This window comes from Molothrus ater, chromosome 6 (genome assembly GCF_012460135.2).
Source record: "Molothrus ater isolate BHLD 08-10-18 breed brown headed cowbird chromosome 6, BPBGC_Mater_1.1, whole genome shotgun sequence".
In the NCBI taxonomy this organism is placed as follows: domain Eukaryota; kingdom Metazoa; phylum Chordata; class Aves; order Passeriformes; family Icteridae; genus Molothrus; species Molothrus ater.
The window spans coordinates 196129-484486 of record NC_050483.2 but is presented as its reverse complement, the minus strand read 5'-3'; the positions used below and the strand labels follow the sequence as shown (position 1 = coordinate 484486).

The window sequence follows — 288358 nt, the reverse complement described above, 5'->3', positions numbered from 1 at the left end:
TCCTTTAGCCTCCATCTGTAATAAATATCTGCCAGATATTTATTTAGTAAGAAGGAAAAAAAATCAGCTTTTGGTGATGGCATCTAGCAAGACTCCAGTCAAGGGTTCTAGATTTCTCCTGCCAGTGATAGAGGTTAGGATGTGACATTTGTGGTAAACTCAATGGTTCTCCCATGCTATGAATTAAAATAGAGAGGTAATTGTAGTTGCAGAGTTTGAGAGGTTTTCCCTGGTTTTATTATTTGTCTTCACTTGGTGTACTATTTTATTACAGTTAGGTTTAATCTGATTTAGATGCCTAACAGACTCGTTAAAAGTTGTAAAACATTGCAGGAATTCTTAATGGTGATGGTGGGGAAAATGGACAATGGAAATGAGAGAGAGGAGGACTTTGAGGGGAAATCCTCCTCTTCTTGAAGGACAACTAAAAACACAATCTCTAAGCACAATTTTTTTTTTCTTTTGCCAACTCTAAATCTTTAGATTTTTGGTGTCAGAACTCTTTTCTATAAAAAATTTCCTAACATTTAATAATACCAATGTAGCATATATTAATCTGGGGTATCTTTCCCATAGTAAGTGGAATACAGTCAAAGATTTATTTATGTAGGAAATAGTCAAATTCATGCTCTCTTATGTGCATGATGCTATAAAGCCTTCTATGGCAGGTGATAGAAACCTTCACTGTTAACATTAGAACTAAAGAAAGTATAAAATAAATTGTGGCACCAGCTCCCCCTCCCCTCCCCAAAGATGAGCCCGTTTTGGTAAGCCAGGGTCTCTGTGCAGGTGGTGGCTGAGGCTGGACCATGAGCAGGGCACTCAGCCCTATTCTTTGGGAGTGCTCTCAGATTGTGTCAGAATGCTTGGTGATGCAGCCGCTGTGAACTGCTCCCTGTGATCTCGGCAATCTGAGATGTTTCAGCTGCTGCTGTAGCCAGCCCTCCATGAAAGCTTACGGAGTGTCAGAGCCCAGGACATTGCTCTGGCTGCCCTGGAGGACTCCAGACCCTGGCAGGGGGCTCAGAGACCTTGGCACAGAGTCACAAACACCTGTGCCTTTGATTTTAGCCCATGGAAACAATTACCAACTTTGTGTAGGGAGTTACAAGCCACAAGGGTTTGAATAGAATGATAGTGAATTTACCACAGGGTGGAAAAGTAGAATTTTGGGGTTTTTAGAACAGGGGTTCAAGAGGCAAGATGGAGGAATCTGGGCGTGTCCTGTCCTCCTTCTTCTTCTTCTTCTTGTCCTCTGCCTTCTGCTGTGATGGTGGGATTTTGGATTGGTTTAGAGTAGAGACAGACTGTCTAACATAGGTGATGGGTATTGGAAAAGTATTGTAAATAAAGTACACGTAGTTTGTAGTATAAAAAACTAACACCACCTCAGGGGCATGCAGTGTGCCACAACCCAACCTGCCAGACAGACCTCAGCAGGTCAGAGAAAGAACGTAATAGATAACAGAAAATAAACAACCTTGAGAACCACAGCCAAAGAATCCTGACTTCTTCTTTGATTGCGGAGCTGGGAAAAAGAGACTTTCTAACACCTCGGGGTCATCTTGACCACAGAGACCCTGAGAGCAGAGGGGGAAGGAATCCACTGCCTAAAGTCCATTCAGGTTAACAGCTGTGTCAGCCTCACAAACTGTTCAGTCTTACCCTCTCTGCCTGGGCTTCCACATTTATTTGAAAACTATGTGCTGAAGTGGCAGTGATGGATTTTGTGTATTTCCCACTGCACTATCAAGCTTCAGTGTTTCCTAAATTCTGGTCTAAAACCTGGGGAAGCTTTGCCCTTTTGTTTTTTCCAATTTCTTCTTACCTTATGGAGGAACACCTGCTCTCTTAGGTGACCTCATGTGTGGATTGGAGTAGCTGTATTGCTATAAAGGAATCCATAATACAGCTTCTTATCCAAGAAACAAAGCAAGGAAATACAAGATGTGTTCAATTTGGTAACGTTCTCTAGGGCGAGAACTTTTTATCTGATCTATATGAAAGAGCTCTCTCACTTTAGTCCATGAAGATGGATATGAATTATGTGATGTCTTATGTCTTGACTTATGGTACTTATTAAATCTGGCTTAAAGGTTGAAAGTAAATGTTTCAGTTCTTTTCTAAAAGCTTCGGCTTTGAGCTACAGGAAAGTGTGGGAGTTTTTCCCCTTTCTGACCGTGTTGCTTAGTTTTGGTTTTAAAACCATGACAGATTTACTGCAGTTTCAAAAAGCCTTGTTAATATCCTACAGGGTTGTGAACAGACTCTTGGATTATTTTTTCTAAATTAGTCCACAGATTCTTTTTACTGGAAGTGTGTATGTTTTTTGACTGGTTTCTTTCTATTTCACTCTAAGAATGTCAAGAATTTAGAAGTAACACAGCATTAGAAGTACCACATAATTAGAATGAACTCTGAGTTACAACCGTAATCAAATAATATAGTGATTTTTTTTCTTTAAATAAAAATGTTTTTTTCCACAAAAAAGCCTGTCTGTGCAACAGCTTGGAGGGAAGGGGAAACATATTTAGTTTTTAGGCAAAGGCTTTAAAGTCAGATTAGAGACTAATGCTTTTCATCTATGTTGAAAGGAAACTAATATTTCTCAATAAGTTATTAATTCTATTTGTCCTGATGTTGCCCAAAGGTAATATTTTTTAAGGAAATAATGTGATTATTTTAGTCATATTTGTATCTCTACATTTTTCTAAAAAACATGATTTGTATAAATTGGTATCTTCTTTATGGTAGACATGAATTAGTTTGAAATATTTTCTGCTCCCTATTGTACAAATATTCTCTATCCTTTGACCAACAATTGGTGTTTCGTCTCTCTGTGACAGTGATGGAGGTAAAATTTGAATCTGTGAACTAATGGAAGCTATTTGCTGCACCTACCCTCACTGCAGCAAAGAAAGAATCTTTTCTTGCTGCTGAAATGGAGTGTGTTGCCTCATTTGAACAAAACAAAATAATGCAGCATTGCTGGATTGTAGAGATATTTCTGGGCTCTTTTACCAGACACGGTGAAGTGGAAAACACACTTTAATGAAGGAAGCTGGTGGTGCTTTACTTTTGCTCCTCCTTTTGTGTTTGTCACAGCCATTAAGTTAGTTTGCTTTAAGAAAATAACAAAAACAACAAACACCTCCCCTCCCAAATCAAGGGAAGTTATTTTCTACATCTCTCAATAACAAAGAAAGAAAAAAATAAGTCTGGGAGGACTGGCTCACTTTTTAGAACAATTTTCTTAGGGGCTTGGCATTTATTTTGGCCTTGAAGGTTAGGGACATTGAACTTTTCTGTTCAGGCCTTGTAAAAAGGACCTTGAAATGGAACTTTCATGATGGTACATGATATCAGTTTGACTTTTCTGAAAAATAGAAGAAATCTAAGTTGCTAGGACAGTAAGAGAATCATTGCCTATTTCACAACTTCTTCTCTTTGCCACAAACTGGCCATAAAATGTGTTCCTAAACAGATGTCCTACTTCAAAACACCAAGATCACCTTATTGCTGTATGCAGAGTGTTTCCAATGCCATTTAATTATCAGAATGTGTCAAAGTGCGCTTACAAGCATGAAAAATTCTACTGATAGAAATGGTAAATGATGAGCTTGTTCTGAGTTTGCATAGCAAACAGAAGGTCCTGTTTAATGAAAATCCCAATGGAAATAACTCCCAAATTATGCCTACCCATTTTTCCTATAATCAAAAATTGCAACTGGAATTAGTACTGCTCTTAACAGCTAGCAGTGTGTTCTGCAGCCTGGCATCACTGTTATGCCTACCCATTTTTCCTATAATCAAAAATTGCAACTGGAATTAGTACTGCTCTTAACAGCTAGCAGTGTGTTCTGCAGCCTGGCATCACTGAGTTCTGCGGATATTTCACAGAAATATCATTTGACTGATGAGTCATCCTCAGAACACAGCATTGTAATGAAATGATGCTTGGCATATGATAGATAAATCTAAGTTAAAACTGGTGGAAATTGCTTGAGCTGCAGGAAGAATTACATGTTTGGGTTTTTTTTCCCCCAAGTCTTTTACAGCAAGAAGCAAAATAAATTAATATCACCAGGAAATAAACATCAGATTAGATGCTTCTCTTTAGTCCACCTCTGGTCCTTCCCTCCCTTTAGAGCAAAAACCAAAGCATAGGGTTGTATCTTGTGCCACAGGTGAACACTTTATACTAAATGTATCATTTTTATTGTACCTTGTTTTTTCCCTTTGCTTACAGGTTGTTTTCCTATCTTTTCCCAAAAACCTCCACCTTCAGTCTACCCTTTCCTCTTTGAATTTCACTGAAAAAGGTTACAATGTTGTTTTTATGGGTTGCTTACCATACAAATCACTATGTGAATCCTGGTTCTGCAGCATTTTTTCCTGAGAGACTTGAGCTGAGAAGTCCAGATGCAGGAGGAGGACCTGCCAAAAACTGACATCAATTCTCAGAGTTAAAAACTTTGTTTCTGAACCATTTGCAGTAGAGCCTTCTAACGCCCTGGTGAAAGACACAGAAGCTTGTTGAGGCAGGCCCTGCAGGGGAAAGCGTGAAGTTGCTGTAAATAACATGAGCCTTGGGCAGAATTTCTGATGCTAAAATAACTGTATTATTTACAATCTACAGAGAAGCAGTGTCTGCTGTGATTTCCACACTTTACAGTCTATATTGCACATTTTTATCAACAGCTAGGTAGAAACACCATCCAAGCAATGTTTAGTGAAATTTGTGTTTAGTACAGTGCTGTTCATAGATGTCAGACTGCAGTTGCCTGAAGATGTATGTCAGCTACACTGTTCTGTGGATGGCTGAAGATTTCATCTCTTCTAGTCCCTTTTGGCAAGAGGCCAGTGGAATGTAATCCTATGGAGGAAATTACCTAACAAAACCAAGGCCATAAAACTGGGTAGGTGAAAATGAGCAACTGAGATGTTCTGAGGAAGAGGCATGGTACAATTTAAATAGATTGCACATTACTCTTAAGCTCATGTGGTCTTGTAACTTTTCTGAACTGTGTAGCTTCAATGGGATAAACTAGGGCTTCTGAATATCTTTTATTCATGAAATTTCCATAGTAAAGCCACCCTGCAGTTGACTTTATAATTTAAACATGTGGCGTCTAGTATTTCAATAACAGCAAGGATTCCAAAAGTTTTCTTGAGCTCACACATTCTGTTCTAGACTCCAAGACCCAGTCATGTTTTTAAGGAAGTTTTCTGTGGGGCAGAAGAGACTGTTCCAGCAATTATAAAGCAAATAGCATGAAGAACAGGAAGGTAAACTGGAATATCTACATAAGGCAATTCAGCTGATGTTTCTTTAGATGCTGTTGAAGTTTTGCTGCCTGGTGGTTATTATTCTGTGAGTGAACATGCTGTGTGCTGAACTTAGAGAGGCAAATAGAAATTCATACCCTTTCCTGTCTGGAACTGTATTAAAAAAAGTGATTCTATATATATATTTAAAAAAAGGATTTTTCTTAGTGTGCAGGCTACTTAAGACCAAAAAAGGAATAAACAATTCGGTAATTTTCTGGCATCCGGTATTGAAATTGGCAAGGAACAAACGGAGAGCAGTAATGACCATGTGAGTCCTGTTTATTCTTGACTAGAAGAGACAATAAGAGGAAGGGTAAAATCAGTTCAGAACATTAAAAAAAAATTCTCACTTGGAGTCCTCCTGTCAAAAAAAGCCTTGGCATTTTTATAATCTTGTTGTGTGATCATTAGAGTGAAAGCTGTGGCTTAGTGAACTGCTGGGTGCCTGTTAAAAATGCATTTTGTAGCTTTTCTTTGGCCTAAAGAAGCTGTGGATTGTGTGTGTGTGTGTGTGTTGTGATGATAAAAATTCAAGCTGTAAATTAAGCTGTAAATATTGTTGCAGCTGGAGCCTAGACCTGGCTGTGTGTGAAGCCAGTTCCTAGACTGGAAATATTCCAAATTATGTAACAGCATCTTGTTTCTAAATCCTTAGTGCTAGATTAGTTTTGCTGAATACCAAAAAGCCAGAGCATACCACAGAAAAAAAATTGAAGGACAATGGGAAATGAACAGCAGAAGAGTATGTGCATTTGACTACCATGTACACAACAAGGAATGTTATTCCTTAGTATGGAAAAGAGTCAGTTGGGAATTCTTGGGAGATATAAAAGTAAAATGTTTTTCACTTTTTTCTTTTCCAAACAAGAATTTATATGGAAATAAATTTAATAAGTTGCTCGAAGCTTATGCTTTGCAAGATTTCCTCACCAGTTCTAAAACCTGGAGTTCTACCTGAGTTGAGACATATCTAGAAATTTGTAAATTCCAAATTGCTGGTACCATTCTGGTTTCCAAAAAAAACTCTTGGCTCTCATCCAAGGCTTCCTCTGAGGGCTCTCATTCCTATTCCTCTGAAAACTTCTATAAGCGCCTCTCCTTATTTGTAAACGAAAGGAAAGTCTTTTGGAAGGAGCACTATGTTGGTGCATGAGGGCTGGTGTGGAGCTCCCGTGCAAACCCATCAATCGCTGCACACCTTGTGATGTGAAACACCAAAAAACCACAGCAGTTTATGGAAAACCTGAGCTTTATTGAACTTTAGGACTCTTAAAAGCTACAACTAATGGAGGGAAAAACTACTAGCCCCCTAACTACACCTAACTATTAGGATCTACTACATCTAACTACTGGGGCCTAACTACATCTAACTGCTAGGCCCCCATTGCCTAAAACCATCAACTATCATAAACTAGAAAACCTACAACTTTGAAGTAAAAACTTTCCTAAAAAAAACCAACTAAAATTGAGGGGCTTTAGCACAGTTAGGGTCGGGAACATCCCAGTGCCTGGCGTGGGCACTGGTGATGCATTCCCTCCCACGTGCCGCTAGCCCAGAGCGGGGCTGGAGCCTGAGAGACGAGGTCGAGGGCAGAAGCGGACTCTCCTCCTCTTCCAAATGGCCCATCTCCTTGGGCTCCTCTCTCTGGGCAGTGCCTTGTGTGCAGGGCGGTGCTGCAGGCAGAGCTCCATCAGGGCACGGTTGGCCCTGAGCAGCCGCAGCAGCTGCTGGCAGCAGCAGCGGCCCCGGCAGCAGCTCCCTGCAGAGGCTGAGGCTCTGCGGCGCTTCTCCTGCGAGACACAGCAAAAGGAGGGCAGGGGATGAGCCCCGAGGCTCTGGCTGCAGCCTCTGCGGGAGAGACGCGCGCCGGGCTGGGCCGGGCCGGGCCGGGCGGAGGCTGCAGGAACATGAGGGGCGCCCGCGGCTCCCTGGGGCTCAGCGTGGGCCCCGTGGCTGCGCAGGGGCCAGGGCCCCTGTGCCGCGGGGCCTTGGCCACAGGGCTGGGCAGGAGGCCCCGGAGCCCCAGGCCCTGCCCGGCTTTGCTGCCCCGTGCCCGCTCTCAGGCCTGGCCCGACACCACCTTGGCCGGAGGCACAGCAGGCTCCTGGCCGCAGCTGCCCCAGCCCATCCCTCACCTGTGTCCAGCCTCTCCTGAGCCCCATGCCAAGGCAGCGTGCCAGGAACACGGCACTGAGCAGCATGTTCAGGGCTGAGCAGATCCAGGGGAGCAGCTGCAGCGCATCCCAGGGGCTGGGCTCTGGGCCCATGAGCTGCTGCTCCAGCTCCTCGGGAAGGACAGCCTTCCCCTCGAGACGGCTGGAAGGGTCGAGCCTTCCAGCCAGGAGCAGGAGCACGCAGAGCTGCAGGAGCATGGAGAAGCCTTGGCCGGCCATGCTGCTGCTGTGGGACCAGCTGCCGCCTCTGCACACGCTGGGCACGTCGCTGCCACACCAGTTCAGCCCGCGCTCTGGCCTCGGCCACGGGCCCGGGGACAGTTGCCAGCCCCCGGGCTGGCCCCAAGGGCTGTGATGTCACAAAAGCTCCCCATCCATGGGCTTGCAAGAGCCTGCTGAGGTCACAGAGTCCAGCCGGGGGCCCACGCCCAGCCTGGCACCTGGAGCAGAGGACACAGTGCCACGCCCAGGCTTTCCTTGAACGCCTCCCCTTGACATGGGGAGCCTAATCCAAAACCTGACCACCATTTCTGGGAAGAACGTCTTGCTCATGTCCAACTAAACCATCCCCTAACACACCTTAAAACCCCTTTCCTTTGCCTCTGCTCTCCCTTGTCCTTGCCCACCTGGCAGAAGTCTGGCACTGACGTGCCGGCAGCAGAGGAGGCTGTTCCAATGAGGGCTGCTCAACCCTTAGGACATTCAGAGGGGCGCCTCTCCGGATTCTTTCTATCTGTCCATTAAAGAAGAAAGCAGCAGCTCAGGAAAGGCCTGCTGGTTCATGACACAAAGAGTTGGTACAAGAGGAAAGGTCAAGAAATAGAATGAGAAATAGACAGGCTGGAAAGTAGCAGATGATTTGTTCTGGGAGAGCTTTTCAGGAAGCAGAGCCTGCCCTTTGAAGATGCGCTCGGAGCAGCACACGCAAGGCACTTCTAGGCTAGGGCTGCTGTGGCAGCAGGACAATCTGCAGGCCACCTCCAGTCCTAGAGCCCTCAGAGCAGAGGAGAATGGCACTGAAACCAGACAGAACTTGTCTCTGAATGTTACCAAAAAGAGGGGACTGCATAGAAATGGAACTCTATTAAGTCAACACTTGCAAACCTTTGAGCAGCTCTGTGATGGAAGGTGTGCATTTGATTTATTCTGCTGAAGAGCAGAAAGCATGGGTCTCTCAGGAAGAACTTGCAAGGAGTGTGAGAGTTGCAGAGCAGAAGATTACGTGTGGCCACAGCTCTCTTCACCCAGTGGAGCTGGCATAACCTTCCCAGGATTTCTCCTGGGAAAGGCTGTGAGAAAGCTCCGAGAAAGAAGAGAAAACAGTTCTTACCAATATTCGCTGCTCCTGTTTCTTGGCACATGAGGAATGTGTTTTGTAGATAGCTTAGCAAATTACAGATTTCTTAATTGGCGTCTGGTCATGGTTGTTTTGACTGATTGAGCACTTAGGTCAAAGCTGTGTCATTACTCTCTGGAAAGTGTCATAGGTTTTTCTTGAGTACAGAGTTTAGGATAGAGTATAGCATAGTATTATAGATAGAATTGCTTAATAAAGCAATTGTGCAGCCTTCTGAATCACTGGAGTCATTGCACGTTATTCCCCGGCTGGGGATTGTCCTGCATCGATAAGTATGTGCATGTTACTCCCATGTACACCACATGGCATATTGTCCTTTAGAAAGGAAAGAGTCTGCTTGTAACTGCATGGAAGATTTAAACAAATTTATTCTTTTTTTATTTTTTGGTGTGTTCCAGGTATTATTTTAAAAATAACTCAGTAAATTGTTTGAAGCTCATGCTTTAAAAAATTCTCCTCTTCACCTCTAAAATCTGGAGTTCTACCCGACTTGAGATATATCTAGAAATCTGTGAATTCCAAAATGGGTGATCTCCACTTTCTGGTAGCACACTGGTTTTTGAAGAAATTATTGGCTCTCATCAAAGGCTTCCTCTGAGGGCTTTCCTTTCTATTCCTGTGATAATTTTGATGTACATCTCTCCTTATTTTGTAAACGAAGAAATCTTTTGGAAGGAGCACTATGTTGTGCATGAGGGCTGGTGTGGAGCTCCCGTGCAAACCCATCAATCGCTGCACACCATGTGATGTGAAACACCAAAAAACCACAGCAGTTTATGGAAAACCTGAGCTTTATTGAACTTTAGGACTCTTAAAAGCTACAACTAATGGAGGGAAAAACTACTAGCCGCCTAACTACACCTAACTATTAGGACCTGCTACATCTAACTACTGGGACCTAACTACACCTAACTGCTAGGCCCCCATTGCCTAAAACCATCAACTATCTTAAACTAGAAAACCTACAACTTTGAAGTAAAAACTTTCCTAAAAACAACAACTAAAATTGAGGGGCTTTAGCACAGTTAGGGTCGGGAACATCCCAGTGCCTGGCGTGGGCACTGGTGATGCATTCCCTCCCACGTGCCGCTAGCCCAGAGCGGGGCTGGAGCCTGAGAGACGAGGTCGAGGGCAGAAGCGGACTCTCCTCCTCTTCCAAATGGCCCATCTCCTTGGGCTCCTCTCTCTGGGCAGTGCCTTGTGTGCAGGGCGGTGCTGCAGGCAGAGCTCCATCAGGGCACGGTTGGCCCTGAGCAGCCGCAGCAGCTGCTGGCAGCAGCAGCGGCCCCGGCAGCAGCTCCCTGCAGAGGCTGAGGCTCTGCGGCGCTTCTCCTGCGAGACACAGCAAAAGGAGGGCAGGGGATGAGCCCCGAGGCTCTGGCTGCGGCCTCTGCGGGAGAGACACGCGCCGGGCCTGGGCCGGGCCGGGCCGGGCAGAGGCCGCAGGAACATGAGGGGCGCCCGCGGCTCCCTGGGGCTCAGCGTGGGCCCCGTGGCTGCGCAGGGGCCGGGCCCCTGTGCCGCGGGGCCTTGGCCACAGGGCTGGGCAGGAGGCCCCGGAGCCCCAGGGCCTGCCCGGCTTTGCTGCCCCGTGCCCGCTCTCAGGCCTGGCCCGACACCACCTTGGCCGGAGGCACAGCAGGCTCCTGGCCGCAGCTGCCCCAGCCCATCCCTCACCTGTGTCCAGCCTCTCCTGAGCCCCATGCCAAGGCAGCGTGCCAGGAACACGGCACTGAGCAGCACGTTCAGGGCTGAGCAGATCCAGGGGAGCAGCTGCAGCGCATCCCAGGGGCTGGGCTCTGGGCCCATGAGCTGCTGCTCCAGCTCCTCGGGAAGGACAGCCTTCCCCTCGAGACGGCTGGAAGGGTCGAGCCTTCCAGCCAGGAGCAGGAGCACGCAGAGCTGCAGGAGCATGGAGAAGCCTTGGCCGGCCATGCTGCTGCTGTGGGACCAGCTGCCGCCTCTGCACACGCTGGGCACGTCGCTGCCACACCAGTTCAGCCCGCGCTCTGGCCTCGGCCACGGGCCCGGGGACAGTTGCCAGCCCCCGGGCTGGCCCCAAGGGCTGTGATGTCACAAAAGCTCCCCATCCATGGGCTTGCAAGAGCCTGCTGAGGTCACAGAGTCCAGCCGGGGGCCCACGCCCAGCCTGGCACCTGGAGCAGAGGACACAGTGCCACGCCCAGGCTTTCCTTGAACGCCTCCCCTTGACATGGGGAGCCTAATCCAAAACCTGACCACCATTTCTGGGAAGAACGTCTTGCTCATGTCCAACTAAACCATCCCCTAACACACCTTAAAACCCCTTTCCTTTGCCTCTGCTCTCCCTTGTCCTTGCCCACCTGGCAGAAGTCTGGCACTGACGTGCCGGCAGCAGAGGAGGCTGTTCCAATGAGGGCTGCTCAACCCTTAGGACATTCAGAGGGGCGCCTCTCCGGATTCTTTCTATCTGTCCATTAAAGAAGAAAGCAGCAGCTCAGGAAAGGCCTGCTGGTTCATGACACAAAGAGTTGGTACAAGAGGAAAGGTCAAGAAATAGAATGAGAAATAGACAGGCTGGAAAGTAGCAGATGATTTGTTCTGGGAGAGCTTTTCAGGAAGCACAGCCTGCCCTTTGAAGATGCGCTCGGAGCAGCACACGCAAGGCACTTCTAGGCTAGGGCTGCTGTGGCAGCAGGACAATCTGCAGGCCACCTCCAGTCCTAGAGCCCTCAGAGCAGAGGAGAATGGCACTGAAACCAGACAGAACTTGTCTCTGAATGTTACCAAAAAGAGGGGACTGCATAGAAATGGAACTCTATTAAGTCAACACTTGCAAACCTTTGAGCAGCTCTGTGATGGAAGGTGTGCATTTGATTTATTCTGCTGAAGAGCAGAAAGCATGGGTCTCTCAGGAAGAACTTGCAAGGAGTGTGAGAGTTGCAGAGCAGAAGATTACGTGTGGCCACAGCTCTCTTCACCCAGTGGAGCTGGCATAACCTTCCCAGGATTTCTCCTGGGAAAGGCTGTGAGAAAGCTCCGAGAAAGAAGAGAAAACAATTCTTACCAATATTCGCTGCTCCTGTTTCTTGGCACATGAGGAATGTGTTTTGTAGATAGCTTAGCAAATTACAGATTTCTTAATTGGCATCTGGTCATGGTTGTTTTGACTGATTGAGCACTTAGGTCAAAGCTGTGTCATTACTCTCTGGAAAGTGTCATAGGTTTTTCTTGAGTACAGAGTTTAGGATAGAGTATAGCATAGTATTATAGATAGAATTGCTTAATAAAGCAATTGTGCAGCCTTCTGAATCACTGGAGTCATTGCACGTTATTCCCCGGCTGGGGATTGTCCTGCATCGATAAGTATGTGCATGTTACTCCCATGTACACCACATGGCATATTGTCCTTTAGAAAGGAAAGAGTCTGCTTGTAACTGCATGGAAGATTTAAACAAATTTATTCTTTTTTTATTTTTTGGTGTGTTCCAGGTATTATTTTAAAAATAACTCAGTAAATTGTTTGAAGCTCATGCTTTAAAAAATTCTCCTCTTCACCTCTAAAATCTGGAGTTCTACCCGACTTGAGATATATCTAGAAATCTGTGAATTCCAAAATGGGTGATCTCCACTTTCTGGTAGCACACTGGTTTTTGAAGAAATTATTGGCTCTCATCAAAGGCTTCCTCTGAGGGCTTTCCTTTCTATTCCTGTGATAATTTTGATGTACATCTCTCCTTATTTTGTAAACGAAAGGAAAATCTTTTGGAAGGAGCACTATGTTGTGCATGAGTGCTGGTGTGGAGCTCCCGTGCAAACCCATCAATCGCTGCACACCATGTGATGTGAAACACCAAAAAACCACAGCAGTTTATGGAAAACCTGAGCTTTATTGAACTTTAGGACTCTTAAAAGCTACAACTAATGGAGGGAAAAACTACTAGCCGCCTAACTACACCTAACTATTAGGACCTGCTACATCTAACTACTGGGACCTAACGACACCTAACTGCTAGGCCCCCATTGCCTAAAACCATCAACTATCTTAAACTAGAAAACCTACAACTTTGAAGTAAAAACTTTCCTAAAAACAACAACTAAAATTGAGGGGCTTTAGCACAGTTAGGGTCGGGAACATCCCAGTGCCTGGCGTGGGCACTGGTGATGCATTCCCTCCCACGTGCCGCTAGCCCAGAGCGGGGCTGGAGCCTGAGAGACGAGGTCGAGGGCAGAAGCGGACTCTCCTCCTCTTCCAAATGGCCCATCTCCTTGGGCTCCTCTCTCTGGGCAGTGCCTTGTGTGCAGGGCGGTGCTGCAGGCAGAGCTCCATCAGGGCACGGTTGGCCCTGAGCAGCCGCAGCAGCTGCTGGCAGCAGCAGCGGCCCCGGCAGCAGCTCCCTGCAGAGGCTGAGGCTCTGCGGCGCTTCTCCTGCGAGACACAGCAAAAGGAGGGCAGGGGATGAGCCCCGAGGCTCTGGCTGCGGCCTCTGCGGGAGAGACGCGCGCCGGGCCAGGCCGGGCCGGGCCGGGCAGAGGCCGCAGGAACATGAGGGGCGCCCGCGGCTCCCTGGGGCTCAGCGTGGGCCCCGTGGCTGCGCAGGGGCCGGGCCCCTGTGCCGCGGGGCCTTGGCCACAGGGCTGGGCAGGAGGCCCCGGAGCCCCAGGCCCTGCCCAGCTTTGCTGCCCCGTGCCCGCTCTCAGGCCTGGCCCGACACCACCTTGGCCGGAGGCACAGCAGGCTCCTGGCCCCAGCTGCCCCAGCCCGTCCCTCACCTGTGTCCAGCCTCTCCTGAGCCCCATGCCAAGGCAGCGTGCCAGGAACACGGCACTGAGCAGCACGTTCAGGGCTGAGCAGATCCAGGGGAGCAGCTGCAGCGCATCCCAGGGGCTGGGCTCTGGGCCCATGAGCTGCTGCTCCAGCTCCTCGGGAAGGACAGCCTTCCCCTCGAGACGGCTGGAAGGGTCGAGCCTTCCAGCCAGGAGCAGGAGCACGCAGAGCTGCAGGAGCATGGAGAAGCCTTGGCCGGCCATGCTGCTGCTGTGGGACCAGCTGCCGCCTCTGCACACGCTGGGCACGTCGCTGCCACACCAGTTCAGCCCGCGCTCTGGCCTCGGCCACGGGCCCGGGGACAGTTGCCAGCCCCCGGGCTGGCCCCAAGGGCTGTGATGTCACAAAAGCTCCCTATTCATGGGCTTGCAAGAGCCTGCTGAGGTCACAGAGTCCAGCCGGGGGCCCACGCCCAGCCTGGCACCTGGAGCAGAGGACACAGTGCCACGCCCAGGCTTTCCTTGAACGCCTCCCCTTGACATGGGGAGCCTAATCCAAAACCTGACCACCATTTCTGGGAAGAACGTCTTGCTCATGTCCAACTAAACCATGCCCTAACACACCTTAAAACCCCTTTCCTTTGCCTCTGCTCTCCCTTGTCCTTGCCCACCTGGCAGAAGTCTGGCACTGACGTGCCGGCAGCAGAGGAGGCTGTTCCAATGAGGGCTGCTCAACCCTTAGGACATTCAGAGGGGCGCCTCTCCGGATTCTTTCTATCTGTCCATTAAAGAAGAAAGCAGCAGCTCAGGAAAGGCCTGCTGGTTCATGACACAAAGAGTTGGTACAAGAGGAAAGGTCAAGAAATAGAGTGAGAAATAGACAGGCTGGAAAGTAGCAGATGATTTGTTCTGAGAGAGCTTTTCAGGAAGCACAGCCTGCCCTTTGAAGATGCGCTCGGAGCAGCACACGCAAGGCACTTCTAGGCTAGGGCTGCTGTGGCAGCAGGACAATCTGCAGGCCACCTCCAGTCCTAGAGCCCTCAGAGCAGAGGAGAATGGCACTGAAACCAGACAGAACTTGTCTCTGAATGTTACCAAAAAGAGGGGACTGCATAGAAATGGAACTCTATTAAGTCAACACTTGCAAACCTTTGAGCAGCTCTGTCATGGAAGGTGTGCATTTGATTTATTCTGCTGAAGAGCAGAAAGCATGGGTCTCTCAGGGAAGAACTTGCAAGGAGTGTGAGAGTTGCAGAGCAGAAGATTACGTGTGGCCACAGCTCTCTTCACCCAGTGGAGCTGGCATAACCTTCCCAGGATTTCTCCTGGGAAAGGCTGTGAGAAAGCTCCGAGAAAGAAGAGAAAACAATTCTTACCAATATTCGCTTCTCCTGTTTCTTGGCACATGAGGAATGTGTTTTGTAGATAGCTTAGCAAATTACAGATTTCTTAATTGGCGTCTGGTCATGGTTGTTTTGACTGATTGAGCACTTAGGTCAAAGCTGTGTCATTACTCTCTGGAAAGTGTCATAGGTTTTTCTTGAGTACAGAGTTTAGGATAGAGTATAGCATAGTATTATAGATAGAATTGCTTAATAAAGCAATTGTGCAGCCTTCTGAATCACTGGAGTCATTGCACGTTATTCCCCGGCTGGGGATTGTCCTGCATCGATAAGTATGTGCATGTTACTCCCATGTACACCACATGGCATATTGTCCTTTAGAAAGGAAAGAGTCTGCTTGTAACTGCATGGAAGACTTAAACAAATTTATTCTTTTTTTATTTTTTGGTGTGTTCCAGGTATTATTTTAAAAATAACTCAGTAAATTGTTTGAAGCTCATGCTTTAAAAAATTCTCCTCTTCACCTCTAAAATCTGGAGTTCTACCCGACTTGAGATATATCTAGAAATCTGTGAATTCCAAAATGGGTGATCTCCACTTTCTGGTAGCACACTGGTTTTTGAAGAAATTATTGGCTCTCATCAAAGGCTTCCTCTGAGGGCTTTCCTTTCTATTCCTGTGATAATTTTGATGTACATCTCTCCTTATTTTGTAAACGAAAGGAAAGTCTTTTGGAAGGAGCACTATGTTGGTGCATGAGGGCTGGTGTGGAGCTCCCGTGCAAACCCATCAATCGCTGCAAACCATGTGATGTGAAACACCAAAAAACCACAGCAGTTTATGGAAAACCTGAGCTTTATTGAACTTTAGGACTCTTAAAAGCTACAACTAATGGAGGGAAAAACTACTAGCCCCCTAACTACACCTAACTATTAGGACCTACTACATCTAACTACTGGGGCCTAACTACACCTAACTGCTAGGCCCCCATTGCCTAAAACCATCAACTATCTTAAACTAGAAAACCTACAACTTTGAAGTAAAAACTTTCCTAAAAAAAACCAACTAAAATTGAGGGGCTTTAGCACAGTTAGGGTCGGGAACATCCCAGTGCCTGGCGTGGGCACTGGTGATGCATTCCCTCCCACGTGCCGCTAGCCCAGAGCGGGGCTGGAGCCTGAGAGACGAGGTCGAGGGCAGAAGCGGACTCTCCTCCTCTTCCAAATGGCCCATCTCCTTGGGCTCCTCTCTCTGGGCAGTGCCTTGTGTGCAGGGCGGTGCTGCAGGCAGAGCTCCATCAGGGCACGGTTGGCCCTGAGCAGCCGCAGCAGCTGCTGGCAGCAGCAGCGGCCCCGGCAGCAGCTCCCTGCAGAGGCTGAGGCTCTGCGGCGCTTCTCCTGCGAGACGCAGCAAAAGGAGGGCAGGGGATGAGCCCCGAGGCTCTGGCTGCGGCCTCTGCGGGAGAGACGCGCGCCGGGCTGGGCCGGTCCGGGCCTGGCGGAGGCCGCAGGAACATGAGGGGCGCCCGCGGCTCCCTGGGGCTCAGCGTGGGCCCCGTGGCTGCGCAGGGGCCGGGCCCCTGTGCCGCGGGGCCTTGGCCACAGGGCTGGGCAGGAGGCCCCGGAGCCCCGGGGCCTGCCCGGCTTTGCTGCCCCGTGCCCGCTCTCAGGCCTGGCCCGACACCACCTTGGCCAGAGGCACAGCAGGCTCCTGGCCCCAGCTGCCCCAGCCCATCCCTCACCTGTGTCCAGCCTCTCCTGAGCCCCATGCCAAGGCAGCGTGCCAGGAACACGGCACTGAGCAGCATGTTCAGGGCTGAGCAGATCCAGGGGAGCAGCTGCAGCGCATCCCAGGGGCTGGGCTCTGGGCCCATGAGCTGCTGCTCCAGCTCCTCGGGAAGGACAGCCTTCCCCTCGAGACGGCTGGAAGGGTCGAGCCTTCCAGCCAGGAGCAGGAGCACGCAGAGCTGCAGGAGCATGGAGAAGCCTTGGCCGGCCATGCTGCTGCTGTGGGACCAGCTGCCGCCTCTGCACACGCTGGGCACGTCGCTGCCACACCAGTTCAGCCCGCGCTCTGGCCTCGGCCACGGGCCCGGGGACAGTTGCCAGCCCCCGGGCTGGCCCCAAGGGCTGTGATGTCACAAAAGCTCCCCATCCATGGGCTTGCAAGAGCCTGCTGAGGTCACAGAGTCCAGCCGGGGGCCCACGCCCAGCCTGGCACCTGGAGCAGAGGACACAGTGCCACGCCCAGGCTTTCCTTGAACGCCTCCCCTTGACATGGGGAGCCTAATCCAAAACCTGACCACCATTTCTGGGAAGAACGTCTTGCTCATGTCCAACTAAACCATCCCCTAACACACCTTAAAACCCCTTTCCTTTGCCTCTGCTCTCCCTTGTCCTTGCCCACCTGGCAGAAGTCTGGCACTGACGTGCCGGCAGCAGAGGAGGCTGTTCCAATGAGGGCTGCTCAACCCTTAGGACATTCAGAGGGGCGCCTCTCCGGATTCTTTCTATCTGTCCATTAAAGAAGAAAGCAGCAGCTCAGGAAAGGCCTGCTGGTTCATGACACAAAGAGTTGGTACAAGAGGAAAGGTCAAGAAATAGAATGAGAAATAGACAGGCTGGAAAGTAGCAGATGATTTGTTCTGGGAGAGCTTTTCAGGAAGCACAGCCTGCCCTTTGAAGATGCGCTCGGAGCAGCACACGCAAGGCACTTCTAGGCTAGGGCTGCTGTGGCAGCAGGACAATCTGCAGGCCACCTCCAGTCCTAGAGCCCTCAGAGCAGAGGAGAATGGCACTGAAACCAGACAGAACTTGTCTCTGAATGTTACCAAAAAGAGGGGACTGCATAGAAATGGAACTCTATTAAGTCAACACTTGCAAACCTTTGAGCAGCTCTGTGATGGAAGGTGTGCATTTGATTTATTCTGCTGAAGAGCAGAAAGCATGGGTCTCTCAGGAAGAACTTGCAAGGAGTGTGAGAGTTGCAGAGCAGAAGATTACGTGTGGCCACAGCTCTCTTCACCCAGTGGAGCTGGCATAACCTTCCCAGGATTTCTCCTGGGAAAGGCTGTGAGAAAGCTCCGAGAAAGAAGAGAAAACAATTCTTACCAATATTCGCTGCTCCTGTTTCTTGGCACATGAGGAATGTGTTTTGTAGATAGCTTAGCAAATTACAGATTTCTTAATTGGCGTCTGGTCATGGTTGTTTTGACTGATTGAGCACTTAGGTCAAAGCTGTGTCATTACTCTCTGGAAAGTGTCATAGGTTTTTCTTGAGTACAGAGTTTAGGATAGAGTATAGCATAGTATTATAGATAGAATTGCTTAATAAAGCAATTGTGCAGCCTTCTGAATCACTGGAGTCATTGCACGTTATTCCCCGGCTGGGGATTGTCCTGCATCGATAAGTATGTGCATGTTACTCCCATGTACACCACATGGCATATTGTCCTTTAGAAAGGAAAGAGTCTGCTTGTAACTGCATGGAAGATTTAAACAAATTTATTCTTTTTTTATTTTTTGGTGTGTTCCAGGTATTATTTTAAAAATAACTCAGTAAATTGTTTGAAGCTCATGCTTTAAAAAATTCTCCTCTTCACCTCTAAAATCTGGAGTTCTACCCGACTTGAGATATATCTAGAAATCTGTGAATTCCAAAATGGGTGATCTCCACTTTCTGGTAGCACACTGGTTTTTGAAGAAATTATTGGCTCTCATCAAAGGCTTCCTCTGAGGGCTTTCCTTTCTATTCCTGTGATAATTTTGATGTACATCTCTCCTTATTTTGTAAACGAAAGGAAAATCTTTTGGAAGGAGCACTATGTTGTGCATGAGTGCTGGTGTGGAGCTCCCGTGCAAACCCATCAATCGCTGCACACCATGTGATGTGAAACACCAAAAAACCACAGCAGTTTATGGAAAACCTGAGCTTTATTGAACTTTAGGACTCTTAAAAGCTACAACTAATGGAGGGAAAAACTACTAGCCCCCTAACTACACCTAACTATTAGGACCTACTACATCTAACTACTGGGGCCTAACTACACCTAACTGCTAGGCCCCCATTGCCTAAAACCATCAACTATCTTAAACTAGAAAACCTACAACTTTGAAGTAAAAACTTTCCTAAAAAAAACCAACTAAAATTGAGGGGCTTTAGCACAGTTAGGGTCGGGAACATCCCAGTGCCTGGCGTGGGCACTGGTGATGCATTCCCTCCCACGTGCCGCTAGCCCAGAGCGGGGCTGGAGCCTGAGAGACGAGGTCGAGGGCAGAAGCGGACTCTCCTCCTCTTCCAAATGGCCCATCTCCTTGGGCTCCTCTCTCTGGGCAGTGCCTTGTGTGCAGGGCGGTGCTGCAGGCAGAGCTCCATCAGGGCACGGTTGGCCCTGAGCAGCCGCAGCAGCTGCTGGCAGCAGCAGCGGCCCCGGCAGCAGCTCCCTGCAGAGGCTGAGGCTCTGCGGCGCTTCTCCTGCGAGACGCAGCAAAAGGAGGGCAGGGGATGAGCCCCGAGGCTCTGGCTGCGGCCTCTGCGGGAGAGACGCGCGCCGGGCTGGGCCGGTCCGGGCCTGGCGGAGGCCGCAGGAACATGAGGGGCGCCCGCGGCTCCCTGGGGCTCAGCGTGGGCCCCGTGGCTGCGCAGGGGCCGGGCCCCTGTGCCGCGGGGCCTTGGCCACAGGGCTGGGCAGGAGGCCCCGGAGCCCCGGGGCCTGCCCGGCTTTGCTGCCCCGTGCCCGCTCTCAGGCCTGGCCCGACACCACCTTGGCCAGAGGCACAGCAGGCTCCTGGCCCCAGCTGCCCCAGCCCATCCCTCACCTGTGTCCAGCCTCTCCTGAGCCCCATGCCAAGGCAGCGTGCCAGGAACACGGCACTGAGCAGCATGTTCAGGGCTGAGCAGATCCAGGGGAGCAGCTGCAGCGCATCCCAGGGGCTGGGCTCTGGGCCCATGAGCTGCTGCTCCAGCTCCTCGGGAAGGACAGCCTTCCCCTCGAGACGGCTGGAAGGGTCGAGCCTTCCAGCCAGGAGCAGGAGCACGCAGAGCTGCAGGAGCATGGAGAAGCCTTGGCCGGCCATGCTGCTGCTGTGGGACCAGCTGCCGCCTCTGCACACGCTGGGCACGTCGCTGCCACACCAGTTCAGCCCGCGCTCTGGCCTCGGCCACGGGCCCGGGGACAGTTGCCAGCCCCCGGGCTGGCCCCAAGGGCTGTGATGTCACAAAAGCTCCCCATCCATGGGCTTGCAAGAGCCTGCTGAGGTCACAGAGTCCAGCCGGGGGCCCACGCCCAGCCTGGCACCTGGAGCAGAGGACACAGTGCCACGCCCAGGCTTTCCTTGAACGCCTCCCCTTGACATGGGGAGCCTAATCCAAAACCTGACCACCATTTCTGGGAAGAACGTCTTGCTCATGTCCAACTAAACCATCCCCTAACACACCTTAAAACCCCTTTCCTTTGCCTCTGCTCTCCCTTGTCCTTGCCCACCTGGCAGAAGTCTGGCACTGACGTGCCGGCAGCAGAGGAGGCTGTTCCAATGAGGGCTGCTCAACCCTTAGGACATTCAGAGGGGCGCCTCTCCGGATTCTTTCTATCTGTCCATTAAAGAAGAAAGCAGCAGCTCAGGAAAGGCCTGCTGGTTCATGACACAAAGAGTTGGTACAAGAGGAAAGGTCAAGAAATAGAGTGAGAAATAGACAGGCTGGAAAGTAGCAGATGATTTGTTCTGGGAGAGCTTTTCAGGAAGCACAGCCTGCCCTTTGAAGATGCGCTCGGAGCAGCACACGCAAGGCACTTCTAGGCTAGGGCTGCTGTGGCAGCAGGACAATCTGCAGGCCACCTCCAGTCCTAGAGCCCTCAGAGCAGAGGAGAATGGCACTGAAACCAGACAGAACTTGTCTCTGAATGTTACCAAAAAGAGGGGACTGCATAGAAATGGAACTCTATTAAGTCAACACTTGCAAACCTTTGAGCAGCTCTGTGATGGAAGGTGTGCATTTGATTTATTCTGCTGAAGAGCAGAAAGCATGGGTCTCTCAGGGAAGAACTTGCAAGGAGTGTGAGAGTTGCAGAGCAGAAGATTACGTGTGGCCACAGCTCTCTTCACCCAGTGGAGCTGGCATAACCTTCCCAGGATTTCTCCTGGGAAAGGCTGTGAGAAAGCTCCGAGAAAGAAGAGAAAACAATTCTTACCAATATTCGCTGCTCCTGTTTCTTGGCACATGAGGAATGTGTTTTGTAGATAGCTTAGCAAATTACAGATTTCTTAATTGGCGTCTGGTCATGGTTGTTTTGACTGATTGAGCACTTAGGTCAAAGCTGTGTCATTACTCTCTGGAAAGTGTCATAGGTTTTTCTTGAGTACAGAGTTTAGGATAGAGTATAGCATAGTATTATAGATAGAATTGCTTAATAAAGCAATTGTGCAGCCTTCTGAATCACTGGAGTCATTGCACGTTATTCCCCGGCTGGGGATCGTCCTGCATCGATAAGTATGTGCATGTTACTCCCATGTACACCACATGGCATATTGTCCTTTAGAAAGGAAAGAGTCTGCTTGTAACTGCATGGAAGATTTAAACAAATTTATTCTTTTTTTATTTTTTGGTGTGTTCCAGGTATTATTTTAAAAATAACTCAGTAAATTGTTTGAAGCTCATGCTTTAAAAAATTCTCCTCTTCACCTCTAAAATCTGGAGTTCTACCCGACTTGAGATATATCTAGAAATCTGTGAATTCCAAAATGGGTGATCTCCACTTTCTGGTAGCACACTGGTTTTTGAAGAAATTATTGGCTCTCATCAAAGGCTTCCTCTGAGGGCTTTCCTTTCTATTCCTGTGATAATTTTGATGTACATCTCTCCTTATTTTGTAAACGAAAGGAAAATCTTTTGGAAGGAGCACTATGTTGTGCATGAGGGCTGGTGTGGAGCTCCCGTGCAAACCCATCAATCGCTGCACACCATGTGATGTGAAACACCAAAAAACCACAGCAGTTTATGGAAAACCTGAGCTTTATTGAACTTTAGGACTCTTAAAAGCTACAACTAATGGAGGGAAAAACTACTAGCCCCCTAACTACACCTAACTATTAGGACCTACTACATCTAACTACTGGGGCCTAACTACACCTAACTGCTAGGCCCCCATTGCCTAAAACCATCAACTATCTTAAACTAGAAAACCTACAACTTTGAAGTAAAAACTTTCCTAAAAAAAACAACTAAAATTGAGGGGCTTTAGCACAGTTAGGGTCGGGAACATCCCAGTGCCTGGCGTGGGCACTGGTGATGCATTCCCTCCCACGTGCCGCTAGCCCAGAGCGGGGCTGGAGCCTGAGAGACGAGGTCGAGGGCAGAAGCGGACTCTCCTCCTCTTCCAAATGGCCCATCTCCTTGGGCTCCTCTCTCTGGGCAGTGCCTTGTGTGCAGGGCGGTGCTGCAGGCAGAGCTCCATCAGGGCACGGTTGGCCCTGAGCAGCCGCAGCAGCTGCTGGCAGCAGCAGCGGCCCCGGCAGCAGCTCCCTGCAGAGGCTGAGGCTCTGCGGCGCTTCTCCTGCGAGACACAGCAAAAGGAGGGCAGGGGATGAGCCCCGAGGCTCTGGCTGCGGCCTCTGCGGGAGAGACGCGCGCCGGGCTGGGCCGGGCCGGGCCTGGCGGAGGCCGCAGGAACATGAGGGGCGCCCGCGGCTCCCTGGGGCTCAGCGTGGGCCCCGTGGCTGCGCAGGGGCCGGGCCCCTGTGCCGCGGGGCCTTGGCCACAGGGCTGGGCAGGAGGCCCCGGAGCCCCGGGGCCTGCCCGGCTTTGCTGCCCCGTGCCCGCTCTCAGGCCTGGCCCGACACCACCTTGGCCGGAGGCACAGCAGGCTCCTGGCCCCAGCTGCCCCAGCCCATCCCTCACCTGTGTCCAGCCTCTCCTGAGCCCCATGCCAAGGCAGCGTGCCAGGAACACGGCACTGAGCAGCACGTTCAGGGCTGAGCAGATCCAGGGGAGCAGCTGCAGCGCATCCCAGGGGCTGGGCTCTGGGCCCATGAGCTGCTGCTCCAGCTCCTCGGGAAGGACAGCCTTCCCCTCGAGACGGCTGGAAGGGTCGAGCCTTCCAGCCAGGAGCAGGAGCACGCAGAGCTGCAGGAGCATGGAGAAGCCTTGGCCGGCCATGCTGCTGCTGTGGGACCAGCTGCCGCCTCTGCACACGCTGGGCACGTCGCTGCCACACCAGTTCAGCCCGCGCTCTGGCCTCGGCCACGGGCCCGGGGACAGTTGCCAGCCCCCGGGCTGGCCCCAAGGGCTGTGATGTCACAAAAGCTCCCCATCCATGGGCTTGCAAGAGCCTGCTGAGGTCACAGAGTCCAGCCGGGGGCCCACGCCCAGCCTGGCACCTGGAGCAGAGGACACAGTGCCACGCCCAGGCTTTCCTTGAACGCCTCCCCTTGACATGGGGAGCCTAATCCAAAACCTGACCACCATTTCTGGGAAGAACGTCTTGCTCATGTCCAACTAAACCATCCCCTAACACACCTTAAAACCCCTTTCCTTTGCCTCTGCTCTCCCTTGTCCTTGCCCACCTGGCAGAAGTCTGGCACTGACGTGCCGGCAGCAGAGGAGGCTGTTCCAATGAGGGCTGCTCAACCCTTAGGACATTCAGAGGGGCGCCTCTCCGGATTCTTTCTATCTGTCCATTAAAGAAGAAAGCAGCAGCTCAGGAAAGGCCTGCTGGTTCATGACACAAAGAGTTGGTACAAGAGGAAAGGTCAAGAAATAGAGTGAGAAATAGACAGGCTGGAAAGTAGCAGATGATTTGTTCTGGGAGAGCTTTTCAGGAAGCACAGCCTGCCCTTTGAAGATGCGCTCGGAGCAGCACACGCAAGGCACTTCTAGGCTAGGGCTGCTGTGGCAGCAGGACAATCTGCAGGCCACCTCCAGTCCTAGAGCCCTCAGAGCAGAGGAGAATGGCACTGAAACCAGACAGAACTTGTCTCTGAATGTTACCAAAAAGAGGGGACTGCATAGAAATGGAACTCTATTAAGTCAACACTTGCAAACCTTTGAGCAGCTCTGTGATGGAAGGTGTGCATTTGATTTATTCTGCTGAAGAGCAGAAAGCATGGGTCTCTCAGGAAGAACTTGCAAGGAGTGTGAGAGTTGCAGAGCAGAAGATTACGTGTGGCCACAGCTCTCTTCACCCAGTGGAGCTGGCATAACCTTCCCAGGATTTCTCCTGGGAAAGGCTGTGAGAAAGCTCCGAGAAAGAAGAGAAAACAATTCTTACCAATATTCGCTTCTCCTGTTTCTTGGCACATGAGGAATGTGTTTTGTAGATAGCTTAGCAAATTACAGATTTCTTAATTGGCGTCTGGTCATGGTTGTTTTGACTGATTGAGCACTTAGGTCAAAGCTGTGTCATTACTCTCTGGAAAGTGTCATAGGTTTTTCTTGAGTACAGAGTTTAGGATAGAGTATAGCATAGTATTATAGATAGAATTGCTTAATAAAGCAATTGTGCAGCCTTCTGAATCACTGGAGTCATTGCACGTTATTCCCCGGCTGGGGATTGTCCTGCATCGATAAGTATGTGCATGTTACTCCCATGTACACCACATGGCATATTGTCCTTTAGAAAGGAAAGAGTCTGCTTGTAACTGCATGGAAGATTTAAACAAATTTATTCTTTTTTTATTTTTTGGTGTGTTCCAGGTATTATTTTAAAAATAACTCAGTAAATTGTTTGAAGCTCATGCTTTAAAAAATTCTCCTCTTCACCTCTAAAATCTGGAGTTCTACCCGACTTGAGATATATCTAGAAATCTGTGAATTCCAAAATGGGTGATCTCCACTTTCTGGTAGCACACTGGTTTTTGAAGAAATTATTGGCTCTCATCAAAGGCTTCCTCTGAGGGCTTTCCTTTCTATTCCTGTGATAATTTTGATGTACATCTCTCCTTATTTTGTAAACGAAAGGAAAATCTTTTGGAAGGAGCACTATGTTGTGCATGAGGGCTGGTGTGGAGCTCCCGTGCAAACCCATCAATCGCTGCACACCATGTGATGTGAAACACCAAAAAACCACAGCAGTTTATGGAAAACCTGAGCTTTATTGAACTTTAGGACTCTTAAAAGCTACAACTAATGGAGGGAAAAACTACTAGCCCCCTAACTACACCTAACTATTAGGACCTGCTACATCTAACTACTGGGACCTAACGACACCTAACTGCTAGGCCCCCATTGCCTAAAACCATCAACTATCTTAAACTAGAAAACCTACAACTTTGAAGTAAAAACTTTCCTAAAAACAACAACTAAAATTGAGGGGCTTTAGCACAGTTAGGGTCGGGAACATCCCAGTGCCTGGCGTGGGCACTGGTGATGCATTCCCTCCCACGTGCCGCTAGCCCAGAGCGGGGCTGGAGCCTGAGAGACGAGGTCGAGGGCAGAAGCGGACTCTCCTCCTCTTCCAAATGGCCCATCTCCTTGGGCTCCTCTCTCTGGGCAGTGCCTTGTGTGCAGGGCGGTGCTGCAGGCAGAGCTCCATCAGGGCACGGTTGGCCCTGAGCAGCCGCAGCAGCTGCTGGCAGCAGCAGCGGCCCCGGCAGCAGCTCCCTGCAGAGGCTGAGGCTCTGCGGCGCTTCTCCTGCGAGACACAGCAAAAGGAGGGCAGGGGATGAGCCCCGAGGCTCTGGCTGCGGCCTCTGCGGGAGAGACGCGCGCCGGGCTGGGCCGGGCCGGGCCGGGCAGAGGCCGCAGGAACATGAGGGGCGCCCGCGGCTCCCTGGGGCTCAGCGTGGGCCCCGTGGCTGCGCAGGGGCCGGGCCCCTGTGCCGCGGGGCCTTGGCCACAGGGCTGGGCAGGAGGCCCCGGAGCCCCTGGGCCCTGCCCGGCTTTGCTGCCCCGTGCCCGCTCTCAGGCCTGGCCCGACACCACCTTGGCCGGAGGCACAGCAGGCTCCTGGCCCCAGCTGCCCCAGCCCATCCCTCACCTGTGTCCAGCCTCTCCTGAGCCCCATGCCAAGGCAGCGTGCCAGGAACACGGCACTGAGCAGCACGTTCAGGGCTGAGCAGATCCAGGGGAGCAGCTGCAGCGCATCCCAGGGGCTGGGCTCTGGGCCCATGAGCTGCTGCTCCAGCTCCTCGGGAAGGACAGCCTTCCCCTCGAGACGGCTGGAAGGGTCGAGCCTTCCAGCCAGGAGCAGGAGCACGCAGAGCTGCAGGAGCATGGAGAAGCCTTGGCCGGCCATGCTGCTGCTGTGGGACCAGCTGCCGCCTCTGCACACGCTGGGCACGTCGCTGCCACACCAGTTCAGCCCGCGCTCTGGCCTCGGCCACGGGCCCGGGGACAGTTGCCAGCCCCCGGGCTGGCCCCAAGGGCTGTGATGTCACAAAAGCTCCCCATCCATGGGCTTGCAAGAGCCTGCTGAGGTCACAGAGTCCAGCCGGGGGCCCACGCCCAGCCTGGCACCTGGAGCAGAGGACACAGTGCCACGCCCAGGCTTTCCTTGAACGCCTCCCCTTGACATGGGGAGCCTAATCCAAAACCTGACCACCATTTCTGGGAAGAACGTCTTGCTCATGTCCAACTAAACCATCCCCTAACACACCTTAAAACCCCTTTCCTTTGCCTCTGCTCTCCCTTGTCCTTGCCCACCTGGCAGAAGTCTGGCACTGACGTGCCGGCAGCAGAGGAGGCTGTTCCAATGAGGGCTGCTCAACCCTTAGGACATTCAGAGGGGCGCCTCTCCGGATTCTTTCTATCTGTCCATTAAAGAAGAAAGCAGCAGCTCAGGAAAGGCCTGCTGGTTCATGACACAAAGAGTTGGTACAAGAGGAAAGGTCAAGAAATAGAGTGAGAAATAGACAGGCTGGAAAGTAGCAGATGATTTGTTCTGGGAGAGCTTTTCAGGAAGCACAGCCTGCCCTTTGAAGATGCGCTCGGAGCAGCACACGCAAGGCACTTCTAGGCTAGGGCTGCTGTGGCAGCAGGACAATCTGCAGGCCACCTCCAGTCCTAGAGCCCTCAGAGCAGAGGAGAATGGCACTGAAACCAGACAGAACTTGTCTCTGAATGTTACCAAAAAGAGGGGACTGCATAGAAATGGAACTCTATTAAGTCAACACTTGCAAACCTTTGAGCAGCTCTGTGATGGAAGGTGTGCATTTGATTTATTCTGCTGAAGAGCAGAAAGCATGGGTCTCTCAGGGAAGAACTTGCAAGGAGTGTGAGAGTTGCAGAGCAGAAGATTACGTGTGGCCACAGCTCTCTTCACCCAGTGGAGCTGGCATAACCTTCCCAGGATTTCTCCTGGGAAAGGCTGTGAGAAAGCTCCGAGAAAGAAGAGAAAACAATTCTTACCAATATTCGCTTCTCCTGTTTCTTGGCACATGAGGAATGTGTTTTGTAGATAGCTTAGCAAATTACAGATTTCTTAATTGGCGTCTGGTCATGGTTGTTTTGACTGATTGAGCACTTAGGTCAAAGCTGTGTCATTACTCTCTGGAAAGTGTCATAGGTTTTTCTTGAGTACAGAGTTTAGGATAGAGTATAGCATAGTATTATAGATAGAATTGCTTAATAAAGCAATTGTGCAGCCTTCTGAATCACTGGAGTCATTGCACGTTATTCCCCGGCTGGGGATCGTCCTGCATCGATAAGTATGTGCATGTTACTCCCATGTACACCACATGGCATATTGTCCTTTAGAAAGGAAAGAGTCTGCTTGTAACTGCATGGAAGATTTAAACAAATTTATTCTTTTTTTATTTTTTGGTGTGTTCCAGGTATTATTTTAAAAATAACTCAGTAAATTGTTTGAAGCTCATGCTTTAAAAAATTCTCCTCTTCACCTCTAAAATCTGGAGTTCTACCCGACTTGAGATATATCTAGAAATCTGTGAATTCCAAAATGGGTGATCTCCACTTTCTGGTAGCACACTGGTTTTTGAAGAAATTATTGGCTCTCATCAAAGGCTTCCTCTGAGGGCTTTCCTTTCTATTCCTGTGATAATTTTGATGTACATCTCTCCTTATTTTGTAAACGAAAGGAAAGTCTTTTGGAAGGAGCACTATGTTGGTGCATGAGGGCTGGTGTGGAGCTCCCGTGCAAACCCATCAATCGCTGCAAACCATGTGATGTGAAACACCAAAAAACCACAGCAGTTTATGGAAAACCTGAGCTTTATTGAACTTTAGGACTCTTAAAAGCTACAACTAATGGAGGGAAAAACTACTAGCCCCCTAACTACACCTAACTATTAGGACCTACTACATCTAACTACTGGGGCCTAACTACACCTAACTGCTAGGCCCCCATTGCCTAAAACCATCAACTATCTTAAACTAGAAAACCTACAACTTTGAAGTAAAAACTTTCCTAAAAACAACAACTAAAATTGAGGGGCTTTAGCACAGTTAGGGTCGGGAACATCCCAGTGCCTGGCGTGGGCACTGGTGATGCATTCCCTCCCACGTGCCGCTAGCCCAGAGCGGGGCTGGAGCCTGAGAGACGAGGTCGAGGGCAGAAGCGGACTCTCCTCCTCTTCCAAATGGCCCATCTCCTTGGGCTCCTCTCTCTGGGCAGTGCCTTGTGTGCAGGGCGGTGCTGCAGGCAGAGCTCCATCAGGGCACGGTTGGCCCTGAGCAGCCGCAGCAGCTGCTGGCAGCAGCAGCGGCCCCGGCAGCAGCTCCCTGCAGAGGCTGAGGCTCTGCGGCGCTTCTCCTGCGAGACACAGCAAAAGGAGGGCAGGGGATGAGCCCCGAGGCTCTGGCTGCGGCCTCTGCGGGAGAGACGCGCGCCGGGCTGGGCCGGGCCGGGCCTGGCGGAGGCCGCAGGAACATGAGGGGCGCCCGCGGCTCCCTGGGGCTCAGCGTGGGCCCCGTGGCTGCGCAGGGGCCGGGCCCCTGTGCCGCGGGGCCTTGGCCACAGGGCTGGGCAGGAGGCCCCGGAGCCCCGGGGCCCTGCCCGGCTTTGCTGCCCCGTGCCCGCTCTCAGGCCTGGCCCGACACCACCTTGGCCGGAGGCACAGCAGGCTCCTGGCCCCAGCTGCCCCAGCCCATCCCTCACCTGTGTCCAGCCTCTCCTGAGCCCCATGCCAAGGCAGCGTGCCAGGAACACGGCACTGAGCAGCACGTTCAGGGCTGAGCAGATCCAGGGGAGCAGCTGCAGCGCATCCCAGGGGCTGGGCTCTGGGCCCATGAGCTGCTGCTCCAGCTCCTCGGGAAGGACAGCCTTCCCCTCGAGACGGCTGGAAGGGTCGAGCCTTCCAGCCAGGAGCAGGAGCACGCAGAGCTGCAGGAGCATGGAGAAGCCTTGGCCGGCCATGCTGCTGCTGTGGGACCAGCTGCCGCCTCTGCACACGCTGGGCACGTCGCTGCCACACCAGTTCAGCCCGCGCTCTGGCCTCGGCCACGGGCCCGGGGACAGTTGCCAGCCCCCGGGCTGGCCCCAAGGGCTGTGATGTCACAAAAGCTCCCCATCCATGGGCTTGCAAGAGCCTGCTGAGGTCACAGAGTCCAGCCGGGGGCCCACGCCCAGCCTGGCACCTGGAGCAGAGGACACAGTGCCACGCCCAGGCTTTCCTTGAACGCCTCCCCTTGACATGGGGAGCCTAATCCAAAACCTGACCACCATTTCTGGGAAGAACGTCTTGCTCATGTCCAACTAAACCATGCCCTAACACACCTTAAAACCCCTTTCCTTTGCCTCTGCTCTCCCTTGTCCTTGCCCACCTGGCAGAAGTCTGGCACTGACGTGCCGGCAGCAGAGGAGGCTGTTCCAATGAGGGCTGCTCAACCCTTAGGACATTCAGAGGGGCGCCTCTCCGGATTCTTTCTATCTGTCCATTAAAGAAGAAAGCAGCAGCTCAGGAAAGGCCTGCTGGTTCATGACACAAAGAGTTGGTACAAGAGGAAAGGTCAAGAAATAGAGTGAGAAATAGACAGGCTGGAAAGTAGCAGATGATTTGTTCTGAGAGAGCTTTTCAGGAAGCACAGCCTGCCCTTTGAAGATGCGCTCGGAGCAGCACACGCAAGGCACTTCTAGGCTAGGGCTGCTGTGGCAGCAGGACAATCTGCAGGCCACCTCCAGTCCTAGAGCCCTCAGAGCAGAGGAGAATGGCACTGAAACCAGACAGAACTTGTCTCTGAATGTTACCAAAAAGAGGGGACTGCATAGAAATGGAACTCTATTAAGTCAACACTTGCAAACCTTTGAGCAGCTCTGTCATGGAAGGTGTGCATTTGATTTATTCTGCTGAAGAGCAGAAAGCATGGGTCTCTCAGGGAAGAACTTGCAAGGAGTGTGAGAGTTGCAGAGCAGAAGATTACGTGTGGCCACAGCTCTCTTCACCCAGTGGAGCTGGCATAACCTTCCCAGGATTTCTCCTGGGAAAGGCTGTGAGAAAGCTCCGAGAAAGAAGAGAAAACAATTCTTACCAATATTCGCTTCTCCTGTTTCTTGGCACATGAGGAATGTGTTTTGTAGATAGCTTAGCAAATTACAGATTTCTTAATTGGCGTCTGGTCATGGTTGTTTTGACTGATTGAGCACTTAGGTCAAAGCTGTGTCATTACTCTCTGGAAAGTGTCATAGGTTTTTCTTGAGTACAGAGTTTAGGATAGAGTATAGCATAGTATTATAGATAGAATTGCTTAATAAAGCAATTGTGCAGCCTTCTGAATCACTGGAGTCATTGCACGTTATTCCCCGGCTGGGGATTGTCCTGCATCGATAAGTATGTGCATGTTACTCCCATGTACACCACATGGCATATTGTCCTTTAGAAAGGAAAGAGTCTGCTTGTAACTGCATGGAAGACTTAAACAAATTTATTCTTTTTTTATTTTTTGGTGTGTTCCAGGTATTATTTTAAAAATAACTCAGTAAATTGTTTGAAGCTCATGCTTTAAAAAATTCTCCTCTTCACCTCTAAAATCTGGAGTTCTACCCGACTTGAGATATATCTAGAAATCTGTGAATTCCAAAATGGGTGATCTCCACTTTCTGGTAGCACACTGGTTTTTGAAGAAATTATTGGCTCTCATCAAAGGCTTCCTCTGAGGGCTTTCCTTTCTATTCCTGTGATAATTTTGATGTACATCTCTCCTTATTTTGTAAACGAAAGGAAAGTCTTTTGGAAGGAGCACTATGTTGGTGCATGAGGGCTGGTGTGGAGCTCCCGTGCAAACCCATCAATCGCTGCAAACCATGTGATGTGAAACACCAAAAAACCACAGCAGTTTATGGAAAACCTGAGCTTTATTGAACTTTAGGACTCTTAAAAGCTACAACTAATGGAGGGAAAAACTACTAGCCCCCTAACTACACCTAACTATTAGGACCTACTACATCTAACTACTGGGGCCTAACTACACCTAACTGCTAGGCCCCCATTGCCTAAAACCATCAACTATCTTAAACTAGAAAACCTACAACTTTGAAGTAAAAACTTTCCTAAAAAAAACCAACTAAAATTGAGGGGCTTTAGCACAGTTAGGGTCGGGAACATCCCAGTGCCTGGCGTGGGCACTGGTGATGCATTCCCTCCCACGTGCCGCTAGCCCAGAGCGGGGCTGGAGCCTGAGAGACGAGGTCGAGGGCAGAAGCGGACTCTCCTCCTCTTCCAAATGGCCCATCTCCTTGGGCTCCTCTCTCTGGGCAGTGCCTTGTGTGCAGGGCGGTGCTGCAGGCAGAGCTCCATCAGGGCACGGTTGGCCCTGAGCAGCCGCAGCAGCTGCTGGCAGCAGCAGCGGCCCCGGCAGCAGCTCCCTGCAGAGGCTGAGGCTCTGCGGCGCTTCTCCTGCGAGACACAGCAAAAGGAGGGCAGGGGATGAGCCCCGAGGCTCTGGCTGCGGCCTCTGCGGGAGAGACGCGCGCCGGGCTGGGCCGGTCCGGGCCTGGCGGAGGCCGCAGGAACATGAGGGGCGCCCGCGGCTCCCTGGGGCTCAGCGTGGGCCCCGTGGCTGCGCAGGGGCCGGGCCCCTGTGCCGCGGGGCCTTGGCCACAGGGCTGGGCAGGAGGCCCCGGAGCCCCGGGGCCTGCCCGGCTTTGCTGCCCCGTGCCCGCTCTCAGGCCTGGCCCGACACCACCTTGGCCAGAGGCACAGCAGGCTCCTGGCCCCAGCTGCCCCAGCCCATCCCTCACCTGTGTCCAGCCTCTCCTGAGCCCCATGCCAAGGCAGCGTGCCAGGAACACGGCACTGAGCAGCACGTTCAGGGCTGAGCAGATCCAGGGGAGCAGCTGCAGCGCATCCCAGGGGCTGGGCTCTGGGCCCATGAGCTGCTGCTCCAGCTCCTCGGGAAGGACAGCCTTCCCCTCGAGACGGCTGGAAGGGTCGAGCCTTCCAGCCAGGAGCAGGAGCACGCAGAGCTGCAGGAGCATGGAGAAGCCTTGGCCGGCCATGCTGCTGCTGTGGGACCAGCTGCCGCCTCTGCACACGCTGGGCACGTCGCTGCCACACCAGTTCAGCCCGCGCTCTGGCCTCGGCCACGGGCCCGGGGACAGTTGCCAGCCCCCGGGCTGGCCCCAAGGGCTGTGATGTCACAAAAGCTCCCCATCCATGGGCTTGCAAGAGCCTGCTGAGGTCACAGAGTCCAGCCGGGGGCCCACGCCCAGCCTGGCACCTGGAGCAGAGGACACAGTGCCACGCCCAGGCTTTCCTTGAACGCCTCCCCTTGACATGGGGAGCCTAATCCAAAACCTGACCACCATTTCTGGGAAGAACGTCTTGCTCATGTCCAACTAAACCATGCCCTAACACACCTTAAAACCCCTTTCCTTTGCCTCTGCTCTCCCTTGTCCTTGCCCACCTGGCAGAAGTCTGGCACTGACGTGCCGGCAGCAGAGGAGTCTGTTCCAATGAGGGCTGCTCAACCCTTAGGACATTCAGAGGGGCGCCTCTCCGGATTCTTTCTATCTGTCCATTAAAGAAGAAAGCAGCAGCTCAGGAAAGGCCTGCTGGTTCATGACACAAAGAGTTGGTACAAGAGGAAAGGTCAAGAAATAGAGTGAGAAATAGACAGGCTGGAAAGTAGCAGATGATTTGTTCTGGGAGAGCTTTTCAGGAAGCACAGCCTGCCCTTTGAAGATGCGCTCGGAGCAGCACACGCAAGGCACTTCTAGGCTAGGGCTGCTGTGGCAGCAGGACAATCTGCAGGCCACCTCCAGTCCTAGAGCCCTCAGAGCAGAGGAGAATGGCACTGAAACCAGACAGAACTTGTCTCTGAATGTTACCAAAAAGAGGGGACTGCATAGAAATGGAACTCTATTAAGTCAACACTTGCAAACCTTTGAGCAGCTCTGTGATGGAAGGTGTGCATTTGATTTATTCTGCTGAAGAGCAGAAAGCATGGGTCTCTCAGGAAGAACTTGCAAGGAGTGTGAGAGTTGCAGAGCAGAAGATTACGTGTGGCCACAGCTCTCTTCACCCAGTGGAGCTGGCATAACCTTCCCAGGATTTCTCCTGGGAAAGGCTGTGAGAAAGCTCCGAGAAAGAAGAGAAAACAATTCTTACCAATATTCGCTGCTCCTGTTTCTTGGCACATGAGGAATGTGTTTTGTAGATAGCTTAGCAAATTACAGATTTCTTAATTGGCGTCTGGTCATGGTTGTTTTGACTGATTGAGCACTTAGGTCAAAGCTGTGTCATTACTCTCTGGAAAGTGTCATAGGTTTTTCTTGAGTACAGAGTTTAGGATAGAGTATAGCATAGTATTATAGATAGAATTGCTTAATAAAGCAATTGTGCAGCCTTCTGAATCACTGGAGTCATTGCACGTTATTCCCCGGCTGGGGATTGTCCTGCATCGATAAGTATGTGCATGTTACTCCCATGTACACCACATGGCATATTGTCCTTTAGAAAGGAAAGAGTCTGCTTGTAACTGCATGGAAGATTTAAACAAATTTATTCTTTTTTTATTTTTTGGTGTGTTCCAGGTATTATTTTAAAAATAACTCAGTAAATTGTTTGAAGCTCATGCTTTAAAAAATTCTCCTCTTCACCTCTAAAATCTGGAGTTCTACCCGACTTGAGATATATCTAGAAATCTGTGAATTCCAAAATGGGTGATCTCCACTTTCTGGTAGCACACTGGTTTTTGAAGAAATTATTGGCTCTCATCAAAGGCTTCCTCTGAGGGCTTTCCTTTCTATTCCTGTGATAATTTTGATGTACATCTCTCCTTATTTTGTAAACGAAAGGAAAATCTTTTGGAAGGAGCACTATGTTGTGCATGAGGGCTGGTGTGGAGCTCCCGTGCAAACCCATCAATCGCTGCACACCATGTGATGTGAAACACCAAAAAACCACAGCAGTTTATGGAAAACCTGAGCTTTATTGAACTTTAGGACTCTTAAAAGCTACAACTAATGGAGGGAAAAACTACTAGCCGCCTAACTACACCTAACTATTAGGACCTGCTACATCTAACTACTGGGACCTAACGACACCTAACTGCTAGGCCCCCATTGCCTAAAACCATCAACTATCTTAAACTAGAAAACCTACAACTTTGAAGTAAAAACTTTCCTAAAAACAACAACTAAAATTGAGGGGCTTTAGCACAGTTAGGGTCGGGAACATCCCAGTGCCTGGCGTGGGCACTGGTGATGCATTCCCTCCCACGTGCCGCTAGCCCAGAGCGGGGCTGGAGCCTGAGAGACGAGGTCGAGGGCAGAAGCGGACTCTCCTCCTCTTCCAAATGGCCCATCTCCTTGGGCTCCTCTCTCTGGGCAGTGCCTTGTGTGCAGGGCGGTGCTGCAGGCAGAGCTCCATCAGGGCACGGTTGGCCCTGAGCAGCCGCAGCAGCTGCTGGCAGCAGCAGCGGCCCCGGCAGCAGCTCCCTGCAGAGGCTGAGGCTCTGCGGCGCTTCTCCTGCGAGACACAGCAAAAGGAGGGCAGGGGATGAGCCCCGAGGCTCTGGCTGCGGCCTCTGCGGGAGAGACGCGCGCCGGGCCAGGGCCGGGCCGGGCCGGGCAGAGGCCGCAGGAACATGAGGGGCGCCCGCGGCTCCCTGGGGCTCAGCGTGGGCCCCGTGGCTGCGCAGGGGCCGGGCCCCTGTGCCGCGGGGCCTTGGCCACAGGGCTGGGCAGGAGGCCCCGGAGCCCCAGGCCCTGCCCAGCTTTGCTGCCCCGTGCCCGCTCTCAGGCCTGGCCCGACACCACCTTGGCCGGAGGCACAGCAGGCTCCTGGCCACAGCTGCCCCAGCCCATCCCTCACCTGTGTCCAGCCTCTCCTGAGCCCCATGCCAAGGCAGCGTGCCAGGAACACGGCACTGAGCAGCACGTTCAGGGCTGAGCAGATCCAGGGGAGCAGCTGCAGCGCATCCCAGGGGCTGGGCTCTGGGCCCATGAGCTGCTGCTCCAGCTCCTCGGGAAGGACAGCCTTCCCCTCGAGACGGCTGGAAGGGTCGAGCCTTCCAGCCAGGAGCAGGAGCACGCAGAGCTGCAGGAGCATGGAGAAGCCTTGGCCGGCCATGCTGCTGCTGTGGGACCAGCTGCCGCCTCTGCACACGCTGGGCACGTCGCTGCCACACCAGTTCAGCCCGCGCTCTGGCCTCGGCCACGGGCCCGGGGACAGTTGCCAGCCCCCGGGCTGGCCCCAAGGGCTGTGATGTCACAAAAGCTCCCTATCCATGGGCTTGCAAGAGCCTGCTGAGGTCACAGAGTCCAGCCGGGGGCCCACGCCCAGCCTGGCACCTGGAGCAGAGGACACAGTGCCACGCCCAGGCTTTCCTTGAACGCCTCCCCTTGACATGGGGAGCCTAATCCAAAACCTGACCACCATTTCTGGGAAGAACGTCTTGCTCATGTCCAACTAAACCATGCCCTAACACACCTTAAAACCCCTTTCCTTTGCCTCTGCTCTCCCTTGTCCTTGCCCACCTGGCAGAAGTCTGGCACTGACGTGCCGGCAGCAGAGGAGGCTGTTCCAATGAGGGCTGCTCAACCCTTAGGACATTCAGAGGGGCGCCTCTCCGGATTCTTTCTATCTGTCCATTAAAGAAGAAAGCAGCAGCTCAGGAAAGGCCTGCTGGTTCATGACACAAAGAGTTGGTACAAGAGGAAAGGTCAAGAAATAGAGTGAGAAATAGACAGGCTGGAAAGTAGCAGATGATTTGTTCTGAGAGAGCTTTTCAGGAAGCACAGCCTGCCCTTTGAAGATGCGCTCGGAGCAGCACACGCAAGGCACTTCTAGGCTAGGGCTGCTGTGGCAGCAGGACAATCTGCAGGCCACCTCCAGTCCTAGAGCCCTCAGAGCAGAGGAGAATGGCACTGAAACCAGACAGAACTTGTCTCTGAATGTTACCAAAAAGAGGGGACTGCATAGAAATGGAACTCTATTAAGTCAACACTTGCAAACCTTTGAGCAGCTCTGTCATGGAAGGTGTGCATTTGATTTATTCTGCTGAAGAGCAGAAAGCATGGGTCTCTCAGGGAAGAACTTGCAAGGAGTGTGAGAGTTGCAGAGCAGAAGATTACGTGTGGCCACAGCTCTCTTCACCCAGTGGAGCTGGCATAACCTTCCCAGGATTTCTCCTGGGAAAGGCTGTGAGAAAGCTCCGAGAAAGAAGAGAAAACAATTCTTACCAATATTCGCTTCTCCTGTTTCTTGGCACATGAGGAATGTGTTTTGTAGATAGCTTAGCAAATTACAGATTTCTTAATTGGCGTCTGGTCATGGTTGTTTTGACTGATTGAGCACTTAGGTCAAAGCTGTGTCATTACTCTCTGGAAAGTGTCATAGGTTTTTCTTGAGTACAGAGTTTAGGATAGAGTATAGCATAGTATTATAGATAGAATTGCTTAATAAAGCAATTGTGCAGCCTTCTGAATCACTGGAGTCATTGCACGTTATTCCCCGGCTGGGGATTGTCCTGCATCGATAAGTATGTGCATGTTACTCCCATGTACACCACATGGCATATTGTCCTTTAGAAAGGAAAGAGTCTGCTTGTAACTGCATGGAAGACTTAAACAAATTTATTCTTTTTTTATTTTTTGGTGTGTTCCAGGTATTATTTTAAAAATAACTCAGTAAATTGTTTGAAGCTCATGCTTTAAAAAATTCTCCTCTTCACCTCTAAAATCTGGAGTTCTACCCGACTTGAGATATATCTAGAAATCTGTGAATTCCAAAATGGGTGATCTCCACTTTCTGGTAGCACACTGGTTTTTGAAGAAATTATTGGCTCTCATCAAAGGCTTCCTCTGAGGGCTTTCCTTTCTATTCCTGTGATAATTTTGATGTACATCTCTCCTTATTTTGTAAACGAAAGGAAAGTCTTTTGGAAGGAGCACTATGTTGGTGCATGAGGGCTGGTGTGGAGCTCCCGTGCAAACCCATCAATCGCTGCAAACCATGTGATGTGAAACACCAAAAAACCACAGCAGTTTATGGAAAACCTGAGCTTTATTGAACTTTAGGACTCTTAAAAGCTACAACTAATGGAGGGAAAAACTACTAGCCCCCTAACTACACCTAACTATTAGGACCTACTACATCTAACTACTGGGGCCTAACTACACCTAACTGCTAGGCCCCCATTGCCTAAAACCATCAACTATCTTAAACTAGAAAACCTACAACTTTGAAGTAAAAACTTTCCTAAAAAAAACCAACTAAAATTGAGGGGCTTTAGCACAGTTAGGGTCGGGAACATCCCAGTGCCTGGCGTGGGCACTGGTGATGCATTCCCTCCCACGTGCCGCTAGCCCAGAGCGGGGCTGGAGCCTGAGAGACGAGGTCGAGGGCAGAAGCGGACTCTCCTCCTCTTCCAAATGGCCCATCTCCTTGGGCTCCTCTCTCTGGGCAGTGCCTTGTGTGCAGGGCGGTGCTGCAGGCAGAGCTCCATCAGGGCACGGTTGGCCCTGAGCAGCCGCAGCAGCTGCTGGCAGCAGCAGCGGCCCCGGCAGCAGCTCCCTGCAGAGGCTGAGGCTCTGCGGCGCTTCTCCTGCGAGACACAGCAAAAGGAGGGCAGGGGATGAGCCCCGAGGCTCTGGCTGCGGCCTCTGCGGGAGAGACGCGCGCCGGGCTGGGCCGGTCCGGGCCTGGCGGAGGCCGCAGGAACATGAGGGGCACCCGCGGCTCCCTGGGGCTCAGCGTGGGCCCCGTGGCTGCGCAGGGGCCAGGCCCCTGTGCCGCGGGGCCTTGGCCACAGGGCTGGGCAGGAGGCCCCGGAGCCCCGGGGCCTGCCCGGCTTTGCTGCCCCGTGCCCGCTCTCAGGCCTGGCCCGACACCACCTTGGCCAGAGGCACAGCAGGCTCCTGGCCCCAGCTGCCCCAGCCCGTCCCTCACCTGTGTCCAGCCTCTCCTGAGCCCCATGCCAAGGCAGCGTGCCAGGAACACGGCACTGAGCAGCATGTTCAGGGCTGAGCAGATCCAGGGGAGCAGCTGCAGCGCATCCCAGGGGCTGGGCTCTGGGCCCATGAGCTGCTGCTCCAGCTCCTCGGGAAGGACAGCCTTCCCCTCGAGATGGCTGGAAGGGTCGAGCCTTCCAGCCAGGAGCAGGAGCACGCAGAGCTGCAGGAGCATGGAGAAGCCTTGGCCGGCCATGCTGCTGCTGTGGGACCAGCTGCCGCCTCTGCACACGCTGGGCACGTCGCTGCCACACCAGTTCAGCCCGCGCTCTGGCCTCGGCCACGGGCCCGGGGACAGTTGCCAGCCCCCGGGCTGGCCCCAAGGGCTGTGATGTCACAAAAGCTCCCCATCCATGGGCTTGCAAGAGCCTGCTGAGGTCACAGAGTCCAGCCGGGGGCCCACGCCCAGCCTGGCACCTGGAGCAGAGGACACAGTGCCACGCCCAGGCTTTCCTTGAACGCCTCCCCTTGACATGGGGAGCCTAATCCAAAACCTGACCACCATTTCTGGGAAGAACGTCTTGCTCATGTCCAACTAAACCATGCCCTAACACACCTTAAAACCCCTTTCCTTTGCCTCTGCTCTCCCTTGTCCTTGCCCACCTGGCAGAAGTCTGGCACTGACGTGCCGGCAGCAGAGGAGGCTGTTCCAATGAGGGCTGCTCAACCCTTAGGACATTCAGAGGGGCGCCTCTCCGGATTCTTTCTATCTGTCCATTAAAGAAGAAAGCAGCAGCTCAGGAAAGGCCTGCTGGTTCATGACACAAAGAGTTGGTACAAGAGGAAAGGTCAAGAAATAGAGTGAGAAATAGACAGGCTGGAAAGTAGCAGATGATTTGTTCTGAGAGAGCTTTTCAGGAAGCACAGCCTGCCCTTTGACGATGCGCTCGGAGCAGCACACGCAAGGCACTTCTAGGCTAGGGCTGCTGTGGCAGCAGGACAATCTGCAGGCCACCTCCAGTCCTAGAGCCCTCAGAGCAGAGGAGAATGGCACTGAAACCAGACAGAACTTGTCTCTGAATGTTACCAAAAAGAGGGGACTGCATAGAAATGGAACTCCATTGCTGCTGCTCTTTAAGTCAACACTTGCAAACCTTTGAGCAGCTCTGTGATGGAAGAGGTGCATGTGGATGCAGGCACAAATTTCCCCAGGACTTTTTGTGGCTAAGGTAGTGAGAAGCTCAGAGAAGAAGAGAAAACAATTCTTATCTCTACTTGCTGGTCCTGTTGTTTGGCACACGTGGAATATGTTAGGGAGATTGTTTACCAGAGGTGATGGTTGTTTGGTTTGATTGGCCAATTAGATCAAAACTGTGTCGTCGGTAACTCCAAACAGTCAGGGGTTTTTCTTTAGTATCTCTCTTTAGTGTAGTATCTCTTTAGTATAATATAGTATCTCTTTATTACAATATAGTATTAGTGTAATATAGCCTAGCTTAATAAAGCAATTGTTCAGCCTCCTAAATCATGGAATCAGAGGACATTATTCCCTAGCTAATGGTGCCTTACATCGATAGGTGTGCATGGTTTATTCTGCTGAAGAGCACAGCCCATGAGTATCCCAGGGAAGAAATTGCAAGGAGTGAGAGAGTTGCAGAGCAGAAGAGTACGTGCATGTTACTGCCATGTACACCACAGGGCATATTGTCCTTTAGAAAGGACAAGAGTCTGCTTGTAACTACATGGGAGATTTTAAAAAACTTCAATCTTTTTTTATTTTTATTAGTTGAGTACAAGGCTTTATTTGAAAATGGACTCAGTAAGTTTTTTGAGGCTTATGTCATGAAATATTTCCCTCACCAGTTCTAAAACTTGAGACATATCTAGAAATTTGTAAATTCCAAATGGGGTGATCTCCACTTGCTGGTACCATTCTGGTTTCCAAAAAAAACTCTTGGCTCTCATCCAAGGCTTCCTCTGAGGGCTCTCATTCCTATTCCTCTGAAAACTTCTATAAGCGCCTCTCCTTATTTGTAAACGAAAGGAAAGTCTTTTGGAAGGAGCACTATGTTGGTGCATGAGGGCTGGTGTGGAGCTCCCGTGCAAACCCATCAATCGCTGCACACCCTGTGATGTGAAACACCAAAAAACCACAGCAGTTTATGGAAAACCTGAGCTTTATTGAACTTTAGGACTCTTAAAAGCTACAACTAATGGAGGGAAAAACTACTAGCCCCCTAACTACACCTAACTATTAGGACCTACTACATCTAACTACTGGGGCCTAACTACACCTAACTGCTAGGCCCCCATTGCCTAAAACCATCAACTATCTTAAACTAGAAAACCTACAACTTTGAAGTAAAAACTTTCCTAAAAAAAACCAACTAAAATTGAGGGGCTTTAGCACAGTTAGGGTCGGGAACATCCCAGTGCCTGGCGTGGGCACTGGTGATGCATTCCCTCCCACGTGCCGCTAGCCCAGAGCGGGGCTGGAGCCTGAGAGACGAGGTCGAGGGCAGAAGCGGACTCTCCTCCTCTTCCAAATGGCCCATCTCCTTGGGCTCCTCTCTCTGGGCAGTGCCTTGTGTGCAGGGCGGTGCTGCAGGCAGAGCTCCATCAGGGCACGGTTGGCCCTGAGCAGCCGCAGCAGCTGCTGGCAGCAGCAGCGGCCCCGGCAGCAGCTCCCTGCAGAGGCTGAGGCTCTGCGGCGCTTCTCCTGCGAGACACAGCAAAAGGAGGGCAGGGGATGAGCCCCGAGGCTCTGGCTGCGGCCTCTGCGGGAGAGACGCGCGCCGGGCTGGGCCGGGCCGGGCCTGGCGGAGGCCGCAGGAACATGAGGGGCGCCCGCGGCTCCCTGGGGCTCAGTGTGGGCCCCGTGGCTGCGCAGGGGCCGGGCCCCTGTGCCGCGGGGCCTTGGCCACAGGGCTGGGCAGGAGGCCCCGGAGCCCCGGGGCCCTGCCCAGCTTTGCTGCCCCGTGCCCGCTCTCAGGCCTGGCCCGACACCACCTTGGCCGGAGGCACAGCAGGCTCCTGGCCCCAGCTGCCCCAGCCCATCCCTCACCTGTGTCCAGCCTCTCCTGAGCCCCATGCCAAGGCAGCGTGCCAGGAACACGGCACTGAGCAGCATGTTCAGGGCTGAGCAGATCCAGGGGAGCAGCTGCAGCGCATCCCAGGGGCTGGGCTCTGGGCCCATGAGCTGCTGCTCCAGCTCCTCGGGAAGGACAGCCTTCCCCTCGAGACGGCTGGAAGGGTCGAGCCTTCCAGCCAGGAGCAGGAGCACACAGAGCTGCAGGAGCATGGAGAAGCCTTGGCCGGCCATGCTGCTGCTGTGGGACCAGCTGCCGCCTCTGCACACGCTGGGCACGTCGCTGCCACACCAGTTCAGCCCGCGCTCTGGCCTCGGCCACGGGCCCGGGGACAGTTGCCAGCCCCCGGGCTGGCCCCAAGGGCTGTGATGTCACAAAAGCTCCCCATCCATGGGCTTGCAAGAGCCTGCTGAGGTCACAGAGTCCAGCCGGGGGCCCACGCCCAGCCTGGCACCTGGAGCAGAGGACACAGTGCCACGCCCAGGCTTTCCTTGAACGCCTCCCCTTGACATGGGGAGCCTAATCCAAAACCTGACCACCATTTCTGGGAAGAACGTCTTGCTCATGTCCAACTAAACCATCCCCTAACACACCTTAAAACCCCTTTCCTTTGCCTCTGCTCTCCCTTGTCCTTGCCCACCTGGCAGAAGTCTGGCACTGACGTGCCGGCAGCAGAGGAGTCTGTTCCAATGAGGGCTGCTCAACCCTTAGGACATTCAGAGGGGCGCCTCTCCGGATTCTTTCTATCTGTCCATTAAAGAAGAAAGCAGCAGCTCAGGAAAGGCCTGCTGGTTCATGACACAAAGAGTTGGTACAAGAGGAAAGGTCAAGAAATAGAGTGAGAAATAGACAGGCTGGAAAGTAGCAGATGATTTGTTCTGAGAGAGCTTTTCAGGAAGCACAGCCTGCCCTTTGAAGATGCGCTCGGAGCAGCACACGCAAGGCACTTCTAGGCTAGGGCTGCTGTGGCAGCAGGACAATCTGCAGGCCACCTCCAGTCCTAGAGCCCTCAGAGCAGAGGAGAATGGCACTGAAACCAGACAGAACTTGTCTCTGAATGTTACCAAAAAGAGGGGACTGCATAGAAATGGAACTCTATTAAGTCAACACTTGCAAACCTTTGAGCAGCTCTGTGATGGAAGGTGTGCATTTGATTTATTCTGCTGAAGAGCAGAAAGCATGGGTCTCTCAGGGAAGAACTTGCAAGGAGTGTGAGAGTTGCAGAGCAGAAGATTACGTGTGGCCACAGCTCTCTTCACCCAGTGGAGCTGGCATAACCTTCCCAGGATTTCTCCTGGGAAAGGCTGTGAGAAAGCTCCGAGAAAGAAGAGAAAACAATTCTTACCAATATTCGCTGCTCCTGTTTCTTGGCACATGAGGAATGTGTTTTGTAGATAGCTTAGCAAATTACAGATTTCTTAATTGGCGTCTGGTCATGGTTGTTTTGACTGATTGAGCACTTAGGTCAAAGCTGTGTCATTACTCTCTGGAAAGTGTCATAGGTTTTTCTTGAGTACAGAGTTTAGGATAGAGTATAGCATAGTATTATAGATAGAATTGCTTAATAAAGCAATTGTGCAGCCTTCTGAATCACTGGAGTCATTGCACGTTATTCCCCGGCTGGGGATCGTCCTGCATCGATAAGTATGTGCATGTTACTCCCATGTACACCACATGGCATATTGTCCTTTAGAAAGGAAAGAGTCTGCTTGTAACTGCATGGAAGATTTAAACAAATTTATTCTTTTTTTATTTTTTGGTGTGTTCCAGGTATTATTTTAAAAATAACTCAGTAAATTGTTTGAAGCTCATGCTTTAAAAAATTCTCCTCTTCACCTCTAAAATCTGGAGTTCTACCCGACTTGAGATATATCTAGAAATCTGTGAATTCCAAAATGGGTGATCTCCACTTTCTGGTAGCACACTGGTTTTTGAAGAAATTATTGGCTCTCATCAAAGGCTTCCTCTGAGGGCTTTCCTTTCTATTCCTGTGATAATTTTGATGTACATCTCTCCTTATTTTGTAAACGAAAGGAAAATCTTTTGGAAGGAGCACTATGTTGTGCATGAGGGCTGGTGTGGAGCTCCCGTGCAAACCCATCAATCGCTGCACACCATGTGATGTGAAACACCAAAAAACCACAGCAGTTTATGGAAAACCTGAGCTTTATTGAACTTTAGGACTCTTAAAAGCTACAACTAATGGAGGGAAAAACTACTAGCCGCCTAACTACACCTAACTATTAGGACCTGCTACATCTAACTACTGGGGCCTAACTACACCTAACTGCTAGGCCCCCATTGCCTAAAACCATCAACTATCTTAAACTAGAAAACCTACAACTTTGAAGTAAAAACTTTCCTAAAAACAACAACTAAAATTGAGGGGCTTTAGCACAGTTAGGGTCGGGAACATCCCAGTGCCTGGCGTGGGCACTGGTGATGCATTCCCTCCCACGTGCCGCTAGCCCAGAGCGGGGCTGGAGCCTGAGAGACGAGGTCGAGGGCAGAAGCGGACTCTCCTCCTCTTCCAAATGGCCCATCTCCTTGGGCTCCTCTCTCTGGGCAGTGCCTTGTGTGCAGGGCGGTGCTGCAGGCAGAGCTCCATCAGGGCACGGTTGGCCCTGAGCAGCCGCAGCAGCTGCTGGCAGCAGCAGCGGCCCCGGCAGCAGCTCCCTGCAGAGGCTGAGGCTCTGCGGCGCTTCTCCTGCGAGACACAGCAAAAGGAGGGCAGGGGATGAGCCCCGAGGCTCTGGCTGCGGCCTCTGCGGGAGAGACGCGCGCCGGGCCGGGCCGGGCCGGGCCGGGCGGAGGCTGCAAGAACATGAGGGGCGCCCGCGGCTCCCTGGGGCTCAGCGTGGGCCCCGTGGCTGCGCAGGGGCCGGGCCCCTGTGCCGCGGGGCCTTGGCCACAGGGCTGGGCAGGAGGCCCCGGAGCCCCAGGCCCTGCCCGGCTTTGCTGCCCCGTGCCCGCTCTCAGGCCTGGCCCGACACCACCTTGGCCGGAGGCACAGCAGGCTCCTGGCCCCAGCTGCCCCAGCCCATCCCTCACCTGTGTCCAGCCTCTCCTGAGCCCCATGCCAAGGCAGCGTGCCAGGAACACGGCACTGAGCAGCACGTTCAGGGCTGAGCAGATCCAGGGGAGCAGCTGCAGCGCATCCCAGGGGCTGGGCTCTGGGCCCATGAGCTGCTGCTCCAGCTCCTCGGGAAGGACAGCCTTCCCCTCGAGACGGCTGGAAGGGTCGAGCCTTCCAGCCAGGAGCAGGAGCACACAGAGCTGCAGGAGCATGGAGAAGCCTTGGCCGGCCATGCTGCTGCTGTGGGACCAGCTGCCGCCTCTGCACACGCTGGGCACGTCGCTGCCACACCAGTTCAGCCCGCGCTCTGGCCTCGGCCACGGGCCCGGGGACAGTTGCCAGCCCCCGGGCTGGCCCCAAGGGCTGTGATGTCACAAAAGCTCCCCATCCATGGGCTTGTAAGAGCCTGCTGAGGTCACAGAGTCCAGCCGGGGGCCCACGCCCAGCCTGGCACCTGGAGCAGAGGACACAGTGCCACGCCCAGGCTTTCCTTGAACGCCTCCCCTTGACATGGGGAGCCTAATCCAAAACCTGACCACCATTTCTGGGAAGAACGTCTTGCTCATGTCCAACTAAACCATGCCCTAACACACCTTAAAACCCCTTTCCTTTGCCTCTGCTCTCCCTTGTCCTTGCCCACCTGGCAGAAGTCTGGCACTGACGTGCCGGCAGCAGAGGAGGCTGTTCCAATGAGGGCTGCTCAACCCTTAGGACATTCAGAGGGGCGCCTCTCCGGATTCTTTCTATCTGTCCATTAAAGAAGAAAGCAGCAGCTCAGGAAAGGCCTGCTGGTTCATGACACAAAGAGTTGGTACAAGAGGAAAGGTCAAGAAATAGAGTGAGAAATAGACAGGCTGGAAAGTAGCAGATGATTTGTTCTGGGAGAGCTTTTCAGGAAGCACAGCCTGCCCTTTGAAGATGCGCTCGGAGCAGCACACGCAAGGCACTTCTAGGCTAGGGCTGCTGTGGCAGCAGGACAATCTGCAGGCCACCTCCAGTCCTAGAGCCCTCAGCACCCACTGTGTGTGCTTTCTACATTATGATACATGCGTAGAGAATAATTGAAGTGCGAGAATGAGGACTCATAGTCAGCTGAGACACTTTTTAAGGAATTTTTCAAGCATGGAACTCACAGTAAGATATGGCTCCACACACTCTCTGTCTTCCTGATAGAAATCATTTATACAGTTGTCCAACAAACAGGCGTATAACAGATCCCAATGATCGTATCTGGAGTTGGGATTTGGAGTGCAGTGATTTTGCGCCAAGATCTAGGAATTGGCGCTCAGTGAAGTGTGGCCCTGCCTGAGGCTGCCCAGCAAAGGTAGTGATATGCCCAGTGCTTGTGGCAGGATATATTGGAGCAAGCATTGCTGGCACAGGAGGAACCTTGAGCTGGACACAGAGCCCAGTGCGAAGAACAGAGCTGCTCATGGCTGGGGCTGTATGGAGGACATGCTGTATTTGAGGCACTGAGCCAGGAGCAGAGCAGGCTGTGGAGCTCTGGGAAACTATATGAAGAGTGGCTGAGGGCACTTGGTCTGTTCAGCTGGAGGAGAGGAGACTTGTTGCAGCTCCTTTTGGGGGGTCCCTGAGGAGTCTCCGGGGCCCCCTAAGCTGTGTGTTCACTGGTAGCAGCAGGCAGGCAAGGAGACTCCACGTGGGTTCTGAGGGTGCTCATTAGATGAGGGTTTATTGGGGGTCCCACCCCTGGGAGCAGCATGGCTTCTGAGGGAGAAGGGGGAAGGGGGAGGGAGGGGGAGAGAGGGAAAGCCAAGGCCAAGAGAGCCAGGGGCCAAGAGAGAATCTCGTCTCCCCTGCACAGCTTAACAGGGAGATTCAAAGTGGGCGTGGAATCAGACTTGGGCCAATGGGATGACAGATCCTTGATACTGCAGGGGAGGATCACAGGCTTGGAATAAACCCTACATTTTCGAGGGGTGAAACAGAGCAAACCATTTAACTAAAATGTAACACCACAGAGACTCAGGGTAGACCTCATTGTATGTTTACATTTTTCTTAAAATCTGTGGCAACGTAAGAGTAAACTAATCCACAAAACCATGAGGTGAAGGGGTGTAGTTGCTTGACCTTGGCCGGGTGCCAGGTGCCCACTAAGTCACTCTATCACTCCCTTTCCCAATAGGACAGGGGAGGGAGTAAGATGAAGGACAACCAGCAGCATGAGATAAGGCAGTTTTATTAGAGAAAGAAAGCAATTAGCAATAATCTGTGTGTGCATAAACTAAGGACAAAAAGGTCAGCCCTTACTTCCCATTGGCAGCGATGTTTGGACCCTTCCCTGCGAAGCAGGACCCCAGCATGCATAATGGTTTCTCTGGGAGGCAAAGGTTGAGGAATCATGAATTTCCCCTCTTCCTCCTCTCCCATTGCTTATATATCTGAGCTGAAGTCATATGGTATGGAATATCCCTTTGGCTAATTCGGGTCAGTGCTGTTTGGCAGTAGGCAAAACACTGGTCTGTTATCAACACCTGTGCAGCTGCTAATGCAAAGCACAGCACTGAGAGGGCTGTGGCCTTTACCTCAGTCAGACCCAGTACAAGGGGTTATATAAACCCGAACTGCCAGCATTACATGACGATTCCCTCTGCAGTTCATCAGAGCAACTCTGCAGCACGGCACAGGTGTTTTATTAGACATTCTTGGAGCAGTGTGATATATTCCAGGCCAAACCAAATAAAACCTTCAATCTCCTCTCATACCGTGAGAGCTGTTAAAATACCAAACTGGACTGGAAGTTTTCTTGCTGTGGAGTCAGTTTTGTTTAAAAATGGCACAAGGGCTTTCTTTTGTGTTCCTGGGTGGTGCTGGTGGTTGTGGTTTTTATGCAGCAAACGGATCAGAGAAAAGATAACTTCTGGATGTCACCAAATCCTTTAAAAACCAACCAAACAAAAACACATCCAAAGCCTTTTCATCTACCTAAGGAAAAGAATTAATTACTAACATACTCTAGGTATTTTAAGGTGAATTGTTTGTTTGCTTAAGCTGTGGCTGCAGTATCTGATGAAAAGTGTCATACAGAAAATCATTCCAGCAGTCTCAAATTGTAGAAACTCATGTTTCAGCTAAATGACATATTTGGATGTAAATTTGGCAAAAGAGCATTAATAGAGGCTTTTATGCATTTACTCTAAGCACTGGCTGAAGGACAGCTAGAGAATAGCTGGCCAAATCTCATCTTTAAAATGATTTGGATAATGTTGATTGGGAAATGGAAGAGTTAAACCAATTGATTTCACCAGCACTGTCCTTCAGTGGTGTCTGTCCTACCTTACATTAAACCAGTAAAGCAGAATCATACAATTTTTTATAATTTCTGGTTGAACAATAAACTTAACCTACAGAAGTACTTAATTCTTTCTAATCATCAATTTGAATTAAAAAGGACAATTACTTTTATGCTCCCTTTTCTCTGATCTCTGTTTGGAATTTACAGTCACTGCTGAGGTTCTACCTTTCTAATCCTCAGTAGTGGTTTCATTAACTCTCTTTACTCCACCATAATGCTCTTGAATGCTTCAGTGTCAATTCCTCTGAAGCAGTATGAAGATCCAAGCCTTCAGAAAATAAAGAATTTGGAAGAAATAATCGCCCCCTGTCTTTCAGGAATGGGAGAATAAGGAGTATTGAAGATTCTTAGGCTTCTTTTAAGGAATTTCTGTCCAGAAAATTAATTACCTAATGAGTAATTGAAGGAAGTCACTTTCCACCTATTTACGGATTTTTTTTTCTGAGACATCAGAGAATATGGATAATGATGACAGTTGATGCTGGATTTAATTGGGACTTGGGCTGCAAAGCCTTCCTAGGAGTTTGTTCTCCACTACGCTTAAGGATAAGCTCCATTCATGCATTAAAAACTGATTAAGACAGAAAGGACAAAGAATAGGAAGAAATCATCCATTTCCAAAGAGAAGACAGTCATGGGCAGGGGAGGTTGGGATCTGCATTGTTCAGCATACGTAGATGTGATCAGACAAGCGTGTAAATAGTGAGGACACCATAGCCTTAATAACTTCTAAAGCCAGATGCAAAAGGTGGGAGAAACCATGACCCTGAATGCCAAGCTGATGAAACAGCAAAATTACAGAAATCAATTGAAGTATGGAGTTCCTGTCATGTGAGAAGGGGCTGCATATATGAGACTCACATTGGCCAAGAGCCATCTAAGAAGGGGGTCTGTGATAGGCCTGCACAATATGTTCATGTTTCTTTGGAATATGAGAAAGTACTGGTTCAGAACTTTGTGAATTTGTCATTGCTTGCACAGCTAGTGTAACCAATCACTTGCAACAACTGACACAGACAGCCTTTAAGCCATTAAATTTGTTGAAGCTTTTCCAGGCAAAGCCTGGCAAGAGGGCTATTCTTACTATTCTTGTCCCTCAATATTCAGAGCCTGACAGTGTTTAGAAATAGGATATTTGGCTGCCTCAGCTCTTGTTTGACTTTGTATTACTATAGTTAAAGATAGAAATAAAACAGCATTGAGGAATTGCTTGAGAAAGCCAAGATTTCTAGATATCAAAAATTATTCTGCATTTACTACTTTTTTTTTTTTTTTCCTTAATCTGAATATAGAAAGATTCAGAAATTGAGTGGGCTGCAATGTCTGGAAATCTGTTTCAATTGTTTCCAAAGTTTAACACTCCAAAATGAAGAGACTTAAAGTTGCTTGGGGACAAGGTTGTCATTGGAGGGGTAGGGTGTAGACACAGCTTTGAGGGGAACGGAACATAATGCTTCTCTGAGAAACTGTAGACATGCCACTCACAAAGGACCATATGTTGCATCTTTTACTCCTGCTGGTGAATTGCTGGTCACACATGAGTCACTTGAGATGGATTAACTGATAGTTTTGAGGCAAAAAATGGTACAGTGTAATGCTGCCAGAAAAAACAAAATCACACCAGCACGTAAAAGTAGCTAATACAGCAGCATAGCAGAGATCAATTACAGTATGAAGTGATTTTTGATGGTTTTGATAGAAAATATTTTGGAAAGACAAATGGACAAGATAAGCTTGGCAAACACTGAGAATGGAAAATGGCATCTGAAAACAGAAAATACAGACATAAATTTTATAGCAGCTCTATCAGGGAGATGGAAAATGCCTTCTAAGCCATGAATCTGGTGATGGAGAAGACAACACTCACCCATGTGCTCCTAGCTCTTGGAGGTTGCTTTTTAGTCTAATCATCCTGTAGATGTTTCAATGTTCTTTCTGGCTCCATTCTGTTTCTTTGCATGAGGTGTTTTCTCGTTGCTTAATGTGCAGTGAGAGCTCAGTCCAGAAGACAGGATACAGTTCAGTTTCCCCCTCGAAACACTGTCAGCACTCTCTTGTTTCTGTATCTTCTGTTATGTTAGGTTTCTTCCTTTCAGTGCTCAGTGGATGGTTTGAAATGATGGAGCCCATGGCTTGGACAGGTGCACTCTTGGCTGGGTTAAGAACTGTCTGGACAACCAGGTCCAGAGAGTGCCAGTGTGTGGTGCCACATCCAGCTGGGGACAGTCACCAGTGGGGTTCCCCAAGGCTCAGTGTTGGGGTTAGTCCTGTTTAATATCTTTATTGATGATCCAGTCATGAGCATTGAGGGCTCCCTCAGTAAATTTGTGGATGACACTAAGTTGGGTGGGAGTTTTGATCTGCTGGAGGGAGGAAGGCCCTGCAGAGGGATCTGGACAGGCTGGAGGGATGGACTGAGGTCAGTGGTGTGAGATTCACCAAGTCCAAGCACCAGGTCCTGTCCTTGGGTCACAACAACCCCATGCACTGCTACAGGCTGAGGAGGGTTGAGAAGGGCCCAATGGAAAAGGACCTGTGGGTGCTGGTCAAGAGCTGCTTAAAATGGCCCAGGGTGTGCCCAGGTGGGCAGTGCCATCCTGGCCTGTATCAGCAATAGTGTCCCCAGCAGGACAGGGCAGTGGCTGTCCCCCTGTGCTGGGCACTGGTGAGGCCACACCTCGAGTGCTGTGTCCAGGTCTGGGCCCCTTAGCTCTGGAAGGACATTGAGGGGCTGGAGTGGATCCAGAGAATGGCAGTGGAGCTGGGAGGGTCTGGAGGGTAAAAGCCCTGTGAGAAGCAGTTGAGGGAGCTGGGGATGTTCATCCTGGAGCAAAGGAGGCTCAGGGGTGACTTTATTACTGTCTAGAACTGTCTGACAGGAGGGTGCAGCCAGGCGGGGATCAGCCTCTCCTCCCGGGCAGCCGTGACAGGATGAGAGGACACGGCCTCAAGCTGCATCAGGGGAGGTTCAGGTTGGACATCAGCAGGAATTGCTTCACAGAAGGGATGATTAGACTGTGGAAGAGGCTGCCCAGGGAGGGGATGCAATCCCTTTCCCTGCAGGTGTTCAAGAAAGAGCTGGACATGGCACTTGGTGCTATGGCCAAGTTGACATGGTGCTGTTCAAAGTCTGGAATGGATGATCTCGGACATCTTTTCCAACCTCAGTGCTTCCGTGACTCATGGATGTTAGTTATGTGAATGCCTTTGGATGTCTCTGCTCAGCACAAATTCACTCTCCTCCTCAGGAGGCTGCAGTGGCCATGTGGAGCTGAGTTTTGCTGTAGCTGGTGCTTTGCTGAGCAGTCTTTGCAAAACAGTGAAAAATGAGGAGTTCTGTGTGACCTAAATGAACTGGTGATTGCTAAAAATGTTACATAGGGCAATGTGTAAAAAACTAGTGTAAACTTAAATGTGGTGATTTTTAAATGAGGAATGGAAAAGATGACAGGGAATAAGGGTAAAAGGACAGAGCAGATATGACCCAAAGAAGGCAAGAGAGAGACAAAGAAAAAATGCCAGAGGATAAGGATAATGAGAATGTGTCCCAGCATAACAAGGAAAAGTAGTTTTTGTTTTTCTCTTGTCTTCCTCCATTCTACTTTTCATTCATTCAGTTCTTTTCCAAATTTTCTTCCTTTCTTTTTGTTTTGCATTCAGTTCCTATTCATTATCTGACAACATCCACTTACCAAATCCCTTACTCCAAAACCCAGCTTCAGAAAATGCAAAGGCATCTTTGCATTTCCTGCATATGTCTTTTTATGGTATAATAGAAGTTTCAGATCAGTTTAAAATCAGTGTTAGTGATGACTAGAGACAATAGATTCCAAAGATCATCAGATCACTTCCCTGAGGACTGAACACCTGACCTTTATCTTCAAAACAGAGAAAGCTGCCTCTTCTGAGGAGCTAAAACCCCAGTTTTATATTTTGAATTGTTGGGAAGATCTCATCTGCAGAACGGGTAATCTCTGCTTGAGATATACAGGTCTTGATTTGTGTGTACAGGCTCAGACATCAGAGCTTCCAAAAAATTACCTTCTCAGAGTAATTTAGACTTTCCTAAATTTATTTAGTCATCTCTCTCCACAATGTAAAATGCTTGTTGCTTAGTGAGTGTCTTTGGAATTTTTTATCAGCTTTCCAAACAAAAGATGTGATAACCATAGGTGAGAGGGAAGAAATAGAAGAAAATCTCCTCAGACTAGATAATAATGAAGATTATATCTCCACAAACTAATAGGATTTCAGCTAAGAATCTGAATAGAATGTGATAAAAATAAAGTTTAAAAGTTAAGCTTTTCCACTGATTTCTAATGAGTTGTAAGAAATTCGTTCTTATAAAAATTAAGTAAGTATTTTTGGTTCTGATGTTTCAAGCACCATCTTAGACATAAAAATGTTTTAACCTCCATCAAAATGCTGCAATAAAAATGCAGTTCTTAAACATTTCACTTCCATGAACTGTAATGATAAGTAAGAAATACTAACTGAATTACTTATAGGTCACTTTACATCTGCCACTTATCTTGCATTATTGACTAGATTGCGAGGTTAATATTCCCTCAGCACTGTTTGAAATGGTGCCCTATTACAGCAGTGTAGTTGGGGGAAATCTGCATTAAAGCTTGTAATACATACCTGTTTTAAGAAATGTGAAATAATTATGTTGAAATAAAAAATATAATATCATGTAATATAATATAATATAATATAATATAATATAATATAATATAATATAATATAATATAATAATTTGCATAGCATGACATAGCACAGCAGTATCAGGACAGGGATAAAATCAGGACACATATTTTAATAACCTGCACAGTAGATTGTACTGCCTCAAGCTTAAATACCTGAAGCAGAAAACACTACTTTCATTTAAGCAAAAATATTTCATAGACCTTGTGTTCCCCTATAATTTAAATGTTCAAAAAAGAAACATTTCAGGGTTTTACCACCTAATTTTCTCCCTGACTATAATGTGAGGCTGGCAGCATTTCTATTCTCCTATTGTTCCTTTTCCTGTTTTTGTTCCCATTAAATTATTGAAGTGGACTGATTATGTATTTATGTAATATGTCCCACAAAGGGGTCTCATCTGGACTGTAATACTAAACAATAAATCAAAATTACAAAACCAACCAATTTCTAAATGGCATACACTTAGATACCTCCAACTTCATATAAACCAATAAAAGAAGACTTTTAAAGAGACCTGTTTAGAATATTATTACCAGAGGCATGAAAGAAAGATTTTTTTTTTTTGGTGTGTATCAAAGCATCTGGAGGTTTTGCTATGAAGTCAATATTAAGAGTAGCTTCTGTAAAATCTAGGCTTAAGTTAGGAGACAGGAGTGCAGCTTTGGCTGTAGGAGAATGTGGTTATAAATGAAAATATATTTTAAACATTATCAGAGAGCTGGGAACAAAAGGCTAAAGAACTATGAATAGTTACTGTAGGTTAATCAATTATCTACTGTTATAAGCAACCTATTAAGGCTGTGAGACACATTATCCACCTTTTCCCAAATGGTTGTATCACTTATGGATGTGCTTACAGTCATTAGTAACAAGTACTGTTCTTATTTGTTTATAAAAGCAGTTAGTGCTTAGTTTTTTATACATTTCCATGGCAATTATGACTTATTAATGCTTGTTACTCATCCCTTACCTGGTCTGATTTCAGATAAGTTGTGCTTTAAATTGAGAAGTCCCAGGCTAAGTCCTGGATTCTGCCTAAATTGCTGAAGAATTTGTAGTTTGTGACTGCAGGCAGGGTTTACAAAGATTAAAGGAAGTGAAGGTAACACTATTATTAAAGGCTTCAGCCATAGCACTCAGTTGCTACCAGAAGCAAAGCTGTAACACTGAAGTATTACACAAAGACAGGAAATAAGAAAATAAATGATGGTGTAGACAAACATTTATTGCAGACCAAGTGGATTAACTGACTTAGAGGGTGGAACTGTTCTAATGTATTCTGTCAGTGTTTTGTCTTTTACAAAGCTTGAACTTGTTAATTGACTGCTTTGTCCGGCAAACTTCCCTGTATTATTGAAAATATTTTTCCTTAAAATCTAAATATTGTTTTCTAATTCAAATACCTTGTGTAATATATTCTAATTTACAAGGGAGTTATCTTGGGCTCATCTCTTCTAGTGTTACTTTTAAACTGGCCAAAATTTCAGTTAGTTTTCAGAGAGGCTTAGAAGGCTGAGAGGGCAGTTTGTTTTTTCAGCTTTGTTGGGACAGCTGACTGCAGCCTCTGTTGGTGGTGCTGGTTTGTATGTGTCTGAGTACTCATCATTTTTACTGTTTCTATGGAGTACCAACTGATGGAAAGGAAGAAGTCATTCTGCCTTTTGGCAGGACAGTTGTCTGCCTTCTCTCTTGAATACTGGGTCTCGCTTGAAATTTATTTAAAAATAACAGCCCGAAGACCTAAGACAAATCATCTGCTTTTACTTCTCTAAGGATGTTGCAATCTACATTGGAGCTGTTGAAGGGTTTGAACACTCCCATGTTTATGCTTCAGAGCAGTACGTCCTAGCACCTTGCTGGGCTTTCTGCACACTGGCAAACCCTGGTGGCATGATCAGTTCTGGAGCATGACTACAGAGTGCAGTCAATCCACAACATTTGATATTCTTGCTTTCATTGGATAAGTATTTAAAATAATTTTAGAATGTTAATTAACACGCGCTTCATTGTTTCTAATACTGGATATGCTGGTTATATTTCTGTCTTGAAACTATAAAAGAAAATGATCTCATACAGAACAAAAGTCCCTATTTAATAGGAATGGAAAAGATTAATCATGTGCCTTCTCTCAAATCCGTGAGATTTCATATTGAGAGGAATTTGCCTTTATAATGTGTTTTCAAAAATAATGTAAAATAGAGGTGAAAAGAGGAAAGCAGCAGGATATGCTGAACTAAATTGTGAGTTACTGATCCTGCCCCTGATACTGAAGCTAATTCTGGATGTTCTCGGATAGAGCGTGTCCCTACGGAGGTGGGGGAGGCGATTAACGGACGGATACGGGGCTCGCCGGTGCGGATGCGAGCAACCATTCGGCATTCCCAGCCCAACCTGGGCGGGGAGCGGGCACGCCGAGAGGCTCAAAGCCAAACACATGGCAGTGCTGGGGGGTCGCTGGGAGCCGAGCCCAAGGCACGGCTCCGGTTTCACTCCTCAGGCAAATGGACGCCTCTGGGTGCGAGCGGCGGCACCGCTGCTCTCGCAGCGAACGGCACCGGCGGCTGCCGCCTCTGCTGCTCCAGGACGGGGATCCTCCGCAGCCAACCCCGGGCACGGCAGGGAGGCAGGCAGGCAGGCAGGGAGGGAGGCAGGCAGGGAGGGAGGCAGGGAAGGAGGGAGGCAGGCAGGCAGGGAAGGAGGCAGGCAGGCCGGGAAGGAGGCAGGCAGGCCGGGAAGGAGGCAGGCAGGGAGGCAGGCAGGCAGGGAAGGGGGAAGGAGGCAGGGAGGGAGGCAAGCAGGCAAGCAGGCAGGGCAGGAGGGAGGCGGCGGGCCGACCCCGGCGCCGCTCGGTGCGGAGCGAGGAGCAGGTGGGGCCCGCTGCAACCCCGCCCCGCGGCCCCGCGCAGCACCGCTGCCATTGGAGCCAGGCGCTGTCAGTCTCGGGCCAGCCCCGCTCCCCGGCAGGCTCTCCCGGCGCCGGGGCTCCGCCGCGGCCGGTGGCGATGGGAAGCGGCGGCGCTGGGAACAAAGTTTGCCAGGCTCGGGCGCTGGGCTGGCCGCGTCCGTGATGCCCGGGGCCGGGGGCGGTGCCTGAGGGCAGCGGGCAGCCGGGCGGCGGGCACGCCTCGCTGTCTGCTCTCGGCACTGCCATCACAAACTTTCCGCGATTTTCATGTGCTCAAAGCCGGGATTCTAATTCTCAGCCCGCCCCGCCCCCACCGCTCCTTCTAGGTAGGCGACAAGTATTTTTTATTCTGTGGATCAGAGAACTTTTTGCATGGAAATTTACTGACTTCGGAGTGGTCTCCGTTTCGGGGAAAGGGGGAGAAGGGTTTATATTCATCGCAGCTTATTTTTGTTTTCTGGATCACAGGATTTCTGGAGCTATATGGAGGGATCTCAGGATGGTGTGCACCAGGAAAACCAAAACTTTAGTGTCCACTTGCGTGATTTTGAGTGGAATGACTAACATCGTCTGCCTGCTGTACGTGGGCTGGGTCACCAACTACATTGCCAGTGTTTATGTGAAAGTGCAGGAGCCGATCTCAGAAAAAAAGTTAGAGGAAGACAAAGGGGACACTTTAAGGATTATAGAAAGGCTGGACCATTTGGAAAATGTCATCAAGCAGCACATCCAAGGTACCACCTCACCCCCCCCTTGTTCGCCCTCCTCTTCCCTCTCCGCCCGCCGCTCGCTGTGTGCAGCTCCATCCCCTCCTGCTGTGTCTGTCGTGTCTGTCGTGTCTGTCGCGATCGGCAGAGCCATGGCCAGCCCGGAGCGTGCGAGATGGGCGCCGGAGCCCTCCCGGAGCCCTCCCGGAGCTCGGCGGGCAGCGGCAGAGCCGGGGGGCCCTGCGGGAGCCGCCCCCGCCCGCGGGGCTCGGCCTTGGGCTGGAGCCACCCTCAGCTCCTGCCTTGCCTTCCCCGAACAGGGCTCCGCCGGGGGCCTCGGAGCCAAGACCCGCTTCCCATCTTGCTGTTTATTTGTTTTTAATTTTTTTTTTTAATTTCCATTTGTTATTTTTCAAAATGGTTTGCAGCTAGTGGAATTCTTGTTCTCCTCCCCCTTTAAGCCCGACTCTGCTAATCCGTGCTGAGTCTCTGTGTTCCTTGGGATGATGAAGGTTTTCCCTCAGTGCTGCTGTAGTGCCGGGAGCCTCTTGGGATTGTAACTGGGGCGATCTCTCTTTATGTAATGCCTTTTAATTTGATCGCCTTTTAATAGTTGCCCTGGGAGAAAGGTTGAAGTGGGGAGGCACTGGGAGAGAATATGATTATTTCCTGTGAGCTCGGGATTTTACATGATTTATGCTTTACTGAGGGATCTTTAGTGTCTTCCTTTATACTTTCATCATTTGCATGGCATCACACCGTCACTCTCTCAGCCTGCCAAGTGAATTGGTTGGTGATGAGGCTTGGGGGTAGGTGAGAACCTGTACAAAATCTAGAGGAACCATCTTCATCCACTTCTGCATAACCTCCACCAAATACTCAAACTCCAGTACTAGTCTCTCCTAAACCTGAAGAAGAGTAGACCATGCCATGAAGGATACCTATCACCAGTGCAAAAAAACCTCGCTCACTTCCAAGCAGCTTTGACCAGCTGGTGTTTGGGAATATGAAGCAAATGGAGCGAGCAGGGTGGGTAGCCCCATGTGTGCTGGGCTTCGCTGCTTGTCAATACACGTAACTTGGTAGTGCTGTTAAAGCCCAGCTACTTTGCTTTGACTCATGTTAATATCATTCTAAATATGGCGTATCATCATTCATTTTGTATATGCACTCATATCTCAGATAGTCTTGTCATCTTGCTCAAAGTAAATGCTGCTTTTATAATTTTTCCCCTTTCTTCTCTGGAGAATGGGTTATAGCAGCTTCTTCAAGTTTTAAGTTCTATCATACAGTCCTTACGTTTGTCTTGATTCCTGAAATGGATTTTTAAAAGCAAATGTATTCTTGTCTGTGTGCCAGTGGAGTGCACTGTGGAAGCACATACGAAGGCAGGGATTTTCCAAAAGGCTCTGGCCAAGAGCAAGGTACACAAAGTTAATTGACTTCCCTTATGAGGCTGGGGCATAACTGCTTCAGGTTTGTTGGTGTGAAACTCAAATAGCCTTGTTTATTTTCATGGAAACTCTAACTTTTTAAGGAAATTAACCATATTGGTGCCTTTGGTCACCAGTTCTTAGAGTAGTAGAGAAAATGTTCACTTAAATCAGCGGAGAGTATAGCATGGATTAGAGCATAAGCTTTTTTTTTTTTTTGGTGACTATCCATAAGCCAAACCAGAGGTTTTTTTTCCTCAAATAATGCTTCTTTTAAAGTTGAAGAGAGTCTTTCAAAATTAACTAAGTGAACAGTTTGGTGATAAGTACTAAAATATTAGGGTATTAAAATAAAAGCTTTACAAGCTTCTCATGCCTTATTGAAACTACCTAGTCTTTAAGATAAATAAATGAATAAAATAAAAATCACAGATCCTTAGCTCAGAGTGGGTTTTCTGTACTTTTATTTGCCAAATAATTATAACTGGGGTTCTCACAGGAATTCCTGTGGCAGATACTGCAGAATAGGGTCTTCCTTTAATCAGATTTTGTTTAGAACTGTGAGACACTGTGAATTCTGGGTCATGGTGCAAAACTCACTGAAGTTATTGAAAGAAATTTCCCAGGCTTGACTGGGTTTGATTTGAACTTGAAGGCCAGCTTTAAGAAATTACATGTTTGAGAGTTGTTGCCAGAAATTGAGTAAACCAGCTGCTGTAATGGTTCTAGACATGGTTATAAGGGTTATCTGTAGTTTGCTATTAAACTTTTCCTTGCACCACTTCTTTTTTTTTTGTGTCAGACAGAGGTCTCAATAGCTCAGATGTTCTGCAATGCTGAACAGGCATGAAATTAGCACAGGTAATAGAATTACATTCCATAGGATATCCTGCAAATGCCAGAGCTTTAGCTGCTGCATTTTACACATGGGGTTACACTTATATTTCATTTTAATTTGCTTTCTGATTGTATGATTAGATGCCATCTGGGAATTCCTTTAGCATATAAATTACAGTGTTGTAATATTTTATCAAGTGTCCTGGAAATGAGAAGAAATAGGGATATGCCTTCATAAAAAACCCTTTTAAAAGTATGTATTTTAAAAAGACATTTTCATGGCAAGAAAAGTATCAGACTGAAAAGAGATTTCCAGATAAAAGAGGTTCAGAGGGAATCAAAGCTGGTTTGCCTGGTGTTTGGAAAGAACGGTATGGACAGGGAAATCCCAGGGCACAGAAAGAAGCTTGTGGAGCTAAAGCTGGATGCTGAAACTTGAGCTGCCTGAACCCTGGGAATCCTGAGTTCCTAGCTTGTGGCCAGACTCAGCTCACAAGATGGTTTTGGCCAAGTGACTTTACCTTTTTGCAGTGATGGTGACCTGCAGGATTTTCTATGGCAGTGTGTTGTGGGATTGTGGTGTCTGAATTCTCCACAACCAGTCCCAAGGAGATTCTCTTCCCCCCAGCCCAGCTCTTCAGTGGGAGGCATATGCTCCATGCTAGCAGGCAGCCCACTGAGAGAAACTTCTAGTTCCCACCTCCTTTGGAGGTTGCAGACAGGATGGTGTCTTTGTTGAGGTTACTTGTGTGTGTGTGTGTTTATGTGTATGAAAGAAACTGAGTAAAGGACCAGATGGGTAGCTTGATGAAATGCAGCCCTTTTCATGCCTGACAGAGGTCGGTGGCACATGGACTGTGTAGTAGCACTGAGCTCTATTCCCAGAAACTATACCTTAGAGGGCTGAGGTTAACAAGTGTTAAATGGGGTAGAAAAACTGTGTTCTGTTGAGTTCACAAACACCAAAGTGGCTCAAGAAACCCCAGACACTCTCAGGTTATTAAAATCAATATGAGAGTGCTTCAGACAGATCACAACATCTCCTTCATCTCAATAATGCATCATGCATTGGCTCTGACACCAAAAACTCGCCCTAAATCATATGTGCAGTTGGAAGACCAGGGGAGTGGGCAGGCTGCTCTTAATCTGATACTTAGTTTATATCAGTGACAAAGTGAAAAACACCAGCCAGAAGGGAGAAATGTGTTGTTTTCTGCAGCCTCACTTTAGGCCATCCCAGTTCATAGTTTAATTTTCCTTGAAAAACTAAGCTATGATTAAACCCATATCACTCAAAACACCACTGCACATCATCCTGTCTTATTACTCAATGTAATTTTCGTACTTTTCAGCCCTCCTAGTTTTAATCAGATGATGTTTTTGTTGTGGAATTATCTTAAAAGATTATAGACTGTGAAGTCTATGACATGAACTTGCTTCCTTGCCCTCACCCATTCTTCCTTCCAAGCCCTTGGACCTAAGCAGATTTACTAAACAGTTAAGACAGAGGCTAGATCTAAATTGAAGCTGTAACACACAGTTCATTTCTGGACTAGCTGAATTTTTAAGGTTGATGGATGGTTACTAAGATGTCTGTCTCCTAGTAGGACTTTGGTCCTCCATCCTTGCAAGCTGCTGCATCTGTTCTTATCAGTGGAATATCAGGCACTGTGTGGACTTGGGAAAATCTGTGAGAGAAGAGCTGTTTACATTGTCTTTCATTCTGCTGCTTAGAATGATGTGCTGTGTGGATTTACTTGAGCTAATATTAGCTATCCCACAGTTGGATATCTGATCACTGTCTGTGGTCAGCTGGGAGAGGGAGAGGTCTCAGTGTGGGATTCATTCTGTCCCTGTGTCAGGTATTGGGGTGAAACAATTTGCTCTCAGAAACTGCGTATTTTGAGCTTGGGGACTAGGTCAATCCACATTCTTAATTTTAGCCTGGGAAAATTTGAGTAAGTAAATGTCATATTTCTTATCTACCCTTTATTTCTTGATCTCAAACACAAAGTAGGATGTCTTGTGTCTTTTGCAGCCTGGATAACTAACTCTAGCTGGGTTCCATAAAGCCAGCTCACCAGGATTCAAATGGCTACTCCACCATGTCTCTTACTTCTGAGGTACTTCCCTTTTGGGAATAATTAATGGCTAAATCCCCTCAGCTTATTTCCCTCAAGCTCAAAAGCAATTAGGCATGTTTATCACTTGTTGCAGCATATTTATTCTTCTGAGAAACAAATGAGCAGCAAGCAGGAGCCCTGGGAGCACTCAGCTCTTGCTCCACTGCAGAGGGCTCTGTATTCCCTGTCTCTGAACAAGCACAGAGATCTGCTGTCCCAATGCAGTTAATTGCAATGGAAGCAACTACTTGCATATGTAAGAGAGACAGGATTAATCCCATTATTTTTCCTCTTTAGACTGTGACTTCTCAAGTCATTCTGGATGGCTGCATGTCAGTGCAGATTAATTGGGATTTAACTTTCATGTTCTTCCATGCTTAGGGATGAGCACACTAAAGAAACCTTAATATAGTTATTTCAGTTGGAAGACTTAATTTGCCGTGAATTTTCAAGGAAACTGGAGGTGTAGGTATTTCAAGGGCAATCTACTGAAGACTTAATATTGATTCTGTTGACTACACCTTGATTGTATGTTATTACTATTATTAAAATTAACTTTTTGGCACTTTGAATATCTTCAGCTCCCTTCTAATTGTATTCTTGCCAGTTCTTCCACTGAGGATTTATGTCACTGGGGTTAGGATGCAGTGGGCAAAACTGAGGAGTGCTAGTTTGGCCTTATTAAGGTAACTGGATTTCATTGGTGGATATTGAATTATTCTATTTTCTTCAGAATGAGGTTTCTTTTTTCAAATTTATTTTCCATTTTTCTGATTGTCATCTAGGTTGCTCTGTTTCTTGCAGTTTATACAATGGGAATGGCATGGCAGATTTGAGATTGTTTCTTTTGACAGAAGTAAGGAAAGTTTTATTTGGCCACGGGGTGAGAGTGAATGATAGCTTTGTAGTTGGGAAGGGAATTGATCTGGATTCCTTTTCCTTCAATCCTGACAATTTCTGTAGTTCACATGAAAGAAGTCTTCAACAGAAGGTTAAAAAAATTAGTCAAGAGCAGAGCTGTGACTTCTATGCCCTCCACAAATTCCCTCATTGCTAAGCTAGAAAAGTTTGCATTTTTCTCTGAAAAATACCGTTTTTGTTGACATTTGTTATCTCTGCATAATGGCCCAGCCTTTGTGGAAGGAGGGGGGTTTTCAGTGCAGTGTTTGAGCAGAGGATGGATGGGCTGAACAGGGATGGAGAGAGCTGTTCTGCTCCAGGTTCTGCACCCAGTGCTTCATTTGTGCCACTCTGGTGTCACTTTGGGCTGTTGCTCAGGTTGGCACAAGCAGCCTGCAGCTCTGCAGGGGTTCCAGCTGAGGGTTTTCCTGCCAGCTTGTTGTGCCCACTTCAGTACTAAATGAGTGATTTTTATCTGTAGGACCAGAATAGAGGTAAACACATCTGAAAAGAAACATAAAGCAAGACCTACACACAGCTGCTGGGATTTGTGTGTAATGTGTGAGATCAGCTTGGTGCTGGACTCTCATTCTCTCTGGCATCACATAAGGCAGTTTTTGCCAGTCTCCACCCAACATTGCTCCATTGCCTGTGACAAGACGCAGAAGCAGTTTACTTTAATTCTACCTTCAACAGACAGGTCTTGTCATCAATGTTACACTGTGAACGTGTGCATAAGTGTGGGGAGTGGTGGGGTAAGCTGATGTTATCTATTTGACTGTTAGAGACATGATGTATGAAGAAAATGTGTGGTGATTTAAAAGAGCAAATACTGGGCTCAGATCTTGAGACAGCGGTGGCAGTTTGAAGATGGCTTAGCTGCCATCCTCCTGAGGGTGATGGAGGATCCTTGTTTGTCTTTGGAATAGCCCAGGACCTTGATTCTCAGCTATTAATACATTATGGAATGTGGAAAGGGACACAATGGGACATGAATCCTCTGTAGCTGGTTAATGGCTGTTCTCATTGCATGCAGCCATAAGATTATGTTGTCAGCCACAATTGGCCTGGAGGTTGGAAAGTGGGCTCTGTGGTGTCTTGGGATTGTCCCTGAGTCCAGAGCAGTGAGGGGATTTACTGGTCCACAATTAACAAAATTAATGAAGTTTAATTTCTGACTAGTGCAAAAGTGACAACTAACTTCATATTGTGAAAACTAACTCCATTCCTCTGAGGCAAATCCCTTTTTATTGATCTGCTGTATTATTTTCCATTTAACTATCTCCAGAGGTAGTTTTCTGTGCTGCCCATGGCCTTGCAGTGCTAGCTATAGCCTCTTTAGAAACTTCTGGGCTCCTTCCTTTTAGGAACATGATAAACAGCTCACTAACAAGCTGCTGGATTAGTGTGGACAGATGCTCTGCATAGACACTGAAATTCTCAGGTACATGAATCTTAATGCTTTGACTTCCTGGTGCTGTTATATATACCTAAATCTATTCTATGGTTGTGCAGTGCAGATGTATTCTTGGTGAAACAACATTTTGTTTCTGTTTTCTACACAGTTTTTCTCTGCTCAACTGCTGTTTTGTACTTAAGGTTCTGTTTTTAACATGATACCCTCAGTTTTCTGAGGGAAAGGCAGAGATGTTTAGGAGCTGCAAACCTGATGGTTGTTATTACAGTTCTCCAGTGCTTTGAAAATTAACAAATGAGAATATTCTGATTTCTGTTTTAGAACATGAAGGTGGAAGGTCCAAGCTGCTACCTTGAAGTGCTCGGTCTTTAAAATGCCAATGTGTCTTCTCAAGTCTGTGAGGGATTCTTGCTATATTCGCTACTTCAGTTGTGTTTTAAAGACATGAGATTTTGAAAATATATTATTTCTATGACAACAACGCTGTGGCAGCTGGCAGGAATCCCAGCTGTCCTGTGATCAGTGCCATGTGAATGTGTAGTGGAAGCCCTGACTTGGAGCCTTCATCCCTATGGATAAGACCTGCAGGAGCAGGGCAGAGGAGGGGGATAGAGAGAGAACTGCTGTGGCCCCACTTTTACAGACTGTTGGTGGCAGATTTGACTGCTGGAGCTGCTCAGAAGAATCAGACACAAGGTCCCTTCTTCCCCCCAGAAGATGCTGAGGTGTGCTGCGGTAGCCACATCTGCCAGAGACACAGATTTGAGGCTTACATGAACCCTGAAGTATGAGCTTAGCTCTCCCAACATGCAGGTTTTAATTAGCCCATCTTAAATACCACACAACTGCCTAAATCTCTGCTTTTATGCTAAAAATTCAGGAGTTCAGTGACCTGGTGTTAGTAATGTCAATAGGGGTGTGGAAATCTTGTTGCAGTTTTGGTTTTGGCATTTCCCATCTCCTAAATCAAGCCCCATATTTTAAATGTGAATGTTTGAATTTTCCTTTTATTAGAGCTGTCACAGGTGATCTCTGAGAAAATAGGATTTCTATAAGCAGCTTTCTGGAGAGTATAAGAAAAAGATAGTATTTCTGTGAGTTTTTTACTTCATAGATAAATGATCATTCTAGCCTTCATTTTAGGGAGATAATAAAGATTTTTAGACTGTGTTACTTGCTCATATGTAATCTGAATCTAGCTAAAGATCTCTTTCATGAATCATCCAACTAATGCAGAGAATTACCTGTCCCTGCTTTCACAGTGGATTCAAATTGCTTTGAAGCTTTTCTTTTTGCATCAAGTCATGACTTGCCAGAGGCTTTGCAAGAAGATTTGGCAAGCTGGAGGTAAAAGCAAAACTTGTCAGATAAACTTTTCAAGCACTGCAGACTCAGTGAGTCTGTACTCATCCATTACAGGATTATCATTGCATTGAAATTAAGGTTGGAGAAAACATCTTCTGGGATTTCTCTGTGCACAGAATAAAAAGGGCTTACAGAACTGAGCACAGAACCATTTTAAAAATAACTTTGTTCTGTGTATTTGTCTTTCTCTGAGGTATTTGTAATTTTACCAGCTGTATATGGAATGATCACGTTATGCCAGCCTTTCCCTCTTCTACTTGTGCTAACAGGAATATTTTAAGTTGCTCAAGTGAAGGGTGTGGGAGTAGTATGCTGTAATTTCTGTGGAATTTCTGATTAGATGTGTTCGCATTTAACAGTTTGAAGGACAAGGAGGGTGAAGGGGCAAAAAAGTACAGCAAAAGCTACAGGCTGTAAAGAATACCTGAATGTTTTATCCTTTCTTAGTTGACATGAAATTGCAGTTATTGAGTAGAAACTCTGGATTCTGCACTGGTTTTATTGAAACTGGTGAAACTAGTGCTAGTGAGTTTCCATGTAGTGGAAAGAAGTGATGCACCATTTTTGATTCTCTTCTGAAAGCCTTTTGCTTTCCTGCCACTCTCAAAACCAATTTCACATCTAGTAGATTGCTAAAAATATTTTCTTGTTAATTAACCCCAAATCTTCAAAAATTGAAGACTTAAATCTATTTGCTTTAGATTATATGGATCTTATAAAACATGTGTAGCACCTTTAATGAAGTAAGAATTTTTTTTGTGTGCAGCCAGACTATCATAAGCAAAATACTGGGCCTGGAACCAAAATTGTGATGCTATTGGTCTTAAATATTATAATTGTGCATTGTTGTTTTGATCCTGCTTTTTCAGAGTTAGAACTCTGTGACTTTACAACATGATGTCAGCCATAAAGGATTATGACATCATTAAACTTAGATGTAACAGAATGAGGTATTTCAGCTAATGTTTTCACGTGGCTGTAAAGCTGTACAAGTTCAAAATGAATGCAAAACTGTTAGACATAAAGCAAACAAATCAGCAATAGAAAAACCCAAACCCAAGTTCCAAAGGGATAGTAAACTTGTACACAATGCCAAGATCACTGGTGAATTTAGGCACTGAAAGCAGCAACACTGGAAAAAGCTGTAACAAGATGACAACACAAGACTTGTATTTGGATACATATCATTCCCGCTTGCTCCCATTGTAACAGGAATGCTTTTGGTATAGAAATATTTAAATCTTATTGGTTCATTGTTACACTTCCTATAAGTACAATTCTATCAACACACATCAGTTTTCAGTACAGTTTATGTCTTTCTTACATAAAAAGACATAAAATTTGTTTAAAGCACCTTCACAGTGCTCATTCTATTACTCTCATTTAAATACTGAGACAAAATTTTGCATGTACATTAATATGGAAATGTTAAATATCTAAAATATTTTCTATATCGTATCTCTCTCTAAAAATATGGTTGAGCTAAGGATCCATATGTCTTGTCTGGAAGGTAGGAAGGGGCTCCACTATTGTCTGACAGGCTTACATGAAAGAGTTTGTGAATGGTAATGCAAGCACCAAAGTGTGAAAAATACCAATCACTTGTTTTTAAAATTTTAAATGTTTAATAGTAATAAAATGGTCATAAAAATAGCAATATAATTAGAGTAATAATAATTTTGGACAATAAGGATTAGGACAATATGAGACAATAAGAACAAAGAGTTATGGACAGTCCAGGTACCTTTTTCTGGGCAAAATAAGCCCAAAAAAGGCCCCATGTTAACAGAGGATTAACCCTTAAAAACAACAGCCTGTTGCATATTCATACACCTCATCCATGATGCATAAATTCCATTCAATCACAGGATTCTGTCTGGGCAGTGTCAGTTTCTTTCTCATAATCCTGATGGCGTCATCATGGCTGAGCGAGGCAGAAAGAATTTAGTTTCTCCTGATAATGGGGCAATAAATTCTCTTTCTCTGAAAGATTCAGGTGTCCTGTGGCTGCTATCTCACTGCCAGTCCTTTCTTTAAAAAAAGTATCCTACATAGCATAGATTCTATTTTAACAATATGTTATAACCTAAAACTATATTTAGCACACTACTTAAGAGAATTAATACAGCATAACTTTCTAACACAACACATATACTATTCATTTTAATATTTGCAAAAAGCCAATCATAAAATAGGCATTTTTTACAAAAGCAAGAGCTTGGTCAGAGCACATGGGAGTGTGTTTGCAAAATCTCTCAGTGTGGCAGCAGCAGGAGCAGGCAGTGCAGAGGATGGAATTGTTGCCTGAAGAGTGTTGGAATCAGGTTTCCAGACAGCTCTCAGTGCTCTCTGCAGTAACTGAGTGATAGCTGGTGGCTAGGCTGATTCCTGCCCGTTTTGCCTCTTTTCCTGGCTGACTGCAGGTGCAATACTAGGCCACAGAGAAATGGGGAACCACACCACTGATTTCTTGTTCAAAGAAGTAAGCAGAAGTAAAGCTTTGTATGAGGGCACTGCCAGCTCTTGAGGGTAGGTTTTTAGTTGCTCAGCCCTGGATCCATTTTTTCTTAATTAAGCTACTCTTGGAGAATTTCTAAATTTATAACAGGGTAAAATACCTTGTTATGAGGAAACCTGGAGATTGGAAAACATGTAAAAGGAAATTCAGTGTTGTAATGTGGGAAGCATTCCTCAGCTCCTTTCAGTAACAACTTGTCAATATATTTTTGTCTGCTTGACAATATGTAGGAAATGCCTTTGATTTTGTAAAATTGCTTGTAATTTCTCAACATTTCTTTTGATTCTTTTGATTAAAGCTTTTCTTCCTGCCTAGAGACATTAAATAGCAAACCATCTGCTAAAAGTGAATTGGCAACATTCCTGAAAATTAACATTTAAAAAAAGTTTAGTCTAAATATACTTCAAAGACTGTATCTATTTGTGTTCTGAGATGAAGAGGAAAACAAAGGCAGGCAAAAGGTTGCAATACCTGGTGAAAAACCAGTATTGTCCTCACGCTATGGGGAGAGAGATGTTGCCTGGCAAAAAAGCAGAGAGGTACATGGAGGTGTGGTGCACAAGTGTAATTACAAACCCTGTCCCATCTGGCTGTGTGTTCACCACCTGTATCCCTTTTCTAGGGACTGATAGATAAGCAGCCACTCAGCCCAAAGCACCCAGTGTGTGCCTGTCAGCAGGGAAATAAATAACTGCAGTCATTAACTCCATGGGTTAATTACAGAGTAAGCCCCATACCCCAAGGGTTGCTAAAATACTGAGGTGGTAAATACAAAACTGGGGTGGTCATGGAGAGTGATTTTTTTTAAATTATGCTGAGTTCTACTCCTCAGTGATTTTCTGATTCCTGTATTTTACAAAGGTCCTTGTGTGAGCAGCTGTTGGGCTGTGAGTGGCTGCCCTAAAGTTCAGAACAGGATGCTTACAGGAACAAGAATTCTCAGCGTGCTTGAAGTGTTGGGTCAGCCACAGGGAATGTTTCTTGGCAGGTTAAGACAAAACCCTTATGCATTTAACCTGGCTTTTGCCAGGTAAGAATGCCATGTAACTTCCTTAAAAATTTTGTTTATCTGCTTAGGGAAAGAAGCAACAGAGAGAAGAAATTATTCAGTGTGCTCTTTGTGCTGGCACAGATGCAGTGGAAGATAATTCTGGGCATTTGTTTCTCCAGCAACTGGATTATCATTTCTAACTGTCCAGTTAAGACCAATTTTAAGGAGTAAAGTTATCTCTGAAGGCACTGTGCAGTTACACCCTTTCTGTTACTAAAAGAAAGATATAAGGTTTTTATTTGAAAGTGAGAACGAGGAAGTCCTGGGTATGACTGTTCTGTCATAAGATTTTTTCCTTACCTTAAAACCTTAAGATATTGATAGATATTAAATTATTTTTTAGCCTGCATTCTTCCCACAGAAAGAATGTAACAGAGAGCCCCTGGATTGAGTTCTCAGACAGTGTGATTGCAGTCAAATTTGTCACATTCACATTCTCTGAAAAAAATCCCTTTGCCCAGGATTTTTCTCCTGGGAAGCTGAGACGCCTCAGAGAAAAGGGAAACAATTTTTATCTCATTTGCTTCTCTTGTGTTGTGCTCATGTGTGGAATGTGTTTGGAGATTGTTTACCCACAGGTGATTGTTTCATTGCATTCTGCTGTGAGTTGTTTTCACTCTTTGGCCAATCAGTGCCAAGCTGTGTCAGGGCTCTGGAAAGAGTCACAAGTTTTCATTATTATCTTTTTAGCCTTCTGTAAGTATTCTTTAGTACAGTTTAGTATAGCATTCTTTAATATAATATAGTATCATAAAATAATAAATTAGCCTTCTGAGAACATGGAGTCAGATTCATTCTTCCCTTCATCAGGGCTCCCTGCAAGTACAATACAAAGTCCTTGCCCTAAAATCTTATCTCTGTTGGACTCCCATAAATTGCTGTCATGGCCATGCTGCAGCAGCTCACAGATCTGAGGCTCTGTGGGGCTGGGGAAGGAGCAGAGTGATCAGTCAGAGCAGTAGGAAAAGCAGGGACTCACTCTCTCTGTCCCCTCTGCTGCCCCAGAATCGTGCCCTGCATTACCCACAGGCCACACTGGGTTCATGCAGGGAGGCTCTACCTCACCTCACATCTGTGGAGTTGCTCTTTCCCTTATCACCTGTAAGCCCTGGGTCTGAAGCATGAAGATGGGCAAGGGAAAGAAGAATCAAAGTATTCACTAGCATAAAAGATAATGTAATTATTATAGGAGTGGCATAAATACTGTGTCAGATTCCAGGCAGTGGCAAACCTGAACCAATGTGTTCCCTACTGCCTGTCTGTTTTTCAGGGCTTGTGCTGAGCTGGCAGCTCAGTGGCATTTCTGTATTCCTAAAAACTCAACAGTAACTGTTCCAGCCATAGTTTTCAAAAATTGGTCAAGGAACAGGCTACAGATTGGTCTGGAAAAACAAGAGGGTCAGGGTGGAATTAATTTCTATCAAAATGCATAGTGAAGCAGATTATCCCAGTGTCGCTCATGCTGACTGTGGCTTTACAGACCAAGCCAGTAGGATTGCAGGAGTCATGAGGATTAAAGAAAAGAGAAAAGTACTATGCAATTCAGAAAATATTATATTTTTTCTGGAAAACTTCCAGCTCCAAAACAAGGAAAAAATATAATTAAGTAACTTTTAGAAGGCAATTGGGACATTAATCTAAGGCAGCTCATATTCTCAAGATCAGAAAAATCAAACATGCAAATCTTAAATGCTTCTATTCTAGACAGTCATTGTGGGAAAATCTATGTGTGGAAGAGGAAATGGATGTACAAAATGTGCATTCCCATTAATTAAACTCCTGTCTCAGTAAAGCCTCTTTATTAAAATTGCTGGCCCCTTGTGGGAGCCATTAACATAATCAAAAATTCCAAATGGCATTGCCCAAAGAGGATTTTGCAGCCATGTCTGCCACAGAGACCAGTCCTACTGACTGTGGAGGATTCCCCAGGTGGGACACAGAGGTTTTCCTGCCAGGATTGGTTTTCAGGAACACTTATGACCAAAAAGCTTCATGGTAGATGACTCTGAGGCCCATAATACTCAGCACAGTTTTTCCTAGCAAGTGATGACTCCTTCTCAAGAGAGTCCCATTAAAAAGAAAATCTTTGTCCCAAACTGATGACTTGGTCCACAGAAATCAGACTTTTAATAACAAAAAAAGAGTTTTTATGGCAAGAGGTTTCTGGTTCACAGCCCAGGCTACTCAAATGCTAGAGGAAAAGGGCTTCTCCAAAATCCCATCTTTACATTCAATGTTTATGAGAGAAGACACAACTGTGGTTACTGAGGAAAGGGAATTTCATGACAAACCCCAGAACTATTAATGCTGTCTTGAAAGAGACAGCACCTAAAACTCAGTGAAGCTTAGGGGTAGGCAGCTTGCCTTGGAACCCTTCTTCTGACCTGTACAGAAGGACTTCTGAAGTAAACCTGGAGCACAAAGAGCTGGCCCTGACTTGGCTTTTACCTTAAGGTATGCAATGAAGGCAGCCCAAGAATCAATAGCTCAAAATATTCCATTAGAAGGAGAGTGTTCGTGGCACTGAGGCCATTTGCACATCAATGAAATTAAGATATTAACAGAGTGAATGGCAACTCAGCTCTTCTATAGGTTGTACTGCAGCTCTGAGTAAACACCAGCTTAGGCAAAGGCACAAGGGCCAGGGTTTCAGGGCTTTCAGGGGCAGGGGAGGAAGGAAACAGGTTTTGCTTCTAAACACACATAAGAAACTGGAGATTCCTGGAGAGAGATGTATTAATAATTAAACAGAGCTTCTGGGTTGAAAAACCAATCAATAACATACATTAAGATCAGATATTCCTTAAAAATTGTCAAATGTGGGGTTTCAGAGGTTTTGTATTCACACACAAGAATTTCTATCACTCATATCTGTCATTACTCTATCAAATTAATGCTAAACTCATGAATTTCTAAACTGTAGTTCCTTACAGTGTTGTGTTTAAAGCTTGTAATAATTCACAAAATATTCCTAGTTACCTACCAGAATTTTCTTTATTGTTCTTCTACAGAAAGATTTAAGTGATTACATTGGTTTGAGGGTTGTGGTTTGGTTTTGTTGTTTGAGGGTTTTTTGTAATCCATGTGTAAAGAATTTCATGAAAGTGAAATTTTAAAAGAAAAACAATTGGCTTCTGTCAGTAAGCTGCAGAGGCATAAATTAAAACAGGTTTTACTATAAAAGTATCAGCTCAGCATAATGGACAGGAATTCTTGTTCTTGTATAGTACTACTACAGTTCTTAATGACTTTGTTGCCTCTACAGTAAATTTTCATACTTCATTTGGGGAAGTTCTTCTAACAAGGAATAAAACATTTGTTACAGTACTAAATTACATTACAGAAACCCACAGAAAATACATGCTTTACAAAGCAACCATGCGGTAGTCATCAAATAAGATTTTTTACAAGTTTCAGTTATTGTCAAGACAGTCCATAACTCTACAAAAGCCTGCTAGCTGAAATTTTGCCAAGGTAATATAAGGTACAGAGCTGACAGCACCAACTGATGGACTGTCAGAATTTCCCTTGCTAGGTCAGACTGCACAATTGTTTTTTTTTCTTCCTGAACTCAACATGGTAAACCTGCAAATGTGCCTGCTCTGCCACCTTGAAATAGCACACAATTTCAAAAAGGGGGGTTGAAGCTACATCTGCACCATAAAAATCTGTTCCCCAAAAGAAACACAGTGCCTTCCTTGCACATCTTTATTTCTTCTTCACAAACGTCAAAGTATAAGGCAGCATTCCCTGTGCAGTGCAAAGCCAGAAGAGGAATTGCATCCAAACTAGTGACAGAAACAAACACGACAAGGGCCCCAGTCCCAATGTGTACAAAATTGTCACAAGGTCAGCTGGCATTTTACCAAAGCAGTTAGCATATAGATTGAGCCTCAACAAGAGGAGATAAATATGTCCTCTGACAAAGAAGATTCCGAGTGAAAACAGCAGAAGAATTTTCATTATGGAAGAAGAAACCCACCCTTATTAAAAATGTAACAATATTTCTCTTCCTGCTGCAAGCATTCCTTTAGCCTCTCTGTTTATTGCAAAGGGTGCCAAACAATGTTAAATTTCTGTGCTTTGTTTCAGAAAAATATTCATACACAGGCTGATTATGATATATCCCAAAAACAATTTGCCATGTAAATATAATGACTGATTGAATTTGACAAGCCTCCTTCTAGAACAGTAAACAGTGAAGCTTTTGTTTAGGATATTCATCAGCTCAGCAAGTTCAATGTGTCACCTGTGCCAGAATGGAAGAAAAATCATCCCCACCAGTAATATCCAAAGGAGGCAGGGCCATTCACTGCAAGAATTACTCTGGATCCCAGCTATCCCAACAGGCAGGTTTCCACCAGACCTTCTCTGTAACTGATCATCCCAGTAGCAATAATGATCTTATGTCTTGGAAATCTGTCTTTAGTTTAAGAATAATTAGAAAACACAGATGTCAGGGAATAGTTCACCAAAATTATTAACTGCAGCTTGGCCATCAGCAGTTCTCACTGACATTCTTACCTCCTGCTGCTCAGTGGCAAAGAACTTTACTGACTATTTGTTTTCAAGTACAGGTTCCTCCAGAAGGGCAAATGATTATGTAAAACTCAACTGGCTATCTGAAGTGGTGCAGTAAGTGCTCTGAAGGATGCAAAACCACCACCCTCTGCTGTAAAATGCTAATTTCTTATAGGAGGATACCACACATGCTGAGCAAACAGGAAAAATCTTCATATACTGACAGAAATTACCCTCCTAAACATTGCAAACTTTATCTATCCCGCTAGGATGGTGTATGTTTTGACATTGCCAAGTTTGTAGTAAAAAAGTCCAAAACATGTCAAAAGCTCAGCCCTTCCCACTGACTGAGGCTCCCAAGCTCTGCAAGTGTGCACATGCAACCTGGCAATTTTCCCTCTAGTTCTCACTTATTTTTACATTCTCTGATCCTTGCAAATGGGACAGCTGGCTCCCAGAATGAAGACTGGAGTGGTGAAGACCCATCTCCATGTTTCACTGTCCCATTCCCAGAGATGCTGAATTCCAACAGCTGCTCTATTTCCTGCTCCCAGCCTCTGAAAGCACATGTGATCCCACCAAGCTGAGCAAATGGATCTCCTGCACAGTGTCTGGAAATAGCAAAGTACACTTTCTGTCTCATTCACTAATACTGCTGCTAATTTTGCTGTGCCCCAGTTTCTCATCCATCTGCAATCAGGATTCAGTTTAAATGATGGAAAATGAAACACAACACAGACCAGGACCTGGCAGTCATCTTAGTAGAACAAACAGTCCCATTTCTGCTCAGAAATTCTTCCCAAAAGCTTAGGAAGGACCTGGGATGTGATTAAATAAATCAGATCACTGAGAACAAGAGCAGATAATGCCAGTTTTCCTTTGGACTTAGTTCTGGGGTTAATGCAAGCACTTTTGAAAATTTTGCAATGTTCAGGAAATTACCTGGAACAGGTGAGTGTTCTTTCCCATGCACATTGTCTGACAGTGAATATTAAAAAATGCAGTTTTTCAACTGGCACAAGAGAGTACCTACAGTGTCTCCCTCTATTAGCTGGAGGAGACTGATATGGATATAGTTATTTCCAAGATTTTTAACCTCTGATTATTTGCTGCTAGGCTCCAAAGCTACTAGAAAGGAAGACAGGTTGCTTTCTTAATAATTCAGATTCAGAAATAAAAGCCAGAAAGCTTATGAGATAACCCAGCAGGTATCTGATTCCTCCTTTTAGCGCCAACATTACTGGTAATAATTTTAAGCAATTACATAATAACTAAAATGTATTGGGTGAATACCTCAGAATTTCTATTAGCTGGTGTTTTAACTCCAGTTCCCTGTGGGAAAATTCTGAGGTATGCCTCAAGCAATTTATTTTTTTTTCTTGGGAAGGTAATACACACTAAAGGAGATTAAGCATCGGAGGCTTCAAAGTAACTTACAGAAAAAAAATTCAAAACCTCTCTAAGAGACCTATAGAAATGGGACTTACAAGTTTTGAAAAAACATTTTACTGAAATTCTGCTCCTCTCACAGCTGTGTCTTTTATCATCATTTCTAATTTTAAGATTTTTTACTCACACTAATAATTTGACTGCACTTTTTGTGTCAGGTAAGAGGCAGTCCCTAAACCATGTCACAGCAATCAAGAGCAAATTTAAAATGTATATATCAACAAACAAAGTAATTCAAGAAGTTGCCCACACTGAACAGCTGGAAATAACTTGCATTCAGACCCTGGAGCCCTTCTTACAATTCTATATGGGGATCCAAGGCTGAGGCAGTCAAAGAATGGCATTCTTGAGAAAGTAGAAAGGAAGCATGTTAGCCAACTGGCTGCTTCCACATTTCTGGAAAACAAGTTATAACAAGAACAGAAAGAGACTAACCTTACCTTCTGTGTTTTTTTAATAAAGTGGATCAAGTTGCTAGAGAAAAATGAATTTTCATTCCCCCTTATGGTATTTTGCACTGTAAGTACTCACTGAAATTTGGCTGCTTACAGAGTTTAGCAAAGACCTTTTCAGCAGTCACTCAGTTTTCAAAAATCTCTTTCAAAGAGATAGGCAGCATGGGAGCCCCTGCACATTTGCAACACACGTCCCATGGCCAAACTTATCTTTTCCTAACTACTTTTATCTGCAAGTTCCTAAAGTCCACCAACTGAAAACTCCTAACTTATTACAACACAGGTGCACAAGTTTTAAATAATCAAGGTAATAATGAGGGGCAGGAAACGACTCCTAGAAAACACAATATATTAATTAAGTTAACTAACTGGGGAAAAAAAAAGGAAGGGGGAAGATGTCATCATCCTCTGCACTGGGCCTCAGGCACATTCTGCCACATGGCATTGCTGCAGTGGATTACAGTATTTAAATTTTCAGCCGAATTCTTATTGCTTGACTGCAACCTTCTTCCTATCTCTAGTCAATCCATTTTAGTTCACATTTTAGGTTTAGAGCTGCAAAGACAAGCTAAAACAAAAACACTGCTAGACATGAGATGGCTTGAAAACACATCCTGCTCAGTGTGGCTAAAACACCATGCTCAGGTCTCAAGTATCAATAACAATAGTTACCTGTAGGGAAATTATGTTTGTGCAAGTGGGGGTGCAAGACTTCCCTTTAAAAAACTTTAACTGAAAGATGGGACATGTAAATGTGCAAATTGCTTCAGGTTGGGTTTTCCACTCCCAGTGTTATCCCTGCTGTCTTAGGTGACTTCATAATATTACATTCTTATTTTTTGAATCTAAAAGAGCCAACCATTCCAATGAATGCAATAAACAGGATTTCTTGAATTTATTTTAATAGCAGTGAAAATGGTATCTTATTTTGAATTGGCCCTTCTAGGTAAATTGCTTGAATAAATCCTTCTTGTTGGATGATAATTAAATGAGCATGGGGAATTTTGACAGTTACAGGTGTCAAGAAGTTGGGAGAAAATAACATCTGTTCTCATCAAATAGCAGAAAAGCAAATTCAAAGTCACTCTTAATAAATGTGTAGCATAAACATTGAACAGAGAACAAAACAGATACATTAAAATATTTTTTAAAGTAAAATTATGCTTTTTCCTTAGTTGAATGTTGCAAAGCTAAACTGCTACATCCTACTCTGTTGTTTTATCATTTTTCTCCTGTCATCCCTCTCACTGTCACAAGTTGTCATTGTGGCTAAACCCCTCCCATTCTGTGCACCACGTTCACAGTAGAAACAGCCAGACAGTGCCATGGCACTGCATGTATATTCCAGACTGTTAGGAACGTGTAGTATTTTCTCCTTACAAGTTTTTTCTTTGTGGTTTGTTTTCTTTTCCCCTCAATCATATAAGAGTAAGAAAATGTGTGTTCAGAACATTTAAATTTATTATAGCAGTCAAATTGATGAGTTCAGCTTATCCCTGTGTGCCAGTTAAGATGGAGAGGGCAAATGTTAATTATTCACCTTGGGAAAAATGCATTTATTCCCTTGCAAAAAAAGTCCAAGGTAGACTTTGAAAAACATTTTTACGAAATAACCATCTTGAGAGAGAATTTCAGTGCAGATTTTCTATATATTTATTTCATTGAGGAGCTGAGAGGAAGAAGGGGGAAACAAATCCCCCACACAAAGGTATTTGTACAACAAAACAGAGAAAAACATATACTAGAAGCTTGCTTTCTTCCTAGTACATTTACTGATTCAGTAGTTTTACTGTGATAACGTCTAGAATTTTGCCTGAGGTTTTTCCGTTGATCACAACTTGAGGGAAAAATTAAACCCACACCAAATGCACAAACTTGGCCCAGAGTCTGCTCCCTTGGACTTGTTGAGGGGCAGGATTTATTTTAAAAGGCATGCTTGGTCTGGAGTTGACTCTAAATTGAACTTCTGCCTCGAATGCATGTGGCAGGGTCACTGTTTGTAGCTGGGAGCAGTGCACAGAGCAGCTCTGGGCATTTCACATTTCCCCCTTTGTTACTTGTGCGTGAGGTTCATGGGGATTTGCTGTCGTGGGCAAATGTTGAATTAAGATCATCAGCAATTAAACTGAGTAGTTATCTCAATTTCTACATCTTATGGTGTGTCCAGAAAGAGGGAGGACAAGGAAGTCTCAGTATTTCTCCTGTTCCTCTGCAGTCTCTTACATTTCTTCCTGGAAGTCTCTGTGAGACTGAAACCTGTCTTAGAGACAAGTTTTGTAATAATACTCCAGTGACAATTAAATGTACTTGGGTCTCTTGCTAATTCCTTGTGCAAATCTTCTGAATGCTGTCCTAAATGGTTTGCTTTTGCATGAAAGCATAGAAGATGAGGAAAAGTCATAGAAATGATAAAAAAATCATTTATTGTTTTCAAAGAAAAGAGAAAAAACAAGAACTTAATTTTTACAGGAAGTGTGTTTTTAAATATAACTGTAACTGTTTCAAATTAATTCTGATATAATTTTGATTGGCAGTTTGGGTGACTTTGTGCCTCACTAACATTTGACTATTTTGCTTCACTTGGGTAGCTATCTTGCATGATAATTTTAAATTGCTTATTTTAAATCAGTGCTTTACAGGAACTCTTCTTGAAACAGCAACAGTCTTTCTTCTGCAGAATGACAGAGCAGGAGCATGCACAAAGTGCATACTTTCAATAAAGATATTCATAGGTCTAGTGTGAGCTCTGCTTATCTTTCTTCCTGCTCAGAGATGCCTTTATTCATAATGAAAAAGGACACTGCACTTTATTTAATTGTTTTGCCTTAAATCTTGAGCAACACTCTGGTTTTCACTTCGTTTCCCTTTTGTGACCTTTATAGAGAATGGGAGAGGGGTTTAGCTGATGGAAAGTTTGTGTCAAGGCTCCCTGTAAAGGCTCTACTCAGCCCAGTCTAGAACATTTCATTTCTCCATGGAAGCACCTGCTTCTTTCCACAAACAGTAGAGGTGTCACCGTGATATGTTCTGAAAAATCCCTTTGCCAGGGATTTTCTCCTGAGAAGCTGAGAAGCCTCAGAAAAGAAACATATACACTAATTATCTGATTGCTTGGAATGGGGTCTGGAGCTTGCTCACCAACAGGTGCATCTTTGATAGGTTCCATGTGAATTGTTTTTACTTAATGACCAATCACAGCCACCTGTGTCACACTCTCTGGTCTGTCATGGGTTTTTATTATCATTCTTTTCTAGCCTCCTGATGTATCTTTTCTCTATTCTTCTTAGTATATACTATACTATCATATCATATCATATCATATCATAATAAATCAGCCTTCTGAGAACTTGGAGTTAAATTCTCATCTGTCACCTTGTCATGGGGACCCTCACAACACCACAACATAGAGGGACTGGAGCTTAATAGCCCACATGCAGGTCCCTGCTATAAAAGGAGCTTAAGCTGAGTCACCCACGTGCAGATATCCACCCTGTAAGTATTTACAGTCAGATGAGATCAGCCCCACTTTCATGGTTTGTCAGTCTAAATCTCTTGAAATCAATAGAGTTGATTATGTGAATGAGGTTGGCTGGTTTTAAGCTATGTCTTTTAGCAAGCAAAAAAGCCTGGCTTTTCTTCTCTGCTAAACCAGTATTTTGTTGTGTGTCATCTTAGACATTAGCTCTTCTTATGAGGTGCTGTGGCCCTTTTAGGTTGGCAGTGTCAGCCATATGTGAGGTTAAAATACACTGTTAAAATAAATGCGGTCCCAAGATGTTTATCTCAGTATTTCAGCACGAATAGCATTGTCTGTTGTATTTGCGAATATATACATAAATACATTGACATACTGGCTCTTTGTTCTGGTTGCATGTGTAATAATCCCCTATTTCACTGGTAGTTAAATCTTCATTGTATTGAGCCTTTTACTTGGGCTGCTCAGGCTCATTTAAATAAAACTGTAGACTTAGGATGTGTTGTGCACAGTTGTAGCAATGCAGAAACTAATAGATAAGGCAGGAGGCTAGTAAGCAAACAAGGTATTTCTGTGCAGACTAAAGATATTAATTTATATATACAAATTCAGGAAATTATTTCTGCTCCCATTTGGGAATTTTGAATGACAAGCCATTATGAGTACTGAAAACCAATTTATAGCAATTTATAGTGCTTCAGTTCTAGCTTTTCCTTTAGGCTGTTGCTTCCACTGGGGACTGGGAATATGAGATTGGGTTCTTTTGTTTTGTGCAGATTTCAGTGCAGCATCACAGATATAACACGTCATGTGTAAGGCACAAGTTCTGACTTTTTTCTGTTTTCCTCTTGATCCTGAAGTATTACAGTAGTGCCAGGGTCACCTCAGCATAGCCTGTTACAAGCTTGCAGTTGGGTTACAGCTTATCTTAAAAAAATCCTAGCATTATAAAGAAGCAGTCATGGACAGGAAGGATTTGTTGTGTTTTGTTCTTTCTTGTGGAAGTTACAAGAACAGCAAGGGTTTTGCCTGTGGTGCAGCAGGACCTGCTGCACTTTGTGGCTTGGAGCTGAGGGGCATTTCCCAAACCAAGGGGATATTTTCTCTTGGTCACGAAATTACCTACTCTGATAGTGTTGGAAAAGTGAAAATGGAAAGCACAAGGGATGGAGACCCTTGGCTTCAGTGGGAAGTGGATGTTGGCTTTTAGGGTACCCTCAGTGCAGTTTGGGTGGTTGCCAGCCTCTGTTTATCTAATGGGAAAAGGAAGCCACGCACTCTGAAAACAATTTAATTAGGCTTGGTTCTCCAGGGCTACTGATCTGATGGCTTTCACAAACACTAAAGGGTTTCTTCATTTCATTAAAAGGTGAAGGCAGGGAAATAATAAAAATGGGAGCGAAAGGAATACTTTCAAATGCTCGCAGTTTGGTGGCACACCTACCCCTTCCCCTCCCCCTGAGCTTAAAAAGACATGGGACCATGCGGTTGGGATTCTGTTGGAGTTGTTACAAGATTCAGAGATCTGTGACCCTGGAATAAAACTCTGGATTAACCCTCCGGCAGAATCCGTCTCCTTTTCCTGTTCACCTCGCTTAAAGCCTTTCCACCAGAGGTAAACCTGAATTCCTACTTGCCTGGACTTGTTCCAAGTGCCAGCTGCAGCATCCAGCCAGCCAAAGGTGTCTCTGAGGTAAAACACCACAGCTGCCGCCTCAGGTCAAGCAGCAAGGGCCAGAAGAGCCCAGGCACGTTCCATCTGGTAATATTGGGATCATATTCCAATACCAGTTAGAAGGAATTTGTCATGTAAAGATTATGGAATGTTTTGATTTTTAAAGACTTTATATTAAGTCCAAGATTTGAAAAAAAAAGTTGAAGTATGAACTGTTTCACAGGTAACCTGAACCTCTTTAAAGGTCATTTTAATATTTTGTGTGTCATCCCTTACCCACTGGAGATCCAAAAGGGCATCTGTTCTTAAAGCCTGTGCCATATGCCAGTATTTGAATGTGCATATTGGTTTTTAGGGAGGATAAGCCCCCACAAAACAAAAATGAGCTAGAAGCAGCTGTGATAGCATAGTTTAAAATTCTTTAAATAGTCTCCAGCTCTCTTGAGATCAAGGAGAAATAAATCTGAGTCTCCTCCACAGCTGAGGACATGCCATGCTCGGTGCATTTGGTGCCAGGGGCTGGGCTGTGCTCTCTGTGCCTGCACTGACCAGACCCACCCTGGCCAGGCTGCCAGGGCCATCCCTGCCCCTGCTCCTCCAGCCTTGCCCTGAGCTGGACCAGCCCCTTCACAGCCAGCCTGGGCTTCTCCCTGCTGGCTTTAAATCCTCATCAAATCAGCACAGTCCAGGAAGGGTGGTTCTGGTAGTTACAGTGCTAGGCTGCCACTAGGAAGCCTGGGTTTAATGCAAGCCCTGGGTATCTGTGTGTTCTTCATCTGCAGAAAAAACAGCCTAATGAGCTGGACTGGGTAATGACAAGATGAATATAAATAACCCTGTGCTTTAGAATAGCATAATGTTATGCATAGTTGCTAGCAGGTTGTCACAACTTGTTACCTGTCTTGGCAATGTCACATTACAGGTTTTGATGTGTTCCTGACAGGAGAGAGTCTGAAGGTCATGCAGGTCTCACCTTAGTGCTTTTTTTATTAAAGATTTACCTTTCGTATTTTTCTTCTTATTTCTCTGAGGATACCTTTTAAAGTTTTTTTTCCTGTGTCAAATTCATTTTATTCAGTATATTTATTTACTTTAGAATGGCATGGCATAAAAAGGGAAGATTCAAGGCAAAGCAAAAAAAGGCAAACAAGCAGAAGACTTGTGCACATTGTGCATCTTGAAGTTAAATGGATGCATAATTTGAGGCATCGGGCAAATTAAAGCTGATTGGTTCTGTCCACTTAACCGTGGTTGTATACAAAGAGTAAATCAGTTGCTGCTCATTATATGTAAGATACTAAATTAGGGTGCTTAAACTGTGTGTGAAACAGCATATGGTATGTTATCTCATAAAGGAGGTTTTTCCTGGTTATAGGATTCATTCATTATCTGATAAGAATAATTTATGGACATCAGAAAATGATTTAATTCAAATTAAATTTTAGACTCTTCTATGAGCTTTTTATATGTGGCTGCAGGGCAGGTGATTGTTCAGTGATTGCCATCAAAAGTCCAGTCTAAAACTTCTGTGAGTTTGCAGCCTTTGACATTTTTTTTTCTTCAGTACAGAATTAGTTCAGTTCATGGTGTTCCAAACTCTTAATAATATCTTAATTAGATAAGTCATGATGGTTAGGAGTGAACTATATTGTTTAAATTCTACTTCTGTTAAGGAGCATTTGTTGAATTTCTTGGTTTGGTGGCACTGGAGCAGCACAGGCTCTTCCTGAGCTCTGGGTGGAAGAAAGTGGTAGTTAAAGGTTTTTGTCCAGAAATATATTATGCCCTTAGCCTGTGGAATTAAGGACTCTTCACCTATGTGGCCATACATGACAGATTAAAATTGTCCCAAAATGTGACAGAGACTCCTGAGAGTATTGTGATACAAGTAAACTGCTTGTGTTAAAAAGTTAATCCGCACAGTTGGGGCTTTTCTAGGAAAATCCTGTTGAATTGCCAAATTTTGGTAGACATTTCAAGGCAACAGCTGTTTCTGGGGTTTTTTTTGAGGCTGGCAACTGCAGTTGTCTGGGACATTCCAAGAGCTGCTTATCACAAAGTGTTTTACCTTCTGCCAGCCATAAAAGTTGTTATTGAAATGAAAGATGTTACCAAGACTCATCAGGAGATTTGCAGGGCTCTGACTTTATTGAATTTCTCACCTCAGGCAGACAGTGACCGATGTACTGACCTTGTCTCCTGGGATTTTCTCTAGATTAATGTCTTCTGCTCTTTTCCTCCTGCTTTTGTTCTTCACCCTTCCAGCAAGTCCTACTGGCTCACTGTCAGTGCCTGCAGGTATTCATGGATGATAAGCCCTTGAAATTTTTATCCCAGCAAGACCTGCAAACAAGTACAAATTCTGAGTTTCCAGCTGATGTTCAAATCTAATGAATGCCTCTATGGACAAAGTAAAAGCAGTTCTAGCTTGAAACCCGTGCCCTTTCCAGACCCCTCACTTAATTAAACAAGCAAGGCATGAGCTGAGGAAATCAGCTTTATTTAAATACCACAATTTTGGCAAACTGTAAAATCAAATCCTTCCCATCTGCAGAATCGGCTTGGGAAGGGTGTGGCTTCTTTAAGGAAATAACTCAAAGCTTGGGAGGTGTGACTATTTTCATGGTATTGATTATTAATGAAGCCAAGGGGAAGAAAGGTATGACTACATATTTTTTTTTTAAGGAAATTTGATTGCAAAATGTCACCACTATTCTTACTAACTGAATTGGCACTTTTCTTCTGGCCGCTAAGATTGCACAAAAATAAAACCTGGGTCCTAATCGTGCTTGTAATAAAACAAATGTCCCCAGTTAGTGTCTGCCAAAATTTGGTATTGCTGGAGTGCAAGTCAGTTAAATCTCTACATGCTGCAATATATAGATTATATCCAAGGCTCCAAGCTCTTACTTAAGTAACAGCCAGGACATAGCAATGACAGTTTTCTTTAAACACTGCATTTTCCTGTCTTTGTGCATGGTCTTCTTGGGGTCTGGCCTTGCAAGTCTTTCAATTAAAGTATCCCTGTCATCCCCAAAGAATGATCTTTTAATTTGTAGTTTTAAAGCAGTCTCTTTTCATGAAGTGATAGGAAGTTGCATATACATATGAGTACCTTTTTGTATAACTGGGACATTGTACAGCACTAAACCTAACAAATGCTTCCCTTTGTATAGACTACATGAATATTTTATTTATGAACGTTCAAAACAGAATGATCTTGATTTATTAAGCAGTGAACAATTAAAGGAAATAGTTGCAGATTAAATGTAGGTTAAGTGATTTGAATTGTAAAGTAGAAGAAAGAAATTCAAGGTAGTATAAAGTTTGAGTTGAGGATCCCTTCCTGTCATATGCACACATTGAATTTGGGAGCATAAGTTCATGTTAAGTCGCATGTAAATTAAGGCTGACATTATATTATCCTGTCTGGCATCTCTGAATAATTAACAGGAAAAAAAAGAATTGTACAGTAGATCTTTGGTTTGGAATTCCCTACGTTTAAATATGTACTTCTGGATGTATCACTCAACATTCCACTTCCTCTCAGTCTCCTTACAAATCCTCTTACATCTGGTCACCACCAGATAAAATTTGTATTTTCACATAACCTTACTCTACAAGCAACAGAGTGAAACTCCTTTAAATTTAAATGCTTAGCAAATAATTTTGTTTCAACTGGGAACCATAGAGTAAATTGCAGGGCAAAATTTAAAAATTAAGTTGTCCATATTGTATAACATTAGTCCATGGAATCATTCTAAATTTTACTGTGCGTGCTGAAACTTGTTATTCAAAATATGTTAATGTATAGGTGTACAGATGTCTTTTCCGTTGTGATGGCATCAGGTGGGACCTTTCTGGAAGCAGCCCAGCCTGGTGGGGAAATGTATCTGGGCTGTGAGAGTGTCCCTGATGCAGCTCTGGAGCAGAGTGAAGGCTCCTCTTCCTGCTTTGGAAGTCATGACTCAAAGCTCCAGGACTAATCCACCTCTCAGTGGGAGATCTTTCCCAGCTGCAGTGCAGCTTCAAATCTTACTGTAGTGAAAGTAAAATCTGAATCTCAGCAAAAGAGGCTGGAAAGTGGAGCATCCTCCTGATCTCAGGGGACAGATCTGCACTGGAAACTTGTAAAAAAGCTACAGTAACAGAAGCACAGCACATCACTCTTACTGCATCTGCTCTCCAGAATTTTTGTATGAAACATTATTTTGTTTTAAAATGTCCCTTAATTTGGCCAGAATAATCTCTTTAAAATAAGGAGAGTTAAAGAATTAGGACTAGAAAACTTTTGTTCTGCAGTGCCAGTAGCTGCTGAGTTTTGTACTGCAGCCAGGAGCTGCTGACTGCTGTAGTGTCAAACATTTTAGTCATTCTTCATTTGAATTTATTAGAATTTTTTATTCAGTGAAAAATACTATTTCAGCCTAACAGTCAGTCTGGGGTGAAAACAAATTATATTTGTGAGTATAAACCATGTTTACAGAATAAACAATTACTCTATGAACCATGTTTAGTAATTAGTACCAACCCCAATATATGAAAGGTAGAAGGAGACAGCTGAGATGAAAAAGCAGCTCAGTACCTGAAAGAAATTTAACTTGAAAGACTCTTAGTTTTGGGATTTGGTTTCTTTTTGTTGATCATATAAAACCTGCAGGTTTTACCTCTGAGAGATATGGAAAGTTTTATGACAAAAATCTTCCGTAGGAATTAGCACCAAGGCCTTGAACAAAATTTTAAAGCAGTGATGTCTTCAATTACAAGAGATCCCTTTGCCTGGTCTTGGTTTGCTACAGGAGAACGTGCATTGGATTTTGCCAGTGCTAGGAGGATGTATTTAGTTTGTATTCAACCAGCAATCAATTTCAGGATACATATAGCTAAAGGACATGCTAATACGGTGTTATTTGTCAAAAATGTGTACTGTACCACTTTTTTTCAGGCCTGTCTTTGGATTTACTGGGTTATTAGATCTTGAGGGAAAATGACAAAGTTGAGAAGACCTAGTGGTTCATTTCATGTAATTGGAATCTGTTTAAGGCTCTTCATTTTTTCAGCCAGCTCTGGTAGAGATGTACCTTCTTTGGAGTGCATAATGCCTGTTAAATCACCAAGACTTCTGCTCCTTACAAATAAATACATTGGAGCTTTAAAAAGTGAACTGCTCTTTGAAAATGCTGCACAGTCTCATGCATGGGTTTTTCTGCTGCATGATCTCTGTACTCTGCTTAAATTACCTTTTAAAAGTTTCTAACTTATATTGAATTTCAGTCATCAAGAATTTTTATTCAAGAATGAAAAGAATTCTTCTGTGTAGTTCAACAACTGCTGGAACAGATCTTAGACATGCCAGTTCTGCCACTGACTTTTGGGTTTGCTACTTAATAGCAAGAAAAGCTTTTAAGTACCTTGTAGGAAAGTGATAATTAGGAAAAAAAAAAGGTGTGGAACAATACAGTTTATAAATCAGACCCATAACACCTTTTGCAGTTGTTCCTGTGGTGAAGCAGATGTTTCAGGTGGTTGTGGTTTAGTTGTGAAGTACTTTGAGGCAAGTTGAGTTTTGAGTTCTGCCTTTTGGGAATGTTTGATTGCAGCAGTGACATTTATACTGATGGGCAGCTCCTCTGACAGTCACATTGAAACTTCTGCAAGCACTGGCCTGAAGTGAAAGCTCAGAGGAGGGCAGGAGCTGGCGCAGAGCAGAGTCCCAGGGCTTCCAAAGAGCAGCACTGCCTGATCTCCCTTCTGCCCTCCTGCACCTATTTGCATTTTCATTTGCCAAAGTCCTTTGCTTTCAGGGATTGCTGGGGTGACAGCTCTGTGTAATTAGGACATCACATACATATTTTTCCAGTGTTTTGATTTGAAATGTGCTAGCTGTTAAGGAATCATTAATATATTGCCTCTGATATGTCTTCACATGCAAATTTAAATCTTGCACATGTCTGCAGTAATTTGAAAAAGAAAAGGCAGTACTTGACTTTTCCAAAAGCATTACCTCCTTTTCCTAATCTCTGTTGGAATCTGATGCAGTTGTTCTCTTAGTGCAGGTTTTCCGTTTCTAATGAGAAAAGGCAGGTGAAAAAGATGTTTAATGTAGTAGGCTTCATAGTAGCTATATCATCAGATATCTGTGAGTGGCTTTGAAAAAAAATGTCCATATGTTCCATAAGTATATGAGTGAGGTGTTTTTTGTTTCCCATTGAAATCTTGGTATTTTTCCATTGTATTTGTTCCATTGTTCCACACCACCAGTGAAGGTGGGAAAGAGTCATCAAAAGAAAATATCTTTCACTAATAGATAAGACAGTGTCACTGTCATATTTTCTGAAAAATGCCTTTGCCAGGATTTCTACTCCTGGGAAGCTGAGAAGCCTCAGAGAGAAATGAAAACAATAATTATCTGATTTGCTTCTCCTGTGTTTTGCTGATTTGGAATGTGGGTGGAGCTTGTTTACCAACAGGTGGTTGTTTGATTGGTTTCATGTGAATTGTTTTGCCTTAATGACCAATCACAGTCCAGCTGTGTTGAGACTGGAGAGTCATGAGTTTTTAATTTGTATCTTGCTAAGCCTTCTGTAAGTATCCTTTCTTTATTCTTTAGTATAGTTTTAGTATAGCATTCTTTAATATAATATAAGTACATAAAATAATAAATTAGCCATCTAAGGACATGGAGTCAGATCCATCATTTCCTTCCTGCCATGGGAGACCCCAAAAATACCACAGACAGGATCCTTGAAAAGGATTTTGACCTTGTTCCTTTTGGGTAACTCCTAAAAAGCCTTTAACAGGTATTAAATGTACACTCCCATAGGCCTGCAGACTGACTGAAGGGAGAATGCAGGAAGATTTGTGTCACTTCTGGGTGACAAGCTTTCCTGGCATCAGCAGCAAGTGCAGCTGTGCTTGCTCTACCATGTTCAGGTTAGCTGAAAGGAGACAGGGCTGTGTTCTGGAAGGGCAGATAGCTGAAGCAGTAATGGTCCCTGACTGCTGTGGATGTCACTCTGCCTTCAGCAGGGATGGGGGAGGCAGAGGATGTCTCCAGCACTGAAGAACCTGGGCTCTGTGGGGTAACAAGTGCTGGCAGAGGAGCATGGCCAACAGCTGGTTCTCTCAGATTACATGGCTGTGGGGTGGTCTCTGGGGCTGACTTTATGATGCTTTTATCCCCAATCATCTTGTTCTGTTTATGCTGAATAATAAGTTTTGCCCCTTTAAGACTTGTTGCAGAGAGTGAAGTGGGGAGAGAAGCAGCAGCAGTTTGTTTTCAGACCCTGCACTCACTCCTCCACATTTCTGCTCCTGGCCTGTGTTGTCTGTGGATGGACAGACAGCGGGACAGAGCTCTCCTTTGCTTTTAGTTAGTTTAGCTAGCTGAGGCAAAGAAGTTCCCTGGACTTTGGGGTTTTTTTCCCTTTTCTTTGGCCCTGTTTAAACCTGCTCTGGACTGAACACCCAGGGGAGCACCAGCAGCTCCACCTGTGGCCACCGGGCCGGGCCTGGCCTGCGACATTTCCAGCACCAGAGAGACTGATCAGAGACTGAGTGAGCTGAACTGCAACCGAGGGAGGGACTTTCTCAGTTTGTCATCTCTTTTGGAGCAGCAAGAGGCTTTATTGTTTAATATTGTTTAGGTTTTATTGTTTAATAAACAGGGTTTTTCCACTTTTCTCCAAGGAGGTATTTTCTCCCTGACCGGTTGGGTAAGAGGCCAAATGAATCTGCTTTCTTAGAGGAGCCCCTTTGGGGGTTCTCTCCCAAATTTGCACTGAACCAGGACAGGTGGTTACATTCCCCTGCAGTGGGAGACTGCCCAGAGTAATTCAGGAGATGCTGGAAACTTGGACAATGTGGAATTGGGCCCTGTTTTTCAAGGCATGGTGTTGCTCAGCTGTTAGAGGTGTAGGAAGGAGAGGAGCTATGTGTGCACAGCACTGACTCCTCTGCCAGCCTGGGAATGTGTTTGCTCCCACTGCTGTGATTCTGGATGCCTCACATTTGCAGTGTGTTTGTGTTTATCCTCACAGCCCTGCCCTGGAATGGGAAGGTGCTGTTCACTGTGTGAAATACAAAGCTGTGTTTTGTGTCAGGTACATGCAGGCAATGTGTGTATTTGTGATTGTGATATGTGTGGAAACCGACCATGGGACAGTTATAAAGACGAATTCTAATAATAACTGAGAAAGTAAAGCATGGAAGAAGGCCTTTGAACCTATCCTTTGTTCGCAATTAACCTTAGTTGATTTAGGAGCATTTGAATTAAAGCGTTAAGGATGTTGCTCTTTGCTTGTAGTTAAGCCTTAAAGAGTTCTGCAATAACAACCTTTTGAAGTTTAATTTTAGAATATTGCTTGTATCCTTGTAACTATAGCTTTGGAATATATATAAAGGAAATATGCTTATCTCAGGCCTTAACAAAACAGAGAAAAGCAGCTTGACAAAGGAAGATGAAGATCAACTCAAGGATTAATAGTTTCAACCAAGGGAAGCTGGACATCACTGTTATGAGATCTATAGTCCTTGCAATTAAAAGGTGGACCCACATCTGGGGAGCTGGACTCCACCAGATGGGATTCGTCTTTCTTCTTTCAGAAACCAGACCAGCACCATCTGGGATACTCCTTTCTGGGATACATCCTGAGAGAAACTAAATCACAATAGTGTATAGAATTGTGACGTAAAAATTGGGAATAGAAACTGCTGATGAGTAAAAATTGGGAATAGAAACTGCTGAGAAAGCTGATGAGTACACCTACAAATACCTGTAAGCCTCAACTATTGGTGTGCAGTTGGAGGGAACACTTCCCCCACTGTACCCAGTGCTGTATTGCTCATACTTGACCATCCTAATTAATAAATTGATTGCTGCTGGAATATTGGCCTAGTCAAGCTTCTTATTTATAACAACTGCCCACTGCTGTGATGTCTGGGTGCCTCTCATGTTTGCAGTGTTTATCCTCACAGCCCTGCCCTGGAATGGGAAGGTGCTGTTCATTGCACTTTTTCTGATGGGGAGCAGAGATGGATGGGAGCAGATGTGTGTCTGAGGGTGTCTGTGAAAGTGCTGCAAATTGAATCTGAGTCTCTGCACTCTGGGGTTGGTACATTTAATTGCTGTCACATCCCTCCACCTTTGAGCTATCCTGTGTTATGAAACCATAATTGTACTGAAGTGGGCTTGTTTTGTTACTGCTTTCTAAATCTTCTGCATGTATCTGAGCATTGTTGAAGTACTCTCAGTCAAAGAAATGATTCCTGCCAAGGTGAGTTATCTGATTTTCCTTTTTTTTTTTTTTTTGAGAACCTAACCTTGAAATGCACAATTTGCACTGAGCTGAGAAATTTTTTATTGTGAACTTCACAGATTCCTACCAAACTGCAGAACTTCTGACTGATGAAATTCCATTTTTTCCTGGGATGTAATTTATGTCTTCAGCTGCTTTATTTTCCCAGTTGTCAATTTAATTTGTATTTATATCAACTTATAAGAGATTTTTGGGGGATTTTTTTTAAATTAGGGTTTTAGCCTATTACCATTCTGTAAATAGAGGAAGCTTCTCAAAGTAATGTCTGAGCAACCAATCTTCTGCTTGAGTGTGTGAAGCTGCTTCCATATTAAAAAAGAAAAAATATTTCCATAGCAACCTATTAGAAGCACAGAATGTTTTTGCTGTGTAGGGTTTTTGTAGTTGATGATCCTTACAGTGGATATTTTTGACTGCTGTAACCAAGCCATAAGAAAGTAGCCAGTAATAGAACAGCAACATTTGTTTTTCTATTTAGGATTTTGTTCTGCATATATACTTTTATAAATAAATGTAAGCTGTTATTAATGAAATTATCTCAGGTTTCTAAAACAGCTGCATATTTTGCCCACATTATCCATTTCTTCTGACTCCTGATGTACCGGAATCAACAAACCTGCAGAGCAGGAGATGAGAAAGCAAAAGGAAGTTAACCCTCACGTACCATAGGTGTATTTAAACGGCTGGATAAGCTGTTTTCTATTTCCCCAAAGAAGAGCCATGCTTTGGCATTTATTTTCATTAAGGGGTGGATGTGTGCCTCACTGTACCTGTGCTAGAGTACCTCAGGACAATGGAGTGAGCCTAAATATTCAGCTTCTGCTTTGGTTACATAAGGAAGTTGCATTCCCTGCCAGGGCAGTCCTGTTTAGTCCTTTCTGGGTGGTGTTCCAGGTCATTTTCTGTCATTTTGGGTGGGCAGGAATAACAGTGAAGGCTCTGGACTTTTCCAGTCATGCTTTTTTATGTTGCCAGATTAAATAAAGTCAGCAACAATATTGCACTTTCCTTCATAAGCAGAGTAACAAAACACTGCTGTCCCTTGTTTCATGTCCATATTGGTTAGGATTCCTGATGCATGATGAGGAATTTCTTTTGCCAACCGGTGGGCTGAAGGCTAGGAAGGAGGGAGAAGCTGAGAAGCCTCAGAAGAGAAATGTAAACAATAATTATCTGATTGCTTGGAATGTGGTCTGGAGCTTGCTCACCAACTGGTGCATCTTTGATAGGTTCCATGTGAATTGGTTTTAATTAATGACCAATCCCAGTCCAGCTCTGTCGGACTCTCTGGTCAGTCACGGGTTTTTATTATTCATTCTTGTCCAGCCTTCTGATGTCTCCTTTCTCTTTCTTTAGTATAGTTTTAGTATATAATTTCTTTTAATAAAATATCATAATATAATAAGTCAGCCTTCTGAGAACTTGGAGTCAAATTCTCATCTCTCACCTCATCCCGGGGACCCCAACAACACCGCACCACGGTGCCACTGAAAGGTTATGAATTTGGGCTATGCACTTCTCTGTGGATTCACAGGCTGGTATATTTTGAGATTGATACAGGAAATCCATACCTGTCACTGCTTAGCTTGGCAGTCACACCACTGGGATCAACCAAGTGACACCACTTCCCATTTGTGTCTCTGTTTGCTTAGGAAAGCCATGATGACTGTGGAGGCTGTTGATATAGCAGTAACATTGTGGTGCCTGAGTCCTGACTGCAGTTTGCATACTGGTAAAGCTGACAAGATGCCTGCATTAATTCTATTTAGAATGTAATTCAGAGATTCTTACTGAGTTTATGTGAAAAATTACTTGCCAGCTGCAGGGATTTGGTCATATATAATTATAATTTATATTATATATAATATTGTGTTGTACTATATATAATATTGTATTGCATTATATATCATATTATATATAATAATCATATTATATATAATATATATCAAATTACATATTATATTAAATAAAATTATTATATTATAATGAGATATAATTGTATAATATATAATTAATAATAATATATAGTAATATATAATTATAATAATATAATTTGCTTTCCTGAACCTTGTGGACAGCGAGCCTTCAGGCTGAGAGAGATAGCTCTTCACCTGGTCAATTTGTGAACCTCCAGCTTAACTTAGCTGCTGTTGGCTCTTGTGGGATTGGTGTCCAGAGGCCTCTTGGAAGGTGTTTATTCTGCACTGGTATTATCTCTGGGCACTGCAGATCCCTATTTCAAAATAGCTGTGACACCAGTAAGCACTGAGGCTAACATTTCTGAGAGTAAATTCAAATAGCTTGATCCTAAAGGCTGCACTACTTGAAGGGAAAACCTGACTTCTGGTAGCTTAATGAATGGCTGCCATGCCCCAGAACTCCATCATCCACAGTTCAGTGATCGTCTCCCATTTATTTGTAAGGCTTTTTCTGCCAAAAATCCTGGTATCCTAAAACTTTCATCAACATTGTGGCATTCTGAGAAACATATTTTCTTATTTCTGAAAGAAGAGTTTACTTTCTCAACTCTTTAATCTGAAGATTTGTGGTTTTTTCTTACCAACACTTCTCTCATGGTTACTTACTGCTAACAGATTTATTATGTTTTTTAGCACTGGAGTAGTTTGCTACTTATAAGCTGCATCTTATAGCTGGAATATGTCCATGTGCCTGAAACCACAGGTCATAGAGGAATATTAAATAAATGCAGTCAAAGCTTTTTTCCTCTCTGAAGGTATTTTACTCATGTTTTGAACACATTAGTTTTTTCAGGATGTTACTTTCCTTTTGTGCTACCTTTCAAGGTAGTGAAAATGTGTTAAAATTGAGTAGACAATGTACAGATATAATTTAAAAAAATGCCATTGCTGTGTATATTAAGCACCTGAACTTCATCCCGTGGTGAAATGCACATTTAGTGTGATTTGATGTGAACAGAAACCAATTTCATGGCTTTGCAGTTCAGTTAGTGTAGCATTTCATTACAGTGACTGGGAGCCCTCTCCCTTCTTTCCTGAGTTAAATCCAGACTCTTCTAAGGCTCAAAGCAATGTGTACATGTTTCTTGTTTTATCTTTATTCTCAGGACTTGCTAATACTCCCACAGCTGCCTTACATGTCATTCTGTTTTTCTCAGAGGTATCCAGGGAATTCCCATTTTCTTCCCCCTTCCTCTGAAGAATTTCAAAGACCCAAAAACAGAACCCCAAAGATTGGTTCAGGAGATGACAGAAAGACTGTGTTCAGGTTTGCATGTGTGTTCTGCCACGAACTCACAAAGTCCTTGATCCCTATGCCTGAGCTCCCCACCTGTGCAGCTTTGGCTTGTTTCATGAGAGAATGCTAAATTCTTATGTGATAGCCTGAAGGGACTCACTGGTGTGCCATTGCTTTGGTTAGCTGCTGCCTCTTCTCTCAGTTCTGTGTTTTCACACTGCCACTCAGACCCTTCAAGTCTTCTGGCTGCTCAGAAGTCTGTTAAATCTGGTTTTGGTTGGAAAAGAGCAGGAAAGATTGTCACTGTCACATTTTCTGAAAAATGCCTTTCCAGGATTTCTTCTCCTGGAAAGCTGAGATGCCTCAGAGAAAAATGAAAACAATATTATCTGGTTCACTTCTCCTGTGTTTTCCTGCTTTGGAATGTGGTTTGGAGATTGTTTATCCAACAGGTGAGTGTTTGATTGGTTTCATGTGAATTGTTTTCCCTTAAGGACCAATCACTGTCGAGCTGTGTCAAGGCTCTGGAGAGTCACGAGTTTTTCAGTGGTATCTTGCTAAGCCTTCTGTCTGTATCCTTTCTCTATTCTTTAGTATAGTTTTAGTATAGCATTCTTTAACATAATATAGTATCATAAAATAATAAATTAGCCTTCTAAGAACATGGAGTCAGATTCATCATTTCCTTCCTGCCACGAGGGAACCTGGAAAATACCCCAAAAGATATAATGACTAAACAGGATTTTGCTGCATGCTACAGGCAAATCTCTTTGTGGTTATCAGGAGCTGTGTTTTGACCAGTACAAGAGAGTGAGAGTGAGAGACTTTATTTGTAATTATACAGTCTACTATGTGAATACTGATTCACCTACATTAAAAAAAAAGTGTCTTTTACGTTTTGAGGAAGAATCCTCAAGAGCCCTGTTGTGAATATGTTGATGCATTTTGTAAGAGTCAGTGTGTTCCTGCAGCATATCCCACCCCAAATGAGAGACATGCCAGGTTGTTTTTCATGCCTGTCAGTTATTGGAATATAACAGATGGGAAACTTGAAGGGAAACTGCTGTGAGCAGCTCCTGTCCTACCCAGCACTCTGTGTTAGTTAATGATTCCTGTGTCTTCCACAGGTGTGTGAAAATGTGTAGAACACCATTAGCACTTGGAAGTATCTAGAAATAGCAATGCTGTATGTTTCAGATGTGCCAAAGGTTGGAGGTATTTGAATCCTGATTCGGGCCCTATAGTTTGAATGGATATAAATGATACTTTCAGTTATATATTTTTTTTTAACTTTTAACAGAACCTACTTAACAAAATTCTGCTCCAGATGTCTCTTCCATCAGGCAAACCCTGTGACTATGAGTCAATTGTACATTTCCATAAAACAGTACTTCTCTCCTAGTCCAAATAGCTTTTAAACAACCTATGTCAGACAGAACAGAATTATGGATTTGAGTATTTATATCTATTGAGTATCAAAGTTATTTGGCTTGACACCTTATCTCAACTAATTCTGAAAGGTTTATCCAAAGCTCTTGTCTGTGTAACTCAGGACAGGCAGAATCCAGCTGCTGGAATAAACAGGATCTTGAACAAGTGAGAGGTGGAGAACTTGAGATGCTGAGTTTTGTCATACAAAGTCCAGTAACACATGCTAAAGTTGAGATTGATCCTTCTTCCACTCAGTAGTGATGAGACAGCTTTTCTGTGGGCTAGTAGGTATGTCAATGTTGTTGAAAAATGCCAATCTCTTGTTTTTAACATTTTAAAAGTTTAATAATAATACAATGGTTATAAAAATAGCAATATAATTATAGTAATAATAATTTGGACAGTTTGGATTACGACAATACGAGACAAAAAGGACAAAGAGTTACAAACAGTCCAAGTACCTTTTTCTGGGCAAAATAAGCCCAAAAGAGGCCCCACGTTAACAGAGGATTAACCCTTAAAAGCAACAGCCTGTTGCATATTCATACACCTTATCCATGATGCATAAATTCCATTCAAACACAGGATTCTGTCTGGGCAGTGTCAGCTTCTTCCTCTCAATCCTAATGGCATCATCATGGCTGAGCAAGGCAGGAGGAAGTTAGTTTCTCCTGATAATGGAGCAATAAATTCTCTTTCTCTGAAAGATTCAGGTGTCCTGTGGCTGCTATCTCACTGCCAGTCCTCTCTTTAAAAAAAGTATCTTACATAGCATAGATTCTATTTTAACAATATGTTATAACCTAAAACTATATTTAGCACACTACTTAAGAGAATTAATACAGCATCACTTTCTAACATAACACATATAATATTCATTTTAATATTTGCAAAAAGCCAATCATAAAACATGCATTTTTCACAATGTTAAAGAAGGTGAGCTGGCCAGCAGATCATTATGTCAGAGTCCAGAGCTTTTACTCAGATGCTTTATGTGTAGCTGCATGCTCCTAAAACATGCAAGCCAATGCAAGCTGAGGATATCATAGGGGTTCTTTGTTCTTCATGTTTTTTAATTGCTTCTGTGGTTTAAGGTGATTGGCCAGTTATTGCAGAATTTTATAGCAGCTTTAACTAAAAACTTTACAAAGTTATGCCGCATAACCCCTTCATTTTAGTCAACAGAGCAATTGCTGACATCTCTTGGGGAAGCAGCATGTGTTTTTCCTTTTCCCCACTGTGAGTTTGGGAGGGTTCACTCCCTCACCATCCGTGGTGTGTCAGCAGGAACCCAGATTCCTCCCCACTGGTCATCTCCTTTGGAAGCTTTGCCTGCACAGTGGGCATCGTTTGTCTCTGTCCTAATTACCGTCTGGCTGTAAACAAAGCAGGAACATTTGCAAAGAATAAATCTTTGCAGTGTATTGACAAAGCTGCTTCTGTAATTGTGTTAGCTGGAGCAGACAATGAGCTGAAATCCTTTCTGAATTAGGGTTTATGTAACTCCAACCCAATTCCTGGCTAAGCTCTGCAGCTCGATCCACAACAGTGAGCACTGACAGCTCCTGGGTTTTGCTGCAGTCTGAAATGTGTGCCTAACACGCTAAGGCTCGAGTTGTTCAGTCTGCTTTTTCAGCTTGGCTCTGCCCTGCTTTGCTGTCATTTCCCTGTGGCAGTGTCACTTGGAAAAGAAGGAGAAAAGGCTCAGTTGTAGCCAGGAGTGTAGTCATTTCCAAGCAGAACAGGTTGGGATGCGGGGTGGAAGCCAAAGGAATGTGGTTGATGTTGGAGCCCCTTGGTTGTTGCTGTTTGCAGAAGCTCCACGTGGACAGGGCCAGGCTGGCCTGGAAAGGCACAGCCCACTCCAGTGTGCCTTTGTCTGAAAGCAATTCCCGTGAACCCAGCCTGGCTGCCAGGAAGGATGGAGGGATCTCACCCATCACAGGTCTCTTACAGACTTGGGAGTGAGGGAGGGCCTCCCATCCCTGGCTCTCTTTAGCTCCCCACTGCTGCACTCTTTCACCATTGTGTTGTTTGGAGAACAGTGAAAAGCAATAGAGTGGTGGCACAGGTAAGGAAGGAGCTGGAAATTCTATAGCTATTCAAGGTGTATTATGGAGTGAAGGCACAACCAAGTTCATTAGAAGCCGTAATTCTACTGTGTTTCAAAACAAAACTGTGATCAAAAGAAGTCCTCCCAGACCTGCACTGGATATTAGAAAAGAGGAATTGGTTGATGATACCAAAATCTCAACAGGAGTGAAAACCAGTAGCACATATTTGACAAATTATTTGAATTTTGTGCTAGATAAAGATATTTAATAAGAGGCAAAAAGGAAAAAAAAAACCTTTTACAAAGACAATCCTGACAATGTGTTCTTTTGCATTTTATAGACTTTGACATGTGTAATTTAAAAAAAAAAGTTTTAAATGATCAGACCATTTTTTAATGTTCAACATCTGTAAAGGAGTAGTAGTTAGGATGTTGGATTCTTCTTACTGTATTTATTTGGAAATATTAGATGGTAGACTTTGAAGTTAGAGCAAAAAAGGAACTTCCTGCAAAATAAGTGATGTTTTCTTGCCAGACATTACTATTTAACTTTTTTCAGTTCTGGATCATGAAAATTTCAGTACAAAGCAAAAAAAACCCCAACTATTCAGCCTCTATAAAAATTTTAGTGCACACCCAGTGGCATTAGGTTTTGGACAAAATTTCTGGTAAGTAATTAGTAAGATGAAAATCAGCTTATTTTTTCACTCAAATAGTATTTGGCTCTCAACTAAGGATTAGAGAGCTCCCAAAGGCTCCGACAGTCTGCACTTGAAGACTAGTAGTAAACTCCTATTGGATTATGACTGGTGGTTTTTCTGCTTCTGAGGAAAGAGAGGATTAATTGAAAATGTCAAGTTGGGTTTGTTGGATTTTTGAGGGGGCAGTGGGAAGGGTGACAGGGTCTTTTAATTTCCCTCCACAGTTCCAGAGATGAGAGTCTTCCCAGATATGATGAGTGTAAATTTAGAGTGGTGTTCAAATTGATCCTTGAGATTTACACGCATAAAAGATTTTCTCAGAAGTCATTCAGAAGTCTTTGGAGTTGCATGAGATTCTAACAGGAATTAAACTGGCCATGCTAGGCAGCACCTACTGTCAAGATGCTCCTCAGGGAGAAAATGGAATGGAAAACTCCATCTGGACTCCTGAACTGTTTTATCATGTGGTGACTGAATCTGTACTTTGAGATGGAGGCTGATGATGTTTTGTGATAAGTATTAGGGAAAATATTTATAAATTCACATTGGAGGCTTAAAGAAGGGATGTGTAGTTTATTTTTTTTAAATCTTTTTTATTTATTAGATATTCTGATGAATTACACTGTACTCTTTTTGATTTGCTGAAAAGCTGACTCTCTCAGACTTTGGGTTGCAAAAAGAGGTGCTGTAAGCATGTTTCCCAAAGGTTTACAGTGGGATTAGGTAAAATTCAGCCAGTCTTTGACAGGGCTGAGGAAGACAAGTCAATCCTTGTTTTCAGTGTCGCTGGACACTGACAGCAGAATGTCTGAGTTAAGACAAGGAGCTGCAGCTCTACTCCGTAAGCCTGACAGTCTGTCCTTATTGTTTTGACAAAAAATATTGATTTCCATATTCAACCTTTTCTCTATTTGCAGTTTTTCACGCTGCTAATCTAATGGGATAGTGTGAAAAAATGTACTGGTTCTTTTTTTAAGGCTTCTTGGGGTTTGGTGCCTTTTACCTGCTAGGCTTTTGCCTAGAAAACAACTGTTTGTAGCACTGCAATTTCACATGATTTTTCATCACGTTACTCACAGATTTTATTTCTATTTCATATATAATGCACCTATATATGGTGTATCTCTAGATATTTACATATAATTTTAATACATATAATGCATGATTGTACTATACAGATAGTAGATTATATCTGTATAAACATATAATGTTTTTCCCATAATATGCACATTTTTTCATGTATTTCCTTGCGTTTCTTTTCATCTGTGGAGATGTATACATAATTTCTATGAATAATGACAACTTTTATGCATCTCTATCCTTGAGTTGTTCTGTAGAGAGTATCCAGAAAAATTACCAACTATATGGAGTGTTTCCCAATAGTAATTTACTCTGCAGTGTGTAGCCTGCTGGGACCTATTATGCAAATGCTATATTTGTTGGCTTAACCCCATATTTTTCTGAAAGAATGGTTTTTTTTCATTACTTTGGGGGAAAAAAAAAAAAGAAATTTTGACAAGGTCAGTAGTCACTTCTTTCCTCACCTGTTATCCCTGTCCTTCCCTTTCAAAAAATTAAAGCAGATCACCTCCTGTTGGTTGTATAAATATGTCCTAATTGCTCCATGTCAGTAAAAGCACTGAATGCCCACATGCAGACAGAGTAAGACACTTGCTGTGGGGGTGGAAAAAAACCCCTGCAGAGGTAGCCCTGAGTTTGAAAACAACTTTGGAGTTCTCATTACAAGGTCTAATGTTTCATTCCTTAGCAGCAGTCAGCTGGAGACAGAAACATGGGAAGCTGAGGCGTGGTTAGATCCACATCCTTTGGTCATGTGCATTGTTTTGCTTTGGAGGAACTGCAACACAAATACCTGAAATACATGAGGAGATGCTGCTGATGAAATAGGAGGCTGAGGAAAGTTGCTATCTTCCAATATTTTCAAATTACAAAGTATGTGGAATAATACTGCTCATGATTGTATTGTAGGCAACAGATGAGTCTTAAAATTACCCTAAACCATGAGAATTTTCCATTCTAAGATTCATAATAATTTATTAGTATCACTTTTTAATTTCAAGCTGAGGAGCTTGACAGCAGCTGCTTCAAGTAAATGCAGTTACTGTGATCTTGGAATTTTTTTTGTGGCTTCATTATGCTCTGAATTCATTCTTGACTTCTGTATTTTCATAAGGATTTTGCAGAACTCACTCTTTTCCCAGTGTATCCACACAGAGGGCTAATAGATCCTGTTTGTAAATTAACAACGCAGCAGGGGCACAATTCCTGTTTGTAAAAGTGCTTTGTGCTGCTGAAGTGATGTGTAAATGCCCAGAGGTTTTTTTATCTCTCTGTGTGTATTTGAGTGTGAGCAGCCACAGGGACTGGTGTTGGGGTATTGTATTTGCAGGGAGGAATGATGGATCTGACTCCATGTTCTCAGAAAGCTGATTTATTATTTTATGATACTATATTATATTAAAGAACACTAAACTAAACTATACTAAAGACTAGAGAAAGGATACTTAGAGAAGGCTAAAAAGATAATAATGAAAACTTGTGACTCTCTCCAGAGTCCTGACACAGCTTGGCCCTGATTGGCCAAAGAGTGAAAACAACTCACAGCAGAATGCAATGAAACAATCACCTGTGGGTAAACAATCTCCAAACACATTCCACACATGAGCACAACACAGGAGAAGCAAATGGGATAAAAATTGTTTCCATTTTTCTCTGAGGCTTCTCAGCTTCCCAGGAGAAAAAAGGGATTTTTCAGAGAATGTGAATGCCACATCAGGGCAGCCATGGGGTTGGACGTGCAGATGTGAGGTCTGTCATTGTGCCTCAGCTGTGCCAAGCCCCTGCCCGGTGGGGAGAGCAGGAGCAGGGCTGGCGCAGAGATCAGGCCATGGCTGGGGCCCAAGGAGGTGAGTCCTGCTGGGTTCAGCTCCCTGCTCAGCTGTGGCTGCTCCTGCAGTGCCCACCATGGCACACATGGCTCCTGTGGCTCCCAGCCCGGCTGCAGGGGCACAGCCAAGGTGCCAGCTCCAGGGCTGGCACTCTGCTTCCCCGGGGCATCCTTCCCAAGGAACAATTCCCTGCCTCTGGCCCAGGAGCCAGCTTTGGCTCCCCTGAGCTCTGCCTTTGTGAAAAGGGAAGTGTAGGAATGTGCCTCCTGTTGACAGAATGACAGAACTAGCCTTTGTCTCCTTAAAAAGGAAAAAAGCCCAGAAGTTTCTCTCCTCAATTAGGTAAAAAGACATCTCATAGGACCCGGGGAACTTCACCTCAAACTTAAGGATAGCTAATTGGACAGGAGCCAAAAAGTCCCACCTGAGCAATTTACCAGAAAAAGAAGAGAACAGAGAAACTAATGGGTTCTGTGAGGTGTTTTACCAGGAGCAAAAACTTCTTGCCCCTGGCTCAGTTTTTCCCTGTAAAGAGCTTTGATATTTTGCCTTTTATTAAAACTTTTCTGTTTCCAACACTACCACAGGAGCCATCCTGCTGATTTTATGCCATCTGGGGTAGCCGAGTTATCTTGGGTGTGATATAGGTCTCCTATAGCTGATGAGACCTGGCTCGAGGAGACCCCTGTGTCAGGGAAGGGGAGGGAGGCAAGATGAAAGATCAGTGCAAAGTTTGGTTTATTTCTTACTGCATTTGGTCATGGGTGGTACTAAGTGAAGTGAGATGAGGAATTTTCTTTTGGAAATACTGATAACCTTCAAGCTGTGTTATCTAGAATCCACTCACCTTTTTCTGGTTTGAAGCCTCTTGCAGTCCTTTTCCCTCTGATTGTATGAGGCATTCTGGTGCTTTAATAAGACTGCTTTCAAAGCTTTGTGTCTGTCATTTTCTTCCATGTGGCAAACAACTCTTCTCATTGTATTACCCAGCTTTTCATAAACAAATACTGCTTAGTTTGACCACATGGGTGCTTCTTGCTTTCCAACAGCAAGACAAGCTGACATCTTTTACTGCTGTCCAAGCAGACATCTCCTTTTCCTTTAAAAATACTTTTTTTTTTCTTTTAAGTGTTAAAAAAAGGATAGTATAGCAGAGGATAGACTTGAGATCTGAAAAGGAACCAATTTTTTCCTTCTGTGGTTTCTTGCACTTACTTCAGGCAGGTGTATGGAGGATATTCAGAAAAGGAAGAGCAAGTTAAAAACTGGCAATAAATGAACAAGCCATGTAATATTCCCCTTTCTGCTCACTTAATTATTTAAAAGTATGCTAAAAATTCCATGTATGACAGAAAAAGATGTATTCACTTTTATGCTGCTGGAAAGAAAAAGTTTTGTGTGGAACTGGAGTGGGAGTGAAGAAAAACAAGAGCACATTGTGTTTGGGAGGCAAATCAGACAAGTTCTCTTTAGCCATGTTATCTTTCAGACCTTGTGTGCTGGAGGACTGGAGAATGGTTTTCTGGGGGATCTGCTCCAAAGGATTACATGTATACACATCTCAGAGTTAGAAAGACAAAGGGAATATGATTTTTTGTTGTTGTTGCACTGAGATTGTGAGCCTAATTCCCCTCTGCTATGCAACTCTCATTTGATTTTACCTGGAGAATAGGGTCAGTAACACCAGGTCTGGGAACATTTTGTGATGATACATTAATGTCAAGCTGTTGGAATCTAATTCTGCTTGATAATATCCTAGTGATACAGCACAGATGAGATGTGAAGAATAATAAGGACCAGAAACTTAATGAAATTTTGAAAATACTCATAAGAAAATCTGTTCAGAAATCTGAGAGCTATATGAGAGAGCAATACTGAGTTGTAAGTCAAATTTAGTCAGTGTGAATTGATGTAGTTTTGCAAAGACAGATGAGGTTAAAAGAGTCCTTAATTTTTGCCCTGGTATATAAGAAATTAGGCAAATTGGCAACACCTCTAACTTTCTATGAATATTGCCAAAGCAAGAAGAGATGTGGCATCAACAAAGCAGCTAAATTTTGAATGGTGTTACTTTGAATTTTTGGTGTAATATGCAGAAAACCAAGACATGTAGCAGGACAATCTTCTCTTTCCTTTGCCCCTGAAAACACAGCTTTGCTGTGATGTGCTTTAAGGGATACCACCATAGTGTTTCTATTGTAAATTGTCTTTTAACATTCTGATCAGAGACAAAACTATGTTGTTCCCTGGCTAATATTTGTACCTATTTCTCAAGATATAAAAATGCCAAACCAGGGTGAGATCTGAGGGAACATGAACCTGGACTTTTCTGTGAGCAGTGAAGCAAACTATAGAACACTGCAGTTAAAAGTGCTGTGACACAAGGCTCCCAAAAGGAAAAGAATCCTCATTTGAAGCCAGTGGCAGCAAAGCTCCCCATGTGTTAGTGATGCCCTGTTCCTGTGCCAGTTTCATTGCCTTCTGTACACTAACCAGAATTAAAATTAATTAACACTGCCTCAGGTCTTCAGTTTCCTTTACAGATGGAAATAGGAGAGCCCTTTTGATGGATCTACTGTCTTCAGTTTGGCTGAAGCCATAGCGGATCAACAAGAGACATGGGAGAGAGAAGCAAACAGGAGGAAAATGGGCATGTTCCTGGACATGATGAGCATTCAGTTTAAAATAAAAACCAAACTTGGACTTTATTATGCAGCTGATATTTGTTAATACAGAATAAGTGAAGCTGTAGAGCATGAACAAATTGCTTTTAGGAGAAAGTGAATTTTAAGAAAGGACTAAAACATGACTCATGTAGCCATGTGTGAGAGGTAAAATGCCTCCTGCAGTGCTGGTCCTTCTGCTGCTCACTGTGGGTCTAGTGCTGCTCTCAGAGAATTAGCATTACTAACATGACATCACCTCAGCTGCTCTCCTGTCTAACTTCCCACCATTTCTGTTTTGGCAGAGGCCAGGGGCTTGCAGGGAATGCTTCCTGCTGGGTGGGGCCCTGTGCAAAGTCAGGGTTCCCATCCTGAACAATTTACGCTGCAACAAACAGTCCTGGTATCAAATGAAAGAAGCACGTGGATGGGCAGGAGGACACAAAAGAATGTAGACAAAATTAGAGACTGCTTTATTATTGGTCTGACTATGTGCACAATTCCTTTCAGTTATCCCTTTAGCCCACAGAACACTGTCTTATCCGTCACTTCAGATGGTGACAGACTGAGGCCAGTTCAGGTTTGTCATATTGCCACCAAGTTTCATTAGATGTGGAAGTGAATTTTAATCAAATGTTGTTTTCCACGTGGATTGTACTTTTAGTAGGCAGTGGTACGGTGGTCTTTGTAGCATCTCTCCAGTCTGTTTTCCTGTTACACCACTTTTTAGTACCTAACAATACTGGATCAAATAAAAGATGTCCTGTCTTGAGCAGCAGCCATAAACAAGAGCAGGGCAAGGATGCATGATAATGTTTTCCATTCCCTTCTGAAACTTCAGGCATTTTCACCCCATGGATTTACTGGGATAGGTGAGGTCTCATTACCTGTAGTTTTCCATGCCCATCCCCTCCATTTCCCCTTCCATCAGTATGTTCTCCTGCTCCTTACCGTGCTGGACAAACACTTCCCAAGCTAAGCATTCCTTCTGCCAGGTCTTTTTCTTGGAGTCAGTGATGTATTGTACAGATTTGATGGCCTGGCTAACAGACAGTAAAAATGCACATCACTGATCTAGTTCACATTAACTTGTGGAAATAACTAAGGTAGAAACAATTTTATCTGGGCTTTTCTGGTCATTCTTCCATCCCTGTGACATGTGCATCTGACCTGTACCTATCCACATTTTGCTCATTAGAGACACTAATTTAAATTAATTCCTTGACATTACGTCTTTACTGATATAGCCAATGGTAGCATTGATAGCTAAAGATGGCATGCAAAACAGGGTGACTCACTCGTCAGTGTGACTTCTTTGATGATGCTTTATTTTACATAAAAATTATATTCTTGTTTCAGTGGCTCTTGAATATACACTAGGTACTCTGACTTCCTCTGTCAGAATTGTGTGTCTCAAATATCTTTAAAGCTTAGGAGTGAAGAGTAAATGAAGTTAAGATGCAGACTCTCCTAGGTGTTGTTAGATTGTTATTTAAAATGACTTTTTTATGGCTTTGGCTTTTAGGATTCTCTGTTTCTCAAAATTGCATTTCTTCACATACTGTTTTCATATAACCTGCACCCTGACACAAAGGTTGAAAATATATTTGCAAAAAGATCAGCCAGAAAACTAATAAAACTGTTGGGGGTTTTTTGTTTGGTGTGGGGTTTTTTTGGTGTAGTTTATTTGTTTGTTTGTTTTTTTGTTGTTGCTGTCTTTTTTGTTGGTTTTTTTTCTGTTCTTAACATCTCTGTAGTGAGATTTCACCACAGAGAGGAAGATAAAGCTCCATGCACCTGAAAGCTTTCCTGGAGGGAAGATGAATGCCTGTGCAGGAGGCACAGCCTGCTCGAGATTTTGATTTTGCTGTGTGATGCCCTCATACGTATTTCATCTAAATGTACATTAAATTTTACAAATAACAGCAAACCAAGTAACAAGCAGGGTGATTGAGAAGTCAGGCAGGTCTGCAGGAAAATGCTGGTGATGTCATTCCATTTGCCTTAGGCTCATGGTAGCAATGTGCTGCCCTTCATTCAGGGAGCCTGGAAGCAGGGAATGTGTGATTCTGGGGGTCCCAGGTGCAGTGCAGGATTTGCATTCAGAGATGTTTCTCATGCTCCTGTTGCAATGCCAGCTTTGCTCTCCTCCTGCACACTGGGGATCTGTTCTCAATAAGAATGGGGTCCTGTGAAGGAAGACACTTCTGGCTCTTGGCCTGTAGATTGGTTAGCCTGAGAGGAAAGGATGTCACAGTTCTTTGAAAAACCCCCAAACATTATTGTGGCTGTCATCTGATATCCCAGGTGAGATAAGTGAGATGTTGGAAAGCATTAGAAAACCTTCAAACCCATATCCTGGAGCACCTTCAGACAAACCTTCCAACAGAACCTATGGCTCTTCTCCCAGAATGGTCTGGGCAACCTCTGGTAGCAGCACTGCAGAAAGTAACTTGTTATAGAAGATTGAAATAAAGGTGTTTGAATAATTAGCTATGATCTAGGCCTGCCTTGATCTAGTAAAATATTTAATGATTTTCATTCTGAGATAGAGCTGAGCGCATTTGGACTTTACCTGTGTGAGTAGCTTATGAGATGAGGCTGCTATTGAAGAGCTCTTTGGACAGGCCTAGACAGCAATGAATAAATAGCATTTATTAATTTAGTGTGTAACTGCTCCTCTCTGCTCTCATAATTACCCTTATGCTACACGTGGTTTGCTTTGTGGCTTTCCCCCATGATAATGAGGTTAAGAACAAGTTTTCTGAACGATGCTAATTGCAGCGACATGCACAATGCTCATCCATGTCTGTCAGCGTCTGCAGGGAGGTGCCAGAGCATGGCCCAGGCTCTGTTTGGTGGTGCTGAGCAACAGCACAAGAGGCAAGGGCACAAAGTGATGCCCAGGAAGTTCCCCCTGACCATGAGCAAGAACCTCCTGCTGTGCATTGATCATGTACTGGAACAGGCTGCCCAGAGAGGTGTGGAGGTTCCCTCACTGCAGGTACTCCAGAACCTTGTGTTCACAGGCCTGGCTCCTGGGATGGCCCTGCTTGAGCAGGGAGGTTGGAGCAGATGATCCTGCCCTGTGGTCCCTTCCAGCCTGCCCTGTGTCCCCCTCCGGCCTGCCCCGTTCTGTGATTCTGTGTATACTGTGTGTTACTTAAAAACTGGCTTCTTTTAATAATATAGAACAATTGTTAGAGCAATTATGTGTTACTGAAATCTTTCCTCAGTCTGGGAAGTCACAAGAAATGACATAAGATCTGGTATAACCTCAGCATATGCCTTGCTTTTTCTCTCTCTGTTTTGTTATTCTTTCCTGCAAGTCCTTGTCAGTGATTTGGCAGCAATGTTAGAAGTGGAAAAATCAGCTAAGAGTAACTGTCACTAAGAAAAAGCAGCTTGTAACATGAAGTGCCTACGCAAAATACCTATTTTTATTACTTTTTAAAATGCATTCCACATTTTTGTTGCTTTTCTGGATTAACATGTTACATGGAATGCAAACATGAGAAGCCATGTGGGCAGATCCCTAGCAAGGGATGTGAGCTGGGTGAGAAGGACACCCTGGGGACAGTGACTCTGTGAAGTGCAGAGGATGAAGTACTCAAGTGTTGTTATTCACAGCACAGGCTGACAGACCAAATTGTTTCTGTATCATGCCCTTACTCAGCTCCTACAAAATATACTTGAACGGGGGCTTAAGAGGGTCTTAGGATTTATTTATGGAGCCTCTCACAGTAAAACTTATCTTCAGCTTACAAAAGAGCAGTGCATTTTTCAACAATATAATTTCTCTGTTGTTGTTAACTCTTTCTAACCAGATGTAGATTAAAACAAGGATTACACTAACTCAAGGACCAAGAAAAATTTAGCCAAAGAGTTGTGAGGAAGAGTGAACTTCTTTTAGCTTGAATATACCCTTTTTCTGCTTGTTCTTCTGAAATTCCTACACTTGCGGCATAAATATAGAAAGTGCATTGGTTACTAAGGATGGAACTCAAGTAAGCTCAGGTGCCCAATTAGTGGTAATTGAAATGCTGGGAGCAGATTGCAGCCACCTGTGTCCAAGTCAGCATCACTGACTGCAGGGGGTGACTCCTGCAAACTGAGGGGAATGGGGAGCAGTGCAGGACCTGTTCTTCACTGTGTGCTCTCAGGCAGGAGAACTTTCAATGGTAAGTGCCCCCTAATCTTCCTGGTCAGAGTTCCCTTGCAGTTCTCTGGATATAATGCAGGTTGGGGGTCCTTTGCTGTGCTTGCCAGGATGTACCCCTGTATGGAGGTACCTTTCATAGCAAAACTGGTTAGACCTAAAACACTGTCATGATATTTCATGGTGGGCTGTGGTAAATAGTTCAAATTAAGAGTCAAATGATGATCTAGCAGTGGCATGGCAAGTTGGAATACTTTTAATTTAGTCTCTTTTCTAATAAAATATGAACAGTCTTGGATTTAGGTTGGGCTGAGTAGCTACAGGAGTTACCACTGTACAAGCAGGGCTATCAAATTTGTATATGTAGACTTATTTAATATGGAATCCTCAATTGCCCTTCTGTAAATGCTCTTAAAAATAGACAGTGATCACATCTCACAGGTCAAGCTATCTGCATTTATTCCCCTATTTCACTCAGTCTCACACAAATGCACATCCAGTCTTTTATTTTCTGTGTATTACAGAATTAATTCATACAGGGGCTGCAGTGGAAGCTTTGCATTTAAGCTATTGCCAAATGGCCTTTTTAAATTGATAGGGATTCCTGTCACTGGTGGCTGTGCAACTCTCCTGATTCCCTTCCCTATTTGCCCTTCAGCAAATCTATTTTCTTCCTTGTATACTTTGTGGAGGGGAAGAAACTGACTTTCTGATTTTATTACTTTGTTCTGTGTTCTCAGCACACTGTAGTCAGCTTAGAGGCTGGGCTGTGCACTTTGGCAGGTGGGGACACAGATGTGGGACCCCCAGTGCTGCAGGAGTGAGGGCTGCAGCAGAAACACCTCTTTGTTAGAGACAGCTGGGAGTGTGTGCATGACAGGATCACAGAATAATGAGGTTGGGAGAGACCCTTAAGATCATTGAGTCCAACCTGTGCCCTAACACCTCAACCAGACTGTAGCACCAAGTGCCATGTCCAGTCTTTTTTTAAACACACCCAGAGATGGTGATTCTACCACCTCCCTGGGAAGAGCATTCCAGTGCTTTATTATTTGTTTGGTAAAAAATTTCTTCCTAATAACCAACCTATACCTCCCCTGACATAGCTTGAGACTGTGTCCTCTAACCATTGTAACCACTGGTTTTGTGCTAGGCAGCCTAACAGGTGCAATGACCCTTACAGTTATGCTTGTGTTTATTTCAGAAGTTATGTCAAAATGTCTGAGCTTTTCTTTAACTTTCATCTCTCTTTTTCTCTTGCTTTCCAAAAGGAGTGTTTCTAATGAGTGCTCCTTTCAGCAGCTTAGCTCTGTGCTTGTCTTGGAGGTGTCTGATGCTGGGAGGTTGCTCACCCCCTGATGAGTGCTATGTCCATATTGTCAAACAGCCTACAGGAAAGATGTCTGGCAAAGCTGGAATGCAAAATACAATAACAAAGTCTAAAATTGTAATCATTATTCCCATTAAATCATGTTACCAAAACAGTTCTTTACAATTAGCTTCCCTTGATGGCTCTTCACAGGAAAAAAACAAAACCCTCAAGATTCCTATCCACTGAACCAAATCCCAGTGTAATTATTCCCATGTGATAGTAGTGAAAGGAATATGACTGCAGAGATAAAACCTAAAAGCAAAATCTGTCTCAGTGGTTTTGGTCCAGAAGTAAGGAAAGTGAGGGTAATTAGTTGACCCAGGGAGGGTTTACACACAGTCCTAATCTGGTTTTTGGTGTCTGCTGCAAAACAGTCCTGAAGCCTGATTCATTTACAAGCACAGGTGATGAACAGGCTGGAATTCCAAAGGTGTGCTTGTGAGAGCTCCCTGTACCAGCCTGGGTTCCTGCCCATAGGCAGATGGTCTGGAATTAAAGTGCCCTTCTCCTTTTTTATTATTGTTTGTATTGCGAACATGGGAGAGTATTACTATAGAACACAAAATAACACGACACAGAGGTGCTGCTCTTTTCAAGGTAAAAGAGAGACTTTTTAATTTCTGACTCCAACATTTACAGATTTCCAAAAGTGACAGTGGATTGGAGGGTGACAGTGCCACCTCTCCAATGACACTGGACAAACCAACAGTCCATCAAATTTCTCCTCCTCCATAAAAGAATGCAAAACAATGAGTTATTTAAATAAAGTGTGTGAGAAAGTTCATTACAAGAATGTAAACATCAGAAGGCTTAGAAAAACTTAAAAAATCAGGGCGACAGGAGAGAAATGCCACTTCTCTCTTAATCTGTGTGCTAGCTCCCCTTGTATTCAGCTGCTACAAAGACTCTCACTCTGTTTTTAAGATGCACAAATTGGCAAAAGGCTGTGGCTCTTACCACATCTGATAGATCTTTATAGAGGCCCCCCAGACACTGCCTATAGAAAAGAAATGCTGCAGAGAGGCAGATATTTATGATGCAGTTTCAGGAGGCTCATTAACTTCCACAACATGGGTAAACTTCAGGTAAAATAAACATTTAAAGGGCAGCCTAACATTTTCAGGGACAGGTGGCAAGAATAATTTGTATCTGTGGTAATATTTATAAACATGGCATTTAAGAAACCTCCGATGCTGTACAAAAGGTTGTCACTATTTGGTTGCTTACTAAACAGGAGGAAAAATTGTTGGTAATGAAACCATGTGAAAATAAGACATATCTAATGTCCTACCTAAGAGCAGAAATGGATTGTTTGTTTCCCAGGTCAGGGTAAAACCAACAATAACAGCAAATGGACATTGTTTTACTCTCCTTCCTTAGGTTTTGATTTTATTTTTCTCACACTTAGAATGAGAAATGCTACAAGCAAAGTGGAATATTTTTGAATTGCTAGGAAGAGATTTTGGTGGGTTTCATTGCCAGTGCTAACTGTGCAGTGGGAATATCCACATTCCTGTAAACTGAAGATGACAGTGATACTGGGTTACTTTTTAGTTTAATTTTTGCTCAAGCTAGTTCTGCATCATTACATCTGTTACTTTAAAAGAGGTGCTGGGTTAACACTTTTGCAGGTGCTGCCAGTTGTTCCTTTTAGGAAGAGAAATCATCAGCTGTTCACCTGATGTCCTTGATTAAAATTAACAAGTAGCTGTTGACAAAGGCCAACAGTCTGGTTTGTTTAGGTGAGGTGATTCTTTGTTTCTGGCTCACGTGTCCCCCCCAATGTAAATGCTCAGTGATAAAAATCTAGTTATCAGTTTTACTGAAGAAATATTGGTCAGCAGAGAATTCAGTTTGTTTTTTCTTTCCAGCACTGGCATTGGCTTTGGAATCCTAGCAGGGAAAAATAAATCCAAGTCAGGCTTTTCATTTAATCTTGTTTTCTCCTAATCCATGCTGTCAGGCCAGTGGCACATGAACAGCCACGTGCTTCCTATGCAAGGTATTGTTTGTGAAGCTTTTTTCTGCAGGGTGAGCCTGTGAGATCAAGGTTGATTTTTGTCAAATGTTTTTGTTTGCAGTGTTGATGTCCCAGGTTACCAAGGGGTTAGACACTGTGACTAGAAATGTCTCTTCAAGTCAGAGACTTGAAGTCTATTTTTTAATTTAAAAAAACCAAAAACAACCAGATTAAAAGCTGGTTTTACTGTCCTTTGCCTGTGTTTAATGAGTGAGAAGTAATTGAATGTTCATTAGATAGAAACATAGCAAGATGCAAAGGTTTTAACCTTAGAGTAAGTAAATTCAGATTGAAGACTAATTTTTAATGATCAAAGTAAATGACAAAAGTGGGTTTTTTAAAATTCAAATTTAGTCCTTAATGCTGTCTTTTCCAAAGCAGAGCCTGACATAGTTGAGTCATTGAGTTTGATGCAGAATTTACAAACCTAATCTGGATTAAATTTTGGAAAGACTTGTGTAAACTGTGAGTTATTGGTGTAAAACTGGGTGAAGTTAGAGAGCTCCTGTGTGGGAGGTGCAATGTCAGGAGCAGTGGGGCTTTCTGCCCTTAGGCTGCAGTCACAAAGAGCTCCTTAAAAATTCCTTTGGGCGTGAAATTGAAGTGTAATGTATTGCAGGTATAGGGGGGTTTGGGTCAATGTAAGGTCATCAGTTATATTGTACCAGTAAGTTAAATGTTGGAGTAATATCATAAATTAAACTTATTGCTTTATTGTCCTTCCATGAAGAAGTTGAACGAGTAAATTCATTTGTGGTGAATTTAATGTCTGGCTAGCCATTAGAATGGCTCCAGTGCAATTACTTTCCTACATCGTATAGTCTTGAAAAGTAAATAGTTTAAAAAAGCAAAAACCTTGAAGGAAATTACAGAAGGCATAATGGCTTTTTGAGAGGCATGCCTTTGCATCCATATATGCTTTTTTTAAATCCAACGGAATTAAATTGGTCTGTTAGTTATTTCTCCAATATCTTTTTGTCTCCTGCAATCCAGAAAATCATTAATGAGTGTTTTTCCAGTCAGAGCAGCGGGTGTCTTGATTGTCAGAATGTTTGTTGGAGGGGACGAAGGTGTCCTTATTTATTTTCCTCTTCTTTTACCATAATAAGAATTTAAAAAAGGAAAGAAAAAAAAAAAGGTTAAACAAAAGTAATTCTCTGCTTGCAGTTGCTATGGCTGAAGGGCCCCCACTTTTGTCATTTCTGGAGGCATCAAAATTGTTGCTGGCTTTGTCCCCACTGCAGGCAGTGACAAGGGTAAAAAGGTTTCACATCCTGTTTCATAGAATTGGGTGCAGTGAGCTGTAGCTGCAAAAGATGCACCTCAGGTCAGTGCCTGAGATCTCCACAAGCTTTTTTTTTTTCTGTGTGCCCTCCCTTTTCCTTTTTGCAGTGTGATTTATGTCTCATTCTCTTAACCACCTTGTGTTTTCCCTTTGCTCTTCCATGACTCTTTTGCTCTTCCTTGTTTTCTACTCTCTCTGGGCTTTTCTGGCACACTGCTGAGGTGTGTGTGAGTCTTCTCATGAATTTCCTCTCTCTTTGGGAGAAGATTATCCAGACAACTGACATGGGAAGTGTGGAAAACGCCAATCACTTGTTTTTAGAATGTTAAAAGTTTAATAGTAATACAATGGTTATAAAAATAGCAATATAATTAGAGTAATACAAATTTGGACAATTGAGATTAGGACATTGAGATAGAGACAAAGAGTTATGGACAGTCCAGGTACCTTTTCTGGGCAAAATAAGCCCAAAAAGGCCCCACGTTAACAGAGGATTAACCCTTAAAAGCAACAGCCTGTTGTATATTCATATACCTCATCCATGATGCATAAATTCCATTCAAACACAGGATTCTGTCTGGGCAGTGTCAACTTCTTCCTCTGAATCTTCAGGGCTGAGTGAGGTGGGAAGCCTTCGATAAAAAGAGCAATAAATTCTCTTTCTCTGAAAGATTCAGGTGTCCTGTGGCTGCTATCTCAGTGCCAGTCCTTTCTTTTAAAAAAAGTATCTTACATAGCATAGTTTCTATTTTAACATTTTTTACAGCCTAAAACAATATTTAGCACACTACTTAAGAGAATTAATACAGCATCACTTTCTAACATACCACATATAATATTCATTTTAATATTTGCAAATTTTTTTTTGTATGTATGTATGTAAATCCACAGTTGAAATAATGTGCCTTGTGAGACACCAGCTTACTGTGAGAGGCACAGGGACACTCAAATGCTCACCCAGCAGCAAAATGCAATCATAAAATAGACATTTTTCACACGAAGCATCTCTGGAAGGTGGGGTGCCCAGAGCATTCCCCAGCTATGGTACTCAGAAGTTAGCCTGTCACCATCTCAGCTGGCACTGGAAACCTTGTTTGACCTTGGATCCCAGCTCCTCTGCGCCAGGTGTGTCTGGATGCTGCTTCTGCACTTACCTGTCAGTCTCAAACAGCCCCTGATGCCCAGGGTCACAGCTGCCCTCACGTTTTCACACAGTTGCTGTTTAATCTACCAAGCTGAGAGGGGCAATGGTGGAAGGAAAATCAGCTAGAGGTGCTTCATTGTCTCTTAGAGAGACAATGTTGCTCTTACAGGACTTTTGGGATACAGTTTTTAGGGTTTGACTATTCCCAGCTGTGATATAAGATACTTCAGGGGGGTTGGATGATGTGGATACCAACATATCATACATACACTGTGCTCTCAAAATGGCTGATTATGGAGCATGAGGCCAAAAAGAGCTTGTACTTTCTGATCTTTTCCCCAGGCTTTACTTTCTTTTGACCTTCTCATGACCTGCATCTTACCTTGCTCTGTGTGCCATTAGCACTTGCTTTATATTCCTTATAACAGCAAATTCAGCTTGCTGTGGGGAGCCTTGGATATCGTAATAACAAACAGGAGTGGGTAATGGGCTGCAGAAATTAGTGTAGAGAATTGGCCTCACTCCACAAATCACCCACCCATTTATGTGCTGGCTGTTGTAATATTTATGTGAAGGTGCCATATGAATGTATTTGAGCATTTTTATGTCTGTGCATCTCCCCATAATCCGTTCTTCAGTCCACATGGGAAAGAAGTCTTCAAACTTGGAGGTGAAATCCAGGATAGAGTCAGTGTATTAATTAGTTTGTTGGCATATAAGGATTGTTAAAAACCTATCTGATTATTTTAAACTTGTAATTTGAAGACATTTCCACTCTCTGTAAAGCTGGAGAACTGAACGTGGGAAGATGTATGTAAATCCACAGTTGGAATTATGTGCCTTGTGAGACACCAGCTTCCTGTAAGAGGCACAGGGACACTCAAATGCTCACCCAGCAGCAATGTGTGTGCTAAAGCTCTTCAGCAAAATCTGAATTTCTAGACCTGTTCTGTTTTTCAGAACAGTAACTGGCTTTCATGAGGCTTCTTGCTTGGGCCACTGGTATTGGGAAACAAAATGAGAGCAATTTTCTTTAGCACCTTGATGTAGTTGTTTTGGTTCATGGTTGTGTTTTTTAGATTACATCATGATTCCTTTAAGCTGTGACCTCCACTAGACCTGTTAATGTCTGGAAGAGGCTGCTGGAAAGTATTCAGCATTTCACCTCTGTGAGGCACATAATACCACACTTAGGAAGAATATATGCACTAGAGTTTAACTCTGGACAAAATGTGTTATTCCCAGAATTGAGAGGGTAATTAATCCTTGAATGAGTCAATTTATCGAGTTCAAATCTTTGTAAGTTCATAATGGAGATGTTTTAGCATCCAGTATCCCCAAGGCATGCCAACAAGAATGCCTTTTCAAGATTTTGGCCAAGTAAATATTTAAAGTTATTGTGACTTTGGTGAAATGGTATTTTTTTTCTTGCCTCTGCCAATACAAAAGATGGAACAATTCTATTTTCTTAGATGCACACAAGTTATATTTCTATTATGTTTTTCATACTGAACAAACTGACAGTATTTCCTTGAATAACTGGAGTATTTCCATGTAATGAGTTAGATGAATGAAAAGATGAAAAAAAAATCATAAAATGGGCAGTCTGTTTTTCATCACTTTGGTAGGTCACAATATTATAAAAGGTCATTAACTCTCACTGCAGCCAGTTTTCAGATGGCAGAGTTGTGTGCAGACATGAAATTTGAAGTTCTAGTTACTCTTACGAAGGACAACTTCTGTTTTTTTCCATGCAAGAAATAATTTATGTAAACAAATAAAAATCTATATTCATAAAGCCTGTGAACCTCTTAATGTGGTGTTTGCTGTCCAGTCAGGAGTCACATTTAAAACCACACTACTTAAAAAGTTAGGACAGTCCTTTTTCCTGATAAACAAAGCAAATGCTTATTTATTTGGTGTGCTGATAATACAGAGATGTGGTGCAGTTTTTGGAAGAGAAGATGTGCTTCTTGAGTGTTTTTAACTCCATCAAAATAGTGGACTAATTGATTTGTGCTGCAGATAGAGACTTCTGTGAGCTGTTTGTAAATTTGAAAGTAATAAGGTATTTTGGGGTTGAAAACCCACAGTAAGCCAAGTTTAGGCAATAGAAGTAAATAGGAGAGATGCAGGACTGCCTCCATTGCAATACCTGGAATCTTTCTGTCACTTTTTTTTTTTTTTAATAGTAGAAGGTGTGTGGTGTTTATGAGGGCTCCCAGGACGAGATGAGAGATGAGAATTTGACTTTATGTTTTCAGAAGGCTGATTTATTATTTTATGATATGATATTATATTATAGAATGCTATACTAAACTATACTAAAGAAAGAGAAGGGATACATTTGAAAGCTTAATAAGAGTGAAATAATAAAAACTTGTGACTGACTCAGAGAGCCTGACAGCTGGCTGTGATTGGTCATTAATAAAACCAATTCACATGGAACCAATCAAACATTCACCTGTTGGTAAACAATGTCCAAGCCACATTCCAAAGCAGCAAACACAGGAGCAGCAATCAGATAATATTGTTTCCATTTTTCTCTAAAGTTTCTCAGCTTCCCAGGAAAAAATCCTGGGCAAAGAAAATTTTTCAGAAAATATCATAGTAACAAAGGTGCAGCAAACAACCTCTGGAAAGCTCTTGCTTTTTCCTCTTGTGCTTTGCTGGTCTGAGTTTTGGTTGACTTAATGCATGTGCTGAGGATGTGTGGCTGGACTTGCCTGTGTACCTGTCCCTGGCCTCTCACAATGACTGAGTTCCTTTGAAAAACAGTGTAAGTCAATCAGAACCCTCTGGAAAAGGTGATTATACCCCCAATTATCATTAATGCTTCAGGAGCTCTTTTCTTCCCCCCTCCAAACTCTTGTGTGCGCAGGCTTCTCCAGCTGAGCACAAACCTGGAGTTTAGTGGTTCTGTGTGTTCCATAGCCCAGCCATCCTCTCGGTGGACAGAATAAAATCTGTCTACTGGCTTCAAGGCTGATAATTCTTTGGAAATAATGCACTGTGTTCAGCCTTGATCTAGGACAAGGTGTCTCTTAAGCAAGGTTGGGTTTTTCTTTCTTTCCTTGTGTTTTGCTTATTTTCATTTAGAAATGCTGATATTTGCATTGTAGTTTAACCATTATTAAATAATACTTAATTACCATTAAAAGAGCAGACCTAACAATTTCTGAAAGTGTACTGATACAGCCTTGCTTCTCTTACATACTGACATATATTTTGTGGTGTGAAATAAAAGCTTGCATTACTTTCTGTTATACTGGTAAATTGCTTTTAGCCTGTTCATTTGTAGCTGTATCTTAATGGTTTTATCCAGGTGTATCCCAAATGCCTAACAACATCATTGCTGTTTTACAGGCTAAAGTATGTGGAAATTCCTCATGTGTCACTGGGGGTGTCTCCTCTGTGCACATGGGCTGCCTGGATTCCTACAAGATGGGTAGGATGGCATTGCAGATGCACCAGCTGAGTGCACAAGCTGGATTTTGGGGCTGCTGTGCAGGAGGTGCTCTGTGAGGTGTTGGAAGGATCAAAGACAGGTTGTGTAAGTCCTCTCAGCCCAGGGCCAGCCAGCACTTGGTGGATTCAGCAGGAATGTGTGACAGAGGGGATCAGGCCGTGCAGTCCCACCACTGCTGCCTTTCTTTGGGCTCTGTTGTTTTCATTGCTGAGGCAGTGGCTCCCATTAGAGAGACAATAATTCACTGAGTGCAGGAATTACTTACAGTACAGCTGTGCTGCTCTGATGGTGCCATCTGCCATCCATGGGTGGGAGCCAGCTTCCTGCAGGCTGCACATCCCAAGAGAAACTTTCCTTAGGACACCCGTGCATGGAGCCTGCATGCCCCAAAAATGTGGGAGTTCCCCCAAAGGAACCCAGGGAGCCTAGCTGGGATCTGCATCTTCACACTGTGGTGCTAGGATTTGAAATAATTCTGTCTAATTGAGGTGGAATCATCAGAAGCAACCCTGCTGGCCAATTTCAATTTTCTCTCCTTTTAGATGAACTGCCTAATTCAGCTTTGGAAGGTGCAGCGAGCCATGTCTGTCAGGGCACAGCTAGAAGAGTGATATTACAAATTGCCATCTAAAGAGATCACCCTCTTAATTGGAGGAGGCCTTAATTCACATTCCATGGGTGTATTTTTGCATTATTGCTTAATGAAAAAGATACAGGAGCCAAATATTTTGGTGGCTGTACCTGTGTCCTAGATCTCTGCTGGTGTTTGCTGTGTTGCCTGTGAGCCTTTCCAGCTCTGTTAAAGGAGGCACTGCCAGGGCTCTGTGTCCCAGGAGCTCAGGAGTGTGGGAATCCATAAAACCAGAGGGTTTTGGGAAAGCTGCAAAAGGCAGGCCTCAGAGACAGCAGAACTGGGATTGGAGCTAAGCAGTAGCCATGAGATAGGTCAGCAGAAAAATTGTGTAAGAAGTAGAAAAGTAAGGACAAATAGAACGATGGTCTGTGTGTTAACACTTGTCTAGAATAACTCCCGAAGCTGCAGAAAAGAATATCTGGTGAGATATTGGGAAGTTCTAGGCTTAATAGTGGAGCTCTGTGCGTTGTGTTTTAAGGCTCACAAGCAGGTATTGTATTCGAAATAAGCAAGCATTGTTTTAACCAAAGGTACCTGTGCTTATAGAGGTTGGATAGAACTATTGTCAATGTGCTTTTGCTTTGTGTGATTGGGCAAAAAACTTATAAAGTATAAGCATTAAGTTCTTGGTCTGCTGCCTGGGATGTGAGCTGATGGCATTTTCCCATTGTCATAACCATGGAATGAGAGTGATGCTGGAAAATAAAGCAGCTCAAGGCACATTCCCAGCAGTCCTGTCCTGTTGGTGATTTGTACACAGCCCCAGGCAGCGATAAGGAGCTCACTGTGTGCAGGGCAGGCAGAGCTACAGAGGAGTTTGCCTTTTGCTGGGCCAGTGGAAGCTGATGAAATGAAAGCACCTGCTTGGTTCAGCCACTTGATTTATGCTGCCCTGTGCACTGGGGAGTGAAAATCTTACTAGAACCAGAGGGCAATGCTGATCAGACTCACACATCACACCAGCACAGCGGGAAGCTGGGAGTTACATGCTTATTTTGCAGCAGAATAGGGGATTGTGTTCCAGAGGGCAGATCTCAGAGACATCTTGGGCAATACAAACCAAGGAAGATGTTTAGACATAATCTAAACAAGTGAAAACTTGGCTGGTCAAATAAATGGTAAAATAGTGGGAAAATAAGTTTTGCCCAAGTCTGTGTTTCAGAGAAAGCTAATGAATGTTTTTAATAAAACGGAGCCAAGTATTACTTAAATTTATTCCTTATTTTAAAAGAAAATAGATTATTTTCCACAATTAGGGTACTGAGAGTTTTCCTCATAATTTAGCAGTGCTTTCCTGGCTTTTTCTGTCAGCCAGTATTTGCTGAGCAGGATTGAACTAGATATGAAAGTTTTCTCTGAAAAGAGCTGTTTGATGAGTTTTGCTCTAGGTACAGTTTACTTTTTTTTTCTTTTTTTTAAAATGCATTTTAGCCTCTTAGCAATAACATTGCCCACTTTGCTCTAATTTTGGACGTAGTGTGCAGAGTTTTCCCAGTGGAATGAGACTGTCTGTGGAGAGAAATCAGCACAGAGTAGCGACATTTTAACTGGAGGCCAGTTAGGTGCATTTCAGATGAGCACTGGTTTTCTGCCTAAGAGTGGCTTTGGCTGGAGCTGTTTTGAGCATGGAAACTCCTTCAGACTTTTTTTTTTTTTGGTATTATTGAATAATAATCTTGACACTTGTGTGAGAGCCATGTCAGTTTATAGTGGCAATTTAAGTCTTAAAAAATGCAGCTATTTTCCATCTGTCCTTATATCAGAATCCATATGCAACTTAGTGTTGGTTGAGTGGATTAACTTTCTCTTAATATTTTTGCAATAGCAAGCAACTCTCTGTTCCAGTTTAGTTTCATGATTCTTTTTTCTCCAGATGTGGTTCTTTTATGAGAAAAAAAGAAAGAAAAAAAAAAAGCCCTACAAAAAAGGAAAGAAGGTAGACCCTGAGCATGTGAGCTGTGTTGACGCCTTTGGTGGAACTGTTCATTTTCCAAAGCAATGGGCTGTGGTTCTCCAAGAGGGTGAGGAGGGGGACAAATGAGACTCCTGTTGGACAGTAAGACACAAATTCCCACAAAATTTGTGTGGAATGGAGGCTACTGAGGTTGCTTGCCACTGAGTAATTTCAGAATGGCAATTCAGCTGTTGGGAATCTGGAAACAGCTCAGAGATGTCAGAACTCTGATTTCCATAGAAAGTTTTGATCCCCTTAGTTCAGTGAGCTGTAAACCTATTTTGGATGGCCTCTGTCTTGAGTGTCACCTGCCAGGCTGCTCTGCCTGGAGCTCTGAACCCCTTCCAGGGGTGATCAGCTCTGCCACCTCAGCAGGGTGATTACATTGGCTCGGGGTAGGAGCATCAGGGGTGGGACGGTCAGGACAGACAGACACCAGAGATCTCTGAAGCCAGGGCCTGGAACTTGGGGTTTATAGCAAAGGGCCCAGGTGCAGGGCCCTGCTGGGAGCTGCCAGCCACAGCTCAGAGCAGGGCCCAGAGAAGAGAGAGTGGTAAAGAAGGTGAGAGAGTAAGAGAGTAAGAGAGCGAGGTTCTCGTTACAATACAATAAAATTTTTCTGTGTTGAATATTCTAATTCTCACTAACCAATCTAGTTCAAGATACAAATCTCTAGCTTTTGCATACAGCCTATAAGAATCATTACATTACCATACTGTGTTACATTTTAAACCCTAAAAACTCCTCTTTGGGCCCCTTCTGCCAAGCTGTAGGGTCTGCTCTGACCCTTGGGCCTGTCTGCAAGCAGAGGGAATTGTTCATCAAAAGGGGATCACCTTCAGCTGGTCACACCATTGTTTTCTAGTTGTTCAGTAACTGAGGGATCTCAAAGCTTCACTTCTTTTCATTTCAATCTCGCTTATAGTTTCCATATTCTCAAAATCTTTTGCCAGACAATCATATTTACAAGGCTTTCCTGTTTCATCTTCCCTGACAGCTCGGGGTTAAGGAAAGAAGTGCAGCTGAATCCCTCCCAGAAAGCCTGGCACACAACACTGTGGCGTATCTGGGAGGTGGGCACAGCTGGCTCTGCAGTTGTGGCTGATGGGAGGGACAAGCTTTATTTGGGTTAGGGATCACCCCAGTGATCTTTCCAAAAGGAGCCCAGTCCCACACGGCCACCCAGGAACCCTCTTCAAACACGAGCAGCAGCCCACTCAATGTCACTCAGTGTCACTGTGGGCACTTCAAGGCTGTGGGGATTTCAGCAAGCAGAAATGCATATAAAAAGCAGTTATGATAATAGATGGAGCTCTGTTTAAACAGAGGGGAGATAATTAAGGTGTGGCTGTATTTATGCACATAGGGATATTAGAAAGCAATGTTCTTCTATTCAGTCTTCAAGAGCTCCAGCCTGCACTGCTGCTGTTAGCTGTTCTTCACTTGCCCGAAGCTTGGCATTTCTTAGCCTGGTGGTCTCTGAGTAGCATCAACTAAAATAGAATTGCTGTGCTGGGTAAGTTTTAGAATAGATTTCTGTGAGAAATAGGAAGGAACAAAAATTCTGCTTTTAAAAAAAAAAAACCTAAACTTGCTTAGTTGCATAAATACAAGGGACAAAGTAGTGTTTTTCATGCAAAAAAATATTGTGGTATGTCAGCATGTTGGCACTGATGGTGAATAAGCTGTTTTAAATATACATCTATACATCCCAGAAATAGGAAACATGGTGTGATATATTAGTCTGGGAACCTATATTAAATGGAGGAAAAAGGACACAAAATGATACCATGTAGTTGGAATCCTGGACTTCATTGAGAAGTAAATAAAAAGTGATTGTGAACTCTCTCTGTAGGCAGCTCTTAAGCAAGTAAGTTTTTAAATATTTCTAAAAAAATTCTGACTAGAAAACCAGCACACTGTGGTAATAAGAGTTTCAATGTTAACCTTTATGCATGAATAAATGTATAGATATATTTTAATTGCATTTCTGGGGTTGATGCTGTAATAGCTGCCTTCATTAATGATCTTTCAAAGCTGAAAGAAGGCATTGTTACAGAGATGAAATCAGTCTCTAACAGCACAAAGGTAACACATTGATGGTCGATTTGGAAGGCTGTTTTGGAGAGAGAGCACCAAACAGAGCAAGTTCTTGGAGATGGTTGTAGAAATTTTGTAGACTTAGAAGATGATTTCCACTGCATCTGTCTGCTTTCCAAGCAAGCAGCAGTGTCTTGTCAGAATCAACCTTGCTGGAAGCAGGAGGCTGAAAGTTAGGGGAAGAATTAATTCTGTAATATTTGTTCCTGAGAATGAAAATGGAAGCAAAGAAAGTGGCCCTGTCTCCTGTGAAAACTTTGTGTTGTCCAAAGTGAAAGCTGTGAACATTTTAAAGTTTTTTCCTCCTTTTTTTGTTTTTTTTGTTCCTAGTACCATTCTCTCTTTTCCCAGAAGCACTCAGGGCCTCTGAAATATGAATCATGCTACTTGTCCATAATAGCTGTGATGGCACTAACAGCATCAAGCTGTTAAACAGGGAGAGAGAGGCCCTTTTCTCCTTGGCTTTAGCTCTTGTATTTAATTCTGATTAAGAGGACAGACCAGAGTAGTGTCCAACACAACATAAATGCATGCACATTAATTTAGTCAGGGAACAGGCTTCTTGGGAAATCAAATTAATTGCCCACTACATATTAACATCTATGATTTTGCAAAGTAATTTAGCACTTCTCTATGACTGAGATTTCTCAATGGAAAAAGGCACATTCCTGCCTTTTCAACAAGCACATTCTCCAGGATGTGTTTGAGAAATATTAAAAGGAGTTAAATTAGAAAGTATGATAACATAGGTCACTATTTAAACTATTTTAAAGTTTTTCTTGTAATGAATAAAAGCAAAGTCATTGTTTTTAAAGCATATTTCATTTTGTGAGAATTGGTACTCCATTACTCTTGTTTTAGATGGTGTAGAAATGTATTGCTGTTTAATAAGAAGTGCAAAACTGTTGGAATATTTATGTTATGACTCAAATTTCCTGTCTTATGAGGGAGTGGAACCTGGGTAAATTTCCTGAGCAAGTTCAAGAGGAACATTAAGCTTTATTGAAAGAAATAGTGTTTGTAAACACTGAAATAGTGAAATTCCTTAGGAGTGGTTGTCTGCAAGTTGTGTTGTTTTCTTTCATGTAAAATCTGCCCTTGAAATACAATAATTGCACATTTTGAAATATAGAGCTTTTTCCAGTGTTCTGGCTGATACTGTCAATACTTGTGGGCTCCAAAGCAAGGAAATGCAGCATGAGATGCTGCAGTATGAACTGGATTGTCAGCCCTGCTGTGTGTAGTGCATTTGGGATAGATTTGTTTTTCTTTTCTGAAGCAAAGTTATTTCAAGCTCTGTAATTTGTGCTGATTTTCATTCCTGGTGGCTCTCATCAAACCAGTCTTTGATTGGGAAAGGATTCTACCTGGCTGATGCATCCAAGAATATGTAAAAATAAAAATGTGTTTTACCTTCCCACTCCCCCCAGCAGCTTCCAGTGGGAAGGTAATTGATAAATTCAAGAGCAGCAGGAATGAAAATTATTTTGCAAGGAAAGACAGAAGTTTTCACAGTGGCACGTTCAGAGATGCAGTGTTTTTACAAGCAGGGCTGTAAAATGAGTATGAACAAATATGCTGATTTTTGTCCTCTATCATAGCAACACACATTCTCAGTAAATTCCAGGAAGGAGAGCATTACCAGACAAAACTACCATGCTGGAGTTCACCCTAGGGATTTACTTATATTGCGCTTTAATTATGGAGAGATTTTCAGTTTTGAAGTTGATTTTCAGTTCTCAGTAGATGCATTTCTAGAGATGGAATGATCCTTCCTTCATGAAATAGAATTATTAAAAATATGTTAATAATGCAAATTTAAGAATCTTGACATGCAAATGTTCCTAATAAAAAGAACTCTGTGCAGAGTTTAGTTTGCAAAGGATTCGGCATCAGAGTTTAGTAATGCTCTGGAGTGCAGTTATCTGAAAGTAAAATGTATGAAAACAATCAAATACAAATGTGATGTTTTAGGCTTTTGGGGAAGTTTTTGTGAAGTCAGGCAACTTAAGTGGAAATATTTTAATTTTTTGCAAAACCACTCAATAAAACTTCTAAGTGCTTAACCAAACAAAACCTTAATTGAAAGTGTCAGAAGTGATCCATGGCTGCATTACAATTTTCTTCTTTATGCATCATTTCCTTTGCCATTTAGTTGGATACCAACCACTACTCTGACCTATCATTCAGACACAAAATTTTCACCCTGGTTTCTCTGTAAAAAGAGTTAAAATAGGCTTAGATTGAAAAAGATCGGAAATTTATTGGTTGGGTTTTTCTAGAGCAACATCAGTGTTCTGAACAAGTGGCCACAGGACAGTTCCATGGATGCAAAAGGCTATATTTCATGTGTACTCTTTGTATCCTTGAGTCTGATTTATTACTAAAACATCTCTTTATGAAAGGTGAAAAGTATTTTAATGCCTCTGACAACAACTTTGTTAAATCCAGATGTCTGTAATAAAATGGATGATACAAAATCCTTAACTGGCATAGATAAAGATAGTAATCAACTGGTATTGTTCTTAATTCATTTCAACCAGTATATCTTAACTACTATAATATAGATTTTTGTGTATAGGATAAATATTTCTCAAAATAAAAAAATAATAACATATTTTTCATGAATTTTTGAAGTGCTACTCACTTTGTGAATTTATGTAGCAAACATCAGTTATAATCTCGCTTTGAGTAAATACATTTAAAACCTTTCACTCCACAGTTATTTACTACTCACTTAGAATGGGCTCTCACCATGCTCTGTGTAGTTTTCCAGAATTAGGTTCTGCTCTGTGCCAGGTAAGGATCTGCACTCACAGCAGTGGAGCAGCCACACAGGCTTTTCCTGTGTTTTGCCCCAGAAATCCATGCCTCTGAGAACACTGATGGAAGCTGCCCTTCTCTCCCATTATGCTTGTGGAGAGATGATACATAGTAATATAAGAAGCTGTTGAGCAATCCAGTTTATTGAATACATTCTGGGGCTTATCAGGCCTTGATGCCTTCCCCTGAATCATGGGTGTATCTTATAATTGTCTTGCAGCCCATATGGCAACACCAGGGCAAAGCTGATTTTAGCAGTTCCAAAGGAATACAAGGTCTTGTGTGACTTAGAGGCAGTCAGGCAAGCTTGCCCTGTGTTCAACTGAGCTACTTTGCTCTGTAATGGTTAAAATTAGGCCTGAAAAGTTTCTTTCTTTGAGATACCAGCAGGCAAGACCAGTCCTCATATCTCAGGAGAGGAAATGTATCTCTCCTGAGATAAATTGTATCCTCACCCTGCATTGCTTATCAAAACATTTTCAAAGACACATTCAGATATAAGGATATTTTAAAGGGAATTCACCTGAGTCTTGGCCCCAGGTAGTCTTTCTTGGGGCAATATAGGATTCATCTGTCCTTTGAAGTTGACAGTTCTATCAGTTTACATGTTCTGTTTTAAAGTCCCTCTATGTTTTGAAGAGAAAAATTCATGATCATCTTTCACAGAAAAAAATCCCAAACCTTTCTGGTTGTCTCTGCAGTGAGAGGTGAAGAATAAGTTTTGAAAAAAAATATAATAATGGGAACCTAGGCTAGCAGGGAAGATTCCATTATGGTATTTTGCTGGGAAGTGTGGCAATGAAAGGTTTGAACAGAATGTGAATGAATTTCAGCCCTTTTAACCCCAGTGGTTCATCAGGTGTCTGTTCTCATCAATTAATGCAATCCTCCATTGTCCTCAGAAATGGTCCTGTACCACACAAAATTCTGGACTGTCAGCTGCACTGAGAAATTAATGCCAACCACAGTAAACATTAGATCCAGCTCTCTTGCAAATTGTGACTCTTAATACAAATGTCATCTGGACTAACTTGGATCCTAGAGAAAACTGAATATAGAAAAGCACTGTCAAGTTGGATTTCTTTCAGATGGAGGTTGGTGAGTGCAGAAAAAAAAAAAAAAGAAAGCTTGGATCAGTAATTTCACATTCTGGCAGGAAGATGTGTGTAATAAAGTCCCTGGGCTATAAAGTGTTTGGCATGTGGAGTCCCATGAAAAAACTGATAGTCATCTCTGTTTGCCTGAGAGAAAACAACCTTTAATGTATAAACCAAGCCCAAACTGGGAAATGAAGCATATTGCAGGAATATAAAAACTGGGTTTTATGACTGTTTTTAATGGCACTGGATGGAAAGCTATTTATCCAACTCAAGCTGCACATTTGTGTGTGTGACTGCCCTTCCTGGGGGTTTTTGGCTCTGTGCATTTCTTAGCTCATGGAGGCAGGGAAGGTTCACTGGCATACCACCTCTGAAAGGTGCTGCTGTTGGTTCAGCAACAACAGCCTTGGGATTTCCACAAGGAGATTTATTCATGAGAGTCCTCCAGTGGGCTCCTATTCAAGTAGGAGGTGTTTTCCCTTGGAAAACAAGACGTATCTCACATTTGCATCCTTAAGAGGTTGTTACTAAACTTCTCTTTGGAACCCGGGAATGTTGTGTGCAGCAAGGCACAAAAGCAAGTCGCTGAACGCTAGCACACCAAAGTGACACAGAAATTCAGTAAGATGTACTTGGCTTGGGAATCTATCTTATTTATGCTGTCAGTGGCACTCCTTGTGAGGTGATGAGCTGTGCTGAGTGCCTCTCCCCTGCTCCTGTGGGAGCATTAATCTGCAGGAGCCCCACGATGGCTGTTCTGGTGTCACGCAGCCGCAGGCACTGCAGGCAGCTCACTCAGATTAATGTAATCTCTGTCATCTCAAACACCACAAACACCACAGCTCATGCTGCAGATTAGTTCCTCACTCCCAGATTACAGCTGACCTCTTTTTCTGACATGCCCTTACATTTTACCTTACAAACAATGTAAGGCACAAACGAGTGTTGTATTAATTACCCTCTTTAATACCTGTCATACTTTCACCTTTTGGCAAAGGGTGAAAGAAAGACTTTCTTCTTCACCAAGACAGACATCCAAAAGGATATTTTGTATCCTTTTGTATACAAGGATCATTTTGTATATATGTTGTATAACTGGAAAGAGATCTGTTTGTTTTGCTTCGTTACTAAGGCTCCCATCAATAAATATCTCACTGTTATGAATAGTTAATCCTTTCTCTTTCACTAAAATTCAGAGTAACAGAGGTACTACTACATTTAATTCAATGTAGTAACTCATTTATTCAACATTTCACACCAACAGGTCTCCCATTTCAGATAAAGTGATGAAAGCATGTGCATTTTTATTTAGCCTCTTTCAGGCCATTGCACAAAACTACAAGGTTACTTTTCTGAATTAAGTCCTGCAAATACCTACAAGTGATGTTTCATTTCTGCATGACCAGCATTACATGAGAAACAAAGGAGCTTGTGTGTCTCTGGCCATTGATGAAAATATCTGGGACTTCAGCTACAGATTTTGCATATCTGACCCTTGGAGTCAAAAAATATGTTGATTACCAAGCAGAAGCAGATCGAGTTTCTCTTCCCAAGTTTCTTTTTACTCTCTTACTTTATAAAAATGCCTAATCACACATATTTCACAGGATCAGTTCGCTGCACAGATTTTGGTTACTAAGTCACATTGCATAATTACCTGCTTCAGGAATTGCCACTGTGTTATGTAAGACGTGTTGTGTAATGAGCGCTGCACTGTACAGTGCATAATTCATGGTATAATGTATGTATTATATAATGAATATAGAGCTACTCATAGGAATGGTTTTTCTGGTGTGTTGTCCTGTCTCTGGCAGCAGCCTGTATATGGAGGAAAGAAAAAAAAAAGAGGTGTTGAACATCAGCTTCCCTGAAATATTCTCCTGGCATTCAGCAATTAGTACTTCAGGGAATTGCAGAGGTGGTTGCCACTCCAGAGTGAAAACAAACCCTCAGTGAACCTGGAAGTATCTTCTGCTGGTGAATCCATGTCTAGTGTGTGTCTAAAGCAGCCAAGGAAATGAGCTGTAGGACACAGGTTACACTGCCCTGGCACTGATGCAGTTCACTGGGCAGGAAAATAGCAATAAATGGGTAAATTAGGGGCACCTGTTCCTTTCCTGAATGGTCCCACAGGGCTGTGTTACCATGGCACACTTTCACCATGTGCTTTACATCACATGGAGTAATTTGGCCAGCATCATCAAAACCTTAAACTCGTGCAAATTAATTTCTTCAAAGTTACAGAGGAAGAAGGAAAGTAAGTTTGGGAGTTTTCTCATCAAGTTTTGAGTTGCAGTTTTGAAATCAAAATAAATAAGCTTTCCAGTAGACTGGTCATAGTGCACCAAGTGCTGGTAAGTGTATTTCATGTGGCAGGTATGGTATTCCTTACTAGAGTCCCTTAGGATCTTCCTCACATGGATTTAGATGTTGGGTAGAAATATAGTTGTATGAAAGTTTTGGAGTCCTCAGGCTACTGTAATAGATATCCCCAGTTCCTTGCAGAAAAAAAAAAAAAAAACCAAGGCAAGACTTTGTATGTTTTATTTAAAATTAGGCAAACTCCTTCAAATGGATTACTGCAGTAATAAACAGAGGAAAATGTAAAATTTTAAGCTTTTAAATTGGCAATATCAATTATCTGCTGAGGTTATGGGAAAAGAAAACGAAGTAATTGTGTTTTAACTTCATTTTAGTTCTAGTGTTTTCCCTTCCTTTTCAGATCACTGATACTTTTCTTATGCTTTTAATATTTTGCTTAGAAATATGTCAAAGAAAACCTATGAGTTTAATTCATGTTGTCAGGAGTTTATTCCAGTATTGTCTCTTTCTCAAGTAGTAGAGAAATCTCCCTTTTTGTTTAGACATTTGGGAAAGAGGAGGAAGACAGAAAAAAAGATTTAAAATGGGAAAAGGAAAAACCCTAGTGAAAGAAATATGTGATTATGCAGAGAAACAAAAGCTATAGAAAATAAATTAATTTGTGAAAGTACCTGTCTCTCCAGGTATAAATTTATAAATATCTACTTTATCACAGAAGCAGTGTTTTGAAAATCTGTTCCCTTTTCTTGTTTTGTTGATACTTTAAGGTTAATCCATACTAATGTATCTGTAGTGTTCATGCTGACTGAAAATGAGATTTTTTTTGTCTGAAAGGTTTTGATTTTGTATATATTCTGTATGTATTTATGTATATATTCTGATTTTGTGGGATTACAGATTCCTTTGAAGCAAAACAGTTAAATTTTAGAAGAACTGAATGCAGACATTTGATTCATTTGAGTGTTCACTGTCTCTTTCTTTCTCCCATCTTTCCAGCTGTGATTTAAGGTACAGCTGGTTCCTGTGGTGTGGCAGAGTCTGTGTAAGTTTCTGCAATGACAGTGAAGTTCCCTTAGTTCCCTCCCAGTTGCTGTTCCCCAGAAGTTTAATTTTGGCTCTGTGAGGGGATGTTGTCTCAGACTGCAGGCAATGGTTTGGTGTCTAACCCAGTGCAATGGGGATTTGCTTTGGCAAACCAGCTGAGAGGGGCTGACTTGTGATCAAGGTCAGAGCTGTGAGACTGAAATTCTGCCCTGCTGGTAAAAAGGCTGAGTTGTGGCTCTGAATAATGGCACTGTGGTCTGGATTAATTTATTTGATCATGAAATTGTGAAGGTGCTGGCAGAACAAGACTCTGCGTTCAGACAGTGCAAGAGCTGTTGTTGTAGTAAGTTGCAAAGGCAGCAGCCAGGCTGCCTGAATAGAAATTAATTTTTCAAATGGAAGTAAAGTCTACATTGAACAGAATCTTAAGTTCAGGGTGCTGGTTCACAGCTGGGCTGAAGGTGTAACTCAGAATTTGTCTGAGGAGCTTTGTAGGGTGTAACTGTGGTGACAAATCCTGCCTTGCAGTGTCAGCAGGGTGTCAGCTGGTAATTCAGAGCCTAATTCAGAGCATCCAGAGGTGGCACCTGATGGGTTTTTACCTGAAGAGAGCTCATACATTCACACCTTGCATTGCTCTCAGGACTCAACACCTCCTAAGTGTGAGTTTCCTGATACTTTCAGTGGGATTTGGATCCAGTCATCCTCTATGATTCAACACTATGATGTTCAGAACAGGGACTTTTTAACTTCTACAAATTCATAGTGTGAAAAATGCCAATCACTTGTTTTTAAAATTTTAAAAAGTTTAGTAGTAATAAAATAGTTATAATAAAAATAGCAATATAATTAGAGTAATAATAATTTGGACAATTTGGATTAGGACAATATGAGACAATAAAAACAAAGAGTTATGGACAGTCTGGGTACCTCTTTCTGGTCAAAATAAGCCCAAAAAAGGCCCCACATTAACAGAGGATTAACCCTTAAAAGCAACAGCCTGTTCCATATTCATGCACCTCATCCATGATGCATAAATTCCATTCAAACACAGGATTCTGTCTGGGCAGTGTCAGCTTCTTCCTCTCAGTCCTGACAGCTCTTCAGGGCTGAGCAGGCAGGAAGAATTTCGTTTCTCCTGATAATGGAGCAATAAATTCTCTTTCTCTGAAAGATTCAGGTGTCCCGTGGCTGCTACCTCGCTGCGAGTCCTCTCTTTAAAGTATCCTACATGGCATAGTTTCTATTTTAACAATATGTTATAACCTAAAACTATATTTAACACACTACTTAAGAAAATTAATACAGCACAACTTTCTAACATAACACATTCATTTTAATATTTGCAAAAAGCCAATAATAAAATACACATTTTTCACACTTAGTAAGACAAAGGACTAAGGCAGTACATATCCAATATAAATTGTAAACAGTCATCCATAGATATACATTAGAGCTTTATTACAGACAAAGAATTAGCCTGTCATGGTGTGCTTAGAGGAACATTTGTGTACCTTTCAGGGAGAGCCTTGCTGCTTCTCCTGGGTAATTGGAAAGGTGCTGGTGTTTAACAGACTTCCTAAATTGATTAATGCTACTCATGAGCACCCTGTAGCAGCATTTTCAATGTTTGGGAATGTAGATAATAATTGCTAAATTAAATAATTCTATCAAATCTGACCTGGAGGGATCAGGTTTTATGTGTTGCCTGAAAATTTACAGAAATTCTGCTTTGAATCCTCAGAAAATTTGAGATTAGAAGAAAAGCAGGTTCTGAGAAAGAGTTCTGTGCAACTACTGTGATTTGCCTTTTGTAACTATCTCATAAAGTTAGATAGTTCCCTCTCCTCAAGCAATTAAACTTAATTTCTTTGTATTAATTTTGATTCTTATTCAGAGAGTTTTATCTCTTCATTACATGCTCTGGCTCTAATTTAGCTTTTAAAGCATTGCTGATTAAAAATAGATTTATTTCACTGAGCTAAACATTATTTTAAAATGGATATAGAGGTATCTGTGAAGACACCTCCCTCTGAATATAGTTAATTATATGAGCAAAGCTATCTAGAAGTCAATTTTGTCATTATCAGACACTTTCAGGGATTGTAAAGTTTTTCATTTAATGACTTCCAAAGAGTTTCTGCCAGTCATCATTAAAAAGGGACTTGAGGATAGGTTGATTCTTCCAGTGGTAACCAATCAGTAGTCACAGTGCTCATGTGAGATGAGACTTTAAATCTCTGATCTTTCTTTTTCAATTCTTCCAGTTGAAGGTTTAAATATCTTTTTGGCACTGTGGAAAATTTAACTTTTAGAACTCAGGGTTCACCCTTGAAAGAGTGACATGACTGAATGTATTTCAGCAAATGATTTAGTTCTTTCTGGTGACTCATGGTTGTGTTACAGTAATTTAAAATTTTCTGATAGGCCAGAGTTACAGGTAGAATAGCAGCTTATTTGCTAGACTGCTTTATATGTTGCATAAAAAAAGAAACTCCAAGATGTGCCTTTCATTTCAGGAGTATTAATGACTTACATTTTTTTTTTTAATTTAAACTTTTTTTGTGTGTGTGGTGGATTAAACGGTCTTTGTGTTTCATGTTCACATTTTGGATAAAATGAAATTAATCAGAGACTTGGCATTTAGAAAAGGAAAACAGATGCAACATAAATGTAGCCTGAAGGTTTGTTTCATTTATGTAGTCCTTGGGGAGGGGAGCCAAATCAGGAAAACCAATCCAAGCTGCATAGTCCATAACAATTTATAAAATTTAAGAATTGACAATGCTGGATTTCCTCATGATGACTGCCTCAAAAAACTTGGTGCGCAATATGAAATTTAGCACTTGGCTATGATCCTGTGGAGAGCATCAAAACTGAGTTAAAATGAAATCTGAACTGCCAGTATGTAGTTGAAATTCTAGATTTTTACAGGAAAACTTTTTGGTTACTTGAATATACCCAGTATCTTACTCTTTTGATAAAATGTTGAATTTTAGCATTAAAAAATCCCCTTGCATGATAGCAAGATGAATCAGTAAAATAAGTAATGTTATTATCCATGAGGAGTGTCTATAAATACCTACTTGTACTCGTCATCTCTATGATTACCAGGCTTCAAATACAACTCTACCAAAATTCCTTGTTATATATGCTGGGAAACTATCCATGGAAGATTTTTTAATGAAGAATTATTTTGTCTTGTTGAAAGATATATCTGCTGATCTTTTCTTTTATAAGGGAAAATGAAAAATAATTAAAATGAACACTTTATTAACAACAGTATGTCATCACAGTGGCTTGATATCTTCTCTTGTGTTTTAAGGCCAGTTCTGTCTCTGAAAATGAACAAAGTAAAGCATTTTATCATATCTTGAGCTAAGGTGTGTGATGGCACGTGATTCTGCATTAATTATGCAATGGCCACCTTTTTTTCCCAATGGATCTAGTCCAGAAAGCAAAAAAAAAGGCATATTTTGTAGAACCCCAGGGAAAAACCATAAGCTGTTGAGCAAGCTCATGAATATGAGTCAGAAGAAGTGCAAGGTGAAATACTGCCTTGTTCACAGACTCAGTGTCTCTGGTGGAAGCTTATGTGACTGTTATCAAAAAGACATCACTGAAGGCTTGGGCAGCCTTTAGTGCTGCTCTCTCCATCTCAGCCAGTTGTTAGCTGCTCCCATTGCTGGGACTGGAATGCTGTGAAACATCCTGTTCTGTTGGTGTCCTGGTTTGAGAGGAAGTGAGTTTTTTGGGATGCTGTGGTCAAACCAGTAGGTGCTCAGATTTGAATATTGACACCTGGTGTGGCCACTGAGGACAATGCATACGCCTCTGAGAACACAGGGGTTAAAAGCAGAGAACTCCCAGGAAAACCTCTCTCTTGGGTTCCAGCAGGGAAATCTGTCAGAGCTGCCCTGCTTGGCTGCAGGCTAGGCGAGGGAGGGGAAGCCATGCAGCCGGGTGAGGTAGGCCTGGCCCTGAGGATGGAAGGGTGGAGGAGCACTGAGAGGCATCGGGCAGCTCTCCCAGGAGAGAGAGACAGAGAGGGAGAGAGCCAGCCTGTGGTGTGCCTGTGCCACCTTGAAATTGGATAGCAGCTGGCTGAGAAGGAGAAGGGGGGTGCGGCGAGAAGGTGCTCGGCAGGGCAGCGTGGGAGTTCTGGACAGGCAGAGCCTGAGATTTTTAACCCTTTTCTTAGATGATGGAAACCTTACAAATGCTGATCCTCCTGGAGCTGAATGAGAGAGATAGAGATGAGATAAGAGGAAATGGGCCACGAGAGAAGTGGAAAAGAATCTTGGGAGGGAGGAGGTGATGGAGTGGCCTTTGGCTGGACTTTTCTTGTATAGCCATGGACAGAACCATTTTTCCTGTGACACGGAGACTGCATCTAGGGGGAGGCAATGGCTCAGAGACAAGAGAGTTCAGTGATGTTATGTGAAGGAGTGCATGGACAGAGACAACAGCTGAGGAGGGTGGTGGTGCCCTCGATCTTCAGTGGAGGAGAGATCTCTGTTCTTGAGACCCCTCGGCCCCAGGGGGTGAATTTGGGGGGGGACAGGTGTCCCAAAAGTGAGACTGTGCTTTTCTGGAACTGGACAAAGCACCCTTAAAAGGGGAACCCTAGAAGCAGCTCTGGTGCATGTGCAGTGGTGAGAGCACTGGGCATGGAAGGAAGATGTCACGATGGCAAATGATCTCCAGGCGGTGCCATGTGTGACATGGAAACACAAGAGGTCTCAAAGGTGTTTCCAGGGGAAGCCTATGGCACAAGAGGGACTCCTCTCTCCTTGATAAACTGAGAATTAATTATCTAAAGGGTGGTGATAGACTGAGAGTTGGTGATTTGGGGATGGACGTGTTGGAAATTTGGTGGGGTGAGGAAGAAATGTTTTTGGAAGGTTTTCATTCTTTTTGTGTGTTTCTTTTTACATATAGTTGTAGGTTAATAAAGTTTTCTCTTTATTTCTAAGTGGGAGCCTGCTTTGCTCTATTCCTGGTCACATCTCACAGCAGACACCAGGGAGAATGTACTTTCATGGGGGCACTGGCATTGCACCAGCGTCAAACCGTGACAGTTAGAATGTTTGAGTTTGGGAATCACAGAATCATTAAGGTTGGAAAAGAGCACTGGGTCCAGCCTTTGACAGAGTAGCACCGTGCCTGCTCAGCCACATTGTGAAGGGCCATGTCCACTCATTTTTTAAACACTTCCAGGGATGGTGACTCCCCCACTTCCCTGGGGAGCTTGGTCCAATGCTCTGCCACTCTTTTAGTGAAGTGCTTTGTCCTAATACCCAACCTGAATCTCCTGTGGCCCAACTTAAGACCATTTCTTCTTGTCAGTCCTGGCCACTGGTGACTCTGTCTCACACCACGTTACACAAGTGCCAGGGCCTCTTTAAACCAGAAAGCTGTGGAGCTTTTAGCTGTGGTACAAAGCTAAAATCCAGTGGGATACCTTTGGTTTACTTGCCAAGATGGTGTGTGAGTCACTAGCAGACTGTTACCTCCTCAAAGACAGTCTGTCCTGTCTGTCTGGAACTGTTTGTCCTACTGCGCCGCCAATGACAAAGAACCAGGTGGAAAATGGCTGTGTTCTTGTCAAATGTTTTGTGAGCACTCAGGTATTGACTAAAATGAAATGGGGACTGGCAGAGAGAAGAAAAAGATTACTGCAGTCTTGATCTTGCCACAAGATGCCCTCTGTGCTTATCCTGAGGTAGGAGATATGGCTAAAGAGAGGGCTGGCACTGCTGGGGAGGAGCAGGGGAGAATGAGGCAATTGTGGAGACATACTGAAGTTTGGGAACATTTCTTTGAAGCAAACCTGTCATGGACAAATGAGTAAATAGTCAAAATGACAACATTTAATGTTTGCAGTACATAAAAATTGTTTGTTACATTCATGCTCCTCTTTTAAAAAATGAATTACAGTCTCTCAAAGGAAGAAAGGGACTGCTTCACATCCCACTAATGGCACAATAATGCTGAGTACTGTGCTAAAAGCTAAAAGTGGCTTCTGGAAGGAGTAGAGTTAAAATGTATTTCTTTACACCCTATAATAAAATTTGATATTAAAGTGTAAGCATGTTGTATGCCAAAATGAAATACTGTAATTAAGAAATACAGCATTATCAAGTCTAAGCATTTTGAACTCAAATATCTGAATCACGAAATTGGCCAAGAAAGGTATAATTTAAAAATACTGAGTTTCCATGATGCATTTCAATACTTTTAACCTCATTTTAGGACTTGCAGATTTGTTCTGCAGTCAGAGTGGTCGAAATTTTATTTTCTTAAGGAAAGCTGGAATTGTCCATTTAAGTGTTTGTGGTTGAAAGAAACAGAAAGCTAAAACCAACAAGAATGGGTTTTGCCATGTATCATACACTGCATGCATGTGCTCCATTTCCAGGTTGGAGTGGAAGCTAACCCCAAGGAATATACTGGCTGTCACATTTCACTCTTCCTTCACTGTCATCTGTGATGTGCAGGGCTCACGTTATCTGTAGAATTACTGGGAATTAGGCTGTTTCTGGTGCTGGAGAAGTGGCACTTTCCAGCAGATGAGAACCACAAGTGTGGCTTTCCAGTTAGTAACTTTTGTATGACTGTATTAACAAAGGATTACCTGTAGAGATGGGGTGGTTTGACAGCCCTCTGAAGGGGTCAGATCCTTGTTTCAGGCATCTGTGCTCTTTGACTTCTCTGGAAATCTGCTGTAGATCAAATGACTTGGTTGTAATTAATTTTTGACACTTAGAAAATAAAAACAGTTGAAGGGAATTGCTTCTGGGACATAATTCTGTCAGCTGTTACCAGGACCATAAATAAAAAAGTTTTCTGGAATCAGCTGTGTGCTCCCAGTTCAGGTGAGTCAACCAAATTCTCTTTTTTGTCATAGCTCAGTGAATTCAAAGTGCTTTGCACTTGAGCCCTGCTGCAAACCCCTGTGAAGTCCTCTACTTGAGAGAGTTCTGCTGCCAGTTGAAAAACATCTGAGCAGCTCCCCTGGGGTAGAAGGTTTCTGAGCTGGAGGGTAGAAGTCCTTTCTTTCTTTCAGACCCCTCCTAGCCATTATGCACTGGTGCTTTGCCTTTCCTACCTCGCTGCGTGGCTTCTGTGCAGGATTTTTTAACTGAGGAGCTCTCACATCACCCCATTTTCAGAGAGACACTGTCCATCAGCAGCATCCTCATCCATGATGAGCTTGTGCTGTCACTACTCACTCACTTTGCAGTGATTGTTCTTGGGGAAGTTACAAACTGCAGCTCAGTGGAATGCCACAGTTTGATTTTCGTGTGCTGGGAGAAAAACAGCTATGAAATTTTGTGCAAGACCCTTAGGAATTTGTTTCCCCTGCCCTTTCTTCTTGCTTCATCTTGCCAGTAGGAAGGAGTATAAGCAAGTGGCTTGCATGATAATTAAGTGCCAGATCTGGAACTAACTCCCTGTCCCTGGAAAACCTCAAGTATCAAAGGAAAAGAAGAAGTCTGAGTTTAACTGTCAGGCAGAGCTCCACGGAAGGGCTGCAGATTTATTGAGTGTTAAATGTCAGTACCAATGTAATAAAGATGGTACACAGTTGGTGATGAGAACTTTTATGAAGAAAAATCCTTTTCAATAAGTTGTCAACATGTCTGGAGTTGTGAATGGTTATTAAAAACCAAAAAGACAGGTAGGGAGACAATGGAAGCACCTTCTGAGCTGCTCAGATTTCAGAGGCGTTTCTGCAAGCTTAGTCCTACATTTGTTATTTTAGAGTGTTGATCTGTTTTGATAATGAACTGCTTTGGGAAGGGGCATATCTTAAATTTGTCATGCTTCACAGATGTTTCTCTTCTTGACCCCAGAGGCCTGGGTGAGGCACAGCTGGAGCAGAATGCAAGGCTGTGTATAATGTGGTCCTTATTAAGCAAAAATATCTTGTTAGAAGAGTGCTCGAAACACCATTTCTATGGTATGGTCTGAAAAAATCACAGCAGAAAATTCTGCGTGTTCTCCTGGGGATGGAAAGTTATTTAAATGTTATGCTTTGGATACTGAGAAGTTTAAAAAGATGTGAATGTCATATCTGGGAAGGTATTTTGAGAAGTGAAGGTGGGGAGTCCACAGTTCTGGCATGAGTGGGACTGGAGTCCCACTTCAGTGTAACAAACAGCCCACTGTGCTATCTCTGAGGCTGGCTGAGTATGGATTTTCAGTGGTGCAAGAGCAAGCTCAGAGTTTGCTGGCCAAGGCCAGGGGATCTGGGAGAGGATGCAGCTCGTGGATGCAGTGGCTGAGTCAATATTGCAGGAATCCATTTGTAGGAAGGCTTGCTGAGCTCAGGCTGCCCATTACCATCTGTGGATGTCAAGAAGCAGAGACAGAGTTTCTGTTTCTTGCAGGCAAGGAATCTGAATGAGGTTATTCTTCAGTGTGTAAAATCAAAAAACATTGTAAAATTTATAACCTCCTCTACTCACAGCCCACTTTCCATTTTGTAAACTCTCTGTGATGATGGTAATCTTTCTTGAGGGTTTATTTTATTATTATTCCATCTGATCTTCTGAAAACTACAGCTGACAATGTTTAAACAAATCCAGCATTTACAAAAAATGTATAAATACACTTTGTACCAACTAAAAAACTGATAATCAAGTATGGTGGGTGCTCCTGGATTTTTCTTAAAGGTGTTAAATTTTGCTTTGACAGCCTTGCATAGTCCAGCAGGTTGAGAAGAGAGCTTTTGGCTAGGTACTGCTGCATTATGCTTGAGGCTCTTTCATTCCAGTTGCTGTATCTCATTTACTCTTTCAGCATTTTTTCTCTATTTCTGGTCTCAGGCTAGTGTTTCATCATAAATAATAGGAGCAAGAAGAAAATTTATTCAAAAAATCCCTCTTCTGGACCATATTAAAGGCATTATTTATTTAACGGATTTAAATGTATTGCCTTAATGCCAATGCCACGTGCTAATTATGAGCCAGTTCAGCAGCAGCTGCAGACTTAATTTTTTGGAAGACTTTTTCTACTCCTTGAGGTTAATGACACTTCTGTGTTTTGATCACTTAGAGTGTGGGACTCACATGCCAAACATACCTGTAGTTTTAAACAATAAATCTTGAAAAGAATAAAGAGTTTTTTTTCTTTATCTGAGCACCTGAACGATGATGCTTTAACCACTAAAGAACCATAAGCAAAATGTTAGAGACATAGAGAGCTTTCTGTTACAAATGAAAAATAAAGTGGTATTTTAAACCATGGAGTGATGAGGTTAATAACTGTAAAGATGCAAATGCCTTGCTGAAGATGAAACTGGGCAAGAAGCTGAGGCAACCTGCTGCTATTGCCTGAACTGGAAAATCAATGTCTTTGTTTTGCAGTAGGGAATACTGGCTGAGGCTGTGCATTCCCAGCTCCCAGTGGGTGTCATTAGGAGCACAAGTACAGCTCAGCTGTACAGAGGTAGCAGGTGTGTACATCTGATGAAGAGAAACTAAGAACATCTGTCCTGATGCTTGAGATTATAAGAGAGCATTGGAATCTGTTGCTCCTTAGAGCACTTGCCAGAATGCATTGCTGATAAGTCACTGAACAGTGAGGATTTAATAATGCTACAGCTAATGAGTGATTTCAGCTTTGTGTGTAAAAGGGGAAACGTTCTGGTAAAGCACTAAACTTGCGTTGTTATTATGGATGGATTATGGTTGAAAGGATTACAAACTGAATGCAGCCCAGCAAATCTGACCTACACAGGTTGCACTCATGTCAATTAGTGATCTATGAAAATAAGGCTGCTTGTTAAAGGCTTCTGCCACCAACTCCTGCTGCTGTGCTCACTGCTGTTGCTCCCTGTAGGAGGATTACCCAGCTATCACAACACCTCAAAATCACTCTGGGTATTTGGTTGACCTTCAAGATTCTTTGGAAGAGGTAATAGGTTATCTGTCTGCATTGGCTGCTTCTTCCACCCACCTGCCAAATTGATGTGATCACCTTCATGAGCCAGGTGTGTCTCATGGAAAATAACTTCATCCTGTTGTCACTTTTTCTCAGCTTGTCAGTCTTTTTTTGGTTGGATAGTACCTTCTTGAAAGCTTTTGTTTGCTATCCAGAGTGATGGCTATGCAAAAATATAAGCAGATAATAAAATATGGATCACTGCCCATCTTCTGAATCAGTAAAAGTAGTAAATTTTAAAACTTTTTGCAAGTAAGCACAATTGATAGCTGGTCTCATAAAATGCAACCAAGTGCTCTTAACACCGCATTTTATTCAATACTGGCTCTTGTTTGGCATGTCCTACAGGACTTGGCAGAGAATTTTAACAAGCTGCACTGTTTTCAGAATGGTACCCTGAAATCTCTGTCCATGTGTGAAGACAAAATGTACGGTAAGCTGGGCAGAACTGGGACTCTGGCATCACATTGGCCCTCCTGTCCTTGTCCTCATGCTACAGTGGGAGTTAAGGCACTCCTGTTCCTGGAAGGAGGAGCTGCAGATGGCAGGAATCTGCAAAAGAACTGAGCTCCCCCACCCCCCAGCAGAGCTGTTTGCTCTGGTGGTTCCTTTGGGGGATACAGCGCTTGCAGGAGACAGAGCCTGAAGGGAAAGAGAAGCCAGTGTGTCTCTCTGCCTTAATTTACACACTGAGGCTTGGCTTCTCTTTGACCTAAAATGATCTCTAAGCTGGATTAGTCTGAGAGTCCTGGGAATAAAGGATTTATCATCTTCCTGTATTGTTTTTGTGAAATCTCCCCTGGCTCTTTCCAATAAATTACATCCGCTATGTTTTTGAGTGATGTACAAAGCAGGCATAGGTACCAAAATGAGATCCTGATCTCCTCAGGGGAGAACAGGCATCATTCCAAAGGAGACTGGGAACCTGACAGGAGAATCAAGGAAAAGAACCATGAGAAAGCCAGTCTAAATAGTGATACGTGCCCCAGAGAGGACAGTTGGCAGAACAGTGTTTGTAAAGAGATGAGCTTCAGGTGGAGGATAGAAGTTCAGATGGGAGGAGAAGGAATTTTAAAAACAAATATTGTGACTGTAAAGCATATCTGCAAACTGAAGAGTAGCTGGGGGATTAGGGGGATGAGGTTTCTGTAGCACATGTGGGAGTATAGGCTTCTTACTAACCTATTCAGAGCTGGGGAGAAAATGGGGGAACTTTTCACTGAAATGTCAGGACAACAAAAGCAGCTTTTCTGCTTTTGGAAGGGAAACATATTTGTTTGAAACTACAGGAAAGTGACAACATACCTTGTGTAGTGGAGCTTTGCTTACTAATTACCATGTCAAAGCTTTAAAACAGTATGAAACTTTTTTTTCATGTCCATCAAGTAAAATTTTCTAATCAGAGTTAAGGCTTGAGCAATAACAATTAACATTAATACTCCTTAGAAAGCTTGTTGTCATGAATTACCTTCAGGATAGGTAATAAATATGGTAAAGGTTTTAACTGTGCATCAAGAACATCACAGAGCTATAGAAAGATTTCTATTGGCAAAGACTTCTAAAAAGAAGCAAAGCATAGCTGCACTTGGAGAGTATGTGCTAATTAGTAAGCTGATGTGTCAGCACCATCACCAAGTTGCTCAGCATGGGGGACCATAGTTTCACAAGTTGCTTTATGGGCTCTTAAAAAGAAGCATAAGTAGAGTAGTCAAACCCATGGAAAATGCTTTTAATACTTTTTTTCTATAGATCACTTTAATTTTTGTAAGGTAGAGGATAGATAATTGCACTCAGTGACTACTAAAAACAAGTAATGTTTCCCTCTGTATTCTGGGGAGTGCCGTGCACATCTGATAGTCCAACCTTACAGATAAAATCTCTGGCTTTTGCATGTTCTGCGTCTCTCCTAGCCCTTGACATAAAAAACATTATCAGTAGTGTGTCACCAGAGAGCATTCCTGACTTAAAAGCTGCTTCTTCTGAGTTACCAGTTGGTTTTCCAGGCTGGATTGCCCTCATTAAGAACTGAGCTTGATGGTGCTAGTGGCCATTAGGAATGCAAACGGCTTCCCTAACTTGAAGACAGAATTCTCAAAGCTAATCTAAATTCTCATTCAATAGTTTCTCATTGGCTTTTCCTGAAGACTTCCATTTATTAAGAGAACAGTTTGGTATTTAATTTCACAGAAAGAGTAATGATCTTTCCAGAAGTTTTTGAATTTTCATCCAAGTAATTAATCTCCTCTACGCGTAAGCTAAAAGCTTGCATGAATATATTTGCTTCAATGAATTTTAACTGATTAGAAAAATGTTTTCATTGTAGAAATTGTGGGAATGCTCTGCTGAATCTACCCTTTACTATTCCAAATAACATTTTTTAAATGTAGCTAGCAAAATCTTCTGAAGTAGTAGAATACCATGATAGATTCTGATATACCTAATCAGTAAGGCATAAATTAATATGTGTTTAAATTGGTATATAATAGACCTCCAATACATGTACCCTTAAAAATGGTATTATTTTTCTTCTGTAATAAGGCCCAATATTTCTTGTGGCTCTCATCCATATCTTTTTTCTTCAGTGTCTTGGTTGCAATAGTTTCTTTGCTCAGAACAAGTTCCCTGATCCCTTCCTACTGGACATTCCTTTTTTTTTACACATTCAGAACTATCTGATGTTCAATGTTGATGTAAAAATGAGTGACCCAGAAGCTGACATTCATGGCAGCCTGTAGGGTTAGGAAAGGCAGCCTAATAGCCACATTTCTCTGCATATCACAGACTTGCACGTGGGTGGAAGTGCAAGGCGCACGTTTGCAGCGTCACTTTCTGTAAGCTCAGCACAGGTGTGGCTGGGCACTGGGACAGACTTCCTGGGGAAGAGGTCATGGCACCAGGCCTGCAGCTCAGGGAGCACCTGGACAATGTTCTCAGTCAGGTTTAGTTTTAATAGTCCTGCCAGGAGCAGGGAGGTGCACTTGGTGATCCTTACGGGTCTCTTCCGATGGGAGATGAAATGTTCTATGACCCTGAGACACAGTTTTTAGCCAAAAAAACCCAATGTTCTATGACTGCTACAGGAAAATGTATCTGAGTCAATTTTCATTAAGCACTGAACGCAAAATAAGCTGTGAAAATTGTAAGTTTGCATATCAAAGGCTGTTTAAATTGAAACTGGAGATTCACGTGGCCTTCGTGATACTGTTTTTGTTGCTAAGATGAAGACTAAGGGTCAGGTTCTTTTTTGTGAAAACAGAGAAATTGCAAATATTTTAGGGAGTTTTTATCATCTACAGAGTAATTTGCTTTCTTGATCTGTGGGAATAAATTATCAGATATGACTTTGTGTAAATAGGCATTAATCTTAATAATAATGTACAGTGGCCTCCCTGACCTTGGAAAGAGTCCTGACTTTGCCTGGATTTATCATGGAGAATCAACAGCAATTACAAGGAAATTGCAAATGTCCTTGTGGGCTCTTCAGTCCTCCAAAGCTAGTTTTTCACAGTCTGTAGGATAAATATTTCAGCTTCTAACACTGACTTGTTTGGAAGCTACTCTGAGGAAGAAGAGAGGGAAAATGAGATGGGGGAGAGGCAGAAAATGAAGCTTGATTTCCTGGCTGAGGGATCCATATGTTTTTTCATGCTCAGTTAACTGTGCTTATACTCTTGGCTCCAATGTAAATACAGTTTTTATTTAATACTTTGGGTATGACCTGGGCAGCATCTGAGATAAAAGAAATACTAATGATTTTAGATGCACAGAGCTATTTCCCTTACAGGAGAAGACACCCTTTTAATATTTGAAAACATGAGAAGAAAAAAGCCCCAAGAATTTAACCTGTATGGTTGTTTTTAAATAATGCATATAGAAAGTATTACTAAAAGCTGCACAGAAACCTATTTATGTTGGTTGGAAACATCCCCCTGAAAATTTGGGGTGTTGCTTTTTAGAGTGCAAGTTTTCTGCCTTGCTGTTTTAATTTTAATAACACTTTTCTCCCCCATCTGCTGGAGGTGGTTCAGATGGAAGATGGGAAGAATAAGATCTTAGCAAGTGGGTGCTAACAGATGCTGAAATAGGATCATTACCAGCTGTTTGAGATTCAGTGGCTGTAATATGTTAATGAACTATTAAATTATGCAGATAGTAATCACTGAAAGAGGAATGACAGCAAATGGAATTATGTGACAAATATGACAAAATCTCATTCCTCACTCTCCTTTTCTAATGGGAAATATTAAATTTAAAAATAGAATTCTGTGTTTATGCATTGAAATTCTGTGAAGAAGCTTGCATAAATCCAAATGAATTAATTTTCTTTGTCAAGTATGGCTAAAAGACAGATGATGATGTTAAAAGTTAGACCTTAGAAATCCAGTTAAGCATTGGCAAGACACAGTCATCCATCAGCCAGTGACAAGTGAAACAAAGTTTTGGGTTATCCCTCCCTAGTTTGCAGTGCTGTTTTCTTCTGTCAGTATGTCTTGTTACCTCTTGAAGAGATATAATTTTGTAAGTTCTGTAGTTTGAATATATTTTATATAAAGCTGTTCATTTAACTGATACTTGTGAAAGAATAACTCAGTTTCCTTAAATGTTAAAACAACGTTGGAATTACTGTTTCAATGTTCCTTTATGTTTTATCTTCTCCATTAATGAATGTTTGTTTCAAAAGGGTGGTTTAGCAATTAGTATTTAAATTAAACATTAGCAAGGGCTGAGTTGGTCCCCAGTAGAAGATCTGAGTAGTCACTGCAGAAAACACAAGAAGGAGCAAAACTGTGGTATGTAAAGTGTCCTTTTATTCCAAGAGAAAAGAGATATGTATTTAATTTAGGGGTTTTTTTCCCTCCAAAACGTGGAAAAGGGGGCTCTTCTTATGGGACAGGTTTTGGCTTTGGTCAGAAGTTTGTCTTTGCTCCAGTTGCAGCACTTGTTTGTGGTTGAAAAGCTGCACTTGTTCTTTACATCAGTAGTATTCCAAGGCAGATTATGTCAGTGTTTCGCCTGTAGTATAATTAGTGCTGTTTACTTAAGTTCTGCCTTGTGGTATGACTTTATAAGTAACATCTCACTTAGGTATACCCTTGTACATTTTAATTTTAAAAAATAACAAGAAGAATTTAATGTAAATCTCTAAACCAGATTCCCAAAATACAGCCTAAGAGAAAACAGTGTGAAAATTTGAAGACAGACATTTTCAGAGACTCTGTAAACATGCTTTGGTGTTTTGTGGGCCAAGGATGTATCTTTTGACTCTGGAATGTTCCTCTGCATATAAATGGAGCATGTAAATTCCCTGGAGTTTCTTTCATTATCCCAAACACTTAAATTTTACCAAAAAAGAAGTGATAAAATAAGTATATGTTTCTACACTGTGCTAGTGTTATGAAAATAAAATGTATGTATCTTTTCAGGAACACTTCAGAGAAGTTTTGAATGTTCTAGCATCATAAGAATAAATCGTAACACTTAGTAGCTGCTACTATTTACTGTTTGGTCTCCCAGCTTTGTAGAATCACTTTCAGGGAACAGATTTGCAGATAGTCATTAGGCCATGTTAAGTGCACAGATGGTTTGCATACCTGTGAGCAAGAAAACACAGAAATGGGAATGGGAAAAGAGAGGGGTAAAGCAGGCTGTGTAATTAAGCAAAGAAGTGCACGTGTTGTTAGGGCTAAAAGATGCAGTTTAAAGGAGGAATTTTGCCTGAACAAAATTATTTGCCTGCAGTATATTCTAACCTGCTGTATGATTCGGTCAGTTGGGAATGGAAATCCTCTTGGTAACAATTGTTGTTCACAGAAGCAAATTTTTACCAGGCTGTAAGACAACGAATATCTGAGTCCACATGACTCTTTGCAGGGAAAATGGTGCTACTGAAAGATCTAATATTCCTCACAAGCCACACTCTAAAGAGGCTGGAAAAATCTAGTAAATCTCCTTTCACAGAAAACCAATCCTCTGATACTAGTTAAGGAAATGGAATTGTAACATAAACATCTGCTCCTTGTAATGCAGGGAGTGTTGGAGCCTGGTGGCTTGGAAACAGCAGAAACAGCATTGTCAGGATTAACTTCCTGTGGGACAGCAAGCAATTGAACACTGGGGCTGATGCAGCCTGTCTGCTGATGCAGAGGAATTTGTGAAAAGTGGCTGATCTTTATTGTCTTTGCTGATGAGAAGAAAGAAGATTTTTATTGGTTTTGTAAGCATTTCAGTGATGGCTGGTACTGAGCAGCTCTGAAGTGTAGCTTTGTTTTAATACTTCTGCAAGGCAGGTGATGTGTTGCTATTCCTGTTTTACAATGGCAAAATGAGATCCATGGGGAAAACGTTCTGGCTTTTCTGTGAGAGCTCAGCTGTGCAGAGATAATCAAGGAATTATTTTAGGAAGAAAACTAAATCCTCTTTTTTCCTTTACCCCTGTGGAAGGGTACTATGAGCAGCAAGAGGAGAAAAGTAGCTTAAGTCTTAGTCTAAGTTCCCAATTCAACCATCATCCTCCATGGGAGGCCAAAGGATGTGCTGCTGGCTGTGGACAGTTTGGTTTATGAAGATTGTGTAAAATTAGACCGGAGAGTATACAGGAGAGTACCAATGACAAATCTTCCACTGACACTAGGTGACGCTGAGGACCTAAATGAGTGGAAATCTGGTGTCTGTGCTTCCACTTCTTGGAGTATTAGAGAACTGGAGAACCTGGTGGTAAATTAAGCCAAAAAAAGTGGTGGTGGAAAAACAGACACCCCTTCCTTCCCAGCTTGCTAGGTCTTTGGCAGGAAAGTGCATTAACAAAGAAGCGTTATCAATGCAAATGTCTGAAGGGACAGAACCTTCTGTACCAACATTTATTGGAGAAGAAACCATAGAAGATTTTGCTCAATTCTCTGATTCTGAGCAGCCTACTCTCATGTAAATCATAAAGGATGAGTGAGATCTCATCAGTGTTTCCTTGCATGTGTTTTTTAGACTCCTACATTGGCAGAGATGCAGCTGCAGAGAGATGCTGATAACAGTCAGAAACACTGCTCCACTGAACCTTTTAGCAGGCTGCTCTTCCAAAACTGGGATGGAGCCAAACTAGTGTAGGAGTTCCCTTGGTGTCAGTGTCTGTTCCTTTCAGGAGTGTTTCAATAAGCATTGGCAAGTTTTTTGGCCCTCGGTAACCCAGCCAAAACTTGCTGGGAGCATTAAGCTCTTAATAATGCAAATTATAGATTTTTGTGGTAAGTGAACTTAACATGCAAAAGCAACTTGGGAGTAAAATCTCCAACTCTTGTGCACCTGCTGACCTCTTTCACACAATGACCATTGGCTAAACAGGGAAAGAGATTGCGTAAGTGCATTTTAGTCAGGTGGACAGGGAAGTAGAGGCATTACAAAATTCCAGCCAAATTGTGGCTCTGCCCATGGAAGAAGCTATGCCTCCTCAGCAGGCTTACCAAATCCCCTTCCCCAGGGACATGAAGTAGCACTATGGGGGGTTGGGAAATTTCTTGTGGCTAAGGTTTGGAGTTGTTTGTTAGGACTAAGGCAATGAGCCTTAGTTCTCCTGCCAGAGAAAGTCCCTCCTGCTTTCTAATTTGTTTAAATTAATCTCATAATTATTTCTTTTTATTGGATGAAAATATTCCATACTCCATTTTCCAGGTAAAACATTTAATTCTCTGACATTGCCTCAAGCTAGGATTTGTTTACAAAATTTCTGGAGCTTTTACTGCTGTTACCTTTACTTGACTGCCAACTGTGTTTAAGTGTCAAAGTATTAAAGGGCTGCTTTCCTCCAGGAGCAAAGATTAATTGGAAACAAACTGTTAAGAAACTTCATTTGCTGTTAGAGAAAATTACTTGCACTTTGAATATAGAAAATCACTGTTTTATTGATGAACAGTTATTTCAAAGAGACATCAGCTTCTCCCTAGTCTTCTGTTCAGAGCTGGCTGCTTCTAGAACTTCTTCCTTCACTGTGCAGTTAATATAATGACTGTTATGGTAAAATGAATTTTTCATTCTTTTATTTTTCAAATAGAGTTTGATTAGCCCATCCCACCCCAGTGACTGGTCAGTAATTAATTTGCAAGCCCTGTGGATTTCAAACACCTGCAGGGCAGGTGGAGAAATGAAAAACCCACTGCTCATTTTGGACATGACCTCAGGATTAATGAAATCTGGTATCGTGCTTAACAATTCCTAAAAGCACTGTATAAATTCAAAATTGAATATCTCACAATTCTCAGCTGTTTTATCAGAAAATATTCTTCTGGTATCTATCCTAAATAGTCTCTACTACAAGTAATGATGATAAATAATAAAGTCCCTGGTTGTCTAGTACTAAAGATATTCTACAAAACTGGTGAAAGTCTGTTTTAATTATCCCTTTTTTAGGTTGATGTTTTGCTGATGTTTGCTAACACTCCTAGATAATTCTGTTTCAGTTTAGAGCAGCTAGGATTAGTAAGCACCTCTCTGGGATTATGTGTATATGAGCTATCTCCTAAGTGCTCTCCTCTATTTAATGCACATGAAATGTAACTGTGGTATGCTTCTGCAGCTTTTAAAAATAAAGCAACTTCTACTCCTGTCCATTTTAATATAGCTTAGATGAGAATTTTACCTCTAGTAGAATATTTTAAATGCTCTCCTAAATCTTTACCTGGCAGAAATCAGTAGGAACTCCTTTGTTCCCACTCACTTAAGCAGCTTTGCCATGGATGCCACTGCAGCTGTGCCTCTTAGCACTGCACACAGTGACTCAGTGAGATGTGGATGTTTCTGTGGGTGCAGTGCAAGAGGCAGAGTGCTACTTTGACCTGGATTCAATTGGGATGCTGTGCTGGTGAGGGCTGGAACCATTCTTAATAAGGACTCTTGATTTTTATCTTAGACAAAATGAACAAGTTGATTTTTTCTTCAGGATGCGTAATACACAGGGTTATTAAAAAAATACAAGAAAATTCTTGCACAACTCCAAAATATGTGCCAGTAAGGGATGGAGCTTTTCTTCCTCTCATCCTTTTTGCTTTGTGGGTTTACCAGAAGCTCATAATCAGGTGTGGTGTGAGGACAGGAAGAAGAAAGATGTGTCTGAATTTTACCAAAGTTTAACTTTGGTTTATGTTGCAGGAGAGGTAATAAATATAAAACCTTAGAAGATGTTTCTACTTCTCTTCTTCTGTGTTGATTTAGCACATTTGCAAGAGGTTGATTTGTGAATCTCTGACCCTTTCAATAATGCTTCTCACACTAAAGTCACAGATCTGCAGGGAAATCTGTAGTCTTTTGAGGAGAAATTACTAACTAAACTGTCTATTGTATCTTGCATAATAAATTAAATTTTCCATTATTTTAATTTACTTTCCTATTTTGGCAGTAAGTCCAGGTTTTCTTGGCTTCCTTTTTTTCCCTCTTGCTTCTTATTTCTGTTTAAAACTGTATTTCCAGCTTTAAGTTTGTTTCATTCTCTAATCTAGATGTATTTTGGGTTTGAGCTATTTTTAGTCTTGTTTTATTGGGGTTTTCTTGTTTCCTTTTTTTTTTAATTAAAATTCTGACTGGACTGTGATGACCTAAAAAAAAAAAAAAAAATCAGAGAAGAAAACCCAAAAAAACAAACCAGAAATCACCAGCCAGCCAGATGTTCCCATTCTTCACATAACTGAAGCAGAGGAACAGTCTACCTAATGCAATTTCGAAAAGATTTTTTGAAGCTATTCTGCTTTTTAAATTTGCAAAGGAAATGCAGAATGCTCTAAGTTTGAAGCCATTTTTTGCCCTTCTTAAATTAAGACAATAGAGGAAAATTCTCAGGTAATAGATACCTCTCCAAGTTCTTCATTGTAGGATAGAGAGTGAGCTGAGAATAATAGCAAACCAAAGTATTTGCTGGGTGCCATCTAGAAGTTCCTCTTTGCCTTCTGTTGATGCAGACTGCTGCTTGTCCACGTGAATTGTTGGCTCCTCTCAGCATGTTTTTGACTCACTGGCCTATTTCCAAAATTAAGCTAAAGTATCATCTCACATCATTTACCCCAATACCTGTGAAAACCAGAGAACTTAATTTGATTGCATTTTTTAAAATTTTTCCTACTATGTCCAGGAGAATTCTTGACATCTTGATAGGCTCAGTGTATTATTGATGTTAACATTAGCACAAATCATCTACTTGGTATCAAAGATGGGAGAATGCTTTTCATTTGTCATTCATGTTTTTCTGCCAAGAGGAAAAGCTGTATTATGCTTAGTTGACTTTTTTTAAATTTTTAATTGAAGTGTAGTTTACAAACCTTTAAAATACACCTGCTCCCTGCTGCTGCATTTGTCTATACCCAGTGCTTTAAGCATGGCAAGGGCAGTGGCACCTGAGAATGGAAGATGCTTTTATAGAAGAGTGTGCTGGCTCTTCAAAGCAGCCCTGTTCTTCATAATTCTTCGTGTTCCTTTTAAAACTGACACTCATCTCTGTCTCTTGGGGCAGCTTAGGAAAATTCCTGGCAGTGGGAAGTAGCTCCACAGTGCAATAATGCTAGCAAGTGTTTGAGAAGAACTTTTTAAGTGGGAGCCCTGTCAAGCAGAGGCCCACGTAGCTGAGGGTTTGTGTAATAAGCTGCTGGGTGGTGGAAGGGGTGGAGCAGCTTACAACGTCTAATGTTGGAAGCACTTGGGAAAAAAGGAAAGGATGCCTTGAGTGAGGGAGCTGTTGCTCTTTAAAACCTCTGTGTTTGTGAAGAAGTGGCCAAACAAAATTCCTCAGAGGACTGAAAGAACTGAATGGAAGTTTTTGAAGTAGAACTAATCTGAGGGAGCTCAGTATAGCCTGGCAAGCAGAGAAAAATATCAGTTTGTGTGATTACTGAAAGAGGAAGCCTATTTTCAGTGCTTTGAGTTGGGTGACTGTAGAAGAGAGTTAGTTGTTTCCTTGTGTGAACTTTACTTTTGGTGTGATTACTCAGCTCTGTATAAAAAGAAAAGCTGTATGTATATGACTAATTAGCTGTGTCACAGCCTGACAGCTCCTGGCAAAATGGTTTTCAAAATAGTTAAATGCCTTTCATGTTTACTCCAGGTGACACAGACTTGGGTTTATGATATAAAACACACGGAGCTTTTAAAGCCTCTCAGCTGCACTGATGCAAACACCACTAATCCCCAAGAAAAATGTGGGCTGCTATTCATTAAATGCAGATGAGTTTACTTTCTTAGTGAGCCCATTAGCAGATGCCTAAATTTAGGAACACGTGCAGTTACAATCAGTGGGATATTGTGAACCTTCTTATCATCTGTCTTGCTGAGGACTCCCTGTGCTTTGTCTTTGAGAGGTCTGAGACCCCAAGCCCTAATGTGGAGCCTTTGCAAACTGCACTTTACATGTAGATCTCCCCTGTTTCCACTTCCTTTCACAGTGATAAGGAAGTGAGGAAAGTTGTCATTAGAAATTCAGTTTTGTGCCTCAGCATCAAGTAGAAGCAATCTCAATTTTTGGCACAGCTCTGTTTCCAGCATGCAAACTGGTCTCATCTGTGAAATTCTGTTGTCTTCCAATCTTATGTGGAAAAAATACTCAGTGTAATCAGTGAACCTAATGAAAAACTGTTGGTTTTGCAAAATTGGGGTTTAATTTGTGTCTTCTTTTAATTTGTATAGGGTTCACCATGATAAAATTTCCTGGGCATTTTGAAAATATTATCACAATTGATTAAAAGAATAGCGGTTATGTGTGATGATAACATGTCTTTTTTATCCAAGACAGGAAACATTTTAGGCCAGTGCAGTAATACTTACAAAATTGCACAGATCAGAGATTATTGGCTTAAATTGGTTTAGCATCTTCCTTGACAATTTGATTTAATCAGCATTGCAGGGGGGTTTATTCCTCCTAACTAGAACCATGACCTGAAACAAGGCTGTCAACTCTGCTTGTCTGAAAAATTAGGGAGGTAATAGTGCCCATCTCATTCTTCTCTTTCCTTTATGGGTACCACTGCTAGTTCAGGGCACTTACACTTCAGTTTGTGATACTGAGATTTGTGTATCACAACTGAATAAATTCACCAAATCAATTTTCAGGCAGTTTTTGGCAGATTGTTATTGTATTTTTAGACTGTTATTCCAAAAATTGTGGAATGTTTGTCTACAGATTAAAATTAATGCCTTAAGTACAGAATTATTTGAAATGAGAAAAATAACTTTGCCATTAAATACCTACTTCTTTTAATGAAACTTTACGTTATAGTCAATAAAGGTAATCCTTTAAATTATAGTCTATAAATAATTATTCTGACCACTCTTTATCTTGGAGGTCTGTAGTTAAGAAATTATATGTTGCTTTAAATGAATTGATACTGTCTTAAAATCTGGTTTCCAAGTAGAAGGCATGCAGAGAGGTATTGCTTAGGACAAGCTGAAAGGTGCCTTTTAGAAAGTCAAAAGACTTGGAACTTGGTACTCCTTAGTTTTTAATATCCTCATAGTGTGTTTTTTGAAAATCTGCCTTTTATACATTGGAGAAAACAAAATTGGTCCCTGACAAAATATTGATGTCAATGGATACAGAAAACCTTAAAAGTGCAGTATTGGTACCTGTCAGAGAGTTCTATGTCTTCATCTGAGGGGAAATGGGTTGTACTTGGAAATTTGTATTTCTTTAGATAATCCCATTCCAGTAAATTAGAAGCCTTTACTCTGTTTTCAAATTGTCCAGGCTTGTAGTAACTTTATGTTAACTTTGCCAGAATGATGCATGGACTTGTCTGGCCTGATTCATATCCATGGCACAGTTATGGCTAAAGGGGAATTTAATAGGCTGTAGTAAGAACATATCTAGTAGGAACAACAGTGCCCAGGATTTATAGTGTTTTCAGATCAGAATAGGCCAGATGGAGTGCATACAGAAGAAATATAGAGCCCTTATAAAGGCCTCATTCCTATAAAGTGTTGTTTGTGTGCACCCAAATCAAATAGTTTAGCATTGACTCAATAGCATAATAAAAATTTCATTTTTCTTACCTATAGGAAATAACCACTATAATGGAATTTGCTGGTTAATTAGTAGTTTATTGGTTTGTAGTTCTGAGGGCTCTTTAACAAGCTCTTGAGAAGTCTTAAAACCCTCAGATTTCTCTTAGGACCCAAATGTTGCTGTTTCTTACACTGCCCTCTAGCGCTGAGCACGTTTTGAGAGTCATCTCCAGAGATCTTCGGTGTTAAGTAACTTGTGTGAGATAACTTTTTAGGAGCTGTTGGGTTATGAAAGTCTGCCAGGGCAGGAAGCATCCACATCCTCTACATGGAGGCCTGTCCTTGTTGGGTGCCAAGTGCTGCAGCAGACCTCTCGTTAGGGGTTGAAATGAGCCAAGACACAGACCCTCATTTAACAACGTGGAGAGGGGCCTGGTTTATTCATCTTTACAGCTCAGCCATCCTGACTGACTGCAGCAAGCTCCTGCTGTGGGTGTCTCTGACAGACTCTGACTGCTGCCTGTTCCTGCTGGAACACAACTGCAAGGATTTCTTCACTGCCTCTGAGCACAGGCTTTACCTAGATCGACTGTGAATGCAGGCTCTAACTCCATCAGACCCAGCTTGATCTCACAGCAGAGCTTCTGAAGCAGCAGCAGCTCTCTTCTGTGTTTTGTTTCTCTGGATCATTCCTTCTTCCTCTAGGTCCTGTTCCTCCAGGCTCTCCCTGACCAGCCAACCCACCCCTTTTATCACACTTATCTTTATTAGTCATAGCTGTGACCCATTAAGGCCAAGGCTGTTCTTTGGTAATTAGTACAACTGTGATTTACCAATGTGAGGCCATTTGTAATCCCTTCTTCTACACCTACACTAAGCAGCAGAACTGGACCGAATTTCCACCCTAATATGCACAACAAGCATGGGATTATTTATCAGAAAAGACTCCTAACAGTAACAAATGAAAATATATGTTAGTAGCATGTAATAGCTTATAGCATTATGTGCGTGTATTGGCTGCTTGAAACGCAGTAAAGGCAGCATATGAATTAATAACATATAAATTGTGTTTCAAGTTCTAAAAAATTTTAAAATTGAGAGAATTTTAGCATTTCCTTCTATATGTGCTGTCATACACAGTTTAATCCTTAAAGTTCTGTCTTATTGTATACTATTCATAGTGTTATCCTCATTTCTTGACAGCTGTTGAGGAGAGGATCACCTTTCTTTTGTTGGGGTTTTTTCCCATTCCCTGTCTGTCTACAGTGTTTACATCTGCCCAGTGTTTACACTGACTACAGAGTGTGCTGGGGTATGCAAAGACTGGATATGGACTGAATCCTCTCAGGATGGTTGTGTGTTTTGTATGGAGTTCGCATCAGGTTTATTTTTTCTTAAGATTATGGCTCTGCTGCTCTGTCATCTGTGCAGACAGTGTCTGACAGGCTCTGTCAGTCTCTCTGAGGAGCCCAGGCAACTTCAGTATGATGTACTAAGCTGTAAGTAAGCAGCAGTAGCAGGATTTAACCCACTTAGATACTGCATTTTTTCTTAGGAGCACTTCTGCTAAAGTCATTTCTTTGGGAACAAGACTAGAATGCCAAGAGGAATTAACTTGAATATTCAAAAGAGTGAAGTTCGCTTTTCAGCACAAAGCTATATTGATGTTGACACCTTGCCAGCAGTATTGTGATTTTTTTGGGAGGTGAGAGAATAAGTAAAATAACTTCTTTGAGGGAAGATCTGTCACTGTAACTTTCAATTTTTGTCTTCTGAGTGTACTTTTCTCCATGGCTGATGCAGTGGTGCATCTTGGTGAGCTGCTTCTACTGTTGCTTGTCAGTGTTTCACCACACCATGCAAACAAGGATGTTTTCATTTGCAGGTTCACTCATCTGATACAGGATTTATAGCAGGGTCCTGCTTGGAAGCAGCCTTGCAAGACAGGAATTGTCAAACTGCAGTTTTTGAGAATGCTGATAGTGTTTTCATGAATTACAATAGATTTTAAAAGTGTGATTTTCCTCTGTGTATCTTGCTGTGTGACAAAGTTTAGGTGAAGTTTTTCCACTTCTAAACACTATCATGGCTCTGTGATCCAATGCCAGTCTGGGATTTTTACCTGTCACACAGAATGGCCTCTGGCAAGAGGGTATGGATTGCTGAACAGATGAAGGGCACCTGCAGAGGAAAAGGATGAAAAGATCCTTCCTTCCACAGAAAGCTGAAAGGCTACTGCCTGCAGGAAATAGAATATAGATCTTTTGAGTGCTGGGAGCCAGAGCCAGAGTTTGAGGCCATTAGGCCCCATGAGAGAGCTGAGCTTTGTTTTGCCTTTAATGATGGTCTGCTCAGATGTACATCATGAGTCCACCTTGCACAGTGAGGCAAGGCACAGCTGTGGCATCACCTCTGTAATCATGGCCTGTTCCTTCCTCTCTGGGCTGGGAAATCAGAGGGTCAGGCACTGGAGAACATGATCAAAGCCTTTCCTCCTACTCTCTGGCATAATTTCCAGCTCATTCTTCTTTTTGTCAGCAGCCTGTTCCGCCTGAGCATGTATCATTTAGTGCAGGTATTGATGTCTTCAGCTGACATAGGGGTATTTTTTCAGACAGGGTGGTTGTGCTGACTTACTCTATCTACCTTCTTGTTACTGCCACTTAATGAAATCAGCAGATACGGCTACACTGCAGTCTTTGTAAAGCAGTTTTGTTTCCTAGGAAGGCGTTTTCACAATGGCAGAGCTTTGATGTGAAACACTGCTGCTTTTGTGAATCGACCTGCAGTCAAATAAGGGATAGAACCAAAATGAAACTTAGGTACTTGTGAGAACAAACAGCATGTCTGAATCTGTCTCTGCAACTATTTTTGCAACCCTTTCTGACTTGATCCTTTCTCTTAATTGTAAACCTGCTCATGGTAACTTTTCTTAGGAAGACATGTTGAAATCTGAATGGAGCTGAAAAATGGGTCTCTCTCAATGAGTTTCAAAGGCTTTCATGGAGATAAATCAAAGTTATTAATTGATTGTGTTAATTGGTAATAAATGAAAGATTTGCTTTCTTCAGAGGTCATAGAACAAAGCAGCAATCAGACAACAAAATGTCTATCCCTTATTATCTCAGTGGTATCTTTTGATTTGGTGTCTGTGACTTATTTTATAGAATGAGCAATAGGAAGAGGAGAGTGAATTTCTGTCTTGGCCGCTGGTCATAAAGATCAAATGAAGCAATGGATTTATATAAACATTAATTTCTTAACTAGGAAATGTATGAGCTGAAGAGACACAGATGATTTCGGAAAAAAACTGTGGGGTTTTTGGCTCAGGTAAGCAGTGTGTGATCAACTCCAGGCTGATGCCATGACCAGCCAGTCTTCTGGAAGGAGACTTCTTGGCCCAGGTGTGCAGCCAGCTGACATCTGTTTAATAAATCTCTGCTACTAATTGATGGAACTGCAAGGAGTCAGTCTGCCAGGAGTTAATATCAGGCTCGTGTCTGGATACAGTTTTGCATGGTATGTAAAGTTAATATAGGGAGGACCTCCAGATAATATTTGCAGTGATGTGCTGCAGGTAGCAGGCTTTCTTCCCACAGGAGAAATGGAACTGATCTTTCCTTTTGGGTACTAACTGAGCAGATGAATGTGCCTACCTAGTGTTGCCTCAGGCAGTACTGCTCATGGGCCACCTTTGGGCCTTTGCTCCCTGCCATCATTCTGTACCTGCAGGAGCAGGTGGGAAGGAGGCCTGGCCACAGGCCATGACCTGTTTACTGAGGACAAGACATCAAATGCACTTGTTCACCAGTCAAAAGGTAGCTGATGGTCTGTAATCATTATTTTTATTTCTTGTGAGAGACTGGCTGAAGAAAGTTGCTTCCCCCAAGAGTTTTCAGCCAAATAAAGGAAAGAAAGGCTTTATCATCAGAGATGCCTGCTTAATTCCATTGATTGGAATTGTAATTGGAAGTTCCTGCTAATGTTTTTTTTTTTTTCCTGTAGAGCAATGTATTGAAATAACATGTTTGCTTAGCATACAAAAAAATTACTGCATTTGGTAAGTGGTTTAGTAGAGATTGGAAACTAAATTCACAGATATCCATTACTGGAAAATCTTAACTGAGACACAACCTGGATTACTGAGCCCTTTTTCAATCAGAAAACAGCAAGAGATTCACAAAATCATTAGATAAAATTCAATATATTAAATATATGTGTGAGTCTGTGAAAGTAGTTGTTTCTGGGATGGCTCTTCATCCATGAAAAGACAGAGACATCTGCGACCTCCCATGCTGCTGTGATTTTTAAAGTGGTATTCAAATGCCAGCCTTCTTTTTCAAGTTATGACCCTCTTAAATGATCTGAGTTTATCCAACTTGTGTACTTGCCAAGCTCGTCTCTCAGACGTTTATCTGTGTGGTAGCAGGGCCTATCAGAGTAGTTTCCTCCTTTGACTGAGGGTTTAGTTTGTCTTTCATCTTTGAAGAGTTGGAGCTGATTCCCGAATTCAGGCTTGGAGACAGTACTTTGACAAGTAAAGAAACATTTCATGTTTACAGAGGTTGGAACATGGTGTAGGAAGTGAGTGCCATTAGTTTCCTGTCAGTGTTGTCAGAAAGAAAAAGGAGAACATCTTGAACAAATCAAATAACCTAGTCTTCTCAATTTATGTTTTTGCATTTTGGGTTCTTTCTAGTAGGAGATCAGAGGATGCTTCCTGACATTCTTTGGGAGTCAGGATTCTGATGGCATATTGTGCTAGTTCATAAACTGTTGTCTTTAGGTGTTTCCATGAAGTTTAAGTCGGCTCTCAGGCCTTTAGGTGGCTCTGGGTGCTGAGGAGGACTTTGGGGACAATTGACAGATTTTCAGAAGATTCACTTTAATTTTCATAAGTGTCTGTGTGTGTAAGTACAGCCCTTTAGAAAGGAGAGTTCTTCATTTGGTTGGGTCGCTGTTAAAGATTTTTTTTGTGTCTGTGTGTGTGGCTCTAGTTGAAAAATCTGAGTCAATTAAGGCATTTGATCTTGCTTTACTGGTGTGCTGTGGATTGTAAAGCGTTTACAGAAACAAGGGCTTCTCTTGGTTAGATTATGTGGTCAGCTGTGATGTGTCTGTCACAGAGAACTCACAAGACATCTTGAACAGACTTTCTGTGCAACTAAACATTGAGAATGAATGCTGTGATTTCATTGTACTGGAGCTCTTCTTAAATTGAGTTCTAGGTATAACCCTCCCTCTCCTCTCTGTTTTGGCATAACAGCCAGAGATGTGGCCTTGTGAAATGAAAACCTTTTCTAATCAAGCAAATACTACAAAGTGATGATCCCAGTAGCATCATCGCATGCACCTAAATATGGACTGAAAACTCAAATAGGCTGGATTGGTAAACTGGAGCATAGAGTTATTGCATGACTGAAATTAGTTTGCTATTTAAACATGGGATGCCTAGTACAGTGCATTTTCTCTGTGTTGAATATGTAGTTTTAAAGAACTTCATTTACACAGAAACTTTGGCAGCTATTTTGTGCACTCTGTACAGATTCTTTTTTTCCTCTTCAAAACTTCAGTTGTTTCCTAGCAAGATAATCCAGGCTGAAATTAAATATTTCATCTTAGTATATAAAAGCAAAATAGCATTCTTTTCTGATAAAGCTCCTTCTGAAATTTAATTCATTTAGATTTATCAGTCCTGGCCTTTAGTCAGTTTGTGATAAAAAAGAATTGTTTCTACCTAACTTTATTTGACTATTAAATTTTGAGCCTTAGGTGCTAATAGTTACACTGACACAAGAGTATGTGAGGGCATGTCATGGGAAGACTTACAGGCAGCAAGTGGAGCTGAAGTTACACTTTTTAAAATAGCAGATCCTTACTGTTTCCTTTTGTCTTTGTCTCTCGTAGAAGCTCCACCAAAATTGGAAGACAACCCTGCAGAAGCGTTCACGGACTCGTCTCTCTTTGCTCACTGGGGGCAGGAGCTGAGCCCTGAGAACAGGCGGCTGGCCCTGAAGCAGTTCCAGTACTATGGCTACAATGCCTACCTGAGCGACCGCCTGCCACTGGACAGGGCCCTGCCAGACCTGCGGCCCAGCGCGTGAGTCCTGGGGTGCCCTCCCTGCAGGCCCGTACTGCGGCCTTCCAGCTCTTCTCCACCTGTGGGCCCCACTGTGGCCTTCCAGCTCTTCTCCACCTGTGGGCCCCACTGTGGCCTTCCAGCTCTTCTCCGCCTGTGGGCCCCACTGTGGCCTTCCAGCTCTTCTCCGCCTGTGGGCCCCACTGTGGCCTTCCAGCTCTTCTCCACCTGTGGGCCCCACTGTGGCCTTCCAGCTCTTCTCCACCTGTGGGCCCCACTGTGGCCTTCCAGCTCTTCTCCACCTGTGGGCCCCACTGTGGCCTTCCAGCTCTTCTCCACCTGTGGGCCACACTGTGGCCTTCCAGCTCTTTTCCACCTGCAGGCCTATGCTGCAGCCTTCCAGCTCTTTTCCACCTGCAGGCCCACACTGCAGCCTTCCAGCTCTTCTCCACCTGTGGGCCCCACTGTGGCCTTCCAGCTCTTCTCCACCTGTGGGCCACACTGTGGCCTTCCAGCTCTTTTCCCCCTGCAGGCCCCACTGTGGCCTTCCAGCTCTTTTCCACCTGCAGGCCTATGCTGCAGCCTTCCAGCTCTTTTCCACCTGCAGGCCCACACTGCAGCCTTCCAGCTCTTTTGCACCTACAGGGCCACACTGTGGCCTTCCAGCTCTTTTCCATCTGTGGGCTCACACTGTGGCCTTCCAGCTCTTTTCCCCTGCAGGCCCACACTGTGGCCTTCCAGCTCTTTTCCCCCTGCAAGGCTTACCTCCTAGGTCTGGGTACAGGTAACAGCCAGAACGAGTAATTCCTATCAAATAGATGAAGGCTGTACATTTCCATTGTCTTCTGAAGCACTGCTGAGCCCAAAGTCAGTTCTGTTAAAGTCCCACTAAGTATTCATGAACATTTCTTCAGCATCTGTTGGAAGTTTCATCTCACCTACAATTTACATTAGATAGCAGGTGTATTTTTTCTGCTAAAAGAAGAACCTTTTCATGCGAGTTTTCAGTTTTATCAGATAATTGGCTAAATAAGAGCTGCTCTGTTTGAAAGCACGGAACTGCCTGATTAAGGTCAGTTGGCAGGTGAAGCTGGTGAGTTTCAGTGGTGAAATACACCTTTGAGCCAAACACTGAAAGCCCCGGGATCCTCCTTCCCTGGGCAGGTCTCTGCTGGCAATCATGCCTGCCAGGCAGGGTGAACACATCCAGGGTTATTCCACAATGGCTTGGGGAGTTGGATGGGAGCAGGGGAGGGAACAGCCTTCCCTTCAGTGCATCTGGGGCCAGTTTGTGCAGCAGAGACAGTTAGTGCTCAAACTTTTTGAAGCGTTGGTGATATATCTGATGCTTTGAACAAACAGCAGCTCTGGAGATGGAGAAGCAGGTGGAGGGAAGACTGCTTTTTTGCAGCTCATTAAAAAAAGAAATCATTAAAATAAATGTGCTGGGTACTTGGTGAATCAAACGTGATCGTATGCACTTATTCTAACCAAATATTTTAATAACTGAAGCAGGAGTGCATTTTGCTGCACATTAAGTTGATGATAGCAAAAATATATGAACACCATTCCAGGCAGCACTTTAGCAGTATCTATGCTATATTTCATTATATATTGCATTGTAGAAACATTTTTGTTGCAGATTTGCTGTAATACTGACTTTGAAGAAATCAAAGTCCATGCAATTGTATTTGTGTTTTGCTTGAATCAGTTTAGCAATGCCTCTAGGGACAGTCTCTTTTTTGTTTTTTAATTGTAGACTGATCTGAAGGAAAAAGAAATCTTTTTAACTAGACATCAGTGATAGAAATGTTTCTGTTCTTATAGCTCTTTTGAAATTACTCTTCTGAATGATTTAAATATCAATTTTTTATAATGCTGTGTTTTAGAAATTTAAAATATAGAGAAAATGAATGTTACTGTAGCTGAAAATAAATTAAGGTCAGGATTTTAAAAGAAACTCTAGTTAGAAATGAATCATGATCCTAATTCCTATGCAAGTTTTGATCCTTTGCTGACTATCTCCCAGAAACATGACAGACATCACAGTATGTTTAGGGACACATACATACAAAATAATGGCTTAGTAATGGTAGCTCAGGCAGGTTCCCCGCACCATTTAGGCTGGGGAGCAGGCAGAGACTCAGACACTGGGATGTAGTAAGTTCTGACCCTGAGGAAAATGAACTGTGTTGTCAGGCAGTGTGCAGACTGTTTGCTGTAGCTACAGCACCCCGTGGAGTGCAGAGCTACAGGTTGAAAAAAGAATTCCTGCTCCTAACAAGCAAATTCTCATTTGTGTGAGAGCACATGCATGAATGTTGTGGGGGGAAAAAAGTCTACCCTGTGAAAGTATGTTCCCAGTGTAATAATCAATTTTCGGGATTTCTAGCACCTGGTTTTTAAGCCAAGTGCAGAAGTCACTTCCCACATCTGTATAACTGTATTTAAATTATCCTTGGGCAGGTACTGGGCTCAAGCAGCACAGCCTAAAAGCCAAGGACAGTGTGGTGTGAAGAGAGCCTGCAGCAAGTGACATGGAGCCCAAGTTAGTCACCTTTGCTGGAACTCAGTCAGTTGTGGTATTTCTATTCTGACTAGAAATGCATGAGAGCACAGATACAACCACAGTACCTGGGCACAGTTAGCCAAGGTCTAACCAAGCTCATTAACCTGGATTTAGCAGTGATTCTGCAAGAGTCAGCATGGCAGTGGCATCCCAGCAAAGGCTTGTGACAGGTAGATAAAGGAGCAGAACTCACATAGTTCTGTCTGGGCTCAATGGTGGTCTGTGATCTGTATTCAGAATCTACCGTATGGAGTACAGGAATTTGGGAGGACAACAATATTTGGAACTGAAACCTAAGGAAATTCACACATTGTTAGCCCCAGATGAGAGCAGGAGAATTAAGTGATCTGCCAAAATTGTGATATTACTCCTTTATATCATCCTGGTATGACTCAGCTTTGACCTTTCTGCCTGCAGTGCTCTGAGAATTCACATCTACATATCTTAGCAGGGGAACTCAGCATGTCTTTACAAGGTTCTGCAGAGAGAAAGGCCATTCCACGTGTGTAATAACACCAAATTATAACATGCAGCATTTTCTAGGGTTGAGATTGTCAGCATTAAATGCCATGACAGAAGAAGAGGACAATTAGAGATTGTGGAGCTGCAACACAGATGGAAGAGAGGGCAAAAATCCAGCCTTGTCCAGTCCTTCAGCGTGGGTGGCATGAAGAGGCAGTAGAACACATTTAGCAGTTAGGGCAGTGCACTCTGCCCAAGACTCTGAACTCTGGCCTCTCTAGAAAAAGATTATCACATTGGTTCGAAACATCCAGCAGAGCACAGTTGGGTCAAGCTGTGGCAGTTGTCACACCTTTCAGAAGGACCTTCTCATGCTTTAGGTTCTGCAGAGTGATTTCTGACCGTCTGTACAGCCATGAGCCTCCTGTCCCATTCTGAATTTGGTTCCTTTTCACTGTGAGTATTTGTGCTAGCACAGGGTGTCCCCAGCACAGTCCAAAATAATCTCTTTGAAGCAAATAAGAGATGCCCTGGATACTTTAGCCTCCTGAAGTAATCATTGCACTGTGAAGTGGGCTGTTTTTGCAATACTCAGTAGACAGTGCAGGGTTTATTGTGGAGTACTGTCTCTGCCAGGACTAATTTTGTGCTGCTGAAGCTGGGTGCTGTGCTGTTCCCCACATTCTGTGCATCTGTTGGCCTTATCTACATCACAGACTGACAAATAGCTCTAATGAGCTTGGAAGCACTTAGGAAGGTAGTGTTGCCCTTGCTGCATGCAGGAGCAGAGGATAATAGTTCTGTGTTAGTTATAATTCTGTTGTGCTCATTACTTTTAGTAGGGCAGACAGTACCCACAAAGCTTGTTTTGAGTGAAATGTGAATGAAACAAGCTCATGCACAAATTCATCATAACAATTTAGGTTATTTAGGGGTCCTGAAACTGTCTCCCAAGCTCCTTTCAATTGGGTGCACTTAAGATTCTACTTTGTTGGCTTGTAAATTTTTGTTGCCTGATCCACTGTGCTGAAGCACACACGGGAGAGGGAGGTAATATTCTTCTTTGATTAAGTGATGAGCGAGGGAGGCATAGCAGGAAAGAAGGTTTGCAGCAGGATCCCAGCAGAGGAGCTGTTTCCAAGGGTCTGGCTCCTGCATAGACTGTCTGATACAGAGAAACCTGGCCAGTAAATGCAAAGCAACCTTTTCAGTCATTGTAACTGACTGGAAGAAAGCAAAGCAAAAGAAAGAAGCAAAGGCAGGAAGGGTGGAAGGCAAAAGAAGCATTTATAGCTCAGATGTTTGAATTCTTTGGAGATTGTCAAATAGCATGGTATAGTATGTGGCTTGCAGCAGGTTTGCCCTTTTCCTGGCTGAAAGTTTGTCATCTGGAAAAGTGCAGAGGAGAGGTCCTGTTTCCTGTGCAGAGAAGGGCTTTGGCTATTTTGTAAGCACTTCTTTCAAACAATTCACTGCTCCTAAGCTGATTATTTAGAGGCTCAGTTTGGCAAGGGACAGTGGTAGAAGCCTTGAAGACAGCAAAATTAGGTTTGTGATAAAGTGGGCACAAACAGAGCAGGCAAGAGATCCCCTGAATGCAGATAGGACTACAAGGAAGAAAAATCAAGCATTGGCTAGTTGAGGACAGTGATGTGGTTTGGGAAAAAATTTTTTTTATGTATGTTCACTTGTCCAAAATGTCCATCAGTCTTATGGTGGCAAACACAATCCTGGATGTAGCATGCATCAGGCTTCTATATTTTTTTTTCCTTTATTAAAATTGATATAAGAAAAATCAGTAATTTCAAATAGTGAGGTTCAGGCTGGGCATTTGTATGTAATCTCTATTTCTCCCCAAAAGCCAGCTTCTCCAGACTTGCATTCCATAAACCTTTGCCCCCACATGTCCCTGTGAAACAGTTCTGTTCTGCTGGGTTTATGTTAGTGATGGATTTGGCTCCTTGTTAATTTCTGACCAAGTTCTTTTGTTGCTAGTGGTAAAAGAGAACATTAATATTGCTTGTTGGTTTTGATGTTTCGAAGGAGCCATTTAAAAAAAGCACAAAGTACATACAATACATATAATGTATTGTTTTGGACAGAAGTTCTAAAATTTCCAAAGTATTCAGCATTCTTGTTAAATACCTAATCTTTCATGCTGTCCTATTTGATGCTCCCTTTACTTATCTCTCTACCTCTGATTTTTCTTTTTCTCATCTCACCTTTGCCATGAGATTGGTTCCCAGCAGCAATGTGTACTGCCTGAACAGCCATCCTCTGGGATTCTGAGCTCAGCCTTGGTTTTCCTGTTGAGATGTACCTCAGATGGCTGCTCTACAAGTGTTTAATATCACTGGCAGTGATATCAAATCTGCTGCTGTCTTCAGGCTGCTCTAATAGCCCAAGTTAATGATGATGTACCCTTGTACAGGAAAAAAAGACCTTATTATATGCTGTTCAATGCCAACCTGGTTAGCATAGCTCAGTTAGCACTTAAAATACTGATCATAGCAAAAGGAAAAATGAAGTATGGTCACACAATGAAATTTTAAACATAAATACAAAGATAGTTGTGCAGGAGTTCTTACAGTGTTGTGGTGTTGGGGGAAACAAGACAGATGATGGACTTTGGATGTAGTTAACATAAGAGATTTGATAACAGGATGCCTTGGCAATAGCAAACAGAGCTTTGAGGATTGCAAGAAGATTAAATCAGACAGGTTTACCGGAAAAAGGAAATCACATCAGACTTCTGCAAGCAAGAGATGTTTAAAATGTGTAAGTTTGTTTAGGTGATTATTAACCCAATCATTGTAGTAAAACACTACTAGCCCTCCTAAAATAGTATATAAATGTTTGAATCCCACAATAAATCAGATTCTGATCACCAAATCAGTCTTCCATCTCTCTTCATTGCTGACATTACAATACTCAGTTCTTTTGCCAGAGTTTTGCTGCTACTTATTTCATTTATGCCAGAATGTTTTGTTTTGTTTTACTCCCATGTATTTTGAACTTCTGTTGGCCATTTTGGCTGTGGACAAAATGTTACCAGTGCTTAAAGAAAGTACAATTCTGTTTCTGCTTGCGCTTCTGAGAAATTCTTACCTTGTTGGAACTAAAACTTGCTCCCATATACTTGTTTCTTAAAGTCTTGTTCCTAAAACAACACTTTAACCCCAAACATTTTTAGTAACATCTTGATTGCATCTTGTATTAAACAAAAAACAACCAAAAAGAAACCTCCCCCCCCAAAAAAAACCCCAAGACCATCAAAACCAAAAAAAAGTCTTGTTCCTAAAACAACACTTTAACCCCAAACATATATGCTACAATTTCTTTTCTAAACAAAAACATGAGGTTTTACTATTGTTTGATCTGATACTCTTGGTTAAAGTTTTTCAAAGCTTGCAGAAAATAATTTGAGTTCATAATTATGTACATATTTGTAGACAGTCTCAGAGATAAGTTATTAATACAGGAAATAAATTTTGGTTTGCTTCTTTAAAGCATAGTTAGGCTAAACTAATTTTAATGGCTAATGACTGGCTAAATTGAATTATCACAATGCATAGAGGAATAGGAGTTGTCTTGTGGGCAAATATTTGAAAGAAGCTTCATAATATATGCTGCTCTCCATTTACCAGAGCTGTGCTTGAAATAGAACACCAGGACTTTCTCTAAATCCCTGGTAACCATGGCAACTGCTGCTTTAGCGCCATTAGCCCAGTGTATCTGAGCGGAGTGGGTTGCTGGCGGTAATTTTTAGCTTTGTTGAAGCGATACTCACTCTTGCAGCTGTAAGTGCCCTTTGGAATCTGTATTTGCAATTCACTGGAACACGCTGTGTGCCTCGTGGGTTGGGAGTTCGGGAGGAGCCTCCCCGTGTGAGGGGCAGGGCCGGGCCGGGCCAGGCCAGGCCGCACCTTGTGGTTGCCGCGCAACCGCTCCCTTCTCTGAGCTCTGTGGAGCGAGGATTGGCATCCATACACTTCCCTCTCCTCTAAACCCCCTTCAGCATATTTTATACACACCTCCTCTCCTCTCTCTCCCTCTCTCTCTCTGTAGGTTTTGGGGTTTTTTTATTCTTTCCTATCACTGTGGAATTTTATTCCTAATGGAACTTGGCATACTTGTGAAAATACACAAGTGCTTTACATTCTGTGCGGGATCTGGGGCTGAGTTAATTCCGATTTGTTTAAATTAAAAGAAAAAAAAAAGTAGGTAATTTTTAGCATCATCAGCTGATATGAAAAATTATGTAGAGAGGAAAAGGTGTTTTTTTTTTAAAGTACAGACAAACTGAAACAAAAAGTGAATTTGAGCTGGAAGTAAAGATAATAAATGTGTCTGAATGGGGAAAAAAAAAAAAAGAAAACATGAACTCAGTTCAGGGATCTATCCTCCTTGAAAATTAGTCTTCTTGAAAAGACTAAAGAAATTAGATAAAACAGGAGTCTAAGTCTATTCTCTCAAGTCATCTGTAGTTATCTTTAAGACATGGTGGTACAAAAAGGGAATCAAATTGCATCCACAGGATTGAAAGCATTGCTCTCGTCTGTACAAGTTGCCAGCAATTAAAAATTTTGTCCAGAGTGATAAAAAATTGCAAATATGTAAGATGTAAATGAATGCAGGTGGGAAAATCAATATAAATAGTTTCTTTTAAATGGATGGAAGATTCATCAGAAGCAGAAATTTTGTTTGAGCATGTCAGTTTATGCATGGATTTATGGCAGGGAAGCAATGTATTGAGGGCTGTTTTGTCATCAAGAACCTTTTTGGAATATAATTTGTCACTAGTTTTTGCAATATTATATTTTACATTTATCTCAAGCTCAGCTTAATTGACAGGGGAGAAAAAAACACCAATATTTAAGGAAGTAACTTCTTGGAACTATTTTCAATATACTTTTATAGCCATTCAAAGTATTTTCAGAAATCCCTCAGTTTTTCTTAATTATTTAACAGGTACCATATCTTACCAGATAGAGTTTCACTTTTTGCTAGAGTATCATTTTATCTTCTTTGTGCATTGTTATGGCTGAAGATAACAAATATTACCATGCCAAAGGTAGACAGCTAAAAGATACATTGGCTGTAGATTTGTTTGCTGGACCATTTTATATTTGTTCATTTTGGCTGCGAGCACATCACTAAAATAACAAGTATTGTAGGTTCTTTAAAGGATAATACTGAAGATTATTTTAGTAGCTTTAAACCTGTTAACTAGTTCATAGTCTATTTGAAAACAAATTTTGGATGCGTACACACCATTTGGCATGAACAGGTCTGTTCTTCAAGGACCTAGATATGTAATAATTTTAGCATCTTTTGGAAAGCTTTGAGTGTTAGTATTTAAGAATTATTATGTGATTATAAGGAAAGAGGTCTCCCAGCCACTTTGAGCATGAAATATGCACATTGGAAATCCTTCTGTGAAATGCCAGTTAAACCTGATGGTCCCTAAAACTCACATTTGTCGAAGATTTGCCTCAGGTTTGACAGTGCTCAGCCCAAGTAAATTTATGGCTATTTCAACTACTCAGTCATCTGGGCAGGGCTTTCAGAGATTGTTTTAAGCAGGACTTTCAGAGCTTGTTCATCACTGAAGGTGATCTTTTTTTAAGGAACAGTTTCACAGGTTAAAATACTCACTCTAGGGTACAGGAGGCAGGTGTGGAAACGATCTTTTCTCCTTAAGAAGATGTTAAACGGGTGTGTTATCACCAAAGGGGTATTGGGGACAGCCAAAGGTGATACAGAAACTCCATCATCAGGAGGCATGAAAAGGCACTTTATTAATAGAAATCTACAGTTCTTATAGAAACAGTGGTCGACCTAAGACCTGATTGGCCTTTAGGAATCTTCTCTCAACACTATTGGTGAACTATGAATAGCACACTCTGGAGAACCATATCTATAAACAACAGTTGTGGTGTTTGTGAGGTTTTCAGGATGAGGGAAGAGATGAGAATTTGACTCTATGTTCTCAGAAGGCTGATTTATTATTTTATTATATTATATTATATTAAAGAATACTATACTAAAACTGTACTAAAGAAAGAGGAGGATATGGACAGAAGGGTTAACAAGAATGAATAATAAAACCTCGTGACTGACTCAGAGAGTCCAACACAGCTGATGGTGATTGGTGATTAAGTTAAAACAATTCACATGAAACCAATCAAACAATGACCAGTTGGTGAACAATGTCTAAGGCACATTCCAAAACAACAAAATGAAGAGAAGCAATTAAATAATTATTGTTTTTATTTCTCTTCGAGGCTTCTCAGGAAAAGAATCCTGGGCAAAGAGAATGTTTCAGAAAATATGACAGTGACAAACAGTTACAGAAATTGAGATAATAATTGTTTTTTAATTCTTTCTCTGAGCTTTCTCACAGCTTCCCAGGAGAATCCTTGGACAGCTATGTCTCTCTCTGTTCAGAGGATATGTGATTACCCCAGTGTGTGTCTGTAGCATTGGCACTGTTTAGCCTAAAAAAGAGGAAGCTTAGAGGGGATGTAATTAAGGTAAATATCTGAAGGGAGGCTGCAAAGAGGGCAGAGCCAGGCTCCTCTCAGTGCTGCCCAGAGGCAGGACCAGAGGCAAAGGGCACAAGCTGCAGCACAGGTTGTAGTGTCTCCCTCATTGGAGGCATCCCAACCCTGTCTGAATATGCTGTTGCAGGAAGATGCTGTTCCTGGGCAGCTGGCTCTAGGGACTCTGCTGAAGGAGGGGCTTGGACAGAATGCCTTCCCGAGGCCCATTCCAACCCCATCCGTCCTGTGATTGTGTGGCATCATAGAAAATTGCCCTGACACCTGACTTGAAGACTCTGTGAAAATGACTTTGTTTCTTTGCCAAATTGTCACTAGTAAAAAGGAAATAATAAATATTATCTTGGCAAAGAAAGAAAAAAGTGATCACAAGAATTTTTGTGGCATTATAATTTAGATTTGACATAGCCATGAAGAGTGGAGTGTAGGGTTTAAAATGCATAAACATCCATTTGAACATGTGCTGCAGGTTCTTCCTCCAAGGGATTTACCCTAAACATAAGGTTATAGAGACTTGGTATCATTCCAGCTTAGTTTAATTGCTCCACAGAAAGTGAAATAACCCTAAAAAGGGGGACTGAAAATAATCATACCAAGCTGGCTAGTGGTTGGCTATTGAATATTAGACCCCAATGTTTCCGGATGTGGGGTGCCTGGCTTCTTCTGGCCCTTGCTGCTGGACCAAAGGCTGCAGCTGTGGCGTTTCACCCCAGAGATACCTTTGGCTGGCTGGATGCTGCAGCTGGGCACTTGGAACAAATCCAGGCAAGGTAGGAACTGTTTACCTTTGGTGGAAAAGGTTCAAGCGGCAGTGAAGAGAAAAGAAGCGGGTTCTGTTGTAGAGTCTTAATCCAGAGTTTTATTGCAGCATGGTAGATCTCTGAATGTGGTAACAGCTCACCAACAGACACCTGGCCGCATGGTCTCATGTCCTTTTAAGCCCCGGGGACAGGGGGAGGGGAGGGGACAGGTGAGGGCCAACCAGGTGTGAGGAGGGGAAGGCTCCCGGGATACAGACACTTGGACAGGCCAGTGAGCCCAGACCTGAGGAGCATCTGCCAACCACACGATGCCCTGCTGGAATATTAAGATTGATGGACAGCTCTTAGGCAGGAGGGCAAAAGGGGGAGGGGGAAAGGTTGGCACACCTGAGGGGGTTGGGATAGGTGAGACAGGAAATTGCACTGCAACAGGTGGCTCTCTGGGGAGACCAGGGAAGATTGAACTCATGCTCCCTCCGTCGTGGCTGAAGGTTTTAACTCCTGCACTACTGGCTAAAAGAGAAAAGCAGTGCTGCCTTGCTCTTCTTCTGGAAAAAAAGTCAGCTCCCCTTGTCTCTTATGGTAGTGCTTTATTATGCATAAAATCAACTCCTGGATGCTTTAAAGAAAACTTTTCATTCTGGTGCTGAAAGCTGTCTTACCAATGAATAGAGGATTAAAACACCAGTTGAAATACAAACTGATTTGGGAAAGAAAGTTTTGGTTTCTTGTGCCACAGAAGATCAAGCCACAAGTGGGAATCAGTAAATCCAAACACGATTTTAATTATTTCCCTCTGGTATTGATGCCATGGAACAAAAAGCTGTGAATCTCTGCAACAATGAGATTTCATATTTGTTTCTAAAGGGTGTATGAACCAGGTTATTAAAAAATATACTGTACACTTTTAAGACTTGAACTGTCACTACTTTTTCTAGACTCTATTTTCTGTTTTATATGTCCTTATAACTCTTTTGTATGGTGACAGAGAGAAAAGGACCTAAAATATTAAATAGCTTCTTTAATGTGATTTCCATCACTTTCAAACCAATGACTGAATTAAGAAAATTGGTTGATCAGCTGAATTTTGAATATTGTGCTATCTCAGTTGGCTTGGATGTCATGTGTCCTATGCACTTTTTTCCAGAACCCTTAAAAGCAGAGAAGTAAATTGATCATCTTGATTTAACTTAATTTTTATACAGTATCCAGTACATGACGAGGAATGCTTTTGTGATACTTCTTTGTATTTGTTTGCTGCACAAATTGAAATACAAAATCCTAAAAGAACTTTTCTCTTTGAACTGAAGAACAGATTTAGTTCAGGGGTCATATTCAAGCATTATGTAAAAATACTGAATCTCTCCGTGCTTTCTGTATGCAAAACATTGGCTGTTAGTTATGCTTTCCACAGTTTTCAGGGGTTCCTGGATGTAGTGAACCCTGGCATCTGGAGAGGATAGCCACTCAGTGTTATCAGGAGGCAGACAAAAGCATTGACATCAATCATTTCCATCTACAAAGTCTGTCTAAAAATGCTGCTTGAGTCAGCCTGTGCCTGATTTCATCCTAGTAGGTAGTTTCAAATCTGAGAAAAAATCAGAGACATTGCATTAAAATACTAAAAGTTTCACAGAAAATAATTAATTCCTTTTACTAAATTAAGTTCCAGCTTTATTGAAAAGCAAATATTTGGCTCACAGTTGAAAAAGGTAAAGTGGTAAAAGAGCTTTCTACTCATATAATTGAAAGATTTGAATCCTTTTTGGAAAGAAGGAGGTGAAAAAAACCGCAATAAAACACTAAGGAGCTTTAAAGTTGTGGGCAGCACTTCCATACTGCTGTTTCCATAATCAAGTTGGAATGTGGCTGAAATATCTATTTTTGTAAAAGGAAAGAAAAATGCACCGTGTTATGAGAGTATTCCTCTTTCTGATTAAACCCCTTGACTGTGCTTACAGATAAGTTTTCCACTTTTTTATGTGGTTTTTCTGGCTGCACCATCTGTCTTAGCTTTAGTATCAGGATGTTCTTTTTGTATCTTTTAATGTGTTCTTACAACTGGGAGTAGATTTCTCTGAAATAGTTTTTGTTTGCATTGTGACTGCCAAAAATTTACATATTTTCTTTCCTTCAACCTTTCCCTGTAGGTGCAGGAACCTGACGTTTCCTGAGAGTCTTCCCGAGGTCAGCATTGTGTTCATTTTCGTTAACGAGGCACTCTCGGTGATCCTGCGCTCCATCCACTCAGCCATCGACCGCACTCCTGCTCATCTGCTCAAGGAGATCATCCTCGTGGATGACAACAGTAACAATGGTAAGAGCTTTCCTGCTTCCCCCTCCCTGCCCTGAGGCTGCATCATTCGAGAGAAAACTTGAGTTCTGGCTCTTGCTCATCCTTCTGGCCTTTCAGATCTTATGGGTGGGTTTTCTCCCTTCTTCATCCTATACTCTTGCTGGGCTGTTTTGAACTCTGCACAAGTGGGGTATGTTTAAAAGTGTGTACAAAAGAAGCAATGTTGGAGGTGTCTGGTCTGGGGACTTCTGCTGCTCACAGTGACCCCAAGATGTGTTAGAAAGTCTCTTTTTCCAGCCCGGTGGTCAAAGAAGGAGTCAGAGCTCTTCAGTTCTCATTCCCAAGGTTGTTTATTGTTTCTTATCTATAAAATCCTTTCTCTGACCTGCCAAGGTCCGTTCAGCAGGTCAGACAGAGGCACACTGACTGCTCTCAGGGCGGTGTTATCTTTTTATCCTAAGAACTACATATGTAATGTTTACAGTTACTTCCCAATACCTATCACCCATGTTAGACAGTGAGCTCTTCTCTAAACCAATCTAAAAGTGCCAACATCACAGCAGAAGATGAAGGCCAAGAAGAAGAGGAAGAAGAAGGAGAAAGGCTGGACACACCCAGATTCCTCCATTTTGCCCCCTGAACCCCCATTCTAAAAACCCCAAAAAATCTATTTTTCACCCTGTGACAAACTATTATTCTACTTAGACTTTCGTGGCTTGCAGATCCTCATATAAGGTTGGTAATTTTTTCCATGGGTCATAATCAAAGTCACAGGTGTCTTGGGCTCTGTGCTAGGGTCTCTGAGCCTCCTGGCAGCGGTTCTGGCAATCCAGGACAGACAGAGGGATGTCCTGAATTCTGACAGTCTGGTAGGCAGAGTTTTGAATGTAGCAATAGATTAGACCTAGCAAGTTTTACTCTTAGTGCTTCAGAGTGTTTTTCAAGCTCATATGGTTTCTGCACTTCTACTTCCACTGTATGATTCTGTTGTGCATAAAATGCCTTTCTGTGTTTCTTAGACTTCTCCTTCAGATTTTCAGTTCTCCTCTCCTCACTTGCAGCACTTACCTTGCTGCTTCTCTGCTGTCTGTACTCAGATGTTGCTCTCCATGGTGTGAAGGATTGCACTGCCCATCTCTGATGGTTCAGTGCTTGCCAGGGTATTTGTCAGTGAGGCCATGCTGGGCACTATTTGCAAGTCTTATTTTCTAGGAACTTTAGTGATGAAATTTTAATAAGCACAGAATGCTGAACTTAAAGAAAAATTCTGCTGTGCTGGGGGGGGTTAATTCTGAACTGCTAAAATACAAGGAGAATCTGAACTTATCTTGTTGAAGGAAAAAGCTGAACAAAGGTCTTCTCTTATCCTTGCCATCACAACTGCTGTTATCTGGCTATATCCCTGTAGCTTAATCCTGTGACTTGCTGCTGATCACAAATGTGTCTCAGATTTGTACAGAGAAGAAACTTACTGGGAAGCAAGTAAGTTCCCCACCATAGGCTATGCACATCATCATATCCTCTTCTGCTGACTATGAATGAAAGAAAAACTGCAATCCTGACTATTCAAAGTACACACAAAATACAACAACTTGGTGTAGGCCTATGCCCTAAGTTTTGTCTTTTCCCTCATGCAGCACCCAGCAATTTGATAGAAAGAACACAACATTGAAACACAGCTTTGACTGGTGGACTTGGCTGTGATTGTGTAAATCCACTCCTGCCCCTTTCAAATGGCAACTCAAAGAATGTGAGTAGCTGCCCGTGCTGCAGGGCCTGAGGTCTCTGGACATTGATAAACTGGCCACAAAGCAGACATAAAAGGAGAGAAATAGTCTGGTGGAGAAAAGGTGGCTTCTAGAGTTTGACTCTGATGTTGTATGGTTTACTGGCAGTTATTGCAGTGCGCAGATTGCAGAGCAATGTCAGAAATAAGTACCAGTGTTTCTGAGAGCCTGGCCTCACTGTGATGAGCTCACTAACAAACACTCTTTGCACTGTGCTCTACAGACTTGTCCAAATTATTATTTTTCATTATTTCATACCTGAAATAGAACAGAAATCACAGGAACTACTTTATCTTTCAGGAAAACCTGTCCAATCACATTTTTTTGTTATTACTGTACTGTATAATATTTTTATGATTTGCTGTGCCTTTTATTTAGGCTTGCCTTTCTTACACTCCAGTGCCTAAAATCCTTGGGTTCCTGGCCCCAAGCAGGGAGACAGAAATTGAGAGGAAGGTAACCTTTGGTTTGGCTGCCTTGGCTTGGTGTTACATGTCATTTTATACAAAATCATACTGTGCAGAGCTATAGTTAGTCTCACAGAAAAATTCAGTCCTCTACAGGATTTTATGCTACTCCTCTAACCCTTTCTCTGGCATCTCTTCCCTGCAGTATTAAATTAGATTTCTACAGTCCTCTTTATCCCATAATGTATGCTGAGGACCTGGTAATAGGCATATATTTGGAGCTGATGGATGTTTGGAATGGGAGAGATTGTAAAGATGATTTATGGGCTTTCCTATTATTAGTTTAAATCTTGAAATATTTATTTTAAAACTTACTTTTCCTTTTACAATATTCTGTTTTCCATTTTTTCCTCCCTTCTAGCATTGCTGAGATGAATCCTTTATATTTAGTGTCATTCTGTGTTTTTGTTAGTAGCTCTTTAGCTTGCGAATGTTGCTGCTTGTAAGATAAGTGGGTTACTCTGGGTTTCCCTGTAATGTTACCTGAGGGGGCAAACACTTGGTCTGTGCTTGCAGTGGGCTCCAGCTCTGCTTCTCACAGGGATCTGTCAGAATCCTAATTATAAGTGGTATTTTTACTCTGTAGCATTCGCCAGGGATGGCAGCTTCTCTTAACTTGATGCAAGATTTCTTTTTGTGGTGCCACAGCCATGGGCTTCACAGGCAGGAAGTATCACACTGTGGAAAGTGAATAGAAAGAAAAAGTGAGACCAGAGTCCAAATGGGCATGTTTTAATGAATCCCAAATTTCTGTAGACCTGCATTTTGGAAAAAAGCAGTGCAAGAACTAGATGGGTTTTTTTAAAATTCCAGAAGGCTGATTTCAGAAACCATTAATTCAAGTATAGGACCAAAGTCTGTACGTTTGTATTGACCAATATGTGCTGTAGAATTTTATTTCATGTACTTCAAGGGATGTCAAGCAAATTATCTATGGCTTTCCCTAAAGTTTTTCAAGTTCCCAATTATGCTTCAGGAGACCTCAATTAATCTCTCTGTTAGGTTTCTCTATTTTAAAATAAGTGTTTGGAGTTAGAAAACTGTGAAAAGGCCAATGTGTGCCATTTCAAAGTAGAAAATAGCTTTTGTAGGTCCTAAAATTTTGATTCTTTATTTAACAAAGCTGTTTGCATGGCTTAATGTGTGTATTTCACCATACCTTCTTTTCTGGTGGAATTCTGATGGAGATTGCTCTGCGTTGTTTCATATATGCTGATAGGTACATTAGTAATAGAATTTAATTTAATTGAAGGATAAAAAAGGCACATTTCAGTAACTACATGTGTCTTGTGTAATGACAACAGAAGTTTCATTAAAACAAGTAAAGTATCAGTGTTGTTTATTTGTGTCTCATTTGGGTCTTAGTCATGTTGGTGACTAAGTAACTGCACAGATTTCAGGTGTTTTACTGTATTTTAGGTGTTAGATCAAAATATATCTCGTTCTCCTCAGTAGTGCTGTTTGCTTTGCAGAGATAAGGTACATATGAGTTTACAATTTGGCAATATATATATTTTTTTTTTACTTCAAAAGCAGCAGAATTTTATTTTTATTTTCAGAGAAGACGCTTAAAAAATTGACCACACTCATGACTGCTGGTGGTTAATTAGACCTCAGAAACATATTTAGAAGCATTGCCTGAGCTGTAAACTACTGGCATTTGTGCTTTATTTCCCCTGGTTTGTGGCATCCTGCCCTCTGGGGACAGGGTGGTGACCTTCTGTGGCACTGGAGCCCTGGTTTGGGTTTTGAGTACCACTGCATTACAAAGTACCTCTTGAAGGTATTTTCAGATGATTTGAAATCTCTCTAAAAAAGGTGGTTGTTAGCCATGATGAGTTCAGCTTCATGGGGAGGCAGTGTGCATTAGTGTGTCCAGAGCATGCCTTGCAAAATTTCATACTATGGCAGTAATTATCATGCTCTAGGACATTTTTATTTCACATTACAGTTAATAATATTGCAGTAGAGGCTCAGATTTTGCAAGGTTCCTTCCTTTTCCTTGAAGCATTACTTATGAATTAAATATTCCTACATGTTCAGTGTAATAATTCTCATTTTGTCCTGAGATTTCCATGAATACAGCTATTGAACTGCAGTAATAATGCTGGATATCAAAGGATGTAAATTTTATGTCTTGCAGTGTTGAGAATTAGCACAGACTGGTAAAAAGTGGGTCAGGTGCAGCCATATCATCTGTGAGAGGCTGTCCTCAAAACACTGACTGAGAAGAAACTTTTCAAAAAGCATCCAGAGCTTTTCATTAAAAAGTTATATTTCTGTGGTAATTCTTAAGAGATATTTGGGAATTGAAGATTGTCTGATTTTTTTTTTCCTTTACACAATCAGTGATGAACTCAAGACTACAGTTCAGATGCATGCTTGATTTCATAGCACAGCCTAGTTTGAAGATGGCTCACTTGTAGATCATACAGCTATGAAAAACCTGTTGGTAGCAATCTCCTGGGGAAAACCTTTGGTCTTGCTTTCTCTCTGTTTGGATTCTTGTTCTTCCCTTACCTGAATGTTGGGAAAGTGCCAAGACAAACAGAAACATCTGAAACCAAGGAAACAGGCCAGGTTTATCCAAACCTGCATTCAATATTGGGCTGTGGTTTATGCATGGGGAAGGCTTTACTTTATCTGCCTGGATTGATTCTCTGCATTAGTTAATGACCTTGTTGCTGAAATCATTATTGCACATCTTTACAGAAGCAAGCTCTCAGAAGGGTTGACAGGGGATTGACATGAAAAGAGGGCTGTGCAGTGCTGGTTAGGAATCAAATACTAAAAAGCATATATTTATGTATAGAGCAGGAAATCTCTTCCTGTTGTGGATTTGAGAAAAAATTGGCTGTTGTTACAAACTGTGCATTTTACTTTAGTAACGTTTAGGGCTGCAACTTGAATTAATGAAGGCAATTCTTTGAGCATATGTCTGCTGCTACATGTTGTGTGCTGCTGCTGGGACTGCAGTGAGGTGTGCCAGCTTCTGTGGATGCATCTGGAAAGACAGAAGAAGGAAGTAACCCGAGGGAAACCCTTGTCCTCTGGCCATCTGTTCCAGTTGCCACCAGAAGTTAGAGCATAATGTTCTTCTTATCCATGTCCTGGCCATGCAGTTCAGAATTCTGATGGGAAAAAATAGGAACTACTAATGTAAATAGACTGTGAGACTTTTGTGAGGACGCTGGGTCCTGAAGATGATGTCCTGGACTGGCTGTGGACTGTTGTCTCCTCTTACTTGTCAGTCCTTGTGACAATGAATTTGATTCCCACTTTAAAGGGGAGAGGTTGTGGAGTAGGATATCAAAATGAAGTGTGAAACAGAGAGAAGTGACTCCTTCTACCCTGGCAGTCTGCTCTTTTTGAATGCTTACTTCCTCACTCCCAATCCCTACAACTCATCCTTCTTTGTGAGCTTGTGTCCTTCAGGTGGGGTCTCCATTTTGCATGTTCTCAAATTCCAGGGTACCTGTGCCTCTTACAATTTCCTCCATCCCAGTATTTACTGCAGTTTCTCACAAACTGCATTCCTCCATCTCCCCCATCTCACCATTTAGCTTTCCCTTGCTTTTAGCTGCAGTAATTAAACTCCTGCCTGAGTCATCCCTCCCTGCTTTCCTCCACCCCCAGTAACAGTCTGTTCCTTCCTTTTTGGGGCATATTTTTATCATTTCCTGCTTTCTTCCTTTCTCTGTCCATTGCCTCCTTTTCACACATGTTTTTCCATTTTCTTTTGCTTTCCTTTAAGAACAATTATGAAGTACACTTTTCGTGCAGCTTTCCTAACTCCCCCATGCCTGAACTTCATAGTCCATCAGATTCCAGGACTCACATTCCATCCCATGAGGGACCACGGATAGCATCCCTTTCTGGAGGCAAGGCTCTGGGTTTGTGTCCTTGTCATTATAGCTGTGTGAAAGCTGTCTGATAACCAGCATGGAGTTTTATGTTGGGAACCATCAGAGTCTCCTTCCTTTATAACTCCAGTGGAAGGTCCTTAGCCTTCCTTTTCTGGGCAATTAGGAGAGTGTGAGACCATTTGCCTCTGTGGAAGCTCTGTGTGCTCCAAAGGTGGCAGTGACCAAGTGGCCTTTCAGCAGAACAGTTATTTTAATCATCATAGTTCAGCCTGTTGGTATGGCTGGACAAGCAACATTTCAGTGTGTATGCCAGCTGATAGCAGAACCACTGTCCACATCAAGGGGGCAGCTGTGCAGGGCAGAGCTTTTATTGCAGGCTCCTGACATCAGGCTTTATGACTCAAGCATTCAGATAATGCTAGGAATTGAATCTTCCCTAGCCAATGTATGGTCATCTTTTCTTTTATTCCATCTGTGAGGTAATTTAGCCTGTTCAGTCCTGATCCACTTGCAGTGTAGCAGTCTGATGAATACCTTTTCCTGTGGCAGATTCAGCACACAAAGTCTAAGAGGACTGGCCTCGTTTTCTGGTGGCTCTGTTTTACCTTGAATCCCAGTGTGCCAGTCCATGCTGCACTTCTCTTCCCCATCTTCTGTGTCCCTTGAATGACAAGTGCTGCAATGCACTGTCAGGGTGTTCTTATCCTTCATCCCCACGCCTGTCCTGCCACCCTCTCATGACACAGCCCTTAGTGTGGGCATACTCATGTGTGCCCTCATGTTCCTGCTCATAGCAAAGCCTGAAACAGATTAATAAGTTCCAGTTCCTGTTTCTAGGGGATGATAAATAGCTGCACGCTGGCTCTTTGGGGTGTTCTAGAAGAATTATTTGGGTCAACTAACAGAAAATAGCATCACCTGTGTCATGTGTGATTCAGAAGCCTAATGTGACCACACTTAAAGGCTGCAGTCACATTCACTGAGAACAGGCTTGGTTTAAGCTCTGCTGGTGGTGATGAGGAATTCAGCCTGTGTGCCTTGGAAGTGCTCTGGGCTGCTGGCATCCTGACTCTGAGGATGCCAGCACATAAATACTGCCTTGGTGCACTTCTCAGTACCATCACTGTGATTTTAGCCTCAAAATTAATCTCTAGAGAGCTCTGAGAAATTGCTTGGTTGAAAATCCTTTTTCTTTCCCCATTTTTCCCCCTTCTCACATTTGTCAGATTATTTTGCCTTCAAAAATGGTTTCTGTTGATAATGTTCTCAAGCACATGTCACTAAATTCAAGTAGCAGCCACAGGTATAGATTTGGTGCAGTGGAAAACACTCATGAGAGAAGTGTCAATATCTGTTGATGTCAGTAAGATACTGTGCTTTGATCAGATTATTTCCTTTTGACGTCTTTGCCCATGGAGTCTTCAACAGAAATTGTATTTTTAGATATTCTAGTAATGTAAGCTCTTATGAGCCTGAATGACTTCTTAAAGGATTTCTTTCTCTTTCCTTATCAAAAGAATGGCACTTGTAATTGAAAGAGTTTGACAGGGTGTGGGGAAAATACTCTGTAATGTCAGACAAAGGAGTTAAAGGATTTTGTCCTACTTAAAGTTAAGAAATGAAAATTGCCTTTTAAATGAACTTCATTAAGATTTACCTTTTCTTCTCAACCCAAGCATACTTTTCTTAAAAAGAAAAATGAATAAAAAGATAACTTTCACAGCATTAATGCTGAATTCTTAACTTTAAGTAGTGGTAACACTTCCTTCCAGAGCTGATAATTTCAAACCCTTCAATTTCTTTGTGATAGAACCTCAAAATTCTTGATGTGCTGAAGGATTCAAGACATGATAAGAGATTTGCCTGAAGAAGTATTTAAGAGTGTTCAAGCATATCACTAAATGATAAAAATCAGTTAGCAAAATATATTAATAAATTACAGATTAATCTTTGGTCACCACAGAAAGGCATATTTATAGGCATTGCTAGATACTTCAAAGGCATTGTGGAACCTACTCTTAAGTCTAAAGTTCAAGTACAGAACATTTTAACAAAGGATATGTGAATTCTAAAAGAACTAAAACAATTCATGTTGGCTTTTCTTTTGGCCTGTTTTTCTGTAGATATGTTTGGCATTGAGTTCTTTAAAAGTGTTCTCAAAGTACATTCAATGGCCAAATTTTAAATTACTTGACTCCACTTGCTCACTGTTAGTGATTTCTGGGGATGTTACTGAAATGGTGTTCCTTCCTTTCACCCTGGAAAAGCAACCTATTTAAAGGAGTGTGCTTCAACTAGCAGCCTGGGAAAACTTTGGGGAAGCTCAGTTTAAAACTTTATGGAAAATATGATGAATGTGAAAAAAAGCTAAAACTTTCATTTTTGATGACGGAATAACAAGGGAAAAATGAGGAATTAGGGGTTAGACTCTGAGAGAGTGAGAATTCCCACTTGTTTTTCCTCACCTGGTTTATTTGGAAAAAAAGGTTTTGTTTTCATTGGGCCTCCGTGACCAGAGTTGTTGTCATCACCACTTTGTGGAACTCTGTTGTGAGAGTCTGGGAGTGCATAAGTTGGTATGGATGGAGATACAGGTTATATGCTGAAAATATAAATACCTTTCACGTTCTTTTTGATTTTCACAAGTGTCTAGAGTCTGTTAGATTTTGGGTAAGTTCTGCAGCCAATTTCCTACACAACTGGGCAAATCTTACTCTCCTGGCTGTCTGACTGGGGACCTGTGTGGAGCTGAATTCTTCTGCCACATCCCTATGGCATTTTGCAATGGAGTTTGTGAATAAAATGATGGTTTTATTTTTATTTTCTTCTTATTAGTTTCCTTTCAAATGTAATCTGAGAGTAATGGTAGATGCTTTTTGGTACCAACTCAAAGGACAAATTGTCTTTCATTAAATTTAAAGGGGTTTGTCTGCACTGCAGTGTGAACTTTCAACTGAGTAATTCAGAATCATGATGAATGCTAAATAACATGGCAGCATGAATCATTATTGTTTTTGTTTGGCAGCAGGGAAAACCTTGATAGAATTGCTAAGTGCTTTCAGTTTTCTCCAGATAGCTCAGTGTTGGCTGCTGCATTGTTCCTTTGCTCCTCACTGACACATTCCTTTGGCCAAGTGCCTGTCTAATCATTGTTTAATGTTTCAAAAGCTGCCACCTTCTATTTGAAGCAATCTTTTCAAGCAGTACAAATACCAGCAGATTTGCATACAGTAGAAATAGAAATAATTGAAAAAATAAAGTAAAAAAAAAAGAAATGAGATGTTAAGAGCATTAATGTTTTATGAAGGTGAAAAAAAATCTGCATAGCTATTCAAATTATGGTGAAATTTAAGGAAGCCTATAGATATTTCTGTGGCTAAATAGATGATCTATCAGTCTTACAGGCTATGAAATAATTATTTCTCCCGACCTATTGCTCCTAATCTCAAGCTTTGCTCATGTACACGAAGTGGAAGGAGACCAACAAGGTCTTCTAAAATGAGAAACAAGTTGCAACTCACTTGCCAGCGAATAAACAAGTTGACAACTTGTCTGCCAGCCAATAAACAGTGATTTCTGGTTTTTATTACCATGAAAGACTGCAGTGTCAGTACTTGAAAAATGTATTCACATTCCCAAGTCAAATAAGTGACTGTGATTCCCTGCCTTCCAGTGGTGTTATTACGGTACAGGCAGCAAGTTTGAAACATCTCCCCCTGGTCTGCTTCTATATGAAATGTCTAGGATTACATTTCAGTGATATTTGTGCACTTGAAACTTCTTTGTTGGTAGTTCATAGGCTTTGACAACCAGTTTGGAACATGGAAGTGAAACTGAGTAGCACTGGGTCTGGTTTTCTCTCATCGGGTATCTCTGTTTCCAAAGAAATGGGTTTTTTTCTCTTTACCAATTTCCCCCCCACACAAATTGATAAAATGCAGGGAATATTGAGGCAAAAGTTGTGTGACTGTGTGTATGGTTAATATCTCACAAAGATATTAACCATACAAAGACAAAATGTATTCCACAATTAGCTTTAATTTTTATAATGCTATTCGTGTTGTACAGTGCTCTGTAAAAGGGCAGGAACTGAATGAAGCTGTGCCATGACAACCTCTGGAATACCTTGTGTCCAAGAGGGAGACCTGCTAGATTCTGAAGGTTCCTGTACTTCTAGGAATAAATCTTATGGCATCCGAGCTTAGAGCATTAATCCAGTATGTGAAAATGGACTTTAGGAAAGCTTTTCAACAGAAAAATTCAGCTATAGCATAGCCAAGAAAAAAAAAAATGTAGGTTGGTTAAAAGAAAAGGAGACCTTTTTTTGACTGAGAAGCAAGGACTTTGTGCAGAATTCCCTTCTCCTGGGGAGTCCAAAGACTGACTAAGAGCAACAGAAATAGTCAAGGTTATTTTGCCTTTTTTTTTAATTTTTTTTTAAATTGTCTAGATCTGCACACTGCTAGAGCTATCTGAAGTAAGCAGCATCTAACATCTGACTTTGGAAATTTTCATTTAGTGTGTCTCCATGCTTCAGCAATTACATCTCCCAGAGGAGAACATCACAAAATAATGAAGTTAGAGGAAACCTCAATGGCTTGTTAAAAGGAGCATCATCACATGTGGTCACAGAATGATCATATAGATCATAGGAAGAGAATTTCAGATTAAATAAGAGAATTTGTACTATAGTTTTACCTTACAAGCCTGAAAAGATCAGTTGTACACAGTGATACAGAAGTACTTTACAGGTTGCCTGATACTCAGTTGACCCTGAGCAGTATTTTATGTAACTCCAACTAAACTTTCACTGATCTACTCTTCTTCTGAAATCTGAGTAAATGCCTCTATAACTGTATGCCCCAGTAGGAGCTCTGGGAAGAGTTTGATAGCAGGGAATGTTGGTAGTTCATATCCCTGAAAACACACTGAGCATGGGAACTGCTAGGTGTTTCTCTCTCAGATGGAAACAGAGCAGCCTGGAGCACTCTGCAAAGCTTCAGACATCATGTGGGCAGGAGGACTTATGCATGAGCCAGATCAGTAAATCCAGTGCAAAGCAGTCAAAATTACTGCTTTACTGCATGCTGTAGAATGGGATTTTTGGTTGGTTTTGCAGATGTGTGCAGTGATAGTCCCTGAGGTGAGAAAGGAGCAATAATTTTAGTGTTCAAGCTTCCATCACAGACAGCTCTTGGTGCTGGTGTGCTGCCTTTCTCAAATGATGCTGAGATTAAACTAAGCATGATACTAAATCTAAAGAAGATTAGATACACAAAAGCTTTCAGTTGAAAATTGGTTTTGAAAACAAAAGGGGAAAAAAGGGGGCTTTTCAACTAAAAAGTTTTAGGGTTTTTTTTAGTTTTATTTTTTCTTTAACTTTTTTTATCCTTATGTCAGTACTCCATCCTTACCAAATGTCTAAAGCTTTTAAGTTTTATTTCTAATTTGTGGACCAATCTTGAAAGGTGCTGACTCCTAGGACTTAATTTTTCATTAATACGCTCTTTTTTGTGACATGGGAAAATATTATCCATAAAGTTGTATGATTAGTCCAGAGAGGGTTACCACCAAATGAAGGAAATCCAATCCTTCAGTGGTGTTAGGTCAGCTCACATAGCCCATCTCCTCAAATTAGAAGTGGTTCATCACTGAAAGAGAGTGTTGTCTTCCCAAATGGAGGTAACTGGAACCTCTGTGATCCTGTCAGCTCTCACCAGAAGTTTCAGCTCCTTGGAGCACCCCTCTGAGAGCCAATGGAGCCTACCAGGAAGAGGATTGCAAAACTAAGCCTGAGTCACTTCCAGAGGTCTGTAGTTCATACTGCAAGCTCTGCACAGGTTAGACATCGCCAATATTTGTTCTTTTTACCTCTCTCTCAATAACACACAAAAATTAGGAAGTCAGGGGTCTTTAAAATATCTAAAATGAAAAACCTTAGAGAAGGTGAATTAATATAATGGTGTGTTAAACTAGCCATCATTTTATGGCCCTGAACTTGAAACACTGAGAGAAATTACTTAGGTGCAGTAAAATGGAAAAAAAAAGGGGGTCTAATCAGCTTTCCTTATAATGGAAAGTACCCTAGAAAAATATGCCTGTTGCTTCAGAGTATATCAAACTGAGTTTAATCAGCTGTGCATTACTGCATAATAGCTCAATCAGCTTCAGGTCAGCAAGAAAGAAAGTAGAGGAATTTTTTTGTAGAATTATAAAAGAAGATGCATGTTCAATAGTTTGCTTGACTTCCTGGGTTTGGATTATCAAAGTTATCAAAGTAACATGAAAAACAGCAGTGGATGATTTATCTAGCTCAGGATCTTATGCATCAAGACTTGGCTCTGATAGATGACAAAGCATATTTCAAAAAGTGCATGAATTTTTATGGTGTTGCACAGTGTTGTGTGCACCCTGTAGCTTAGAGTTCATATAGAATATTTTCTAGAAAATTCTAAATTCTCTGGATGGACTCTGCTCCACTGCTATTCTGGCTGTCTTTCCCCATCCTAATAGAGCAGTAGTGGGGTGATTCATTCAATGTAGAACACTGATCACTTAGCTTATACCAGATACAACCTGAGTTAGCAAATCTGTTAGATATCTTAACTGAAATAAAATCTACCTCTCTGCTGGAGGTGGATTTTATTTCAGTTAAGTTTCCACACTCAGAAACTTTTAATCACAGCAGGTTTGTCTGGTTATCAGATCCAGGCTTTCTGCAGGTTTAACTTTCCCTACCAGCCCATCTCCAGTTGAATTAAATGGATTTCTGATTCTGGTCATTTTTAAAGGTTTATATCAGTGTGAAACTGCATTTCTGTCTGTGCACTACATACTCATTCCACAAGGAATTCCTGTGATTTATATAAATAGCTATTGCAGGGTAAATGTGTTTCCTCTGCCTTTGTACTATATTTTTAAAACATGATGCCACGTGCAGTTACCTGTGTAATCAGTTACTTGTTCAGTGGTTTCCTGTCTGATAAAGACCTATAAAACTACCAGTAAATATAAAATAAATATGTTTCTATTTTTTAATGGGTCCTTTTAGAAATGGAAGGTTATTCTCTGTGAGTTTAGCATAATTTGATTAAAGATGCTGTTGGAATTGAGGAGTAAACTGCCTGCATCATCCTATTACCAGCAGAACTAGTGTTGACTAAGCTTCAGCCCAGAAACTCAGTAGCATCCCTAAAGGGGATTAACTAGTGACATGAATTATAGAGAATAAATAGCCAGTTTTGAAGGGAGTAGTGAACAGATCTTTAGCCTGTCACTGTAGGTACTGTACAGTAATCCTGAGAGTACCTGCATAGGTGCCTGACAGTTCCACATCTTTTTGGTAGGATGAAGCACCACCAATGCCCTGTCTGGCATTCTTCTGGAAAAAAAAAATAGTCAGATTTCTCTGTAAACGTTCTGCAAGACATACTTGAACACAATGCTGATTCCAGCTGTTTCATCTCCCCCAGGAGACAAAACTTTGTTTGTGTGAGTGAAGCGCACAGAAGTGCCTGCTGAACAGGACCAGGAGTGCTAGGGCTGGACCTGCTTGGAATGGGTGAGCCTTCCCAGCACAGGCAGAAGTGACAGCAGGCTGGTGGTGGGGCCATGCAGGATGATTCTGCCTTTCTCTGTAGGAAATAAATGCCTCTCCAATGTATACCAAGTCACAGCTCCACTGGGGAAGACTTGAGGAATTATTCTGCTTGCTCAGGTCTGTCCCTGGCATCTGATTCCAGGTTTCTCAATGTGTTTACTTGGCATTTCTTTCAGTAGGCTCTTTTGCTAATGTGCTGTTACTGGCACAGATGCGAAAATGGAAACAAGTCTGGTCAAGAAAATCTCACTTAAAATTTAGTCCCCTTTTTAAAAGTATCTAACCCTCAGAACTGTTCTGTTTCATGCATTATGGACTGAACATAAAAAATACACAACTGGCTAATAATGAAGCCAGTTGTGTATTTTTTAAGCCTGATTACTAGTGGGATTTGTGTTATTTTGTAAGCTCCCACAGGGAAACAGGGAAGTATTCCTTGATTTAGGTGCTATTCAGCAATTAGATGCACAATGGATGCCATCCTCCTTGATGGGATTACATTCAGTGAAATTATTTGTATCATATGGTGGGATTACATTCAGTGAAATTATTTGTATCATATAGTACCAGAATTCATGAACAATGGCTTCAATCTCTTGTCTTCCATAAAGAGAGTAATAATTCATCACAGATTGGATATACACATGAAAAAAAAGTTTAAAATCCAGGGAACTGTATGTACTGTGACAACTGTCTGGAATATTTATTAGGCAAGTTACAAATTGCTGTCATCTTATTATTCCTTTTAACATCGAGAATACATTAAATAACCAAATTAATTTCTTTCTGAATGGAGTTCAGTGCAAATCACAAGACAATTGTAGACTTTTTGTCTTAGATGGTAGATGAGTTTCATTCTTAATCAGCTGACTTCAGTAAATTTTGATTTTATTTTTTTTAAGTGCTGTAAAATACTTTTCCTTGAATCAGTTGTGTCCTTGGTGGGATTTGATATATTTGATGTTTTTCTAGTTTGGCTTTTAAGACTTAAATTACTTATTTTTCCTTCTTTTATTGAAATCGATAGCTTTATATTCTAACACCTTCCCTGTATTCCTCCTGCAAATTTGTATTTGAAGTGTTTTTTTCTCAAACTAGTTCCCTGCTCTTTTTTTGAATGTCTTCAAGTGATTTGGCAGTGAGCAAATTTGGATGGCTTTTCCATGTTCTGTATGAAAGCTAGTTTTTAAATGTTACTGATGACTGTGTAGGGTTTAGAGCCAGCTCTGAGTCTTGCCAAATCCTTGAAGCTATCATCCCCTCCAGGCTGCTGCTGTGACTATCCAGCATTGCTCCTGGGAGGATTCTCTTGCAGCTTGGTGATGGGAGATAGTGTTATCTGTCATTCCATTTCCCCTGTCCCAGGGGCATCCAGAAATACCAGCTTGAAAAGCAAAGTTGCTACAATGAATTTGCCATCAGAAATATGTTAATATTTATGAATGTTCAAAGGGGCTTGTTACTCAAGAGTAGCTCTTGGTCTTCAGATTTATGAGGAAAAGGTATTCTTGTCAGTGGAGAGTTGCAGAAAGAGTTTTAGGTCTTTTATGCCAGCTTTATGGTTTTATGGCTTATGGCTCTTGTAAGTGGTTAACCTGAAGAAAGTTATTTTATGGTTTCAAATGCAAACTTAATCACTGTAGGTTTGGGGTTTGTGCTTTTTAACTGTGTCAGACAACAGACTTAGGTATACTGTTAATATATATGTCTTTATAGTGTGCTTCATTTGATCCATCTATAAGGAGCATGGGACAGTATTTGCTGAGTAAAATTAAAAGGAGATAAGACAAACTTCTGTCAGGATTAATTGTAACAAATTTCTCTTTGTGTTGGGGCAAGAAGAAAGACCAGATGATCTCTCAAAATCCATTTAGTGCTGCAGTCTGATGGTATATTTGTCTAACAATTTTTGGTCTTCTTAACAGAAGAGCACAAAGGTGAAGTTCATAAACATTCATTGCTTAGTCATCATGTGGATTTTCAGGCAGGGATTTCATATTCAAAGAAACCTCTTATAGTTTCTGACCTGCCTTAAAAACATTTCAGAAGCTGTTGTTCCTGTTACAGGGAAGGTGGCAGAGTTGCAACCAGCAGTAGAAACTTCTCTCTGTATTTCGTAGGTTTATTTTCATTTTAATGTAAATAATTTCTGACCTCAACATTTTGTGAGGCCTGGACAAATATGAAAAAATTAATTCTCTGAAAGCCCTTAACAGTCCTGTGAATGTTCTTCTGCCAATAGGCAGAGCTGGAGATACCTTTGGTATCTCTCATGTTGTAATATTCAAAGTATTTGGTCACCATTGACTATGTCCACGTGAAAAAATGTTTTTGAGATGTACTTTTAAATAGAGATCCCTATTTATGAAAGAAAAGCCATCAGGCTCTGCAATCTGTTTGAATTATGTATGGAGAATTCACATAAAAAGGCTCACAGCTTGTTCTTTGCATAACAGCCTGTGGTGCGTAGGATCACCAGATTCCTTCACATTAATGCTTCCTCATTTCCATCTGCAAACAAGTAATTGTAAAGCTCAATTTCTTCATCAAACTGTTGCTATTGGAAGACTTGTGACACAGAACAGCTTCAGCTTGATTGGTATTTATTAACTGTTGTTCCACAGATTTAAAGTGGAAGTGTTTTATAACTTTATTTAGTCACTGGTAGGCAGAGTTTCATAAACAATGAAACAGACTCTGTCCCATTATTTCACAACTGGTGAGCTCGTTTGTTAAACTGGATGCTGTAGTGTTTAGTCTCTGCAACTCTGTGAAAATCAGGAAACTTCTACTCAATGACCTAAGGAAGGGCTATGAAGTGAAGCTTCAGACATCTGTTTCAAAAACCTTGACCTTGCAGTGTCAGAAAATTGTGCTTAGTTTCTTGGCAGGGTTTCATTTTACCTAGGAAATTGAAAAAATATTGTTATCAAAATCAGATTCTGTAAAATTATGACTGAATGTTGCAAGCTCACAGAAGGGCCAAATCAGTCACATCCCAGTTCCTGTATTGCCCTCAAACCATTTACTCCGTGTTGTGATTTCTGTTCTGTGTCTGCCTGTTTATTTTATCAGAAGATAGGTGTACATCACAAGAAATAAATGTGTCCTTTCCAAAGCAGATGTGAACTCTGTCACAGTCACAGCGTGTCTGAGGTGAGAAGTGACCCCTGGAGACCTTCTGGTCCCATCCACCTATTCAAAGCTGGGTCAGCTAGAACAAGTCACCCAAGACCACATCCAGTTAGCTTTCAAAATCTCCAACCTTAGTAATATCTTTCTTACACTAGTTAAAAAGGTTTGAGGTGACTGAAAATTTAAGCCAGAAATACAAGTTTAAAACTTTAAAAAGTGTTGACTGCATTTTGGCATGTAAACAAAATCACTTTTGATTTATGAGCCCAGCTGAGCCTCACTGACTGTATTTATTTAATTCAGATGCTGAATAGCTCTCACCAAAGCTGCTCTTGTCATCTTAATTCATAGAATTATTTCTGATGGCCAGATGCTAAGGAGTTGTAAAAGTGCCTTCTCTTCAACATCCTTCAAAATCCTTAAAAGGATTGAGCTCCAGAACAACCTCTCATATGACTAAAAGACTGTGGTTATTAAAATGCAGATTCAAAGAGAATAGATAGTAGAATTTTAAGAATCCCATATTGGCATTGAACTGCAGTTGCAGAACAGCAGACCTGAGGTAACTGTGCATGAACTGGCTCAGGGGGTTTGGTACCATGGCCCAAGGAGCTCAGCCAAGCTGCTCCTGATCCCATGGCCCAGTGAGCTCAGCCAAGCTGCTCCTGATCCCATGGCCCAGTGAGCTCAGCCAAGCTGCTCCTGATCCCATGGCCCAGTGAGCTCAGCCAAGCTGCTCCTGATCCCATGGCCCAGTGAGCTCAGCCAAGCTGCTCCTGATCCCATGGCCCAAGGAGCTCAGCCAAGCTGCTCCCAGAGCTGGAAGTGACACATCTGCACAGTGCTACATGTGCTGGGAGCTGCCGTGGCTCTGTCCTCACAGGATGTCTTCACTTGCTGAGTGGCAAATCCCAGTCATGTATGCCTGATAACACTGAGATCATGGATATATTATAGGCTTTCAGAGAGAGAGTTTTAATGGTAGTGGGTCATGCAGTAGTGAAACACAAAGTGTTCATGAAGAGGATGAAATGACTGGATTTTACTGAGGAGAATGACAGGATTTCAGTGAAAAACCTTCAAGAGGTGTTCCCTGCTTCTCCTGCTGGTTTTGTGTGGTGGTGTTTGAGGGTCCCCAGGATGAGGGAAGAGAATCTTGACTCCATGTTTCAGAAGGCTGATTTATTATTTTATTATATATATTATATTAAAAGAAAATTAGATACTAAAACTACACTAAAGAAAGAGAAAGGAGACATCAGAAGGTTAGAAAGGAATGAATAATAGAATCTTGTGACTGACCAGGGAGTCTGACACAGCTGGACCATGATTGGTCATCAAGTAAAAAGAATTCACATGAGACCAATCAAAGATGCACCTGTTGGTGAGTAACCTTCAAACCACATCCCAAGCAATCAGATAATTATTGTTTACATTTTGTTTCTGAGGCCTCTCAGCTTCTCAGGAGAAAAATCCTAGCGAAAGGATTTTCATAAAATATGTCAGTGACAGTTTTGTTCATTACAGTGCAAGTCAAACCCATGGGATCAATGGGTTCCAAATCCAAAGTAGCTGATGGGTGGAGAAAAATAAGGCATTGTTTCATAAGGACAGGTGTTATGTGTGGACACAGCCAAGAGGAAATGGAGATATAGCTCATCCAACTACTCATGAATTTTACATACGTTTGATCCCAGCTGGTTCTGGAGGGATTTGTGAGCACTAGTGCATATCAAATATCAGGTCCATTTCACGTCATTAGGGAAGGATAGTCTTGATGAGAGCAAAAGAATGGGGGAGATGAATTCATTAGGGAATGGTCACATGAAAACAGTGGTGGTGTGGTTTAGTATTGAAGGGACATGCATGCTTATGAGTTTTATCCAGGGATAACAAGTACCATGCTCCCTAATTAATGTCTTTAGATTGACTCCCTCTCTGCTAAGATACGAGTGATATGTTCTTTGTTTATCCACCTGAAGGGATTAAATAAGGCATGTACAAGATGAACAAATCTTTATTAGGATTTGATACAAAAAACCTTTTCTGAAGCATGATTGCAGCACAACAATTTTAATTAGTTTTCACAAATGCTTCCAATTAACACATACCATGTTAGCTTTTCAGCTACCAAGAAGATTCACTCACAGAGCAAATAAAAAAAGCTTTTTTATAAGCTTTCATGCACAGCTTAGCAAAAAGACTGAAAATAATTTCTTGTTAGAAGCTGATAGTCTTTTTGCTTTTCAGAAAGTTATTTGCTTTTGCTGTAGGTTTGAGCTTTTTGTTCTTCTGGATAGTAATAAAAAAACAGAGAAAAGAAAAAAACCTTACCTGCCATGTTTTTCAAAGAGATGTTAGGAAACCAACTGCTTCTCCTGATTTGTCTGTGGTGAAAGACAGGAACATTGACTAGTCTCCGGTTTGTAGTATTTGAACTGTGACCACTTTTTGTTTGCATCTTCAGGCATTTTGTCATATGCTTATGGCATTTACTGGAGTTACTTATTTTCCTGATTTGAGTTCCCTAATTGGAATTGTAGCATATGGTTCAGTTCTTCACATTATCTGCTATCGTAGCTCAGGTAGCAAACAACCATGCCAGTTCCTTTGACAACAGCTTTACAAGCAGCTCTTCGGAGGAATCTTTAAACCTCTCAGGTAGAAATACTGTGCAGAATGCAAGTGGCTGCATTTGATTTTTTGTTTATGTCAAGCTCCTCTGTGGATAATGCTGGATTATCTATGTGGTACTGCTATGAAACCAAAAAGTTAGTGCTTAGCATGATTTATTCAAATAATGTTAATTAGTCTTGTTTCCATGAGCAGAACCTTGCTTTAAACATACTGGATCATATATACAGAAGATATAAGGAAGAAATTAATTACACTTTGTTTAGGCCACTTAACACTCTCAGTGTCTGTAGGATTGCTGTGTTTGCTGTGTAGGGTACAATTTACACATTTTTAACGTTACCTAGAGCAGGTTCAGAAAAAGGGGGTGATGTGAGAGCCTTGGAGTTGGTGGAGCCACATGCCTCAAGAAGCTTCTTGATATTGCTGTGTACAGGAATAAATGCTGCTCAGGATTTTTAAGGTTTGGATATTAATTATAACTCTGAGTTTAATACCCATGGAAGCCACCTCCTCCTGTGACATAAGAATAGAGCTGTATAAACCCTCTGAGGTTAACTGAGATGAATGCTATGTAGGAAAATGAGATCATTACCCAGTCCAAAGTTGTTTTCAATGTAACATATTGCAGTATGCAGACAAGGCAGAAATTTAATGCTCATAGATGGAGGCAATTGAATTGTGGAATTCCATTACAAATTTAGCTGTTCAGGGAGTGTTCTTTTGAAGATGCTAAAGGGTTTAAATCTGAGAAGTCAGGCATTACCTATTCTGAAAAATGTGGATACACTGCAAATCAAACTGCAAATCATTGCAAATAAAATCCAGTGCAAGGAAATTAGCCATTATCTGTGCAAAATCATTATTCACAGTGAAAGGTCAAACAGGATACTGGAAGAATTGAATAGGAGGTAGTTTCAAGCCTTTGGATATCTATAATAAATGGAGTCTGGTAGGTTTTCTGCAAAGATACAGACTACATCACAGCTGGCTGAATGAGATACAGGTAGTACTTAATGCTAACAGTCCTTCATAGAAAGATGTCCTGGAAATGTATTTCTCCCTGGTGGATTGGGTGCTGTATTGCTGTTGCTGTGTGGATTGTGTTATTCTGCAAGCAGCCATTGAAAGGAGAAGATAATAGCAGGTCATACACAACATGATCACTGGTAGCCAAGAAATCAATCTTTCTGGCTTGGAATATGGACAGAACAGTTTGCATCTGATGTCTAGGAATTGTCTGGTACAGTAAGAGTCATTCAGTCAAAATAAAAAACTACCAAATGTAACTCTACATTTGGGCAAGGTTAAAAAAAAGAAAAAGGCACTGTGAAATAGTGTTATTGCTGTCCTGACCCTTGAGAATACTTTCATAGTATAATCAGGTTTTGTGCATGTTGGTTTGCTCCCAGGGAAGGGATTGTATGCAACACATACAAAGTTAGATTATAATATCTGATATCAAGTAAGATTTTAATAAAAATCAACATGGTATGCAAGGCTAAGTCCTATTTATTCCTATAAATAAATCAAAACCTTTTAGTGCTCTGTGTCATTATTTTAAATAACTATTTAACAGTGCATATTACTTGGTATTGTTTACTTGGACCTGTTTTGAGTAAAGAATTGGATTCCACAGGTCTCCTTCCAGCAAGTATTTGGTGATTGCTTTGTTTCCTCTTCCTTTTACAGTCCTGTTCTCAGAGAGAGGCTTGATCCAGAGAGGAATATTAGCAGCTCTGTTTCATCCAGTTCTAACTGAGTATTTGCATATTCCATTTCTAATGCAACTTTTGTGACTAATTTCCTCAGAATACACTCCTGAAATAAAGTAGTTGCACTTGGACTAGTGGGTTTTAATTGGCAGGGTTTTCTTCCTTGTGAATCTATTATCACAACATGAAGTGCCATCCTGTTTCTTGGAATCAGGATTATTTATCAGGATTATTTTATTATTATTATTTTCAGGATTATTTATCAAGTTTACAGTAGAGTGAGCAGCTTGGTGCATTTTATAGTTATGAAAGTACAGAGGTTTCTAATGTGCTCTTTAGATTGTTTTTTTCTTGATTTATACAATTTGATCTGGCTATTTTCAGGCATTTAGTTTCTTTTCTGAATAGTGATTTTCCACACACATCCAAGAAATAGTTTAGAATTAAATGCTCTATATTAAAAAAAAAAAAGTGCCATTTGGATTACTGGAGACAGCTGAGACTAGAATGCATTTCTCAAGCACTTCTTTTAACATTTAAAGGTCATTTTACAGATTAATCCAGGAACACTAAGGAATGAAATGATGAACTCAGAATTTTGGCTGATGCTCTTCCAGCAGTGTGTTATATCAATGTGTCAGCTCTAATGCATGGTCTTGGTACTTGTTATGCCTCTCACTCTACACCCCCTTTCTGAAACTATTGTATCCAAATATACATCAGAAGTGATTTTTGCATCAGATGTGATAGCAGTTTCTGACTTCAGCAGCAGTGCCTATTCCTGCCCTCATTGTTGTGGTCACATTATTGTTGCCATGATCCATGCAGTAACAGCCCCTAAACAGGAAGCAGTCATGCTCGGGAAGCTGGAGTGGGACAGTGTTCCTGCTGAGATTAATTCAAGCATCCAGCAATCTGTACATCGAGTGGAGCCATTAAGTTTATATAATTAGCTCTGTATTTAAAGATCCTTTGAAATTTAAGCACCTTTCTAGGATTCTAGGTATGGCTCTGAAGGGGTAGATGGCAGCCTCTGTCTGTCTGGTGTCTGTGTGGCTGGTGGCAGCTGGTGGCAGCTCCTGACAACTCCCTGTTCTGTGTTCAGCTGTGTTCGCATGTTCCACATGTGCGCACCTGACTGGCAATCTAAGAAAGGACTTTTTATTAGTCCTGCCTTGCCTCTTCAAGAGCTGGAATGTTCACCTGAGAGGAAATTTGTTTTCTTTTTCTCTCTAAATGCTAACACTTTCCTTCAGTAAGCCCTGCTCTGTACTCAGAGGTAAGCACGTGAGTCTCCCATTGTTGGTGGGATGGAAGGGCAGCGTTCAGTTCCCTTGGTGCAGTGCATTTCTGTTGACATTAGCAAGATCCCAGATATCAGCTGCCTCTTAATTCTGGCACAGGGATGCGGAAGAACCCTTGATTCTGCTCTGAATCAGAGTTCTCAGGGCTCCATATGGGCCACAGTTCAAAATGCAGAATTACAGCCTTAGGGAAGTTGTGTGGTGATTATGCGCAGCCCTGGGATTTAGGAGATCCAGGTTCTATTCCTCCCCTTCTCCAACTTCTGCTGTCATCTTGGAGATTCATCTAGATCTCAATTTATGTCTCTGTCTTGCAAAGTGTTGGGAGACTGCTGCTATAATGTGGGCATGGTGATCCCTAAGATGGGATGCACCTTACATGAATCAAGTACGGTGAAGACAGATATATACTCAAACAATACTCAATAAATAACAGAAGGGAAATAAAAGGGACTTACAACCCTTGTAATAAAGACAGAAGATTAGTAGTAACAAAAAATAACAGCTGTAATATTTATTTCTTCTGTATCCCCCTCCTCCATAACAGAGTGTTGATCTATCAGAGTTTCAAAAAGATAATTTTCATAGTTCTTTCCATACTTTTTTGGGATTTATTAAGACACAGCAATATTTCTATGCAGGACTTAATGATCTGAAGTGTGGCATCCTATTTTTATGGCTGGGATTGGAAATACATGTTCTTTAGAAAAAAAACAAAATGAACCTAAGTAGTGAACACGTCTGCTAGATGGCTCAAGGAAGAGTTGCTGGCACAGTTTTCTTCTGCAAAGTCTGTTTTTTTTGTTGGAAGCTGTTTAATTGCTGTTTTGAGGTGGATTTATTTGCTATGTGTTGTCCTTTTGCTATAGGATACCTAGGACCTTACACAAGGATTCAGTGAAATGCAGAGGGATTGTTTGTGAAGGAGCTGAGAATGGATCAAAGCAGCCCCTATTAAACCCCTTGAAAACTTCCCGTTCCTCTGTATAGATTCTCCTGGGCAATTCAAAGGATGTGTATGTATAGGGGTAAGAGGGAAATGCATTTTCTTTTCTTTACTGTGGGAGAAGAGTGCTGTTCATGTGCTAAAGAAACCTTTGGCTTGTAATCCAAGATGTAAGCTGTAATAGGTTGTTGTAGGCAATTTATCTTAGTAGACCTGAGGAGGTCTGACAGCAGCTGGGATTTGGGCTTGCTGAATGCAGAGGTTGTGACTGTAAAAGTTCATTACACTCTCACTCTCTGTCTTTACATGTGGATAGCCTAACTTCTGAGATTAGACAATGCATCTCTGTCAACAGTGCAAGTTATGTATGGGAGTGGAGGAGAAGGATTCCACTGCTTTTTTGTTTCTGATGTCTGTCCAGATCAATTCCTTGCATCATGTTGGTAATTTCCCCTGGGTGGTTTATCTATTACCAGATAACACAGGGCTATTAAATACATGTGCACAGCAGGCCCTCCTTATCTGCTTGAGCCTTGTTACACCCTCTGCTGCAGACATTCTCTGTACACATGTGCATTAGAAATTACATGCCTCTGTCTGGTTATAAATATTTTCCATTTGGAATTATCTGCTTCTGCTACAGAGATGAGAGGTGATCACTTAAGCATGACAGATAAGGGACCAGAGGTAAGAAAAATAAAAATGATGAAGCACTGAGCTGCATACAAAATAACTGATGTAATCCACATATCCTGGTAGATAAAGTGCAACAAAACAGGTTCTCTTATATGCCTAGCTGCTGCCATGAATTCAAGTTATTACACAAATTCAGGCTGGTTGCCTACAGAGGGACTTGGGGGGAAGAGAGGAGGGGTTTTGCAGCAAACCTGTTACAACAGGCTTTCTTTATTTGCCAGAAAGTAAGTTACCTGTGTTAATGCATGTTAAGATTGGAAAAGCAGCTCTTCCTGTTCCTAAGACTTAGAGCCAAAAATAATTGGGTAAAGAAGATAGAAAAATCTTGGTTTATAATTAATTGGCTTGTGTGAATTCTGTCTTTTTTGCCAGTTTACTGGTCTTTCATGCAGAAGTAAGATGTACTTGGTGAGACAGAGGTTTCCGGGGTGGCAGCAGCCCCTGTGGTGGTAAAACAGCTTCTTGAGCTGTGCCAGGTGGCTGGTTTGCCTTCCTGCAGGGCAGTGGATCCCGTTCTGACCTGCTGCACAGGGATCCTTGCCAGAAGCAAGCTGACCAGTGGTCTCTTGGCTCCAAATGCAAGCATAAACTCCTCCTGTATTCTTGCAGGTGCTGTAATGATCTGCCTTTAAAAGTGTCCTTTATGATCCAAGGAAATGTCCAACACTTTCCTTTACCTGGGGACCAGAGTATGCCTAGGCAGCTCAGTGAACACACAGAGATTAAAACATGAATTGGCAGGCTTTTACCCCTTTCATATAACATGTCAATCTTCTGGTTTTGGCACAATTGTTAATTTAAACCTAGTTCTGTATTGAAAAGTAATTCTTTCCCTTACAGTAAAAGAAGCCATGTTTGTGCTAAGGGCCAAGGTGGAGAGGGACATGGTAATTCCCAGGCCTTTGACATGAAAGTAAATATTTCTCTAAAGGAAGAGCACAAGGTTTGCAGAGATGGCTGTAGCAATGCATGCTGCATGCTGCATTGCTGGGCCAGAGTCAGCAGGGACTCTTAGGCTTTAGAAAATGCAGAATGTTATGCGTGTTGTTTTATTTATGTATTTGTTATTTTAGCTCTTTTGGCAAAGCTACAGCTGAGAAAAAGGTCAGTAAAATGCATGTCTCAACCAAACATAGTGGGGCTTCATAAACGTGGTTGTTCTGAGAGATGCAGGCTCATTCAAGAGCTTGGAGTGGGAGTATGGCAAAGTATGAAAGTTCCTGAAAGTTAGCCCTTATTAGCTGTTCTTTAAGCTCCTTCTCCATGACTGTGAGGCAGTAATTTGTTATTTATGGCAAGGCTGTCTGTATTAATTACTCTGAAATTTGAAGTCTGAGGCCAGACCTACAGCTGCTGTAGGACACTAAGGGTCTGAGGCACCTGACAGCACTGAGCATTGAGCCTGCTCACTTCTCAGCTTAGTGGGGACAGAGGCTTACAAAAGGTAGCTCACTTCATGCAGCTGGATGAAAAGCATGATCTGTAGATGGTTTTCCATTCTAGAAAATGGGGTGGCTGATGCCTCTGACTCCTCATGCTCCTTTCTCCATCCTGTCCAGTTTCTGCCGATTCCTGAGAAGGCAAAATTGTGTGAATCCTTTAGCACTGCTTTGTCATACTGAGTAGGAGAACTTGACAAACAAAATCTTTGTCAATTTGTTAAAAATAAACAAACAACCTCTTAGAAGAGTTTGAACTTAATTATGTTAATATTAAACATAATTATGGCACACTAATTATGTTTTCTACATTTGTGAGGAGAGTTGTGCTGTGCTTTCCAGACATCTGTACCATATAGAGACAGGTGGTAGAGTGCAACATTTCCAAGTGCCATTCTCCCATTCCATATATGGCTGCTCTTTCATTCCAATTGCAGAGCCTCATTCAGCTTAGTCAAATTGAGTCCTTATTTGAGAGATTCTGCACTGAAAGGCTAATGTATCTATCTTTATAAGCCTGTTTGTTTCCATAATTAGACACTGAATCAACAGTGTATTGAAGATGACACATTTGCCTATTCTCTGTCTTCTCTCTATGGTGACATAAAGCTGTGAAGCACAATAATTAATGAAGAAGCCTGTTTATTATTCAGGCAACATATCTTGAAGGGGAAAAAGAAAAAAGAACTTGGGTTGAAATGATATTGCTGAAGACCATCAGAGCCATAGCAAAGTGTATGTATAGTTCTGGGGGAGAGAGTCCCATCATTCAGACCAGTTGGACTGGGTGCTCTAAAACTGTCAAATACAATTTAACTCAGATTTCTCATGTAAAACTCAGGAAGACATGGAATGCATAGGGAAAAAACTGACTCAGCTCTTTTGCTAGGTCATCTTTAAGTGTTTTCCAAAATTGTCTCTTTCTGAACTTCATTAGCATGTCATCTCTGTCCTGTGGCTGAGTGAAAATAATCCATTTTTCCCACAGCTTTATCTTTTCTTCTGGGAGAATCTGCCCAATAGGTCTTGTAAGACAAAGGGTGCACATAATGCTCTGCTCAGCACTCTGCCTTTGCAGAGCAAAGCTGATCTGTTTTAAATAACAAAGGCCAGAAAGTGCCTGACTGCAAACTACTGCTCTGTCTCCTGTGGTGATCCTGAAGCCCAGGGAATGGTTCCTCCATGCTGACTGACCACGGGTATGCCTCCAAGGTTCCCCTGAGATGCTCTCAGGCCATCCTGAGAGACTTCATCAGCAAAGAGCTGCAGTGTAACCAGAAAATCAGAAGCGTGCACTGCCTAGGGAGTGTCACAGCTCTGATGTGCAGCTGAAGTCACGCTGGTGGCAAGCCAAGGTTTGGGTTCTGTTCCATTTCCATCTCTTTCCATTCTACACCTAGCTATGAAATAGATTTTGTGTTTACTCAAGCTTCTAAAGTCAGTCCACATTAGGAAATGCGTAAGGCAGGAGTAAGAATAGCCCACTTACTGAAATGGAGTGACTGAGAGAGCAATGACTCTGTCAAGGCTACTGATTTTCGAGTCCTCCATTAAAGCCTGCTTTCCTTTCGCAGTTCTGTCCTCTGTGGTGATGCTGCATTGTTGTGGCAAATAAAGCCTCTGGTATTGCAAAGCTGTGAGCAGCCACTTAGACCAAGAACAAAGCTTTAATCTTCATGTTTTGATATTCATCCTCTGCAGTGCTGCATTTTGGGAATAGAGAACGGGTTTGTGCTATTTTTAGGTGCATGGAATTACAGTAACATAAATGTCTTCTTTTCAATTTAATGTGCTGTTAGCTAGTGGTTGGTTTGATAGTTCTGTTTTTGCTACAAATCTCTGTGTGTTAGAGGGTGAGCAGTAAGAACATGTAGTTTGGCACAAGCATGAAGGAAATTAATGTGGGTTTTTTTTACTTCATAAAGGAGAAAAAGTGTATTGATCAATAAGCAGCAAGTCTAATACAAAATAGAAGAGTGCTCTATGCTATCTAAGTGGCTCATATTGTTTATTCCAGGTGATGCAGTCACAGACAAACAAATTGAATAGATATTGGCAATGTAATGTTGAAAATTTTGGGAATAGATCCAGTCAATTCCTAAAATATTGCTGCAGTTTAAATGTTGTGATGGACATGATCAGCGGACTGTTTCTTTTTAATTCTTGTTTTTATGAAAACCTCTAAGTATCAGGATTTTTCTGTGATATTCTCGGTTCATGCAGAGTTCATTGATTCAAAGGCACATGGCATGCAGAGTCCTGCAAGGCCTGAGAAACAGCTGCATCACACCTGGTGGATGTCCAAGAGTCTGCACAAACAGGGATGAACTTTAGGATGAACTTGTAATTGATGAGCTCTGTTGTTCTGTCAGCTCAAGAGAGCACACACCCCCCTCCTTTCCAAGGATGAATATTTAATATGGCTCACAGAGTGTGCTTGCTTTTAATTTTCTGTGCCATTACCCATTCCAGCATGCTGGTTGTCCAGATCTGTTGGAGGTGACCAGCTCCCAGAGCGAAAGGCTGATTTATCTCAAACTGCCTGGGGCTCAATGGCAGGACACCCCCAAATTCACTTGAGAATGTATCTCAGGTTGTCCAAATGCTTCCTGCACTCGGGCAGGTTTGGTGCCGTGACTGCTTCCCTGGGGAACCTGTTCCTCAGGAGAAGTTAAATGGCTTGCTAGGGTTTTCACAGTCAGCATTGAGCTTTAATGCAGATTTGATAATGCCCAGTATAGCATAATAGCCACAGGAGCATTATTCTGCATCAGAGCAAAGACATTCCTGGATTTGTGGAGAGATTCAGAATAAAGGGAATTTATTGTCCCAAAGGGAATCCTGAGCGATACCATAATGTAAATAGAACATAGGAATGCTAATAAAGAATAAAGTGAACATTGCTTTCAGTTAATAATAATTGTGAACACAATATTTATACTCCACACATTGTATTTTCTCATGCAGTGGTCTTTAAACCAGAGAGATAATAGCTGTTGATCTAAGAGTTATTATACTTTAATTAGGAATGATTCTTCTCTAGAGCTTTTACTGGTCTTTGTTCTAAGATCAAAAGTTGTTGAACTTTTTAGTCAAGACAGAAACCAGTTGTCAAAGTTTAGAAAGAAAAATGGAAAGAGAAAAATAATTTTATTCTTAGTTTTATTCTTAGTTCTCTTTTTTTTTTTCTTGCAATATTGGTAGAGAAGATTCATGGAAAATACTTAGGCTTTTTATTTATTTTCCTGGAAATATAAGACAGGTGCCTTGTTTTTTGTTACAGTAAAATAATATGCTCTTATGTAGCTATGACACTTCATTTTGTGGCTTGTTACTGTTAAACAGTGCCAGGATTCTGATGGCAGTCATGTAGGCTAAATGGTTATATCTGAAAATTTTTTATTGCTAAATAATTTATGGTCCTTCTCCTTTTTGTTTGCCTCCTTTTAGTTTGCCTCCTTTTAGACTGACTGTTTGAGAGTTCTGAGTAGCTGTGTGAAGGCTACTCCTGTTTTACTGAAAGTGTGGTATTCACATTCTCTGAACAAAGAGAGATTTAATTCTCTCTCCCAGGATTTTTCCTGGGGAAGGCAGTGAGAAACCTCAGAGAAGAAGAGAAAACAATTCTTATCTCTACTTGCTGCTCCTGTTTGGAACATGTGGAATGTGCCATGGAGATTGTTTACCAGAAGTGATTTGTGAGCTGGACGCCAGTGAGGGTTGTTTGGATTGATTGGCCAATTGGGTCAAAGCTGTGTTGTGACTGTCTCCAGACAGTCATGTGTTTTTCTTTAGTAGTATTTGGTATCTCTTTAGTATAGTTTTAATATGGTATTAGTGTAATATAATACAGCTTAATAAAGCATTTGTTCAGCCTTCTGGAATCATGGAGTCAGAGCACTTTATTCCCCAGATGGGGATCGCTCATCTACAACAGAAAGAACGGATTTTTACAACTTGTCAAGCTGACATTTCTTGCTGATGCCTAATTCTTGCCCTTCTACAGAGGAGCTCAAGGAGAAGCTGCAGAAGTATGTTGATGAGGTGAATGCCCACAAGCCAGGTTTCATCAAGGTTGTCCGGCACAGCAGGCAGGAGGGGCTGATCCGCTCCCGAGTCAGCGGCTGGAGAGCAGCCACAGCACCAGTCGTTGCTCTCTTCGATGCCCATGTGGAATTCAACGTGGGTTGGTATGTGCCCCCTTCCATTTCTCTGACCCAGGGACCTTTTCCAAGCACTGGTGTTAAATTACTGACTTGCATTTAGAGGGTGAGTTAGAATTTTGAGCTTTTAAATGAAAATTCAGACATAATAATGGACACAAGCAGGAAAAATGTGCTGTGTAATATGATCTAGATACATTTTTATGGTTTGAGTAATCTGCTGATCTAATTACAAGGTAGTTAAATCATATTAGAAAACTGCACATTAAAAATCTCCTCCAGTAATGTAGCCTTTGCCCATGAGGGTGAATGTATCTTCTTTTCATTAAAAAATATTATGTTTCTTTTACATTCTGCAGTGTAAACAAAGAAGCGTTATTTTGGCCACTCTGCAAAAGTAAACATAACTAAAATAATGTATTTTAACGTGTTCAGCTCCTTAAGTAAAAGTGATGGTAAAAAGGCAAGAGCTTCTGTCTCTAGGATAGATCTATTATTAACTCTGATCCTGATGTCCTTGATAGTGTTGAGAGCCTGAAGTTATCATTACTTGGTAGCAAGGGTATAAATGCTCTATGATATGCAGATACTCATTTCTTCCATCCACCAGTTCAAATCAAGGTTAACAACAGGTCATCTTAGAGAATATGTTGCAGTGTATTATTTTGGGGCAAATCCTGCACTGTCAAAACACCATCTTGAAGCAGAAAGGGCTCTGAATGAGTAACAGCTTTAGACTTTGCTCCTTCTGAAAAATACAGCATTAGTTGCTATATTTTTTATTTGGTGGTGGACTAAATACTCTTTAAGGGCTCCTTCCAAACCAAACTACTCCATGATTTCCATTAGTGCTATGCTTGCATTGGTGTAATCTTAACAGTGTATTTCTTTTTTTTTAGGGCTGAACCAGTGCTCACCAGGATAAAAGAAAACAGAAAAAGAGTAATTTCTCCATCATTTGATAACATTAAGTATGATAATTTTGAAATAGAGGAGTATCCCCTTTCAGCACAAGGGTTTGACTGGGAGCTGTGGTGCAGGTATCTGAACCCTCCTAAGTCCTGGTGGAAACTGGAGAACACAACTGCTCCAATAAGGTAATAAATAACTAAATTACAGTGTCTAAAAGCTCTCCTGGGTGTGACAGGGGGCAAGTGGGCTCAGCTGTGTGGTAGGTTTTACTGACTGTAAACTTCAAATACTTAAATGTCCTTGATGCCTACACAGTCATCAAGAAAACTCGTGTTTTCAGTAGATGTTTTTAAAGGAAACTTTTGTTTTCAGTAGATCTTTTTAAATAGGTTTCCTTCCCAAGTGGAATGGTAGGCAGGGCTGCTCAGCAGCAATCCATTCTCCAAATGTCTTGCCTGCTAATTTAGTGCTTACAGGCCAGAAATGGAATTTTCTTTGCAGTTACATTGCATAAGCAGAGCTGACCTGACAGCTGTATTCTTTATAGTGTTGTCACATAGGTGCACAGCTGTGCTGTGTGCCAGGAGTTAATGTCTGGTCACTGACACTGTGAGCAAAGGCTGTATTGGGTCCTTGCTTTGGGACAGTCTGGGTCTGTACTTTCTTACCATGTCCAGAGTGTTGTTAGACTGGTACAGAACAATACCTTTGTCTCAGGGAGGGGAGTAGTACCCTCTGAACCAACTGAGCAGCTCTGCTGAGAGTACAGGCCTTTCTTGTAGATACACATTCATTCCAAGGAGGGCACTGGTACCTGTGCTCCAGCTCCCTGCAGAAAGAAAGTGTGAATGCTGTTTTTACCTCCTGAAAGCAGAACCTCAAACAGCATTGGCAGCTGTTTTTCATCCAGCAGCTATCTTTGCAGGCAGGCACTTTTCTCAGGTTCTGTCAGTTTAACATGCTCTGAACTGCACTGACCTATTAACAGAACCTAGAATTGGAAAGCAGGAGATAAAAATTAACAGGTTTGCCAAAGACAAATGTAAAAAGGGGTTAATTTCCACATCATTAGAAATAGTTATTGCTGTTAATGAACTCTGTTGACACTATAAAAATGTTCCTGTGAAGACAGGTTGAGAGAGTTTGGGTTGTCCAGCCTGGAGAAGAAAAGGCTGCAGGGAGATTTACAGCACCTTCCAGTACCTAAATGGTGATTCCAAGAAAACTGGTAAGGGACAAAAGTGGGTAGTGATAGGGCAAGAGGGAACAGCTCTAAAGTGACAGAAGGCAGGGTTATGTTAGATATTGAGATGAAATTCTTTTCTGTGAGTGTGGTGAGGCACTGGAACAGGTTGCCAGGGAAGTTGTGGATGTCTCATTCATGGAGGTGTTCAAAGCCAGGCTGAATGGGGCTCTGAGCAACCTCATCTGTTTGAAGATGTACCTGCTCATGGCTGGGGTTTGGAATGAAATGATCCTTAAAGTCCTTTCCAGCCCAAGCCATTCTATGATCCTGTGATTAATTATATGGAGTAATCATTATGATTTTTAAAATTAAAAGTAGTGAAACACAAAGTAATGAGCAAATATACTTTTCCATCTTACCCCCAAACTCTGTTCCATATGAGGACTGGGCAGTGCATGTACTTTATGAATTTCAGGTTTGTTCCCTAGCTCTTTCCCTGGCACATTTTTTAATTCAGTGCAATATGCTGCACGTGTGTGTTGGATAATTAAAAGAAACAAACAAAGCCATGTGTATTGATGGATGGTTTCTATCATGCCTCCATTATTCTTTTAGAATTATAGCAAAGGGAAGCAGGTGCACTGAGAAGCACTTAAAAACAACAACAAAGGCAAAAGTACCTTATCATAAAAGAAGCTTAAGTTTTGTATTGATGTTAACTGCTATTTTCTTCATTAATAAATACATCAAAGATGGTCTTTCATTGTTATAAAATGGGTACTATAGCGCTTGGAGGCATTAATATATAGATTTCTGTAGAACTGTACAATTTGTGATTAAGACTGCCTATGATCTGTTTGAAAGCAGATGTGTCCACTAGCTGTAGCTTGAGTGCTCTCCATAAAAGCAGGGTGATTTCTCCTGTACTGCTAATTAATATCCTGGCATTACCAGAGTGCCTGATATCAGCATAATAATCTGAAAAGACATATTTATTTCTTGCAATTGTGGATTATAAGGTAGGAGAAAAATGAAAAGGCTAAATGACTCTGTATCCTTCTCTACTCATAAGGTGAAATTGTACCCTCTGTGCCTGAACTCTTACCTGACTAAAATTGACTCTGTACAGTAAAAATTGGTTGGTTCCCACCATGACATAAATAGAGTTTACTGATCCAGTAAAGCTATGTGATTTCTTTAGGTTTGGCTCAGGATAATGGACTAATGTTACACTATGCTGATAAAGGCAGGCTTTTCTTGATTCTATATTAAAAAAATTTATCTGGATGGTCCTATTCAAGAAATAATCTCTTTCTTTAGGTAAGCTTACAGACACAAGTTTTTAGCTCTAGCTGAACCTGGCTTCTCGCTAAACACACAGAACTGCACATCAATGGGTATCATTTGCAATTGTCACAGACAAGAGACTTGAGGACTTAGCAAGGACAGAGACTACACTGGCTGGTGCCCCAGAAACAAAACTGGGGCACCTGGATCTCACACTACTAGCACTGAAATCCTTACTGCTCTGGTGAATATTTATGTCCAATAATTTGACTCTAATTTCCTTCAATGGTGCTCATTTCACTTTAGAATTAGGAATGTTAGAAGGCAAGGCTCAATAAAACTCTTTGAGAAATACTTTCTTAAGAGTCTGTTTTGCTGCTTCATTTTACCTAGCAATAATAAATAGAATCTGTGCCTGAAAAATAAAATTCTTCATAATTTATCTGCTAATTTTGGTTACTGATGATTTATTCTTCCAGAAGTCCTGCACTGATTGGATGCTTCATAGTAGACAGAGAATACTTCCAAGAGATTGGATTGCTGGATGAAGGTATGGAAGTATATGGAGGAGAGAATGTGGAGCTTGGAATCAGGGTAAGGAAAACAATTAGCCAATACTAGTGGCTTACATTTAAAATATAGCTTACTTCTTATTGCAGAGGGGGAAAGCAGTCCAAACCATGGATGATGGCATGAAAAGGAGATCCACAGCTCTGCAGACATGTACATTTATTTGAGGAGAGAGGAGGGAAAAAAGAGCAATAGCTCTCTTTACAGAACTTAATCTGGGACAAGAGTAGATGTATTGAATTTAGGATTGTTCTTTCAACAGAGTTTTGCAGAGTTGATAGCTAAATTTCCCTGCTTACCTGTGGTCCCAGACTCAGTAAGAACAGTTTCTCACAGGTGTGATGAGAAAAACCTTTCTAGATTACTTTGTTTATTTAAATTAGGAAAATCACTGTGGAGCAAAGTAGAATATAGACACATTTATGCTGCCTTCCAGACAGAAGGGAATTAAAATATATGCATAAGTGCATATATTTTCTTTTTCCATTGTACACTCTTCACCTGTTTACTATAATGCAGTATTGTGTGTGATTTGTGTACTTCTTTCTGTATCTCTTCACAGTTAAACACCTTTCTGTTCTCTTTGAGAATCTCTCAGGTTTTTGATAAGAGTGGAATTCCTAGGTAGGTAATGGTAGTGAAAAATGGTGTAGGTGTGTTATAAAACTAAATTCTGAGCCCTGATAGGAAATGTAAGGGAGAGGTAACATTGTGTTTTGAGCCTTTTAGTTGCCAGAATATAAGCATACCGTTGTACAATAGCAAAAAAAAAGGGGAACTTACTGTAAGAATATATAATTATCTCCTGAGACAGCAAGATATAACAAAAAATACTCATTTTTATTTCTGGTTTCTTGAAATTCTTTTTCTTCCGCCTGTTAGACATAAAGAGTTTTTGCAGCCAGAGTGAAGCACAGACCCTCTTTCAGCTTTCTCTCTCCCTCTTTCACTTTTTTAAGGAAAGGGAGAGAGAAATGCAAGACTGCTTCTTTTAATAACATTGTTCTTCTCACTGTAAGGGCCAGAGAGCTGAGTTCTGCTCCCAAGGGCCAGAGAGCTGCCTTCTGCTCCCAAAAACTTATTTTGCAGCTCAGTGTTGCAATGAGTTGAAAATTAACATCACTTTGATTTTTCTGTTCTTTTTACAACTGACAAAAAATTATTGTTTCCTCGTGAGTGCAAGGAGTTTTCTCTCGGTTTGCATCATGAGATGTATCCTGTCTGGGCTGCAGCACTTAGCCTTGGAGGAGTTGATGTTGGTATGTTGGTAGACAAGGCCAGAGAGACACAATCTCTGCATAATTGAAATTTTGGAGTATGCTGGATCACTGAAATAAGGCCTGACACTGCTCTGATTTCCTTAAGGCTTTTTCTCTGTCTCCAGGGAAGCAGTGCCTGACCTACATAAAATACTCTAATCTGTAACAGATTGTAGTGTGCAAGGTAGCATAATACATGCTTCCTTATCTGAATTTATGCTGGCTTGGATCTGCCTGTATGAAAGCAAACTACAGAGCTGTAATAAATTACAGATTGTTTAACAGTTTATTAATGCTCTTCTCACAATCCTCAGTGTGTCTGAGATCATACAAGGATGAGACTCAGTGAGGGGAGACCTCAGTGTGGTCTTCAATATCCTCACCAAGGGAGGCAGAGGTGCAGGCACTGATCTCTTCACTCGGGTGGCCAGTGACAGGACCCAAGGGAATGGCCTCAAGTTGTGTCACAGAAGGTTTAGGTTGGATATCAGGAAAAGGTTTTTCACTCAGAGGGTTGGTTGGGCACCGGATCATCTCTACATTACTTGTGTTGTTTTCAACTGTGGGGCTGATGATGAATGCCTTAATCAAAATAGTCATTGTTCTACAAAAACGACATTGTGTAATTACAGTATTAGTGCAATAAATAATGTTTCCCTTTTAAAATGCTGCTCTCCAATCTGTGACTATGTATGGCTCACTGCACCTCCTCTTTCATTGTCATTTTCCTTTTATTAAAGAAGTATCTAGATTTTTTTAGTATTCTGCTGTGTGAAAAGCATTATGATTCAGGATAATGGACAAGCAGACACTGTCTGTCCAAAATGGCCTGCTAGGGAAATTTTATGCAAAAGCTTGTAAGAACAAACATCTAGACGAACTGGAGAGTTTATTTTTGACTGCAGAAATAGCACGTGTTAGAATCATTTGAGCTACCTGTTTATCTTAAACACAGTGGGTAGAACATGGTCCCATGTCCATATATCACTGATTTTGTTCCAGAGGATGTAAAACTTTTGTGAGGAATTGGACCCTGACAAATGGAGACTTTTCCCACTATCCTCACCCAGGAGTTATGTTTGTCACCTCATCATCTGGACAAATATCTAGTTATTTATGTTATAGGAGTGCAAGAAAATCACCAGCTATTGGAAACTGTATTTGAAGGATCCATTGCTGGCAAACCATTACAAGCCACAGGGAACAGGACTTTGGAGGATTATTCTCTTGATTCTGAATTTGCTTCAGAGCTGCCACTCAGCTCTGTTGGTCTCTGATTTGGAATACTGTTTTAACTTCTAAGATTTTTACCCTTGTCTATGGATTTGTAACAGCATTTGTAAAATACTAAACATATATTATTAAATAAATATTAATAGAAATCTTTTGCCTTGAGCTAGAAGCTGGCAGATGAGTTCAAAACATGAATGGATTTGATTCTTAGAAGAAACTCTTTACTCTTCAACCAAATGTTTTCTTGTAAATCTGTTTATTTGCCTCATAAGACAAAAAAGGCAGGCTGGTTGATGCAAGACTTAATAGAATCCTCTTTGAGCAGTTCAATCATTTTAACTGGGGTTTAAAAAGATTCATTTACTGTGAAGAAGCATCATATTTATAAAATCAAGTTAGAATGAGTAGTGCTTCTTTTTTGTTCAATCATTCCCAATTGAATGGACTTAAGTGTGCTTTTAAATTACCAGGTTGCATTTAGAAGGCAGATTGGAATCACATTTTCATCCATGTGACCAAGCAGGAACTGTGTTGGTAACTGCCTTAAAAGAATGTGAGTGTAAGGCTGGTGTTTCTCAGTGTCATTTGGGCTCAGCTTCTGGCTTGTGCCTGCACAAGCAGTTCTTGTGTCTGTGAAAGACCCTACAAATCCTCTGCAATCAATTGCATTCATTCAGTCAGATTCTGCTTTGGATGGTTCATGTCTAGTTTGCAGTAGGCTTCTTAAAGGCCTCTTCCAATTCCTGCTGAAGTCAGAAGAAGATTTTCTATCAAAAGGAACCCTGTAGCAATTCTTTTGTCTTTTAAAGCAGCCTCCATGTTTGATAAAGCTCTGGAATATCTGTTACAAGAAGTTATTTGTGCCACTTTTAGGGATGCCCTAACAAATACTCAGTGATTTGCCTCAGGTCCCAGACTAAGTCATCATCAGAGTCATGGGAATGCAAGCCCAGGCTTTGACTTAGAGTAATTCTGTGTGTCACAAAGACTTTGTGCTTGCAGATGAATTCATGTTCACAAGAAAATAATGGCCCTCTTAAGTGGGTAAGAGGAAAATTTATTAGAAGGCAAAAGCTCTTTAAGGGAAAAGTATTGGTTCTTGTTCCAACTAAATGATATATCAGGACTTTACATCAGCTGACCCAGGAGGAAAATCGCATTTATAGTTAGACTGAGTGTGGCGCACTACTTTTGTGTAGTATATTTCTGTAGTGAAATTAATTGCTTCATTTCTTGCTAGTCTGGTGGTTTGTCTGCAGACCTTTTGTGAATCTCATGCTGTTTCTGATGGTGGAGAACTGGAGGAATGCAGTTAATGAATAGAGATGGAGAAATTAGTTACTTGAGCAAAAAATAGTCCCAGAGTTTTTTGGGGTATTTTCCATACATTAGGGTCCCTCTGTGGCAAAGCAAGCAGATGTGAAGTCTGTCATGGCTCTCTCTGATCTATTGGTTTTGAATTCCAGAAGTTATTATTTGTTTGTTAGTTTTGGGCTGGGTCTTGGTTTGCTGTTTGTTTGGGGTTTATTAATGTGTTTTTGGTCTTACCTATCTTGTCTTTTCTTTAACCTCCTCCCCACAACATACTTCTGGGATCATGATTTTTCATTACCTCTTAGTTAAATGAGTCTCTCCCATTTGGTTCCTAGAAACTGATGGTTGCTTACATGTTCCAGCCATTTCCAGTCCACAGTGTGTGTGTATCCTGATTGTTTCTCACCTGAGATCTTTCTTACAATATTGCCCTTGGGATAGTGTTCTTTTTGTTAATCACAAGCAAGTGAAGATACTTACACTTGGCCCCAAACCTCCATATTTATGGGGAAACATTTCGCCCTTTTTCCTCTTTACCTGGAAGTTTCCAGCAATTTTACCTGTCAGTGTTCCTAACACAGGCCATAAATGACACGAAACTGTGACTATATTGCATGTAAATAGATGTCTGACTTTATTAAGGAAAGCCTTTGCATAGCTGTCCTGGGCATGGCTGGAATGGAGATAATTTTGTTCCTAGAAGCTGGTACAGTGCTGTGTTTTGGGTTTAGGATGAGGATAATGTTAGACTGCACCAACAGTGTTCAAGCTCAAGTGAAGTTTCACAGCACATAGGCTACACTGGGTTACATTTTCTCCTTCTCCTTCCTTGCCATGCTCTTGTTCTAGTTCCTGCAGCAGCTCACCAGTGCTTTGGCCCTGGCAGCACGGTGGTCTGCCCCGCACTGCTGCTTCTGAACACCTCTGCTTCAGTAAACTTTTATTGTCTTTCAAATACAGGGTTAATTTTAATGTTAATCAGTTAGTGATTTGCCCTGCTGCCTCACAAACTGTTTTGTTAGGCAGATTGACAGGCTGGCGTGCCAGTGTGATAAATATGGCCAGGAGACTCCTTTAAAAAGGCCTTTATAACCCGAGGGGTCGCGCACAGCGCCGCTGCTCCCACAGGACGATGCTGAGGAGGAGGAGGAGTGCAGCAGGAGGGTGCGTGCAGCTTTGTCTCTTGGCAGAGCTGGGGCTTCCACCCTCAAGAGAGTCCTTAGGAAGATGATGTTGGCTCATAGTCCAGGGGTATCATCCAAGCTGAGCACTATTAAAGTTATGGTGGCAGGACGGAATCCGGCTCTGGTCAAGGGTGGGTGATTTAGTGTGGTTCTGGTGGGTTAAAGTCAAAGTTTATGTGCTGGTTTGTTGTTTTGAGAGGGTTCATATAGTACCCACAGCCTCTCATTTAAATTCAGTCTGGGTGCAAGTCCTGGGAGCAAAGTGGTTCCCGACGGGAATCCAGGGTGAGATGGAAAGGGATGCAAATACAGATTATGACGAGGAGAGATATAAATACAGGGTAAAATAGTAACATTTAATAGCAGCAACTAAAGGCAAGTCCTAGAACTCCAACATTCAATGTTTAACAACAGACCAACACTTCAAATTAAGACCCTATCAACTTTATTAACACTAACTAGCAATTACTTCTCTGAAAAGAGCTCTCATCTCCAGGATTTCATTTCTCACACCAAGAGGTAGAAATGTCAGGAAAGGAACAAAGAAGATGAAGGGATTTTTCACCAAACTGCTGTGTTGTGGAACTGTTTCCATGGAGAGAGAGTAGTGGGCTGTGCCATGTGTGCCTGCTGTCCCTTTCTGTCCTTGCTGCTGGGCCTACCTCCATTGCACTCCACTGAGCAATGGAGATCTTCCCCAAATATGCCTCAGGAAAATTAATCAAGATGTTCCCCATTTTTGCACTTGCAGCTATCATCACTTCTTGTAGTCTTAAAGCCATGTTCTTAGCTTGTTTTCAGTAAGAAGGCCAATATCTTTTGCCACTAGGGAATGATTTGCTCTACAGAAAACATCCTCAGTACGTGATCACAAGTGCTGCTCAACAGTACAAGGTTGGTGATGTGTAAAGGCAAAGGGCTGAGAAGTCCAAAAATAGAAATATCCTTAGTTGTTACTCTGAGATAACTTTTAAATACTGCTTTTTCATATAATGATTTCTCTTTAAATTTGCATTAAAGCTTTAAATAGAGAGAAGTTTATTTTGCTCTTATCCATTTTGTGAATTAAGAGGAGACTATTTCTAGATTGAAGCCTGAAAGAAGAAGATTGTAAAGATTGACCAAATGTTGTTTCTTACAAGATGAAACCAATGCTTTTCATAGCTCACACTTTCACTAAGACAAAAATAATTCCTTAGCAGTGCAAGTGTGGCATAAGCACTTGCCTAGCACCTTGTGTAACCAGCAGTGGCTTATCTGTGTGCACAGGATTATTCCTGAAGTTAATTTTGTTTTGCAAAGTACCTCACTGTGTCAACAATTTGAATCCCAAGATGACACATTTACAGGATTGTAATTCCAACAGGTTAAAAAAAGAAAGGCTCTATTGAGAACAAAATAAGTAATTGCCATGCCTCCAAATTCTGCCAGTCATGACACTACTGAGTTTTTTGGCTTGCTCTGGTTTCAGTCGCTCCTACATTGGAATAATTGTTTTTCCCTCTGTTCTTATGAATTCCTCAGCAGGTAATCTGCAGCTACAGCATGTATAATTATACATTACCAGTGAATCAGTTTTGTGGTTTTGCTATTTCTGGGGAGAGAACATTTTATTAGCTGCTCCCACAGGAAAGAAAAGTATTACAGGAGCAGCTAACATGGGACATCACTATACATCACTATACCCTACAAGGGTATAGTGATGAGGAGGCACTTGGAGATTTCTCACAAGTGTTTTTTCACCAACTGTGCATGTGTAGTTGCACATTACCAACTGGGAAGTAATATAGATATATTTATGTTTTATGAGAGGAAAGTGTTATTTATAGTGGTATGGGAAATAGTAAAACAGTTTAACTCAATATACACTTACACATCAATGGACTCAAGTGAGATGCAAGTTAATTAGTGGATTATTAGCCTCATGTTTAATGCTCTCCTGCACTTTCAAGTCTTAGTGTAATTGCCATTGTACCTTCTTATATTCCAAGTCTTCATGGCCTAAGCTGGGAAGATTCCATATTTGTGGCTTTCCTCTAGAATTTAATTTCATTGAGATATTTTAATATTGCAAGACTGATTTAGTAATCTAACAAAGATTAGAGGAAGACCAGTGAGGGAGAGCAAGGGGTTGTTGTGGTAGTACAGAAGTGAGTAGATGACTGAGATGGGTTCACCAGGATGGATGCAGCATGTTCAGGTCACAGGTGTGAAGGCCAGACACCTTTATGTGTGTGACAGCACCTTATGTTGTAAGGCAAGGGAGTGAGGCAAAAGACCAGCCTGGCTGAACAGGGAATTCTTCAGGAGCTCTTGCCTCAGGCTTTAATAATACTGATAGAATTTGGGCTACTGTGCTGTGGAAAGGGACCTGGGGGTCCTGCTTGATGGCAAACTGAATGTGGGTCAGCAGTGCCCTGCAGCCAGGAGGGCCAGGCCTGTCCTGAGGCACAGCCAGGAGAGCCAGGCCTGTCCTGGGGACATCATGCACAGGCAGGAGAGCCAGGTCTGTCCTGAGGCACAGCCAGGAGAGCCAGGCCTGTCCTGAGGCACAGCCAGGAGGGCCAGGCCTGTCCTGAGGCACAGCCAGGAGGGCCAGGCCTGTCCTGAGGGCATCAGGCACAGCCAGGAGGGCCAGGCCTGTCCTGAGGCACAGCCAGGAGAGCCAGGCCTGTCCTGAGGGCATCAGGCACAGCCAGGAGAGCCAGGCCTGTCCTGGGGACATCAGCACAGCCAGGAGGGCCAGGCCTGTCCTGAGGCACAGCCAGGAGGGCCAGGCCTGTACTGAGGGCATCATGCACAGGCAGGAGAGCCAGGTCTATCCTGGGGACATCAGGCACAGCCAGGAGAGCCAGGTCTGTCCTGGGGACATCAGGCACAGCCAGGAGGGCCAGGCCTGTACTGAGGGCATCAGGCACAGCCAGGAGAGCCAGCCCTGTCCTGGGGACATCAGGCACAGCCAGGAGGGCCAGGCCTGTACTGAGGGCATCAGGCACAGCCAGGAGAGCCAGCCCTGTCCTGGGGACATCAGCACAGCCTCACCAGCTGGGCAAGAGAGGGGTTGTCCTGCTCTGCTCTGAGCTGGAGCAGCCTCACCTTGAGTGCTGGGGCAGTTTTGAGTGTTACTATATAAAAGAGACATTAAACTGTTAGAGAGCATCCAAAGAAGGGCAGTGAAGATGATGAAGGGTCTGGAGAGGAAGCTGTGTGAGGAGGGACTGAGGGCACTTGTTCTGTTCAGCCTGGGAGGAGACTGATGCTCACTACAGTTACAATTTCCTTGTGAGGGGAAGAGGAGGAGCAGGCCTGACCTCTACTCTGACCAGCACCAGAACCCAAGGGAATGGCCTGAAGCTGAGTCAGGGGAGGTTTAGGTCGGATATTAGGAAAAGATTGTTCACAGGGGGTGGTTATTAATTGTTGTGGTGGTGGTGTGAGGGTTTCTAGGATGAGGTGAGACATTAATCTGACTCTATATATTTTAGAAGGTTGATTTATTATATTATGATGTTATGTTATATGATATGAAAATGATATATTAAAACTATACTAAAGAAAGAGAAAGAAGACAAGCAAAGGCAAGCAAAGAATGAATAATAAAAAACCCATGACTGACTAGAGTCTTGACACAGCTGGCTGTGATTGGTCATTAATTAAAAACAATTCACATGGCACCAATCAAAGATGCACCTGTTGGTAAGCAACCTCCAGACCACATTCCAAGCAATCAGATAATTATTGTTAACATTTCTTTTCTGAGGCTTCTCAGCTTCTCAGGAGAAAATCCTGGTGAAGGGATTTTTCATAAAATATAACCGTGACAACAGAGGTGGCTGGGCACTGGAACAGGCTCCCCAGGGAAGTGGCCACCACACTGAGCCTGACAGAGTTGAGGAAGTGTTTGGACAATGCTCTCAGACACGTGGTGTGACTCTTTGTGGTGTCCTGTGCAGGGCCAGTGATTGAACTTTGATGATCTTCGTGGGTCCCTCCCAACCCAGCATGTTGTATTCTATGATCAGGCTTTAGGCACAGTGCAAGATTAACAAGACTGATCAGGCTAAGTGTAGCTGTGGTAAGGAGAGAAAGGTAAAGCCATAAAAGATGGCCAGCGCAGTACATTGCTCCATGAATACTAAACCAGTGGCAATCCTGTTTTTCAATCTCCTTCTGTGCTTTTTAAGACAAAAAGTGATTTCTTTTACTTCCTGTTGATAACATCAACTTGGCAACGCAGTGATTGATGTGTGGGTTATTATCTGTGCCTGGCAATGAGATGGACACACTTGGCAGAGAACTGGATGGGGCCATAAGTGACCCTTGCCATGTGTTACCTCCAAGTAACACAGGTGGAGAGTGGTTCCTGCAGTTCAAAGCAGCAGCACACCATGCATAGTTTAACAGTACACTGTAACAGTTTCACAGCTCATGAAGATACATGCAAAATTAATCCCTGCAGAACAAAGCAATTTAAAAAGTACATAATGAAGCAATTAGCTAAAAGAGGAAGAAAAGTAATGACAATTTAATTTGTGAAGAATCTTTACATGTATTAGGTTTTCAATAAGAGTGTTTTATGAAGGCACAATTAATGTAAAATGAGGCCTGTGAGGCAATTAATGATGACTTCAAAAGTTAGATTTAAGAGATAATTTACATATTAAAAATGAAGAGCAGCTCTAGTTATGTTAAAGTCTTTTATTTTTCTTTTAAAAAGCCTTTTAGATTGTGGGGGGGTGTTTTTGTAGGTTACTTAGAGTTTCACATTAATCTATCAGCTTGGTTATGAAAAAATCTATCAGCTTGGTTATTTATACAAATAAATAAGTTTACCTGAAAGTATGACAGGATTGTGTGATGATCAGACATATTTAATAAAGGTTAACTGAATTCAGTGGAGATATTACCTAAATAAATATTAACATATTCCATCCAGTGGGTATAGTTTCTAGCTCTGCAGAGGCAGATGCCCAACAAATGTACACGACAATCCAAAAACTTCCAGGGTGTGATAGAAAAGCCACTGATGGCAACTAGAAATATGAACCTTGATTTCAGTGATCTTTGTGTCTGACAGCTCTCTGTCCTTTCTGCAGTCACCTGTCAAGATACCAAAATAAAAATGCAGATTCAAAATTATTATGGTATTAAATGAAAATAGCTTATTCATACTTGTCCGTAAAACATCAGGCTCATTACTTTTATCAGTAAACAATTAATGGTAATGACAAAGGATGACAAGATTTGCAAGTAGTTTTTGCAATAAATTGTTCCCAAAAATATATTTCAAAGATACTGGTAACTAATTAGTTTGTATCCACAGTAGTAATTAATTTACACTAACTGTTTTTTTAACTTTGGGGCATCTTTAATGAGTACTTCTAATTTTGTAATTTGCAACCTTCACAGAAGCTCGAAATTACTTCAGCTTTTAGAGAAATCACTTAATTATTAAGAGGTTTTTGTTTGCAGTCCAAATGAGGTGATGGTATCAATCAAGGTCACATCAGCTCTTGGAGAAACTGCACGCTCTGTGTAAATTCATTGAATGCAGTGCATGCTAATCAACTGCTCGATGACTTGTAGGTTTTTTGTTTTGTTATTAGATTAAGGTTCTAGAACATAAAAAGAACACTCAGTGATTAAAGAGATAAAAAGAAACTTCTAATGAAGAAGTGTTATATCATTTTATAATGAAGTATAAATTAAATATTTGAGAAAGGGATCAACTTCAGAGTTGCAATTGTTTGGATTAAATATGCAAATTCAAATACATTTAAATGAAATTGGAGAGGATTTACTAAATAATGTAGTGAAAGATGTTTTCCAGATGTGAATGGAATTTGCTTAAAAAAACTTGTTAGCAGATTGATTTGGGTATTTGTAATGAAGTGTGAGTGACACATGGCTCTGCAGTGCTGTGGGATGCCTGGTGGGAGTGAGTGAGGGCTGACAGGGGTTTCAGGACTTCACAAGTTGCTCTGAGAAGCCACTTGGTGTGTTCCTGCCCCTGTAGCTGCCTCCCCTGTGCCATCCCCCTGCACTGCCCCATGCTCAGGTCCTGTCCCCCTCCAACATAGCTGAGCTGTTGTGCCACCACCTGCGTCCTCTCCATGGTTTTAAGTTGCTCTCCTGACTCTCCCAGTGTGGAGCCCCTGTTTTCTGTTGCTCTGAGGTGCTGCTCGAACCTTGGTAAACAGAAATACTCACAGATTTAGGGCCACAGTTATAATGATGTGCCAATAAACATTCAGTAAATTAACAGCGTGAAGTGCTCAGAGTGGACAGATTGTCCACAAGGCACAACACCTGAAGATGCAAAAGAGAGTTTTCCCCTCCTTCCCCCCTCACCTCCTCTCCAATAGATTCTCTGTACTCATTTAATGTCCCTGTCATCTCTCCTTTGATTGCTTAGTTTAGATCATGGGCTATGCTGATTTTAGTCTTTCAGCTCTCTAAGTGTTCACCTTGGCACTGCTACTGTCCCTTTGGACCTAGAATTTTTTTATGGAATTTTGCTACCTAGCAATGAAGAAACAAGGAAAGTTTTCAAGAAGAGAAATCTCTCTAAGCCCTTCTTGGGGCTGTACCAAATATATGAACCTCCTCAGGAAATTCAAGAATAAAGAGCCCTTTCTCAGGCTGCCTTGGAAGGGAACATTGAAAATGCACTGAAGTGGTCTTAGAGCTCTTTGGAAGGGAAACTCCAGTTGCTGTGTTCTTTTCCTGAAAGACTGTTTTTGCAATGTAAACCAGCAGGACCAGAACCTCAGGAAGTTCCTCCAGAGTAAAGCAAATGTTTTGCCTGAGACTCCAGCAATCATGGAAAGTACTCCCAAAGATACATTGACCACATTAATCAAAACTTTCAAAACTTTCTAAGGCAAAGTCTGAGGCCTGTGGTACAGTTTTGCAATTGATGCTTTTACAGCGTGGCATGTGAATTGCTATTTATTGTGTCACACTGATGAAAGCGTATGTTATTTTTTAAAACTGCATATGTATATTTCAAGATTTGGTAGGAAACTGAGATTTTTGCTGGTAATTTCCACTGCTTGCCTATCATAGGTAAATTACCTTCATGGGCAATAGGTAAAGTTGCTGAATTTCCTTTTAACCATGGTTTAGGAAATTAATCAAGTGTTTTCCTCGCAGTTTGTACAAGTAAGTTAGTCATTAAGTATTACTGATTGCAGCCACAATATGCTCAGAAATACAACATTTTACTTCAAACCATTCCATGTGGTTTGAAAAAGGTTTTGAAGCCTTTCAAACCACATGGTTTTCTTATCTTTAGACTTCTTGCTAAAGCCATGAGTGATAATTTGAAGAAGCTCTACTGATTTTTAACTTTTGCATGTGTTTATAGCCATCAAATAAAATAGCAGTACAGGAAAACTAGTACGGTGCTATTCAGTGTTGATAAAGCCTGAATAAAGATTGCTAATGACAGCAAAAAACAGCTGTAAAATCCACAGGGGAAGTGTGTGAAGCTGTGAGGAACTAACCCCTCAGTTGCTATTTCTTCTTGTCTACAGGAATTTTACTAGATGAAGACAGGCCACTCTAAAAGGCTTCTCAGCTTCCCTCTGAGTAGAGTCTTTGAGAAAATGTATTTCTTAGTGTTAAAATATTAATTTTTAAAAAGCCATAAAAATTGTATCTGACTGAAAGGTATTTGGTTAGAGTAATTAATTAGTCTTTTCTGTGCACTTCTGATGCGAGATTTATGCTACCTCAAGGTTTTCTCTTGAAAAACCATCCAGCTATCCACAATAGCTCCAACACAATGGTTAGAGCACCAGGGATTAATGTAAATGAGTGAAAGAGATGGGCGGAGGTAGGAGTGGTCAGATTCAAGTGGACATTGGGGCTAGAAGGGAAAGAAACTGCAAGAAATTCCATTATTTAAAATATAATCAGGGAAGAATTTAAAAGAGAACTTTAAAAATTCTTTAAAAAGAATTTAAAAAGATGTTTTTTGTAGCAATTAATTATATTTATTGTTTAGTATTCATACATGCAGTTCAGTGTAGTGTTTAGTGTATGAATAGCAAAGCCCTTCATTCCTTGGCTGGAGATTTTACATATTTTAGGCAGCTGGGGATCCTCACTTCCATGAGATTCCATAAGAGCATAATTTCATTTGAAAATCCTGCTTTAATGCCTGCTACCTGCATTTCTATTGTGTTTTTTTTTTAAGAACTCACCGCTCCCTAAATACAATGGAACATTTGGATAAAAAAGAGATTTCTTGCTGGACTATAATCCCACTGGCAAAGAACAGTGGGAGGGAGAAAGGACATTGGCTTTTCCCAGATGTGACCAGCTGAGCATGTCAGGATTGTACCTTCTGCCTTTTTAAAGCATTGCTTCTGCTTCCACTCAGCAAGGTTTCATAGTCTGTAACTAAGGTCATGCTCCCTGTTGAGTTCTGTGGCTAATTTTTGTGCATTTTAGGAAATTTTTGTCTGGAAATAATATGATTTTGAAATTGTTCAATGAAACTTAGCAGTTCTGTTTTGATAGGTAATTAATTGATTGAAATTAATTACTCTTTGAAAATAGAACAAAGACTGACAGTGTCTGGGAGAAATGAGTGGCCACTGGAATTGATTAGTTGGTGTTTATTCAGGTGGTGGGTAATTTTTATTTGCAAATTCTGTTAAGGATTTGATCATCTCAGGTTGTTTTTTGAAAACATCTCACTTCATTATTAAGTCAAATCATAGTTTCCTGGTAACTGAATCAATGCTGAAATTATACATGACACTGCTCTTCCAAATTTCAGTTCCTAGAAATTTGCTTGGAAATTCAGCTTATTGTAGACTGTGAACTTTTTGGCTCAAGTTGCTGTCAAGACAGCATTGTGACCTAGCTCTGACAATCCCACAAAAGATTTGGTGTTCCCTTGCTGGCCTTGGCTCAAGGCCATCACTGCTTGGAATGAGCAGAGGCAGGACAGGGTACATAATGCATGTGTATTGTGAATTGCCCTGTCCTGGGCTAAGTTATGACCATCTCTACATCTTCCTTGTCTTTTATGATACTAATTTAGGCAGTGTACAGTGAGTAACTCTGAAACAATTTATAGCTTGATGTCCATGCTGTACTGAGAAATAACTTGGATTGAAAGCAGTTGTGTGAGCACAGCCTGGTGGTACTTCACATTTAATCTCTATTGGGAGGTGTAGCTGGACCATTTATAATTGAATGTTTTCAAACTATTATTTTTGTTAGATTGTTAAACTGGATTGCCCACTTAATACGATATTTAGAAAGACAGGACACCAATTTTGTTTCCAGATTATTTATTTTTGTGCCAGATCAGTTGCATATTTATTTTTAAATATTTATGATCATCTCAGTTTTGCCCTGATTTTGATAATGGTTATGTTTATTTACTCTAATGGTCTTCCAGGTTGGTGACACAGAGATGTGCTGATGTCTTTTCACCTCCCTTTTTGACTGTACAGCAGGTTCATGGGTTAGCTCCCTTTCCACAGAGCTCTGAAAACCTGGGCTCTATCTCTTCTCCCAGCATATGCTGAATGCAATTAGGCACCAGTTCAGAAAGAAGCTTTGTAAACATTCTGAATTCATGCCACATTTTCTGGTCTCAGGAGCTGCCAAATGCCTAAATGCTGTATTCAAGCCAGATGTCTAAATATATAAAATGAATGACTGAACAAAGTGCCTCCTTAGCAGAGCATATGCCTATAGGGTGGACAGATCTGAGGGGCCTGAGATCAGCTCCAGAACAGAATGTTTTTCCAGCCCACATCCCTGGCCACCAGGAGGGAGACCAGAATATGAGCCCCTGGATGAGGGTACAAGAAAGAAGCACCCTTGCTCTCATGTTTTGCTCTCTCAGTATCTGAGGTACCAAACCTCAGGAGTTTCTGCTGGCAGTTATCGTAAGGCAAAATCTGTCACTTCTCAGTGAGTACACCTGCCTCTGGGACACCCAGGTACTTGTTCAGCAGAATCAAACAGTTTGGGTACATCTGGTCTTTCACCTGAGCAGCATCCACTCAACCATGATGAATGGGCTGCCTTGATCTTGTTAGGAAGCTTACATGATACAAGATACACAGAAAAAGGGCTGCTATGTAAAATAACTCATGTACTTCACTGATTCTTAAGTTTGCCAAAGTGGTTTTCTCTTTTGTTGAAAGCAGAAAGAGTAAATCAGAAATTAAAGCAGTAATTATGATTAATATTGTGTACTTTAGCTCAGTTGTGGGAGTGGGCAAAATTGAAATCTAATTGAGCAGGTAGAGTAACCTACATAAAGAAGCTATAATAAGAGTAGTTTCTAATCAAATTGTTCACACAGCATTTTCATTAGGCACTCTCAGTCTTCATCTCTCCTCAAAAGGAATAGATGTGGTCCTTTCTCAACCATGTTTAAAGTAAAGCATAAGGTGCATTTATATTCCTCATCTTCATGGGACTTGAAACTTCAGTGGCCTTAAAAAGCTGGTTGGCTTAGTTTCCCTATAATGACAACCTGCCTAGTTTATGATTCTGAGTAGTGCATGTATGGTCTGGTATGGACTGTGCAGAACCTCAGAGAAAAGTCTTGCAAGACTTAAAACTTGAACCAGGTGTTATTATTTTGAATTCCCTATAAATAATTTTATTAATAATCCTGAAATCAACTGAATGGATCCAGGCAGAGTGCAATGAGAGGCTACTGATAGCAATAATAATTTATGATATGGCAAAGTAATAACCCTCCCCTCATAACCTCTTTGTAGTCCAAGAAGTCTTGAGTGGTTATTCTCCTTACTAACAATGAAGTAAAAAAATTGCAGTGTGTTTGCTGGAGGCCAGCAGTGCTGTAGGGAGCTGCCACTAGTAGAATGTCCTTTGCTTTTTCCCTGTTAGGTGTGGCAGTGTGGAGGAAGCGTTGAGGTTCTGCCTTGCTCCAGGATTGCCCACATCGAACGAGCACACAAACCGTACACGGAGGATCTGACTGCTCACGTCCGCAGAAATGCGCTCAGGGTGGCTGAGGTCTGGATGGATGAGTTTAAGAGCCATGTCTATATGGCCTGGAACATACCCCAGGAGGTGAGTCATAAAGATCTGAGCTTTAGCTTTAGATCCTTTTCCTTTTGGTTACTTGTCACAGTCATATTTTCTGGAAAAATCCCTTTGCCCAGGATTTGTCTCCTGGGAAGCTGAGAAGCCTTGGAGAAAAAGAAAAACAATAATTATCTCATTTGCTTCTCCTGTGTTTTGCTCCTGTGGAATGTGTTTGGAGATTGTTTATCCAACTGGTGATTGTTTCATTGGTTTCATGTGAATTATTTTGACTTATTGGCCAATCAGGGCCAAGCTGTGTTGGGGCTCTGGAGAGAGTCACGAGTTTTCATTATTACCTTTTTAGCCTTCTGTAAGTATCCTTTCTGTATTCTTTAGTTTAGTGTAGTATTGTTTAATATAATATAGTATCATAAAATAATAAATTAGCCTTCTGAGAACATGGAGTCAGATTCATCATTCCTTCCTTCATCTGGGCACCTCACAAATACAGTAGTTACTACCCTGAATTTTGATTTTTTTCTGGTATATATTTATGTCTCACAGGCATAAGGTATATGCTCATACATACACAATTGCATATAAACATATATATGTAGTTGTGTCTTATTCTAGAATATTTTTTTTGTCTTTAGGTCCCTTAAAAATTAATTTCTTGTTGAGTTTATTTTCTTCATTGATGACTCTTCATGGATATTTTAAACTAGTAGCTGCAGAAATACAGGGGGGAAAAAAACATCAAATCTACATTTCACATCTTAATTTGAATTTTAGTCTCCTATTTACCAATGGTATTTAATCTGTGAACAGCTATGAGCTGAAGGGCTCAGAGCTAGGGGACTGTACTTAGAATCTGGGTGATTGTTTCCACCTAGAGGCTGGGAAGTGTGGTTCTGTTGAATTTGGAGTTTAACTTAGTACAGCTCTCATCATTATAGCAAAAGCAAAGTCTGGACTTAAATAAAAGGGCAGATTAGTTTTTCTTTAATAAAATATCTCTAATTCGACAACACTTCCAAGAAACTGGTTTTGCTGCAATTTCTGTGTCAATAAATAAAATGTGGTACTTCTCCTTTAGTTTAATTAGAAGAAAATGTTAGAAACAAAAAATCAGCTAAATACATGAAAGCTGATGTTGGTTCAGCTGCTCTCAGTAGCTTCTTGCATCTCTTGTGATTCAAACTAGATAATTTTGGCAAAGTGGGGAAGTCGTTGTCCTATTTTAGGTTGCAGCATTAGCCACATGATTTGCTATGACCATGAAAAAAAATCCTCTATAACCTGAAATAGGAAAGGACTTTTCTGAAAGTTCCATGTTCATGGAATCCAAACTGTCCTCTGCATGTCCCTGTTTTAAATAGTTGCACAGAAGTCCATACAGGAATAAAGACGTTTCTGCACAGGATAGGGTTACTTATTTTAGGTCAAAGCAATCCCAAATGAATTTTATTTGTGAATAGCCTGGTAGATTTACATTTCAGTTTCTATTTCATATTTTTAATTATTTTCTTGAAGACTGGTTCATCTTCATTGATTAATCCAAGTTTTAGTTTTTTGACTTGCAAACAGAACATTAACACAAAACTTAGAAATTCCTTTTGCTAACAAGGATGTACAGCACTATACACTGATTTGCATCATATTCATCCAGAGGTGACGGTGGTGTTGCTTAATCTTGTGCAAATTTGAGATCTGAATGCAATTAGAGATCAAATTCATAAAGGATGCAAAGGTAAGTTGCAGCTGGACAATTACAAGAGCAATTCTCTATCTAGAAGCTAATGAATACTGGTAATGGACTGTGTAGGTAATAGAAACGTATTTAGTTACAATAGTCAGGACTTTCCATGAAATATGTTATTCCAAAGTGTTAAACACGGGACCTGATTTTTTCCATGGAAGAATTCCTAGATCTCTGAGAAGTCAGATGTTTCCAAAGGTTTTAGTCTTTGGGCACTAATAATAATAATAATAATAATAATAATAATAATAATAATAATAATAATAATAATAATAATAATAATAATAATAATAAAATCCAGAGGAGTGAGGTGCATGTTGCAGTGTGCTGTGACTGCCCTCTTGGGATCTCTGTGGGCTTCTCTCTGAAGTACTGAGGGCTTCAAATGGAGACCTCCACTGCCATGGTGACTTCTGCATCATTGACACTTGGATAAATAGATTCAGAAAAGCACTTGAAACCCAGAGGAAAGATTCTTCAAGTCCCAGAATCAGGAACTGTGCTTTGCATGTGTTCTGCCTGTGCTTCTGGTTTTGTTTGTTGGGTTTTTTCCCCCATCATATTCTCAGCTTTGGGGAACACACTCTCTTATTGGTGGTGATAAAGCCAGTGTGCTACGTGTGAGCTATTTTTCTTCTCCAGCAGCATGAAAGGATGTGATTACTGAGGCCCTTAATGCTCTTGCTTATACTGTGAGCTGTGAGGGAACAGGCACTGGTGCCTTCAGGGTTGCATGAGAAAGGATTTGAGAGGCAGTGGACCAGTTTAGCACTTGATCCCAGGAAGCCTGGTTAATGCTTGAAGTGGAATGCTTGTATGCTGACACCCTCCTTTTCCTTCACACAAGTGTCAGACACACTGGCAAGTGCAGCCAGAGTGGTGCATGAGTGGGATTTGTTCACAACATCCATTGATTGTCTTTCAGGACACTACTGCCTCTTTATTTAGTCATTTGCTGCAAAATTCAGAAAAAAATTGCCACTTTAGGAGTAGTTCCACATAAAGTTTGACAGATTATGTAGGGCTTGAGAAAGGGAATCACCATTTTTAAAATTGTTATGTCTAATTTGTGAATGCCAGATCACTGTTTCCTACTTTTTAGCATTCTTTGCCAATGTAGAAGTCAATTTTACTTTTGTTAGAAAATGCTTCCATAATAAAATATACTTGTTCCATATTAGCATTAATTCAGTGCTTTGGGATGCAGTCATTGTTTCAGCAGTTCAGAAGTATAGATACTTACACAGATTCCTTTTTTCTTGTGTAACTAAGAAAATTCAGTGCTTTCAGTGTTTTTTTAAAATCTTGTCAAAATCTTTGGGGTTTTCATGGCCCAGTAAAGGCTGTTGTTGAGGAGATAGATTATAAGATTTCCCTATGAAAATGTATTTATCCTATGTTTTGCTCTGAGGCAGAATTCATTGAGCACAGCAAAATGTCTCATTTTACTTCCTGTCAAGAGCAGCCACAGATTTGCACTTAGATCCATGTCTAAAAATTTCTGCTGTGTGATTTTGATGTGATAAATTACTGATTTTTATATACAGGGCCTTTATGAAAGTCATGCTTTGTGATCTGCTCTTATGAAAAGTAGAAACTAGGTTAGCCAGAAATGTAAAAGAGAATAAAAATTATGGGAGAGAATATTCAGCAATTGCTTTTAACAAAAATAACAACTTCTCTTTCTACGTTACAAAAGAACTTTAATAAGTGCTATTTCAGAGAGGTGAGCAGAGCTCCCATTTTGCAGTCAAGCAGTAATCCAGACTTCAGAAATGGCCAGAAAGTGTCATACACTATTGATTAGGCCACAGTGGGACACCAGCAATGTCCATGTTTCTAGGGCAACTTGCTACTTCCTGCTAATTCTTTTTGGATTTGGAAAGTGCCAGGAAATTAGAGAACATCAGTTATATTCATTGGAGACTGGATCTAAACCCCACTGGAGTCAACAGGAGTAGTGCCATTCACCAAAGCTGCAGAATCACAGAATAAACTGAGTTGGCAGGGACCCATCAGGATCATCAAGCCCAACCCCTGGCCCTGCAGAGCACCATCTCCAAGAGCCAAACATCATTTTGACTATGACAATAAACACATTTTTGTTGTGGAGTGAGTCTGTTACCCACACATACTCCAGAAGTGCCCCAGTTAAATATGAAAGAAATAAAGAGTTCACCATGGCAGGGTCTCTTCCACAGTCTGCTTTGGTGAATGGCACTACTCCTGTTGTCTCCAGTGGGGTTTAGATCCAGTCTCCAGTGAATATAACTGATGTTCTCTAATTTCCTGGCACTTTACAAATCCAAAAAGAATTAGCAGGAAGTAGCAAGTTGCCCTAGAAATATGGACATTGCTGGTGTCCCACTGTGGCCTAATCAATAGTGTATGACACTTTCTGGCCATTTCTGAAGTCTGGATTACTGCTTGACTGCAAAATGGGAGCTCTGCTCACCTCTCTGAAATAGCACTTATTAAAGTTCTGGGTGTGTAGTTTACACAGAAGTGTATCACTGATGTCTCTCCGGCTTTTTCTGCCCTTTGTTTCCTCTGCAGGACTCTGGAATTGATATTGGTGATATTTCAGAGAGGAAGGCCCTAAGGAAGAAGCTCCAGTGCAAGACCTTTAGGTGGTATCTTGTCAGTGTGTATCCAGAAATGAGAATGTACTCAGATACCGTCGCCTATGGGGTGGTAAGGATACTGTTTACATTTCCCATTATACAAACATGGGGGGAAAAGGTGTAATAGTGGAAGTAATTAATGAAGACAATGCCTGACTCAAGTAAAAGAATCAGATCAATTTAGAATAATTAGTTAAATAATATGGTTAGTTGACAGAGACAGCTGCTCTGCTGTCATTTGTGCTGAGATGTCCTGAACATTACCTTCCTCCCTGTTTTTTTGTTGTTTGTTTGTTTGCTTCATGGCTTGCCTTCCACACAGAAATACTCAAGGTGTGATTTTGCAGACACATTGGAGCTGGCAGGTTTGTGGCAGCAGGGAATTCACAAAATAGACTCAGTATTTCAACTGCAACCTTCTTAAGATTGTAGCCAAATCTTAATTTAGAATCATGGAGTCATTTAGGATGGAAAGACCTTTAATATCATCAAATCCAACTGTTAAGGGCTGATGCTTTCTCTTATTAGACTTAGCCATTTAAGGGAAATCCTGATCCACCCCAGAACAGGTATCATAATCAAAGACTAACATTCCAAGTTAACCAAATCTCACATACCTAGCCCATGTAGAAAGCACCACTAGAGAGGTTCAAGAATCACGTTGCATCCAACAGAAAGGGCAGCTAAATCCATGCATTGTGGGCTCATCATTCCTTGTGGGACAGTAGTGCCCTTGTCTGTGTTGCAATCAAGCTTGAGTTGCATGGTGCTAATTAGGGCAGAAGCAATTCTTGCCCCTCAGACACTGACAGGGCCCCAAACAGAGAGAGCAGGTGTGCATGGCATGGAAGATGAGCAGAGTAAATTAAAACAGGCCCATAATAAGGGAGTAGACCAAGGATGTAGGTCTACTATGTGAAAATGACCTTTTCACATTATCTTCCACTGTCATTTTCACAAAAATTGATTCCTTTGAATTAATTTTTTTCTTTTTGTAAGACAATCCTAATTAGAAAATGTGAGAGCAGATCATGCAAGTGAAAGGTTTGTCTTCGGAAAACTGAGCTGTGCAGTGGGCCAGTATGGCTCTGTAAGAGCTCTGAGGGTGCCACAGAGCAGCTGCTGTGTTTCGGCAAATGAAGGGATGCTACATCTTGTGAAGTTCCATGGCCCCTGTGATAATAGCTTAAAATAACCATGCTGGCTTTTCATACAGTCATACAAGAAAAGCACTTCCAGCAAAGGTTTAGGTCATTGCTAAATGCATGACTTAATGGTTACCTCCCAAATTAGTTCAGAACAATGCCAAAATCACACCTGTGTGCAAGGAGCCTCTGCCACACACCATGGAATTGCCCTCAGTGATGCTGTGATCCAATAAAGTGTGGAATATCCTGAGGAGAAGGAGGCATAGCAGCTAAGTAGTGCATGGTTCTGCTTGTAGGTGGCTCTGGACAAAAAGTCTTTTCAGGTAGAAGTGATACAATATAAATAAAGGATGGGTTGTGGATGAGCTAAAGTACTCATCTTAGGATCATCTTCACATTGTGCAAGTCAAAAGGAAAATCATTAACAGTGGTTTTATACTCTGCTGAGAGATTTTCATCAACCAGAAAGAGTAAGAAGAGTTTTTTACAGAAATACTGAGCACAGTGGTCAGCCTGGAGAACAGAAGGCTTCAGGGAGACCTTAGAGCAACCTTCCAGTACCTAAAGAGGGCCAAAGGGAGCTGGAGAGGGACTTTTCACAAGGATGTATAGTGCCAGAACAAGAGGGAATGGCATTGAACTGAACAAAGGCAGGGTTAAATTAGATATTTGAAAGAAATTCTTTAAGGGTGGTGAGGCACTGGAAGAGGTTGCCCAGAGAGATAATGAACTCTTTGTCCCTGGAGATGTTTGAGAGCAGGGTGGATGGGTCTTTGAGTAACCTGGTCTAGTGGAAGGGGGTTGGAATGAGATAATCTTTAATGTGTCCTCTGACCTGTCTTGGTTTACAAGACAAGTGTCTGCTAGGGAAGGCAGAAAGCCTCCCTTGGAATGGAAAATGCAAACCCCCTCCCTCCCTCCCTCCCTCCCTCCCTCCCTCCCTCCCTCCCTCCCTCCCTCCCTCCGAATTACTATAATTTTGAAATTAAAGGGGCTCTCAGGCAAAGATATGGGAATAGGAATAACAGTTCTTTACTATTATCTATATCAAGGCAAAACAAAACAATAACTGTGGCCTTAACAACAAACAGAACCAAGCCTTGATTGCAGGCACTCTCCCCTTTGTTGTTCACAGCCAGCAGGAATGTGAGAAATAGCTACTCACTTTTCATAGTTTAGGAAGGCTTATTAAACCTTATCAAAAGTACCACAGAAGACTGAATAAAGAAAAAAGGTTACGGTGCTGGGAGCAAAAGATTTTTCCCCGCCCTGTGCTCAGCCCCCTCACAATGGGTTTTCCCTTTTTAACCCTTTTACCCCTCCCAAAGTTCTGTCCATCAACCCCTTATTCACTGTCCAGTGGTGGAGATCTCTTCCTCAAATCCTGATTGGAGATCAGGTGTCCCATAGTGATGACAAGCCAGCCCTCCCAGATGTCCCAACTCCAGCTGCCCCCTGATTAGGGGGTACAGCATAACTATAAATCTATAAAACTTTTCTTAGCCTATATACATGCTATTTGTCCATTAATTGTGAGAGCCAATCATCGCATTACTCATCTATCACAGGAATGAACAGAAATCTTGGGCTGGTGGGCGAGGAGGATCAGCAGCGGAAGGTGGAACTGCAGGGACATGTGGGCCAGGCTCAGGGTGCGGCTGCGGCGTGCAGAAATCCACAGCAGTACCCAACAAACAGCAGGCAGTCCTGGTTTAGGGCAAATCTGGGAGAAAACCTCCAAAAGGGGCCCCTCCAGAAAGCAAACCCACATGTCCCCTCCCCCCAGCCGGTTCGGGAAGGATTCCTTGGAGAGAAGTGGAAAGAACCTGTTTATTTAACAGGCACAGCACCCCCCAGCACACAAAATGAACAATACCAGATGACACCACTCTGTCACTGCTCTGAAAAAGATGACAAATTCAGAAAGTATCTCTTGGGGGTGGTCGCTCTGTTCTCAGTCCCTCCTGTGCTGGGGCAGCTGCTGCAGCCACAAGGTGCAAACTCTCGGTGTTTCCACGTCCCAGCCCAGAGCAGGTTTGAGTGGTTCCAAAAAAAGGGAAAGGAGAAACAGTCTAGGGAAAAATTTGGACTGCTTAGCTAAACTAACTAATGAGCAGAAGCAAAAAGCAAGAGCCAAGCAGAAGTAAGAGGAAAAGCAAAGCAAAAAGCAAAAGCAGCACCCATGTACTGTCCTGTGTGTCCCACCAGCCGTGGGGGAGTGGCTGGTAGCAAAACCGAAACAAAACATTCGCTCTTCACAGCCAGTCTTGAAGGCACAGAACATGATATCCAACATGAACAGAACACAGGAATGGGGATACAAGCATCAAAATGTCACCCTAGGACAAGGGACAGCAGTGGCCCAGCTCTGAGCAGGGCGGGGAGAGGCGAGCTTCAGCAATTCCTGGGGCACACGAAGATCGGGATTCCTGGGGCACACCAGCAGATGGTGATCGGTCCCTCAGAGCTGAGCTCAGCAGTGCTGGTGAGTTCTCCTCGCAGTTAGCAACAGCCTGGCCATCCTCTTCTGATGCCAAAGAGCAAGACAACAACTGCCCCCAAGCCTGTCTCTTTTCACCTGCCCCCATTCTCGTGTGTGAAAAACGCCAATCACTTGTTTTTAAAATTTTAAAAGTTTAATAGTAATAAAATGGTCATAAAAATAGCAATATAATTAGAGTAATAATAATTTGGACAATTTGAATTAGGACAATACGAGACAGAAAGGACAAAGAGTTACAGACAGTCCAGGTACCTTTTCTGGGCAAAATAAGCCCGAAAAAGGACCCATGTTAACAGAGGATTAACCCTTAAAAACAACAGCCTGTTGCATATTCATACGCCTCATCCATGATGCATAAATTCCATTCAAACACCAGATTCCATCTGGTCACTCTCACCTTCTTCCTCTGAATCCTGATGGCGTCACATGACTAAGCAAGGCGGGAAGAGCAATAAATTCTCTTTCTCTGAAAGATTCAGGTGTCCCGTGGCTGCTATCTTGCTGCGAGTCCTCTCTTTAAAAAAAGTATTTTACATAGCATACGTTCTATTTTAACATTGTGTTATAACCTAAAACTATATTTGACACACTACTTAAGAAAATTAATACAGCATAACTTTGTAACATAACACATATAATATTCATTTTAATATTTGCAAAAAGCCAATCATAAAATACACATTTTTCACATCTTGGTATCTCTGCCTGCCCCCGAGAGAAACTCCCCAAAACCAAAGGAGTTCCTCTCAAGCACCCAGCCATCAGTGCTTCTTGGGGAAGCTTGGCTTCAGCAACTCAATGGGAAGAAATTCCACAAGTAACAAGCAGAGAACAGAAGAAAAAACCCAACCCCCAACACAACCCAAGCCATTCTATGATCCTGTGATTTAGGTACTGCCCAATAATGCACATTATTATTATCAGCTGAGAGAGATGTGAGAAGCAGGTCCTGTTTGTACCATCACAAAGGAAGTAATGAACAACTGTGACAACAGATAAAGAAGGCACATATTGTGAAATACACAGCTTACTGTTGTATGAAATACTGTTGTATGACACAAGATTAGGTGCCCCTATCCTTCTAGTAAAAGAATCACTTGGATGTCTGATCTTTTCTGTCTGCTTTGCTGTTTGCTTGCACATCTTACAGCAGAGAAAGGTATGATATTTCAAAGCAAGTCAGCTGCTTTCTGATTCTCTAAATGCTTCCATTCATCAACTGGCTTAATTTTTTTTTTTTTTTAGAAAATAGAGATACTGCTACTATAGCATTATCATCAATTTTAAAAAATCCTGAGTAATTGAAAAAGCTGTCAGAATGGGAGTAAAGGCTAGGATATAGGCACCTACAGAGACACCCCACATATTTATTTCCTAAATCCTACATTTCCTCGTGTTCTGTGAGAGTTAGGAAAATAGGTGCAGTATTCAGGTCTAGCTTATGCTGTGGAATATAGCTAGGGTTGGGATTGGTGGCAAAGTAGATATTTGGGAAGCAAACTTCTTTCTAAATTGTGCAGTACCCTCCTTTTTAGAGGAAAGCAATGTCACTGGGCCAAAAGCTGCTGTATTCAGTGTAACAATCATTATTTCTGGGTTTCAGCACAGGGATTGTCTGTTGTATTTTGTATTGTTTTAATTAAATTAAATTAATTAAATTGGTAGGCCAAAATTGCATTACTCAGGTTAATTGTTGGTTGCCACAAAGCCACTAGATTTTGTGAAGTGATTGTTCCTGAGAATCTGAGCCTCAGATTTTGAAACAGCATTATTAGTTAACAGCTCAGTGGCTGTTTTGTTTCTGTTTTTTTGCTTCCTTTATTATAGGGATTGTTGTGGAAAAGTTTATAACATTCACCATTCACACCAGGACAAGCATTAGGATTGGAGTTGATGGAAGAAGTTTTGAAAACACAGAGGTAGTGTTATAGATGGGTAATGTGATGGTTGGCTCTCACAATTAAGGGATTAATATTGTGTGCATGTTAAGAGAAGTTTTAGTGGTGTAGAGTTATGTTGTTGTGATATGTTCTCCCCATATGCTCTTTCCCCTCCTCCTTGTATTGCTGTCACTGGATGGCCTGGGTAGCCGGGCATTTGGAGGGGAGGGCAGGCTAGGTACTAGGAGGCACAGCATGGCAACACCTGACCTCCCGTCAAGTTGCAGGTGTTAGGAAAATTAATCCACAAACACCAGAGGTTTATGTCCAAAAAGGAGACACAGTCCTTTTACTTTGTTTGAATAAAGGGAGAGGCATTCCCCTGGGATCTTTCAAATTTTTGGAGGATGCAGCCTCTCTTTTTCTCCTAATTTCCTGTCTGCATTTCCCTTTGTTATAAATGATCAAATCGGGAGCCAAATTTATAAGAAAGTTTAGCAATGATTTATTAGATTGTCAGCAAAACAGAATTTCGATCAGAAAAAAAACCACCACAGCCAAGGGCAGCGTCAACCCCGGGACTGGTGCTGGGTGAACCTAGATCCGACCACCAAAATGTCAGTCTCCCCCTCGGTTCACACCGGCTGCTTCGCGCATCGAGCTTTTATGCAGTTTATTCTGGCTGAGGCAGAAATGACCCATGTTCCTTTGTGTCCCTTCACATGCAGAACTGGGGCCAGACATGTGCAGGGTTAGACAAAAGTCCAGTTCCAGGTGTCTGGATGTTGTCAGAGCACTCTGGAGAAGTCGGCATTCACATGCAAAGGGTGGCACCGGTGCTCAGTGTAGTAGATGCAATCTTCGAGGTGCAGATCACTCTTGCATTCCAGGGAAGTCTCGATCATCACTCAGGAAGGTTCCATTCATACGTTAACAGACTCGATATTATCTTAACAGTTGTCCAGAACTAACTGAATAAAAATAAGACTCTGCTCCTGGCTGGGGTGGTCAAAAGACATAGCTTGGATTTTACAATGTTTTATACATTAATAGCATGAATTATCTCTACCATATACAAACCTTTGGCTGAGGTACTTGAGAGGTTCAGACTTCCCGATATGCCTAAAACCAAAGATTTCCCTCTAATGTAACAACCCTGCCTTTTAATTTTTAATGCCTATGGAATTTAGGGGCTTTTCTTCCCGATTGCTTCTTTCATCTTTCAATGTCTAATTTCGTTTACCAGCAATCCTAAAGTTTATTTGTAAAAGCAAATATCTTTTTCCATTCATCAATCAGTGGAATCCTTCCCATTGTTTCTTTTATTTCCCAGTGCTAGTTTTACCTACCAGCAGACCCACAGCTTGTTTGGAAAGACAAATCTGCTATTCCTCTCACAGAGAAGCAGTCTCCACCTATGGACAGTGAAGAATTGACTGACAGACTTTGGGAGGGCCAGGGTTACCTGATGGAACACCAGTTGTATAAAGGTGGAGCCAGCCACTTTGTGGGGGAGCTCGTGGCGGTTTAGTTCCACACTCCCAGTGCTGTGCTTTCTCATTATTCAGTTATTTGTTGTATTTGTTAAGGTTTAATAAACCGTTGAAATTTTAAAGTGTGAGGTCATTTCTCACAGGTAATGATAGACCCAGGCATGAATTAGTAAGGCTGATACTTACCATTGGTTTGGATAGAGGGGGTGCTTAGACATCTGTTTGTGATTAGAGTCATGGCTATGCTGACATGATGAATAAGAAATAGAAAGCTTTGAGAGAGAAGATTCTATGTAATGCTCAAGGCTTTAATTTTTGAGAGTAATGCTAGTATTTATACCTAACGCATATTTTCTCTCTAGTGTTGAGATGCATCCTGTCCATTACTGGATTTGGAGTTAGGTTTAGAGATGGAAGTCTTGTAGAGATGAGTTGATGGTTTTGATTTTATTCACTGCCTGGCTTCAGCCTCTGGTTTGTCCACTCTTCTTACATGTATCTCTAGGCTTCCTTTCTAAAGATATTATTTTGGTTTCCTCAAAAGAGGCCCCTGTGCACAGCTGACAGGACTGCCCAGCTAATTACAGGTGGTTCAAACCACATCTCCCCTCCATCAGGCAGTTGTGTCCTGTTCTCTGAGCCACTCTAACACCACTGAACACCTTTATGCACATCCATGGGTATGCAGTCCACATCTTTGTCCTCACACTCTGAACAGACCTCCCAGCTCTCTGTGCTCATTAATTTAGCACTTCACTCTTAGGAAATTCTGTCTTAGCATAGCCTAGGTTTCTCCCAGGGCTTTGTGCTGACTAGGGCCAAGTACTTTGCAGTCTGTTCATTGCTGTGCGTGCGTTAGCCCAGAATAATCAGGGGAGCTGGTGCATAACAATTGCCCTGAAGTCTCCAGATGTCAGCTGAAAAAAGCAGTTTTTAGAATTACTTCCAGAAATCAGATGATTCTCATAGAGATTCTTACAAGCTATTTAATACCTCATCTGTCTTGCTCAGCAGAATATATTCAGGTTCTCTCTATAGTGTGTACCAGAGACTAAATATTTTTAAAACATTTAGCAAAAAATTATTGCTATCTCTGAAGGCTTTTTGAAATATACCCTGCCTGAAACTTTGTGCAACATTATTGAAATCAGTGGTGCTAGATTATCTGCAAGGAATTTAGTCCAGATTCTTTCTCTTCAAGATCTTCACTGTAACATACTTTAATTTTGCATATTTCCTTCCTCAACTACATACAATTTATATTCTCAAAGAACAGAAAGTAATCACACCATCTTTTTCTCATATAAAACTTGCTTGATTTCTTTTTCTTTCTGTTCGTTTTAGCTGCAGAATTCCCTGAAAAGTGATTTGTGCCTTGATCAAGGGCCAGACACAGAGAATATCCCAATCATGTATATCTGCCACGGAATGACACCACAGGTTAGTTTGTCTAATGATCTCTGATTTTGCTGCTGCTGTTAGCAGATTGTGTGGGAGGAACCAGCTTGTACCTGTCATTGTTTTCCTGCAACAAACCCTTGGTAAGACGTTTAGTAGCTCTTTTAAATAGAGGCAGCATTATTCCTGCTGTAGATTGAGAAGCAGTGGTATAATAATGCTTTGACAAGGAAGTTGATTTATTAATTTTGAAAGAATTTAAGGAATATGAGAGTCAGCACTGACCCAGATTTGCTGATAAAAGCTTTCATTTCTGATCCTTAACTGTGCATATGTCATATGAATGAAGCAATGCATTTTAAAACATTTTGCATACATGCATAGGTATACTCAGACTTTATTTAGGGATTCTCTGAAGATGCCTGCTTTTTTACTTCATTTACTGTGTCATTTCCATAAATGTGAAGTTCAGAGCCACCTTCTTCACACCATACAGCTGTGTCAAATTCCAAACCCTGCTCTTGTGAAAACCCCTCCCTCCTATAAATCTCCTTCTTTTCTTTCTCTGCTCTTGTCCTGCTACTGTAATATGTGCCAAAGACTCAAATTACCAAAACCTTTCCATTTTCCTACATAACAGCTGGATTTATTGCCTTGGCAGACAAGAGGGTTAAGACCTGTGTCTCCCCAGCTAAACACATGGGCTTAAGTGAAAGGGTTTCAAGGCAAATCTTGACAGGAAAAATAATGTTGTATGGCCTCAAACATGGTTGTCAAATACAGATGAGCAGATTACTTAAACTTAAAAGTAATATATGCAAAAATGATGTAAAGGAAATGTGGGAGTGACCAGAGAAACTGAAAAATCCCTCCAGTTTGAATGATTTTTCTACGTGACTACGTTTTATATTTGCTTTCTTGAAAGGATCCCATAGCACTTCACCCTGTGGAGTAATGGAATGTAGTTGTATCCAGGAGTTGTCAGTTACCTGATCTGACTATGCAGCAAATGAATCCTCACAGTATCTCAGAAATAAACAGAGAGCAGCAGGGTGGCCTTGTCCCCTGTGCCTGGGCCTCACAGTGAACTGGGAACATGAGCTGGGTGAGCTGCAGATTGATTCTCTACTGCCCTGCCCAGCTACACATGCTGCAGCTCTCTTCTGCACTGGCTTCCTTCACCAAGAGCCTTTCATATTGATCACTAGTGACATTGTGCTGGAGTAAATTATGGATGATGAAGCCAGAAATATGTGAAAATCCCATCCGTCAGCCTCACTCACTGCATGGGCTGTGCCTTATTTGTCACATAATGATGTGGAAGCCACTGTTTGCCTGCAGGAGCTTTGCAAGACAGTCCTCAGTGTTTGCAAAGGAGCTGTGCAATTCACCCCTGGGCCAGAGCCTTTATTCCTCATCTCCTGGCAGGGCACCCTAACTCTTGTGGCACCTCATCTGTGACAACACTCTGCAGGCATGCCTGTAAATTCCAGTTAGAAACTTTAATTATAGTTAAGAGACAAAGAACAATAACAAAAGTCACTTCAATTAGCACAGTTCAGTATTCACCAGATAAAGAACTACCTTTGAATGTCAGCTCAAGTTCTGTACAAATGAGATAGCAGCAAACAAATGACCGAGGAGAAAGAGACAAGGGGAACTTTTCTAGACAAGACTCTGCTCCTTCATAATTAAAATGCGGTGTCTCCTCCCCATTACTATGTATTTCATTTTGTAACTAATGTTAAAAACAACATCCAAAAGAGCCCATATTTGAGTAAGATCCCAGTAATGACTGAGAACTTTTTCAAAAGAGAATTAGACTTTTTCTGCGTTAGGGATTATGCTATTAAGAGGGAAAGAACTAACATCACTCAGCATACTCCTATGAGATTTCCACTGCAATGTTGCATCTCTTGCTTAAGCTGAGCTGCAGCCCAGCCATGTACTTTTTCTATTATATGTTGGAAATATTTGTATAAATATTCCTTTTAATCTTAGTGATCTTGCCAATAGCACACAAGATACTGGTAAGATGTTAATTTTATTCTAGTAGTGGGGAAATGCTGTTATTTTTCCTACCTGGCAGTCCTTACAAAAACAGATTAGTGCCCTGATTCAGGACTGGCTGTTTCAGTGTTTGGGTGATGCTGTTCTTAGCTCAGATGCAAAGTTTTTCTGTTGTAGCTATTCCATTTACAGTTTTATTGCTGCCACCACTTGGCACACTTGCATCTAGATGTGCAATAATATATCTGACTGCCAGGAACCACTCCCTCATATGCATGAAAGTTGCTATTATTAGTTACTACTATAGCCTCTCTTCTAACTTTGATAACTTCTTTTTTTTCCTCCACTAACTGCTTTCAGATGTTTTTGAATTCTCATCTTTTTGCATGAGAAGTGGCTTAGATAAGGTGTTTGACATCAAGGAATTGTTTTACAATCATAGGTACAGCTACTGTTTCCTTTTAATATGCTTTATATAGGAAAGAAATCATCAAAGTCAGTAAAAAGGGAACTGCATACCTGATATTAAAATTCCATGCTTGTTTGTTTTTTCTTAGACAGTATCAAAACATCACGTATAGCTTCATAATTAAAAGCAGTAGAAAATATCCTAAAATATTGCAATTAAATGATCAGCAGTGTATTTTCCTGTGGTGTTTCTGTTTCATTTTAAATAGAATCAGGATTAGTGATGCTAAGACTTCTGTGATTCAGATTTCCAAACCTTTCCACAGTCCACTCTGTGTCTACTGTCAGTAGCATTGGCATATTCACAGTTCATTCCTGCAAGTATCTTGGAATGCTTTATAACTGTGTTTATTTCATACTTCCATTCTACAGATAAACTGATGCAAATCTTATGTGTGGTTAAGTACTAAGATGGAATAGAAAATCAAAATATAATCTGTCCATTTCTGTAGTCCTCTGATACTACTAATGTGAAAGAATTCCTCACAGCAGGGTGTTTGGCTTGGCCTGAAAAGACAGAAGGTATTTGAAAAACTACAATCTGTGCTTAGGTGTGTTTCCTACCCTCCCTTTGTGTTCAGAGGTGCCTTCTGTGGCAGCTGTATTTGGTCCCGGTCCCCAGGAGCCTGGACACTTCGGGAGTTACGGTACCATTCACTGAGGGGAGCACCTTGAATGCTTGACTGGTGGAAAAAAAAAAAACGGGTGATGATCCTGCAATGCACTCACATGAATTTAAGGGAAGAATTGCTATTCCTTTACCTTTGGTAAGAATGAATTAATTACAAAACGCTGCCCAGATAATTAGAGTTTCTGTTGAGAGGATCCTTGTCCAAATGGTGGCATCTGAACATGGCTAAGTAGCTCATCCTCACAGTTCTTTTGCTGAAGAATATTTCTCCCTAAGCATCACATTTTTCCATTCCTGCCTTTAGACAGTCTCTGCCCAAACCAGCACTGTAATTTCTGCTCCATCTGTACAGCTGCACAGAGTGTTGGCATAACTCTCCAACTCATCTGCAGGAACATCACCATCACACCTCCAGCCACCACAGTGCCAGGCAGCTGTTAGATGTGCACAGACCAAGGTCATCAGGTGGTTTAGGTACCTCTGATGTGCTGCTGGCCACTGTAAGGGGCTTTCAGTGTCTGTGTCAGCCTGCCACATCAAGCCTCTCCTGTAGTGCAGCTGCTTAGCACAGCTGGACACAACCTGGCTTCTGCAACTGTTGAAACATCCAAAAAAGTAAATGCAACATGGTAAAATACCTAACTACAGGAGTTAAACCAGGCTCCTAATACACTGTTTAGTGAGGGTAGAAATCATGTTGCTTTAATCACATAAGATCAGCTCAAAGGGAAAACACAGCAGCTTCCCATCAGAGTGATGATTGAGGGAATCAGGAAAACTGGGAGATGAGGTGGCAGTGAGAGGAGATAAATGTGAAGGCAGAAGAACAGTTTGCGCAAAACAGTAACTAAAACAAAGTTCATGTGAGGCTCTGGGGGTTTTGCTGAGGGGTTTTTTTTTTAATGTGGTTCATATAGAAGAGGATAAAGGTAGTGGTTTAATTCCTGAACTTGTTAAAGTAAAGAAACAATTCAGTCCTACATTTAGGTCTTAGAAGATCTATTTCCTGCTGTGCCCCTGTTCTGCATGGAAAAGATAGTTGTTGTAGTTGCAGTAAATACATGCCCCAGGCCTGACTGCATTCCTTTCCTGCTTCTGGGATCTGCCTGAGCCTGGTTGTTTGTTGTTGTTGAAGACTGCTGTTTAACCAGGTTTGTAATCTTGAAGGCAGGCTGATGACATGTCACTTGCATTAAAACTGCTCCTGAGTGATAGTTTAAAAGATTCTTTTGTGAGAATGAAATACCACAATATTAGAGACTTCATTATATAATAAATAAGTAGCATCAATCAATGAAGTGATATTTTAAGTAGAGATTTACTTTGAAAATTGCTTATGACTGAGGGGATAATGGGCAGTCCTGTTCCCTTGTTCAATAGCTTCTGGGTCATATAATTCTCAATTTATATGCAGTTAAACCCCAAAGCTCATGCAGCAATGTGAAAGTCAATAGAAACCAGTTAGGTTTTGGGGAATTCAGGTTGAGGACCAGGGTCAGAAGACTAAATGGGGAGTATCACTAGAAAAGAAATGCAGGTGAGAAGGGACACCTATTTATATAATTTCATGTTCTTGCAAGAGATTGCAGAACTGACACCAGTGACTACAGCTCTGCCTGGTATGAATTACTGCATCTCCACTCAAGGCAGTGGAAGAGAGTGCTGCCAACACATAAAGCTGTGCCAGTTCACACTGTACAGGACTCCGACCTCAAGGCATAATGTATTCTAAGCACAGTGTCTGAAGTACTGCGAGTATGTGGTAGCCGTGACTTTAAAAGTCCTGCCTGAGCTACCATCCACGCCAGCCAGCAGACGGAGCGGGAGGAGTGCGCGGTTTCTCGGCTCGGCACGTGGGAACCGCTCTGTCGACAGTGGCGCGCCGGCTCGGCAGTCAGCTCTGCCAGAGGTGGACAAAAAGGCAGAGGACCACAGACTGGGATGGGGAGAGCGTCCCCCGACTGAGGCAAGTCCAGGTTTTATTCCAGAACACGGAGTAACACCCAGGGGAAGCCGCCAGATCGAAAGGTGGCGGGGGGAGGGAATACACGTGTTATATAGGAGAAATGGGAGGGGGTGAGCTCAGACAGGCAGCGAATGGGCGCCCACGGTGAGCGCGGGCTTTTCAGAGAGACAAGACGGGTAACCAACCGAGAGTGCTCAAAGGTGGGACCCCGGTCCCCGGCCCAATAATTCCATGTGTAGCACTGAAGTTTCTGGATAAAAGGGGGGTATTTGGGGGTGACAGAAAGGGTGCAAGTTTCCAAGGCAACTGGTGATGGACAGATAACTGTGAAAGAGGGGGAATTCCAGACAGAACCATTATACAGAAAAAGGGGGTAACAGAACATTCCAGCTTAAACTGGGGGTGCATAATAACACATCTCCCCATTTTTTGTTAAAAAAAAAAAAATAAAAACTTAAAATGAGGTGAACTGAGTCTGACTAAGGCAGCCTGAGTCCGGGATGGAATCTCTGAACCAGGGGTGGCTGAAAGGTGCAGAAGCCCATTGGTCATCATCCACGGCTTAGGAGGCCTCCGATCGATCCGATTCTGAAGTTTCTGCTTCGCTGTACGGTCCCGGAGCCACCACCTGGTTTACCTCGAGGGTAGGAACAATCCTACCCAGCAGTCTTTTCATCAGACTCCAAATTATAGAACAAGCAAGTAAAACTAAAACGAAAATAAAACAAAGAAAACAGGGTGAAAAGGTGAACTTAAAATTTTGGTTCTGCCTAGAAGGAAAATTAGAGGACAGACATCAAAGTCAAGGGAAAAGGGTTTCCGCCTCCTCCTCCAACAAGCCTCCTCAACCTGTGCCACGCCTCCAACCTTTGGTGCCTTTTTCGGAAGGAAGGGCCTGACCCACTTAGATCGTACCCACTTAAGCCCTGAGGGAGTGGACACACAAGCGTATCCTCTCCCCCAGGTGACCAGGTCGAAAGGCCCTTCTGTTTTCCAGGTCTCCGGGTCCTTAACTAGGACCAGAGGCCTGGCTTTCAGCTGCAGCCGATTGTGTTACCCGAAGTGTTGCACTATTGGAGGATTTAAATTCTCAAAGGTACAGTTTAGAAAATTGATAGTAAAAAGTGCTTTTGCAAGACGGACATGGGGAGATTCCACCTTCACAGCCGTATGTTGTTGCTCTAAAACCCTCTTAAGGCTCTGGTGGGTCCTTTCCACCACAGATTGGCCTGTTGGGGAATAGAGGATGCCTGTTTTATGCTCTATTTCCCCATTGCTGCAGGAAACTTCGCAGTTCCCTGGACTTGTATGCTGGGCCATTGTCAGTTTTGATGACCTTGGGGATGCCCAGGACAGCAAACGCCTGCACAAGATGTTTTTCGGTGTCAGCTGCCTTCTCACCTGTGTGGGCAGAGGTGTAGACTGCACTGGAGAAAGTGTCCACTGAAACGTGTACGTAACTCAACCGGCCAAAAGAAGGGATATGTGTAACATCCATTTGCCACACCTCGCAGCTAGAAAGACCTCGGGGGTTAGCTCCAGAGCTGAGTGATGGCAGCTGATGGGACTGGCACTGGGAACATGTAGCCACGATCGCCTTGGCCTGTTCGCGTGTGAGCTGGAACTGACGAACCAGGCCAGGGGCGTTCTGATGGAACTGCTGGTGGCTGATCTTAGCTTGACCCAACAGATTTGGGAGCTGGGCCATCTGAACAGGAGCAGCCAGGGCATCAGCTCTTCGATTGCCCCCTGCAATGAACCCCGGCAGATCAGTGTGTGACCTGACATACATCACAAAGAAAGGTTGCTCTCGGTGGGAGATCAGTTTTACCAATTTTGAGAGCAAGTTAAATAGAGGAATGTTGGACACCTCTTGAAGAACTGCTTCTTCAGCTCTGGACACTACACCAGCGACATATGCTGAATCAGTTACAAGATTGAATGGTTCAGAGAACCTCTCAAAGGCCCTGACGACAGCATCCAACTCAGCTACTTGTGGAGAACCTTCCACCTTGGCAACATCGGCCTCCCACCACTGAATTTGAGGATCCTTCCAAGTCATTACTGACTTGTGGGATGCTCCAGACGCGTCGGTAAACACAGTCAGTGCCTCCAAAGGGGTTCGGCTCTGAATTCTTTTTAATGATAATGAGAATTCTTGATTAAACAATTTGTGGGCCGGCCGATCAACTGCAATTTGGCCGGTGTAACTGTCCAGTGCATATTGCAACATTTCATTAGCCTCGAGCAGTTCATCAAAAGTTTTCTTTTTGAATTGGCCCGACTCTAATTTAATTGGAATGTGGATGCATTCAAAGTCACACCCCGCCAACTCCCTGATCCGCGATCTTGCTTTTCTGATCAATTCTGCCATCAGCTCTGATGGCCGTGTCATCCTTTTGGACCTGTGGTGGCTGAGGAAAACCCACTCTATGATCAAGAGGCGGTCCTCTGAGCCTCGGTCCTTGCCTTTGATGAATCGTCCCATTAAAAAATCACCCCATGGAGGTGTGGCAATTTCCCTAAGATGATAAATTTGAACGGCAGACCCGGTTGGTATCTGTGGGGCTGCCTGGCCGAAATGGATTGCTGGATTTTTTCCAGTGCTGCCTCAGCCTCTGGAGTAAGGGCCCTAGGAGAACTAAGCTCCTCTCCCCCTTTCAATAAATTGAAAAGAGGGGCTAGGCCATCAGTAGGAATGCCCAGCCAAGGCCTTACCCAGTTCAAAGACCCACACAGCTGATGGGCATCTGCCAAGGTCTTGATATTTGTGCGAATAACCAATTTTTGTGGGACAATGGTCCACTTATTTATCTCCAAACCCAGATACTTCCAGGGTGGCATCCTTTGAATTTTGTCCTGCTGAAGCTCGAACCCTGCAGCAATCAATGCATTGTCAGGTCAAGCGCGTGTGTGAGAATGTCGTCGGTCGGAGCACAAACGAGGATGTCATCCATATAATGATATATTATTGCATCCTCGGCGGCTGCACAAATAGGGGACAGCAAGGAAGCGACATACCACTGGCAAATCACAGGGCTGTTCTTAGTCCCCTGAGGAAGAACATGCCAATGGTAGCGCTTGCTTGGGGCCTCACGGTTGATGGCAGGAACCGTGAACGCAAAACGCGGGGCATTGTCTGGGTGAAGTGGAATATGGAAAAAACAATCTTTGATATCTATAATTGCCACGTTCCGATTTCGAGGGAGCATCGTCGGGGAGGGCATCCCGGGTTGGAGGGGACCCATGTCTTCAATAATACTGTTAATTTGTTGGAGGTCATGAAGGAGCCGCCATTTATCTTTGTTTGGCTTTTTGATGACAAACACTGGGGCTTGTGTTCCACTCTGACACGGTCTGACATGGTCTCCACCAGGTTGCCTTTAAGTAACTGCTCCTTGACAAGCTCATTGAGCGCCTTCAATTTTTGTTTATTGAGCGGCCACTGCACTACCCGTACTGGTTTGTCCGATTTCCAATGCAGTTTCCAGATAGAGCGCACAGCAGCAACCGCTAATTGAAAAGCCTGAGGAGCCACTGGTAGGTCAATTCGGGCTCCCCACTGGGCAAGGAGGTCCCTCCCCCACAGGGGTTCTGTATAATCGAAAACAAATGGGCGTATAGACGCCAATTGCCCATCTGGCCCTTTAATTTGCACGGTGCTCTTTGATTGTTTGGCCAATTGAAGACCCCCAACACCACAGACATGACCAGCCACATCCTGCAATTCCCAATGCGACGGCCATTCCCAAGAAGGAATGATCATCCTATCTGCCCCTGTGTCCAAAAGACCCTTAAGGGATATTTGGTCTCCTCCCCTCGAGAGTTGACAAGTAATTTTTGGTTTCTCCCGCCCAAGGATCTGAGCCCAGGCCACCGTAGGATGTTCGTCTTGAGGTGGTGTAGAGGGCGGTCCTGGAACCCAGGTTAGCTCAGGCACTGGAATGACCTGAGCAATAATCTGTCCCTTGGGCAGGAAGAGGGGAGGGTGGACACAGTACAGCCCCATTGAGAATTGCCCCGGGTCTGATGTCAAGAGACCCGGGACAATGTTTACCTCTGATGGTGTGAATTTTGTTTCTCCGACAACTACATACCCACAGTTGATCCGTCCCCAGTTACCTGGGCACTCTGGGCACACAGTCACAAGATGAAAATCGGAGTCCTTCAGATGGAGTGGCTCTGTCAGCTGCAGCCTGAAAGGTTCAATTTTGGAAAAGGTGGTTAGAATAGGCATAGGTCAGAGGCATGATAAGCATGACAAGTCCAGTAAAAAAAAGTCACATTTGGTTGAGGTGGCAGGCGGTTTTCCCTTTTTCCCCTCCCTGCATAATGATGTTGAACCCGCCTTATTTATTTCTGTACGCAGGGGGGAACTGCGCTCAGCTCCTAGTTTTTTGGTGGGGTGTTCCCCCGAAGTCCCTGCCCTCTTTTAAACTCATAAAACTACTTCCACAGGGGGCAGTCAGGCATCCAATGCCCTAACTGCCCACACAGATGGCAGGGGGAAGTCCTCCTGTGGACCGGCCCAGGGGTACTGGATGGCGGTGGATGGCTCATCTGGGAAGCAGGAGCAGGGTCACCTGGAGTGGCATCCCAGGTATCAGCAGCAGCGACGCGTCTGGGCGGTGGTTGGGCCCTTGGGTCAAGGTCCCCGGAAGCCAAGGAGACTTTGCGGGCGCAGATCTCCAGCATCCGCTGCAGGGTTGGAGGAGGGTCCAGTGGCAGGCTCAAGATAGCATCCCTGCAGGCTGGATTGGCACTGGTGGAGGCCACTTCCTTCAGGAGTTCTTTCCTGGTCTCCTCCCCCTGCACCTGCAATTCAATGGCTTTCCGGAGACGCTCAACAAAAAGAATGAATGGCTCGTCAGCTTGCTGCGTGATCTTTGAATAGGAAATTTGGGGCACCCCCGATGGTAACCTTAAAAAAGCCCTCTCTGCTGCTCTCCGCCTCTCCCTTAATACTTCAGGCTGGATGACTCTGGCCTGGAACTGCCCGTCAGCAAAAACTCCCTCCCCACACAGGTGTTCGACCGAGACGCCTTCACCATTATGATCGAGCCTCGTGTGGGGGTTCACCCACAAAGAGGGAAGGATCCCAACCACCTCCCTTCTCCATGCCGCCTCCCACATCTCATATTAAGTGGGGTTGAGGAGGCATGAGAAAAGGTTTCGGAAGTCATAGGGAGTGACTTCCATTCCTGCTAAAGTGGCCCTTAGAATCCCCCGGAAGTATTCACTCTCCCGGGAGAAATCCTTTTGGGCCTTGCAGAGTTCTCTAATTTGGTGGTGGGGAAAGGGAGTCCACTGGGCTTGGGTTCCTCCCGCCCCCTTAGGGTGGTATGAGACCGGAGCCACTGATGGGATGGAAACCGGCTCCGGATCCCGGGTCCCTTTCGCCGCCCCCGCCGGATGCCGAAGCGTGGGAACGGGAAGAGGGAGCGTGGGAACCGGAAGGGGGAGGGGAGGGGGAGTGGCTGGAGGACTTGTCCGAGGACTGGGCGGGGGCTTCAGATGACGAAGGTGCCGCCCCAAGGGAGGAGTCGGTGGGCGGGGATTGCTGGTAGAGAGGGGAAGGAGAAAGGGGAGGTGCTGATGGGGGCGGGGGGGGGAAGTTGGGAGGAGTCTGGAGAGAGGAAAGGGTTTTTTCTTGACTGAAAAGGATTGTGGGGAGAAGATGGAAAAAGGACGGGAAAAGCCATGTGGCCCCCTCTATCTTGTGCTCCGCAGGAGCCATCTTGGGAGGGGAGCTGAAAATGAACTTGAGAGGTTTTAACTGGGGATTTGGGAACCGGGAGAAAGGGAGAAGGAAAAGATCCCGTAAGAGTCTGGCCAGGACTGCTAGGGCAGGGGGACTGGGATTTCTGAGAAGAGCCAGGGGAAAGATGACCATCCCGCGCCCTGCTGGAGGGAGCTGCTCTTCTCAGAATCCCAGTATTAGGACAGGCAGGGGAGGGAAAAGGGCTAGGATCAGGGTTAGAGGGAGAACTGGGTTGCAAACTCGAAGAGGACTGTTTTCTCAATTTAGAACCTGATTTTAACAACGTTTTAACTTGGGAGGACCAAAAGCTGATTTTTGCCAGTTTTGTCTCTCCATTTTTTACAGAGTCGGGTAATTTCTTAGTTATAAGATCCCAAAAACTATAATTATTTAATTGGTCAGTGGAAACTTCAGGAAATTGAGAAAACAGCCATTTTATTAACCTTTTCAACTCCTTTTTTGGAATATGAAACCCCCCCCCCCCCAACAAGGATATCCCCAACTTGGATAAAGGCTCTCCTTTGAGCTGCTGACTGCTTTGCACCCATTGCAAAAGAGATGTTAAGAGCAGCTCAAACCACCCACCACTTCAGGAAAAGGAAAAAGAAATCAAGAAGAGCTCCACGCTGGCCCCTGTCTGAAAAGAGAGTGGCTGCGCAACCGAGGAAAGAAGAAAATTGCCTCTGCCCGCCCAGGGCAACGAGGAATAAAAGGGTTAAAAGGACATGGGGGAGAAAAAGACTCACGGAATTCCAGCGAGGGCAAAAAAAAAACGTCTGAAGTGGTGTCCTGTCCCGGGATGACTCCTGAAGTGCTTCGGAGCTGCCATCCCGTCCCCGGGTAGTACAGTGTGCTAAAACACCGCCGAATTCGCCCCCGGGGGGATTTTGCGACTAATTGGGACTGTTTGTCTCGGAACGCGGGTTCCGCGGTTCTCTTCGACGAGGCGGTTACCGGCACCGCGAGTGCCGAGAGAACACAAACGTGCCACACGTTTGGGCGCCAAAATCTGTGGTAGCCGTGACTTTAAAAGTCCTGCCTGAGCCGCCGTCCACGCCAGCCAGCAGACGGAGCGGGAGGAGTGCGCGGTTTCTCGGCTCGGCACGTGGGAGCCGCTCCGTCGACAGGGACACGCCGGATCGGCAGGTCAGCTCTGCCAGAGGCAGATAAAGAGGCACGGTACCAACAGACAGGGAATGGGGAGAGCGTCCCCCGACCAGTCCAGGTTTTATTCCAGAACACGGAGTAACACCCAGGGGAAGCCGCCGGACCGAAGGGCGGCAGGGGGAGGGAATACACGTGTTATATAGGAGAAACGGGAGGGGGTGAGCTCAGACAGGCAGCGAATGGGCGCCCACGGTGAGCGCGGGCTTTTCAGAGAGACAAGACGGGTAACCAACCGAGAGAGCTCAAGGTGGGACCCCCGTCCCCGGCCCAATAATTCCATGTATAGCACTGAAGTTTCTGGATAAAAGGGGGGTATTTGGGGGTGACAGAAAGGGCGCAGGTTTCCAGGGTGATGGACAGATAACTGTGAAAGAGGGGGAATTCCAGACAGAACCATTATACAGAAAAAGGGGGTAACAGAACATTCCAGCTTAAACTGGGGGTGCATAATAACACAACACAACAGGAGTAGTTGCAAAAAACTCCCAGAAACTTCTAAACTCTTTTTGTATGGTTCATGAATGCTTCTTTTAAAGTGTTTCTAATATATATTTTTATAAAAGCTATGTTTTCTTCTATCAACTCTCTTAGCATGGTGATTGTTCATACACAGATATTTTTCATACATTTCAGAAAAATATCTTCTGTTATTTATAAGTTTGTTAAGTGTGTGTGTAAAACACATAATCATTCCAAACTGAGACTCAGTGCAAGAAAATAGTTTACTAGAAGGCCTGACATGCAACAGATGCAGACTGTCAGGGAATAAGGGAGAAAACAACAAAACCTGCAGATGGATCAATGACTGGCCCTTCAGAGTTGAAAAATCACTGCCTTGAAGATGAAGTGTCTACAATAAAAACATTTCAGGCTGCCTTTTATAGGCAGTAAAAGGGAGCACAGCAGCTGTTTAACAGCTCTCAGTTACATGAAAACTCAGGGTTGCAGTTCACGTTTGTCTTGAGGCAAATGTTCGATGCATTCAGCAGCTGTGTACAGGGCAGCCTGACCTGACAGCACCACTTCTTCCTGACATGTTAGGCTGAGCTGGGGCATCATTTCCTTGAGGATGATCCTTTCATGTGTGCAGACCCGCAGAGGGCTGTTGTATTGCACTAAATAATTATTTAGTTGTTTGCACTGGGTGTTTGGTAATTTGCACTGTTCACATGATTTGTATACTACCACCACGTGGTCTTCCCCTTCCCCCTCCACCCCCAAGTGTCAGTGTTGGTGGTCTCTCCCTGGTTTACTCCTTCCCTCGCCCCTCCTCACTTGTATCCCATTGGCTGTTGCCCCCTTCCTCTGCCCCCCTTCCCTTCTGCTCAAAATCCCCCCGCGGGAAGGGGACGCTCTCTGTTCTGTCTGGGAGGTTGCCTGATCTGGTGTTTCCTATCAAGTCAATAAACTGAGGACATTTGTCCCTGCATGGAGAAGAGCAGTTGTCGTCTTTTGCCTTTTGTCCATCGTGTGGGCTGGGCTCCATAGCTAGCTGGAGTGGACCTGAACAGCCCCGCCAGGCACAACAGTCTTGCAGCTGGCGCCCACCATGGGGCTCAGAGCCACAACCCTGAGATTAAGAGTCTCATGTTCTACCAACTGAGCTGTACAGACCTGAGCTCTACAAACCATCCAGTTCTATCTTGGGCTAGGGACTTTTTCAGTGAGCAGTCAGACCATGAACAGAGCAAGTCCTTGCTGTGGCAGTGTTGGGTTTGCAGTTGGACTGGATGATCTGAATCTTCTTTTCCAGACTTAGAGAGTTTTTCATTGCAGGTGAAGATCAATGGTGTTGAATTTTTAGCTTCTGGGTGTGGATCTGAGGGATTTGCACACTGCTCTCTTTGTCCAGCCAAAGTGAGTCTGTTATTATTCCCACAGCATGGGGAATAGCCTGGCTGGGCAGTCTGACTCCCAGGGTATGTGCTCCTCTTCTTCCGGGGGCAGCATCTGACAGCACTGCCAGCTGATGTTGTCCTACAAGTTGTCCTTTGCCTTTTTTATGAACTCTTGTGGAATGATCTAAGCATTGGGCCTAACTCAAACTTTTATGTACATGCTTGATTTCTGGGAACAAGGATGCTTTTCCACAATAAATAGCCTTCCCCCCCACCCCCGCCAAATCTAGGTTGCTTGGTTTGGTAGAGGCCCAGGTAATAGAAGATAATGTAGAGAGTCAGTGAAACTGCCTGGCAAGCATGGTTATCAGCATTATTAGATTATATTTTTTATTTTAAACATATTCTGTAAATTGTTGTAGCAATTAATGTCTTATGTAAGACATTCCTGCTGAGTAGTTTATTAAGTTTATTTATATTTCTGCTGATTTCTTTTAGTGCATAAATCCTGGTTTTGATCATAGTAAAGTTAATAGGAATTGTGACCTTGTTTGCAAGGGAAGCAAAATCTCGTGTTAGTTTTTTGCAATCCTTTTCAAAGTTGAGTTTTCCTATGTATACCTGAGAAGATTAATTCAAAGCTGCAGTCTCTTTAGAATATATGACATCAGGTACATCAGGGAGCTACAGAGAAGTTTCAAAGGCTTCCAAAACCAGCCAGTCCTTATTGGCCTAGCATAGGCAGTGCAACGCTTTGTTCCTGGGGATGTGTTATGGATGAAGATATTTCACATTATATAATACTTTCTTTTTTTTAGTATTTTTTCCTTAAGTTTGAATCTGGCCAAATTCTCATTATTTTCTTCAGTGCAAAGTTTCAGAGGGAAAACCTGTTAATCTGATTCCTGGGTTTGGAGCAGTTTTATACTGAGCCTTTTGCCATGAGTGATTTTTTTCCGTACTTGCTGTGGTAGCATTAATTTTGCAGTTGGACTCAATCTTAAAAGTCTTTTCCAGCCTTAATAAGAGAGTTTTTCATTGCAGGTAAAGATCAGGGGTGTTGAATTTGTAGCTTTTGAGTGCGGATCTGATGGGTCTGAGGGATTTGCACACTCTTATTTTGCAACTGAATAAGAGTCTTTATACTAATAGGACAGAGACCAACTTGCCTCTTCATTTTATGAAAGTATCAGACATAATGAATGTCATTCTCTGTTCAGAGGGTAAAAGACACTGGAATTCAAAAGAATCAGCACAAGTGGTCCTTCTTCAGGTTTACAGACCTGGATAGGTCTTTTGTATGTTACACTTCACTGGTTGAAAACAAAAGCAGAGGGAAAAAGCTGTAGAACTGCATTATTCTGTATCAGAGGTAATATTTTTTACATCCCTCAATTTGAAAATAATGGAATGGATATTTCTGCTTATTTATTTTTGTGTTCAAAACCATAGTGTGAAAACATTGCGTGTACCTGTGAGAATTGAGAGAACTGATCACTTGGAATTGAAACTCCAACCATGGCGAAATAAAAGAGTTGAAAAATAATCTTTTTTTTCCTAAGAGTAACATTGATTTTCTCATTTGGAAGCATATAGAATTTTTGTAGCCTTGGAGAAATGGTTTTGTTTTGAAGAAATTTTATCTTTGTTTCAACAGAATGGTCTAGAATGAAAAAGAACTTTAAAATGTCTTATATGCTTCTGAAATCTGTATCCTTCCCTAGTGTATAGGCTTACTGCTGAAGGTGAGCATGAATAATGAAAAAGGAAAATACCACTGTAAGGTGAAATTAGTGATCTGGCTAAAGCACTAATCTTGATGTTGAGGTTTCAGGACCTGACCTGAAGTGAAAAAACAAGAATTCAAAAAGTAGTTCAATTCTTTTAAGTGCTGTGAGGAAGAGTATTAAGAACTTGAATTCAGAACTTAGAGCCAAGAAGGCTCTAAGAAAAAAAAAAAGGCCAAGTATTTTTCTGATTAAGAAATGACTGCTCCTTTAAGCCCTTTAAGCAGATAGATGCAGCAGGAGAGTCAAAGATAGCTTGTCCAGTGCCACAGAAGACATGTTTTTGAAAAAGCAAATAAAACCCCAACCACAAAATGTAACAGGAATAAGAGCAGTTGTCTGTAATATGCTGTATCTGTTCACTCATCCATTCTTCTAAGTAAGAGGGAAATGCTCATCTTAGAGAATGGATAAGAGCTCTTTTATGATAGCAGATCTATTTAATATTTTACAGTAGAGGTACTGGTGCAATTTTCCGTATATTAGAAGATGTGCTGAAAAGATAGAGAGGCATAAGTTAGCCTTTAATGGGAGGAAAAATTTCAAATGCTGATCAGAAGCAATGTCAGAAGGGTACTCAGAAAATGCTATCAAAGACATTCAGTTCCTCAGCTTTTGCCGAGTAAAGCAGGATTTCCATAGAGATAATAGAAACTTCAACTGGCAAAAAAATCTGATGGAATTTACCTAGACTTGATAAACTCAGCTTTCATCACATTACTGCAGAAAAGAATAATGCATTGTGTCAGCAAAAAATAGTAGTGAGGGAGCTTGTGGAGTGCTCAGAGCACCACCCTGGGACGACAGGGGATGCTCCTGTGGAGAGACAGTGGGATTATTCAATTAATCAATTAACGTATCTGTTCCCCTCTGTTGGACCACATGGCTTAGACTGGGGACTTTCTCGCTGTGTGATGTTTTTGGGAGGATTTTTATTTATTGCTTTTAAGAAAAACTGGTTAGTTGATGATGCTGTAGTGTCGTGAGCCACCAGCCCATTGGCAGTCGAGCGAGAGGCAGCGGTGCCACGACCTTCCAGGACAATCCAGCAACGGAGCCGCTTGCTTGGGGGCACAGGAACACACACACACCATCACACACACACACACCATCACTCTCACACACCATCACTCACACACCATCATAGGCACAGGCAGACACCATCACACACACACCATCACAGGCACAGGCACACACCATTACTCACACACACACACACCATCACTGCAGCACACACGTCATCACTCACATACACACCATCACTCACACACACACCATCACAGGCACACACCATCACAGGCACACCATCATAGGCACAGGCAGACACCATCACACACACACCACCACAGGCACAGGCACACACCATTACTCACACACACACACACCATCACTGCAGCACACACATCATCACTCACACACACACCATCACAGGCACACACCATCACTCACACACACACCATCACAGGCACAGGCACACACCATCACTGCAGCACACACACACCATCACTTACACACCATAGGCACAGGCACACACCATCACTCTCAGACACACCATCTCTCACACTCACACACTATCACTCACACACCCCCACTCCAGCACATGCTTCCAGCAGCTCTTGTAGGCTCACTAATAACAAAAGAAGTGGGAAGGTCTTTGTGTGGAGTTCCCAGGAGGAGCTTTATTCCAGCCACGCACAAAGCTGACCGAGGACAAACACAAAACAACAGTCCAGGCTCCAGGGTTAAATATGGGGGCCAGGGGCAGAGCACAGCATCAGGGCCAACGGGCTGAGGGCTCAGGGCGGTGCAGAGGCGGGACAAGGGGTGGCAGCCAATAGGGTAAAGGGGCGGGACACTGCAGCAGAAGGGGCCAATGGGTAAGCAGGGAAGGGGGAACATTCTAGGGCACATGCATATAAGGAAAAAGGGGCGGAGAGGCCAACAGGCCAACCAGGGAGGCAGAACTGGGGTATATTTGCGTATACAACAAAGCATCCTGGGAGAGGCTCTACTCAGTTTCCTTGAACAGGGGAGATTTTTCCAATTTAGGGTCTCTCCCTCCAAGAAACCATAATGGACCCTTTGTGTGTAGGGCCACCGGCCTCCACAACATACATAACAGAAGGTTCCTCACAGATTTTGTTTTAATAATTTATAAAGTATTTTCACTTTGTGTTTTGTGTGTCATGTTATCATTACCTTGCCTGTTTTCTCTATTGCTTAGATGTTGCATTTGCCTTTCAGCCTTTGGGTTATTCTCTTCATCTTGAATTCTGTTGCCTTTCTGTATAACTAAATCCATCTTTATCATCTTTCTTGGATATCTTGTCCACAGTTGCTATGTCTGTTATTGATATGGAAGGAGAGGAGCATATATCTGCGTCTTTATAGTTTGACTAGAAGCAATTTATTCAGCATTTTGTTAAATAGGTGAGGCTGGTGCAGGAAGAAGGCAAATAAAATATAAAATTAATTGACTTCCAGGCTATGTAATGCCCTCTTTTGATAGGTTTTTTTGAATTTTATATTATTCAAATAATTATTATTGAGCTTCTCATGGTCACTGTAAGAGCTTTCTTCCCTAGTTTACATTTTAAGGCAATTTGCCCAGAATATCTGTAATAAAAAAACTCCTGCATTGAAAATGTAATTGAAACAAACTGTCGAGAGCAACTGCAGTGCCTAAGAATTTAAAATTATCAGAGCATTTCAAGCTCTCTTGTACTTTTTTAATTTAGAAGAGATGAGAGTTGTTGCCCTGAATATTATACAACAGCTTAGAACTGTTCTCATCTAGGAAATAAAAATGCACATACATTTCCAGGCTTTTTCTTTTTTTTTTTTTCTTATGCTATGCTATAACAAGTGATTTTTTTGTAAGGCTAGTTTTGGTCAAATTGATCTCAACAGGTTAAAATATCATAAAATGTGGAGGTGAAATATTGGTGGGCTGCTAGATGAGAAGCCTGATGCTAGATTTTGGATTTGGATTCAGAGCTGTGGGCTGGTGCTGAAGGGCTTTGAAGCTCACATCCCCAAAATACTCAAAGTGTCATGGTTTTGGGGCTGCTGCCACTTTGTGCAGTGCTTGGTTGCTGCCCTGATCTTGGGGCCCAGAGCTGCCTCCTCCGAGCTCTCCCTCAGCCTCTTTGCAAATGAGCATTTCTTGTGTGAGATGATGTAATACAACCATAAAAGAAGGGAAGGGCTTTCCTTTGCTAATTTGGCAATGGCTTTATTTCACACTCTTGGAGAAACAGAGCAGCTGTTTTGGGTACCTGCAGTCTAATCTCATAATCTAATACTGTGGGAGCATTTCACATTTTGTAAGTGTGTTAATTTGAAATAGATCAGAGTTAGATATTATGTAGCTATTACTGGAGTTATCCATATTTTAAAGATGTCTCTTCTCATTGCAAATTGGCACTTCAATCAGGAGTTTTTAAAACCAATTGTCGCTTACAGTCCAAATTCAGCATAAAACTAACAGTTATTGGAGTGTGTGTAGAGCACTTGGAGATGGATGATGTAGTAATTGTGGGATGGTTGTCAATTTAAACATGCTTTTGATTAATATTACACTGTCTCCTGTTACTTCATCAGACAGAAATTCTGAAGGTCAGATTTTTGTTTCTCAAATTCTTAACACTATGTTATTAACTATTAGAGAAGGTAGTTAATACAATAGATGGAAAATTCACTTTATAGTTACTTTAGTTTTATTGATAACTTTATTATGTCAGTCCATTAATTGAAGTCATCCACTGGCTCATTTAAAATTCATGGGCCAAATTCAGTTCCCATGAAAGCACATTTAACTCCCTCTGTAATTACATGAGCCATATTACTTCCATAGCCATCATTCAGATTCTGATCAGCAATTCAGCTTCAGCTTGGGTTCTCCCTGATATTGTTCTGCACTTACAGAGTGTGGTTATTTGCAGAAATTTTATGGAATGATTGTATCCACGGTGTATTTCTGTGAATAGGGGATTTTTTTTTTGTCCTGCTGATTAACCAGCATTTGTCCAATTGGGAAGCACAGAGAATGTCAGAAATTATTTGTTCACATAAAATGTTGATTGAATATTTATGAGTAACTCTGAAAAAAGAAATCTTGCATTGATTTGGAAGCCAAGGAAGGAGCTGTGTTTGTCAGATAATTTATTTGAAATCAGCAATCAAACTAGCTCTTAGCAAGATTTGAGTTCAGTCTAAACCTGAATACATTTACAGAGTGGATGTATTTTTCCCAAAGAAAATATGGGATAGTAGAGATTTTAATCTAGGGCGGTTTCAAGAGCCAATGGCTAGAAATTAAAGCCAGTTGGATGCCCATTAGGAATATGGTGCATATTCCTGTCAGAGCAGGTCAGTGGCCATCACAGGAAGTAATTGTTGGCATCATCAAAGCTGACACAACTCTGTAAACTATAATTTAATACAATACAAATCATTGCACTTAGAGGTAAGCACATGGAAATATGGAGTTTGTGGCATATGGGGGAGCAGAGCGAAAAATGGATTATTCTTTTTGGCTCATGAATCCTCTGACATGTAGGATGTAGCCTGTCACCTCAGCTTCCCTAGTGGCAATTGCAGCTCGGGCTTCTTGGAATTCCGGTTCAGTTGAGAGGGTTCAGAAATAACACTTGCTTGTTACAGTGAATGAATAATGGTGTGCCTTTAAAGAAATTGGGGGGTAGGGGTTTAATGTGTTTTTCTGTATAGCTTTAAAAATAGTTGTTGAATTTCTTGAATTAATTTTCCTTTTCTTTTTTTGTTTTATTTCTCCTAAAGTGTGATTGCACAAATTATACAGCAATAGCTGTGTTATGCCAGGCCTGTCTCCTCAGCTGGCTGTCCACAAAGGCTCAAAGCAATCAAGTGGAAAAGCTGAGAAAAGCATTTAAGTAATTCTGATGTTACTACAGAATTAACTTTGGGGGTTTTTGGCTGGGAACTGCACTGATTGTGGACGTTGGAGCTTTGTTGCTCTTGCTGTGTTAAAGACGTAGTGATTTGTTCAGCATGCATATTCCATTTCAGCAGTTATTTTTGGTGCTTTCAAGCTCTCAAATTAGCCTTAGAACTGTGAAGTCTGCATTGACTGACTCACAAATGGCAGTTTGGAAATTAAAAATGCAACACAGCTCATGAACTCACTAGTTTTGGTGAAAATAACATGAGGTTTAAATAAATATTTTAAAAAGATAAAACTGAGGTTACTGCATTAAACTTGGAATTTTTTAGATAGTGCTGCTTTGTCTTTGGGATGGAGGTCTGCGACCAAAAGGGCAGGGACAAAACTCAGTATAGAAGAATTAGATCATGGTAAATCAGAGCTGTAAATTTCATGTTGGTTTGGGGGTTTAATTTGATCTTCTCTTTTATATTAATACAGAATCAAGTCCTTAAAATTTTTACTTGTCCTTAAATGTCTTTATGCAAGGAAATCTTCAACTGTTCAAATAGAAATTATCAAATACCATTGCATTAGAGGGATACAGTGTGCTAAAAAGGTTTCCTTTGTTAAATTGTGCTTGCACATGTTTTCTTTACATGGGACATATTTTGGGTACCAGCTGATCTCAGGGTTGTGTGCTGTCTGCACTGCTGGATCAAATTATCAAATTATTATCAATCATAATTTTATTTATTTGTGTCCAATGCAGTCACAACACTTAGTCCTTTCACCTACTGCATTGAATTAAACATCTCATCAAGTTTAACCTCATTCTTGTTAGCAATTATGAATTTGGGGGGAGGGGGTGTTAAGCATTTTTGGAGCATGTTGTTTTTTTCCCCAGCTGGCATTTTGAAATTCAGTATCATAGTAATGAGAGTCACTGTGAGTGTCTGCGTAAAGATAGACTGAGACTCTTGGGACCTTCTTGAGCACTCAAGGCATATTTAAATCTCAGCTGTCAAGTGAGCTGCATGTCATTCTGCCAGATGTGTGACATACGTGGTTAGTCCTCTGAGGGACCGAATTTCCCCACTTTCAGCACACCTAATGATTATGGAGTAACTGTATTCTGCAGAGCGCCCATTTCTGGCTTCCAAATATCTTCTAATACCCTATGTCACGTGTTCTCAAGTAAATTCAATCTGCCCTCTGCAGACTCAGCTTGCTGCACATAAATTTGAAGGAATTCTGTAATTTGATCAATATTCCCTGAGATAACGCTGTAGTAAAGGTCACTAAGGAGAAACAACACCACCTACAGATACTGTATCAGGTTAGATGTTTACTTCAGCTTCTTTGGCACTGTTTAGACTTCTAAACATCAATACTGATTAACTTTTTTTGTTAATTAAACATTTACCTCTTAGGATTCTTCCTGTCCCTCCAACTTTGTTGCTCTTCAGCAGTTTTCAGCCTTGCTCTTATGGGAAACTATTTCCCATAGTCACAGAATGTTTGAGGTGGGAAGGGACCTCTGGAGTCCATCTGGTCCAACTCCTCTGCTTAAGGAAAATATCTCATGATACTTTATTTTCCCATTCTATCCACAAATGCAGATGAAACCCAGTTCATCTTGGGCAAGAGGAGTCCCCTGTGTGGGAAAATAATTCAATCTCTTCCCAAATTTGCCAACTCCAAGACAAGTATGTTGTCTGGACAGGGGTGAAAAAAGGTTCCACGATCTCAGGTCCATCACTTCCCCAAAAGACTAAAAGCTCTCCAAGACTTGAGGTAGATATAAAAGAAACTCTGGTATTTCTGACACCTCTTCTTTAAAGGAGCAAACCAAGCATTAAAGAGATAAGGTAACTATAACCAAATAGAATGACCCAATGAAATGTTTCATCTTCAGTACCAAACAGTGGCAGCAGTGAGTCAACAGTGAAAACAGCAGTGGGGATGGAGCCCCCCAGCTGATCATGAAGCATAACAGGACAGGACAGTGACTAAAGCTCTAATTTCAGCAAGCCTGGCCCAAGGATTTCAGTCAGTGCCTAATGAAATGCTTCCTGGGTAACAGCTATGAAATGAGTTTAATTAAATAATAATTAAATCAGGCTTTAAGTGTAAAGCAGCTGCAAAAAAGTCTGAGAGATACTTTGTGCAACAGGAGAGTAAATCAGGTGTCCCATGTGCCATAGAGAATGTGAAGTTAGTTTTATTTAGAGAGTGCTCAGCACTGTACCAGGATCAGGTACATCAGTGTTATTCAGCATCTCAGATGAGGATGTAGCCTGTCACCTCAGCTTCGCATTCATCTCCCAGATTGTTCTATGGCTGTTGAAGGAACAAAATTTTCTGGCACCTTTTTTAGGGCTGATGCAATCTAGTATCATGAGGAAAGGGCTCTGTTGGCTTGAAGCATGCAAAGAGATTTCATATTGAATCATCAAGACTGTGGGTGGTATGATTTTACCTGTTCCACTGTCTTCCTGCAGTGAATCTGACAGGTGCAAGTCACAGGGTGAGTTGTACTGGAGACTGACAAATTTCTGCTCTGAGATTCTGCTTAGGAGGCTGCCAGCAGTGGGCTGGGAAAGGAGCACGCTGAAGGAATAACTTGCAGCTGACTGTAGCTGAGTCTTCCAGGTGTGTAGCTAGGGGAGATCTGGACCAACAGTTTGTTGGCTAAAAATCTGGTGCTTTACTTCAGTCTGGTTGAGTCTGGGGGAAAAGCTAGATACAGTTAGCGTGGTTTTGGGTCAAACCTAGCTCTGCTCTTCTGGGGTTTTGCCACACTCATTTCCTATCCCAGGTCCTAGTAGCCCAGCTGGGACAAGGACAGGGTGTGAGCTGCCTCTTTGCTGAGCTCCTGCACAGGCTGCCTGGGCCTTGGAGCTGTCTCTAGGAATTGAGAGGGTCACTGTCCTCTCTCTGTACAGTTTGGGGTGCAGACATGGGGCAGGACTGCAGTGGTGCTGTCTCCCCAAGGCAGTGTCCTAGCACAGCATTGCTGTGGGCATGGTCCAGTGTCCCCTGGGAAGGAGGGGACAATTCCATTCCACTAATTATTAATTAAATCCCAAACCAATATTTCTCCAGAGCATGCCCTTGCCCTCTGAGGGAACATCTAGCCCTAGAGGGCCTGTGTAGGGCCATAGATTTGGGCTTTAGGGACAATCTGCACAAAATAATACAAATCACTAAATAGTTTATTGTACACTAGACAATTGTAATAATCCTTACTAGTGTTTCTATTCATATGCAAATTAAGAAGCTAACAGTAGGCATTGTTGTTGGTTTAGAACAATCAAAAGGATATTGTAAAATTAATTTACTTAAAAGAGTCTTGAAAGAACTATTATTTATATTGTGAATATTCAGTGACTTTTAATTATGAGTGACTGATGTGCCTAGTTTTTGTATTAATTCTAAACAGCAAGACAGCAGGCTTTTTCTTTTCTTTAAGTCTGTGTCCTGTTGATACTGTTATGGGATAATCTACTTCAGATATTAAAATAAAACCTCCAAAGGCATGCAGAAAATGCAGAGAAAAACCTGACATAATCTGTCTTTGGTGCTGAAGGCAGCTCAGCGTCACAGCCCAGTGGTATCTCGGGGCCTGGAGCTTAGCAGAGCTATTTTAGCTATTCAGTGTTGTACTTGAAGGTCATTTAAACATCCTGGGTTTAGAGCTGTTGGTTTTATTTTGCTGCCTCATCCATCTGATAAGCTGCTAGTCAGAAATCTGAGCCTCTTCTGCTTAGCCTGTGAAGGCCTGAGTTTATATCTAGCCTTCACTGCATAACTGAGTGGCCTAGAAATGAAATTAAATGAAATTAATTGAAAATGGGGGGATATATCTTACCATTTGCATTATTAAGCAACATGCCTTTGCATATCACAGTATTTGCAGTTTCATTTCTTGCCAAGGTTTACAGCCTGATTTGTGCAAAGGGCACAACACAGAGTTGGGAACATTTGCAGGTGTAAGAGAAGTGAAGCTCACTCAGCCAAGCACAGTAAGGATTCCCTCACTGTGCTTGGCTGAGGCAGGCAGCTCAGGCAGTTGAATTAATGTCCTCCTTGACATCAAAGCACTTTTCTGCTTTTTGAACTGCTTTGTTTGTTTATTTGTTCCTAGTTCAGAAAATCTTTTAAGACTTAAATACTCATGGTAAGAAATCTTGGTGTATAGTTGCTTCTAGGGGCATTCTTCTTTTCCATCTTTCCATTAAAAATGCCATTAGCACAAAAAGTACATTTAGTGATAGAAATGTATTAGGTGATGCTTTTCTTTGCCCTTCTTTTGGGTGCTGGAAGAGCAGAATAAAAGAGGAATCTCTGGGATATGAGCACACTATTCCAGCCCGAGACACATCTCAATCTGACTTGCAGAGCCTTGTGAACTTGGCAATTTATTCATGAACACAGGCAGGATTGAAGCTCCAGCTTCTGCATGAGGTCATAGTGTGCAGGATCCTCATTTAAATTTTAGGTGTGACTTCTTTCTCTGAGTGTCATTTGCTGTCACCCTAAAAAGAGTGGAGCCAGTCTTTCAAGGCATTTGGCAGGCAGGGAAAGTGCCTATTCTAGTAAGGCACATATATTTTTCCACTCGCCTTGGAAAGCTTAAAAGTATTTCAGGGAAGAAATTCTCATTTAGGATACAGTTGGGATGGATAAAACTTCATGAGCTCCTGTCAGTCTATGGAGAGATAGCAACAGTAAAGAGTGAAACAAATCAGTTGAAGTGATAGGCTTTATTACTTGAAATACATTATCTACAGCTAAGGCATAATATTTTTACTTTTTGTAGGCTACTGTGATTAAGGATTTGCTTGGATTTGGATGCTGTCCATTTAAAATAGGAGAAATTATTTTCTTCAGCTTAATGGACTTAATGTGGTTTAAGACGAAAAATACCCCTGAGTGCGCCCAGATGGGAACAGAGTAACTTTGCTTTGTTCTCCATGAAAGGGAAACTGCACCAAGCTGCACCTCTCACCCCTGCCTGATGAACAGCCACACCACAGGCCCCCTTCAGCACAAGCCCAAAGGGAAAGAAAGCCTTTGTTCTTTTATAAAAAGAGAAAAGCTTATCTGTTGATGACAGAGATAATCAACAAAAAGTGGTAAATGTGCTCTTTGCTTTGGTGGTTATCAGTCATGCCTGCAACAGCAGAATTCAAGCTCTCCTCCATACTCTGTTGTAAAGTTGGTTGTTAAGTCATGTAAGTCATTTAAAGAAAAGCACATCACAGCACAGACATCAGATGTCTGAAATTTTATTCATATTATGACAAAGCATGCAGCTAAACCTGACAGAGATCTCATTTATTATAGTTGATTAAAAATAATGTTACTGAGCATGAAACTAGGCTACATATAGTATTTGTCTTTTCTGTCAATGTAGGCATGTATGACATGATAACCTGAGGCAAATAGTGCCAGGTTGAACTCTGAAAAGTGACTAATTCTAACCTGGGAGAGGACCGCAGAAGTACCCACTGAGCAGCTCAAGTGGTGGAGCTTGATACAAAACCAGCTGTTTGTCACTGAAAGTGCAGCACTGAATGTTCTGTGCATGGAAATGCACAATGTACCTGCAAGTAATAAGCCTTTAAGATGTTGTTCCCCAATGGCAGTATCTCAGCTGTAAGACAATTCCTGAAACCAGGTGAGAGACAAAACACTGAAGAAGATTGTTTGTGTGACTGCTGTGCATCTGTGCTGAGTTTCTCTCACATTCTTGTGCTTGAACAAAGTGAAATTCTTTTTCATTCTTTTAGTTTTGGTGTTTGAGGCCCTCTGCTGCACTGCAGAGGCTTTTGTCCCTCCTCACTGTGTTGGAGCCCTGGTAGTGCTCCACACCATTGGTGCTTCTCATCCTATGGGTCTCCAGAAGGGTCGTGTTCCAGCTTTTATAATATCCACAATTAGACTTTCAGAGTAGAATTATTTCAGAGGTTAGGAGGTCGAGTGGGAGGTTAAAACTGCTACTGAAGGAAACACTGCTAAAGGGACTAGGTGAGAACATCCGAGCTTCACTTTTGTCAAAGTGCTCTGACACACTGGGATGTTCTAAGTTATTATTTTAGTTTTAATTTGCATAATAATTTTGGCATTGCCATTGTAACTGAAGTCTCTAAGCGGATTCTTTGGTTGCAGGTGGTTTGACATTTCAATTTGTCTTCTTAAAGGTGCTTGCATGAGGGTCACTTTATAAACTTAACTCTGGCCGATGAACTCTTGTGGTTGTATTGTTCTTTGAGGTGTCTCTGTGGGGGAAGAATATGTCCTTGCTAGTAGTTAAAAAAAAAACAAACAAAAGAGAGATTGTCACTAAACAACTTAGGTTAAAATGTGTTCACTTCCACATAGAAGTTTTAATGTCTTTATTTTATTGTCTTTAGCACAAAAAGTAACTACATTTTAGATAATTTTTTTCTTGAATTTGCATGTGTTGCTGCCAGTGTAGTACCTCTGGAAAACTGACATCAAATGCAAACATGATTCTAAGAATGGGTGAGACTGGCTCATCTGATCTTAGAAACAGATTTGTGATTCCTTTAAGTGAAGCCAGGAGAAAGAATAGGCTTATGTGTAAAGCTATACCTGTAGGGAGCTGGGGATTCTTCCAGAGTTGTACAGTAACTACCTTCCTTTGTTCCTGTCACAAAATGATGAAAAATTACAGCACTTGTGGAACACAAGAGGAATTAAAGGAGCTCTGTATCCACAGCCATTGCTCACTGCCATACAAAATTAAACATGACAGGGCTGGATTACAAAGCAAAACTAAATGAATCTACAAACTGAAAACCTCAAACAAACAAGCAGGAACTTCAAAACCCTTGAGATCAAGGTGTTTGCTGTAGAGCATCTTAAGAGGGTGTGGCATTTGGCTGTAATTTGCCTTAACTTATCCCTTGTAGACAAAAAAATTAATCTAATTTGGTTTAGAAAACATAATACTGGTAGAAATAACAAATTTTTTTTTAGAAAACTCTCAGGTTATACCACTAGAAGAACCACTTTCTGAAGAGTGGTAAGCTACATGATACATCCCTGGCACTGCATCTCTTTTATTGTTATGCTTATTATTGCAGTTCTAAGCACTCCAATAATTACCCAGATGTCTTCTATATCAAGTGCTCTACAACCTCAGAATAAAACCTTGACTTGATACACTCAATACACCCTTGACTTGAAACCTTGACTTGATGCACTCAGTACACCCTTGACTTGAAGAGCTAAAGCCTACAAACAGAGTATTAGAAACAGGAGATTCTGGGAGAGAGGAGAAGGGAATGCTAGGAGGTACTGACAGAGCATTCTTGGATTAATCAGAAAAATTAAAATTACTGTTTTATTTTTTTCATTTTGAACATTTGGGAAATTCTGTGCAATGGGCAGAGAACAGTGAAGGCTGGCAATTAGGAGCTGGATCATAAGCTGGTAATACTTGCTTGGCTGATAAGTAACATGAGAAGGGTTCAGAAGGGCTTTGAAAATGAAGACAAGTGAGTTTAAGCAGTGTGGAAAACAGAACAAGAGGAAAGATACTGCCTTTCAGAAAGGCAGCCTGGAAACCGACATTAGGAAGCATACAGGGATTTGAAGTGGGCATGAATCTTGACATCAGCGAGGAAACCAGCAAGGGTCAACTTTAAGTGGAAAAGTTGTATTTTATTGCAGGAAAAATAGGCTGTATGGCAAGACTTGATGATTGGGAAGAGGTTCAAGGTGAAGATGTGCATTATATAAACACACAATTATCTGAACATGACTGTGCCCATTCTAATCTGGAGGTCTAGCTATGAAAAGGTAAAAAACCCTGCTTTTAGATTATTGATGCTGAGTTACCAAGTGCTTATACACAGATGGCAGTGAACTAGCTCAGATTTTAATTTGCCTAGAAGTCAGCTCTGCTTTAAAGGATGGACCAGTCCATCAGCGAATGGAAACAAAAGCTGTTTGTTTCCTGGTGAGTATGTGTTGAAGGAAAAGAAAACAGGGTAAGAAAGACATGGGATTCTTTAGGAATCCACAAAGAAAACTGTGAAGGTTAAAGAGAGGTTAGTGGGAAAGGGTGAAGGAAACTGCAGATAGGTCCAAGTCACAGGAGCCATAAGACAACATGTTTTTAAAAAAGCAGGACACAGATGCCAGAATGGTCCTGGATTTTTTTGCTGCCCTGTTTTTTTGGTTGGGTTTTTTTTTTTTTTTTTTGTCTTGTGGAAGAGATGTAGAGATCTTGTGCAGAGAAACGAGCAAAACCCAGAGAAACATTAGGAACCAAATCAAGTAAATTTTAATTTATCCAGTTCCTGTTAATTCTGTACTTACCAGAATTAGGAGAACTATGGCAGTAAATACTGAGAGCATATATAAAACCCATGATTGACAGCTTTATTCAATTTAAAAAGTGGAGCTTAAGTTAATAGGATTTTTGTCTGCTTGTTTAAAATAAAACCAATGCAGAATACCAAAGTAGGCAAAAACGGAATTAAGTATTCCACTGCAATATGTGTTCATGAATTTAAATTAAAAAGAAAAGATCTGGCATTTAGTACCTGTCTATTTTCTATCAAAATGTTAACATATTTGTGATTTTAAGCATGTATTTCTAGCACCACAGTGTATTATTTAAGGTTTCTGAGCACCTTGGTTTTATTACTATCAAATATTGTTGCTTGGAGTTCAGGTCCTAATTAGTGCATGGACATGAAGAAGAGCAAGTAGGTCAAATAATCAGTATGCTGGTGCCTTAATTCAGTAGATTCAAATCTAAACACTGAAGTGAAATAGTGAATCTCACTTTAATACCATTAAAATCTAAGTTAAGGTGTTGCTACACTTGGTATACCAGAGCTGTCAGCTCTTCACTAAGGCAAGATTCCAAGTTAATTGATCCTCAGCATGGGTACAGTATCATCATAATGGTTCTAAAGTTGAACCATCAGGCTGAAAACCTGCCTCCAAAACCAGCATGAATCTTCTGAGGGTTCACCTGTGGCTTAGGAGTAACTTTCTATAATTCTCAGTCCATGTTCTCATGTATTTCCTTCCTCAGCAGTGTTTTAGGGCAGCACAGGACACAGAGATGCTGTTGCTACAGGACAGCACAGCCTCTCTCCTCTGCCACTTCCTACATGAATAATAAATGGGAAAACACTTGATTTTCATCTTAGTGATGTATATGTTTGTGTTGTTCAGAATGAACTTGGATTCTGTTGGGCATTTTCTAATCAGGGCTGGAAAGCTCTTTCTTTCTGATGTATTTATGTAGCAAGAAATGCCAGAATAGGAATCAGGAACAATACAAACAGCCAAATAAAGGCAATGGGAGCTAAGTCTGGATTTACTGGAATCCATCAGACTGCTCCTTGGCTGGAGTTACAGTCAAGTATGAATCTGCTATGAGACTTTGGACCTAGTATGTTAATATATTAATCCTGACAATAAATGACTTCATGGATTCATTTGGAAAAAAATATGGTTCAAAGATGGAATAAAGCACTGGTAAATCAGGCTTCTTATCCCTCAGTTATTATGCCAAAGGCAAAGTAGCAAATAAATACTGCTAGTGGTGAGCATTAAGTTTGCTCATTATAAATGCAGAGACATGTACCAGTCTCCAGCGTGATTTCATCTGGGAACATTGCCACAAGGATTACAAATGGCTTTCAGCCTGAAAATTGGTATGTATTGCTCTAAGCTTACAGTGGGGAGTTGGCAATTTATCCTTCAGATAATCATCTTGTGTTAAGTTGAACATCTAAGTGTAATTTTTTGCAACATGATAAACCAGCTCCTATGAATAATTTACTGCAACTGGCAACCCACTTCAGCTCTGAAGTCTTTATGAAGTCTGGTGGCTTTTCAAAGTTTAATAGCAAACTTGGATCCAAGACTCCCATCACACTCAAAGTCAGTGGAATTTCAGTGTTAATTGCAATGGGAATCACAATTTGACCTTTTAGGGCAAACTTCTCAAGGACAGAAGTTCTGCATGACAGCATTTGAAAGGCCAAAGCTGTGCATTTGTGTCCAAGTACGCAGAGTTCATTTACTCTATAGCATCATGGGGGGTTGTGCAGATTTTATCTTGGGTAAGTGTTTGAAATATTTTCACTGGGCAAAAAAATATTGGCTGGATTACCTTGGGTTTAATTTCTCCCATGGCAGGCTTAGGTGTGTTCTGCACTGTGCCACTGCAACACAGCTACACGATATGTGAGTGTTGCACCAAAATTATCCTTCCAGCCCTACAGGAAACCTGCCAAGGTGATCAAGTTGGTGTTTTTCAGAAAGAGCAGCAGCACCTTTCAGTTTGGCAGGCCCTGACTGAGTGGCTGATCTGTACAGTGGGGTCTGTCCCAGCCTTTTGGTCTGGCTCTGTCTGACCAGGCTGGGCCAGAGCTGAAGTACAGGAGGAAATTCTGTGGACTGTGCTTAGCATCATCCCCCTGTGTAAAACAGAGGCAACCAAACCTTGTCACAGATCTTTAATATCAGCAAGGAAGTACTCTACATGCACGTGTAGGTTCCATATACATTGTCTCAGCTCTAAACCTTTATACATCACTAACTGTTATTTTCTGATTTTGAGCCTCCTTGCTCAGCTCTCCTTTGTGCTGTGCTCCTTCCATGCACCCTGGCACCTGTGTGTGCACTCTGCAGGGCTTTTCAGGGAGCAGCAGCTGAGCAGAGGATGAACTCTTTGGCAGTGAGAGGGCTGTGCAAGTGATATTTCAAGATTACAGCTGAAAGCAGAATTTGTCTCAGAGGAGATGGGTGGAAAAGAAGGACCAAAAGACCCTTTGTTCTGAATTTAACAACTGAGATTTAGAGAAGACTGTGACTCCAAGCATGAACTCTCAATTTTCCCTCTTTCCTGCTGATTTGCTACATGAGTTTGCATCAGGAGAGAGGGGAGTCCTGGCATTCCCCAAAAATGAGCAAGGGTGTGGCTTGGTGCAATGACAAATAAAGGGTGAAGCTGCTTCTCCTTACTTCTGGAGTTGGTCTGAGTAGCAGTACTGAATACAGCTCTTGGCAATATTGTAAGCTTTCTTGATAGTGCAGCAAACTCTTAGAAAATGTTAAGCTTAGAATATTAAATAGAAAAAAATAACATTGAGCAAAACTAACATTTAGCAAAAGTTCATCTGAAATGCATGTCTGAATAACATTTAAAACACCTAATTTTCTCCAATAGTTCCTAGTCATTATGATGATTTCCTGAGAATCCTGTGCAGTTCTCAACTACCACTCATTCATGTTCTCATGAATCCTTTCAATATCCTTTAGATATCTTTTTTCAGGACAAATAAATGTTTTTCTTAAGAAAAAAAGATAAATGGTTTAACAAAAACAAGTATGCCTTGACTAAACCACACATTGTCACGTCATATGAGGATCTGGGGAACCATTTAATTAGTTTTAATTATGTGATACCAATCTCACTTTGCTTGTCCTAATGTGAATAGACAGATTATTGGGTAGAGCAAACGGAAATTAAGTGATGGCTTTGGATAGGACACTTCTAGTAAAATAAATTCAAGAAAGCTACAGACTGACTGTTCCTTCAGTTGGATAAAAGGGTATTTGCAAGCCAAGTTTCTCAGCAGATATTAAAAATACTGGAAACAATTTACAAGAAACCCCCACATTTTACAGTCTGGGGGAAGATTATCTATGAAGAGTTTAGTTATGAGGCTGGTCTTTGAGAACACAAGAGAGACTGGAGCAGAAGCTTTGTGGCAGACACCTCTGTCCTGCTTTGAAGGCAACCAGTGTGCTTCTCTTCAGACCCAGGTAGGAAACCTGTGTTACTTTATTAGTTTGCTTGCTGCAAACCTTTAGATTGATAACCCAGGGTTTTGTTTTGAAGAATTCCTTTCCCATCACTTCAGTCTGCTGCGAGCCCCAGGCCTGCAGGGAGCGTTTCCTGAGGTCCCTGAATGCAGCTGGACCTGCAAGGAAGGGAGGCAGCCCGTGGCAGCCTCCAGTCATCCTGTCCCTGTGTGTGTGGCAGTCACCCACCTGCTGGGACAGTGCTGGGAGGAGAGGTGGCAGTGCCAAAGGCTCAGGGCACACATTGACTCTGACACTTTGTGGATCACAAATCCTATCCAAGTTTTTACAGAGTTTCTCACTGACAGTAATGCTGAATCCTTGCAGCTTCACTTGTTGAGAAGGTAAGTGCCTTTTGTCAAACCTAAGTGATTTCCTGAACAGAAGTGCTCCCTGCCAGGTGCCCAGGAGACACAGTTGTACGTCAATGCTGCTGTAGTGAAAAAACAAGATGGTAAAATGCTGTGGGCTAGAACAGACTAATGAAATGTAAGGAGGCTTATTTTGTTACAGACAAAGAGAGTTGTTACCTGCTGCTTTGGTACCAATATTCAAGCAGGATTCTTCCTGTGGAAATTCAGTAGCTCCTCCGGGAGTATGTGTTTGATGGTGATGTGAAAATCTGTGCTTGTTTTGCTAAGGAACTTGGAATGAATGCTGTAAGTCAGCATACAGCAAGTGTCTTGACTGCAGCGGATCAAAATAAATTTTTGTCTAAGGCTTAGTCCCTTGAACAAACACTGCTGTGACATTTGCTGTTGTAGCTCAAATGAAAAATCCAAGTTCTAAGTAAAACTTTCAAAGTTAACGCAACAATTCAGAAGTTCATATTTAGTGTTCAGTCATTTGGACTTCTAGGACAGTACTGGAGTGGTTGTTCAACAAATCACTGCCCTGAATTACTGCAGAATTTCTGTCCTGTTGTGTTGGTTGATGGCAATGTTTGCAGTATTGTAGAACAAATGTGCCAGTGAAATGCATTTCACCTGTATCTTTTCAAGTGTTTTAAACAAGAGTGCCTCAATTGTCCATTTTGTGCTGAAGTGCACTGCAAAACAGCTTGTGTGCTTGTTGATGCTTCTTAAAAGCATCCTCCTAAAGAAGGAGGATGTATTTAACAGCTTGTTTAAATGACAAGTGCAAGCTGTGTGTTTATACAGCTACAGGATGTTAAAGCATGAGCATGGTTTTAATCTGTAAGGCCATACTTTACCTGAAGGTCAAGTTAAAATATGTTCAAAAAAAGGCAGAGTGTGCATAGCTAACATGTACATTTTGAGAGGGTAATTCAGTTCATGTAACTCAGGTAATCTCCTATGGCCTGCTCCAGACAACTAATTTGTGTACCATCCTTAAACAAAAAAACCTCAAACAAAACAAACCAAACCCCAAAAAACCAAACAAAACCCCAAAACAAAACAAACCTTCAAAAAGTATTTTGGAAAATGCAAATAAGCAAATAGAAACAGGAAGGTCTTGTATAAAAGCAATAAAGTATTTTGAATATATGAAACTGTTTAAAGGGATGCTTTACCATGGTTTCATGTTTAGTAGCTTTAGGTTTCAGACTAGAACAGTAATCAGTAATAGTTAACTCTCTTTTACCAAATGGATCTCCTCCCTTCATCCCAACAGAGTTATTATTGTGTTCTCTCTGTGCAGGCGCTGTTCAAGTCTCAGAGTGGGGGAGAGGTACCAGGGGCTGTTGGTAGGTTTTAAGAAAAGTTTTCTGGCTAAGTGCAACATAAACCAGTGCCTTCCTATTGGCTAACATGCTGCTCAAATTGAATTTTTAGAAGTTGTGTGGTTTTAATTTGATTCCTCCAGTAGAAAAGGACAGCAGTCAAGCTGCAAGGTTGTGCAACGTGTTAAATTCTGAAGTGAAATAAGAAATGGACTTATTGTATAAGAGACTAGAATGTTTGTAATGATACACAGAACAGTTAAATATTGTCCACATTATTGGATAAGCAAAGCAACATCTTAGAAGAGCCTTGCTGGACAGGCTGCCACCCTCCCACGTTCTGTTTTAGTTTGAGCTTGTGCCACTTACCAAGCTGAAAGGTGCCTTTCCCAACACTGGGTGAGAATTCAGGATTTCTCGCCTCTGTTTCCACCTGGCCCACAATGAAAAACGCAGTTATATTAGCAGGTAGGCTCTCTTAATTAGCAACCTGCTAATTAACTCTGTGTTTGATTGTTCTGCTTCTGTACAGTGTTGCCAACAAGCAATTGAGCAGTTCCTCCAGCCAGAGCCATGGTTCTGCTCCTGCCCAGAAGGAGGCTCGGGCTGAGCCATGGCTGCATTGACACCAGAAGCAGCTGGCAGAGCTGTAATATGAACTGGGTTTGTTCTGTCCGTCCAGAAGGTGAAATGATTACCTGCAGCCTTTGCTGCCAAAGGCTGAGGTGTGTGAGCTGATAAAAACAGCTCAGCCACGAGGGTTTGCAGGCACACTGCTTTCTTTGTGCAGACCTCAGGCCACAGAATGCACTTCTCAGAGTTACAGCCAAGCCTGCTCATCTGTTTCCAGTGACTGATACGTATAATTAAAAAAAAAATGCAACCCCCACTTTATGTTCTTATATCATGTTTTCTGTAGTGACAACATGCTGAAATGAAATATCCCTTCCTATTAGTTAAAAATTTAAATAACCAACAATTTTCCTTTATGTTTTCTAGTAGTAATTGCAGGTAAGAGGTAAACGAGCTGCAACAAAAAGTTCATCTGTAGAGTGTCCTAACAATCCCTTTGTAAGATCATCTTGATCTTTTAGCCTTGCTCAGTCACTACCTCAGTTTCTCCAAAAAACAATGTCTAAATAGATCATATACATGTCTAAAAAAGTTGCTCTTGGCCTGTCTAGAAAGTCCATTCTTCATGTTTAACAGTTTTCTAAGGCATCAGTTTTATTTGCAGGAATGTTAATAACCCGAGTTGTGGATGCAGAGTGATTTTGTTATAGTTCTTAGAGTTTACTTCCGTCATAACCATCCATTCTGGAAATGTGCTCTGCCAGTTCCTTGTATTACCCTGCTCTCCTCCTGTAGGGCATAACTAAACTATTCAGCTTTTCTCTGTTCAACCTCTTAAAACTTCCACTCACCTCACTTCAGCCAGCTCAAGCTTGTTATTGTTTCTGTGGGGTGAAAACAATGAAACTTCATTAAGGGGGCAAAACCTTGGCTTAGTCTAAACCATTAATGGTAATGTAATTAACTTTAATGCAGCTCTGGCAGGTTACATCTGCCCTGGCAGTGTTACAGGAGGGTAAACTGGGGACACAGTCTTGCCCAGAACACCACCATTTGTTGTGGTTGTATTCAATCCCTGAATTGACTACTTACAGTATTCCAATTTTTAAAAATTTTCTTTTTTTATTTATTACATGAAGCTCAAAAATCTTTCATCAGACCTGGCTTGTTCTGCTTTTCTGCTTTCTCTCTTATTTTACCAGAGTGTTCACAAAGGAGAACACTCACACATAAAACAGTTCACAACACCAACAATGAACAAATACCAGGAAAATCTGGGCACCAAAAAGATTCCCAAATACACCCAGCATAATTTCCAGTTTCCCTTTTGTTACAGACAAATAGAATAGTTACAGTAAATGGCAGGGGCATTAATTTGGTGCTTCTGTCCAACTCTTGTCTGTTGTGACTCTGCCACCACTGGGTTATCACAGACTTAAAACCTGGAGCACGATGTTTCCCTTTAATCTTTCTCATGGTCCTTCCAAGAAAAAGGTCTGATTTTAGCAAAATAAATTCTATTTGTGATTAGCAATCAGGCAATCCTGGTATAATCCTGTGTTACCTTCCTGGGCTTACACGTAACCTGCCAATCTGAAAGGGGACATATCCCCTCCATCCTTCACCTTCTTTTCTTTCTTCCAGAGAAACCTTCCACATATCTTTGTAGTCAAACAGAGTAGAAAGAATTTGTATAACATAATAAACTCATGTCTTTGGTCCCATGTGTAATCCCTGAGGCCTTTGAGGGCCCTTCTTTGCTAGACATACAGATCAGCCAGTGTCTGTCCCTTTTCCTTGTCTCTTGTATCTCTGTGTATTGACTTATAAAATGTAAAACGAAAACAAATGCCTTGAAATGTGGCCATTCTGTTCTCTCTCATGCCTGTATCTGTCACCAGTTGCTAACAACTTTTTTTTCTATATAGTATCTGCTTCAAGTGTGGATTTTAGCATTTGTTTGCAGAAAACCTTAATTTATCTTTCTATCTGTCCTATAAAAGACTGAGATGCTCTGAACTCCTGTGCTGCTGTTCTCTTTTATTGCCTCTCCAATGAGGTGTTATCCTCAGATGAAACAGTCTAATCAGAGCTGATGGCCATATTCAAGCCAATCCCAGGGTGTCTATCTTCCTCTTTGAAGACCCTCAGAAACAGAAAGAAAAACAGAAGTAAAAAGTCACATGATGAGAAAATAATAAGTTGTATTTGCATATTTCCTCTTAAATACATAACCAATATTTAAGCAATTAATTGTTAATTTAGACCAACTTTTAAAATGTTGTGTTGCTTCCTGCATGAAAGGAGATAATTTCAAAGCCACTATGGGGTCAGCCTACTGCCGTTCAGCATATTTATCTTTGCCATTAGCTTTTGGGTGAAAGTGCTGCTTCTGTGTAGAGGCCACAAATCCTGTTTGTGCTTCCTGTTGCAGAATGTTTATTACACAAGCAGTCAGCAGCTCCACGTGGGTGTTCTGAGCCCCACCATCGACGATGATGACAACAGATGCCTGGTGGATGTGAACAGCAGGCCCAGGCTCATTGAATGCAATTATGCCAAAGCCAAGAGAATGAAGCTTTACTGGCAATTTACTCAGGTAATTTTTGCCCAGCAGCCATTTCAGAAAGTTTTAAAGCTCTGTTTCTGTGTTGAAGTGTGAGTAATCTGTTTATTAGCAGAACAGAACCAGATTTATCCTCGCTTGCTTTGCACAGAGCCAGGAAGCTCTGTGCAAGTTTAGTTTTGATCCCAATGTCAGCTACCTCAGTAGGGTACAAAACTTGTATTATATTTTCTGAGTTCACCGTGAATAACTTCTAAGGCAGAGTACTGTTATGGGGAGTGGAAAAAAAAGGTTATTTCAGTGGAGTCAAATGCAAAGTAACCTGTATGTTACAGAGTTACATACAGAACATACAGAAATCTGTATTTTTTTTTTTAGAAGTAGCTACTCACAAATGGCGGTAGTGGATCATTGGTGATAACAGCCTCATAATGAGCTAGTTCTGCAGTTTCTTTTGTAAAAAGGCTCAGGCTTTTACACATGAGTGTGAGAGAGGCAGAAAGAGGCTCGAGGAAAGGCTGAGAGGTGCTTTCACAGGGATGAGAATGCTGATAGGACACTAAGGCCAGGCCTGGTGTCTGCATTCATAACTGATTTAGAAACATAAGGGAGAGTAAAGAAGCCACAAAAGTTCTGGGGCTAGAAAAGGTGCTCTAACACTTAGGGAGATCACTCTGGTTTAGCTAAGAGGAAATAGCAGGGTGACTCAAGGCATCTCAGTGCTTCCACAGTGGAACACTTCCAACCATTGGAACCTGTTTTGTCTTCAGGGTATAGGGTACCCTGAAGACAAAACAGGTTCCAATGGTTGGAAGCCAAAAACAGTCAAATTCTGTTTTTCAAAGAAAGATGAGTTTTTCCTAAGGTAAGTTTAACACAGTGGAACTTTGCCATGTCAGGTGCTGGCATGCTGGTGAATCAATGAAATGAAATGACATTACTAGTCATTACATGTCTAGTGTGAGTTTGGTGGTATCATAGTTGGTCCTCTGCAGTTTTGAGTCAACAAATCTAGTTGGGTACTCCAGCCCACAGGCTGAGGCTCACCATTAAAAGCATTTTTTTCCTACTTTTAATTTTTCTGTAACATCCATGTGGATTTGCAAATATCTTTTCTGTCAACTCAATGATTTCTTTAATAGCCATTATCCATATCCTTTAGGACATTTGTAATACAGTTAGTATCAATCTTGGTGCAGAAAGCATCTGGACATTAATCATTAAAGCATAGTATTAGCTTATTTTGTATTTATACTTGAAAGTTGTCTAGGTCTTTAGGAGGTAACTCTCAAGCAATAGATCTTAAATCCCTAAGCTGGCCACTCAAGGGCAAAGTTTCAATTATATTTTCTCACAAATTTTAACACTAGCCTTTTCATGAGGTGAGCCTCACTGTATCCATCTCTGCACTTGATTTTTTTATACCATTTCTAAAAAGTATAATTAAAATTGAAGAGTATTTCAGTAACATTTTAGCATGGTTCACCTCTCCAGTGATTGCACTGTATACCCCAAGGTTTTGGTGACAATTAATTGTTTCTACGCCAGGATACTACTGCTATTTCATAATACTGATTATGTTAGATCTTACTTTGGGGGCAGGGGACAGCAGTAGAAGGCCTTGATAATTTAGCTGTTAAAATCTTTAAAAATGGGATTTAGCAGCATCAGGATTGTTGCAATTCCCTGTTCCAGCTACAATCTCTCAAGGAAGGTGCAGCACTGGTAAACCCAACTCTATGGCCTCCCTCTTCCTTCTGCAAAGGAACATCTCCCTGAGAGAAGTGAAAGCTAGTTAGTTGTTTCTTCATGATAAATTAAGAGACAAATGAAAGAATTAAAAGTTTTCTGTTCAGAAAGGATTTTGCTAAGCCAAATACAATTAAAATGTCATTATTGCTCAATGGGGTACCTTCTGTAAGTTAGAAGAAAGTTAATGAATGTAATCAGGGCTTGCCAAGATCAACTGATGAACTCCATTTGCAGTGCACCCATTTAGCCTGGTGAACAGATGTATTTGTGTGGCCATCTTGGAAGTTCTCTCTAAAAAGACTCTTTTCATTACATCTTTAAAGCTCTGGTTTTTCTTTTCCATATGTGCAGTGAGCAGGACTACTGTGAGTATCATATTGATGCTTATATTGCCTTGAAATTTGTGAACTATTAATTAAAATGTAGATGCTGGTTGTAGCCTTTTGTAGCACTTTCTTTTAGCTGGAGCTATGCTTTGACTTCTCTGGGCTCTTGAGCCATTCCATGGGAATGTCTGATGGTGTAGGTAAGTAAAAATACAGCAGGGCAAGTGGGGAACTGTGTGAGAAGGGGAACAGGAAACAGACTGAGCACCCAAAGTAGGATAAACCAGCTGAACTAGATTTCCCTGACCAGCACAAAAAACTGTATTTTTCCTGACAGACATTTATGGTAAATTAGTTTGAATGAGGAAGCACTACAGTCTGAGAGGCCCCACAATAGTCTGTGATGGAACATGTACAGCAGTCTGGTTGATAGAAAACTGTACAGCTTTAAAAAAAAATATCCTTCAGGTAACACTTTGATCCTCCTTTGTACTATGTTATGATGAGTGAATTCCACATGGCAAAAGTAGAAGATGGATTACCCTCAGTTAGGGGACTCCTTGCTTCTGTAGATCTATTAAAGAACTATTTAATTAATTATTAAGTCACATCTTTTAGATCAGAAGTATGTGTATACACACCTATATATATATATATGTTGTGCATATTTTTCAAACTTTTTTTTTTATTTTATCTTTTACTTTGGTTTTAAAATTTTAAATTCCCTGGCTATCTTCAGTTGCAGGCAGTTGGAGTCAGGCAGCCAGATGTCCACTGCTACTTTGTGGATAAAAATGTGGTTTAATGGGTAGGCACTTGGAGGGAATCACTGCCTCTGGTATCTTTGTCCTGTACAGAAACTTGCATTGAGCATTCAAAGCTTGTAGTGTGTGTTTGTATAATCAGGATCTCTCTGAGCACATTTCCATGCTCCACAGTTTTGTACAGCTGCCAAATGCAATGAGACCCAATAAAATGTAGGCTTTGGTGGCATTCTTGCTTGCAAAGTATCTTCAAGTGTTTACAACAGTAATTATGTCAAATTATGTAAATTAGCCCAGAAAAGAGTCCCATCAACTGGGTGGTGTTCAAGAATTTGATTGTTCAGGCTGTTTGTCAAGTCTTCTCTTAGAGAAATGTTTGTTTTGGAAATACTTTTATGCTGGAATGTTTTCTAGGTGTTTGACAGCTCACCTAGTTCAGTCTGTCTCATCACTTTTTCATTTAATCAGAACCAAGCCAGAGCTTCCAGCAAAAAGCCCAGTAAGTGATCAGAAATTAGATAAGGCAGAGGAGATAGAGGCAAGAATTATTTGGTAGAAAAAGGTCAGAATTTTAGTAAAATATGATTTGAAACATGGTCTCAAGGAAGCTGCTTTGGCATCATGAAGCATGAGGAAAGCAAAACCTCAGGCTGTCAGCTGGTTTTGGCCAGGAGCAGGTGCAGCCACTGCTGGCAGCAGCAGCAGCTCCCATGGAACCAAGGGCTGGGACAAAGCACCAGCTCAGCAGCATTTCTCACTGTGCCCAGTGCCCAGTGCTCAGTGTCACTGTGCCCAGTGCTCAGTGAAGCTGTACCCATTGTACAGTGTCTCTGTCCCCAGAGCTCAGTGTCACTGTCCCCAGTGCTCAGTGAAGCTGTACCCATTGTAGTGTCTCTGTCCCCAGAGCTCAGTGTCACTGTCCCCAGTGCCCAGTGCTCAGTGTCACTGTCCCCAGAGCTCAGTGAAGCTGTACCCAGTGCTCAGTGAAGCTGTACCCATTGTACAGTGTCTCTGTCCCCAGAGCTCAGTGTCACTGTCCCCAGAGCTCAGTGAAGCTGCTGGGACTGCTGCAGTGATGGTGCTACAGGGTCTGGTCGGTGGCAGAGAAGGGGCTGTGGGAAATGAAGGCCAGAGCACCTGGGCAGGTGAGGCCTCAGGACATCTGTTGGTAGAAACTGCTTGTGGCCATCATATCAGTCCTCTGATAGGATTAGGTTTGTTGATGTTCTGGAGAAGCAGTACATTCTCAGAGCTGCAGCCAGGTTTTTCAGAGAACAAATCCCAAATTTGCAGGATTTTAAGAAGTCTCTCAGTCTCCAATCTGATTTTCCAGCTTTATTGCTGATGCAGAGTCAGTTGCCTGCCTTACAAGTGAAATTTGTCTCTATGTACCTCACCTGGATGGCAGTAGATTAGTTGGAAAGTTCATTTACCTCGTTAGGGCTCCTCCAGAGGCATAGCAAAGGCAAAAGGGGGAAGTTTTTCTTTAATTACTCTTTATCATGAGCTATCCTGTTTCTGTTTAGTTGGACAGGGATGTGACCATTCCATTCTAACCAGACAAGCCATGGTCTCACTTTTTGCTGTTGTGAGAAATGCAACATGGGAGAGCTCTGTGTAAAAAAGAGGCAAAAGAAAGGACACCAGGCTGAGCTACAAACTTGGGATCAATCCTATACAGCTGTTTCATACTTAGTTAATTTCAGTAATTCCGCTTCCAGTGTGGTTGCCATAGAAAGGTAGGAAGAATCTGCATCTCTAGGGATGGGCACTCACCACATCCCTCCTGGGAGGGAGAAGATGTGCAGGGCCTGCTCTCAGCACCCTCCTGTTCCCATATCTTCTGATAACATTGCTTGTGCATGGTGTGGAGAATCGTGATTCTAGTCACTGCTGAAGGTTTCCACAGGATGTCTTCCCATTAATAAATGCTTGGAGGGAGTGGTTTATGCTATGGCCAGAAATTGTAGATAAAATTTGTTGCTGATGGTTGTAGTTACAAAATGTATTTCCTAAATATCATAGTAGGAATTGCTTGGGAAGGAAAAGGGAAGACAGACAAGCATATTAATTACTGAGTTGTTACAGGTATTCCTCAGATAAATATGATGATTTAGATCTTATTTAAATGGGTGTTAGATAAGGAGGTCTGTTTAGCTGTATAAAGAAACAATAGACCTTAAAATTACTGAATTTACGTCTCGTTCCTCCTAAAGGCTTTTGCCTTTAAATTTCTCTTACCCACTTTTATCTAATGAAAATAAAGGTAGTGCAGTGCTAGGTTACCCAGTGCCACAGCCCAGAGAAGCAGAGGAATGCAGCTGCACAGCCAGATTAAACTGGTGGGCTGGGGAGCAAGCAGAGGATCTCTGTACCAATTTCAGATGCTCCCTTGCTGAGCACACAGCATGCAGAAGCAGAGCCCAACACCATTATAGAGCAGCCAAATTCTGATGTCCACTCCTGTTTGCATCCCATCCATTAGCCAAGGACACCAGCATACAAGAGGGATTCATCTCAGCAGAGCTCTGTGTGTCTAAGGGAACAGTGGCCCCCATCCCCTTCATCAGATTCTTCCACTATGAGAGCCACAGGCTGGCAAAGCAGCATCATTGATTTACAAGGAATTTGTATTAATGTGGTATTTCTAACCACAAGGGATGCAAATACTCTCAGTATGTCTCTGTAGCTTAAGCCATGCTGTACTGCTACAGAGCTGTGTGAATAGGCAGTGCTGTTTGCCTGGCAGCTCAGAACAGAAAGGGATGGTGATCCTGTTAAAAGAAATCCAGACTTTGATCCTGCAGGAGAAATATAAAGAAAAACAGAACCTAATTATTCCATTCAATGAGCCAACAGACCAGGTTAAGACCTGTATTTTAGTGAGGCAATCTGATTTTTAAGTAACCAGTGTTGCCAAGTGTGGAGTTTTGAACCTCAGACATAAAAGAGCACTTGCACAAACCCCGTGGCTCAGCATTGGTGTAGAGGTCCAGTGCATCAGCAGCATTTCTAAATTTAGGTCTTCTTTGCTGATTTTTTTTCTCAAATACTACCCCAGCTTGCCTGTACTTCATATTTGAACTAACTGGATAACAGCAGAAGGTATGATAGCTGGAGGATGAGGAAGCTGAATCATTGTTCTGCTTAGACATGACAAAACTGTAGTTAATACTTCAATTTGCATTTTTCTCTCATAAATTGGTCCCTGAATGTGTAACTTAATATTCTTGTCATATTTCAATATGACAATATGAATTTTAAAAGAGGTGCATTAAAATATTTCTTTTTTATTCATCATGGACTATGTCTTACTAAAAACCTATAAACATTTTTAGTATCATTTATGCAGAATGGAATGGAGAAGTACAAAAATTTAAATGCATACAGGCTTTCTCCATTTTGACTGCAACTTGACCAATACTTGACTGCAACTTAAATATGTAAATGCTAAAATGTAAATGCTAAAAACATGCAAAAAATATGGAATAGAAATATTACTATACAATATTGTGTTTTAAAAACTGATGTTAGATTTGCTTGGCAGTTACTGTGATGCTATATTTACTTGTTAATTATTGCCATAGCTAGTGGTAACCAAAATTTCATTGTATCAGTTCAGTTTTCTATTTGGAGTAATTTTCTAGCAGAAAGTTTGAATCTTTGCAAATTGATGTAGAATTTGCCAGCTAGAAAGTTGGTGTGGAATACAGCACTAAAACGAGCTTTTAGTGGGTGCATTTCAGATCTTTTCTAGCATATCACATTATGCAGTATTTACTCTCCTGAGAACCACATTTAAGCTCCAAAGACACTTGTGCTGAATTAATTTAGAAGAAAGTTAGCACATACCCATGTTTTTCGTTCAAAACAGATACCCTATTTGCATATTTTAGCATCTAATTTTAAATACCACATTTATTTACAAAGAAATTATTTGTTCGAGTTGCACATGATTCTTCCTCATTTCAGCTGTCCAGATAGGTTGCATCCAGCAATTGCAGATGACAGGTGCTGCCAGGCTCTGCATGGCATTGTCATGTCAGGCATGCAAAACCATGGCCAAATCCAGAATGGCTCCTGCAACCTGAGTGATAAACAAGCGAGTGAAGGGCCTGAGTTTCAGGAGATCTGAACTCTGCTTTTGGTTCCTCCTTTGCATCACCAGTCTCTGCTTGGCTTCTGCATTCCCCAGCTGTGGGAGGGATGGAAGGAGTTTTGCTGTAATTATTTCTAAATTCCCAGCTGAAAACAAAAGTCTGATATTGGAACCCAGGAAATTCCTCTGGCTGCCCTGGATGGCTCGAGCCCCTGCCCGAGGGGCTCAGAGACCTTGGCACAGAGCCCAAGACCCCTGTGCCTTTGATCTTGATACATAGAAAAACAATTACCAACCTTTATATGAAGAATTACAAGTCAACAAAGTTTAAGTAGAATGATAGTGAGTTTATCACGGGGTGAAAAAATAAATTTTGGGGTTTTTAGAATGGGGGCTCGGAGTCCCAAGATGGAGGAATTTGGGCGTGCCTTGTCGTTTTCCCTTCTTCTTCCTAGCCTCCACCTTCTGCTGTGATGTTGGCACTTTTGGATTGGTTTACAGTAGAAGCTCACTGTCTAACATAGGTGATACGTATTGGGAAGTAACTGTAAATAATGTACATGTAGTTTTAAATATAAAAAGATAACACAGCCCCAGGGGCAGTCAGTGTGCCTCTGCCTGTCCTGCTGAACAGACCTTGGCAGGCCAGAGGAAGAATTTTATAGATAAGAAACAATAAACAACCTTGAGAATGAGAATTGAAGAGCTCTGACTCCTTCTTCAACTGCCGGGCTGGGAAAAGAGACTTTCTAACCCATCTCAGGCTCACTGTGAGCAGCTAAAGCCCCAAGACTCTGTCCCTATCAAGTCAGTAAAAGTTGCATCTTTACTTCCAACGGAGACAAAAGAAGGATGTATGTAAGCAAGATCTGGCCACCAATAATCGTCCACAGTCTGAGTTAAGAAGATGAGAAAAATGTTCCTTTGGAAATCAGATAAATCAGGATGAAAAAATTGACAAGAAAAGACTGTTTGTTATTCAGTGAAATGATCAGGCCATCAAGTCTGGTGTCCTGAAACCAAGAGTGGTGACACTCAGTCTATCAGACAAAAAAAATAGGTTCTTTTCATTACTGTCTGAGTAAACTGCACAAGGTTTGTGCTGCAGCACCAAGGACATTACTTTCCCAATATCAGCTATAATCAGATTTGTGTGGTTAGTGGTGAAAAAGCCATTTTCAATAACTAGACACTATGATCAGAGTCCAAAAGAAATCAGCCTAAATTCCATGTTAGAATACGCAGATCAATTGAAATACTGGTGCAAATTCACTTCCTAATTTTCTTCACTTTGCACTCAATTTATTTCTTAGGCCCTAGAGACTGGTTTAATCATAAGCATATAATGATAATGCAAGTAGTTCAGTTTCTGGGTTAAAATGCATTAAGCCTCCTTCTTATGAAGCATTCAGATTAGAAAACTTAGATTAATTAAATACAACACACAAATGGAATAAAATCATGATTCAGTATTTTTGTTTTCCAAGGGAGTTATTTCTCACAAATAATCTCATCTAAACCCCATAAACCTTTGGAAGTCCATTAACATGTCTGGGAAAAATATAAAAATCTTGGGTTTCCTAGTTGTGCTGAAAGGAGTTTCTCATTTATCTGGCTGCAAAGAGGATTTTTCAAAAAATACCATGGTGACATGGGGGTGTATAGTCAGAAGAAAAGGAGGCTCCTGGGGCCCTCATTGCTCTTTGTGAGGGGAGGCTGTAGCCAGGTGGGTGTTGGTATCTTTTCTCAGTGCTAGGATGAGAGGAAATGGCCTCGAGTTGTGCCAGAGGAGGTTTAGATTGGATATCAGGGAAGGGTTGTCAGGCAGGGGAATAGGCTGCCCAGGGAAGTGGTGCCATTCCCATTCCTGGATATTTAAAAGACACCTAAAAGTGGCACGTAGGGACATGGTTTGGTTTGGTTATGAAATTGATAGTGTTGAATTAATAGTTGAACTCAATGATCTAAAAGGACACTTCTGTAATTCTATGTACCACAGTGATATTACTTTTACTAAAACCAAATAGGAAGGCAAAACCTAGGAATATACAATTTGCTGCATCACAGATCACAAAATTAATTAAGTGGATTATTTACCTAATCCAGAAGACTGTCCCAGGCAATGGGCAGTGCTTGCTGTTTCACAGAAATGAGCTGTTGTGAGCCAACAATTCATTGTAAGTCCAAGAGGAGGATTTCCTTCTTGACCCCTGATTTGCTCTCTTCGAGAAGATTGAGGCTTGGTTTGTCTGAATGATCATCTCAGCATGCCTAAAAAGAGTTATCAGCGCTCTTAAAATTAACTCAGCCATCAAAAACATCTAGTCAGTCACTGAGCACTGATGTCTGAGACAATGAATTCAACAGGTTTCCTGTACTCTGATAAATCACCACAGCTGTAGCAAATTTTTAACCTAACACTTATTTTTCCTTAGAAGCTTTGTTTACTAGTTCCTCACTGCTATTCACAGTTATGCATACTTTGGAACACTAAAGGCAGGTCCCACTAATTTTCATTCCCCTACTAAGCAAAGTCCTGGTTTTATTTCATGTTACTGTATTTTGTAATTCCCCACCATCTGAATAGTCCATCACACTTCAAAACAGCTTTGTTGCCTTCCTCTGGCTTACACTTTAAACATCTTGAAGCAAGCCTAGATCACAGCAGATGAATCAAGCCTGAGTTGTTTGCAGAAATAATTTGTGTAATCTCAGAATGAAAAAGGTAACTTTTCTGAGAGTTTCACAAAATGCAATATCAAAACAAATAAAGCAAATGTCTCCAGCACTCCTGGTTTTTTCTTGGTTGTATCAAGGTATTGTTTCACTACACAAGCAGCTGTTGCTTGGCACAATAAATGAAAAGATAGTAAAGAATTCTGGATTTAGTTAGAGAAGAATTACCCTGCAGAAAACATTGGGCAAAGCATTAACTTCGGATATTTTCCATAGGTTAAGTCTCACATATGACTCCAGAAGTGTTTAAAATGCAGGATTTGCCTATATCCAACTCTTCTACTAGAGGCAGTATAAAATGTAGCAGTTGCAGTTGTTGCTGTGAACTGACATAGTTTAGAAACACATCTTAAGTTCTAATTTAGTACTTGAGTATCAGAGTTGGAGCACGAAGTAGCCAGTGAGCACTGAATGTGGTGGGTTCTGCATATGGAGGTTTCTGAGTGCTGCCCAGTAGCATAAGCAGACAGATTAGGGCAAAGGAAGACACAAAAGACAAGTGTGAACATCATCCCCTTTAGTGATGAGGAAAATAAAATCAGAAATATCCATCTGTGAATCATCCCTCATCAGCATGCATCTCTGCAGCTTACTCCTTTAAGTTCCCAAACAGGCAGTTCTTCCTGAGTGCTGGTAGGGGTTACTCAGGACAGCTGTGGTCAGAAAAACCCAGCACATCATCCTCAACTGCAGAGCATCAAGCCAGTCCCTCCTTTTCAGAAATGACTTGCTAGGTAATCCTGGCTCTCAGAACATCAACACAACACAGCATCATCTGGATTTGCTGCCAAATAAAAACCAAACAATGCATGCAGCTGTAAGTTCTGCATTTACCATCTTTATCAGGGCTATGTATGGATAAAGGATTCCCTTTTTAATCTGCTTTCCACTCTGCCACAGCCACCCCCCACCCCTGAGACAGTGTTCAATAATTACAAAAATCACATCATACACCTAGAATAGGTGTTTCTGCGTGTTTTTCTAGCATGTCAGGAAGTTTTCCTGGCCACTGCTGATAGAGTAATAATTCATGTTTACTTTCTGTAAAATATCTTAGTCTGGCTAATGTATTCTTCTCCAAAACTTCTGGTTTTGTAGTCTTATCTCAATTTTCTGTAGTGAAACACATTTCCAGCTGTGATATCCTGAAGAGCTTCTTGGTATTTCAGTAAAGGCTTGAATTTAATTATTTCCAAGTTATTATTTTCTTAATCTTGCTATTACCACGACTGCAACCTGTTATAAATATGTGATAATTTTTTTTATATGTGGAGAAATGTTAGTGATAGGTATAGATCCATGTGTTCCATTTCTGATTTTTATGCTGCGTCTCTCTAATTTCTTTTCTATTCCAATTACATTCTCTGAATGAAGCTGCATTTCCTTGTACCAGGTTTAATTGCTTTTATTTTAATACCTTAATTAACAGTATAGTGTATTTCTACATCCTGGAGAGAGTAAGCAAATCAGACCATCCAATCTAGAGTAAAGAAAACAGAAAATGATTGCACAGATGTCTAGTTATTAAATCCTGCTCTGGACATGCAGATGAGGCTGCTTCATTTGATTTGTCACAGCTGCAGTATTAAAAATTTAGTGCAGCATTAGGAAAATTTAGCATTTATGATCATGTAAAGCCTGAACACTCAGATGTCTTGGGAAAGGAATGAGACAAAATTGTGATGTAGACATTGAAGCTGTGTAACTGTTGAATGGTGTGCCTGATCCCTCTGTCAGAGGATGTTTCACAGTATTTACACACTGAGTACCAGCAAGTGGATGTCAGTGCTTGGGTGGCTACCTGACAACAGAACTTGAGTGCAGGAGGAGGGAAAGAGTTTACATTTCCCTTAAGAAATGGTTTGGCTGATCCCTACTATAACACTACTGAAGTTTACATTGTACATAATAATTAGTTTTGTTTAGTATTGGAAAAATAAATTCACATTTTAAGTGAGTCTTGTAAAAATTCTCATGTGCTTAGCTACCCTTTAAATAAAGATCCAAATAGCTGAACAGATAACAATATATTTTTAATATATGAACCTGCTGTATATGATAGTTCATATACATAAAAGCAGTTAAATGCACCTCATTTTCACAGTACTCATCTAAAATATATTAGGAAGCATGTGTTTGAGTAAGGGCAGCTATCAATATACTTCAGTGAGAAATATTTGAATTAAAATAGTTCAAGTTAATTGATGAAACATTTGAACAGGAAAAGATATGTTAAAGAGCCTGCTTTACTTACAGCACACTGTTAGACAAAGAGTTGGAAAATTTGTCATACTTCTTTGGATTCAAGAAGAAAAGTTAATACATTTCCTGTATGTTATATATATCTATATCCTTTATACAGCTAAAAAGCAGAAAATTTAAACTGAATAACATCATCCAATATTTCTAAGAAATGGGCAATGCTGAAAATGCATAAATTACTGGATGGGATAAATTATTCCCTTCTTCCTGTGAACATTTTCTTATTGCTTCCACATCCACACAGAGGTGAATCACACAGAGGAAAAAAAATATATATATATATATATTGTATATAATTTGAGTAATTTTCTTTAGGTTTAAATTTGGTGTACTAAGAGTCACTGAAAATGTAGCCCAGTACTCCTGGGAAATGCACAAGGAGATCAAGTGTTCTGTTTGAAGTGGAGATTGTCTCATACACCTCACCATAATTCTTTGATTCAAATGTATCAAAGCAACAGCAAAGATTAGAGTTTCTGCCTCAAAGGCAGAGTGAACATGTAAATATTTGAGGTCACTGATTGAGGTCCACATAGAAAATTAATAGACTAGAGAATGCAGTGATCTATACAGTGTATGTAATAGGAGGCTGGATATACTTATTAACCTTTTAAGACCTTTTTCTGAAAAATCCATGTTTAGGCAAGCATGTTTTTTCTCTTTCAGGCAGAATAACAGGAGCTTTAATATGATGAGCAAAAAGCAGGTCTAAATTCTGAAAGGAAAAGTGTTCACTTTAGAGTAACTCCTTAAAAACAGCCATCAGTCTGATTTTCAGTAATGTTGACAACCTCCAGCCCTCATTTAACATCCTTCTTCTTTACAAGTGACCGGGTCTGACAGAGTGATCAGGTTTGGTAACTGTGCATCCACCACCCCCAGTAAACCAAAAAAGATCCCATAGAACAGTTCAGCAAAAACTAGCATGTCTAAACTGTCTGATTGCTTTGCACAACTTTGTACTGCAAGGGTTTGCAGGCACAGCAGATGGTGTCCTTAAATGCCATGGTACTGGATAAATTCTGCTTTAGTGAAGGACTGGGAAGGAAACCCCTTCCATCCAGTAGAAATGCAGAAAGTGCAGTAACTCTGAAGGAAGTCAGAAGCATTGCTTTCCACTCTGTGTACCAGGATGTTGACTTGAGACAGTATTAGCATTAACAGTACACTTACAAATCACCCAATCAGCCTTCTGTGTGTCTGGGTACCAGCAGGAGCTGAGAACATTTGTGTTTCTCACAGGAATTGCTTCAATTTGCTTTGCAAGAACCATGCAGTTCCCAGTCAAACCTGTTAGTGCTGACACGTTCAGTCCATTTTTTACAGAAGAGTTGACCTGGATGCTTATTTATCCTCTTGAGACTCCTACTGCCATTGAGCTGTCTCTCATCATCAGTGATCTTAATCCTAATTCTGTTCAATTGCCCACAATGCCTCTTGAAACTTCTTTCAGTCTACAGAATTGTGTTTAATGTTTCATGATTAAAGACATTACTCTAGGCTATCAATTTTTGCCTTTAAATTGGAAAGTAGAGCTCTTGCCTAGAATGGGGGAAGGAACCCAGATGGGCATCTCTCCTTTCAGTGAGCATGAAGTGTAGTAACACAATAAACCCTTTTGCCAAGCATGCAGTAAATCCAATTATGAGAGTTTTATACAAGTTTGGATAACTGTTTACTATAAAAAAGGCAAAAATAATTAACTTAAAGGGCACCTTTGCCTGCATTTGGCTTTAGGGTTCCAAATGCTAATGATGACAACAGACTGCAGAAACCATTCAGGAATGCTGGAATTTGGAGGCCAAGCCAGTTAGAGGAGCACAAGACAGTGTTAGCTTTTGATGCCTCAGTCCTGCCTGCTCATTTTTTTCCTGGAGTTACTCAGTTTGTGTGCTTTAATCCTTACACAGCTCACTAGTTCAGGCTTTGCAACCTGTATTAGGTGCACTGTCAGCAATCCAGAGCTGACAGGACAATACCACTGTCCCAGGCTTGGATTGGGCATATGAAGGGGTGAAAACAAACACAGTTAAGCAGAAAAATAACAGGAAATTTTAAGTAAGTACCATAGAAACCTTCCTCCCTGTACTTCAGAGCAGTTCTAAAGCCTAAGCAGAGCCAGAGCTGAACCAGGCACTGCTCTTGTACCTCCCTGTCTATGTGGATCTCAGAGCCAGCAGTGCTCATCCTGCCTTTCTTCCTTGCTGCATCCCAGGCCATCGCTGTAAGACACATTCAAGGCTCTGTGCAGAGAAGAACAAGTGGTTCTGTGGGGTTTAAATGATCTGCCCAGTTCCCTGAAGAGCTGCTCTGCAGGTGAGCTGGGAGTGCTCATCCAGCTGTGCTCCAGCCCCGTCCTCACACGTTCACCACAGCTGGATTTCACAAGAGCCCCCAGGGCAGAGTGCAGCCACTGGGTTTCAAAACACTTGCAGGATGTTTGGGCCTAACTCTTTGGGGAGGATTTAATTTTCTTAATGAGTCTGAGTAAAGTGTGCACTGCACCCACTCTGAAGGCTGAAGCAGTGGCTCTGCACAGGCCTCTCATCTCTTGGAAACAGAACAGCTTAGTTCCTCACAGGGCTTGAGCCTTCACATTTCCCTTTTGTGGTTAAAAAAAGCACATCTTGCTAGAAGCATCTGTGCTCTCTGCAATACTCAATTCACACACATTAACCATTACTTAATTTTGATATCTCTTTATATTCCATACAGCAGCTCCAATGTACTCAGCAGGCTGGTTTTCAGTAGCCAATGCAGAGCACTTTCCCCACATCAAAAAGAGCTTCCTTGGCTTTTTATCTCCCACCTCACTTGTTTCTGTTAAATAAAAGCCAGATTTTACATGAGGGCACTTCAGAGAGAGTGAAGGAGTGTGAGGGGGCTTTTTATATGTTTTTTTGGTTGCTTGTTTGTTTTGTTTTTTCTTAGGAATCGTTTACACTTAGTTTGTGTAGCTGCCTGTATTAGTGTTTCTCATGAACACATTTACTATAACACGGAGGTCTGCTCTACAAAATTTAGAAAAAAGGAAAAAACATTGTCTCCACAGTGAACATCCTCCTTCCTCCATCCCCAAATCCACATGGCATTTCAGCCCATTCAAGTGAAAGAAACCCTTAACCACTGACACAAATGGGAATTAAGCAGAAAAATTCCAACTCCTCATGGCAGTCTAAGTTTTAACACTGTGCCTTCCTCTACCTAACAGAGCTCCAAGTGCTGTACTTCACAAAAAAATGGAGAGAGGGAATTCTGTTCCTATTCTTATGCCAGCAAATTAGAAATGACAGCAGAAGCCTAAGAGTGCCATGCACAGAGTCATATCCCAAGTCCAGAAATCAGGCAAATAATGGACCCCAACTAAGGTAGTTTTCTAACAAGACAAACTGGGACAACTTTCCTCAGCTTCCAGTGCAGGTTCTGAGCTGAGAATGTCTCAAGCACCAAAAGTCGGATGAGAGACAACCAATAAATGGAAGATGCAAAACTACTTTACGTAACTAACAGCAACACAAGCACCTCCAGCATCAGTTGAGAACACAGGGAAGTTCATCTTGATTTTGGCTTTAGGCAGAAACACTTGTAAGGTGTAATTCCCAACTGCCAGTTTAAGCCAAGAGAGCTGACCCTGGGTGCCATGCAACATTGAGTCTCCCCAGTGGAAAACCACACTCTACAGCTTTCATCAAGGATGGAAATGTTATTCTGGAAGAAAACAGGATAACTGTTCCTTTCACAGTGAGAAAATATCCATTACCTCAGAGTTTTACATGTGAATAATCTAGTTCAGAAATCATTAAATTAACTTGGAGAAAAAAAAAATCAACCTCACTACAGTGATCTCTAGAGGGCCAAAGTAACAAAGGGAATGGGAGAATGAGATTAGTGGAGGGGTGGGGATAAAGTGTGAGTGTCTAGGATAAGACAAGAAATGGCATATAATACAGAACTGAAAAAATTTTCATCCTAGTTTCTTCAAATTTCTTGTATGTCATGCAGTGTTATTACTTTTGGATAGTTTGGAGTTTATTTTCCCACCAGACAGCCAAATTTAACTACAGTTATTAATACAAATGTCAATAACAGTTACACAGCAGTGGGAAAATACAGTTCACTCAGCATTTCATTATGGAGGTGTATTAAAATGCCTCTGCAAGCCTGTCTGTCTGGTAAAGTAATCAGTGGGAGTTTTATCAAGGCTGCACATAGGCCTACCAGGAGGATTTATGGGAGCCACACGTTTCGAATTTTTGTGGATTATTCTAGAAATGTCCCTCTTACCCAAAGCTATATTTAAAATGTGGAGCTTTCAAACCTAATTCTGTATTTCATTAACCAGGCCCAAAATGCTATTTTAGAAGTCCCATCTCAGAGAAAGTTCTCGCTAAGCATTACTGGTGGGATAGGAGGGGACCCTCAGCCACCTGTGTGCATGAAGCAGAACCTGCCCTGAGTGGCACAAGCTGCCCCTGGCTGGGGAACAGCACACAGCCTTTCTGTGGGGTTTGTGCCAATGTCCTTCCACTTTGTAATGACTTTATAATACAAGGTACAACACAGACTTGAACAGAGCTATGAGGTGGTGGGCTTTTGTATGGAATTGGGTATTCAGTTTGGGTTTTTTACAGTAACTCTTTTTTCCCATTGTACATATAAGCAATTTGAATGCTTCTGCTCTTTCCATACTTCAGGAAAGAGCTGTACTAATCTGCACCAAATCCTTTCTTTGATTTACAGATTCAGCCAGTAATTCTCTACACAAGTCCAAGGTCCTTTTTAGAGAAAGCCACTTTCAGACCTGTGTGCAATTTACTCTACTCTATCTCCATGTATCTTGGAAGAAACCTCCCAGACACTGATGTGTACACATTATCTGTTGCCTTCCTTAGACATGAGAGAGGAGGAAAGAACCAACTGAAAATAGATTTAAAGAGGGGAAAATGTAATTTATGTCACTTGCATGACAATTTATTTGTAATTGAGGTCTATAGGTTTTTGTGTGATAGCAGAGATTTAAACTGCTCAAAAATGAACTCAAAAATGAAGACAAGGCTTTAATAAGGCAGCATTAAGCTGGGAATTGAACAGAATCAATGCTGAGAATTAGCAAGAAAAGATTATAAAAGACATTTCAGTATTCAAGGAAAAAATAGTTTTTGCATTTTATCATTTATGCAGCATACCATGGCTGTCTTTTGCCTTATTTTGGTGTTCAGAAGTGCAGCAGAACCACAAAATCAGGGAACTCAAGCAAACAGGAAAGCTTTTGGCTTTTTTATGGTTAAAATGCATGGGTAGAAACACAGCTCAATTCCAGAAATCCCATTTGCTGAAATGGAAACCAGGCAATTGAGACTATTGCAAACTGCATCAGAGATTAAAGCAGCCTCCAACAAAGGAACCCTCATTCCAAATCCAGCAAATCCTTACCTTGTCTCTAACTGTAAAGGTTTTCACAGTAGATGGAGACTGGAATGTTCTATAACTTCTGTTACCCTGCAGTAGCAATGCAAAAAGGTCAGTGTTTAACACAAACCCCTCTTTTTCTTCTTCTTTTTCTTTTTGCCCCAATCTCTACAGGGAGGTCCTATCCAGAACCGAAAATCCAAGCGCTGCCTGGAATTGCAGGAGAACAATGAAAATGAATTTGGATTTCAAGTGGTCCTTCAGAAGTGCACGGGACAACGCTGGTCCATAACAAATGTCCTGAGAAGCTTGTCATCATAGCAGACTAAATTTTGTACCCATTTCTTTTGCTACTGTGTAGCAAGTACTGCATTGTCGCCTGCTGTACTGTATTCCTCCCGCTCCCCGTCCCCCCAGCTCCTTCTCTCCCTTTTTTTGTCTCTGATTTGAATTTATGAGTGTGTGGAAATAGGGTCTGTGGGCTGGAAATAAGAAGTTTTTATTTCACAATGATGTTTTCATGACATTTATAGAGATGCTGAATGACAGGTGACGGGTAGGCTATCCTAAAATATTTTACAACTGTAAATATTAAGCAAATGGAGAATATTTATATCTCAAACTTTTATTGAATAAAAAATTCCAAACACTATTATTGTGTAGGTGTCTCCATGGAAATCAATTTGGAAGCTAAGTGCTGGTTTCATTGCTTTCATTAACCCAAGACTGATCTCGGCATGTTGCTGCAGAGCATCAGAATTCTGCAGACTTTGGATAAAGAGTTCTACCTACACACCAATAGCTACAGCAAGGGAAGATTTTCTCCATTCTCCCTCCAGAGATCTGTCTAGGCCACTGTAGCTACTGGTGTGCAAATACAGGGGAAAGGTCTGGGGTGTGGAGGTGTTATGTCCCCAAGTATTTTTCCTCTCCAGTACCACTTAATAAAACCCCAGAGAAAGCTCCAGGGCTCAAGTGAGGCAGGGAAGAGAATTTATTAAAAAGAAGGGAAAAAATATCCCAAGAGAAAAGCAGCAGCTACTGGAAGAAAACTAAAATATAAACCCTGACATTTCACAGTGGGCTGGCCTCCATTTCAGTGGCTGAACTTTCCTTCCAATTCTTCATTGTTCTTACAAGTCCTTTTTTTAAATACAGTTGTTCCCTTGGTGCTGCAGACTTGGGTAAAAATGGATCTATCCAAGAGAAAAAGGTATGAATTCACTTTGCTTTTCTTCCTGCCTTGAAGGAGGTGTGAATGCAATTCCATATCACTTCATCTCTGCTCAGACTGGTGAGGAGAGGAAATTTGATGAGGTAAACCAGAGCACTGGGATTACTGGAGTTCATTTCCAGCAGCTTTTATTTGTATGTAAATTCCCACATATTTTGATCAGTTTTTCTTGACAATAACAGTACACCTACCACATCTACCAGCTGATAAGGAGATACTGACAATTAAAGGAAATAGAACATGGCAAGACACCCCAAGCCGCCTTCCTACAGTACTTGCTTAAATATTTATGGACAGCAAATATCTTCTCAGGTATCATCCCTTGTGCCAGGATATCACCTAGAGTGGTTTCCCAAGGTCTCCCACTGTGGGTTCTCTCACCACATTTGCACCTGGGGCAAGCCACCAGCACCAAGGAGGAAAAAGTTGTGCTGGTGATGTGAGGAGAGCCTGCAGAGCATCTCCACATCCTCAGGGAAAAGCTGTTAGGGCTTGGTTGCTATCAGAGACCCTGGGTAATACTTTTGAAGATGGGCTGTTCAGAAGGGATCCAGGTTCCGGGAATTTATTCATTGATATGCTTATATACTTATTTTTACAAAGCTACAGGTTTCAGGAGCACAGATTCCTGACACCATACCCAGTCATTCCCAGCTGGAACTCTGACAGGAGAATTCCTGATTATCCTTGCCTGCCTGATCTTTTCAGGCTGGCCAACATCTGCTGGAGGTGACTGTGCAGGGCATGGTTTAGGATTGTCCTCTTTTGCTGGGGAAGGTTCTTTGGCTTCATCTTTCTGAAGGACCAAAATTTCATCCTCCAACACCATGTGTCTTTTTCTGTGTCTTTTATAAACAGAAGTTAATCAGTCAAAACTAAACACTGAGCCTTTTTGTGTATGGTAATCAAGAGGTAGTTGCAAAAATTATAATTAAGCAAGTAGCTGTCATATGTCATTTTATACTGGGTAGCACTGAATACTTAGATGGAGATATAAAGGGAAACAGATTTTAGAAGGTCATACTTACATTTTACAATCAATGTAAAAATGTGTCTGTAAGCATCATTTTGCTTGCACAATTTTGCTTGAGACCTAAATTATGTGTATTTGTGTGTGTATATCTCTACATCATCAAATACATGTAAATTTATATTTAAAACATAAGCATGCATGTACACAGACAGCTTACTGGCCAACCACAACAGAAGAAAAATTACCTTAAAGTGCACTTTATCCAACTACAGCCTTTTGAGACATGCAGATAAGACATCAAAATGTCAGGTTTGGGTCACAATTACATCACTGCTACACAGATCACCTTCAGCACTGCAGCTATTTTTAATGCTGACAAAAAATGCAGAACACGTGATCCTTTTTCAACATTTTTTAAAGTGAATGT

The 288358-nt window shown here is 42.4% G+C and overlaps 1 protein-coding gene across 5 annotated transcripts; it reads left to right on the top strand.

The window, feature by feature from the left end:
• The first annotated feature begins 55400 nt into the window (after positions 1-55400).
• GALNT18 (polypeptide N-acetylgalactosaminyltransferase 18) lies at positions 55401-286376 on the top strand. Of its 5 annotated transcripts, XM_036383367.2 has the most exons (13): positions 55402-55655; positions 55798-56063; positions 155793-155985; positions 168470-168636; positions 198211-198394; positions 199267-199464; positions 202232-202346; positions 218206-218391; positions 222662-222799; positions 231098-231193; positions 263377-263514; positions 268245-268409; positions 285899-286376. In XM_036383367.2, the coding sequence occupies exons 2-13, from the start codon at positions 55829-55831 to the stop codon at positions 286043-286045; spliced, it is 1962 nt and encodes a 653-aa protein (XP_036239260.1). In that variant the 5' UTR covers positions 55402-55655; positions 55798-55828; the 3' UTR covers positions 286046-286376. The 5 variants fall into 5 exon arrangements, with proteins under 5 accessions (XP_036239263.1, XP_036239260.1, XP_036239265.1 ...); XM_036383368.2 differs by lacking the exon at positions 263377-263514 and having other exon boundaries at positions 55404-55655; XM_036383370.2 differs by lacking the exons at positions 263377-263514; positions 268245-268409; positions 285899-286376 and adding an exon at positions 234211-235554 and having other exon boundaries at positions 55401-55655.
• The last annotated feature ends 1982 nt before the right edge of the window (positions 286377-288358 follow it).

Excerpts from the sequence above, each read along its gene's own strand:
- GALNT18 (XM_036383367.2), top strand. The coding sequence starts at position 55,829 with ATGGTGTGCACCAGGAAAACCAAAACTTTAGTGTCCACTTGCGTGATT. Across the intron at positions 168,637-198,210 it reads GGATGACAACAGTAACAATG|AGGAGCTCAAGGAGAAGCTG; the intron begins GTAAGAGCTTTC and ends GCCCTTCTACAG. Across the intron at positions 268,410-285,898 it reads TTTACTGGCAATTTACTCAG|GGAGGTCCTATCCAGAACCG; the intron begins GTAATTTTTGCC and ends CAATCTCTACAG.